Here is a 249,795-nt window from a genome sequence, read left to right on the forward strand (position 1 = left end):
AATATTAGTAATAATGCATTTGTTTAAGAGAAGTTGCACTCGTTTTTATGCATTTTGCATTTTATTTTTATAAATTCATTTCACTTAATTACTTAAAGGGTAATAAACAATAAATTTATGTAGTTATACAATTGGTAAAAACATAAGCATCATAAGGTAGAAATAACAAATTCATTTGTAATTCATATGCATAAATATTACATTTGTTTACAATAAATATGGGCAAAAAAAAAAAATTATAACAAAAAAAAAAAACTAGTAACAGCTAACAACAAAATCCAATTAAACTTTTGCACACTTTTTCACATATTCAGTTTGCTTTGTTTCATTCATAATTTTCATTTAATTTTTTATTATTTTATTATTATTATTTTTGTTTTTTTTTTGTTTTTTTTTTTTTTTGTAATTAACAAATAACTAAAATTCGATTAAGTATAAAATAGACTCGAGTCACGCCGGCGACGCAGACGCAAATGTGATGCTGCTGCGAAAGGAGACGCCATGCAAACGCAGTGTATTGTTGTTTTTGCTCATTTGTTTTTGTATTTGTATTTGTATTGCATACGTAAAAGGCGCAAGAGGCCCGAATTGAGATTCGGCTGCTTTTCACACGATTTCAATTTGTTTGGTGACTCGGCCGCTTGATCGTACGAGTGTACGAATAACAGAGAGATAGAGAGAGCTGTGAGTGTAAGAGAGTGAACACGCGCGCGCATAGTGAGAGCGTAAGTTAGTTAAGCTTATCCTATATGTATGTATGTGTGTGTGTGTGTGGTACCGTTAGATGTCGGCAATTTGCTTTTGCGTTGCTATTTGGCGGCTGCTGCTGCGGCTGCACATTTGACACCTGCTGCACTGCAGCTAATTCGGTTTATTTATATACACATATATATGCATGCATGCATATATATGCATTATTTATATATTCAGCTAAGGACTACGATAAAGATGGCACGTATATAAAGACCACATACACAATCACCAGATGAGAGAGTGTGAGGCGACAATGGCGACGACAATTTACTCATAAACTTTGAGTTTATTTATTGAGTGTGTGTGTGTGTACGTTTACTGTTTTTAGAATTTTGTTGAGAGTGAAAGAGAGAGAGAGAGAAAGGGTCAGAAATAGAGAGAGAGATTCAGTCGTATTTTGTCTGTTGTTTCTTTGTCGATTCTTCATGTTTGTGTAAAGTAGTAAAATATTGTTGTTGTCTGTTTGTTGTTGTTTAGGATTGTAGGAAGTAGTTTAACATTAGCTTCTTCTTGGTGTTTAGCTTTAAAGTCGCCCTCGGCGCCACACAACGAAAGTAGTAAAATTTCTTAGCGTTTTTTTTTCATTAATATTATAAATATAATTATTATTTTATTTTTTTTGAGGATTTTTGTTGTTTTTCTCAATTTGTTGTAGTTTTGTTTTCAGTTGGGAGTTATGTTGATTTATATATATATATATTTTTTTTTATTCAGAGACGAGCTTTATTATAAGTTTAATATAAGATTGATTTGTTGTTGTTTTTGTTTTGCATTCTTGCATATCATTTAATTTACCTAATTTTCTTGTTGCTGCTGCTGCGACGCCAGCACCAGCAGCGGCGCGCCCCCTTTTGATATAATGTTGCACACAATTTGCATGATACACGTACGGTATTATCTATGTTTATACATATACATACATATGCATACATATACATACATATATATATAAGCATATATAATACTGTTCGATGCTGTTTAACTGCTTTTTATGATTGGCTTGTGTTTTGCTCATCTGCTTAATTGCTGTTCATTTTGTATATATGTACATACATACATATGTATATATACCAATAAGTCAAACGCATGCTTCTCGTTTTTCTTTTATGCTTTGCGCTCGTTCTGCTGTTCGTTCATTTTTGTTGTTTTATGCTTTTGAAAGTTCGGCTGCGAACATATATTTGTGTGTGTGTGTGTGTGGCTGCGCTGTCGCTGTTGCTGCTGTCGCTGCCTTAGCTTGAAACTATATTTATTTGATTTGCTTTTCCCCTCCCTCTCCCTCTCCCTCGCCCTCACCCACTCGCACTCGCTCGCACATGCACTCCTCCCACCATACGCATTTTGCGCTCGCTTTTAACATAACTCTCGACATCTAAAACTGACTTTGCAGCTGCTGCTCCACAGCTCTGCCACGCTTGCACTTTGCTGCTTTTTACTCTGCTACTGACTTAGAATTATCCATTGATTGAATTCGCATTTGCATTGGCCGCTGCTGCCGCCGCCGCTGACAGTGATTTCTGGCCCTCCTCCGCCGGCGAGGGGCTTGCGTCGCGGCGCGGCGGCATCCGCTCGTTCACCGCATCGAGTCCCTTGGCCTCCGCGAACGAGGTAATCTTGTGATTGGGCGAGAAGCCCTGCATGGCATTCTTGAGGGACTGCTTGCCGCCGGAGAGGGCGCCGAGGGGCAGGGCGCCCGTCGGCGTCAGCCCCTTCAGCTGTAGCACTGACTCGGACTCCTCGCGCAGCACGGAGAAGACGCGCGCCATTTTGCCAATGGCGCGTATCTTGTTCCGGATGACCTCCTTGCGCAGCGCTGCCTCGTCGTCCGAGAGCGGCTCCTCGCTCTCCTCGGTCATTAGCTCATCATCGGAGCAGATGTTCAACACGTTCACCAGCATCTCGGTGACCTTCTCGCCAACAAAGGGCAGCGACCAGGTGAACACGTCCATGAAGTTGGGAAGCCAGTACGGATGGGGCGAGCAATTGAACTGCCGGATGTTCATCACGTTGTTCTCGTACTTGAGTACCGCCGCCTTGTTGTTGTACACGTCGAGATAGTTGGGCGCCGAGAAGATGGTGATCAGCGAGGGGAAACCGGTGGTCTGGCTCTTGCGGTACATGCGGTAGCCGGCGTCCTGCGCCTCGTGTGCCCGTATGATCGACAGCAGATTGTTGTTCTGCAGGAAGTCGCAGCAGGCGGCGTAGCTGTAGAAATACGAACAGCCACGCACCGAATTGTGCGTGTAGAAGTCCGAGTTCTTCTCGTTGCCAAAGTCCTCGAGCGGATCGGACCACAGCAGGTCGCACATGGGGCCAAAGGCGGGCGGCTCCTTGAATCTATCGAGCCGCCTTATGTCCTCCAGCTCGTGTATTTCGGGCGACAGGCCGCCGTGCACGCAGAGGAACTGCTGGTTCATGAGCGCCGCCAATGGCAGGCAGTCGAACGCATCCATGCACGCGTCGTACACCCGCTCCGAGTATTTGATCTTGCACTCCTGCTTGAAGGTAAAGTACTCGGTCAGATGCCGACACTCGTGATTGCCGCGCAGCAGGAACAGCGTCTGCGGATACGTGATCTTCAGCGACCACAAATAGAGGACGCACTCAATGCTAAAATAGCCCCGGTCCACATAATCGCCAAGGAACAGGTATTTTGTTGTCGCCGGCGAGCCGCCAATTTCGAATAGCTTCATAAGATCGTAGAACTGGCCATGTATATCGCCGCAGACAGTGACCGGCGCCTCAATATCGATCATTGTCTTCTCCTGGCGCAGCAGTGTGGCGCCCTCTTGGATGATGCGAAGCGCGGCGCTCTCCTCGATGCGTCCCTCCAGTATGAAATGCTGCTTAAGTACGTCGTGATGCGGCTTGCCGGTGCGGGCATCAAACACATCGGCGCAGGTTAGCTTCCGGCTTGGTGGAAACGGTACGCTATCGATCACACGCTCCTTTGTGGATAATGTGCTCCGTTTTGTGGGGCTTTGCGGCGCAGCGACTGTTGATGCTGCTCCTGCTGCTGCTCCAGCTGCTGCTGCTGCTGCCGCTGTCGTCCCCGTCGTTCCAGCCGCATTCTTATCATGTGTATTGTTGACGCCGCTGCTGGCAGCCGTATTTGACTTTTGATTTTGCTGTTGCGCTGCCGCCGCTGCTGCTGATGACTGCGACTGCGACTGCGACTGCGACTGTGACTGGCTACTGTTGCTCTGCGCTAATGGCGAAGACATTTTCCTTGACCTCGACGTCGACGACAACGACAACGACAACGACAACGACAACGACAACGACAACGACAACGACTACGACTTGGACTGCCGGATTGAGAACTGCCGACCAGGTCAATGCGACAGACGCACGCGCCGCCTGCTGCTCCGCCCCCGCGCGACGCACAAACGACGACGATGCTCCTCGCTCCTCGCTCCTCGCTGCTCGCTGCTCGAGTCCTGAATGTGCGCTGGCAAATTGCTAAAAGCTATTGGCTATCGGCTATCGGCTAATGGCCAACGGCAAACGGCAAACGGCTAACAGCTAACAGCTTATGGGTAACGGCAATCGTCCTCGTCCTCGCCCTCGTCCTGTCGAATGGCCGCCTGCAATTACAATAATGCGCAAAATTGTCATTAGATATTCCATCCCATGCGTTTTCCATATCCCATACTCCAAATACCATCAACCCATCAAATGCGATTGCAATTGCAATTCCAATTCTTATTCAAATTCCATTTGCAATTGCATTTTAAAGTCTCGCATTAAAATCCAATTAACATGTTTCTCGATAACAAAAAAAAAAAAAAACAATACTCTATTCGAATGCAATTTTCCAGCTCAATTAACATTACCACGCATTAAATATTTCTATTTATTTTAATAATTATCTTTCGTGCATTGTTTGTCGAGCACAATTAAATCATCAGAAAATATTGCGCAACCGCAGACCTCATTCGCCCCATTTAATTGCTCTCGCTCAATTTGCTTCGGTGTTTGTTGTCCGATCTGTATGAAATTTGAAGAAAGGTATCCAAAAAGTAAACCATTTTGGAGCTGTGCATACTATAAAAAGTGTTGACACTCTATTTGGTGTCTTCACGTCCTTTATATAAAATCTACAATCTCACATCTCAATTTCGATATTGATTTTGATCGATTTCGTGAAATTCGGGCAACTTATCGACGAATTGGCACATACTTGAACATTTCGTGCCCTACGAGAAGCTATGCACGTTGATTTAAATATACTCTACAAGGGTATACAAGATTTTGAACCTGCGCCCTGAGACTACAGGGTATTTGCTAGAAGTTCATTCTTGCTCTGATTGCAATCGTTAACAATTGTTCAATTGAACAGTTTTGCCACAAATGCTTTAATAATAAATGCATGCACATGTATACAACACTTTTGAGTTTGTATTTGTGCAGTGGCTACAACGTTGCAGAAATGTAACAATTGTGCAGGTAAATAAATAATACGCTAACAAACAGCAATCACGAGATTCAATCACAGTAACAGTAAAAGTAACAGTAACAATTACAGTAACAGTAACAGTAGGAGGAACAGTAACAGTAAGAGTAACAGTAAGAGTAACAGTAACAGTAACAGTAAGAGTAATAGTAATAATAGGAGTAACAGTAACAGTAACAGAACCAGTAACAGTAACATTAACATAACAGTAACATTAACATTAACATAACAGTAACAGTAACAGTAACAGCATAGACATGCACATACAAGTGATGCTCTTGCTGCTCTTGATGATCTAAAGCCCTGGAGCAGAGTTTTTGATTGGGTATTACAACCGAACTTAACAGAGAACAGATACATATGCATGCATGTGTGTGTGCATGTAAATATGGGCGCATTTATCTTAAAAAAAATATAAATACATGCAAATTAACAAAAAAAGAGAAGAAAAAAAAAAAACAGCTGACAATTGATAATTCAATGCGAGATATTGATATTATTGAAGCCCGAAGGTAACCCTGGTTTGAACGAGATAACTCGTATGTTATTTTAAACATTTGGTCTAAAGTACAGAAACTCTCATTGCATAACGACAAAACACAGCAGTGAGTCATGGATAGGAAAAAATAATTAGCTGGCGTTCTAAATTGGCGAAAAAAGCATCAATTCCTTTTGAGATGCACTCGACTGTTCAAATAAGTTAATTTTGTGTCCTTATGATAAGTTTAGCTCTGAACTTTGCAATCAGCTTGCGAGTCAAAGTTAATGGGTATTGATTTACTCTCGGAGTGGACTTCTAATATCGAATCACGTATAACTGGTTCGTCAACAAACCAGAAAACAATTCGAAATTGAAATCAAATTTAATCAACACGGCGATCTACGCGGCAATTATGTTAAGTTAACAAACTGGAAGTCACTTTCAAATCACAGCGATTATTCACAGAAACCCCTTGGCGCACGCCACTGTCCATTGTTTACAGATACGGTTGAAAAGTGGCCAGGCGTAACCTCCTAACTTTGTTCGCTTTCTTGACAGAAGATAATAATTGGTTTAGGTTAAGGTTCAATAGCTGTTGTTATAAGTACTTGTGCCAGCCCAGGCCGAGCCCAGCTACAGACTGGTTGAGGTCCGCCAAAAAACTGGTTCGAAATTCGTGTCAGTTAATGTCCAAAAACAGTTGACAAACATTATTTATTAATGGCCATTGCAATGCAAAAAACTGACTTGTCATCTTGTTGCTTATAATCGACTGAAGAACAAGAAAAAACACGTAAGAGGTTCTAGTCGGGAGCTCCCGACTAGGGGATACCCTGAACCCTCTTCTTCCAACATGCATGTATATATTCTATTTTAGAAGCAAAATGTCAAGTTTGGTGACTTTAGCTCTTATTATTTACCAAAATTGACCAAAAAACAGGATATCGATATCGATTTTTATCGATTGCTTGGAAACGGAGTAAGTTATCGATTATCGGAAACAAACTCGATCTGCGCGGGAACTAGGAGCAACTACATCTAAAATTCAAGTCTCTGGCTCTTATAGGTTGTGAGATATTGCGCTCATACATACGGACGGACGGACGGACGGACGGACGGACAGGCAGACGGACATGGCTAGATCGACTCGGCTATTGATGCTGATCAAGAATATATATACTTTATGGGGTCGGAGATGCTTCCTTTTGCCTGTTACATACATTTGGATTTTGCACAAATACAATATACCCTTATACCCATTTTTAATGGGTTCAGGGTATAAAAAGCAGAATATTGATTATGGCGCACATATTCAGATAGATTTACAATGGTCATATGTATACGTGACGTGTTTATGCCTACGTGTAATTCCGTACGACTTGATACATGTTTAAAGCGGTTCGGGTCATAATTTTACAATACCTATGAGAAATGCTCCAATTAAATAAGAATGTTGCAGTCAGGCGCAGTCAAGCTAAGGCTGCCCACTGAATAATTTAGGAGGCATTGATTTTTTTTATTTTTCGATTTGTCCAATCATTTTTGTAACGATCTCTGGAGTAGTCTGTGTTCTGCTCCGTCTGTGGAAGTTGGATTCCTATAAATCTTGATAGATCTTGTCGGGCAACCTTCGCTATTTCGGAATTCTCTCCAAACTATTTACACAGCTTGTTGGGACATCCTTATTCTAATCATGTTGCTCAACTATCGGACATGTGTATCTGCATCCTTTCCAGCCAAACAAATGCTTGGCTAAAGAATCGCTTCGTAGTACGGGTCCGGTCTACAGCCTTGAGTGCCACGCCTTAGTGGGAGTCGCTCCATAATCTTAACACTGACTGACGTGGCTATGCACAAATCTCAAATTGAAATTGAAAAACTGCGTCCATATGGACATAATAGAAGACCTTGTCACATTCTGAAGGTGTATAACAAATTAGAGCTATAATTTTCTAGACAAGTTTAATCTCGAACTTAATTCTCGTTTGCGCACTTTGAGGCGCTACTTGTGAAGCATTAGCTTCTGTGCGAAAAGCTCTCCAGGGATTTGCTCTATTTTGGTACACAAAGCAGGCTCACCCACTCAAACACAGGCAACGCGATATGGATGCCCGCATCCAGCCCGGTTTGGTGTGCTAATACACCCCATTACTGCCTCGTGCACTACTTGGGCTTGACGCACTTGGAGCTATTTCTGGACTCCGGATCTCAAGCGAGTCAAACACAGCCACTGTAAGTGAATATAAACTCGACAAGCAACTGACGGAGACTTAAGCAGGCCGAATTGCAATGGGAAAGACGACGACGACGACGACGGCAGGACAGATGCAATACGACGAGCATTGCAAGGTCAACTAATTTCCAACTGGAGATGTAGATTTGATGACGGAAATGAGAACTACATGGCTTCAGATTCGAGGACACTTCACTGTGCCCGAATTATCCAAAGCGGAGAACAGTCTCGGACATGTGCCTCCAGCCGAGGGCCTGGTCGTGCTTGTGTCAAAGGGAGACACTAATTGAAGGGAGGCATGCACAGAGAGATCCGGCCAGATGCGAATCGGAGCGTTGAGGACTGACGAGTGCCTAAAATTGGCAATCCATTCACACAAAGTGAACTCTGCAGGGGGGGTCGCGAGCTTAGCATGTAGGCGTTCGCGTTGTCATAAAAAGATTTTCAAGCAAAAATAAAATAAAATACTCACGGACAGGTGCTCGTGCAGGTGACAGTAAATTGCGCAGAGCCCTCGAAGACAAAGGTTGAATTTGTACATAAAATTGACAAGACGTTAAAATGGCAACGTGCGTATGCAAATTAATATGCCCCACTGCACCGCCCTGGCCAAGTCTCTCTCTCTCTCTCTCTCTCTCTCTCTCTCTCTCTCTCTCTCTCTCTCGCTCTCTCTCTCTCTCTCTCTCTCCTCTCTCTCTCTCTCTCTCTCTCTCTCTCTGTGTGTGTGTGTGTGTGTGTGTGTGTGTGTGTGTGTGTGTGTGTGTGTGTGCGTATCTATTCATATTTGAATTATTAAACAAGTTTCAGTGCCAAAGTGAAAACAACAACATTTTATCAGTGCCTACACGGGGGCTTACTTCCATGCATATATTCCATTTGTTTGTTCATTGTTAACTTTTTATTGCTGTGCGCATATTTTTCCGTTTACACGATCGCACATGCGGCACATACCCTGCACTCGCTTCTGCCACAACTGGAGCATATTGGTTTTGTTCAAAACAAAACAAACAAGTAAGAGGTTCTAGTCGGGAGCTCCCGACTAGGGGATACCCTGAACCCTGAACAGAGACAGAGAAATTTTAGATGTAGGTGCTCCTAGTTCCCGCGCAGATCGAGTTTGTTGCCGATAATCGATAACTTACTCCGTTGCCAAGCAATCGATAAAAATCTCTATCGAAATCCTGTTTTTTAGAGCTAGAGTCACCAAACTAGACATATAGCTTCTAAAATAGAATATATATATGCATTTGATGTTGGAAGAAGAGGGTTCAGGGTATCCCCTATTCGGGAGCTCCCGACTAGTACCTCTTACTTGTTTTTTTTGCAGTTGTTTCTTGTTTTTGATGCGCTAAGTAAATTTTCTCAAAAAAAAAGAGGAGAAAGACGCCGAAAAAGAAAATACACTTGTGGACATATGTCTTACGGATTGTGAGGTGGGAAATTGCTGTTTGAAATTGATAGAGTTATCCTTGAAAAACCGTTAAAGTTTCAACGTAAAAGCAACAAATTTTCAACAGATTCTTTCAATTAAGATATACATATTCGATATAGAAATTGAATGCTAATAATTATTGACTTGTAAATTCCCAGTTGGCTTAGAATATCACGAAAAACTTAAGATCATTCCCAAGGCTGCCAAATGAAAGCGTGGTCCGAGATTCGCCCGATTCCTGCATGCAAGAGCAGGACGTGGCCAGGCGAAGGTCTGTTCAGACAGGGGAACATGTTTACATCGACTCTACCTTTGATATACTTTATGCGTTACACATCCGATGACAAATCAGTTATGCCCTCGACAAGGGCATAAGAACAACTGCGCCTACGTTTGTGGAGGGGCGGGGGAGAGCCTGCTGCTTTGCAGGTTTTGTGTTGCTTCAATAGAATGAAAATGTTCTTGTTGTTAATATTTTGTTTTTGCTTATTTTTGTTTATTTTTGCAACGTTTGTTGTTGTTTTGCTGTCTTATAATTTTCAATATCTAAGTGGGCTAAGGTGTGTGTGTCAGTGTGTGTGTGTGTGTGTGTGTGCCCGTACATTAGCTGGTTTGCTTGGTAATTTAAAAGCAATTATGCATACGATAAAAAAAACAACGTTGTGCATTTTTTTATTGCCAAAACACAACGCACAGAACTTAACAAACAGCGCGGGGGCGGGGGGAAAATAGAAGAGCGGCATAGAGGGGGGGGTTTGGTTATGTTAGTTTTGTCCCCAGCGTGCAATTTTAACAAGGCAGTTAGCACACACACACACGCACACACACACACACACGCACACACACACACACGCACACACACACACACGCACACACACACACACGCACACACATACACACACACGCACACACACACACACACACACGCACACATTTGTATATGTATATATATAACATCCAGCTCTCATGTCGAAGTAATTACATTAGCACTTGCTATTGAATCTCATGTGGTATAATGGTCGCCTGGTCGTATACCCGAACTAAAACTAAAACTACAACTAAAGCTAAAACTAAAACCAGAAACGTGAGTACACACGCTAAAACCGAAATGTTGCCAACGCATGGCATTGTGTGGGATATATAGATTCCTGCTATTCCAGGGTATTTTATTAGAACTGCAATAATGCCCGACTTAAACGCGCGACGATACATAACAAGTAAGAGGTTCTAGTCGGGAGCTCCCGACTAGGGGATACCCTGAACCCTCTTCTTCTTTTAGAAGCTATATGTCAAGTTTGGTGACTCTAGCTCTTATTATTTACCCAATTTGCTAAAAAAAACAGGATTTCGATATCGATTTTTATCGATTGCTTGGAAACGGAGTAAGTTATCGATTATCGGAAACAAACTCGATCTGCGCGGGAACTAGGAACATCTACATCTAAAATTTCAAGTCTCTAGCTCTTATAGGTTCTGAGATCCTTTGACTCATACATACGGACGGACGGACGGACGGACGGACAGACAGACGGACATGGCTAGATCGACTCGGCTATTGATGCTGATCAAGAATATATATACTTTATGGGGTCGGAGATGCTTCCTTCTGCCTGTTACATACATTTGGATTTTGCACAAATACAATATACCCTTATACCCATCTTAATGGGTTCAGGGTATAAAAATATTAAAACATTTTTATACAAAATATTTATCATATAAATTTATTACCAAGTATATGCAAATATTGTGGAACATTCAGTACAATATTTAAAGCTAACTTTAATCTATTTCTATAGTTCTATAGTTCATCTAGCTTAGCTAACTCTTTTATTTTTGGCGCACTTTGAAAGGTTCAAAGTTCACAAGACTTTACTTGAAGCCCTTGAGGAATAAAAGCCAGCATTTGTAACAAAAATATTCAATTGAAACAAGTTAAGTGTAAGTTTGTGCCACATGTGGCAGCACAACTTATTTTTGGGCTTAACAACTTATTCTATGAAGCAACAGCTACTTTTTATACACTAAACAGGGTATATTGGCTATGTGCAAATGTATGTAACAGCGAGAGGGAAGCATCTGCAAGCCCATAAAGTATATTTATTCTTGGTCAGCTTCAAAAGCCAAGCCATGTCCGTCTGCCTGTCCGCCCGTCCGTATGTATGAACGCAAGGATCTTGGAATTTCGAACGTAAGTCCTCTCCCAGTGCCCCAGATCATATATATATATATGTATATATATATATTCATTTTCGAGATACCGAACCGCACCTTGGACAAGCTGCATTTGGTGTTGGTCGACGAAGGTTCAGGGTATCCGCTAGCCGGACACTTCTGACTAGAGAAATCGCCATTGTTTTCTTTAGAATCCAAATTATTAAAAGTAGCAAGAATAAATTAACGCAATCATTATGAAATGAACAACTAACAATAGCTTTCCAGATTAAATCGATTTATTTGTATTATTATTATTATTTTTTTTTTTTTGGTGTTTTTTCCTGTTTCAGTCTTGGGCAAATCCATTCGAATTGGCAAACGTGTCATTCATACTTATATTCAATTGATTAAACGAATATAAATGGGTGCTGGCATGTTCTCATGACTTTAAATACCAGAACACACAAGTGTGTACATCAAACGAACAATAAACAAGTAGCCATTCGAAATGATTAGGTTCCATGCGGACGCACTTGTTTTTCGATCTGGACATGTTGTCTGACATCAAAGCAAAGATATTCGAAATCTCATTGAAGCCCTTGCACAGCGTATTCAAGTTATTCTATAAGGGAAACAAGTAGCCGTCGGCTACGATGAGAACAGGGAACAATATTTCGTTTGTATTTATGAAATGAATCCTTGAACCAACATTTTTGGTGCCAAATAAAAATTCCACTATCAACATATTATACATTTTTTGCGAATGTGAAGTATGTTGCCTGTACCACATTATTCACATTCGTAAAGAATGTTGGTATTCGGCCGGATTAATTCTCAACATTTCAAGTTGGCCAAATCTTGCAGAGTCTATTAAACTAAGTCCCTACCTTTGGAAGGAATACTTTGCGGCGTTTAGTTGAATCAAATCAAAACGATCAAGAAGCTGTACTTTTGACAGTTGCAAGTGGAATCGCAGAACGTGAGTTTTGTAACTGTAACAAATGCTGTAACAGCTATGTAACAGGCTATAACAATATCCTGTTAATTAACATATATCTGACTACGATCTATCGATAAGCTATCGATATGCATGTCTGTGTTATGAGTCACATCAATTAAGTAAACTTTAGATTATTCTAAATCTAACATAAAATCTACTTAATAGGAACAAAGTCCATTTACAGATTAGACAAAAACTAGACGCTTTTTTCATTCAATTACTCAAATTTATTAAACGAACTGTAAAATTAAAAACCTGATCTGCCAATCGTTTGGGTAACCAATATCAAATTTTGGATCTCTCGCTTTTTTTAAGATTTTTGCTGTTTCAAGTTTTGCTGATAAATATTAATGATATTCGTCGTTGTACACAACTTTAATGTGCATTTTTTTTTTTTAGAGTTAAAGGGGTCTTAAAAATATAAATTAAACATTAGCTACGCAGTTTAAGCAACACGTGAGCGCGATTGTAGTTCGATTGTAGTTCGTATGTTTAACACCAAACAGGCCGCCGAATGGCTCCCGTCAGGCCCCACTAGGCGCCACAACCGGTCGGAACTAATGAAATGCAACTTAAGCGATAATAGAATGCCAATCGACGACTTACATGTGCTGCTGTTTCTGTCTCTGTCTTTGTCTCTGTATACTAAACTTAAATAAAATACAAGCAAGAATGCACTAGTCGGGAGTGGTCCGGTCCGACTAAGAGTTGTGCGTCTCACCTTTACCCCACATTATGGAAAATGCATTCTTGCATAACCTCGATGTTTATATTCGGATAGGTTAGAAATTTGTAATGCTTAAATATGACTATCAAATGTGTGTGCATACCCGAGCACAAAGCCTTGGCTTTTACAGGGGAAGAACGGAAGATTTTTCAATTTTCGAAGAACTGGGGGTAAAAATGATTGTTGATATTATGGAAACGAGGCAGGTTTCTAATCAAATATGATTAACTTGTATTGCGTCTGATATGCGAGCATATTTACTCAAAATTTGATTAGCTCTTACAGTTTCTAAAATCAAGGAGTATATGGAGACTGAGAAAACTAGTTCAATTCAGTTTTTCTATTGATTTGATTGCGCGTCTTTAACATTAAGAAAAACAGAAACAAAACGAAACATTTTTGGATCGTTACAACAGTTCGAAACTATGACTATAGTTGTATCTTTTAACAGAAATTTAACAGAAAATTGTCACCAAAAATGATTAACGAACTGGCAACGCTTCAATGAACGGTAAAAGTTTAGACGCAGCCAACTTAACGCAGCAGATATAATTGTATTTAATGCTGCCAGAAATTCAACATTTATCAACAAAAAAAAAAAAGGTAATCTTTAAGTAGAAATTCAATTAATGTGGCATTACAAAAATGTGGCCGAGGAAAGAAGCAGACGACGAGAATAAAGAAATCGTAAATCTTTGAACATAAACGTTGAATGTTTTGCTTTCGTTTTTGCCGCTGTGGTTTTTGGTTTCACACACACCCACACACACACACACACACACACACACACACACAGACGAATGGGTGTGCAATTAGAACAATACCGAAACCGGCGCACATATTGCGAATATTTCACATCTTATTGTTGTTTTACTTCTAAGTCATTAAATTTCGGCTGTAGCCGCGCAGCCAAGCAACAAAACAAAAATATATGTGTATAAAAAATAAAATGAAATCTGGTGTGCGTGTGTGTGCCAAAAGGGAAACAAAACTTGCGAGAATCGTGCAACGAAAATTCAGGCAACGGCGTTGCCACCTTGTTCGAAAGTCGAACTTATTTCAAAACGAATACAAATTAGATGAATATATGTACATATGCATAAAACAATGCAAATATTTACAGTGTATGGGGGCAAACAACAGCAGCGCGTAATTAAAGTGCACAAATTTATTTGTTATTCAACTATTTGCGAAATGTGGCAAACTAATTAAATGTGTGTCGAAGTCGAATGCCAATGGCAAGAACAAAAGACGACCGCGAACAACAGCAACATTTCTAGGCTGTCTGTCTGACTCAGTGTATGTGTCTGGGTGTGTGTTGCTGTGTGTGTGTGTGGGTGAAGTCTGTTAACAAAAACGCCAGCAACCATAACAACAGCAACGCGGCAACCGCAGCTGCAGTCACAATTGTTAGCATTGAGAAAAACAAGAAAACAACACGGCGAACCTTAAATACTCTTGAAGTCAATCTTAGAAGGCTTTATTCCCAAGAGATTGTTCCCATAGCAGCCATATAACAAGTTAGTACGTAAAGCCCATTAATGCCAAGTTCGATGCAGCTATCCTAAAAACCGAAAAAGATTTCCATACAAAAACTCTTTGTTCATCCGACTCTTCCAATAGAACTATTTGATCCTCCTATGCTACCAAACGTAATATATATATACATATTTCTCGAGTTCAGCGAGGTCTCACATATTTCGTGACAAAATGTACAAAGCCCTTAACAAGGGTATCAAAAGACAATGTCAGTGTGCATAATGCCATTGAAAACATTTGAAGTGATACGGAACAATGCGAGACATGACAATATTTTGTATATTCCTGTCTTATTTATGCACGCTTCACATGTATTTATACATATATATAGTTCAGCTGCAACCTAGCTGTGGCAACGCTCTGTTAACGAATGGCACATTAACTGTCAAGTAAAAGAACAGGGTGGCAACTCCACAGTACTGAGCTCATTGCAAATAGTTGCAGCGTAGTTAAGTGCCTTGCAAGCAGTGCTGTTCTTATATGGCGTAAACAAACGAAAACCTAATCAGAGTGCTTTTCATATCTGAATGGAAAAATTCAGATATATATTTATAAAAAAAATGCATAAGTTAGTTCAAAAAACTTTGTTCATCGGCATAGACACAAATTTAATTTGTACAAATTTCCAGCTGTTTAAAATGAGTTAAATTGCCTTTAACATTTAAGAATTTGCTAGTCAAATATATGTACAACATTAATATAAATTAATCATAATTAAATCATAGAAAATTGTAGAATTTGAATAAATTTATTTATATTTTTGATTTGTCACGCTTGAATTAGCGAAAATTGGTCCTAATCCCTTGAATGTTCATTCATATATTGCAATTTTATGCGATACTCAACAGAAAACGTGCCTACAAATGAATGTCTGTGCCCTCTTTAACATTTTTGTGTGTTATGTGTAATATTTCATTTGCATAATTCCCTTTTCATACGCACATATAAATGTAAATGATATCTTAACAATTGTTCGTTGTCTTGTGCGCCCTTTGCAAATGGGCATAATAGTTCTGGGCAGATGTATGTAACAGGCTGAGCGAGGCATATTGAAAATATGTCTGTATATCTTTCTGCTCATGGCCAATATTGAAAAACTTTTCGAGCTAGCGCTTGAAATTTGTATTATAATCTCTCTCGTCTATTCGTTGTTGGGCCATATCTCTTGTTTTTTTTTTTTTTAAGCATAACTCAAGGCTAATAAAATATGGAGAAAGTAAGTGCAGCATGTTGGTTCTTAAATCATATAGAAACAAGTAAGTTTCTAGTCGGGAGCTACCGACTAGGGGATACCCTGAACCCTCTTCTTCCAACATCAAATGCATATATATATTCTATTTTAGAAGCTATATGTCAAGTTTGGTGACTCTAGACTCTAGGATATCGATATCGATTTTTATCGATTGCTTGGAAACGGAGTAAGTTATCGATTATCGGAAACAAACTCGATCTGCGCGGGAACTAGGAGCATCTACATCTAAAATTTCTCTAGCTCTTATAGGTTCTGAGATCCTTGCGTTCATACATACGGACGGACGGACGGACATGGCTAGATCGACTCGGCTATTGTTGCTGATCAAGAATATATATACTTTATGGGGTCGGAGATGCTTCCTTCTGCCTGTTACATACATTTGGATTTTGCACAAATACAATATACCCTTATACCCATTTTTAATGGGTTCAGGGTATAAAAAGCTCATTTAAAGGCTGGCGCCACAATTAATTGCCATATTTAAGCCCTGATTATTTCAAAAACTTTCAACACAACAAGGATTATTTCCCAAACATAGTGAGTAGGGCAGAAGAAGCACAGCCGCTGCATAGAAGAAAGTTCGAATGTTTGTTAAGTCAGGGCTTCCCATAGTCGGGCACACCCCATTGGAATGTGCTTCGTGCTTCTCATTGCCATTGTTAGAATTTCATTGTAGCCGTGTTGTTTTGTTGCTTTGTTTTTGCCTCAAACGGTTTTGGCTTTTGCACACATGCAAACACCGCAAAAACACAACAGCATAGAAAACGAATAGCAAGAGTTTTAAATTGCAAATTATTTAGCCAAACCGGGTGAGTGCTCATTTTTCGGCTCCGACTTGGTCGACTTGGGCGCGTCGTTGTAGAAAGTCAACTCCCGAAAGGGCAACATGTGGCACCGTGTCACCATAGAGGCTAATTATTCTGTGATGTTCTGTGCGAACTTTTCAGCAGGCTGGCAACGCTCTCGGTCTAGGGTTGCCAACTCGTTGGCACAGCAGTTCACGCTTTTTCCACGCGTTAAGTTCCGTTTTTTTCAGCGAGACTTTTTCTTTCTACAGATAATTCGAAAAAAAAAAATGCGGTACACCCATTTTCCATTCGTGTGAAAAACTTTGCTGCATCGCAAGTTCCGTTGCCATGCAACAGGCTCTTAATTTGCAATCAAATAAATTGTCTGTAGCCCAAAAAGTAAAGTTCTAGGGTCACAGAATTGTTGAGGAACTCATTGGCACTCGACACTTTTTCGCTTTCCTGACATTCTATCCAATTAGCGATTTTTGTTGCTTTTGAACTCTTTTTACCACTCGCTTATTAAAAGTGTGGTTTATTTTTTTCTCATTTTTCTTTTTTTATAATCCGGTTGTCAATCAACAAACAGTTGTGGCTAGCAACTTGTTGTTGTGCCACCTTCTACAAAGGAAAACTAATTAAAAGTGTTTTGTATGGCCAGCCTGTTGAATAAGCTTGTGTTTGCCACACTGTGCGGCATGCCGCGCGTTGCGTGTCAAAGCTTATTCGCTGACTTTTTCCTTAAATTATATACACATAAATATATAAATATATATATTTTTATATACCCTATATTATGTTTTTTTTTTGTTTTTGCTTTGCTTAGCTTTTGGCAGCTTTTTATACCCTGAACCCATTAAAAATGGGTATAAGGGTATATTGTATTTGTGCTAAATCCAAATGTATGTAACAGGCAGAAGGAAGCATCTCCGACCCCATAAAGTATATATATTCTTGATCAGCATCAATAGCCGAATCGATCTAGCCATGTCCGTCTGTCTGTCCGTCCGTCCGTATGTATGAGTCAAAGGATCTCAGAACATATAAGAGCTAGAGGAATTTTAGATGTAGATGCTCCTAGTTCCCGCGCAGATCGAGTTTATTTCCGATAATCGATAACTTGCTCCGTTTCCAAGCAATCGATAAAAATCGATATCGATATCCTGTTTTTTGGGCAATTTTGGTAATTAATAAGAGCTAAAGTCACCAAACTTGACATTTTGCTTCTAAAATAGAATATATACATGCATGTTGGAAGAAGAGGGTTCAGGGTATCCCCTAGTCGGGAGCTCCCGACTAGAACCTCTTACTTGTTGTTGCTGTGTTTTTCATCAGCGTCGCTTCTCGCTTCTTGCTTCTTGCCAATTATAATAATTAAGTTTGAAATGCGTTGTGACCAAGCAACAACAACAACAACAACAACAACAGCAACAACAACAACAACAATTGCAAGCAAACAAACACGCAAACGCATTTTACTGTCGATCCAATTTTCCGGATAACCCTTTGACGGCGTCTAACTAACAAGGACCAAGCAGGTCCTTTCAGTGGCCACACACGTATTCAAACATATACTTAAACACATTGACATACATATGGATATACACATAAACATACTCTACATTCACTGAATGATGGGTAATCAACGCACTGAAACGGCTGAAAATGTTCACACTGATATGAAGAATTTATGACGTAAGTGTGCAACAGGATGAGGCAAATGTTACAGCCACACAAGGATGTCGATGTCAAATTAGCTGGAAAATGGTTGTGCACACATTTTCCATTTGTTTCCCCCATTTATACGCCTTTCAAGCACTCAATCAATATAACCAAAAGCCAGGCTATGCTGAAAATAATTTGTTTAACCGATTTGGAGAAATGTTCCCGGGAAATGAAATTTTCCAACGAACACACTTTTCTTCTTCTTACAATAACGCGTAACCGAATTTTGAAAATAATGAGAAATCGATTAACTTGTGATTCACATGTTTACGTATTGCATATGGCTATATCTTTTCTGATCTGTGAGTCAATCGGCCGGAAATTAAATTGTTTCCAAAAAAGTATTGTGTTTTTTATACCCTGAACCCAATCAAAATGGGTATAAGGGTATATTGTATTTGTGCTAAATCCAAATGTATGTAACAGGCAGAAGGAAGCATCTCCGACCCCATAAAGTATATATATTCTTGATCAGCATCAATAGCCGAGTCGATCTAGCCATGTCCGTCTGTCTGTCCGTTCGTCCGTTTGTATGAATCAGAATCTATAAAAGCTACAAACTTGAAATTTGAGATGTAGATGTTCCTAGTTCCCGCGCAGATCGAGTTTGTTTCCGATAATCGATAACTTACTCCGTTTCCAAGCAATCGATAAAAATCGATATCGATATCCTAGAGTCTAGAGTCAACAAACTTGACATATAGCTTCTAAAATAGAATATATATATGCATTTGATGTTGGAAGAAGAGGGTTCAGGGTATCCCCTAGTCGGGAGCTCCCGACTAGAACCTCCTACTTGTTTTTTTCTTAATAATTGATCAAAATAATTAATATAAGACAATTTAAAGTAAATCTCTTGAATTCAAGGCAAAGACTCTTCCGCCTAACCTTTAAAAGGGTTTCCCTGTCACATATTGACATATTGACACACACACACACACAGACATATGCATGTACATATAATCAAAATAGGCAACAACTTAGGTTAGAAATATAAAATCGTTTCATGTAATCCATTTTTTTTTTGGCTACATATGTTTTTGTATATGCACACAATCGATATGAAATGGCACTTCGATAATTAAAATTTAACCATTTGCACATATGTATACTAATTGCAAAAGCTTCACAGGAGTAAAAATGCAAATTTGCAACGTGTGTGGGCCCGCCCCAGCATGAGGTATTCGCAATGATTACGGTTAATGCTGCGTTTGATGGCGATGCTGATGAAATCTCCGTGGCCAATAACAATGAAATTTCTCCACATGCACATGTCAAACACGACCAATACACCAACCCTCACACAGACGCACACACACACACATGCCTCCCCTGGCGCGACCAGGCACATACTTACGCACACACACAAACACGCTCATTCGCTCGAAATTTGTTGGGCGCGCGCTTGCGGTATCTGCCCCGCCCTCCTCCCACGCTTCGCCATGACTGGTCTAAAACCGAAATTAGTTCAACGCTTGTGTAACTTTTACCGTTAGTCGCAGAAGTTAGCTATTCAGCTTAATAGTATTCAACACAATATTTGAAATAAACTTTTAGCACAGTTTAATTGAGAGATACAAGAAAAGAAATATAATTCCGAGCGTATTTTCTTCTTTTTTTTTTTTCATTTATTTTCTATGTGTCCGTGTGAGTGACAGCTTGAATGCTGGCGACTGCGCTGCTGTCTGCTCCAATAAGTCAAATAGTTTTTCACTTGACGCGATTTTTCATCATGTGTATGCGGCATTTATTTATTTTATTTTATTTTCTGATTTTTTGTCGCGCAGTGAAATTATTTTTGGCAATTGTATTTTACTTGCCGCCGCAGGTGCTCTATTGGGCGCTGTGTTTATATCTGTGTGTGTGTGTGTGTGTGTGTGTGTGTGTGTGGCAGGGTGTGTGGCTGGCGATTGCGACCTAATTTCGGTTTCTGTTTCACAGTTTTGTGTATTTGCTGTTGTTGTTGTTGTTGCAGCTTCAGCAATTAGCATACACACATTGTGTACTGTCAGAGCTACAAACATACATACATACATACATATGTACACATACATACATACATACGTGCACACAAACACGAATGTGTCCGTGTGTGTATGTCGGGTTGGTGTGGGCTTCAGACCAAAGCACATGCGAAATTGCTTAAAAATAAAACGATAAATTCATTCACCAACACGAGCGCAAAAAAACAGCTGATCTGTGAGTCAAATGAGACCACAGAGCCGCAAACACGACCGCATGCATACAGCCAGACATAAAAGCATGCATACATATATAGATTAAAATGTATGCAGGTATTTATGAAAAGTAAATCCTGTAAACTGTTTCACCTACCATGAGAACGGCATATTTAAAAGGATTAACTGTAACATACCCGTGCATGCATGCATTCAGACACTGCCACGCACACGCACACACACACACACAAGGTAAAAAGTATTACATGCAAAACTGCTGCCAAGTTGTGCGTAACAGAACTGCAGCAACTCGCACACACACACACAAAGCCTCACAAAACTCTCTAACAGAGTCAGAGCGAGAGATAGAGACAGTAAAAACTGCCCATCCCGAGGCAAATCATGTTGGAGAGAGCAGAATGTAACAAGCATAAAACTCGCCGTTCAGCCAACAGCAAAAACAGCAACAACAACAACCACAACCACACAGACACAAGCACGCATACAAAGCGCCAGCAGCACAACTTTGCACTCAGTACAGTGGTGACCATAAAAAAAGCGCAAGAGCAAACATTTTTGAGTTAAGTCAAAATTTATGCTAAACCATTGTGGTTCTTTTTGCTGCTAAGTGCACTAAAAGGAACACAAAAAGTGAGAAAGAGACAGACAGGCGGAGAGAGATAGAGAGAGGTAGAGTACCACAGAGTCTGGTAACAATAGCCAAAACAAAGCAGAATTGCAAACGAAAACCAAGGACCTTGACCAAAAAGTTTAAAGCATCAGCTCGTACAGCAAAAATACTTGTGCCAAACTTTTCCTGCTGCCAGCCAAAAAAAAAAACTAGTAAAGTAGCGCAAACGGCACTAAAACCCATGCACAAAACAGCAGGAACAAGGACAATCCTTCTTTCCTGCACCACTGTTGCGTTTTTTTTGGCCACCAGTGTATAGAATGCGTAAAGTAACTGTAACGAGATGTTCAATGGGTGGGAGAGAGTGACAATATGTAGGTTGGGGGAATGTAGCAGTCACTGAGCAGCTGTTCAAAGCGCGAGCTGAAAGCGAAAGGGCGCAACAATAGCAAATGTTGGATACATGATGGATGCCTGTTGCGGGGTATACGGAATGGGGTATGAATGGATGGATACAAAGGAATGGGACAAAGGACTTGCTTTTGAATTTTTAATATTTATAACTTGAGCAACGAACCGAGAGATGATTTGTATCCCCACCGGAAGCTAATCTCGAGTTGAACTAAGTCGCACACTCACCGACCCACACACACACACACACATACAAGTACAAATACATAACACACACACAGTCTCAGCAGAGCCAAAGGCGCAGAGCTTTCTGTGCATACACACACACACACACACATTTACAAAGAGAAATCGGGTTTACTGTGTGTGTGCGCTGGCAGCGATGTATGTATGTGTATATTATATATCTATATAAGTAAAGGTATTATATGAAAACAAAAATACATTTATATGTATGTATATAAGTACATATTTAAAGCATGTTGCACCAAAAGTGCAAATAAGTATGCTTTATCGATTCCCTGCTCACACACACACACACACACACACACGCGCGCGCACAAACATACATATTTGTGTATATACATATACATATGCATACGGCCATGGCCGCGTCAGACTTCTTCTCACAGAAAGAAACTCTATAAGGATAAAAACGAAGTAACGGCACGCGGTCCGCGTTCAAGCCCAAGCCTCAACAGAGCTTGCCTCGGCGCACTTAATTTTGTTGTTGTTGCCGTTGCTTTTAGCAAGAAGCAGAAATGTGGGTAGGCGTGTGGTAGGTAGGCAGGCTGGCAGGCTGGCAGGCAGGCAGGGAGGGAGGCAGGGAGGGAGGCAGGGAGGCAGGGGCCTGCGAGTATATTCCTGGTTTGGGCTCCTGCAAAAGTCAACCCTGACCGCTGGTTTGGCAGCCTGTCGAGGCGCATGCACGAACACATACACATACATGCATATACAGACAACATAAATATGTACATGCACACACATACATATACATACACGCATATAGATATGTACGCATACATATACACGTACTTAGTCAGTTAGTCGGTCATTATGACGACGCTGCCATTGCTGTTGCTTTTCATGGTGTTGTATTAGTGCGTGCCGAATACCCTGTTGCTGGCGCAACAACAACAACAACAACAAGAACAACAACAACAACAAGAACAACAGCAACAACAGCAGAAGCAACTCGTGCAAATGAAAGAAATGAAAACACGGCGATGTCTTCTTTCAACCCCGCCGCGATTTTGGGCTTTTGTGACAGCAACACACAGCCGCCGTAGGTGTATGTACAATGTATGTATTGAGAGTGTGTGTGTATGTCGTATGTATGTATGCATATTGCTTGTATTGCAAAGGGCCGGCCACGTTGCAGCAACAGCATCTGCAACAGCAACAATAGAACTTTCCTAAAAGGATGCTGATGTCATGTCATGTCATGTCATATGGAAGTGAAGTGAAGCTATATCTATCTATGTACATAAGTATATATAATTATTGAGTTGTACATATGTACATATGTACATAAAGTTATTGCAACTCATATTTGAACTAAATCATTTATTTCACATTATATAAAAAGCAATAGGGAAAGCTTTTTGTCTCTTTATATCCAAAGACGAAACAAAATCTCGCTATCTGTTCCGGCACGTGCTACTATTTATTTGCTAATATCTGTTAAGCAGCAGCATTTACACTAACACAAGTGCTATCAAAATGTTAGCCAAAAACTGAAGACTGTAATGTGCGTGTTTGTGTAGGTAATCGAAAAGCATGCATACATATATTTACATACATACATACATGCATGCATATGTATGTGTACGTAGCTTTACTTTAAAATACTAGAGTTGCTCTTAGAACCTTCTCGTTGGCTAGCGAAAGAGCTTTCTAATCACGCATAAAGCTGCTCCTAAGCCCACAACATACACACGCACACAAGAAGCGTATGTAAATATACATGCACGAGCATGCAAGCTCTGCAAGTGCAACGCATGCACCACCTTACTGTTTAATGCCTAGCAAAAGTAATTTAACTAAAGGTGTAGCTTTTTTTTTTTTTGTTGTTGTTGTTGTTTTTTATTAAAACAAAAGCCTAGCATCGCTTTAAAACCACTGTGCGGTGACGAAGCGCCAACCAATGAGTGTATGTGGATGAGGGTTTGGTGAGTAGGGAAAGACGCGAAAGCACGAGCGCTCCCCGCATGCTCTCAGCTGCCTTTCGTGTCTGTATATATGCATGTATGTATGTATACATGTGTGTATATGTATGCGCGCCTGTGGTGAGCTTAGGCTTGCCTTGGCTAAGGCGAATTGTTGCGTGCGACGCCGACGCGAACAGAGTCCTGCTGCTGCTGCTGCTGCTGTTGCTGTTGCTGCTTTGGAGCTTTTTTCATTGGATTGCGTTTGTATGGGTGCCCGCAACAGTAAAAGTCAATTGACCCGAAACTGTTGTAAATGTAAATATATACATGCGAATGCAGCAGCACGGGCAGATTTGCTTTTTATTTGAATTTCACTTACAGACACAAATAGGAGACATGCACATAATCATGTGCATGTGTGTGTGCTCATAGAGAATGTATTTTTGTGTTTTTCAGATTTGTATAAATCACAGAGAAAACTCTGTTGGCTTAACTAATGTATTTTTTGTTTTGTTTTGTAAAGCATATGTATGCATGTATGCATATACAGCTTGTATGTATGTATGCATATACGAAATGTATTTCTTAAACGTATTCAGTACTTCTAGATGCTGGCCTTTGTTGTTGTTGTAGTAGTTGTTCCCGCTATTATTAGCGCAATGTGAGTACAAAAACAAAAGCCGCAGCAGAAGCAGCAAAAACAACGCTCGCCGTTTGTTTTATTTTTGTTTTTTGTTTTTTGTTTTTGTTTTTGTTTTGCTCTCTATTGTATTTGATATTCCGCAATTGTTGCGCCGCGTCATGCCTAACTTTTCAATCTATTTATGCTTTATTTTCATTTTCATTTTTCTTTTCAATTATTTTGCACGTTCAGTGCGCTCGCTCTCACCACAATACGCTCTCTCACTCACTGCCCCTCTCTCGCCCGCTCTCTGTTACGCTCCCACGCACGAATGCATGATGCGACTGCGACTGCGACAGCTCCACCATGCACTCTGCATTTGCCTCCAGTGTCAGCAGTTGTCATAAGAGCGCAAATTGCTAATTGTTATAATATGCATGTAATTAACTTATGTGCAATTTTCACCTGTACGCTAGTTAAGTGCTTCTTTTTTTTTGTTTTTTAATATGGATTTTGCGTTCATTTCAATGCATTGAATACAGCAAAGCAGCTTTTTACCAGTTTTACAGTAAGATTATCTCAAAGAACGTCAGCTTAACGGGTTCGCAAGCTTTCTATGCCAGCAGCAGCAGCAGCAGCAGCAGCAGCAGCTGTTGCTGTTTGCGTGCAAAACAAAGCTTTTTGTTTTACTTGGAATCAGAAATGTTAGAAATTTAAGAAAGCGCATATTTGGACGAACGATTTTTAAAACGAAACGAAACCGAAAAGGCGCTTGAATCATTTGCATTTACACAAATGTTAGTCTTATTCTTAAGTACATATGTATTTGAAAAGTGTTTCCTTTTTACCGCTATCTTTGGAACACAATTGAAAATTGTTGCTGTTGTTTAAGGTTAACTGTGTGTGTGTGTGTGTGTGTGTGTCTCTGTTGTTGCGAGGTTATGAGAAAAACTTATTTGCAATGCAAATTCAGATTTGACTAAAGCAAAGGAATAGATAATTTTTGATCTGCCCTTTAATGACCTTCTCTTTGGAAACTTAAGCCGAAATGTTTATATAGGAATATATACAATGCCCCATATATATATATATATATATATATATAGATGCCCTATGTCAAAAGTCAGCTTTCTAAATATCCCCAAGGTGTTGACAATTAAGTGACATTACGCCCGATTATCAGCAAATTTAACTAATTCAGTCTGTACACACACACACACACACACACACACATGTATGGCATACATGTGCATACACATATACGTATACGTATTATACATTTTAAGATCTCGTACTAGCGATATGAAAAGCAATTGCAATTGTCCTTTTTCCTAAACTGATTAAAGGGGGCGCATTCAATGTGCCCCACATTTGAAACAACTTTAATTAAGATCTAAGTTTGTGCATTTAAGGCTTCAATCTTAATCTAAATCTTACGAACTTCGCTAAATAAATATATATTAAATAACTGTAATCCTTAGTTTGGGTCTATTGTCAGGAAGTTGAAATGTTTTCTGTTTGCAAAAATCAACAAAATATCGGGTGTGCCCGACCTTAAGATACTCCTATGCTCAATACCAAACTCATACCCAATTGATTCACAAATAATACAAAAAAATTAAATTAAAATTAAAAATTATAATAATAAATATAATACGGCTTAAAAGTCGTAAATGAATATTTGATCGAGTTATGCGAAGACTGGCTCGGCCCATGCCCCTTTATACAGGGTATACAGGCTCTGATTCATTGCCAACAACAATTCTAATTTTCTGCAACATTTCCAATTTTTTAAGTTAATCAGCTGCAAAGCCAACATCATAATTTATTGAAAGTTTTTGAAAGTTGTTTTCAATTGGACGCCACTGTGCACGAATGTGTGTGCCTCTGTAAATATGTGCATATGCATATGTTTCTATTACGCGCAATAAAAAAAAAAACAAAATCCATTTAGCTAACCGGGTCATCAGCTCGCAATGATGGGGGCCAGCGATTGTGTGTCGCATTTGCGATTAAAGCCAGCGGGAATTCAAACAAAAAAAAAAAAAAAAAAATGCAACACATCAAATGCAGTTGGGTCTGGGCTCAAGGGAGAAAGGCGGGCTCTCCTTGAATTCAACAAAAGGGAAGAAGAAGCAACCTTGTAGAGATGTCCACACACACACACACAGCAGAGAGACACACGACCCTGGACGGAGTTTGGAGTCGAGGCTGCACAGCTCAAGGACGAGCAGAGCCAACGAGTTGAGGCTGGTTGCTTTCGGTTTGTTTTCTGCGTTTTTTGAATGTTGTGAGTCTGATAAAAAATAAAAAAAATAAAGCAACAAATTGAAGAAATAAAACATAACTTCGTATCGTGCACACGGTGCGACGCTGGCAGCGTTAGCGACTGCGCAGCAACAGCGATAACAGCGTCAGCTAACAGAGTTATGCCCCACCAGCCAGCCGCTGGCCGACCCACCTAACCAACCTACCACCCACCCACCCACCCACCTATCCACCCCAACTTCTACAGCATGAAAATTTTCGTTGTTGCTTTACGCTTTGCTTGGTGTCCTGTCCCTCGCACACATACACACACACACACACACACACACACATAGAAAGTCCCAGTCACAAGCACCGTAATTTACGTGCGGCTCTGGCTCTGCTCTCTTTCACTGAAAATCTCTTGCTTGTTTGCACACACACACACACACACACGCACGTACGAGTATATACTCGTGCACATATACATGGGCTTTTCTTCTTTTTGAATTTTACTGTTATTCTGGAATATCTCTTTTCAGCATCTACAGTTACTTTACACTACGGTTTGTTGTTTTTGAGCACAGACACACACACACACACGCACACATATATATATATAAGACGGAAGTTTCTTTAAAATGTCGCATAATTAATTTGTACAAATGTTAAATAATTTCATACGTACATATATAAATATATATGCTACCTTTAAATACATACATACATACATTATGTGTATATACATACAAATGTATGTACGAAATGGGCACACTGTTATTTCTCACTCGATGCACTTTTTGGCGTTATGTGGTTGGGGTGGGGGCGGCATCAGGGGCGCGTGTGTCTTTCTGTTTTTATGTGCTGCCTTTTGGCCAATTGGAAAATCGAAATAAATGAAAGAAATGCAAAAACCAACAGCGCGGTCATTGAGCCGATTTTTATTATTATTAGTATATTCCTCTTTTTTTTCCTTTTTTTTTATAAATATTCCAATATTCGACGGGTATGTACATCATTTACATACATATACTTATGTGTGACCAAAAAAAATAACAAAAAAAAAACATTTCATACACACACGCACAGAGCACGTCTTAGTTCAGTCTGTATGCATATATATGTATGTATGCATATGTGTGTGTATGTATGTGTGTGTGTGTATGTAGTGTGTTTCCAATTGGTGTTTGTTGCTAGTCCGTTGCTTTGAGCTTTGAGGCTGCTGAGAATTTTCTGCCTGCTGAGCCGTCGCAGCAATGTTTGGCGTCGCCCCCTCTATGTAGATACATATGTGCTTGTGTGTTGGCTTTGATATATTAACGCACAGTTTCAACAATTTCAGAAGTAAAAAAAAAACAACAAAAAATTCTGCTTGCAATTTACCTTTTGAATATTATTGCTACACTTTTTGCTCACACAACGACGCAGACGCACGATAAATTGATTCGAAGCAAATTTCTAACGCGCTCCCGCAACACACGTCCGGCTGAAGTTTCAACGCAAAAGTAGTGCTGCAAAAACAGTCGAGGGCACTATCGATGTTGTTGATTGAACCGATTTTAAATCGAGAGTAGCAAATTACCGATAATTAATCGATTTCTACTGCAAGTCAACAATCGAACTAAGAAATGTATTCAGTCTTTTGAGCTGCTCGCAATGAAACTAATTAAGAAATTACAAATTGGTGCAGTCGTACGAATAAATGTTAAAATATAAAATGTTAAGTCTAACAGAGCTCGTAAGGAAATACGTGAAAAACGTTAATGCAATGGGTAGCTCGTAACGAAAATAGGACAACGTAATGCCAATTGTTGTGACGTAAGCGCAAAATGGAGCAACGCGTGTGCAAAATTGAGCTTACCGTATGTTAACGCATGTAAATAGAATGTTAAGTGCTATCGACACAGACACATCGAATGTTAAGTCGAACTCGTTCACAACTGTGCGACACAGTTGCAAAGTGATGATGTTTACGGTGAATGGGGGGTGAGAAAAACGCATAAGTCAGAGCAGAAAGAAGAGTGGGAGAAGGTAACAAAACTACAAATTAAAACTCGTGTCTTAAACACATTTTATTCGCGTATGTTAGCGAATGTGGAAAAATAAAATCGTTGTTTTTAGTCGTACAACGCACAGTTAAGTTAAGTAAAAATATATTAAATCGCACGAACAACCGCCGATACCCCTCCCCAAACGCACACAGCAGCAACCACACAACAACAACACCAACAACGACAACAGAAGCAGCAGCAGCAACAACAACAACAATAGCCAAAAATTGACGATGAACAACGGATTCAGCACCGGCGAGGAGGACTCGCGGGGCGGTCACACAGATCAAACATGCTGCCTGATCGATGATATGGAACGTTGCCGCAACCAGGCTGGCTACGCCAGCTACAGCAAGCGCATCCAGAAAACGGTCGCACAGAAGCGGCTCAAACTGAGCAGCGATCCAAGTGCGCAGCACATTTACATATGCGACTATCACAAAGAGCGCATTCAATCGGTGCGAACGAAACGGCGACGCAAGGACAGCGAGGACGACAGCAACGAGACGGACACGGATCTGCATGAATTTCCTGATCTATATCAGCTGCATGTGTCCACGCTGCGTCGTTATAAGCGTCACTTCAAGGTGCAGACGCGGCAGGGCATGAAGCGTGCGCAATTGGCGGATGTAAGTGCTACAGATCAGAAGCCAGATCATATCTATAAATCTATATCTATATCAGTATCAATATCAATTTCTTTGAGCATATAAATGTTGATATGTATACATAATGCTACTTTTCGCTTTGCAGACCATCATGAAGCATTTCAAGACAATACCCATTAAGGAAAAGGAGATCATAACGTTCTTTGTGTACATGGTCAAAATGGGCTCCAATAAATTGGATCAGAAGAATGGCATTGGCAATGATACCACTTGAACGCAACTCTGACGGCTGCCGCGCTATCGTTATCGTTATCGCTATCGTTATTGATGCCGGCTGCTGAATACTAGCGCTAGCTGTCCTGCTCTCACACACACACATACACACAGTCACACAAACTATGCGTACAGTGAAATCGAATTAGCCGCATTTGCAGCCAAACCACAATTTTCAGTTTTCCCTTCAACTTGATTTGTTCTTCATCAATTTTTGAATATTTTTGAGACTCATGCCGCGGGCTCGGCCCTGTAACATAGCACGGCTGTATGCATTGAGTAGAATGGTTGTCTTTTATAGACAACTTGTGCTAATACGTAAATTAAATGTAATATATTTCAAAATTCGGTTCATGTAAATTCTCAAGATTTCGTTTACGCATAATTCGGCTTCACTGTACTACGTCAGCATAGCGTCAGCGGTGTCCACTTACCAAATGCCCCCACACATACACACACACACAGAGAGAGAGAGAGAGAAACACCACGACCATATGAATTGTAGAAGCGGTCGCAGCAATAACCACAACAAAAACAACAACAACAACAAAAACACAACTGGTGCTCCCAAAATAGTATAAACGAAAATATTGCAAAGGAAAACAACAAATAATTGAATAGAAATTGTAGCGTTCATTGTTAATAGATCTTTATAGAAAAAAAAGAAATACAAATTGAACATAGATAATCATACTATGTAAATGAGACAAATTGAAGACCCAATTTTGGGGCCAAACGATAAGCAACTAACATTTACCTTAGCCTTTCATTATAAAATGCTGTTTTGTCACCTCTTAGCCAAAAGCAATCAAATAAAATTCTAAATCTGCCAACGTGAAATGAATGAATTATGAGAACAACAATCAATAAATTCATCAAATTCTACGTAAATTAAAAATCAAATAAATAACAAACTGTTTAATAATATGTAATTATTAAATTAATAATTAAATTAAAATTTAATTGTACATGTAATTTTAAATCTGAATTTTAAGAACTTATTTAAAACGAAAACAAACAAAAAAAAAAAAACATTTTTAAATTGAAAAAAACAAAAAATGAAGAAATATGCCGTTTTCGGCAGAAGATTGCTCGCAAACCCTTGCAGAATTGTTATATACATACATATATTCTATGGGAAAACAGCCATAGATATATTGAAGTAGATCTCTTCGGCTGTTGTTCCAAAAGAGCTTTAAAACTGCCTGAATTAATGTGGTAAATACTTACTTATAAACGGGATTGATAGAGCCCTCTTATACGTAAAAGTGCCATCTGCAAGGGTATACAAATGTGCGTGGTAATAAAAAAAAAAAACAACAAAAAAATGTTATTTTTATTTAATTACCTAAATTAAAAGCAATGCGCGTTTTATTCGGGCAACAAATAATGTATCAGCAATAATTAAACATGGACACAATTAGAATAGCCCACATTAGGGTATTGTCCATCAAGATATGCTGTCTGCTGACATCTTCGATGACATGTCATCAGCATAGTCTTGTAGACATTTTAGTTTAGATAATTGATCAACAAATACAGTACGCTCTCGCTTAACGCAATCGGTTCAATTGCAAAAACCGACATAAAATTTAATATTTGCCAACTGACCTGCTTTTAAAAAAGAGATGCCTTTTATATACATTATTATTAACGTTAATTGAATAAATCCGTGTTAGAAATAATTGAATTTTGTGCAATTTATTTATGGAAATATGGGCATTTTTGGACATCACTTTTCTACAATTAATATTTTATAAATAATAAAAAAAAAAAACAGGTATCAAAGCATACAAATTTCTAAAGCAAAAAGTATTTGCATTAGCATTAAAGTGAATTGCGTCTATCGAGGAGTTGTGGTAACGAGGGTGTACTGTATGTACAGTATGGCTTGTGCGTTAACCTTAATTCCAGAAGATATAAGGCCATAGATATTGGATCTACTTATAGTTGTATGTACGGAGAAAGAATGTTCGTAATATGCCGCATATCGAATAAAGGAAGAAGACGAAAAACAAATTATCTAGATACATATATGTATCAATATAGTTGGGGGCACCTCCACTCACGCCCAACTTGTTGAGGAATAATGATCGATTGTTCAGGCAAATGGCTAATAAATAATGCAATATTACTAAAATGGAAAATAAGCTAGGATTCGTAGTGAAGATTATGAATAAGTGCACAAAATACACCAGCAACTTGTTTAAAGGCAAGCATATTTTTCGCGGGCTTTCAACAAATATCGCATTAATCGATATTTTCTTTAGTGCGATACGTGGTAACAGCCGATATATATTGTGTGTTGTTGTCAACTGGCTGTATTTTGTAATATCAGCAGTTTTCGGTGTTGGCGATACATCGATAAGAGCACCCATCTCTAGCTTAGTTCATTTTTTGTGGTGGTTAACGTACAAATGTGCTGCGTGCTCCTTTTTAACAAGTTTTCAGAATATTTACATTTGATATCTTAATCCTCTGACGTAGTTAAAGCTATTTGGCAGTTGAATCGTAGCTCAACTGAATTGCCGGATCGCTAAAACATCAAAAACTACGGACTCGCGCACACAGATTAACCAACGCTACATACAAAGACCCACACATACGAAGAAGCGTGCGTGTTGGTGTGTGTGTGTGTGTGTGTGTGTGTGAGCGCGCGTGTGTGTGTCAGTGTCAGTGCGTGCTGCTGTCGTCGTCGTCGTCGTCGTCGTTGCAAAGAGGAAGCAGCAGGCAAAGGCGAACGGCGGACGCGAAAAAGGAGCCCAAGAGCTCAAGAAGCTGCAGGGAACGGCTGGCAGTTACCGGAACATTGAGTTGCAGCAGCACAAGTTCAAATACATACAGCACAATAACAACAACAGCAACAACAACAATAACAACAAGCGAATAGCAGCAGCACACAACAAAGGTGTCGCCCCCGCCTTTCCTCCCCCACAAAAATGCAACAACAAGAATCTGGGGGCGAGGAGAGCTGGCTAGAGGAGCAGTGCCATCGCGAAATCAACGGCCAGAACGATGAGTACGAGCGCGAGTTTGTGCGTCAGCGGGACAACAATTTAAGCACCGTCTGGGGCGCATTCCAGGACTCGGCCACTGCAGTTGCACAGCTCTATCGTGGTAAGTGCTTCACGTTCATGTTCATCCTGCTGAACCTTTTGATACTCTAAATGCATTTTGTTTATGGTACTATGCTTCGTTGTATTTGCATCGCATGCATATGTATGTAGCACATGCACACACCCAGTCTGCGTATGTGTATGTGCATAAAAATAGTTCGGACGGGAGCGTATTAATAGCGGCCGTGCAGCCTGCCTGTGCCAGGCAGCAGAGAATTGTAACAACAACAACAAGTGCATGCTCACAACAGGCCCGGCTTTTAAGCTTATGGGCCTGCCTATGCGTGTGTGTGTGTGTGCATGTGTATGGTGCTGCTCTCGCAGGCATCATTCACACGCCTTAAAATTCTCCACATTACCTATTCTCCACTTATTCGCATGCAATCTACGCATTATCAAAAACTGCAGCAGCAGAAGGGCTTGGAATGCAATAGAGACCAGGCATGTTGATGTCTCTGTCTGCGTTCGGTTTTTGGTGTTGCTCTTTGAACGAAACAACAAGAAGAACGAACGGAAAGCGGAACGCAATAACATTTGCGCTGCACTGCGCAGCAACTGCAGCGTTTGTTATCCTTAAGACATAGACGCTGCGCTCGATTTTTTTTTTGGTTTATTCATTTTAGTTCCAGATGAAAAAGTCATTTGGTCACATAGCATCTAACCACAAATGTGTGTGTGTGTGTGTTTGTTTAAATATAGTGCGTCATTTAGAAAAACAACATTTGACAAACAGCTGTTTTCGACTGTCGCTGCAGAGAGTGGAAGCTGCTGACGTCGCTGCCGCCGCCGCCCTAGGCCGCATAAGCTTAAGCGTCGCATTCTGTTTGCTCTCTTCCTCGTTTTCGGCTGTTGCTACTCGCAAAGACAAGCAACAGCGAGCGAGAGCTATCTTAACGTTTCTAATGCTCCTTATTTCCGTTTCTTATTTTCTGTATTTGCTGCCGTCCCTCTCCCACTTGGTCAGTTGATGCGCCGTGACGTCGTAGAGTCCGCATTGTCATTTGATTCTCCCTCATGTGCTGCGGATCAATAACGGCAAATGGCTTTGCTCCTTTATGTTTCCGTGTCTTTTGCTCAGCAGCAGCAGCAGCAGGTGTTGGCTATTTTAAAGAGCGAAGAGAAAACATGGAGAGAACAATTTCCCCAAGTGATCTGCGAATGGTGGCCATTTCGATTTGCAACCCTATTGATAACAATAAAGGGATAATACCTTCACTTTACCTGTATATTATTTTCTTCTTCTTCTAAAAGTCTACTACTAAAAGGACCGAACTGTAGATTTGATGATTTAAGGAATTGAATTAAGTATTCGGTATCTTAAGCTAATTGATATATTCAATAATTCCCGCATCGATCTTAATGTAGTTTCGCTATCTTGTCTCTTACAGAACGCTCTTCCAACACATTCGCTCCGGAGGCTGGGGCACTGTGGCTGCCCTTTCAGACCGCAGCTGGCACTGTGACAACACTCTACAAAGGTAATTATTGTTGGATTGTTTAAACAAATGCTAAACTAAAGTGGCTTCCTTTTAGAATCTTGTGATGGTCTCAAACGCACCAGCGACGCTGCCATACAATGCGGCTACCAAAGACGCACACGCGAACTGGCCGATTGGGCGCGCAGCAAAAAACGCCGCATGATACGGCGCGAGGATTTGCTGGCCTATTTAGCTGGAAAAGCGCTGCCAACGCAACCAACGAATCCACATGCCAATCGTCGGTGAGTCCGCCTTCTAAGGCAGCCGAACATATCCTCCAGACTAATGCTTTCTCTATCTCGCATGCTCGCCCGCTTGCCCGCTTGCCTCATGCTGCAGGTCGCCCAAGCCGGAACATCACCATGGCGGCGGAGTACATCATCATCAAGTCAGCGGCAGCACAAATAGTGTCACTGGCTCGGCGATAGGCTTTGCCAGCAACGGACTGACCATGATGCCACCCACAACCGCCGGCGGACAACCAACGCATTTGCTAAACGCCGCCAGCGGTCAGGCGGCGACAGTAGGTGCCACAGGCGGCACTGGCGGCATCATCGGCGACGATCTGCACACTTTCAAGGAGGCCTTAGTTTTGCGTCCACGGTACCTATATTACCATAGACCATCTAGCAAACTAGTTACATGCTTTGCTAGTCTCGCATCGGCATCAGATTCTCATATATATATATATATATATATATATTTGTAGACAGATGGGCTTAATAATGTGTGGATAGACAAACTATATTCGATATTCAAATTGAATTATTCATAAAGTATAGAAGCAACTGCTTTTAAGTCATACTTTGTGTCTTTGAACCATGTTTAAGGGTATAGTTCTGTTACGAAATCCATATAAGTAGCCATCTCCGAGCCCAAAGAGTATATATCTATATTCTGTATACATCTGTATTCTATAATGTAACTTAAAGTCCGTCCGTCCGTGCTTGTATGTAACAAGTTTTTAGTTAAAAAAAACAATTGACGACAGAACCATGCAAATGTCCGAATCGGACCTATGTATATTATAGATGCGCAAGGAAGTATCGGTCAGTGTATACTTTTTGAATGAAAAACATTTCATTTTAGGCTATTTCAAGCAAACTCAGCAATCACGAGCTTTGCCGTGCTCGTAACAAATAAGCTACATTTAAACTTTTAAAGTAAACATATTGAAAATGGGTGCAAATGTATACTATATATACTATATACTTGTTGATCTGGATGACGAGCTGCTGCGATCCAGTTCTGTCCGTGTACGCTTTCATGTCGAGAGAAACAAAACCTCCTTACTTGAAAATCGAAAAATATGTTTTTAGCTTATTATCGAAATATCAATAGATTATCAGAAATGGTTCTTTACAACATAACTCGTAGATCAAATGGGGGTTGTGTAGCCTCTCGTATAGTAGATATGCATTAAGCCGTGCACCCCAAATTTCGAATAGACAAAATCTTAAAGGTAGAGCCTTGTGCTTTGGTATGTATCCACCTTTGTATGCCCTATTTCGTAAGGATCAGACTGTAAACAACCGAGTTAAATCAGAATGCATTTTTCATGGCGACAACAAGAAAAGGAAGAAGATTTATATATATATATATATATATATATATATATATATATATGCATATTTCTTAACATTTGTTTAATTGTTATTTACTTTATCTTTGCTTTCTAGCGGACCGGAGCTATTTGCATTTGTTGCCAACGAAATCGCTCGCCATTGCAAGCGTCCCGGCAGTCCCATCGACGACAAAATGGACATTTGCCACTACAGCAGTAAACGTCAGCGCTTTATGTAATCCCAGCATCTAGCGGCAGCCAACGGGATGGACACACATAGACACACATACATACACACTCTTATACACATACACATGCATGCGCCAAATTGAAATGCAACAACACTTTTCCCACTCAATGCAGCAGCTGGAGTAACACGTGCTATTGTTTGGGGGGGGAGGGTAAGAGGGGTGGCATGGAAACAACAACAAAAACAAGATCAACTGCAGCCGCCGCAACAGTGTGTGTGTGTGCGTAGGTGTAGGTGTGTGGGGCAGGGGCGCGACTAGTTCTATTAAACTGTACTATTAAACTGTTAAATTCTGTTTATAATATTTATGCCGTAAAGTTCTTGTTACTGCGCTTTGTCGACTCAAACACAACACAGACACACACACACACACACAGCCACACACACACGCAGCCACACACACAAGCAAACACACAGTTAACACACACCGATCAGCATAAGTTAAGTTTAGTTAGTTATTAAGCATAAAAAAGCTTTTGTTGTAAGTTTTCAAGTCAAGAGGTGGTCTTAAACATAGCGAAAATATTGTGTTAATGCACGCAGTTATATGTAGCCTAGTATAACACAAACACAAACACACATGCATACATTCAAAACTGTTATACGTAGGCATTATTGAAGCATGAAAATGATGAAAGCAAAAAGAAAACAGACCCATTAGACCGTTCCAGGTGGCAATTAAGCCGTGTTACCAATCGATCTATCTATGCACATTTTAAAACGGTTATGTAGCAATTGTTGTAACATACATATACATATATTTATGTATGTATGTATGCATAACACAACTACAAACACTGTTGTAAGCCAAAAGTTGTAATGTATATAAGTGAGTAAGTCGGAAATGATAGAAAAACAACACGTTTCGATAAAGTTACATTATGTTTGGATGACACGTACTAAAACCTTAGCTGTTTATATAAACAATATATGCGTATATATATATATTTATATACTTATTTTATGATTTGTTCACATCATCGAAACGCTTCCTAAAGTCACCACAGAAAAAAAAAAGAAAAAGAAAATGCTAACAAAACTAACAAAATTTCAATTAAAAGATTAAAGATAATAATCCGCGGTACAGTTGCAAACGATATTTGATCTTGGCAGTAAACTTCTCGCATGTCTAGTTAGCCAGGAAATACCATCTATATATATATATATATATTTATTCGTATAGAACCCATCTATGTATATGAATATAGCGTCGATGATCAAGTTGAGCAAGTTTGAGAACGAAAGCACGTACTAAATTATATGTATTAAAACAAAAGTCCTATGAAATATTTGAGTTGTAATAAATTTAACAAATATGCTTAATTAACAATATACAATTCAAAATGAGAAAAGAACGCAATTAAAAGAAGAAAAAAAATTATTATACAAGATTAAGAAGAAAAACACTATAAGTTTAAATAAAAACATTAAAACATACAAAATCAACCGAACTTAGACTCGTTTTTTCTACATTTTGCAATTCATTTATATTATGTATTTTCAAAAACTATCATATTTGTTTTCGAATATAAGGTATACATATATTGTTATTGAATGGAACGAGATTGTGAATGTGAGCGGAGTTGAATATCGCCTGAACGAAGTCAATTGAAAAGCTGAAGAAAAACGAAAAACGATCTTATAAAACATAAACTTTCCTCGTAACTAAAGTTCTACTAAATAGAATCTAGAGCAGAGCTGAAAATATTTGTTTGTTGACTCCGATATTGGAAAGACTTTTTCCGACTTTTTTTACTGCCCTTTTTGAAAATCCAACTCTGCGAGATATTTTGAAAATAGAAAAAATGATATACGATATTCGAAAGAAAACGAAAAACAAACCAAAACTTCTGAAAGTGCATCTGTACTGAACGACTTAATGACATAGAAAGAGACAGAAAGATGAACATCGCCTTCTTCCTCGTTGTACCTGGAATTTATTTCTACACCTTTCAAGAAATGATACAAAAAAAAAAACAGGACGAGATCTTCTTGGCCAGAATGAATTCCTTGTTTATTCGTAAGTTAGTTTGGGCTTCAGAAACTCAAGAATTGTACATTGAAATTCATTGCTATTTTATTTTCATATTCATTTTAAATTTATATATATATATATATATGTATATATTTTGTTTTTTTCTTTTTGTTGTATATTTATATATATATATATAGATGTGTACATATATTATATTATTTGTATAACTGCACGGCTGGCAATTAATTACATATTACATTAAATCGGTGAATTAATTAACTAATACAAAACAAGACGATTGCAATGTAGCGAGACTGTCAAACTGTACAGTCGTGGAGGCGGGGCGCCAATCAGTAGCTCTCGAACTGTAACAAAGCTGCCAGAACAGTTTTTGAATTGTCGCTTGATTTTCGTAAATGATAAGAGGAAAAGCTTTGCATATTTTGGTAAACATTCAAATACAAATAAAGTGCCAGTTGCAGCATTACATGAACAAAATTTGTTAAATCGCAACCAACTATTTATCAACAGCAACAAAATGAGCACAGCAACAGTTTGGAATGCTGCGCAGCAAAACACAGTTATAGTTATTTATTTTTGTTTTCTTCATGTTTCCTTTTGCACTAGAGATATCAACAAAATTGTTAAACAGATTTTTGCGATCGCTTTTCGATTGTTGCAATTTCAAGCACAATTAAATAAATTGTAGTTAACGTTTCTTTTTCTTCCTTTTAATTCTATTTCTCAATTCAGTTTAGGTGTGTGTTTCTGTGTGTGGCGAAGGTATGTGTGTGTGTGTGTCTGTGTAAAACAATGTGAAGAGCAAACGAAAAAAAAAATGGTTAATTGTTAATCGGTTTAACGATAACGATAACGATACTTTTGAACTAATTACAATGTCTTGCCCTTAACGGAATGTTTATGCTACATTTCCAACACTTAACAGAAACTGTTCTCAATTGCCATTCCACGAAAATTCTTTGCTGTGATATGCAAATACGCTTGAGTTAAATTCATTTAGAATTGTACGTCAGAACAGTTCTGTATCCATATATATATATATATATATATATATATATATAGATATATATATATGTAATATGTATATATAGTTCTTATGTCAAGAAACAAAATTAATGCAAAAATTAAATTATACAAAATTTAACGTTAACGGACATGTTTTTCGAAAATGTATGTAACATATATATATGCTGCTACTGTATATATATATATGTGTGTGTTTTTTAGTGTTGGTCGTTATGTTGTCCAATAGCGAGTTTAAGTTGTGTGTATGCGTGTGTGTGTGTGTGTCTGTGTGTTAAAAAGCAGTTAAGAGCCCTTAACACAAAACCGGTGCGTGACGTTGCGCAGGTCGCAGCCTAAAACTGAACCCAATTGGCATTTGCCGTATTCTGTTGTCCTTGATTACCGCTGAAAGAGAGCGAGAGAGAGAGAGAGAGAGAGAGGGGAAGAGTCAGTTGGTAAACAAAACATTGCCTGCGTATTTGTTGCAGCTCACCCGGCGGATGCGTAGTCGGTCCACTCCGTGCCGGCGCCGCCTCCGCTGGTCCGATGGGCTGGCGATGCGCCCGGACTTTGCCGCAACGTCGCCGCAGCCGCAGCCGCACCGGCTGGCGGTGGCGCAATTTTGGCCAAACCACCTGGCGGCGGTGGTAGCACACCGCCGGTACCTTTGCCCTTGCCAGTGCGCGAGCTGCCTTCAGAGCCATCCTTTTTCTGCAAAGCAAAGTCCAAAGTATTGTTAATCTCTATAATATTCAGCAAGGCTACAATATGACAATAATAAAGGGGATTCCCTAGTGTTCATTTGTTGAGGATCGTCAAGTTTAACATATTTATTGTATAAATTGTATGTCAATTAAAATGGAATAGAGATTGACATCAGGGAAATGAATCCAATAAAAATTGCAAACGCGCATTTTATAAGAAAGTCGATATTGTGTTCTACTCTATAAAAATGAGCATCAAAGCGGGTATCTTGGTTTTGCGAGGCCGTATGTTACAGGCAAATCTCTGATAGAATAGGAATAATCATGTGAGGTATGAAAGTACAATTAAAGGCCATATTTAAGCCTTGACATGATCGCACATCAAATCAAGAAAGTTACTTGGAAATCAAGAAGCTTTGGATAAGGCATAATGCGGAGCTGTGAACAGAGTATCTTGTAGTCTATAGTTACCGTGATGCGCATGTTTATTTTGATGGTTTCACCCTCCTTGAAGCCCAAATCGAGCTCCTGTTTGGGTTCAGTTTTCTCTTTTTCGATTTGCTCTTGATTCTTGACCCACTTGAAGTGATCCTGTAACGCCACATTCAAATCGAACGAATCGGAGCGATCGCCAAAACCGAGACCCAAAAACGCCGATCGTCCATTGTCGTCCTGGACACGTATGACAAAGTAGCGTGAACTGTCCGAGACCGATTCAATGGCAACACCGGGATATGTATCTACGGGGCAGTTGGCAAACAGTGCGCCGCTCGTCTTATCCTCCAGCTTTAGTATGCAAGTTGTGCCCTTGGCTACCAGACGCATTCGTCCGGTCCAGGTGGGCTCTTTCAGGTTCCAGTCCGCTGCTCTGCGTGTTGCAAAACCGATTTAAAATTATTATTCTTTTTAGTTCATAAACATTTTCAGTTGCTGGCATGCGCACATACGCATATGTATGTGTGTGTCTGTGTCTGTGTGTGTGTGTGTGTGCGCGCTCTTATTTGCCTGCCTGTATTTATTGTTTTCTGCTGTGCGGGCGCTTCAAGCGAAAACAAAGAAAGTCAACAACAAGACTAGCAACAAAAACAATTACACTTATACAAAAGCTTTGGCTGCACACACACACAAGCAGACACACACACGCAAGTGCATATACATACATTAGACTTGCAAGTGAAATGTACAGCAATTGAGAGAAACTGCAAAGCGAGCGCTTAAATAAAAGTGCAGTAAAAAAAATCAATTGGAATTGAACTTCAAAAGAGGCAGCAATCAACAACAGTCATGTTCAGGTTGTTTTTTTTTTCTTTTTTTTTTTTTTTTTTTTTTTTTTTAGTAACCTTGGCTGTGGCCTTTTGCCACATATTTCGGTCTAATTTCCGTGCCTTGCGCATTTTTAACATAATTATTGCATTTCTCATGGACACACATACAAATGCATACACACTGTGTTGGGATGTGGGGGCGTCTCTGCATGAAATCACAAAACTTTCAATTGCACCACATAACAACAACAACTGGACAAATTTTTGTATTTTGAGCACAATTTTTCAAATTGAAGTTGACATCTCACCTGTATCCTCTGTTGCTGGCGCGTGGCGGTATTTTGTATATGAATACCTCGGGCTTTACAATCAGCACACTTTCATATTCCATATTTATTTGAATTAATACTATTGTTTATAATCTTGCCTATGAGTTCCGTTTATAACTTTAAGCTTACAACTACATATACTGCGGAGCTGCAAGACAATCGATGCCAAATATCGATGATGTGGACAATCGAATGGCCTCCACAATGCTTAGCGCTGATATAAAATGAGTGAATTCTAGGTTGCCACGTAGCAGCTACTTGCAGTCTGGCTACGTTGGCAACAGCTGACAATTCGCCAGGTCGTAGTTTAAATTTTTGGATACTATTTTTGATGTTAAAACAATATGCTGTACTTGCTAAAGTTGCTTTTCGGCTAACAAAGTATTAAAAATATCTCATACATTTACTGATTGTCTTTAAATAAGAAATAGCGCGAAAAGTATCGATAGCTTATATCGATTTATAATCTGTAACTATCGTTGTTTCAAACCTAAGTATCGCCATATCGATGTCGTAGATTGACATTCCAAGCTCGCACGTTGTTTCTGAGCTATCTACGTTCATGCTAAAGCAAAATGCCACCGGGTGTGCAAATCACGAGCGACAGCGACTTAGATCTGGTATTGGAGGAGTTTAAGGCCAAACAGGCTCGTCGCGACAGCACCGGCCCCAAATACAGCTGCAGCATCGGCGGCTGTGACGCAAGCTTTAAGCGTCTGGACCAATTGGATCGCCATGAATACCATCACACCGGCATTGTAAGTCAAAAAAGGGAACCAAAGCGGCTTCCATCAACCAACTGACCATTTGTTCTTGTAGAAAAAGCATGCTTGCAGCTACGAGGGCTGTGATAAGAGTTATTCGATTGTCACCCATTTGAAGCGTCATCTACGCAGCACACACGAGCGTCCTGCGGCACTGCAGAAAACAATCAAATGCAGTCTGCCGGAGTGCAGCAAGATGTTCACATCGACCAGCAATATGACGCGACACGTACGCGAAGCACATGAGTTTCCGCGCGAATATGCGTGCACACATTGCTCGGCCAAGTTCAGGCAAAAGATGAAACTGCGCCGCCACGAGATTACACAGCACACACAGGCGTATCCGTTTCGGTGCGAGAAGTGCACTCGCGGCTTCTATCAACAGTGGCAACAGGAAAGCCACCAGCGCAGCTGCAAGCTCTACGCCTGCCCTCAATGTGAAGAGCAATTCGACAAATGGACGCTCTACACAAAACATTGCCGTGAAACGCTGCACGGACGCGAACGCCACAAGTGCGAGCAATGCGAGCGCAGCTACGAGAAGCCAAGCGATCTGAGTGCCCATATCACTGCTAAACATCCTGCAGAGAACGAATCGACTTTTGCATGCACCGAGCCTGGCTGCAATCGCAGCTATTCCTACGAGCGCAATTTGCGGCAGCACGTCTTGTCCGCCCATTCGGGCAGGCGCTTTGAGTGCCTGGCCGTTGATTGTCAGCGTTGTTTCAGCAGCGCCCAAAATCTCAGCAAGCATTTGCTGCGCGACCATACAGCCAAAGAGCGCCTGCCGACTAAAAAGCAGCAAAGCCCAAATCCAAGCCCAAACCCATCCCCGGCAGTAAAAGTGTCGCGCAAGCGTCGTCGTGATGCGGGCAAGCCAACGCGCTCGCGCCTATCCAAGCTGGCTTGCCTGGTGCTCGACAAGAAGATTGATAAGGAGGTGCGCCTGCGCAAACCACTGGCGCTGACTAGCGTATCCCAGGAACTGCAAAAGCAACAGGAAAACCAGCAGGCACAGATGGACGATGGAGAAATTGAGGAGCTGCTGGCGCAAGCGCTGCATAATGACACCGAAGAGGAAATTGCCGCATAATCGATCATCAAAGTGCTTACACAAGTGTTTTCCAACCTCAATAAAAACATAGGAAATGAGCTATTGTATAAATATTTAAGCGACTATTTTAGTTCTTGCAAAGCAATGTCATACATTCGTAATTAGTTCGAAAATAACAACAACTATTTATTGCTGATAACCTGCAAGCTTTGCTGTTTGGTCATAATTGATGTTTCATTGTTTACTTCTATATATTGAAAATTGTTTGTACGGATTGACTGATTGGAAAATTCCACCCAAACCATGCCTAAACTCATTTGCAGACGTTTGTTCAAATCCATTTTAAAGGTATTTAACACTTTTTGAAGAATCCATGCCACTCCTTGGTGGACATGGAACTCCAAGGATTGGTGAGTGATGTTATAACTCGGCCGCGCAACGCCAGGCAATATGTCCAGAGAAAGAAAATATTCAAAAATGAGTTGAATGAACAAATCGCTCTATGATAGGAAAATCTTATTTACATAGTTATATATTGATACCATATAGAAAATGACACCTTATCGTGCCATCTTAAAAGGTTATCAGTCAAATAGATAGTCATATTCCTAATATCTATTTTAGCAGGCTTCCTAATGCCCTGTTGAAATGCAGCTACATGTCTTCTAGATACAAAATCAGTTAAACTCTTTAGTTGTTCCATACTTTTTTGTATGTCACATGTATCTAGATCTAGCTTTTAACATTTATATAAAAGAACTGAACAAATATTGCTTTAAATATACATTTTTGTCAGATATATCAACTGATATTTGACGTTTACATATTCCAATATTCACAGAGTTTGAGCAGGTTCTTGAAATGGTTCGCTGTAGGATTAGTTGTTTTTAATGAATTTCTATTGAATTCAATCAATTGATGTTTCAGTTTGGGTTTTATTTAAAAATAACGTTTTTGATAACATTAACAAATGCGCTGCACGTGAAAGATGCTGTGTAAGGGTGTATGCGGTGGATTCTACAACGAACTGATGACCTTGCGGCTGCGCATCTGCTCCAGCCATTGCTCCAATTGCTGTTGCGGCGTCTGTGGCTCGGGCAGATAATAATGCTGTGGAGGTTCGCCCTCCTCTAGGCGCAGAAAGTAGTGACAGTGCTTGTACTCAACGCGCCCGAAGCGACCGCGGGCATGCCGACGCATACCCTTAAAGACACGTCCTTTGCCCACAAAGGATTCAGCTGGGACACAAGAAAAACCCGCTAAATTAGTTGAGACCTATTGTGAAAGTTGACTATTTTACCAATCCACAAGTTGCTTTTGTACTCCACGTTGTGCCGCTCAACGGCCATTTGCTGAGCCTCCAGTATCGTCTCCTTGACATCTGTGGCGCCTTTCTTGAGCACAAAATTCAGCTGCTTGAGCGCCTCATCCACGGACATGCCGCGCACAAAGGCCGCTATATACCACATCTTGTCCGGACTGTATTTGATGTTGGTGCGCATGTGGCACACATACTGGAAATGAATTGGTTGCCATTAGAATAAGCGCATATTGAAATCATCGTGTCAGCTCTTTTACCGCCTTGCGTGGCTCCTCATCCGACTCCTGTGGCGGATGCACCGTTTTGTTATACTCCAGCCATTTGCGCGGCCCGTAATTGTGTTTGTTCCATTTGGCGCACAGCCCGCCCGTCGAAGCCGTGTGCACGCCGCAACAGTAAACGTTTTGCGTGATCGCAGGTGGCATTGCTAACAATTTGGCGACGCTGGTGGCGGGGGCGGTTGCCAGCAGCGGCGTCTGCAGCGTTAGCTGCGCCATTTGTCTTATCACCTTGTGCATGGTACTTCAGGTTTTGTTTAATAAAAATGTCAAATGAATTATAGCTATAAAAAAAACCTATAAGCACCATCGGTCGCGTAATCTGCCAGCGAACAGCTGTGTGTGCGTAGCCGAAATCTTATCGATATATCCGATATCGATAGTCTTGCGTGCTTCAAATGTTTGCGATAAGCATCATTAAATCGAGACTATATTTTCGTTAATCGTATATTTATTAAATACCTGAATACCTTATCAAATTCAAACGATCACAATTAGGTATCTTATGCTGATTGCAATATAATCGCATAAACGACTTTTGAGCAAGTACTTATCGATAGCATAAATTCAAGGGCTGCAATAGACGATTTATCGGCATTTATAAGCAGGGCTGCAATAGTATTTATTCAATTTAAAAAAGGGAAAAGCGTTAATATAATAGTGACTTATTGTGACACAAACTCCCACTATTTTGACTTGGGCTTGATCTTAACGGACTTGGGCTTGCCTAGCTGCTGCTTCTGCTCGTATGGAGCTCTGTAGGTGCCATGTAGCTTATCCAGCCAACCTGTAACGCCATAATTGTAATTGAACCTGAAAACAAAAATGCGTTAATTTTGCCTTTTTTTAATTAAGCATGCAGAACTGTCACATACTTGGCGTGATGATAGTCGTGGAAGCGCACAGATCCGCCTGACCAAGGAAAACTGTAGCCTGTATGATCGCTCATCGCGTTGATGACGGCCAACGATGTCAGGACCCAAGCCACAAGAACATGTGCGCCCAGTAGAGACAATGATATGCCCACTGGAACCAAATTGGCCAGCACATGCTCTAAAGGATGCGCGTACAGAGTCATGGCCGCAACGGGTGATGTCCACTCATGATGCTTCTTGTGCACATACTTGTACACCGATTTGTGGTGCAGCAAACGGTGCACATAGTAGAACATGGTCTCTTCCAGCACCACGAAGGCGACAAAGTCGCGCACAGCCCGTCCAAAGCTTGGTAGTACACGTACCTCGATGCTATTATAGTGCTTGAGCACCAATACGTAAAGGCACCAGGTTATAGTCAAATTGACCACAGTTAAGTTAAACAGCACCATCTTGACGGCACGCCAAAGTCGTCCAAGATCCAGCGGCTCGTTCTGGCCCGGCTGTATTTTGTATTTGCGAAGAAATTTCGGACGCTTCGTGATGTCCATGAGCGTGAAAATGGCAGCATAAAGCCAATAAACGATAAATATGATTATTGTGGTGCCGAACACCCACAAGTGCATCGGATCGTTCCCGATGACATCGAGCAAAGCTAGCCAGCGCGCCTGAACCAATTCGCCGGTGTTGCGCCAGCGCAGAGCACAGCTGGAGAGGATTGTGCTGGACTCCATGGCTCAATCTCGACTGGCAGGCGCAAAACGCTGCAAGTATATGCGTTGCGCCCATGATGCGTTACAGCCCAACGGGCATTTCAGCTGGAGCCAGCAGCTGGTGCCAGTTGGTATCAAGACTACCCAAAAGATATGCCCACTATGGGAAAAAGAAATAATTTGAAAATGTGAGTTGAACCCTCGCACAGGTTTGAGTCTAGTAAACTTGTGGAATATTGTCTCAGCCAAAGGCCTTATAGAGTACAAATTTGGGCTGATTTGTTTGTAACTTGTAATTCCTATAGTTTTAACAAAAAAATTAAAAAAGACTTATAGCTCATTCAACTAACAGCATAGACCCCGCTGTGTTTCGCCTTTTAGCTGATTAGCTGCAATGGTTATCATGTTGTCGTAGTCAATTTATAAAAGATTAACTATTGCCGAGCATTATTCAATTTGTAGATTAGGTCTATTTTTGATCAGCAGGAGTACAACAACTTCTTGCGCCCAAAGTTCAAGAAATCTCTTTGCGTTTCTTTCTTATTTAGTATTTGGTTTATTATTTTATTGTTATTATTATTATTTTTAGTTCGTGCCGTGTGAGAAATACATCATACTTTACTGCTTACTACTAATTAGTTTTGGTTTCTGGTTTTTGTTTTTTAAACGTACACATTTACATCTTCTTTCTGCTTGTTGTATAATTTATCTTTTATCATTTAACGTTTTATTTTAATTTTTTTTTTATTTTAGTGTCTATAAAATTGAAACTTTATCTGGCTTCTCGCTTGGTTATTATCACAATGAAGTGTACACACATAGAAATGTCGGTAAAAAAAAACAAAAAAAAATAAAATAAAATAATAGTAATAAAAGAATACATCATTTTATATAAGGTACATGCACACATATATATATATATATATATATATGAGCGGAGAGCGTATAGAGGAGAGGATTACACAAGAACGCCCGAGGGCCAACAGCTTGAAGATGGGCTCTTCCAGCAGGAACCACTCACTTCATGGTGGAGTCGGGAAAGGCATCGCGTGGCGGCACAAAGCTTAGCATCATAATGTGCCGCGCATAGGATTTGGTGGCACGAAATAGCGAGTCGGTGCCATGCAAGCGATCCAGGACGCCCAGGACGCCGAAGCAGTTGTTAAATCTAAAAAGCATAAAACATACATCTATTAAAAAGTTCAACAAACTATGAAGAACAGATTTCTAGATAGAGAGACTAGATACCCTTACAGTCATACTCTACGCTTAGCTACACTTTTACTTAGTCTAGGCTTAGGCCTAGTTGAAACTTGGAATTGTTTTCTCAGAAACTTTTGCGCATACACTTGTTAAATCAAACTCAAGATTTCTGAGATTGGCTTAAAACATATTTGGAATCCCGATTATTACATACGCTATATACGATTTAGGTAGTCGGTTTAGGTTTAAGATATTGTGAAGAATATATAAATATATATATAGAGCTTTATAATATATTAGGGCAATGTTGATAAGGTTTTACTTATATGTGAGAGCATAGTTATATGTTAGTATGGCAATATCGATTCAGCTGTTGTTATGGATCAGGACTATATATGTATATACTTGATGCAACCGGAGAGATCGACCTTTATATATCTCGTGTCCGCAAAATGAGCTTGAACAATAAGTCTTTTATATAATAACTTAATTTTGAACCGATATTCATGAACAGAGATGTGAGATATGGAGGTCCCATGCATGGAGCTAACTAATGTAATTCTCCCTGAATGACATTTCATGGCAAAGTTATAATACGCTCGTTAAAGGGCATTAAATTCGATTTGGTCGAATTGGAACTCACTTCAAATGATGAAAGTCGTGCGCCTCGGGGCTGGGAAAGAACGGCAAATGATAGCCGGAGTGTGCATTCAGCGTCGAGAGTATGGCAAGCGCGAACCATAGCCAGGCGGTGGCCACATGGCTGCCCATCAGGAATACGCCCAGAAACGGTGGCAGCAGGTTACTGAATATATGCTCAATGGGATGGCAATAGATGGCCGTGACCGATATTGGTGCGGTCCACTCATGATGCTGCTTATGTATAAACTTATAGATGTGCTTGTGGTGCAGCAAACGGTGCGAATAGTAGAAGCCCAGCTCCTCCATCAATATGCACACGGTTAGCTCGAAGCAGACCCAGTGGAATGTGGGCAGCTCTCGTATATCGCTCAGGCCCCGCACCGTCATCAATTTGTAACTGAGATACGCCAGCGGTATGCCCACAAATATTTGATTGCAGATCACACGCCAAATGACCTGCAAGAGCGAGAGAGAGAGCGAGAGAGAGTTTCAGATTTAACTTAATTAAGAATGAATCAATGAAGTGATGCGTTGCGCATTCGTCACCTTCAACAGACGTCCGGCCTCGACGGGCTCATTGGTGCCCGGCTGGATTTTGTATTTGCGGAGACAGGCCGGCCGATTGGTCAGATCCATGAACGTGTAAATGCCGCCTACACTCCAGTACACAAACATTGTGAACATGGTGGTGCCAAAGACCCACAGCATCATCGGATCATCGCCTGCGAGCACAGGACATATATTCGACTATATTGTTAGCCTAGTTCCACATAAGGGTTTCTATCGTATCTATTCTATTATTCTATCTCTACGTATTACATGCACTTATCTAAAGCTCCGTCAAGTGTAACACGCAATTCATGGCTTGAGTAACAATAAATATTTATAGGTCTGAGAGTACAAGTTAAATGACCCCTGATCATTTTTATATATAAATATGTGTATGGCATGTACGTGCCAATAGCTATATATAGCCCTTTTGACACAAGTTTATGGAGATATCTCTGACAATAAAATTAACTCATTTTCTATTAACCTAAAGCTTAACTGCAAATCTTGCCTGTACCGTAACTATAAATTAAAGTCTTAGTTGCTGTGACTTAAATTTAACTAAAGTATTTCATCTTAAAATTAATTATACAAATTTTATATAGAACTCAAAGTTTGACTTCAGGCTTCACACAAATTTGTTTTAACATGAACTGTAACTTTACCATTAACCTTTAACTTTTATTTTATTTAACCCTATTTTTATAATTAATTTTCTTTAATCTTAAAAATAAACTTAATTTTGTCCAAAACTTTAAGCTCAAAATTATCTTAATATTATATTAGGAACTAACATTAATCTTAATGTTAACCTTTCAATTTAACTTTTATAGCTCTAGAATTACCTCAAGCTTTGCCCACATTTTTTTTAAATTTAACGTCAACTTTACTTAAACTAAAACTTGATCTCTTAATGTTATTCTAAACATAAATTAAAATTAAAGCTTTTATATTTAAAGTATTTTTTTTACTGATCCAGAGCTCAGTTTTGATAAAGCTTAAGAAGCAAAGTTCACAGTAATATTTTATCTTGAATACATTTAAATTAACGGAAATTAAACGTTTACTTCAATGAATGAAATGAAAATGTTTCAGATCCAGTTACTGCACAAAGGCTATGCAATATATCTAACACTATGCAGCAAAACTGAGAGACTGAGTACAAATAATTTGGAATTACTGTTAATTCAAATAAATTTGTATTTAATATGAAAATCAATTTTATGTCTTAGGCGATGTTATTAAAATAAAAAAAAACCTAAATAAGTAATTGAGCAACAATTTATGTTGCATAGTGTTATCAATTCAGCCTTTGACTGTGACTGCTCTGTGTGCGTGTGTGCGTGTGTGTGTGTGTGCGAATTAGTAAACAAAACGGTTGCTGTTTATTGTTGACTCTGTTTGCTTTTGTTGTTGCTGTTGTAGCTGCTTGTGAATGGGAGGCAAAAGTGCAATTCGTGATATCTGACGTTAAAAGACACGCGAAAAGACACACACACACACACACACTCACACACACATGGACTTAACTCCAAGCCTTGAGTGCATGCGCACTCTCAGATACTTTTGAATTCTTACACATTTTCTAACCATTTTCTTTGGCTCATACTTTTTGTACGCGCTCTTTCTTCACGTTCTCTTGGCCAACTTACCAAACTTGTCAATGAACTTGTCCCATTGCGATTGCCAAAAGTCACCGGAGGCGCCCCAGAAGCTCTGCAAATGCCTGGTCGGCAGGTAAGAAAACTCGTTAAATTTCTCCATGCGATGCACAGTTGCAAAAACAAAAAACAAACAACAAAAAACAAAAAAGAAAATAAAAATAAACGAATTAATCTAAGCTCAGCGAAAGGTTCTGCAGCTGTCACTCAGTCGGCGGCCGCCAAGCAACTGAGCAACCGAATTTGGGGAGAATGGGGAATGGGGAAGCGCAGCTCAGGCCGCACGCACAAAGCGAGACAAAGAGAACGAGAACGAGAACGAGAGCGATAGAAAGAGAAAGACAAGGAAGAAGAGCGCCGTTCTCGCACGCAGCCAAAGCTTTGCATGCACATCACTGATGTCCGTTACCTTTGGCCTTTAAAGCTCACAGAGCTTTCAAGATGCGGTCATAACTGTTGTAAGTCGGCAGAGATCTGTTTGAGAACTTTGTTATAACTGTTGTCAAAATCGTTTGAATTTGTAAAATCGCTAAATTTACTTGTAATTGTTTGCTTTCAAATCATCTAAATTATTTACTAAGCTCATCACTTTAAGGGAATATCATAATATTGCATTGATTTTTGTTTATAATATGGAGTTCTTCGAATTTATCGTAAATAACTCAAGCGAACTTTAGAAAGAAAATCTGAATACTTGTTTTAATTTGGATAAAGTGTCAAGGCACTATATTATTGAAGTTTTATCAAAGTTATCTCTTTTTATCATTAATATAAATGCTTGACTTGGACTTGGATTTGGACACAATATGCTGCTATATAAATAGAAAAAGCTTTTTAATTTTTTTTTCAAATTCACATATATAAAAATATATATAGACAATCGTAAGTCACTCGAAAATTAGACCGTTTTTTCAAAGTATTTCTATTTAGTGGCTTGATTTATTGCCTTACGTTATTTATGCTTGTCATAGGTTATATTTAAAACGATATTTTAAACTATTAAATATGGCCATAGATAAGCAGGATAGATCTTTTATGTAATCTTCATTTAATTTTTGTATGAATTCTTTTATCCTTATTTTTATAAATTTATATTTATGTGATCTTTAGCGCAAACTCTTCAATATAATTTAAGGCTTAGCCCTTTTTAAGATATTTGTTAAGTAGAATATAAAACGTGATACGTTTAAAAAATGTTACCATAACCAATGCAACCAACTAAACATTTTGGAAAACTAACAATTTGCTCGCGATTTATATTTTAGTTTTTCCAATTGATAATTCCTATCTCTAGAGGTTATCATTTGTGAGCGACAACTGTTTACATAAATATACCCTATACCCTTTATGTATATATATATTGAACAGTTGATGCTGCAATTGAGCCAAGCTAAACGTTTTAAAACAATTACATTTATATTATATTAAGCAATTGTAATTTCACGCTTTCTTATCATTTGATCAGTTAACCGTTACGCCTAAAAAGCTCAAAGCTCACAGCGTAGCCAGCAGTGACCAGAGCTTTTGATGTTAATGTTAATGTTAATGTATTTACATAGCTTCACATGCAGAAAGCTGCTACTGATATAAATGTACATCATGTATGTACGCATGTATGTGTGCGTGCATGCATTAGGTTGGCTTACCATGTCAGGACATTGCGAAACAATATAAAAACGGCCAAAGCGCACGTAATGATAAATATAACGCTATGCAATGAGGACAGCCACAGCGGACTGTCCACCTCGTCCGTCCAGTTATGTCCTGCCGCCTGCGCTTGCACGGCGGAGATTGCCTTTGATGGTGTCGTTGTCGTCCCACTAACATCCAGCGACGTGTGGGCGACGGATGTGTTTGACGCCACCTTTGACTCGGCGCTTGCATTGTTACCGCTGTTGCTGCTCGCATTTGGCGGCTTTTGGGCGGGCGCTGCATATGCAGGATTATTGGACATGGCTGTTGTTGCTGTTCCGGATTTGGTTTTACATTCGATCTTAGCAATTGGTTTGGTAAGATTCAGGAAATTGGCCTTCGGTTTGGCTTGGCTGTTCCGCCTTAAATACAGCTGCTCCTGTTTGCTATTGTTGTTGTTTTGTTTGTTGTTTGTTTTGTTATGCTTTTTGTTGTCCTTGACATTTAAAGCACTTCGATTTTTCCGTTGTGATAAGTAGAGTTATGCATTTACATAAATGCTTGGCATTGCAAACATATTACATAGGCAAATGGCCAGCATATGTTGTTAACTATTTGGCTGGCGTTGCAACAATACAGTATTATGCTTGTGCCGCTAAAATCAATGTTTATTTTTTTTGAATTTCTTTTGGTTTGGCCTTTGGCTCAAAGCTCACACTTACACACACACACACACACACACACACACACACACATAAACACACAAACATGCAATAGTGAAATATCAAAGCAACACTGAGCGCAATCGATATACGATAAGCAAATAACAGCTCGCATTTAGCAGTGTGGCAGCGCTAGATGCACAATCAGTGTGACCATGTCCTAAACTTATTTAACCAAAATTGGTGTGCCCCTCGCTGCCACACTGGCGCAAAGCAGTCTTCATTTTGTTTTTGTTGCGCGCGGTTGTGCCTTCGCCTTGTATGTATAGCAGCAGCAGAAACAGCAGCGCCGGTCTGAGCGAGAGAGACTGACGCCCGTGTGCAGTTAGTTGTTGGCATAGAAAATTTTCTTATTTACTTGTTTAAATTTTTTTCTTGTGCTGTGTGTGTGCCTGTGTGAGAATTATTTAAATATACAATAAGCAATACATACAGCGATTGGTTAAAACTAGCTAAAAGCGTAATCAATATACGGATTTACAAATTTACCAAGCAGCATCTTATTTTTTTTTTGTTTTTCGTATATTCTCAAATTTTTATTATATGCTATTTATTTAATACAAACTGTTGTATGTAATTGAGTATGTGTGTGTGTGTGTGTGTGTTGATGTGTGTGAGCGGGCACCGCGCCCAAAATTAATTTAAACATCATAGCCAATTTACAATGAAACAAAATGAGCGCAAATTCAAGTGAACAACAACAATAACGGCAACTCGTAGGACGCCAGGCTGCATCAATCGCAAGAACAACAACAACAACAACAACAACAACTGCAGCTAAAGCAGCAGCGAAAAAATGCTTTAATAAATACGCTTTAGCTTTGTTTATTTGCTCAGTTGGCCGATAAAAAGAAGAAAAAAAAACTTATAAACCCACAACTTACAGTAGAATTCGGAGTCGAAGTCGCAGTCAGATTCAAAAGCTAAGGCAGCAGCTTTGCGCAGTTTGTTCGAAGTTATTATGCTATTTTCACGCTTGCATGTATGTGAATGTGTATGCGAGTGTGTGTGTGTGTGTGTGTGTGTGTTGTAGCACGCATAAATGCATATAAACGTGCGCAGCGCGCTGCTGCCAAAGCCACCGTTTCGACTCGGAGTCGAGTCGAGTAGACTCGAGTTGAGTTGAGTGGGTTGCACTCTCTCTTTCTCTCTTTTGCTCTCTCGCACTCTCTAGCTTACCTGGCGCGTTGGTAAAGTTGTGTGCGTGTTTTTTTTTTTTTTTTTTTTTTAACACTTTTTGTGGTGTCTCATTTTGTCTTTTTGGAAGTTTTGTTTTGCAAGCGACACTTGCTGGCTTGCTGCTCAGTTGTTGTTGTTGTTCTTGGCTCTGGTTATTATTGCTGCTAGCTGTGGTTCAATTTGATAATTGCAGTAAAACCACACTTGGGACGCCCGGCTCACAGGTAAGTGAACATTTTGCAACACTGTTTAATTCAATATTTAATTAGAAAACCATAGACATTCCGCAACACTTTCGCGCTGTCTCCCTCTCTCTATTGCTGCACAAACAACAAGCTTGGGTAGACATTTTCTTGTTGTTGTTGCTGGCTCAAAACAGGTTTTGCTAGAGAAAAAAAAAAGTAGCAGCCGCTGTCAAACACGAAAATAATACAAGCCAACATCAACACACACACATACACACAGCTACAGTTGTAGCTCACATGCACACAATATTAATTCGCGCTCATTGTTTGTCTGCGTATGTGTGTGTCTGTGTGGCTTTGTGAGCGTCCACTAAGGTGGGGCTGCAGCAGCGCAGACTGACGACATCAGCTAGGCAGCGAGATCTGACAGCGCTCTAGAGATCAGCGCTGTCAGCGTCAGCGACAGCGTCAGCGTCGCTGCCGACGCGCAATTGGTATTGCTCGCTGTTGTTTCTTTTGCTGTTTCGCTGTTTATTGTAAAGCACATAACTTTACAATTTTTATCTTGCGTCCACTTCATGTGGTCATCGCAGCAGCAGCAGCAGCAGCGGCGGCCACGAAGCTGACGACGTCATCGTTTCTGCGCACCCGTTACGCCCCAGCGGTGTCAGTAGCTCGCGCTGACGCTGACGCTGACGCCGACGCCGACGCTGACATCGCCACGACCCAAAAATTAGCTAAGCATTTGTTTTATTGAGGGTCACAATCATAACTTGGTCTATAAAAGCTCTTCAATTGTGAATGTACTTACATACATACATACATACGTACATGCATACATACATACATACACACATACATACATACACACATACATACATACATACACACATACATACATACATACATACATACATACATACGTATGCATATAATTAGAGTGATCAGCTTTGGGGTTATGTCAGCTCGATCGATTTACATACGAGCCTATACATAATATATATACACACACACACACACACATATATATATATGTTTGCATATACACATACGTATGCTCATGTATTTCTACACATGAACATGCCAAAATCTTCGGCAAAAGCTGCAAACTCGTTCAAAAAATTCAGTTTGTTTGTCATAAAGTTGGGAGATTTTACAAAAACGTTATGAGACATATCCGAACCCATAAGGTATATAAATGTATGTATGAATATTCTTGACCAGAACGAAAGAAAGAGTTGTTAAATCGTTTATTAAGGCATGTTAAATCTTAAATGAAGATTTTCGTATATCAAATATATATGCTGCCCTTCTTCAAATCGATAACTATCGATGCGAGTTCTAGGCATTCTGAGCCTTTCTCGAAGATTTTTAGAGCTAAAGTACCACATCTGATATGTTAACTTTTGTATAGCACAAATGGATCAAGAATACTTCAGATTTTTTTCTAGAAATTGAAGAGTCAGTAAATTGTAGATGGCTTTATTTTTCGTAATATACACATAATTGAATGCAATGTTTGAGTTTTGAATAATTTGATATAAACAGAAGAAGGGTATCGTCTAGTCGATCTTCAATCTTCATACATTCTCATTTTGATGACATCATCATCTCAGTGGATACATGTCGACCTCTGCGCGGGTAAATTTCGCTTAAAAGATGAAAAGAAATTTACTCGTTTTAGCCGGAAAATGATGTTATAAATAAATTCAAATGAATATATAAATCCGTTACAAGCCTGATATCCATTCAATATATACATATGTATATAGTAGTATTTTCTGCTATTAAATTGGAGTTCCCTATCGATATAGAGGTATGTTAATTGCGTTTGTGTTGTTAAGCTCAGAGCTACCATAATTCCCATTTGAAGGCGCCCCCATTAAGCTTAATTGCGACTTTAATTCCAGAAATTTACTGCGATAGCAGTAGAAATAACGAATCAACACAAATAGAAAGAACTTAAAGTCGATCTTTTGACAGAACATTTCTCCAATTAATGCACATTTAGTGGAAACATAATTTGAATGGTTCATTATTTATTTAACCCACACGCGAAAGAGAGAGAGAGAGAGAGAGACAGCCATTCCAGACTCTTATTAAATTGAGCCGAAGGCGAGCGAGAGAGGAAGAGAGAGAGAGGAGAGTCACGCATGTGGTTGATGGTCATGCTTCGGTTATTTATTGTTGTCATTTGTTATTTGGCATTTGACATTATTTTTTTTTTTTCATTTTTATTAGCTCTGATCTATTTCTATTTCGAATTATTTGACGTGACATCCAAAACAGTAAATATTCCAGAAATTGCAATCGCCATTTTTCTCGTTTTTTACGACTGGTTTCAATTCTCAATTCGAATTTGTGGAGAATAGGAATATTCCCCAGAAGCGAGAATATCCAATCGGATCGTACTACTGTAAAAACCAAAAGAAAAATCAAAATGAGCCCTGAATCTCCACCCGAAGGTATTCCATTTATATAAGCACAAAAGAGCTCAAGAGTGCATCCCAGCTGAATGCAAATTGACATTCTCTCTCGTATATTGCTGGACCTTGTTACTATTTCAAAATTAGCCACACTATATTGCCGGATTTGAACTGGAGATCTCACGCTTGTTAGTTCGACGCTCACAGCTCATCATGATCATGATGTCAGGCTTTAGAAGCTTTAGAAGTCGATGTCTTTCATACAAACCTGGATCACCATATCGTCGCATTATTGAAAATGACGTCTTACTTTCGAGCCAAAAGACTTCGATATAGTTTTGTCGATATCTTTTTTCTCAATTTTTTGGATGCCCTTTTTTTCTTATTCCTTATCACAAATTTTCTGCTTCTTACTTGGCATTGAATGTTTGGTTTTTAATGCTTGAATTGCTTGACTTTATTTCTATATTTTAGAGCAGCTTTTTTTATACCCTGAACCCATTAAAAATGTGTATAAGGGTATATTGTATTTGTGCGAAAGCCAAATGTATGTAACAGGCAGAAGGAAGCATCTCCGACCCCATAAAGTATATATATTCTTGATCAGCATTAATAGCCGAGTCGATCTAGCCATGTCCGTCTGTCCGTCAGTCTGTCCGTTCGTCCGTCCGTCTGTCCGTCCGCCCGTATGTATGAACGTAAAGATCTCAGAACCTATATGAGCTAGAGAAATTTTAGATGTAGATGCTCCTAGTTCCCGCGCAGATCGAGTTTGTTTCCGATAATCGATAACTTACTCCGTTTCCAAGCAATCGATAAAAATCGATATCGATATCCTGTTTTTTGGGCAATTTTGGTAAATAATAAGAGCTAGAGTCACCAAACTTGACATAGAGCTTCTAAAATAGAATATATATATGCATTTGATGTTGGAAGAAGAGGGTTCAGGGTATCCCGTAGTCGGGAGCTCCCGACTAGAACCTCTTACTTGTTTCCTCTATCTTTTACTTTCGGCTGATTTTATGGTTTCTGTTTCTGATGCTGTTGAGTTTATGATATCATCGATGCCGATTCGCTTTCAGCTCCCTTCCTCTCGCTCTTTTAAGATTTATGTGCATATTTATTTTTATTATAATTAAAAGGAAACGCCCAAAACTAAGTCTTTTTTTTTTTTGGTTTTTTACAAAATATTGCTTCTTATTTTAATTGTCATAAGTATATTTAAATTGTTGCGCTCATTTCGATGTGTTTATGTTTGTGAAGCTGTATTTTGTGTAGATACATTTTCATCTGGCGCTGTGTATCTGCGCGATACATTTGTATCTTTCGGCTGTCATGTGAAGCTTATTGCGGCACGCGCGTTCTGTCCCATTCTCTCTCTCTCTCTCTCTCTCTCTCTCTCTCTCTCTGTCTCTCTCTCTCTCTCTCACTCTGTGGTCGTTATTAAATTTGCCAAAACAGCTGGCCACGCATCGAAGATTGCGTCATTTGCTGGCCAACAAGCAGGGCCAGTTGCTCCGACACAACAAAATTTGTGACTTAACAACTGTTAAAAAGGTAGCTAAAACAAGTTGTCGATAGTGTGCGCGACTAGGCGATACCCTGTGCGCAGCGCTTGATTTGTCACTCAATATGTTGGGAATTGAGTAATCTTCTTGTTTTAAGATCAGATTAATCAGCAACCAAAAGGCAACCTATCGTAATGAAACCGACCTGTTCTCACTTGAGGCTGCAATATGTCGTCATCTTGCTTCAGCACAAGCAAAAATCATTATAGCAACAAATTTGATGTCAACAAACAAAATAAAGGCGAAAAATAAGCTGGCATCGAGTTGGAATGAAAACGTTTGCAAGTCGATACGAATTCACTCGGAACCAAAAACGATAACGAATCAAAATGTATTCGAATTTACTTTTCAAATCGAATCGAAATCTAAAAAAAAATGGGCTTACTTTCTATACCCTTGTAGAGGGTACTGTTGCCAATTACTCCACTCTACTCTTATCAATCAACATTTGACAAAAAAAAAAAAGCTGCAGGAGCATAAAAAACTTGCTGCTTATGATGTCATTTTCGTTCAGTTTGTTGCACGCTCGACACGCCTAATGCTTGCTCTTAAAACAAAAATGTAAGCTAACCAACTCCCCTTTCACAAACACACACGTAGCAAATCCTTTTGCCGGCCTACAAAACAAAACAAAAAATCAATAAAAGCGCCAACAGTTTCGCCTTGGAGCAGGAAGTATGCAGGCCAGGCACAGGCACAAACAAGTATACAAACAAATAAACAAACAGAGCTCATAAACAAATGTCAGGCCGGCGAATGACATCACCGACAACAACGACAACAACGACAACAACGACAACAGCAACAACAACAACAACAACAACAACAAAGTTGTCGTCATCAGCGCTCGTTATTTGGTTAACTCAACTTCTTCGTGTGTTTCTTATTTAATTTTCTGCGTTTTTGTTTTATTCTCTTTCTTATTGCTTCACTGGAACTGAGCAAAAAAAAAAGATGAAAATTAATAAAAAAAAATCGTATCTGCAATTTGTTGTAAATAATACGCTTTTCGCTAATGCACAATTCTGGGTACTTGAAGAAGAAAACTATTTGAATAAAATGTCGAATTTTCAATTTTCAATTTTCAAAATGTTGCTCCAAAAGCAATTGAATTGACATTCTAAAATGTTTTGTAATTTTTAAAATACTTTTTTAATATGGCAATTATTGAATTTCAAGTGTTTTTATACCCTGAACCCATTACAAATGGGTATAAGGGTATATTGTATTTGTGCAAAATCGAGTTTGTTTCCGATAATCGATAACTTCCTCCGTTTCCAAGCAATCGATAAAAATCGATATCGATATCCTGTTTTTTGGGCAATTTTACCTCTTACTTGTTTTATATTTGAAAATTGAGCTGTCATTTTACATTTTCTTAAAATGCATTCGAAGTTGTTTTGTTAGTTCCAAATAGCATAAATCTAGAGCCTAGAAATGTTCAGCATTCATCAAGAATATGCTAATCGATGTGCCCGGAATTTGTATCTTTGCATTTTTAATGTCCTAATTAGGGGTTAAATGCCCGAGGCATGCAAAAAATTGTTAGTTTTGCCCACCAGGTGGTTAGATGGACGACGACCTCGTCTGGGGGGGTAACAGCAGCAACTTGTAAGGGGTAACGACTCGGAGATACCCTGTAATTGGTGCCGAGTCGTTGCAAACGATCGAATTTAAATAACATAAGAATTACAGCCACTAAAAACTCGGTACATGTTGTCCGATCTTTATGTATTTTTCGGACCCTTATTGTTGTTGTATTGGAGGAGGATTCTTCAAAAATTGAGGTTTTCCGTTCAAATTTTGGTTAAAGCAAAGGCAGCTCTCCAAAAAGTTAAATACAAGATTGAGTTCGAGATATGCTCAAAACAGCTTAAACTATTTTTGTCTACTTTAAGAAAATTAAGTGACTTATGGATAGTTTGAAGTAAGCTTGACTTGATATCCAGCTACTAGCGCTTAAAGCCGGATACGGATATATCAAATGCATATACTCCTACTGCCAGCTGCATACAGGGTAATCTAACAACGTTGTGCGCTGTGTTTTGCTTTTGGCGAAGCTGCGGTTTTAGAGGCGGTTGCCCCGCTGTTGCCGCTTGATGTTTGTTTTTGTTTTGCGCATGTTTTATTATCATTTGCGGCCACTTATTACCGTTGCCCTGCTGGCGTCGAGTGCATTGCACTTTCGAGTGGTCGGCCCGGCCCGGCTGGGCTAGGAGCTGGGTCGGAACTCAAATCCCACTAACCATTCATGTGGCACAGTTGCACACATCACATGGCTAAAAGAAAATTTGCATTCGCCGCTTGCCAGCCAAGTGCCTGCCATGTTGTTGTTCTAGTTGTTGTTGCTGTTGTTGTTGGCAGCGGTGTTTATTTGTTTTTTTTTGTTTTTTTTGCCCAACGACTGTCACTTGTCATTTGGCCGCTTGGCACTTGTCATTTGGGTTAAGTTTGTCTAAATACAAACAAAAAGCAGTTTGTCTTCACAGATCATCTCAATGTTAGCTAGTCTTATAATTGTAGAATGCAAACTTTCGGCTAGATAGTCTGATTTGTATCAGTATATACATATGTACATGTGCTTGCGGGTATTACCCGGCTTTCCACGCGCTCACCTTTTATTTCTTCAGACTTAAAATTGTGTACACTATATTATAAACCTTCATTCTTCAATTATTGATTCACGTTTAAAAATATATACAACATAGACATTTGAAGACATTTGGCATGCATATAAGTATTAAAGATGTGTGGAACAGACCTTGAGTCCGTTTGGATGATATTGGTAAAGTTGGCATATTATAAATATTTTTAGCAATTTTCTTTTAGCTTCCTTAAGGGTTTAATATATCAGTATCTGTATCTGTATCTGTATCTGTATCTCTCTCTCTCTCTCTCTCTCTCTCTCTCTCTCTCTCTCTCTCTCTCTCTCTCTCTCTCTCTCTCTCTCTCTCTCTCTCTCTCCTTCTCTTTCCTCCTCTCTTTCTTTCTCGCCCTCTCCCTCACACTCTCTCTTTTTCAAGATGGCGTTTCCGTTTTGTCATTTCTTTGTGCCACATCCGTAACTTATTTACTGGCTCAACTGCTTTAGTTGACAAACTTGACTCTATTTAGCCTTAATTTAACTATGATAATTCTTAAATTATCATTTATATCGACTACCAAAAGTAGTTCATAAAGAGGGTAATTGTTAAATTAAAAGGGGAGAATTAATTGTAAAATAATAATCAGTTTAGAATTGAATAACATTCTCTGTTAATGTTTCTCAAAACTGCATCAGTCAGTAGAGAAGAGAAACGATAACTAACGATAAAAAGTCACGTCGTAAGCTTGTCAGCTTTAATGGGTGTGTCCGATACGTAAAAAAACACGTATGTATAGATACAGATACAGTCATACAGATCGGAAAATTAGCATCGACCGAGCTTTGAGTCACTCGCTCACTCACTCACTCACAGATTGAGTCGCCTTTTGGACTCGAAAGCTGCCAACAAATTGTACAAATAAAGAAGCCACAAATTCAGTTTGACTTATTGACAATCAGTTTATCCCTCTGTGTGCAGCTTTGTTCGAGCGGGACAAAGCTCGAGAAAGTTGAATTTGAGGCGGGCGCGCACATATGCTTAAGTGTAGGATTAAATGTGAGAATTTCAGATTAATGCGAAAGAGTTACCAAAAGACAGAGAATGATTTTAAGATTGAAATAAAAGCGTCACGGATTTCAAGGTTAAGAACTGAGAGAGAAGTTATTTATAGAAAGACTGACAACTAACTTTTAAAAGGCACGGCCCTAATACTTTGGGGAAAGTGTCGGATTAAAGACCATGACAGAGGTAGACAGACATAGACAGAGCGAGAGAGAGCAAGAGAGAGAGCGGGAGCAAGATAAATATAGATATAGATTATAAATACGAGGTTGAGATTTGACAGTCACAATACAAATAATAAAAAACAAGTACAACAATTATAATTAATAACATGAAAAAGTAATTACACAACTGAAATGAAATCTACGGAGATTCTGTGATCTATTTTCCAATCATTTCCAAGTATTCCTTCACGAAGCGACCTTTGAAATCTGCAGTCTAGTATATGCATATAATTATAAGAAATGTGCACTTGGCGGGCGAAGGAAATGCGAATAACTATGTTAAGATTGCACTAAACCGTTACATTCGCGACCTTGTTGATAATGTGGCCCTAAAGCTATTTTCTATATATGGATTACTTGACTTTGAGCTGCAGTTCTGGCCCTGAAGATGTTCATATGTCATCAAGACGTGTTTACCCATTGAAATGGGCAAAAAGGGGCATATTGGTTTTCTTCAAATGTGTCTAATCTACCCAATAAAGTGTATGAGCAAGTCAAGACGAGTACCCTCTTTTTCGAAGTTTATCTCCGAGTTTGACCGCAAATGGATTGTGTGTTTTAGTCTAATACACCTTGTGCTTTAGTAAATACACATATTTGGAGGCCATCTTGAAACCCTAAAAGTTTCGTATAGATCGGACTACAAGCACCGAAGTTATTCAAGAATTCAGTTTCCATATTGTGGGGCTAAGGGGAGAAGAAGCACGTGCTTTCTTGTGTAGGTGTGCATACAAGTATGCTCGAATGTGTGTAACTTTAGGGTATCTACTAGTTGGGCAAACAATTTGAACCTGATTTTTGTCACTGCCTCGCTGTTAGTTTTAATCTCAAACTTCCGTTTTGTGGGATTCGCATTGGCCATTACGATACGATGCGTTAGACAGCTGCTGAAGTCGAAGGCAATCGAATCATCATCATCGTCATTGTCATTATCATCGTCATCGTCATTGTCATCGTCATCATTCGGTATGCCTGCATTTCATAAATTGCATTAACGTTGCAGTTGCAGTGCATTGAACTCTTGCCGCGGCCCGGAAACCAAACCAGCAAATTCCCCCAGCAGCAGCGGCTTTCCACCCAAGACCCCACTAGACAACCTGCCTAGCCCAGGTGTCCGGCCATGGGGAGGTGTTTGCCAGCATTTGGCAATTTAGTTCAGACTAATATGCACACGTTTAGTATATCGTGTGCATATATCATGTATATATAAACATATATTGTTGCCATAATTATATAATTGAGTATGTGGATCTGTTGCTGAGTCACAGTCGCAGTCAAGTCTGGCTGCCTATTTGTGTGGAATGCAATGCCATTCGATCTGTTCTGTTAGGCATTTCAATATTTAGTTTTCAATTGTCGAACTAAAAATGGGCTGTTATACCTAATGCTGCATATGCAAGGCACGTCACGAATTTTGTGTGTTCTCTCTCACAAGAACCTCTTGACAGTTAAAATACATCTATGTATATACGTATTAGCTTATATATATGCATAATTGATACTGCCTTTTGTCTCGCAAAAGCTTTTCTCACTAACTAAACCTTTACATACCTCTCTGAACGCAAAGCATGTGCTTTGCATCTGAGAGAGCTTCAATGTAAAGGAATTACTTGCATTTCGCATATATAGAAGCAATTTGGGATTCTAAAAGATGCTAAATTATAGAAAATTCCTGCAAAACTTAATCTAGTTTAGAAGTTAAAATTGACAAGAATTTTAAACTTATTCAGTTGCAAAATTCTTTGTAAGTTTTTTCTTGTAATTTTTTTTTTACATATTTGTTTAAAATTTGTACAAAATCAAACTTTTTCTATCAAATACTGTATTGTAGGCAGTGTTGATACCCTTGAATCCTTTAAAAGGGGCATACTTAGGTTTTGCAAATGTATGTAACAGTTAGAATGAAGCATCTCTGAACCCCAAATAGTTTATGTATTAGCCAAGTCGATTGAGCCACGTCCGTCCGTCCGTCTGTGTGTATATATGAACGCGTCGATATCGGAGAGAATTTTGCTTGTTATACCCTGAACCCATTAAAAATGGGAAAAAAGGGTATTATGTATTTGTGCAAATGTATGTAACAGGCAGAAGGAAGCATCTGCGATCCCATAAAGTATATATATTCTTGATCAGCATCCATAGCCATGTCCGTCTGTCCGTATATATGAACGCAAGGATTTCAGAACCTATAAGAGCTAGAGACTTGAAATTTTAACCGTAGGTCCTCCTAGCTCATGCGATTTCGATAACTTACTCCGTTATCAGATGTTGCTTCTAGAAGTATATATATATCACTTACTTATTTAGCATTTATGAATGTACCCCAATGATGAAGCTGAGTGGAGGGGGTGTGTGGGGTATGTGGAAGACTATTCAGAGCGCATTCATAACAAAGTAGCCTCGAAACAATGATTCATGCCAATTCATTTCATTATTTCATTTCGTTGATGCTCTCTGACCGCAGAAAAAGCAAATTGAAAACCCAAAAAATCACCGACCATAAACGAGACCCGAGAACCACGCGCTGGCGGTGGCGGTGCTGGCTCTGGATCTGGATCTGGATCTGATTCTAATGGTGGTGGTGGTTAAATATGTCCGCATAGCCGTTTGATTAGACGGGCAGACCTATGGCCATGCTGGGCGGGGACGTGGCACATAGGGAATAGCATAAGGATAACGCAAGGGTAGGTGCAGCGCCGATAACAGACCGACCCGTTGCCAGTTTTCAGTTTTCCGGTTCCCAATTCCCAGTACCATGCTCCCTGTCGCGTGTCAAATAACTTTGCAGCTGGGGGTTGGACACAGCGCAGGATGCGGACGGATATAAAGGAATACAGTTGCATATACATATATATATATATGAATGCCTGCCTGTATGTACATATACGGGGTGAACATGGACTGATTCATTACATTTTTCGTGGCATTTTGTTATTGTCCTGTGCCGAGCTGTTGCTGTTGCTGCTGCTGCTGCGTTTGATATTTGTCTTTGGCTGGCAAACACACAAAATGCGTCTCGACCAGGCTGCGAGCCGTGTGCTCTATTTACATTTGGGCCGGAGGTCCAGCAGCTGTTTGGACTTAGGGGCTTACCAGACACCGTACCCTTCCCCCGCCCGACTGGACTACTGTGCTCGGCAGTTCCTGTTTGATAAACAGCTTTTAAATTAATTGCTCGAATGTCAATGATGTTGCCTGATGATGTGTGTGATGTGGCTGAGAATCTGCTGGTCAATAATTCTCTCTCTGTGTGTGTGTGTGTGTGTGTGTGTGTGTGTTGAGGCTATATTGAAGCGCAAATCTCCTCCTACCCCAAAGCGCCCATTAAATGCTCAGTGTGCTGACTTAATTTACAAAATTTATTGGCATTTAATGCGCTCGAATGCGGGCGAGTTGGGAAACTATTTACTTATTTTATTTCTTTTATTTTTAATTAGGCACGTTCTAAAGATTCATTTAACGGTCGCACATTTGCCGCTGCAGTTGCAGCGCTGAGCAATCGAATTAGTCATACGCAGCGTATGCGCAATGCTGACACCGCGCCTCCTGCCCCCCTTTTGCCCACAGCAATGGCAGTGCCACAAGAGGCAGCCTGATGAGGCAGCTGCCAGGTCAACTGAAGCAGCTGCATGGGGAAAACAGCTACTCGCCTAAGCTGCCTAATGAAGCGCAGCTGTGGAAAATCAGCGAGAGACTCGCAGAGCGAGGGTGAGATAGAGATACACCGAGTAGAAGAGGGGAAAGTGCATGTTTCACTAAGCTGCTTCAAGTGACACCATAGACGTTGTGGGTTGGAAAGGGGTTGGATGGGGAAGCGGGTGTGGTGTCAATTACGACATATTGCAGTTGAAGGGCCAAGGCCGAACAGCAGGACCCATAAAATGCAGTGAGAGGCCATTGGAAACGCGCCAAGAACATCAAGTAAAATCCAGTATACTTGAAAATCAGACAACAAATTTAAGAAACCCAAATAATTGCATCTACGCTAAATATACATATGTTGTATTGCTTTGGCCAAATAATTGGATCAAACGTATACAAATACATAGAACTTTTGACTTCGAGAAGAAAATATTTTTGTATTTTAGTTGCGTGCTTTTCACAAGCTGCGTAACTAGAGAGCATATTTCTTTTTCAACTGTGCGAAAGTTAAGTGCTTATCCTGCGTTGCTTGGCGCTAATAATTCGCAAAGGGTTCCATTCAAAGTTGATATCAATATTTGTCAGAATGTCAGAACTGGAAGGCTGTTTAATTGACTAGAGGCAAGAATGTTGACTGAAGTTTATTTATTATAACAAACATATAACATATGAGCTAGAGCCAGCCAAGGCTTATTATATTAACCAATTCACGTAAAATATTTGATGTACAACAATCCATAAGATTTGCAAATTTCATATGAATGTTCAGAAATGCATACTTAGTAAACAAGCAATAACTTTGTATATATATGAACTTTCTATAGGGCATTTCTTAGTCAAGCGAGCTTTATAATGCGGTACATCCTTATCCACACAGTTGCCATATGTTACATGATTGTTGTGAGTATAGGTAACAGCAGGATATATATGTGCATATAGTATTGCCACCCATGACGACAGTGGAGTGGCCTTAATTAAATAATTAGCATAAATTATTAATTAAAATGCGCTCGTCGAAGCGTTCAAAGTTACCCAGACAGACAGACAGACAGACAGACAGTCAGCAGTCAGTCGGGCAGAAATCCCTTTTGGCATATAAGGGTGCCGGATGCACTGCTGTAGGGTAGGGTTGCCAGTAGGGTTGCCACCCTGACCCAGACGATCGCCTGCAACCACCGCCAGTCAGGGATCGGGGAAGAAAGTGTCAGCTGGCGTGTGCGCCCTCAAACTACCCCCATTAGGGTGTCTCATTAATCAAACGAGGTACGATCTGAAGCCTGGCTGCATTTTTTTATAAATTGCACGCAGTTTTCCTAAAAGAAATACAAATTTGAACAATTCACTTGAATCGTTACATTTTTTCTCTTCTCGTTTTATGACAACAAATTTCAACATTTTATCCATTTACTAGAGCTTATCTTGTGTTTTGAGTTGAAAATCCTACGGATACGATACTTTAAATAATTAACACTGCATAAAAGCTCCAAAGTTTTTGTTTATTTTGATCCAGCTGTTTAAATTTATACAAATTTCCAAAACAACTTAAATTTGATTTGCTTTAAAGTTAAAAAGAAAATGTTTTATGACTTAAAACTAGCTCAACACAATTCTCAAGTTTAAGAATTTCGAGCTTCTTTGCATATATCTAAAAAAAAAAAAAAAATGTTACTATATTATTTTTAGTTTTAACCTTTTTTTTTCATTATTTCTTTGGTATTTGCTGTAAGAGTTTTCGTATTAAATCTCCACCACATAGCGACTGCTGCTGGACGGACTTATGGAATAGTAGCTATTCTCTGCAAGAAATGTACACAAATTAGAAAAGTTCTGTGGGCGGTGCTTTGGGGGCGGGGGGCGTTACGCACCTTCATCGCTGTCAAAGCTATAAAAGTTGTCATCGTCGCGCGTCAGGGAGCGTCGGCTGCGTCGCGCCTGCGCACGCTGCTGCTGCTGCAGTAACTGTGACTGCGACTGCGACTGCGGCGTGAAAGCATGCAGCGAGCTGCTGGTGTTCAATGCGGTGGCCATTGTGGGCGTTGAGCTGCGCCGCCGGCTGTTGCTCAGGGGATAGGCCAGCGGTGAGCCGTATTCGCTGCGGCTGCAGTTCGAGTTCTGGCGATCCAAGCTCAGCTGCAGCTGTGCCTCATCGCGGGATGAGTCATGGCCGCTTTTATTGTTATTGTTATTATTGTTGTTGTTGTTGTTGCTGATCGCTTGCGTGGTCACAATATCGGGTATGGCATTACGTTTAACATTTGCCGGCGTTGGTGTTGGCGGCAGCTGCTGCTGCTCCTCCTCCTTTTCCTTTTCCGTGTTCTTGTCCGGCTCCTGGTCGGGCTCATCGTCCGCATCGCTGCATATGGTCAGCTCCTCGCTGTGCAGTCGACGCGGACAAAGACGTGGCCTGCCCTCAAAGCGCGAGATGAGCTTGTTCACTTTGCCCACATCGCCGGGATGCATTTGCTCCCTGTAGGTGAGACGCAGCGAGCTGGTCTTGACCAGCGGCTTGGATGGGCGCGTCATGGAGACGCTTCGCTGCGGCAGCTTGGCCAGGCCCAAGGGCATAGCAGCTGCTGCAGGGGCTAGTGGTGCAGTTGCTGCTGGTGCTGCTGTCATTATTGCTGTGGCTATTGGTGGCTTGCTAATGGGCAGCGGCGGCGGCACTGCATCATAAATGGGCGCCACAGTGCTGGGCGGTGGTCGACGCTGCGGCAAAGGCGGCGGCGGCGGTGACACCGATGGTGGGCGTTCTGCCAGTGCTTGCTCATCATCATCATCATCATCATCCTCATCCTCATAATCATCCTCTTCAGCTGCATCATCGTCCTCCTCTTCATCCTCCAGTGGCTGCTGCTCCATGAGACTCTCACAGCTGTTGCCTATCTGAGGCGTCTGGAGGCGAATCTTGGTCACACGCGAGCTGCTATCATCCGCATCCTCGCCGCTGTCACAGCTGCTGCCGGTGCTAATGCGCAACACGGGCGCATTGCGCAGTGCCTCATCGAAGTCCGCAAAGGCGGCAGCGGCGCCGACATCGCCCTCAAAGATGTCAATACTCTTGGGCTTATACAGTGCAGGTGCTGGCCAAACGCTGGAGGTCACCTGCTGCGCCTTGAAATCAGCTATGATCTGCTCATTGGACACCCATTGATGCGCCGTGCTGCGCTGCTTGCCTGCGGCTATTGGAGCTGCCGGCGATGACGGTGGTGGCGTCGCAGTCACCGCTATTATCAATGTTGACTCGAAGGCATCCGTCTGCTGTTGATGGATGAGCACGCGCGGATAATCGGAGGCAGCGGTTGCCAGTTGCTGCTCAGCAGATGCATCCTCCTCCAGAGACTCGCTGCTCCAGGCTGTTGTCGAGTGCGCCTGCAGTTGCGCCAGCGTTGTCAGTGTCTGGCGCTTAACCAATCCGGGTGATGCCGCAACCCGGTCCTTTTGCTGCTGCTCCTGTTCATGCTCCATCTTGGCGGCATCCGGCTGATTGTCTGCCTTAGCGGCGACCACTTCCTGATCGCTGTCATCGCTTGCGCTGTCGCTGTGATGATAGGTCGCCTCCAGCTCCTCATCGTCAATCTCGACGGGCTCGCGGCCAATGGTGTTGGGCTTGTTGCCCATTTGCTCGGCTGCCTTTTTATCGCCGGCGCGCTGAAAAAACTTGAGCTGCTGCATCTTCTCATTTAACATGGTCATCGTGCGCTCCAAGTGCGCGCCCATAGCCACGCCCAATGCGGCGCCAGCTGATACACCAGCTGTTCCAGCACTTGCTCCGCCTGGCAGCTGTTGCGCCGGCTGTTCCTGGGTCTCGCTGTTGCTCTTGAAGCTCTTGCGCCAGCGTTGCGGCAGCTGCTCGCTGGATGCAAAGCGGCGCAGACGCGCCCGCAGTGTGCCACCCGTGCTTGTACGTGTCTTGGTCTGCTCCTCATCCTCATCGGTTTCATCTGCGGCTGGCCTAGCTGGCTGATGATGCACACGCTTGATGGACTTGCGCAGACGTTTTAAATTCTGACGCACCGCCTGTCGCATGGGCTGTTGCTCCTTATGTCGTGGCTGCTCCGCCTGCTCCTGTTGCTCCTGCACGGGCATCGGCAGCGGTGGCTGTCGCACCTTGGCAAATCTGCTTGCAGCTATGCCAGACTTTTTGCGCGGCGGCGGCTGCTGCTGTGGCATTGCCTCCTCCATGCCGCTCTCATCGCCGCTGTGCTCTGGCACGCTGCGTTTATGCTGATCCTGCTGCTGCTGCTGTTGCTCTTCCTCCTCCTTCAGCGTATTCTGTCTGCTCATGGGTAGCGTGCTGATGTGTATGTCATAATTGTCGGCTATCTCCCGATCTCGACGCGCCTGCTCCAGCTGTTCTAGGCGTCGCTCCGCCTCATACTGCTCGACGTAGCGATCGACCTCGATACCATCCCGTCGTATGGTCGTCTGCTTGGCAAACAGATGCTTCAGCCGTAGCTCGCTAAGACTCTTGTAGCCGCGCTGCAGCCGCTGCGTCAGGCTCGACGTGGTCGTGGTCGTAGTTGGCGTCGTTGTCGTTGTGTCTGGTGGCATTCTAATGGGACTGATTGGGCGCGAGCCGCGTCCTGCTGTGCCATATGGCGCATAGTATTCATCATCCAAGCTGCCTGCGCTGCGGTAGGTGCCGGCATTCGGCTGCAGATGCTGTGATGTTGCCGCCGTCACCTGCCGATCCACCGCTGCCTGCTCGTGCATCAGCGAACTAATTGTGGATATGCGCTGGGGCGTGCGATTGATAAACTGCGCCTGAGGCATTGCAGCCGCCAGAGAATCCGTACCTGTTCCTGCTCCTGTACCTGTACCTGGCGCAGCCTTGCCGCTGCCATTCTCGCGGCTGCTGTGAAAGAAGCGACGTGCAGCGCGCAGTTTGGGCAACGATTTTGGCAACTTCAACTGTGGCAGCGTTGACAGTTTGGCTGTGCAACAAAAATAAAAAAAAAAAAACGGGAATGAAAACATGTCGCAGCCTTTTCTACTGTAGACTCTTCAATATTATTAATATTATTATAAAGTATAGAAAACAGTTCAAAAACTATCTACCTGTGGCCTTCTGTAAAATAACTTTGGATTCGAGCCTAAAATTTCGTTCTAAACTAAAACAATTTGTCTGCCAAGGACTTTACAATAGGTAAATTAGCAGAATATTGGAACTACAAATTTGTGGGCTTACCATGAACTTGAGGCTGAACATGAAAAGCCTTGGTCTATTATATAAATGACTGAACTGGTGAACTAGTTCTTTTAGTTCTTTTCAATAGACTATTTTGATTATGCCATATTTAAAATCCTTAAGTAAAGAACAACGTTTTTTTTTTTTTTGGGATTGCCACAAGCTTATATGTTTATATAAATTATAAAACTTGTGAACTAGTTCTTTTCAAAGCCTAACAAGCCATTTTGTTAACTGAAAGTTTAAAAATCTTATGTCCGGCCCAAATTGTATGTGCACAAATAAGATAGCGTGCGAACTAGTTCTTTTTGATCTAATTAACAAATTCGCCTTCAAACAATTTCCATTTATAAGACTCGGAACATATGTACTAGTTCCTTTTGCTGTGACAGTAAATAGTTGCAATATTTTGAAGCTAGTTACTCTGTTTTGAAGAGACAAATCTGAAATCTGACCGATCTACATGATGGGAACTAGTTCTTTTTAGCACAAGTGCGGTACTAATTTGAATGAAACTTCTATGACTCTTTAACACGTGCAACGCTTACCTTTCAGGCTGTCCACGTCCAGACGTTGGCAAAGATTTCGTATATCCATAACGCCGTGATGGCTGTGACCGTTCCGCTCCGTTGACTGTTGCTGCGGCTCCCGCTGATACTGTTGATACTGCAGATGGTTCATTGGCGGTGCTAGTGTTGTTTGCTACTGCAACAATCACAATCAACGTCCGTTGCAGTGCAGCATTTTTGCCAGTTTGATGTCCAGCACGTTGGGAGCGTGCACAGACAGCCCAGTACTGGAGCAGATCCGTCCGTCTAATGCTAATTCAATTAGCGTTCGTTTCTAACCCTTGTTTTGTGGCATTCCAATGCTAACTTGCCCTCGTCTCGTATTGGCCCCGTCTGTCTCAGTATCAGTCACTGTCACCAGTCACAGTTCGTGTTGCTGCTTTCTCGCTTGGCACATTTTCCATTGAATGGCATTTGGGAATTAGGTCTATGACGACGCACTGAACCCTACCCCCATGCCACAGGCCCCAACTATTTTTAGTGTCTTTGTGCGCACTTTGCAATTGATTCATTGACACTTTTGCGAATGAGTACGAAAGGGCATAATAGTTTTGTGCAAAACCATGCAACAGGCAGAAGCAGACTTTCGAGGATGACGTATCATAAACATATATTCTAGATTAATCTCGGAAACTATAGGATCTAGATATTTGATATTTGTAAAATCATAGTTTCATGTCTCTCATGCGCAAAAATTTATATTTATTGTTCGATATCCACCGATTTCCAAAATATCGATAAATATCACTCCTGAAACTAGGGGTTTTCCTTGGATACGTTACCTCATATAAAAAGTAGTTGGAATGCTTGTAAAGACATTTGTGCACTCGGTATCTCCTAGTCGTGCACTACCGCCCAGAACACTCCTCTTCTGTTTTTTTTTTCTTCTGTGTTGCTGGCCACTTCCGATGACGACGTAGCTGTCAATTGCTCGGTTTCTCGTTGCCCCCAGAAAAGTAATAATTGCAATAATCGATTTTCAAGTCGGGCCTCTGACGGCCGCCGTCGTCGTCGTTGTCGTTTATTGGTTTGTGTCTGCTGCCCGTTTGCTTTGGCCAAGTCCAGTGCGTGATTCCAAAATTTCGACTCTTGTCAATTCAGTATGTGTGTGTGTGTAAGGTCTAATCAAGCGATTACACGAGCCACCCAGATACCAGATACAGCCAGATAAGCGCACATTCAAGGGAATCAGATTTAACTTAAATGTAAGCCAAATGCGCTAAAGACCTAAACCATTTAATAAACGCGAATTGCTAAGCCGAGCTTTTGTTTCATTCAAATGAAATATAGATGTGCCTAAAGTTAGATTGAAACAGAGCTTTATGTCAGACACAGGCCACAGTTAGGTTCTTGTATTGTCGTCTGCCTCGATCCTTATGCTGGGTTTGTTCGGTTTCTGCCTTCATTTCCAATTATAACAATTTGTATTAGAGGAGTTTAAAGTTTATTATTACATATAAAACTGTATGTTGCAGCTGATCTAACATTTTTGAGTTAGGCTGAACTATGTTAATAATTATTGTTAACTAACATAAAACCCTCTTGACTCGATATAGATATTGAATTTCTTTCTTCTTTGATATTTCATAACATTTAAAAACTATTTGACTTATTTCTCCATAAACATATTGGTACTAAAAACAAGAAACACTTTGTGCAGTTTCATTGTCATGTAAAAACGAAAACTAATCAATTAAATGAAAAACTGAAAATTATAATTAAGAACTAGAACAGCATTCCGCTTAAGTAATTCAAACTGATTTGCTTACTTATTTCATAATATGATTTATGTGCATATATTGGGGGCACATATCATATAATGCCCGCGATACTATATACTAAACATTTTCAATACATACACGAATGCCAGCTGGCTGCTGTGAAGGCTTTAAATAAATGTTCTAAAAATCGAAAAAGTGATGAAATTATTTGATATTGCAAATGATATGAATTGTTGGCATATGTTTAATATTAAAGTCACTTTCGTTGTTTAAATCATGTAGCACGCATATAATAATGTTAATAATAATTATATATATGTTCTACTCTTCTTCTATTTGCAGACACACAACAGCAATAATAATAATAATCATCAAAACAGACAGTGCTAAACTTTTACTGCCGGCAGCGAAGCGCATATTACATGAATTTATTAGATACTATGCATATTATATAGTTATTATACAAACGGGTTTTCGCGTTTCGTGTCGTTTGCCATTTAAGTGTGAAAAGTAGCTCAATGTGTTCTTCTTGTTCTTCTTTTCCCTATTGCCAACTGCAGTGCATGCGAAAGGAAAAACGCTCACTTGGATGCAATTTTCATTAGTAAGAAAATTGTGAGAACCTAAGGAAGGAAAGAAAAAAAAGCAAAAACAAAACGAAAAGAAAAACATTCCAGACAGTACAATTGCAACACGACGAAATTGACAATACAATTGCGCAGATAGTTGTAGATCCCAGGGTCCAGAAGAGACTGTGCCATACAAAAGGGGCACAGAGACTGTGTGTGTGTGCGCGTGTGTGTGTGTGTATGTGCGGTGTGTGTGTTTGAATCGACAACAACACCCATAACAACAACAACAATTGCAGCGCAGTCGAACAACAACTAAAATGCGGCGGCAGTCAACGATGCTGGCCGCGATATTACTGGCTGCCATTTTAGGCAGCACAACGGCAATGAGTAAGTCGAAAGTCCAAATCCAAGTCCATATCTATGTCTATTCGGGGCAAAGCATAACTAGATAATCTCTATGGAATCTCTAATAAGAGCAATTGAAAATCTAGAAGACAATGCACCCATTTATCCGTCAGCTGACACCATTTCGATCTCCTTTGAGCTTATTAGAGCTAAAGCAATTAAACAATAACAACCACTGAACTTCATCCTGTTTTTATTTCTCTTTTAATGGCTGTAATATATTCTGTTTTTTTTTATTATTTTTTAATGCACTTTAAAAAGCTGCTAACTTTTGCGATTGTGTCATCTTTTAAAGTAATTAATTAATTTTAAAGAAGTTTTTCAAACTCTTCCAGTTCACTTTTAAGATTCTATCATCTAAAACAATCAAATCAAAAGGCATTGCAAATGATCTTTCAGTCCCTCTTGTATCGCATCTTTGAATAGCTAAACTGTATTCTATTTGTTATTAAATAACTAATTAAACATTCTCTCAAGCTGGCTCAGCTCTACCTTTAAGCTAATCATGTACCCATTATACTAAGCCTAGTGAAAGTTTTTGCATTTCATCTTTGCTTGGCACTATTATTCTTTTTGTCCTATATACTTCAAATTCTTGCTCACTCTCTTGCCAGCTTTTTGCATTTTCCTTTCTGTCATATTCGTAAGCTTTGTTTAACTTATAAATGGGCGCCCACTTCTTTAATTTCTTTATTGTGTAACTTTATCCATATACATGTGCCATATATGAAGTGCTGTCCCCCACTCGAAATCTCTTTTGTTTCTTCTGAGAGGACTATTTTCGGGGTGGGGTAGTGCATTTTGAGAACCTATTTATATAGTCTTTTGGGAGATACAAATTGGGTAAGCATTTTGTTAGAGCCTACCTGAGCCACTCTCGAAGGTGCCAGTTTCCAATAGATTGAACTGAACCACAAAAATAGCCACTGCGACGGCAGTTGATACAAATAAACATAGAAAAACAACTTATTATGTGGACTCAAGCGACTAGATGTAGAGCATGCCAGAGAGATTCACGTCCTAATTTATGTGCCAAATTAGTAGAGTCTGCCCCAGTCCCAGTCCCAATCCCAACCCCAACCCCAATCTTCGCGGCGCAAACTGACTCTCTTCTTCCGTCATTCTATTAAGACAATTCCCCGCCGCGGATCATCAAACAGCCACCCACAGATGAGCTGCTTTTCAAGGTGGCGCAACAGAACAAAGAGAGCGACAAGCCATTCATTATCGAGTGCGAGGCCGATGGACAACCGGAACCGGAGTAAGTACACATTATCATATTCTGGTCTAGATCTACATAGACTGAACACAATCCGATTCTATTTTCGTATAGTTTAAAGTATTTGGCAATTTACATATATCAATTTAAAAGCAGACGCATGCCAAGCAAGTTTTTTTTTTTGTCTCTTTCTGTTTCATCCTATTTTAAATTTGAATCAAAAATCATTTAGTTTTTGTTGTTCTCTTTTTCCAAATATATTTTTCTATAGTGTGTGTTTGTTTTTAATATTTCGGCTGTCTCGACGTCGCGTAGATTTTAAATTTCTTCGAAATTTATGTAAAAATTAGAATCTGTTTATAAAAAATGATGCGAATTGTATTCAGAATAAATGTTTGTCTGCTTTTATTTATTTAAACAAGAAAACAACAGCAACAGCAAAAACATATATAAATCATTTTGATCTCAAGAACGTACTCGACAAATGTAATTTCAGGCATTTGTCATACGTCCTTGAAACATATTTGTTCAAGTTTTAAATCTGAAAATCCTGATTAGTAGTAGGAGTCATAATTCTTTCTTTATACATGTATTGTTATATTATTTGTGTATAGTTAAATAAAAAATGCTTAAACATAACGCGATTTTTAGCTGTTTTCGAAATACATACGAATATCGATTTATCGGAAAGAGAGTTTCTTTCCGATCTTTATTCGCAAGATACTTGAGGTCTATCAGCTATCGGCTTTTCGATAAATCGATGTTTTCTACATTCCAACTCTTATCGATAGCTATTTATACATATAACCAGTAACAATTGTAGCACAATTAGGCTTACAGTTTTTGACACCAGGTGGCGTACTTTAAAAATGGTATAATAAGTAGTATTCTGCATTTCTAAACTCTCAATGAAACAAGGATATTTGCAACAGATAATATTATAGCTAACGATATAGTTTGACTTCCAAGCAGTTTATATTTTTGACATATATATAATTGGCTTTGTTTTTGGTCTAGGATTAAATCTGTCATACTTTTGACTTTGGGCTTACAACAGTTATACGACATTTTATTTCAGTTTATTCTGTTTTTTTTTTATACCCTGAACCCATTAAAAATGGGTATAAGGGTATATTGTATTTGTGCAAAAACCAAATGTATGTAACAGGCAGAAGGAAGCATCTCCGACCCCATAAAGTATATATATTCTAGATCAGCATCAATTGCGGAGTCGATCTAGCCATGTCCGTCTGTGTGCCGGTCCGTCCGTATGTATGAACGCAAGGATCTCAGAACCTATAAGAAATTTTAGATGTAGGTGCTCCTAGTGCCTGCGCAGATCGAGTTTGTTTCCGATAATCAATAACTTACTCCATTTCCAAGCAATCGATAGAAATCGATATCGATATTCTGTTTTTTGGGCAATTTTGGTAAATAATAAGAGGTAGAGTTACCAAACTTAACATTTAGCTTCTAAAATAGTATATATATGCATTTGATGTTGGAAGAAGAGGGTTCAGGGTATCCCCTAGTCGGGAGCTCCCGACTAGAACCTCTTACTTGTTTTTTCGTAGCAGTGTGCAAATAATGCGAAATTTTTGTTACCCAAAATAATGTGCCATACGCTACCAAATTGCTGTAGTTGCATATCGGAAACTGTTGCTCATCTCGGCTGATGATTAAGTCGGATGATGATGATGGGACATTATGTGAATTTGAATGACTCACGTCTGTCTGCACATGTTAAAAATTCAAGTTTAGCTTTATTTGATTTCTTTCTGTTTATGGCCGATTAGAACCTGTTTGCAATAGAAACACGTTTCGTCTTCTTTTTTTATATATATATATACATATATATACATTTTATTTATAGTGTTTATTTTGTTGTTGCTTTTAATATGCGCTGCTTGTGTACTTGTTGTCCATTCCATTGCATTCAGTCATTTCGAAATGCGGAATTTCGTTTTTGACGCGCTTGGACGATGACCTCATTTGTGATCCGAAAAACACGTTGGCCCGAAAAGAAGAAGTGCGTGACGTGCTGTATAAAAATATGAAAAGTAGCTGACTCAAAATAGTTTTTCCTAAACAGCAGCAGCAGAAGCAGCAGCGGCAACAGATGTCAGATAAAAGAGAACGAAAGCTGTCTCTCTTTCTTTATTTCTCTTTCTGCTGCTCTCCCCCTCGATCTGCTGGGCCCAGTTCGTAACCTCTGCGAGAGAGTTGGCAATGTGTAAAAAAACACAATTTCCACACGCATTTTTTTTTTGTTTTCTTTTATTTATTTTTACAACGGCTCGTCAAATGGGTTAATAGTGGAAAATGTGTGTGTGTGCTCGCTTTTTGGGCCATGACGACGATGTTCTTAATGATCATGTGGATGAACATTATGATGTTGGCAAGTGTACTGTACGGGCAACAGGTACGAATGATAACCCGTTTGACCGGATTGTCAGGCACGCTTAGAATATACGATTACGTGTATAAGCGTTAAACACGACTATATACAAAGCCATGGGCATTACGTAATGCCCCCAGGTTGTGCTGGTCTACACTTGGCTCATTTGCCCGACTTGCTCAAATTGTTTCCCATGAAGATCAACACGAGTGCCTGGCGATTGCAGCGCCATCTGGCGGCGTTTATTATGCTGTCACACTTCCTCTAAACATGTCGCCTGTCAGCACATTTATGGAAATGACTTTTTGCATTTCTTCTCCTTAAAATGTGATTGTTTGTTTTGAGTGCCAATTGTCTGCACTTTGATTTCCGTCCATTCAGTGGGAAATAAATAGACTGATTTCGCATTAAAGCAAATCATGAATGAATTAGGCGAGGCGAATTGTGGCAAGCCAATAAGTGAAAGTAAAGCTAATTGATGAAGATTAAACCATTGCAATTAAATGATAAAATTGGATAAAGTAATTACTAAAATGCTTTTATTGTTGCATTGTTATGTTTAAGAAATATCTCTTACATCAAAGTAGTCTTAATAAATCTCTACCAAAGATTGCCCAATCGATCTCAAAAACTTTAGGAGCAAGATCTCTGTGACTTTGCTAATTGTCTCAACTATGTTATCCCCAAATCTGAAGAGCCTTAAGTTGTCATATTTAAAAACATATTCGTTCAAGTGCAATAGCAAATTGTCATGAGGGTGCACAATAGTATATATGCCCATATCATAGAGATCAACATCAACATCATCTTTAATTGGAAACTATAGACAGTAAATGACAAGGCAGTGGCATTTGTCTTACATCGAATTAGGGAACTTTGAATCGCAAAAACTTAACGTTGTAGACTTCAAAGTGCCCTCAATAGATCGAATAGTAGGTTAATGGATCAATTAGATATTAAAGGTCACTTGAGGTTTTTCATAAATATATCATGTATCATATATCACAATTTTTAACAAATAAATCATCATGAAAGGGAGCTAGAACGTTTGTAATTGGAACGGGGCGTATGCGCAATGAAGTCGCGCATAATTTGTGGTTCACAATGGACTTGCTGGTCTCACATATCTCTATATATGAACTATACGCCTCTGTGATTCAGCGTGACACACTTTTTTATTGTTGTCATTGGCTGCTGCTGATGCTGCTGCTGCTGCTGCTGTTGTTGTTGTTGTTTTTGTTGTTTTCTGATGTGCAACACACACACACACACACACACACACACACACACACACAACAAATTGTTGTTGCTACTGCTACTGCATAGCAGCGCAATGCGTGCACAGCTATTTTAAGAACGCCCAAGTGTTGATTTTCTTCGATCTTTTTCATACCCTCGTAAAGAGAACTTTGTCATAAAGTGTGGAAGCAGACACGCCAATGTGTATATATTCTTGGTCAATAGCACAGTCGATCGGCATAAAGCTTGGCATACATAGGTCAGACTTTTTTGGATTCAGCATATATGTCTAAGTCTCACGAATCGGACCGCTATATCATATCGGTCCAGATAGCTCCACCAATCTTAGCAATTGCGAGCTTCGCAGATGAGCAAAATCTGATCGAAATAATTGCCAAGCCACATGTCTGCCAGGGTATTAAATCTTCGACGTGCCAAATATAACTATTCTTTCTTACTTTACTTTTTTTTTTTATTTAGCACTTCAGTGCTAATAAATATTTAATAATAATGAGACTGTTGTTCGATATGTTTCACATTGATGAGAGCCGCGGAGGTGGGCGTGGCTCGTATAGTTTCAATTGAATATTACACAGTTTATACAGGTCATGTATGCCCATGACAATTCACATTCAATTGAGAAGTATCGCGCCTCTGACTAATAAACGTGGCCTTTGAGGAATTTACAACTTAATTTGATATGCTTCATGTAGGCCAGAACAAATGGAAACTGAGTAAAGCTCAACGGAAAAGCAATGCAATGGTTATTGGTATTCAAATATTATTTCGGTTTTATAATTGAACAAAAATAAACGAAAAATTCCAAAAATGTAGGCGTATAATCCGAAAAGCCTCAAAGTTAGAAAGATTGCTGTAAAAATACGTACAATATCCAAAAGTTGAAGTTTTTTTTGTTGTTAAGGAATGTTGATGCTCAGAAGTAAACATAGAAATATATGAGAAGAGCAACTTTATCTAAAAACATATACTAAAATAAAATGTTCGCCTAAAATATAATAATTGCTTCGACTTTAAAAGTCCTCAAATCGAATTTTTCCCCTACTCTTTATTTATTGTATTGTATGTATTTTGTATTGTGCTATCATAAGTTGTAAGATATTATAATTATTAAATTCAATTAGTTGATATTACTTTTTCTTTTTTAATAAAAATCTGTTTCGATAAATTCACTTGACCGAAAAAATTAACTGAATTTTGAATGCATTCATAATGAACTTCAATTAATTGAATTGAGAACAAAATGCATACATTGAATGTTAAATAAAATTGCATAATATTTGAATGCCTGAAAGGCCTCTATTCACGACTCTATAGTTTCTAAAATGTGTGCCTTGTGCATTCAAATAAGTCCATAGAATATATTGTGCTAACGAAAATTTATAGATAGTCACAGATATTGTATATATGGCCAAACACGTCAGCATTGTTCAGAGTCAAGTGCACAAGAAAAAACAAGTATTAAATAAAAAACAAAAAAAAGGCAACCAGACTTTACAGGTCCATTCAACTGGACAGCGGACATGTGCCGCTGTATTGTATCTTGTATCTCACTTATTTCGTACATATATGTTTCTACTGCTGTGTCTGTATTCAAAGTTCTTCAAAGTTGTCTGGCTCTGAAGTTTGCAGAACTAGTTTCGAGTTTCGACTTTTGAGTGGGCGCGCGCGCAAAAAAAGGGAACACAAAAGAGCAATAACATTTGTTTAAACATATGTACAACAAGTTTTGTTTAAATCTTCGACATGTGTATGTACATACAATATGTTGCTCTCAACCTCTGCGCTTCGACCCTTCCGCCTGGGGAGGCCATTGATTTTCCGGCCGAACGTTGCAAACTTCGTAATGCTCCGTTTGGCCCACGGGCACTGTCAGAATTACGCATACGCCTAAGTGACAGCAACAGCAAATGTGACCAAACAAAACTTCTAACAACTATGGAAATACCCCTTATGTGCTCCTTCTTCGTTTTGTAACATATCCCACACTGTCTTTGCCGCAGTACAGTCGATTTTTCTTCACTTGGCTAGATGTTGTCTCCAAAGATCCTTAAAAATGCATTAAGCAATTCTTTCCTTGCGATTTTGATCTTCCAAGAACTCGACTTGCCCACTTTAAACTAAGAGCAAATGTACAGGGTATATCCACTGGATTCACTGTGCTTTGCGTTTTGGGTTTGTGGTGTTGTTGCCGATGTGGGTTGCCTTTAGGAGGCAGCTTCATTGATTTTTCACGCTCTGCTGCTGCCGCTGATGTCCTTGGCTGTTATTTTTGCTCCTTTGGCGCCGTTGTTATTGTAGCCGCTTCATGTTTATTAATGAGCCTGGTCTCGACAAACTGGCGCCAAAAAATAAATAAAACGGTATTTGAAATTTGTATTGCACACAAAAGTGCAGCAGAAGAAACGTTGCCCACTTTAAGCAACAACGTCCCCCGCACCCAAAAGCAAAATAAATAAATGAAAAGGAAAAACTGTATCAAGCAGCCCCTGCTTGGCTTTGGAACCCATAGTACACCACCCATGAAATTTGGACTAACCATTGTCGTCGTCGTCGTCGTCATCGTGATTAAAATCAACTTCATCAGCGCATTTTGCCATTTTTGGAACGCCTCAAGCGCAACAGCAGCAAAAATGAGACAACTTGGGGGCAAATGTAGCGAATGACGTGAGAGTTGATCGACTTTAAGATGCCCTACAAGCTGGCGTTTCGACAGGGCAATAGAAATAATTAACCTCTTGAGGATAGATAGAAGATAATCGAAATAGGCATTTTCTTGTACTATATTCGAACTTTCCTAAAAGGGCCACTTAAAATTGTTTGCTTACATGCAATCGTAATAAGATTTTACTTTTACTGCAATTCCGAAACCTATAGCATACGAGCCCTTGTACTGCAGGGTATTAACGGCAATGCAGACGACTGAGCCACCCTCAGTCCGGCGGGGAGCTACTTCCACTACTTCCGGACATGATTCATGCGTATCAATCAAACTGTGGCACAAACGCCGTTGCCATTTGTCATTTTGTTGGCTTCGACTTTAGTAATTGGGGCGGTAAAGCTACCATATAGCACAAACATACATAACAACATGCACACATACATATGCATAATATGTATACATAAAGTATATTGAATTTCCATGCAACATTTGCCCGATTGTCTGCAAATTGAAGAAAATCGATGAACTGCGACGCAAATTGACACAGGCGGCAGCTCAAGACAGGGAGTTGTCTCTATCTAGATATAGGAAGTTACAAAAAGTTTGGCGAAGGGCTGCGAATATTGATAGGAGTGGGAGGGGGTGGAAGCATTAAAGATTAAAGATCTCGGTCGGAGTGAGGGCAACTGATTAATGAGAATGTGGCGGAAACAAGCCCAAAGCTACCAATCTTAGCTATTTGTGAATTGGGCTGCTAGCTTATTAACCTTAACATCCCTCAAAATAGTTTTTATTACCATCTTATCGGAAGATTAACACTAGACTTTTTCAACAGGTAGCGCGTTTTGCATTGTTGTCTTCCTAAGGATACAATTACGATTTGCTGTGTTTACTTCTGTTATAAATAATCCACTTAACTGCTTTCCTTTCCACTTTCTTTTAAAGTATCGCCTCGCCATCTTGCTGCCGATAAAAAAAGGGATACTCTTTAAAGTTTTGGCATGCATAAAGATGAATCTATAGATTTATTAAGTTCATGTAACTTAAGCTGCTCAGCTGAAGCGAATCTTTTAGATAAAACTACTCACACATAAACTTTTCGCTCGGACTAAAAACAGTTGCTTGTTCCTTAGAAGTCAAAAAGAAGTCGTGAGCGCAGTAAAGATCTGATTCCGATTGTACATCGTGATAACTGAAATTTTGGTAATCAGAAGGCAGTTGTTATTCCAGCTTAGCTGGTTCAACTACTTAATGTTTGTGTAACAGTTCCCACGTTGTGCAATGCGGCACTTTGCCCTCTTCCACTTCGCTGGCTCTTCCTCAATTTATTTCTCTCTTTCTCCAACTGTCTGTACTTTGCCGACTTACGGCTGTCTTTTTGCCCGTCTGCTTGTTCTTGTGTCTTAACTCATTATAATTATGTGCAGGTTCTGTCGGCTACCAATGTTGCCTAGAAAGTTATGGGCCAACTTCATCGTGCATGCCCATTGCATCTTTTTTCGGCTCTTTAATGACCGCTGTGCATTGTGAGAATTCTAATGTCGCTGCCCTTAAATCATAGCCATAGCCCAGTGGAGGGCAATAAAAACGCTTGTCGTCTTGCGTTCATATCCAAAATTGTGTTAGCTGGTTTCCGGTGCAGGTGCTTTCAGCGACAATTGTCGCTGTACTGTCCGTACATTGATCTATGTAAAATGAGCGAAAATTTGTTGATGAGAGAGTAAGGAGTGGAATAAAAAGCCAATCAATAAACAATTATATAATTCATTAGCTCAAAAATTGTAATCTAAACGATAATAACCAGCATTAAGAATTGAATATATAGAATTAATCTATGATACGCAGGCTGAGTTGGCTTGATGGATTAGCCTAGGGCCGCAGTGGACGGATCCACCTTCCGTTCTTTCCCGTTGTAAAGCCCGAAAGATTAAGGAAATGATCACTTTTTGATCCATACGCATGCACAAACTAAATCTGAAATGCCTCTAGATCGAACAGGCAGAAAATTAAATTTGAAATATGCTAATTGAACAAGAAATGCATCTTCGATAAGATTATTTAACAAATTTATCGATACAGACAACTTTGAATTTTAGTCAAAATCTTGTGTTTGATAACTTTGTAATTGCTTTAATGCGACTATGTGCATGCCCCTAACAATAATTTGGAGTACAAATTAATTGGTAAATAAAATGTATCCACTTGCTGCAAATATTCAGCATCTATCAAGAGCTCAGCTGGGGAATGTGCCAAGTGGTTCGAGATTTGTGAAACCAGCAACATTTTCTTTTTTTTTCCCTTTATTTTGTAATGTTTACACAACGTACAGACAATATTTGCCTGTCGTTACGAAGCAGCGCATCCATTTCATGCCACAGCTCAGCTCGGCCCCTCGCCTGGCGGCTGCCTATCCACCTGTCTAAGCGTCTGGCCTCTTGCCACAAGTGCAACAAGAAGAACACTCACTCCGTCAGCCTTTCATTCATTTGATTCATTCATGGCGCACGGCGTCAAGTGCTCGATGTGTGCGTCTGTGTGGGTGTAGAGGAATGCCCGAGCATAAACAACCCTTTCGAGAATTCCGGTCGGGGAAAAATGCAATCCGCCAAACGCAATCCCAGTTGCAGCTTTGTGAGCCTATATCAGGTCCTTGCAGTGCCCGGTCTTTCATATCACAAGTTAAGTACATCAACTGCCGTGCCGGCTATTCATTCATTCATTCAGTCAGTCAGTCAGTCAGTCAGTCAGTCAGTCAGTTAGGCAGTCCGTCAGTCTGACTGTAGAACTATGCGCACCTCGATGAGTCATCAGCCCAGAATCCCGCTGCAGCCGCAGCTCCTTCCAAAACGTGCGCCACGTGTCGGTTGGGGGATTTTGTTTTTGTCGTTTTGTTTGTTTTGCTTAAAAGCGTTTCTTGATAACGCTTGATACCCTGCAAAGGGGCTCAACATGGCTTACATACATAAGTATGTATATAAGTATATAGCAAAAAATAACTTTATAGTCTATGACTTGGAGAACTGCCGCCATGCTCGGCCCATTTGCTCTCGGCTGGTTTCCGCTGTTATTTAATAAGTCTCACTTAATTGACTTGGCTCTGACTCAGTTAACTAATGAGTAATGCTACACACACACACACACACACACACACACGCACACACACACACACACACACACACACACACACACACACACACACACACACACACACACACACGTCTTCATGTGTGGGCGTTTGCTCATCATCTCAACTGATTGAATGAAAGCTGCTAATGCTGTAATGGCAATTGCAGTTGAAATCATATTTCCTGCACTGACTGACATTTGACACCGTTGACAATGTGTGAGTCAAGCGATAATTGAGGCACACTTCTTGCAACCCTTCTTCATTTTACATGACTGGAACCACTATTTATCTACACTGTACAGACTGTAAAAGGTGCGTAACTTCAGGCTGAAGCAAGAGCTATGGGCAGGCAAGAGCTTATCAATTTCTTTTCTCGATATCTAAGCATAGTTCAAGAATTATGAGAGCTTCTCTTTGATTGGAATTCGGCGCTGTGTACAGGGTATCTCCTAGTGGGACACGCTCTGACTGAAAGTTTGTATTACTGAATATGGTATGCCATCAAATTTGTAGGGTATGGTACGCCCACAATGGGCGTTACCGAATGTGCTTTAGTATTGAATGACTTTGAATTCGAGTAGACTGCAATAAATGTATTAAATAAACAAAGCTTCGATATATGATTTATAAAAATAGTTTTGATCGATCAATCGATTTATTTAATACAAATACTAACAAAAACTATCTTCTGAGCTTTTTATCAACGTGCTTGTAAATATTTTGTGCCCAAAGAAAAGGTTAACTCTATAATTAACTAAAGCGATTTGCTTTCCTGTTGCTAAGACCTCAGCTAATTGTGTACGTTTCTCTCTCCCTTCCCTGCGATGAGTGTATTGGACTTCTCGGAAGTATATACATATATATATATATATATTTATAACCTGTTTGCATGTTAGCGACCCATTAATATCAACAAGAATGTCAACTAAAACTTTTGTCCCATTTTTATGACCAACGCCCTCTTGTTGTTGTTGTTGTTGTTGTTGATACCTTGGAGACGGTTTCATGTTGAGGTCCTTGTCGGCGTTTTTGGTGTCATTGCACGTTTGACATGCACAAAGTGTCAACGCGCGACCCCGGGCACGCCCAGCTCTCTGTGAAAGTCACAACTCCCTTATAAACGCCGCACCTCCCTCACAACTTTATTTTTATTCTTCTTTCATTTTTTATTTTTTTTTTTGACAATTCTATTGTGCTCCACTTTGAAGGATATACACACACAACTTTGGCATAAAAGCTTTTCGCTGTACACAATGCGCAATGCCAACCCTTGAGCCACAAATTCCCACAAAATACACAGCCCAGCGAAGTATTCTATGTCTACTCCCTGGTTCTCTATTTCCCTCTCTCTCTTTCGCTTTCCCCCTCTCTCTCTCTCTCTCTATATATATAATATATATACTTAACTAGCTAACGTTTGTTTGCTTCACGGCGCCATCCATATGCTGCCTGATCCAAGCTCAAGTTACCCAGACCCATGTCCGAGTCAGCCGAATGGAGCGGGTGGGCCATTTAAAGTTTGGCGTTTCCTGTCGACAACATTACAAATTAGTTGTAACTTGCCTTAACGGACTGGCTGGAATGGCTACTGGATCGTTTTTTATACAAATTAATGCTTTACCCAAAGTCAGCCTTGTATACTTTCTTATTGGCTTAGGTGCAAATACCAAGACATTTTACTGATACACCTAACTTTTAGCTCCACAAGTACTTTAGTGATTATCGATGAATCGATTAATATAACTTTGTCATCTCTAGGAACTCGTTTGGAAAAGACAAAACATAATTCAGGTTTTATAATACAGTATCATCAAAATACATATATTAAATTATTTATTATATATAATATAAAACAGATAAATTGTATATTACGGCAATTTAATGCTTATCTCATTTGAGGGCTTACTCAATACAAATACCTGACTGTCACATAAGTTTACATAGTTAGAACTATAAGGCTTAAAAGTATAATACAAAATGTTGGCCGATAGAAATTAGTAGGGAATACGAAGCATATGCAAAACCTGCCTCTTAAATAACGCACATTTAAAAACCGATTATACGAAACGTGATGTAGTTAAATGTACGAACCATTTTGTTTTCCTTTATAGGGCCATGGCTGTAGCGCTCCGTAAATGTTGCCTTTTCTTTGTTTTTTTTTATGTGTATATAATCTTCTTGTTTTCCGTTTTTTTTTTTTATTTTTTTTTGTGGTTTTGGTTTCTTTCCTTTTCTGTTGTTTAGTTCAAAGCGGCAGTCAGTCAACTGGCATTTTGTATGTGCATATAACTGGGTTAGGGCGCCGCATTCGCATGCCACATGCCACATGCTACATGCTACATGCAGATGAAAGCAGCCGCAAGGGGCGTGCCACTTCATAGCCTCCGACACAGCCGTACAGTAATGCGCAAGAAAGTATGCTATGGCATTTTGTTAAATACATTTTTTTTTTGTTTTTGGTTCATTTTTTTTTTATTTTTTTTTTTTTTTGCTGTTGGGCTTTGCAACCCCTCTATGCAAATTACAACGACCCATCACGGGCTGTGGATGACTCATACAGTTGCCTGCGACGCCCGCGTTTCCCGCCCCGCCCTTGAGCAGCTACGTCCGCTGGCTCGTCGCAATTTCTATAGAGATTTTAATCGCATTTACTTAGCCCAGGCAGCCCACCGAGTTGGCTGGATAGAGAGATAGCTGGCAAGGAGCAACCATCGAGAAACTATCATAAAGTCGCTGGGGTTAAGTGGCAGCCAAGCAGGCAGCACAACAAAAAGCACACACACACACACACACACACACACACACACACACACACACACACACACACACACACACATGCCCAGGCGGTTCAAGGAAGTTGCATACATTACGCAAGGGATTCCAGACCAAGTCACCAGCTGTTTGTGTCTGGTCCCGCTGCACATTTGGCTGGCCTTAGTGTTGGGCTGCGCTGCTCAACTTTGTCGGTCAGCAGCAAAGGCAGCTGGCACCACCTGCCCGCTTGACTGCCTTCATGCTGATGGTGTTGCCTGATGGTGACACGCCAGCGTCAGCGTCGCCGACTTGGTTGACTGAACTGAACTAAACGGAAAGTGTGTAGCTGTGTGCAGGGTATACAGGACGGGGGACGTGGGCCGTGGGCCGTGGGGTTGTTGGGCGCACTGAGTCAGCGCGTCGGGCAGTTGTATTTATTGACTGGGGTTAACTGAGGGTTAGCCTATGCTTAACCCATGGGCTTGTCCGCCCGACTTAATTCGTCATCGTCATCGCCATCGCCCTGGCAACAGCAACAGCAGCAATTGAGTCAAGAGCTGGCAACGCGAATGCAAATGCAACACGGCAACACTCGATTATGTTGCATGTCCTCTCATGCCGTGACATAAGCATTGCTATGGATTTATGTGGGAACTAACAGACTGACATCCCCTGTGAACAAGATAAGTGGCATACCATTTGTACGAACACGTTTAGCGTATAAACGTGCAGTTTCTTGCTATTATTTTCTAGCCACAAGGCAATTTCTTTGCTTTCAATAAAAAAAAAAAACGTACAAATCCAAAAATAAAAGAAACCTTTTGTCCTGTAGATTAAGCTGTAAAATATCCTATTGGACAAATAACATAACATTCAACTGGAGCAGAGGAAGAACTTAGTTTTTACCGCGCCAACATTGTCTCATTGATCTTAAACACTATCTTCAAGCATTAAATCTCTCCAGGCGAGAGTTAAAATTCGTTGAAAGTAGCCCAAAACAAACTTTAGAACTTGCAACTTTGTGGATGAATTTGAAATCAGTTACAAACCTCAACAAATTTACAAGTTCAACAAACCTAGAGCCATAGTTTTCAACTGCCTCAAGCCCTGCTCAATCCCTCCCCCCCTTTTACAGTTGCTGCGCTGCAACTTACAACACTTAAAAACAATTCAAATGATTGACCTATTCCATGACCTGCAGCTGCTGTCAGCAGCGGGGGCGGGGCGCGGTCGGTAGGTGAGTAGCGATTCGATGTCTCGGCTGCCGCTTAAGTCAAATAAATATAAAAAAAAAACTAAGAAAAAAATAAAAAAAAATTCAGCGCTTAACAAGCTCAAGCACCGAGCAGTTCGCATAATTGACTTGGGTTTTTGAGTGCTATACATACATAGAGAAAAAGAGAGACGCAGTGAAAGAGAGAGAGAGAGAGGGAGAAAGAAAAAGAGTATGACTTGAAAAATGTCCGAAAAATGATTTAAAAAATGGGCATACGATGAGTTGTTGCTCTCGTTAACTTCCTTTGCGCTTAATTGCAATTACGTCAAGCTGAGAGGCGTATAAGATGCTCCCTCTGGACGCCCCCCCCCCCTCTCTCTCTCTCTCTCTCTCTCTCCCTCTCTCTCTCTCTCTGGTGCCTAGGCTTGAATGAACCACTTTCGCAATTGGAAATAAAAACAAGTTGTCATAATTATAATGTGTACATATATGATATGTCTCATCGCTCAAGGAACGCAATGAAAGAAGCAAAAAGCAATATATAGAGAAATATGTATGTATGTGGGTTTATTAAGTCAAATTAAATGTGGAAATCAACTTGTTAGAGCGCCGCCACTTAATGAGTCGCAATTCCCCAACCAGGAAACACAAATGAAAACTCATGCTATGTCTTGCTGTTTAAGCTAATTAGGAATTTCTTTAATCTGCCTACAGCTATAATAACATAATTAAATTCAACTAAAAGTCTTATGCATGGCAAAGCTCCTCTACTATATCATATGGCTTTAATAGGAACATTCGTATATAATCGTATTATATAAAAGCAATATGGACTCGTCCTTATTACTTCTTTGAATATACATATATATTTATATTCTATAATGGATGGGCATTACGAAGACCTTATTAATGCGGTACGGTACACATTGCATTTTGACTAGATAAAGTGGGTAATTGTCATGTCATGAAAATGTCGCTGCTTAAATAAGTACTTGGGCATGCTCTAGTTATACCTTGAACCCATTGATAATGAGTAAAAAGGTTAAAATAGTTCTGTGCAAATGTATGTTAGAGCCATTAGAAGACACTTTCCACGTCATAAAGAATATATATTCTTGTCGAGGCGATCTACCCATGTCTGTCCGGCGGTCCATCCGTATCGAGGAACGCTTCGATCTACGGGATTAAAAGAGCTAGTAAAATTTTAAGCATAGATCCTCCTAGTGTCCACGCAACGATAACGCAATTGATAAGAATCGATTTCGAAATCTATATTTGTCATTCTTTTCTCGGAGCCTATAAGAGCTGCAGACGTCATAAACTCAGATCGCGAATATTTAACCTTATCGATACTTTCCCTGAAGATATACTCTTGATCTTTCGCTTATCACGTTTATCCCATTTGGGCTGGGTTCAGCTTATCTGCTAGTCGGGCACGTCCGACACGATCTGCCTTGTCTTTAAATATATAAAATATACCCAAACGTAATCTAGTTTTTTGACTCATAGAATTTGCATTTGCTGTATCTATTTACAGATATAGATGGATCAAGAACGGCAAGAAGTTTGACTGGCAGGCGTACGACAATCGTATGCTGCGCCAGCCAGGACGTGGCACACTGGTGATCACATCACCCAAAGATGAGGATCTGGGACAGTATCAGTGCTTTGCCTCCAATGAGTTTGGCGTTGCCACATCGAATTCGGTGTTTGTGCGAAAGGCGGAGCTGAATGCTTTCAAGGACGAGGCAGCCCGCAGCGTTGAGGCCGTCGAGGGTGAACCATTCTCGCTGCAGTGCGAGGCGCCCGATGGCTGGCCAAAGCCCACTGTCAACTGGCTGATACAGCAGACCATCGATGCGGGCATTAAGTCGATCAACAATTCACGCATGACCCTCGACCCGGAGGGCACACTCTGGTTCTCCAATGTGACACGCGATGATGCCAGCGGCGATTTCTGGTATGCCTGCTCGGCAACGTCGGTGTTCCGCAACGAGTACAAGATCGGCAATAAGATACTGTTGGACGTCAAGCAGATGGGCGTGAGTGCATCCCAGAATCGTTATCCGCCCAAGCGTCAGTATGTGACCCGCAAGAACGAGGTGGCGCTGCGCGGCAAACGTGTCGAACTGTTTTGCATCTATGGCGGCACACCGTTGCCGCAAACCGTCTGGTACAAGGATGGAAAACGGGTGGAATGGAACGATCGCATTACCCAAGGCAATTATGGTAAATCTCTGGTTATAAGGCAGGCCAATTTCGACGATGAGGGCACCTACAACTGTGACGTGTCCAATGGTGTGGACCAGGCGCAATCCTATTCGATCAATTTGAAAATTCATGCCATACCCTACTTCACCGAGGAGCCAGAGATACAAAATGCCGCCGAGGATGAGGAGGTCATATTCAATTGTAAGGCCGCCGGACATCCGGAGCCGACCATTCAATGGATACACAATGGCAAGCCGATTGCGCAAAGCGAACCAAATCCTCGACGCACCGTTACCAACAACTACATTAAGATCGTGAATCTGGTGAAGAAGGACACGGGCAATTATGGCTGCAACGCCACGAATTCCCTTGGCTATGTCTACAAGGATGTGTACCTCAATGTGCTCGCACTGCCCCCAGAGATCCAGGAGCCACCACGTGCCGAGGCCACCGTCAACGGACGCAACATCACAATGCGTTGTCGCGTCTTTGGTGCACCCAAGCCCCAGGTGAAATGGCGCCACAATAATAACTGGCTGACCGGTGGTCGTTACAATGTGCTGCCATCGGGCGATCTGGAGATACAGGAGGTGACCTTCGCTGACAATGGCAATTACACCTGCTTGGCGGTCAACAAGTTTGGCAATGCGACGGCCGATGGTTCATTGGTGGTAAAGGAGCGCACCAGGATTACACAGGAGCCGCAAAACTATGAGGTCGCCGCCGGCCAATCGGCCACATTCCGTTGCAACGAAGCGCACGACGACACCTTGGACCTGGAGATCGAATGGCTGAAGGATGGTCAACCGATTGATTTTGATGCAGAGGCACGATTTGTGAAGACCAACGACAATTCACTGACAATTGCCAAGACCATGGAGCTGGATTCGGGCGAATACACGTGCGTTGCGCGCACTCAACTGGACGAGGCCACGGCCAAGGCGAATCTTATAGTGCAGGATGTGCCGAATGCGCCCCGTTTGATAGGCATCATATGCCAAGCCGATAAGGCAAAGATCTCCTGGGAGCCGCAAGGTGATAATCGCTCGCCCATTCTACACTACACGATCCAGTTCAACACATCGTTCACGCCCGCCTCCTGGGATACGGCATACGAGAAGGTGCCCAGCACTGACTTCTCATTTGTACTGCAAATGTCGCCATGGGCCAACTATACGTACCGTGTGATTGCCTTCAATAAGATCGGCCCATCGCCGCCGTCGGGACATAGCGAGGCGTGCACCACACAGCCGGATGTGCCATACAAGAATCCGGACAACGTTGTCGGCCAGGGCACAGAGCCAACTAATTTGGTCATCACATGGACACCGATGCCGGAGATCGAACATAATGCTCCGAACTTCCAATATCGTGTCAGCTGGAAGCGTGACATACCCGCTGCGACCTGGGAGAACAAGGACATCTATGATTGGCGCCAGAACAATCTCCTGATTCCCGATCAGCCGACATTCGTCAAATATCACATCAAAGTGGTGGCTATCAATGAGCGCGGCGAATCGAATGTTGACGCCGAGGAGGTGATCGGCTACTCTGGCGAGGACCGTCCCCTCGAGGCACCCACTAACTTTAGCATGCAGCAAGTAACCAGTGCAACCCATGCCTATGTCGGCTGGAATCCAGTTAGCCCGGAATCGGTGCGCGGTCATTTCAAGGGCTACAAGATCCAAACCTGGACGGACAAGGAGGGCGAAGAGGGACTGCGTGAAATACACACAATCCAGAACGGGGCGCTCGTCACACAATTCAAGCCCGACTCCAAGAACTATGCCCGCGTCCTGGCTTACAATGGACGCTTCAATGGACCGCCCAGCGCTGTGATTGACTTTGACACGCCCGAGGGTGTGCCGTCATCAGTGCAATCTCTGGAGGCTTATCCGCTAGGCTCATCAGCTTTCTGGCTAACCTGGAAGAAGCCGCTCAATCCCAATGGCAAGCTGACTGGCTACAAAATCTACTATGAGGTGGTCAAGGGCAGCTATGTGGGCGAACGACGCGAATATGAACCCCATATCACCGATCCTCGCATCACACGCATGAAAATGGCCGGTCTGAAACCGAAGACCAAGTATCGCATCTCCATCACAGCCACAACCAAAATGGGCGAAGGCACCGAGTAAGACATTCCTCTCGTTCTTCTTCTGACTTTTCTTTGTACCGTTTATCTAATGTGCTTCTCCTGATTCCAGGCATTACATCGAGAAGACCACGCTGGGTGAAGATGTTGAGCCGCCATCCACACCATCCCTAACTTGGGAGGCGATCCAGTCGCCGAATGGTCAGCCTACCTACCGTATAAATTGGGTGCCCAGCACTGATGGCCGTTCGGGCTCACACTTCTTCACCAAGTACAGGTAAGTACAGGATGTGAATTAGGTAACTAGTTCAATATAATGTTGTGCGAGCAAATTCGAACTGGTTCCGTTATCAAAACAAGTCTTGAATTAAAACAAGGGTGTAGTTAGATTAAATTATTTCAATACCTAGATCAACTAGTTTCTAACTTGAGTGTGTTCAATGAAATTCGTATGTTCCCTATTTAAACTATAAATAATATTCACTCATATGTGCGGAATTTTTTTGAACTAGTTCAACATATATTCCCTTGTCGCTAATGTTGAAAATGTTGCACTTGATTTAATAAATAAAAGAACAATTGTGTTTTTAGACCCTCATCAAATAGAAATTTAATGAAACATATTTTCCAATGTATATAGTAATTGTTCAGCTAAATAGGCGAATGATGCGCGGAACTAGTTCCGTTGCCTGCATATGCTTTAAAGCGCAGTACATTCAAGCTAAAACCAAATACTAAATAATTAATTTTCAACAGAATCAAGGGCGAAACGGAATGGACTAGCAAAGAACCCGAGAAATCAGTCGACTATCAGGAGGTGGGCAGCCTCGATCCGGATACAGTTTACGAGTTCCGCGTTGTGTCCGTCGATGGACATTATCACACGGAGAGCGCCACACACGAGATTGACACGAACAGCGCCGAGGGACCCATAATGGTGCGCAACGAGACTCTGGCGAATGCCGGCTGGTTCATTGGCATGATGTTGGCTCTGGCCATCATCATTATCCTGTTTATCATCATTTGCATTATACGTCGCAATCGTGGTGGCAAATATGATGTGCACGATCGCGAGCTGGCCAATGGCAGGCGCGATTATCCGGATGAGGGCGGTTTTCACGAGTACTCGCAACCGTAAGCATAACTCCAGATATCGTTGTCGATAAATTGCTGCCCGTATGTGTGTGAATGTATCGATAACGCGTTTGCTTTTGCTTTTACAGTTTGGATAACAAGAGCGCTGGTCGCCAATCCGTTAGTTCAGCGAATAAGCCCGGCGTGGAGAGCGATACCGACTCGATGGCCGAATACGGCGATGGCGATACAGGTAAGAGCGACAATTAACTCCAGTTCATCCTAAGTGTTCCAAGTGTCCCAGTCCATGTCATTGTTTGTTTGTTTTTATCTTTCTTTTTCTTCTAAATTTATTTTATTACAAATTTTCATTTGTTTTTGTCAACCTTTTTTGTTTTTGATGATGATGATCATGGTGATGATGATGATGATGATGATGTTGGCACTGATGCTGGTGCTGTTTACAGCTGTGACCACAGCCGCCGGTCATGCTGCCACCGCTGCGCGCAAGGTGGGCATCAAGCAGCCATCGACCTTGCCCCAGCCTCACTTGCAGTCATCGCCGCCGCCCTACGACAAAGCCATGAGCCAACAAATTCACTCAGCCTAGTCTCACAATCATCTTTCGATTATTTATGTTTTTGCACAAACACACACACACACACACAGACGCACACACAGCATATAACTCTAACTGTGGGCGGCGACGGTGGCGGCGTTGGCTTCATCTTTCTTCAACCATTTCGTTCAGGTAGCCAATTTGCCCGGCATTTTATTTATGCATTTCTGCATTTTTTGGCTGTTGGCTGTTTTTTGCAGCCAAATAAAAATATATAAATATATTTTTGGCTGGCTTCTTGCGTCGCGCTTCGCTTAATCGTTTTGTCACCCTTCTTGCACGCGTCCTCCTCTCGCTCTATGTCTCTCTCTCTCGCTCTCTCTCTCTCTCTATGCTCTCTAAGTTGTTACGACTAACTGGCATCGGTGCTGCAGACTGTGAATATATATATGTATATATATATATTATATACATATGCCTAACCAGCATGTGAGCTAGGATCATCCATTCAAAGCTCGTCGAGCCAAGCGGCAAATAAAAATAATAGATAATTACTTGCCAATAGTTTTGATTTGAGAACTTGGCATGAAGAATGTTGTAGTCGATTTGATAACTCATTTTCAAGATTCCCTTGTTATACCCTGACCCCATTAAAGGGTATGGGTATAAGGGTATATTGTATTTGTGCAAAAACCAAATGTATGTAAAAGGCAGAAGGAAGCATCTCCGACCCCATAAAGTATATATATTCTTGATCAGCATCTAAAGCCGAGTCGATCTAGCCATGTCCGTCTGTCTGTCCGTCCGTCCGTCCGTCCGTATGTATGAACGCAAGGATCTCAGAAACTATAAGAGCTAGAGACTGAAATTTTAGATGTAGGTGCTCCTAGTGCCCGCGCAAATCGAATTTGTTTCCGATAATCAATAAGTTACTCCGTTTCCAAGCAATCGATAAAAATCGATATCGATATCCTGTTTTTTGGGCAATTTTGGTAAATAATAAGAGCTAGAGTCACCAAACTTGACATATAGCTTCGCAAATAGAATATATATATGCATTTGATGTTGGAAGAAGAGAGTTCAGGGTATCCCCTAGTTGGGAGCCCCCGACTAGAACCTCTTACTTGTTTTATTATAGAAATTTGTCTGATTAATTCGGAGTCTGGAAATAACGGAATAATGGAAACGGAAAAGTTATATATTGAAAATATAGTCACACAATCAAATATAAGAATAGCTTACAAATATATTAATATTCCAATATTTAACAAATTTTCGTTATGCAGGACCTTAGCTACTGATTGCAAATATTACTGATTCCAATTTGATTTGATTGATCAAAGCTATCTATACAAAAAGTTAATAGTAATAAAAATCTTTATTTGGTATGGATATACCTTTATATTGCTATTCAAATTTATAGACTGCATCAATTCAACGTATAAAAACCAATTGAACCGTCTTAGTTCCTTCTTATATATATTTGCCAAACAGCAATGAGCTATTCTTATGGACATTTTTGTAAGAATTTACAAATAATTCAAATAGTTCAAAGCATTTGGGAAATGTCTTGAATTAGTGCAGCCAACTTAACTGGGCTATGAACGAAGTCTGGCAACGCCACGTTTCTTTTTATCAAATAGGTAGAACATTTGCTGGCTTGATTTTGTTGATTTGCTTTTTATTCGCATCGCTCGATAATTAGTTCTTAAAATTAGACTCATTCAGAGACATGGACCCAATATCGATTTGGCTTGTGACACTTTGCGGAGCAAGTGGATGATCCTATGTTAATACATATCTGTATATGTATGTGCTTACCTTTGTATACATACATGTATGTGTATTTATCCAATGGGCCCTGTTCATCAATAATTGCTTAATGTTTTGCGTTTTGTTATTTACTTGTGTTTCGTTCCTTTAATTTGTGTTTTATTCGTTTTGCACAACATTTAATTTACTTATTTTTCTATTTTTTTTCTTTTCTTCAATTTGTTTTTTTTTTTTTTTGTGTTTACTCCGTAAAACAACACATGACACCTACAACAACAAATAAAAACAACACCTCAATAAAAAACAAAATAAATAAATAAATAAAAATAATAATAAATAATATAAAATAAAACGCTGTACTATAAAAATGACGAAATGCAGGCATGAACGAAGATGGTTCCTTTATTGGTCAATATGGACGCAAAGGACTTTGATTTAATTTGTAAGCAGCGCGGCTTCCACAGCAGCAACAAATAAACCGAACCGAGCCCCTCCACAACAACAACAACAACAACAACAAACATCCACAACAACAATTACATCAACAGCGCCCAAAATTCTAAATGAAAATCAAAGTTTTTTTTTAAGTTAATTTTTAGTGCGACGATTTCATTTTCAATATGAAAGCGAATATTTTTTATAAAGTAACTAAAACTAGAACTAAACTAAAAAAAAAAAAAACAAAAAAGAAAAATTATACTGCCAAGCAAAAACGAGAAAAAGAACAAAGAACAACAACGATGCAGCAAAAAGGCTATTAAAACAAAACAAAAAGAAAAAGCAACAAAAAAAATATTCTGGCGCCTTGGCTTAATCAAGGATCACCCCGCGGGGAGAGTGGCAGGGGCAGAGAGAACGCAGACAAATCAGAAACAAGAATGCTTAACTCCAAGCCCAGCCCTCGCCCCACCTCCGCCGCTTCTCCCTTCCACCTTCGAATAAAGCAGCTGCTCTCTTTCTGTTTCTCTTATACACACACACACACACACGCACAGACACGCTTGCTCTCTAACTGTACCGCTCTCTCCTACACTGAAAATCTGTCCTCACCTTGTTTAATATGTAATGCATATACATATACATATATATATGTATATATAAATAAGTCTTAATTTAAAATTTTGTTTAAAAAACGTAATGTACATTTTCTGTTTTTAGCTCCCTTCTTGAAAAAATTTGCGTACGTGTGTATTTTATTTAATTTCTTTTCCAATCCTCTTTAGTTTTGTTTCATAATTTTAATTTTGTGTACTATGTATTTTAATGAAATATGTTTTATTTTATTATTTCTTATATATACATCATTTTTTTATCAATTCGCTTGGACAGTTACATTTAATGAAATGTTGTAAACTGTACTTTGTAAACGGTTTGTTTTCTGCATAAAAAGAAAAACTAAAAAACAAATTGAGAAAAATACATATTATGTTTTTTTTTTTTGTGTGTAGTAGATCTATTTAATATTAAACAAACAAAACAACTATATAAAAATATTGCATTTTTATATTACTTTATTAGAAAGAAAAACCAACAAACGAAATAAAGAAAAAGTAAACAATAAAATCTAAAGTGTAAATTTAAGTAACATCATTTTTGTTTTCCAGCAAACACATTTCAATATTGACACAGGCAAAAAGGAAGTTAGAAAATAGTTTCGAAATTCGAATACGATTCAGAAACTTTTGTTTTATTTGATGTATACTCTTAATTCCTATAAGATCACGTTTCAAGTGATAACTAAAAACACGTTGAGTCCAATTTTGAACAGTGTATAATTTCGGTTTACGCTCTGACTTAAAAAAGTGAACATTTTGCTTACAAATTTCCAAGATCTTTAGACACATGAGCCTAGCTAGATACAAGCTTTAATGTTATATAATAAAAACACACTATGGTCACGATTTGAAACTAGGTAAACAGTATACACTTCTTAATCTATAAGGGAGAGAGGGAGACTTAACCGGGCTATTCCGGCTCTTAAGTTGATCAACATTTTTCAAGTAGTTATCAACATCAATACTTTCATCTATATATATATATATAGTTAGAGTTCGATTTTTATATTATCTTTCAAAAGATATCAAAACCTTTTTTAATTTATTATTTGAAGCATGAAATACTTAGCCTGTATAATTTTTAGAAATATACCAGCAAAACATCTTGAAATGTTTCCTAAAATATGTTGCATAGTTTTTGTAAGTGCATTTTTTGTTACACCCTGGCAGTGGTATGTGTAGCGCATAGAAGAATACATATCCGAACCCATTTGATTTTGTTTACTCTAACCTATATACCCGAGCAATAGCTCATCAGCATCGGACTTCAATATCTTTGGCTCTATGAAAACCTAAGCCAAATTATTTATTTTGTAGCCGTGTCTCTTTTATCTTTAAGACTTTTTCCGATTATATATTATTATTGAGTTACAATGATTATTTGGCATTAAGAACCTTGTTTTTAGCTGTGAAACCCTGCGAAATCCAACTTTAGTTTGTACGTGTATAACACAAGGTAATGTTAATTAAGCATGCAGCTTGTGTATTGTAGTCTAGATACCCTGTAGTCGTAGCTTGGCGCTTTAAACATGCATATTCAAGACAAGCCCAAACATCAAACGATCCAAACACGACTAATCAAACTGAATCATGAACATGCCACAAATGTCCAATAACAAGAACTACAAATAATACTTTATACATATATTACCAAAACTGAATCGCGTCTAACGCAACTAACCAACTCGAAACTCGCACACAAACTGGTGTTGGTGATGGCTAACACACTCACGCATATAACATAGATATTAATATGTGCACCCATGTGGCTGGCCTAAAGTCTTAACCGTTTCTTCCATTCCCCATTCACAGGTCAGTTCACTGAGGACGGCTCCTTCATTGGGCAGTATGTGCCTGGCAAGCTGCAGCCGCCGGTCAGCCCACAGCCGCTGAACAACTCCGCCGCAGCGCATCAGCAGCCGCAGCCCGTTGGAGTCAATGCTGGAGGAGCCAATGCAGCTGGCGCTGCCAGCAGCAGCGCTGGCGGCGGCGGCGCTGCCACGACGAGCACAGCTGCCGTTGCCACCTACGTCTAAGAGGCGTGGCAGCTGGCCCCAAAAATTGATTTCAGCTCGTGCATTCAAAAACTACGCCCAAGTTTATTAACTAATTTCGTGTGTGTGCGTGCGTGTGTGTGTGTGTGTGTGCGTGCGTGTGTAAATGAACAAAAAGTAAACTGCTTTAAGTGTCTGCAAAAAAAAGAAAGAAAAAAAAAACGATTTACGAAATTTAAATTAAAAAAAAAAAAAGAAAAGAAAACGCATTTAATTTGCTTATTTTGCTTAAAAATGTAAATTATATCTTTTTCGATGTATAAAAAACAAATCTGGAAATTGGGCGCATTGAGCAGAACATTTTGATAAAAATTATATTTTTGCATCTAAAAAAAAGCAGAAGTAAATTTGTAAGATACATTTGTGTTTATTGTTCCGCAAATATATGTATTTATGTATTGCAAGCAGCGTGAACTCGTGATCAATCATGATTGATCAAAATTGTCGTTGGAATGCGCCTATTACACTTATGTTACAAGCAAATCAAAACAAACTCAATTGAGAAAAAAACGAAAACCCAACAAAAAAATGAGAAAATAATATTGTAATGAAATCGTTGCAAGTTAAAATTTGTGTCTTTCTGTGTGTGCATCTTCTTTTTTTTTTGGTGTATGTAATTTTTTTTTGGTCTTGCACATTGAAAAACTAAAAGTAATAATATAATAGTACAGCTTTTATAGTGTATTCGTAGTCGTATGCATAGCCCTTGAAAAAGTCAGATTTTTCGAAATAGTGGGCCCAGCATTGCATTTGCAGCTAATTAAGTGTGGCCAGATGTCTTCAATTTCGCTTCAAAACAAAAAATATCTTATGAATTTTGAACAGGGCAAATATTTTGCAAAATGAGCGCTTCACGGGAATCGTACACACACATACACCACGGCTCACTTGAATAGTTACACAGTGTTAAAATTGCAAGAATCAGTGAATAATATGTCAAACACAGGCTCTGATAATATTTAGTTTCTTAAAACAGAACTGAAATTACGGACTCACAACGAGGCGACGACTTTAAAATAATATGAAGACCAATCGTAATTGCATATGAATCGGTTCTAAATATGTAAAAACAATAAACCTAGACAGTTAGTAAAAGTTGATTATTATTATAATTAATTTTGTACGAAAACAATGTGAGGCTAAACTCTTGTAAACTCAAGTCATAATTCATGAATATGTAATCGAAATCTTGCTGCCACTTTAAAGATTAGGACTTTGAAACTGTTTCTCTTTTCGAAACCGTAATCTTTAGCTTACTTTTACTCTGACTATAAATAAGTAATAAATCAAATGATCCATACAAATTGTAATGTGTCTGAATATCACTTGGAATACAATTTTCATTACATTTGGAAAACTGACACAAAGAAATTGCGATCTGGTCCTTAATGTTCTAATATATATAATAGTTCATGAAACCAAAACTAAGAAATAAACTTAAAAGCCGCAATTTTGATATGTAAGTCTTAAAAGTGAGCAATATCAATATTGCTTGCTCCATATTGCTTGCTGCATTTAAATGATATATAGAAAAAGCAAAACTGAATGCAAATTACGCACTGTGTAGTTATGCCAAGTGTTTTTGTGTTTTTTCTCTTGGTCAATCAATCAAAACTATTTATGCAATTTTTTGTACATTTACAACAAGATATGTGTTCACAGTTGAGAGGGAGGCATAGAGAGAGAGAGAGAGAGAGAGAGAGAGAGAGAGAGAGAGAGTGAGAGAGATGAAATTAAGAAATTGAAATTTCGAGCACTGTTCATTTTGAGAATTGAAATCTTTAGGTAAAATGCGCCTGTACAAAGCAAAAAATTGAGAATTAAAAAAAAAGGGAGTATAAAGCGGAGAAGAAAGACATAAACTTTTTAAGCATAATATAAACTTTGTTCAAGAGCAGCTTAAAACGAAAAACTAAAACTAAATACCACACGAAAATAATAAAATGAATAATTGAATTGATGCTTTTTGTATGTATGTATGTACTAATTATTAAACAATGCCTAAGTTAATTCATTTTGTAAAACGTCCATAGCATAATTAAATTGTGTAATATTTTTACCGACAGATAACCCTATATATATATATATATATGTAACTAATTACAAGCCGACAATGATTTTGCGAATTTCATTAATTTGTCCACTAATTATGATTATTTAAGTAAAACAATTAGTTAATTCAAGTCTTGAAAGTCGACGCGCTGCGTTTCAAGTTCAAACTAATTCAGAATTAAAGCGCCAAAACTTACTGCCAGGCATACAGTTTTTACAGTGTACTCTATGGAGACTCACTCCGACTAACAGGATAAATATACCTTTTTTTTGTAAGAAACTGTGCGAAAGTATCTAACATATAGATTAATCGTGTATAATCCCGATCTTGCATTCGTTAAATATATTTATTCGTGGGAAATAGTTAACAGTTTTCATTTGTGTTTATTAACTAGAGTAAAAATGCGATTATATCTATGTACTTATTTCAATAAATAAACAAAAAAAAAAACAAAAAACAAATAAAAAACAATTTCTTAAACATTTATAAAACGACTTTTCAAACCGTCGCCTAGAACTTGTAAGAAAACATAATAAAACATATATAAAATATATAATATAATATAAAATCCATATATATACATATATATATAAATGCATATATTGAACACAATATATATATTTTTTAAGTGTACAAATTAAAATGTGCATTATATACATACAAACTAGAAGCTATAACAAAACTATTAAAGACCCCCAACAATTGAGTTGCTCTGCTTGCCGAACTTGTTCTACGTATATGTAGTTCTCTATAGAGTTTGAGATAGTTAACCGTGAAAAAACAAAAAACAAAAAGTGCATATAAAGAACACTGCTTAATTTGCTATCAATGTATATGGTAAAGTCGTATATTTAAATTATGTGGCTAAAAGCTTCGGATTATTTCATTATAAACATACAGGGTTGCTTAGACAAATTTTTGCATTAGATTATTGAAAATTAATAACGAAAATAAACAAACAAAAAATAAAAAAAAAATGAAAAAAAAAAAAGGAATGTGAAAGGGAAAAAAATTATATCCATTTTATACTTATTAAGCACTGCACAGCATTTTGTTGTTGTTCTTTCAATTAGCTATTTAACCATATGAGTGTTATGTATTATATGAAATCAGCCTGAACAACCAGCCCAAGAGCAAACAACAACAGACCAAACAACCCACAACATTCAATTCATAACACCTGCAACACCACGCATATCCCAACGATTGAGATGAGGATTAGGATGAGGAATGTGAACGAGTTTTAGGAAGGAACAAGAGTCGAAAAGCTGGAAAAACATAAATTGAATGAATAAACAAAGAAAAGTACATAATTAGAGAAAGTTAAGGATAGGCATAAGGATGAGCTCCTTACGTTGGCACATAACAAAAAACAAACTACATAATACTTACATATGCCACATACAAAGCATATTTATACATATACATATATCTATATATATATATTTATATATATTTACATGTATAGCGGACAACGATCTAAAGTTCTTGAGAAAGCGTTATATATATATAATATATATATATATATATATATATATATATATATAGACATACATGCACCAAATATATATATACATATATAGGAAGATGTATAAGATTCTGCATAGATATTGTGATTTCAAAAACAAAAATAGTCAATATTAAATTGAAAACAGTTTCAAGTGCATAAGGCCCAACAAAAGGGTCGCGAAATTTCCAACTTTTTGTAAAGTGCTCATCAAATTGAAAGACAAACATAAATATCGGTGCTACCGATTCTAGAACTTGCTTTTTCTAAAATTAAAAAACTGCACTGCCTGTCGGGCTCTACACACATGTATGCATTCGCTTGCTTGCAAAAAATGGTTAAATATGCCGATATCTAAAATATTGTGCAAAATACAATGTACTAGGCATGAAGTCAAGGTATTTTACTGCAAATGGAATCATTTGTTTACTGTGATTCCTTAGAATTACAAATAAAATTGTGCATGCATGATATTGCCCGACAACTGATGTGTTTGTATATTTTTTCCATTACTTATTGATAAATGTTTTACAATTTGTAATTATAAATACGTACTTACTTATGCAAAATATTTATGCCCAATATCCAAACAAATCTATTTCAACATTTACTAACCAAATGGCCTAAACACTGAAAACCAAATAAAATATGCGAAACATACCAAGAAAATACTTTTTTAAAACTGAGTTTTTAGCGAATCAATATAAACTTAAGTAACAAATTCATATACATACTTGTACAACACTTGCAGCGAAAACTTAAAATTGATTAAAATTAACTAAAAGAAAAGCAAAGTATGGTTGATGTTTGTGCATAAAGAAAAAACAAGACAAACCAATGAAAACTTAAAGATGTATAACCATAAAGAAATGCAAATAAACTAAAGCAAAATGTATGAGAAAAAGCAAATACAAGTTGAATTTACATATACATTTCTTTTCAGCAAAACCAGCAACAAGATCCTTCACATCCGATAGCAACATTTTAAATATTTCAAATCGACGTTATTATAGCAGAGTCCGTTACAGGTAAGTGGCTATGTTAACGCATAAAAGAGTAACATAGCGCAAAATTGAGCTAACATAATGCTAAGGGTATCCCGATCAACTGAGGAGCAATTTGAAAATGAAATGTCAAGGAAAATGAAATGTAACGTAATTAACTTAAATAAAGCATAGTGGTTTGAAAAGCTAGCTGTTAAAGTTAAATACTGTTAAAGGTTTACAACAACTATCGATATGTAAAAAGTCAAACATCGACGCAATGTGTTATCAAGTCGACTATGCTCTGATTATCGATAGTTTTGCCGTCCTTAATTTCACGCAATTGTGTTTAACTACATGTTTTGGCTGTGGTAAAATCAAAGTACACAACTATAAAACTATTAATCACAGGCATAGGTGCAAAAATGGCTCTGGCCATTAAAAAACCGCAGACTTTCATTGAGACGATAGTTGGTGTGCCGCCTCTGAAAAAGCTCCGCTTGCAGGCATTGGCGGCGCCAACGAGCAAACCGAAAGCAAAACCTGAAAGGAAACTTCAAGTATTAGGACTTCTTGATCCTTATCTACCGGCCAGTACTGGCAGCAGTAGCATCATTGTGCCTGGCATAGGCACTGTGCCAGCTGCGAGCACCGGCGCCAGCATCACTTGCCAGACAAAGGAGCTGCTGGAAGTGCTGGTTAAGATTACGGACGAAATTATCTACGAGAATGTGCAGATAGCCGAGTTAAAGGAGACCGCCACAAAGATCTTTCAGCTGTACCAGCTGCAGGAACGCGACAGCGACACCTCGGTGCGTGTAAAACTGCTGGAGCTGCTGTCGGGTCTGGGTTGCGAGTGCGGAACGGAGGAGGGCATCACCCTAATCATCGACTACTTCATCTACCTGCTGCGCAAGGAGACCTCACAGAAGGTGCTCGCCCAGGGCATGATGTGCCTGTTTCGCATTGGCCAGCAGCGCCGCCAGATGGTGCCCCTAGCATATAACACGCAAGTGGCGCACCTAGCCAAAGAGTTGCTACGAAGCGGATCCACGCACACACAGAAGAATGCAATGCTGGTGATAGGACGATTTGCCACCTGCCACGAGAGCGAGCGCCAGTATGTCTGGAAGCTGGCCTTCTACATCGATTCACAAGACTCGGGCGTGCGTGCCCAGGCGCTGCATGCGCTACTGACACTTGGCGAGCGAGGCTCCCATCTGCCGCCGGTGTTGTACAAGCGTGCCGTCGAAGCCATGAAGGACGACTACGAGTGCGTGCGCAAAGAGGCGCTGCGTCTGGTGCACATGCTCGGCAACCGGCATCCGGACTACATTATCAACGTGGAGCGCCACCACGAGGACATACGCATGATCGATGCAGCCTTCAGCAAGGTATGCGAGGCGCTCTGCGATCTCTCGCTGCAGATACGTGTGTTGGCCGCCGAGCTGTTGGGCAGCATGACGCATGTCAGCAGCGAGTTCCTGCACCAGACGCTGGACAAGAAGCTGATGAGTAATCTGCGGCGCAAGCGCAATGCCCACGAGCGCGGCGCCCATCTGGTCACCAGCGGCGAATGGTCGTCGGGCAAACGGTGGGCGGACGATGCGCCGCAAGAGCATCTGGATGCGCGCACCATTTCCCTAATAGCTAGCGGGGCCTGTGGAGCACTTGTACACGGCCTAGAGGATGAGTTCTTGGAGGTGCGCACAGCTGCGGTTGGCTCAATGTGCAAGCTGGCCATGTCGCATCCGGAATTCGCGGTGACCAGCTTGGACTTCCTGGTGGACATGTTTAACGATGAGATCGAGGATGTGCGCCTGAAGGCCATCTACAGCCTGACGGCCATTGCCCGACATATAGTGCTGCGCGAAGATCAACTGGAGATCATGCTCGGTTCCCTAGAGGATTACTCAGTTGATGTGCGCGAGGGCCTGCATCTGATGCTCGGCGCCTGCCGCGTCTCCACGCAGACCTGCCTGCTGATGGTCGTGCAAAAGCTGCTCGATGTGTTGGCCAAATATCCACAGGATCGACACTCGACGTACGCCTGCATGCGCAAGATTGGCCAGAAGCATCCGCATTTGGTGATGGCCGTCACTGGCCATCTGCTCTACGTGCATCCGTTCTTCGAGACGCCCGAACGTGATGTCGAGGATCCCGCCTATCTATGCGTTCTAATTCTGGTATTCAACGCCGCCGAGCACCTGGTTCCCATCATCAGTCTGTTGCCCACGGCCACGCACCGGCACTATGCGTATCTGCGCGATTCCATGCCCAAACTGGTGCCGCAGCTGCCCATCGAAGGCGCCTCCTCTGCCTCGACAACAAAGCGCGTCGAAGATGCCCTCCAGGCCGCCGGCAGCTCAGCGGAATATCTGCAAATGATTCTCAACCACATTGGCGAGATATTCACGATGACAGACGAGCGCGTTGAATTGCTCAAGACGGCCCAATCGAATCTCCAGGTGAGCTTCAAAGCCTTAACTACGTTCAAATAAAATGACAATTGCTTTGCTGATCTTTTACACAAAACAATTATCTAACGCTTTCTAAGCCCACCTGTGAATGAAAGCAATTTTTCCCCTTAGCTTAGACTAGAAGCAGGCAAATCGATATATTTGATATCTCAGTTTCCTCAAATTTGGCAGATAGACGCCTCGTGAGCAATGTCAAAAATAAATATTTCCCAAAGTCGCAGCTTAAAAGTCAATAATCTGGGGTTACAGTCTTACAGACATAAAATCAGAAGACTAGAATTATACTTAATCGAATATTGCATTCAGAACAGAGTACTGCCAGTCGGATAATCTGCCTGTTAAAAATAACATAGACCATAGTATTACAGTTAGTTAATAAAACTTGGATGATTTTAGAATTTTCAAAATAAATTCCAAGCTGACAAACGTTGCCCATTGTCTAATCTAAAGATCTATAGGTCATAGATCCTACCCCGCCTTGTAATTCATATATCTATGCAACCTATTAACCTAACACTGAGTATGCAAATTAGTTTACAATGAAGATGCAAATTTAACCGCTTGGTAAACCTTTGCAGTATGAAAACGTGCGCAAATCTCAAGCGAATGTTATTTTAGTATATTAATTTTATATATTTTGATTAATTGAAATGTTTTTCTTTTTTTTTTTTTTGCATTCAGCGCTTAGGCGCCATCGATTCAGATATGTATGGCCCATCGAACTTCCTGGAGACCTTCCTCTCGGCGCAGATACAAATCGAGCAGATGCAGCGCTGCGCCAGAACCCAGCGCAGTCGTGTGCCGCTTAAGGAGTCGCTGGCAGAGCTGATACGCAACTGCCTGAAGTTGCAGCACACGTTCTCCGGGCTCAACTACGGCGACATTCTGCAGGTGAAGCAGCTGCGATTGCGCGCCAGCGCCCTGCACTTGGTGCTAGTGGTGCGCGACAGATCGCAAAGCGCACTAGGTCCTTGCCAGATGCTGTTGCAGACCGCCGGCGACATTAGCGCGTTTATGCGCAGCCGCAGCACCAGCAGCTCCTTTGGCGAGCAAAAGAGCATGGAGGTGGACCCAAAACTAAAGCTGAAGCCTCAGTTGGGAGAGCCTGAGCCGGACAGCTTTACTCGCTCGCTACTGTCCAAGCTGGACGCGATTGTCGACCCGAAGCCGGGACGCGTATTTCGAGAGATTCTGCCACTGGTGCAGCATGCGCCGCCATTGGCACTGCCGCCGGCCAACGAGAAAATTCGGCGCTGCATGGCCAACATATTAGAGCCGTGTCCGGTGCAGTCGCAGGATAACGTTATCAAAGTGACCGCCGGCCTGATTGCCGCCGTGCCGTTCGTGGCCGAAATTGACAATCTATTGGAGACCCAGAAGGCGGACATGCGCATAAAAATCAAGTACCCAGACCAGCACATGCACACCGTGGTGCCCAAGATGACCGACTTTAAGCCCATCATGACGGAGCAGGGTGAGCACGAGACGAATGTACGGTTGCGCACAACGATCCTGCTCTCGCACAGCGTCTGGACGGAGGCGTCATTGGTGGAGATACAACTGTGCCTGGCCGTGCGACCTGGCAGCGAGCTGGAGCTATGCAAGCCCGCCAAGGTACTCTTTGCACCCAAACCAGTGCGGCGGGGTATTTAGCCAACTGGCGAAAACGGGAAGCGGCCAAAAAAACTGACAACGTGTACATTACCAAAAACACATACACAAGCACACACGAGTATATCATATGTTAATGCATAAGTATGTTTAATTACAAAACAAATCGCCTTAATAATTTTATGAGTGTGGTCGATGCATCGCTATTGAAGGAAAATTATGAAATACGCTTTCATTACAATGTACAAATACGCGCTCGTTAGAAAGCCATCATAAATAATAAAGATGTTTCAAAAATATATATATTTTATATATGTGTATGTATATTTTTTGTTTATAAAGTAGGCAAATCAGATTTAAACTTCATACGTTTTATGAAATCTATTTATACCTGTATTACAAAATAATCGAAAGTACTTTCAATCAAAAACCTATATTTTTTGGTAATAATTAGAGAGTCTGGTCACATTTTTCGAATCGATATATTGTTAACAACACCGAGCACACAATTTTAGCAAAAGAAAAAACCAGTATCCAAAGAAAATTTATGTATTTTGACAAGAATACCTCTTATTTAGCTATTATATATTTTGATTAAATGTAGTAAAGTGAATATCGATACTATCGATACACAAATTGTCAACAAATACCAAATCTGTCTCGTAATCGTAGTGCGTAGTACGCGAGCAAAAGCTAACGCGAATAATTGAAAGCGGAAAAGCAAAGCAAAGCTAAGCTGAAACGTGCATTGCATATTACGAAATTGCAGCTGCCAGTTGAACAGCCTGCCTGCCTGCGTTTTAAGAGAAAAATTTGTAAATCCAAGGAAAAGACCATATGTACACATATTATGTGCATATATATAGAAATAGTGTATGTATATGTATGAGTGCGAGTATGTGTGTGTGTGTGTGTGAGTGTGCAACTGAGTGTTTTTAATTCTCTTGCTTGTATAATTCATCAGCTGCCTGACGCGGTCATCCAGTATCGGCGATTGTCTATTTCGCGTAGGAAGTGCACAAAAACATTTGTTGAAAATGTACAAACGCATACATATCATACTATAAAAATGTATGCATGCGCATGTGAAAATGAAAAGAGAGAAAGAAAAGTGTGTGAGGAACGGGACACAACGCAACAAAACAATGTTTAGCTCACAATAATAATTATTATGCATATACAGAGCTGTAAATACTTGCTTACATATGCAAATACATGTTAAAGTTCTTGTGTGTGAATGTACCTGTGTGTTACTATGGCCAAGTGAATGTGTGTATGTTTGAGCATGCAGAATCTGGCTGGCTGCAGTTTGTTGTTGCCTGCCAAGTACATACATACATGCATACATCTTTTTATGTATGTATTTACACACATGTTCATTTATTCGGATATGTATATGTACATATATTGCGTTTCAATCTAAATGTTTTTTTTTTTTTTTCTGTTCTGTTCTGTTCTGTTAATCGAAAATCTGAATGTCGTTTTGTGGGCTGCTGCTGCTGCTCTTGCTGTTAGCTGTTGGCATGCGCGTTCTCGCTCTCTCTTACACGGTCTTGTCACTCTGCTGTCATCGTGCAATGCGTCGTGCGTTTTGTTTTTGTTTTGCTGCCAAAACTAACCACTGACAGCAGCAGCAGCAGCAGCAGCAGCAGTAGCAGTAGCAGCAGCAGCAGCAGCAGCAGTTGTTGGACAAAAACAAGGACAAAAATGAGATTTGCTAAAATGGCCAAGCAACAGTTGCAAACATAACTCTGATGTAGCTGTTAATAAAGAGAGCAGCAGCAGCATTTGTATAAATTGTCAATTGAGTAATATTAAAAGTAAAACCGCATAAAAGCAAACAAAAAAAAATTATTGCCTTACATAGACAACAAATATACATACCTAAGCTCATCTCAAATCAATTGTATGTATGTTAATAAGTTAGTGCGCGCACTCGATATTTGGATGTACATAAATCAAACGACAACAATTAAAGTAAAACCATACAATTAAATTGCGTTCATTATTTTCGTTCAGTAGCTAAATTGAAGACAACCCGAATGCAAGCAGCATCAGCAGCAGCATCAGCAGCAGCAGCAGCAACAAAAACAGCATAGGCAAGAACCAAGAAAAAAACTGAACAACAAAAATCTTACCAACAACTACAATAACAAATAACGGCTACAGCAAACCAAGGACAAGCTATCCACCCACGCACACACCCACACACCCACATACACGTACATCAGCAGCAGCAGCAGCGGCAGCAAACGTGTGGATAGAGGGAGCGGCGGATATTGGGAGAGCGACGAGAGTGCGGCGAGAGCGACCAAAGATAAAAACGTACCCCAACTGCTCGCATTTAGTCGTTGAAGCGTTCGTCGGTCGCTCGTCACTCGGAAAATAGCCGAGAGAAAAAGGGAAACGCAAAAAGAAGTTGCAAGAGGAAGCGAGAGGCGCGTCGCGGCGAGGAGTGGAGCGGAGAGGAGAGGAGAGGAGAGGAGAAGCGATACCTATCGAAAAGTGACAACTAAATATGGATCGCTACGATATGGAGGATGTGGTTGTGCCCGAGCAGGACGGCAGTTCGCCATTAAAGGAATGGCGCCTCAAACACCAGGCTGGCACATTGAAGCGCAACGATTTCATCGACTACTTCAAAAAGGAATCGCCCAAATATTTTGATTTTCAAAATGAATTGGGAACAGGTGAGTCGCTTTAACCTACATAACTGGCTAAAGTAGATGTGCGTGTGTGTGTGTGTGTGCATATATGAGTATATTTACCTTTATATATATATATATATATATATATATATATATATTCACATTCAAGCCGTGCTCTTAAATATGTTGTTGTTGCCATTGTTGTCATTGAATATCGCACGTTTGTTCGCTGGTTTTTTCCCTATTTTGTTATATTTTGTATTATTTTTCCATCATGTTGTTATTGTCTATTCGATTTCCGCAAATTTTCGCGCACTCGTTTTTCCTTTCATTAGTAGACGAGTTGATTGCACGATTTGACTTGTCTACTTTACCTGTCTCACCTTCTAAGCAGCGCCTGCAAAAACAACAACAACAACAACGATGGCTATTACAAAATCAACAACACAGCCCCAGCCCAAGCCCCAGCCCCAGCCTAGCAACAATAACAAACTCGTTTTGCGCCACATTCCGTTAGAAGTTTTCATGGTATTCATATTGTTTTATTTAACTTATTATTTTTATACATTTTTCTTCTTATGTGTGCAACTGACTCTCAGGGTCTGTAGGGGTTTATTAGTTTTCCCAAACTGCGTCAGAAGTTTTCTTTCAGTGTGCTTGCAATATGTCAATTTGGACAATATCTTGTGCAATCTGTACATGATACGAGAACTAACCAATAGGTGGGCTCTACAAGCTCTTCAAAAAATCGATATTTATCGATTTCGGGAAGTTAACAATCTCTGAAATCGGCGTGATCATAAAGTCGGAATGCGACTCGCCTGTTTGTTGCTGATGATGAAAGCAAATATCATTTGCGCTGTAAGATAACTCCTTCCGGCCAATACATGAAGCCTTTATGAGAGTTCGTTTATCCCAAAGATTTGTTTGATATACTTTTTGCCACATCACGTATGACCTGACCAGCCGCAGTATTTAATGCGTTTTCTGTTTTACAACGCATTTTCTTTCGGGAGAGACTGTTGACGTTTTAAAGTCGAATACATTTGACGCAGTGTGGAAATGCGCTTTCGAATGCAAAACAAAGGGAAATTAAATAAATAGGAACTCGGCTTGTCAAAAACTCTGTATCCTGTTTAATTTGAGTTCCACGCGCGTCGTATTGATACCCAGCTGGTTTTATACACATGCATGCAAGATTGGCTTAAGTACCTGCTCTTAACTGTTATGCAACTAATTGCGATACCTGTCATTTAAGATAAGGATGCTCTGTATATTTGCACAACGCTTAAATATGTTTTAAGCTTGTCGGGTCTTTGACCTGCGAATTTGACAGTGATATCAGTACTGTAATACCCTGTAAATATATATAAACATGGGGTAGCATGTGCTATTATGTATGCTATTATGTATATAGCACATGCATGATATAAAGATAGGATTGTGTAAATGTTTATGAGGAATGGCACACAATCGTAAACCTGGCTGCAGGGTATCTTGCAGTAGAGCTCTCTTGATTTCTTTGTTGTCATGTTGACACTTAAGCGCCTAATTACTCTCACAGCGCTCCGCCCTGTCGCTCCACGACTTACTGATAAAGTCAGATGTCGGGGTTTCAGGTAGTGCTATCAAGTTGATAAACCTTCGCCCACCTTCGTCATCGTCAACGTCGATGTTTTCCATGTACCCAAATGAATCGCCGAAGCGATGCACAGTTACGTGGCCAGTTCCGCGCAGTTCTCGGAAGCTTCTTTGTCCGGTTGACACATTTAGGCGATCGTGTCCGTCGGGTATATAAATCAAGTAGTCTTGTGTATCAGGTCGATTGCCCGATTTCTGTTCCAGAAGATCTTTTTTTCCTTTTGGCAGCACCTTAATAATTTCCGACATTTTCTTCTTGTGGGAATGTCAAAAGATGCAATTAAAAAATGATGCCACCTACTGCAAATTTATGTGCTTGTCGTCATACAGTGCTGGCCATTAAATGTGAGTCAGCGTACGAATCTGAAAGGTACACAGTTTGAAAAATATCAAATTTACGACTTGGGAATTATAAATAGTACACATGCCAAATGATTGTATTGAATTAAATGAACCGAGGTTAAGTTTCTTAAGAAGCAGACTCATATTATTTTCCTAAACTCTTTTGTGGCATTATCTGTCTTTGTTTTCTGTATTTAAGTCAACCTTGTTAAGTAAACTGTGTAAGTTAATCGGAATAACAACTGCTTTCTTCAATTATTGTCTTCGATATAGAGCTTGTAAAGTAGAAGAAACATAAAAGTAAAATATAATAATGTAAAATATATAGGATATATTTCTAATATGACAAAAATTATAATTATAATCTATTTCTAGTTCGATCCCAAAACAAACACTTTTAAAAATTTAGAACTGTTCATTAGTTGAAGAGTGGAAATAATTGTAAATTGGCTTCTCATCGCTGTGACAAAAGTAGGATTTATTTTATTTAGGGATTTATCCCAAAATATAGCCATAGCTATAAAATCATTTAAAATATTGTCATTTTTTGTAATAATTTTCCTTAGACATCTATTTCGAGGAATTAAATTGAAACTAATTAATACAAAAGCTCTGTTAGGAAAAAGATATGCCCATAACAAAGAATCGGAAAAATACCAATATTATTTTAATCAGCTGGTACACTTATTTTGGCCGTTGCTGTAAGTGCACATATGTACGTGTACGTGTAGTCGAACTCTCGTGGTCTTGTTGCTCCTATGGAACGTGCTCCGGACTGGGGACAGTCTTATGGCCGGGCACTAGCATTACGGCCAAGGCAATCGCACGGAACATTGAAACAAAAGAGTGTTCCAGACGTTCCTTTGTTTCAGTCGGTTGTGCCTCAGCTACTTGCGCAATTGATAAATACATACATTATTATTACCATATATATGTATATAAGTATGATCGTGCCTATATAGAAACTATATGTAGTGCAGACATTGTAGGTAAGAACACAGCTGCTGATAGCCTCTGGCGACGTCAGATGCGATTGTAAAGAAACCACGCTTCCCTCCCCTCCTCTCTACCCCTGCTTGCTGCCCGCTGCCCGCTGCTGTTATCGCGCTATAGAAGATAGCTCGAAAAGCTGTGCGGAAATATGTGGCACCTTCCCCCGATTCGATTGCTTGTGTTTCTCTTTTACACTAACTCAAATGATCTCTCTCGCACTCTCTAGACCATTTTTGGCTGGGTTTTTCGTTACGAGACGACCTTGAACTGTATTTATGTGTTCGATATCTACGTATATGTACTCGAATCGATTTCATTTTTGATTACCTCAAAACTTGTTTGCTGAAGGTTTTTTTTTTCTTTTTTTGTTTATTTGTTTATTTTTGTGTCTCCTCTCATAACAGTCAATGAAATCTCTAGTTCGGCTTTGGGCCAGAGTCTTGGATTACTCTGCTGCGGTTGGGTTTACGGATTCATGGAAAAACAACTTACATGATCAAAGCTCTCTCTCTCTCTGTCTCTCTCTTTCGTTCTCTTATACGCTCTCCCGGCTTTATAATTTACGTGTCATTTTGAGTTTGGCTTTTGATTTTCATTGCCTTTGTTTGGCTTTTGCACAAATGTCAACTTATTGTTTATTGCGCTGGCCACATTGACTAACCAGTTTTTTAAGCACACATTTTATGCATTCGAATTAACGTTGTCTTGGCCCGCCTCAGGCTGCCCCTACCCCTAAACACGGCCCAGCCGAAAATATGACCAGGTACATTACTCATACGCCACCTTCGATGCAAATGTGGATGCTTCTGCTGATGATGTGTGTTGTATAATTATTCATTATTAATTATTCAGGTTTGAATCATTATGCATTTGAACTCAAACGGCATGCATAGGTCAGCGAAATTTTTATTTCTTATAGTTTTCATCATAGTTTACAAACAAAAGTTCTTGAAGAATAGGCAAGAATAGTAAGGCAATTTTTAATTAGAACTTTTTACTCATGAGCTCTTAATAAAGCAGTAGTTTTTATTTTTAAGCTAGAACAAAAGAATATTACTTGCCGACTGATTGACTCATATGTTTCTGAACTCTCCAGTTGGTCGGTTTTAGAAACAACAAGTTTTCAATAAAACCCGCAGACATATATATGTATGTGTACATAATTATAGTGCGACTCAACTCAAAATGTTATAGGAATCGGGTTATTTCTAGTTTGTGAATTGTGTTTGAACTTCTGGCTAAGCACATTGAATATTCATATATGCATTTAAAAATCTACTCTTGGCAAAATCTCAATTGCCAAGAAATCATCAGTTTTTGATTTTTCACCCATTTTTTGGGAGCGAGCGAGACCTTTTCAAATCCTTCAAGTCGTGTTTTGTTTGTCAGTGGATGGATATTCTCAGTCTGCTCAGTTGAGCATAATTTCAATTTTAAAAATTTTATTATATATTATTTAATTATAATTTATAAGTTGCTAAAAATTATAGTTATATTTGTGCTTTTGTGTTGTTTTTTTTTTTTCATTATTATTTTGTTTTTGTTTTCATTTTTTCCTCTTTTTATAGATTCAAATGCACCAACTTGTGAGTATTTGTACTTTGGACTTAGCGCCATCCGCTCCACCAGCACCAAAAAAAAAAAACAAAAAACAAAAAAAAACTAAACTGACACTACACACATGAACATGTAGGGAATTTGTCAGACAAATAATGAACCCAGCCCCTTTACCCAAGTCCTGACTCCAGCGGTCAGAACAACACAAATCCTATGATATAAAGTGAACCTTAAAATTAACCAAGCAGCATATCCTTTCCCCAACTCATGAACTCATCCCTTTGCGGGCTAAGCAGATGAAGCAATGTATGAGTCGGATGATGAGAACTCCATGTATTCTGATTATATGCCCCTCGAAGAGCAAGTCCAATTGAGCGCGAAGACTACCAAGCTGCTGCAAGAGATCAAGCGCTTGCAGGAGTCAAAGCACGCCGTGACTTGCGGGTCCTGTAAGTTGACAGCTCCACTGAAACTGGGTGCAGTTCATCAGTTGCCAAATGCGAGTTGCAAGTTGAATGCTGAACATTGCAAATTGAGCCGAGATCGCTGTAGTTGTAGTCGCTTCTTAGTTCCTTACTATTCGGTCCTTGATCAATTGTTAGTAAGACTGTGCCTTCACCCCCTTAATTACAGTGAAATGCATGTTCAAGGAGTCGCTGGCCAAAGAGGAGATCATTGATGTGCTTGTCGAGTTCATGTTGGGCGATAGTCCGGTGACAGCACTCGAGAAGCTACGACTAGAGGGAAACACGGCCACCGTGTGCGGCAAGGTGTTCAAGAATGGCGAGCCCACTTACAGCTGCCGCGAATGTGGCGTCGATCCGACCTGTGTGCTGTGCGTCAATTGCTTTAAGCGTTCGGCGCATCGCTTTCACAGGTATAAAATGTCCAGCTCCGGCGGTGGTGGCTGTTGTGATTGCGGTGACGATGAGGCCTGGAAGCGTGATCAATACTGCGAGCTGCATCTGGTGAGTAAATGCAAACGATCGGCCCGAAGATCCTATATTAAACGACATTTATTTTTTTCCAGGCAAATCGCAAGAATCCCCTTGAGAGCAAAATCATAACCAGTGCCGTGCTGGAGCGCGCAGAAATTTGCTTCAGCGCCATATTGGCATTCTGTGTGAACTATCTGGAGATTGAGCCGAATGCTAGTCTGCAGTGTCTGGATGGAGAGCTCGATGGCGCCAACTTCTGCACAGTGCTGTACAATGATGAGTCGCACACTTTTGATCAGGTCATAAATACGCTGACAAAGATCGCAAAGTGCCGTCACAGGGATGCCATGGAGATTGTGGCTGCGATCGATCGTGAGGGTCGAGCCGTTGTTAAGTGTGATACTTTCAAGGAGTGCAACGAACTCAAGACGGCCATTGAAAACCAAAATATACCGCCTAGCGGTCTGTTGAACAATGCCCGTCACAGCCAATCGCTGCGCACGTCAGTGCTCAATATCAATTCGGTGGCGTGCCAGCAGTTTGCGCTGCAACTGCTCAGCTGGTTCCAAGAGTTCCTTGTGCGTCATTATCTATTCCGGAAGACGTTCGCCACGCTGGTGCAGCTTAAGAACGAATCCTTTTGCATTCGCCACATACTCGAATACGATGTGAAGCTATGGAAGACGGCTCGCACCTGCTGGCATCGTCTGCTTATCTCCGGCATGCTCATGGAGTACGAGAACAAAATGGTGCTGGCTAAGGAATTCTCGCGACGCTATGCGACCATTGTGGAGGACTTTATTAGCGATGATCACGATCACTCCTTTTCGATTGTATCGCTCAGTGTGCAGTTGTTCACTGTGCCGAGTATTGCTCATCATCTAATCGCCCATGAGGGAATCTTTGACAAGCTGCTACATACGTTCTATCACGTCGCCATCGAGAAGTTCATACACAATCGCACGCTCCACTTTAGCAAGAACATTGCCAGCATGGCGTTCTTTAAGCGGGCCAATTACATACTCTACGATTTACGTTATTTGCTCAGTCTGAAGCCTGAAGTGCTTAGCAGTGAGCTTCGCAGCGGTTTCCTTGAGGGTTAGTTTCAATTTTCTTAACTTTTTGGTATCTGAACACTTATTTTTCTCCCTATCTCTCTCTATATATCTATCTATCTGTCTCTTTCTCATAATATCGCTATCTAACTCTAGTTCATGAACTTGCATGCCTCCTTGTCTGATCTGTCAGTCTGTTTACATGTGAAGGCCAACAATTTATGACAATCGATTGTGATTTAGTTAAATCAATTGGTCGCTACTTAAATATCTAGATGAAGCTCTTACTCGCGAATAGTTGCGAAAAGCATGAACTAAATTGCATATTTTAAAATTATTCGTTTCTAGGCTTACGCGTATTTGCTGCTCTTTAAATACTCATATTGCTCGTATTGTGAAAGAGTACTCTTTTAAAGTATTGTATGTATTCATCATCTAAAATGTTTACCGCGAGCTAAAGAATCATAATTAATTGACGAATATGTTTTCGCTTTTTGTTTTCTGTGAATATTAGTCATTGTCAGCTAGTTAGTTTTTCGATACTATCGGATATTTGCATATAATATTCTCGTTAAATTGGTCAAGCGAGTTTATAACTAGCTGTTGCTTGTATTAAAGAAATAAATTAACATATTTTATCTATCATTTCCTTAGGCTGCAAGGCTCTTATGCGTGTCTTGAATGTAATGCAGGGCATGGAATCGATAACTCGCCAAATGGGCCAGCATATGGACTACGAGCCGGAGTGGGAGTGCGCCTTCAATTTGCACATTAAACTGGCCTCGACCATATCGCAGGTGATCGAGTGGGCGGCCAGCGATGTGAAGCTGCTGCGCAAGCTCTACAAGATGACGGTGCGTGCGCTAGTGAATAACAGCTTCATTGTGGGCAACGAGAAGGTGGAAGCAAAGACCGTTGCCGACCATGTGGCCAATTGTCTAATATATGACGTATCCACAAGACCGGTTTCGATACATTTACCGCTGTCGCGCTTCTATGCGGGCATCTATCTGCATCTGGGAGCGCACGACATGACCTATGACATCCTTTTGGCCGAGACGGAGGCGCTGAACATAAAGCTAACGCCACGCGAAATTATAGAGCCAGTGCTGTGCACTCAGGCGATGATTGCCCAGGTCGCCGCAGGCATGTGGAGACGTAATGGTTATTCGCTCCTTCATCAGCTATATTTCTATAGAAATGTACGCTGCCGCGTCGAGATGTTGGACAGGGATATAGTTTGCCTGCAGATTGGCGCCTCGCTAATGGAGAGCAACGAGTTTCTCATTCACTTCCTAAACAAATTCAACATGATCGCCTGGGCGCAGCCCGAATACGAGTTTGGTCTGGCCCAATCACCGGTGGATGACGAGTTTATGCGCCAGCTGTCTATGACCGATGAGTTCCTCGAGCTTCTGATTGTCATCATTGGTGAGCGTTGGATGCCGGGCGTTTCGCTCGTTAGTGAGGAAGATCGCTTACGCAAGGAGATCATACAACTGCTCTGCACCAAATCTTACTCACACTCGGAGCTGTCGCGCGCCTTGCCCGACGGCAACAGCGGCAGCAATGACAGCATTATCGAGGATGTCATTAACACGGTGGCCGTCTTCAAGAAGCCCGTCGGCACCGACAGCAAGGGTGTCTATGAGCTAAAAGAGCACCTCTACGATGAATTCAACGTATACTTCTACCATTATACCAAGGAGGACAAATCCAAGGCCGAGGAGCTGCAACGTGAGCGTCGCAAGGCCAAAAAACAGCTCGTTTGCTGCCCGCCGCCAATGCTGCCACAGTTAACGCCGGCCTTCACGTAAGTGCAGACCATCTGAAAACTCAGTTGGATTATATCTAATATTTACATTTTATTTTTTCTGCAGCTCCATGGCCAACATTTTGCAGTGCAACGTGTTCCTCGAGATCACCACGATGGTCATGGATCGTGCGTTGGACGCGCGCAGTCGTTCCTTTACCGAAAGTCATTTGCAGAAGGCAAGAGCTGGAAATGAAATTGCAGCTGAAGCAGACTCTAAAATGTTTTCTATTCCTGCCATTACAGGTGCTGCATCTGCTGGGCTTTGCCATACAGGAGGAGATTAGCGAGCATTACCCGTTCCTCAGCTTCTATGAGCGATCGCAAAAGTATTACGTGCTAGAAAAACTGGAGGAGTTGGCCCGTTGCCCACGTGTAAGTATACGACTTCAGCAGATTTCATAAGGCAGGGTTCACAAATGTTCACTTTTAGTTGGAGGCTCATCGCGATTTTGTATTGTGGACCATTAAACGGTACAAGGATCTGCAGGCAAAACAGGCGCCCAGCGTTAGCTCCTCGTCGGCAGCTGCTGGCTCGGGCAGCGGCCAACAGCAGTCGCAGCAAGGCGACGATCAGCCGCTGTCTTCCGAGCAGCAGGCACGCCTTGAGAAAGAGGCCCGATCACGGTTGGCCGCTGAGCGCCGCGCCAAGATTATGGCTCAAATCGAGAATGCGCAGAAGTCCTTCATGAAGTCAAATGCGGAAATGTTTGCCAACACAAACGATGAGGGCACTGCAGGTGCAGCGCAGAAACCAAACGATTCTGTGATGGAATGGGAGGAAATACCAGAGTCACTGGAGGAACAGGGAGCTGCCGCTCTAGTGCCGGATACTTGTAAGACAGTAGCCTGCCTGGGCCCACAGCGCAGCCATTATGAGGCGGGCGACAACAGCTTCAAGTGCATCCTTTGCTTTGAGGACTGCAGCATCACCAGCAGCGGCCCGCCGCTGGTCAGCTCCGCTTTTGTGCAGACATCGCGCGTCATTTTCACCACGGCCATCCCTGAGGGCCCGAAATCGGCGCTGCACGTAAGCTGCTGCGGACATGTAATGCATCACAACTGTTGGAAGGAGTACTACAGCAGCGAGGAGTCCAAGGAGCAGCGCCGGCCGCAACGCAATCGGGTGTTGCCAAACCAGACGCAGAACGTAGAGTTCCATTGCCCCTACTGCCGCACCTTGAGCAACACAGTGCTTCCAGTCAGTGAGGCGTTGCCAAAGTTCTCGCCACCTCCACCGCCGTCGCTGACGCAAACAGCCGAGAACTATATGCCGCTTGACAGCTTTGTGGAAATGCTACTTATGATCAGCAAGCTGACTTTGGAAGGATCGTCAATCGCGCTAATGAACTTGCCCAGAAAATTCAGCATTATTGGCAACGTGTCCCAGTTTGAGCGTAGCGCACAGATCATACAAAAGCCTACCTTGCATATTAATTGGACAGAAGTGATGGGCTCGTTCCATACGGCTCTACGCAACGCCATGCAGAGCCAGCTGCAGGGACAGCAGTCAGAGGATTCGCCAAATGCGGACGATAGCGATCTGGACACCGTGTCACTGCTCTGGGACACCTGCTACTACACGCTGCAGTCACTAGAGGTCTATCTATATGCCATACAGAAGCCCCTGAAGGCCGAATTGCCCATGCGGCATCAAAGCTGCGTTAGCAATTTGGTGCGTGCCTGCGCCCTCTACTCAGTTAGTCTGAAAGAGCCGCAGATCACCAAGCAAAGCGTGCATGGTGCCAAGCTGTGCGAGACCATATTCAATCAGAAGGGCCCCAGCGTCCTGGAATGGGACTGCTTCCGAATGCTGGTACAGCTCAACTTTAATGTGCCCAATCTTGTCGCCGCCGATGGTAAGTACTTACAGGCTTATCACTTGGCCAATGAGGGGCATTCAATTTATATGCTAAAGCAGACATCATCCGTCACCCTGAAGTACATGTTCTCGGTCATCAGCACCAACAGCTCGAGTTGATTTAAATCATTCACACCCTTAGATATGCATATTTAACCTACATTTGGCATGCACATGTCAAGTACCCAATGTGTTCGCTAAGTCAGTTCCAACTAGCTCGACCTAGGATATATTGCAGTTATTTCTTGTTCTTGCAACTTAATTTAGTTAAAGCTGTGCAATCGATTGATTGATTTCTTTATTATCAATGTAACTACAATTTTCTTGTGAGCAATTAGTGGGTTTTGTCCATCTGATCTTTGATCGCCATCCGAGCAACACAGAGCGTGTATTTTCCAAACAGCTCCTTAATATGTCTCCAAAGTAATCCCTGAATAGATAAATGAAAATGAGTTTGAAGCCTGATCGGATAGAGACAGAATATTTGCATACATATCTTGTGGGTGGGTTTGCCAAAAAGTGCCACACTTTGCCCATGACAACCATATTTTACCCAATGAATGGCTTTTGCACAAAAAAGTTTCCAGCAACAGAATCCCTGAATCTTGTACAAAAAATTCAGCTTTCAAAGTCTTACCAATTAGTTAGTTTGTTAATTTTAAATCAACAAAATAAATTAAGTCATCTATGTGAGCAATCTATCTAAGCTTAATTGCATTTAAACTTATTCGGATAAATTGATAACGATTTTATTGGATTTGCGATTTTTCTTAAGGGCGCCGTTCAGGATGACATACTACCTTATATAGCTACCACACACATACCCACACACACACACTCTTACTCTTACTCACACACACACACATTTATAGTGCACGGCACTATATGCAATCAATTTCTATTTACAGAGAACAAGACAATGTTGCCCAGCGGCAGCATGTTTGACTTTTACATACTGCAGACGTGTTTCCTGGCCAATATAACGAAGGCGATTATTTGCTTTGACTACGAGGCAGAAGTGGCCTCTCGCTCGGATGAGGATAAGGAGAAGCAGTTGACAGCGATGTTGCAGTACGTGGAGCAGCTGCCGACGAAGATCAGGCACAACATGGCCAGTTTCTATGTTAAGCACAATTTGGCGTTCGGCGTTCGCCAGTTCGAGCGGAATGGCCAGCCGAGAGAAGAGTATGAGGAAATGGATATGGAGATGGGAGTGAGCGCGCTATTGGACGAGCCAGTTAAGTGTCTGGCTCAGTTGCTGGAGTATGTGCGCCGCCAGATGAGCTCATTCCTGCGTAGTTCCTGTCTCTTCTATCGCTGCATTACCGATATCGATTTTCCTGATTCGTTTCCCACTGACCAGCCTGATCGTTTCGGCTTGATGTGCCAGTACCTGGGCTTGGATCCTCAGCTGGGCGTGTATTTTGACATGGAATCGGTGTACGCTCCCATAATGCAGAGCTTCGCCTCGCATCCCCACATTAGGCGCGAGCTCAACGAGCGCTGCGCCATCAAACAGGCGACGCCCGGCTCATCGCAGGCGCAATCGAATACGATATCGATAGTGCCATGTCAACGGCCGTTGCCGCGTCTGGTGACGCTTTACGAAGATTACAGCGATCTTATCAACAGCGTCTCCGACATATTCTGTCCCAACAACGAGCGCGAGGAGATGAAAACGCCGACCATGTGCTTAATATGCGGCACCATACTGTGCGGTCAGTCGTACTGCTGCCAGCCGGAGCTGGGCAAGACGGCGGTGGGCGCCTGTACGCATCACGCGCACGATTGCGGCGCCGAGGTGGGCATATTTTTGCGCATACGCGACTGCCAGGTGGTATACCTGGGCCGTGGCAAGGGATGTTTTGTGCAGCCGCCCTATTTGGATGAGTACGGCGAAACGGATCAGGGGCTGAGACGCGGCAATCCGCTCAGGCTCTGCAAGGCTGCCTACGATCGCATCTTTCTACAGTGGCTGGGACACAATCTGCACGAGGAGATCGCCCGTCTTAATGAGCATGCGAATGTGGCGGTTACGCAGTGGCATCACATGTAGTCCGCATGCTCCCTAATTCAATACAATACGAACAGCTATAACAATATCGATAGCAGTTGCTTTAGCGTTAACGTTAGCGTTAACTATAACGATAACGTTAAGGATAACGACAAGGATAGCATTGTCATTGGCGATAAATATAGCATTATCGAAGATGACAAAGGCAGCGACAGTTAATGTGATTATTACAAATTAGGAGAGCATATTTATACGTCTAAGCATTTTACTACTACTTATCCTGTGTGCGCCCCACCCACAATCACAATAATAACCTACACACCCATAACCACAACCACACAGACACTCCACCAAACTCAGCTTGGATACATCCGCAAAAGCTAGCACCCCATCAATCCAGCACCCTATCCCTGGAACCACTTAAATATTAAGTTGCGTGTTTGGTTGTTGTTTTTCTTATACATATATGAATATATATATATACATATATGTATATACATATATATGTATATAAATATGTATATAAATATATATTTATATATATATATATATATATATATATATATATATATATATATATATGTGTATGTTTCTATATATTTTTTTTTGTTTTTTTGTAATATTAGAAAAACTTGTTGATAATTTGATTAGCAGGCCGGCCGAAAGATTGTTTCTCCCCTAGTTATTATATTAAAAACTGTGTAGTTACAAAGCCTGCCAACAGACAGACGGGCAGCAACTATATATAAAAAAATATGAATAAAAAGAAATAAAATCAGATCCACCGTCCCCGAGAAAACAATACGAATAATTTAAAACCAGCTTCCTCAAAAAATAGACGCATGTTGTTGCTTCTTCGTTTGCTCGTTGTTCATTGCGTTCCTTTGTAGTTTTTTTTTTTTTTTTTTTTTTAAGCGCCAACGGATTCTTGATTCTTGTATATAGAAATGTCATTTGTAATCTCAAACAAAAAAAAAAAAAAAAAAAAATGTAAACTCTAAACTGTAATCTATAATCTATATAATCAACAGGCCCCGCTTAGGGCACACTCTATTCAATGTTAATTTCTTGAGCGCACGAGATGGAAGTGCTTTCAGTTAATTGGATGGTTTCTAAAATCAGTTAGCTCCAGATAGATATAAAAATATATATATGTATATAAATATGTATAAATACTTATATATATGCATATGCATATGAGGATCTTGTGCGGGCTAGTTGCAATAGTTATTGATCGTCCGCTTAGTTTTCGCAATTTGCAGGCTGCCTTCCTCCTCCCCAACCACCAACCCCCAACCCCCAAAAACACTATGTCCTTCCTTACATACATTTTGTATTCCAAACACACACACACACACGCAGTCCGGCACGTACATATACACACACATTTATATATATATATATATATTTATACATGTATATATCAGTGAGATCGCCAGACTCAGCGTTAGGCGTCGGTTAAGTAGCGATGGTGGCGGCGGCGGCAACAAAGACATAAACAACGGCAACTGTGACTGCAACAACAACAACAACAACAACTAATGAACAACATTAGCAGCAGCAGCAGAAGCAGCGGCAGGCACACTAAAATAGTCGAGTCATGTTTACTTTATCAATATACTTACACCTATATATATATTTGTCTATATATAATATATACGAAAACCTCGTCACGCAAACACACACACACACACACATTTCTTTTTATGTATTGTACAACAACAAAGAACGTGAATTATTGTAAAACACAAAAAAAAAAAAACAGGAATTCAAAATTTGATTGTGAGTAAAAACATCTACAACAACCAACAACAAATAAATGCAGTTTGCAAAATTTTAGTGATATCGAGATCTTTGCCTTGTCCACGACAACCAAGATGGAATCCTGAAACATATTTAACATTATTGAAGTTGATGGCGGCATATGTTGGATCAATCATCGGAATCTGTTGTATCTATTGAAAATCGAAGATTTCTTGAACCCATCCCAAATATGTATTTTCAAGTAGATGGACTGCTATGAACCTCTTATCTTGGCGATTCGGGAAAAGGAGAATGAGAGAGTAAGCCAAAGCAGTTTCCTGTAGTGTGAGCGAGATAAAAAGACGGCGATGACGTTCTACCACACAAGTCATATGTATTTCTTACGTGTCTCGGGCGTGTCTCGAACCCGAACAAAAACGAAGGCGACTTTGGACCAGCCGTGTATAAAATTCGTGGTCCCATTCGTTTACTCTAGTTGTCCAGTCTATATGTTGTATGGTTAGTGGTAGCAGGCATTATCTAGCTTTGCTGTAAGCAAATTTAATATTTACTTAAAACTTGTTTGCTGCTGTCTCGAGGTCAATGTTGGTCATACCAATCAGTAATGAAAAGATTATGCCGCAAGGGTTAAGTTACAAAAGGACTTCTGTTTACTGGCTTTGCCGTTTTTCATTGCTTATAATTCTCAGTGAGTTATGAGTTATGGCTTCAAGCCGGAGAATAAAGGCTTGGCAAAGGTAGCTAATGATAGAAGATAGGGGTTATTTAAACAGACATCTTGCTTTTCGAGCCTGCCAGCTTTACATTACATTTTGTTGAAATACTTTCGCTTATACAACCTCTGACTCCTATTTTCCACCAAGAAGTGGTGGATATTCTGAAAAGTGTTGAATGCGAGTTAATGGAAAGGATTGAGTCTTGCAGTTAACATTAATAGGAATTCTTTATTTTGGAAATCAGCTAAAAAGTAAACTTTTTCAATAAGTAATGCGTACAAATTCTCGATAGGCACACACGTATTCATATGTATAGGTAATTGTATATATTTAGTATGTTTTTAAGTATATAAATTATAAAACTACAGACTATGTGGTAATTGATAACTGCTATGCAACCCCCCTGCCATCTGTCGCCCCCTTCCTCCTATTACAATCTTGGCATTTAAATAACTAGTAAATACAAAATGTATTTCGCATTTCTCTAGATCCCTAGTTCTTGTTTTCTTTTTCTTTCTTTTGTGTTTTAGGTTATGTACAACTTTGGACTAGATGCTGTTTAGGAATATTTACAATGCTGCATAGACCAAGTAAAAAAAAAAAAATAAAGTACATATATGTACACGGATATACAATACTCTAAGATCTTAAATCGAAGTAAATACAACGCCATTTGGTTAGCCAATAGCCAGAGGCCACCGATAGATGGCGTCAGCGTAGTGTAGTTGAAGTACAAATTCCATTTCTAGTCAATTTCAATGCCACAAGCGAAAAATCTCTTTGTTTCTCTCTCCTCTTATTCTTCTTTTGTGGTCGCATCAGCTCTCCCTTTCCCCTCCCCGTCCACCACGGTGCACCCCTCCACCAATCCGTTCAGATGTGCAGCGTTGCACCTGGCATGGCAACAGAAATGGCACCGGCTGCCGCCTGAGAGAGGCGCTCATCCTTGGCGGATGTCTGCGGCTGCATGTCCTTGTGCTGCTCCACATCGATCACCACACAGTCGTAGGGCGGCGGGGGCAGATCACACTTCACCACACTGTCATAGCTCGGCGGCAAGGAGTCCACAATGCGTAGCACATCATTCTGGGAGTTGATCTGCAAGACGGCAATGATCTTGCCATGGTGAGTATACAAGTGTCGCATCATGTCACCTAATAGCTATAAACACTTACGTGATGCAGTGCGCCATTGCCGGCACGATTGCCCGCCTCGTCGATGGGCCCGGCCCAAATGCAGACGCCCATGCGATGTGTCACATAGCCGCATATGATCACACTAATGACCAGCATGCCGATCCCGAGGGCAAAGACCAGCCAGCGAGACTCGGGGCTGTCGTGCATGTCATGCAGATTCTTCTCCAGCTGCAGGGCGCACAGTATCAGAACCGGCACCGCCACCATGGCCACAAGCAGATCCACAATCGGACGCTGGTTACCTGGCCCCACATTGACAGGGCTACGTCCTCCGCCCACCGTCTGCCCGCCATGCTGCGAATGAGAGCCGAAGTTCTGGTTGCTGCTGTTCGGCGTCAGCGTGGAGCGGGCCACCACGGTGTTGTGGTTCTGTAGCACCATGCTGTTAATCAAAGAGAGAGAGAGGGAGAGAGAGAGAGAGAGAGAACATGAATGAGTATCATTTGAAAAGCATGCAATTTTAATAGATCTGCTAACTTTAAGTTAGGATTAATTATGATATGGTATATAAGTTTGTCAGGATACTATGGTATCGTATAGATACAAGCAACTATAAAAAACAACAGGGCTTTAGTCGGGAGTAACCGATTAGTTAATACCCCCTATAAGCATTCCAGTTTCCTTCTATTCGTACATATACCACAAGCTGCACATGCATGCGAAATGCCATCGGCGTTTGAGGTCCGATCTTAGCAGGTCTTAAGTTTCGCATACAAAAGTGTAAAGTTGCAGTGTGAGTTTTCTCAAATTTGGGGAAAACTGGGAAGTATATAGGTATGTTTGGTGTATCTAGCTCAAGCTCTGTCTTAAAATCGATATTATAAAAAAATGGGAGTCTGCAGCTGTTCTAGAGTATGAGGTTGGGGTGTTCACAGACTGACATAGATAGATCGACTTAGATCGCCGTCTTGATCGGATATGCTTGTTCCAGCTCGTTGCGTACATTAGCAAAACAAACATTATACCCGTTTTACTCATGTCAATGGGCGAGGGTATTTATAAATGAAAAATGTGTTAACATTTGTCTTAAATCAAAGCAATGTTGAAAGCAGGTTGCAGTTGGCTCGAATCAGGAGCCGTACCACCAACTTTCTTTTTCTTAGCTTGTAGGCCCTGCTTCATATAGATGTACATGGCAGCTATTTGTACCTGGACTGCTGCATCTTGTATCTTTTGTGCATACCTGGGATCAAAGGCGTTGCTCAGCAATAAGTCGTAGACGGCGCGCATTTTGGTCCGTTTTCGATTTCGATTTCGATTTGCCTTTTGGCTACTTGAACGCTTGCGTTTTATTGATATCAATTGGGTATTTTATGATTGTTTTATTAGCATGTTGGTCAATGAATTCAATATGTAAAGTATCCGAGAGCATTTGCTAGCAGAGACAATTAATTGTCTAAGTTGGGTTTCTTTTTTTGTAGCGCTGCTTATCAGCTTCAAACTGTTCACATACAATTATTGGTTACCTATCGAAAAATTGACCAAAATTGAAAAGTGTGCTGAGTTGCAGCTGGGTGAAGGTCCAGCCAAAGAGTCGCCAATTCTAAAACGATTCTTATATGAAACGCGCAGTTCCAAGAGAGTTGAGTTAATGAGAATTGGAACACCAATTCCCAGTTGGATCTGATTTCTATATAGGATGCATTCATTGAGTAGATGCCGAGTTACGTAGTAGTTGGGATGACGAATGTTGGGAAACTGAAGCGACCTCGCTTCAAATAGAAATTCATTGGAAGGCCACAATCAATTATAGTGAAATTCATTTAAAGTCGTCTATTACTGCTGCTGTCATCGGTTTTATTTTGCACTTTTCTTTCTCAGTATATTCAATAATTGAAAACTCTGCTTTTACGTCTTGCGCTGTGCTCATTTGCATACGTGCATATTGTTTGTTCTACTTGCAACTCACTCATATCGATACATGCTTTTCCCCAGGCCTGACAGAAGGGCTTTTAGTCGGGCAACAAGGTAATTGTGTTTAACTAAGAATCTGCTTTATAAAAGTATAAAATATGCCATATTAGTTGTCGATTACATTTTAAGCTCGAGATATCTTGACCAATGCATCAGACCTGGCTGCAATGGAAGCGTTGGCTTTAAAGTACTTCTAAGGCACATTGAAGGGTGCAAGGGCATTTTGTCTGTTCCATTGAAAGCGGTCTATTTCATGGGGAAACGTATTTTATAATATTTGTTGCTATGGTCTTCATATTAACTTTGTACAGCTGCTACTCTTGATGGCAGGACGCATTTATTTGATTAGAAGCTCAACGAAATAATTTTCATTTCAATTAATAAACATTATACATATATATATTTATATATATATATATATATATATATGTGCAAATTCATACAGAGACTTGATCGCATTCAACGACGGAGGCCGGCCAATGCGGCGTATACTCAATGTGCAGATGTGCAGCTGCAACGGCCGAAACAGCTGCACAATTGCCATTTATCAATATGCATTGATGCTGGGCGTTCGTAACGCTCAAGAGAGAACAGCTTGCCGCTGGCGAGGAGGGAGTTCTAGGGGGGGTAGAGGGGGCCAATTTGCGTGTGTGCATCACGAGAATTTCGAGTGTACTTGAGAGGCAGCTGATAAGCCGCAACGACAATGGCGCCAAAGGCTGGGCAAGGGAAGAGGGGAGCGTGGAGCGGGACGCGGTTGTTTTTGTTTTGTTGTTGCTTGTTTTTATTGGCACATTGAGCGATAATTTCAATTAATTCTATTGTTTTTATTATTTTATATATGTATATATATATATGTATTTATAAATAGACACATAAACAAATTGGCCGGCGAGTTGCCGGCTGCCAAGTACCAAGGGGCAGCTCGACACCTGCCAATTAACACTTTGGGGGCCAGCATTTAGTTCTCAACAGCAACAACAACAACAACGACAACAACGACAACAACGACAACAACGACAACAACGACAACGACAACAACAACAACGATCGACGACTCTAAATTGAAACCGAAACTGAAGCGAATTTTGCGAGCTGAAACCGTCACGAAGCGAACCTCACCGGGCAAATGTTGAAGTATAACTGGAAAAGTGCACAGGAAAGCGGAAAAACGAAGCAAGAGCAGCAAATGGCAAATTGTAAATCACAAACTGCAAGCTGCTGAGAATTTGTCAACGGCGAACGGCGAATGGCGAGCGGCAACGCTGCGTATGCGCAATATGAGACGACTTCAGCAGCAGCAGCAACAACAACAACAACAACAATAGCACATTGTCTGTAGCTCTTGTGAGTGTTATCCCCATAGTGCCAAATGATAATTGCCAAGTTCGTAATGCATGGCTCTCATTTTGGCTCGTTCCCTTGGGCTAACCGGTTCGCACTGCCCACAAGACTCACAGTTCGATCTGCAGACACTGCAGTTGAATTCAGCAAGCTGCTCACGCTTGAATACCCTGTACCCCTTACACAAGAGTAGGGTGTTATAGACCGACCGAGCCAATCCGTCGCAAAAGCTAGATTCATCCATATTGGAATGTAGGTCTTCAAATTAGGGAACTCCTACTTGAACTAAACTTGGTATGTTTGCTCTCGTCTGGCGCACATAGGTCCTGAATATTTCACTTTTTAGTTATGTACCTCCATAGCCTTGGGCTTTGGTTTGTACACACTCTAAACATTTCACAAGGATCGGACTCTAAGCACCGAAGTAATTTGAGGATGTATTTTTTGCAGTGTGACTCTGAGGGAAGCAGGATAACAGCCGCTGCCAAAAGTGTGCGGCTGTAAGTGGATATAAATATAAAGAAAGTTCACATTTTGGGTAAAAGCAGCTCGGTACAGCTAAAGGGTAACCCCTAGTCGGGCACTCCCAATAAGAGAGCTCTCACTCAATGTTGTTATAATTATTGTGTGCTCCTCAAAGATCGCCGGAAGATCTGTTCCGATCCATAACTGACCCGTGACCCGCTCAGAGAAGACTTTGCAATAATGTATTTTCATAATTAAAAAGCAATTAGTGAATGATACGGCGAATAAACTGGAAAGGTTTTATTTTGTTTTCAAATAATTCAGCGATTTACATACCTTTGCAGGGGAGCTTTGTATACCCTGTAGATGTAAATAGGTCGCAAATAGGGTATATTGGATTCGTGCAAATCAATTTAACAGACAGAAGAAGATAATAGTGTGATGTTATTATATTTGCGTAGCACAATATTCTAATTTTTATAAGATATTTAAAAGTGTGGCATAATTATGTGAAAATAAGTAGGATCACATATACTATATATCACATATACTATATATTAAGATAAACCAGAATACTTGCAATATCAACATGCTTGATAAAAAAAAAAAACCAGATTGAATCCGGCAATCGACTCATCTTTGAGCTGTCTCTGACCAGATGAGCTCAATGAGATCAATGACATCAATTACCAACTAGTTACTTGTACTAGTAGGTTTTAGGCCCAGCAAAGTGGCAGCGGGCAACTTGGTGGGGAGAGCATCTGAAGTCAGCTGTTGTATTGGTATTGGATTCTCAGAGCGGGCTGCGCTTCGTATTCTTTTTCATGCAGCTGTTGTTGTTGGAGGTCAACACAAAAACCGCTGACACTGATGATGATGATCATGGCGATGATGATGATGACGTTTGATTCATTAAGTTGTGTATAGAGCATCGACCATGTGGCCGCCGGCCAGCAAGAGACAACATACAACAAATTGCACGTCTCAGCGGGGAGCGCGTGATTTTCAAAGTATATTTTCGCTTCGTAATTAATTCGCTTTTGCCAGCGATAAGAATCCGCAGAAGTTGAGGCAGCAGCAGCAGCAGCTCATTAATAACAGTTATTGCAATGTACAAAGCTAATATTTGCTTGGGAAAGTGGGTGCAGATACGGGCATGTAGCCACAGATACAATATTTAAGATACAGATACAATATCTTGCGCTCAGATGACAAATGCAAATATTTATGCGCTGTCAATAACAGTTACATTAGGCGGGCCAGCACGGGCGGGGCCACACTCTTTTTGACTGATAAGCCAATGCCACTGACTGTGACTGCGACTGTGACTGCAACTGCGACTGCGACTGTGACTGCGACTGCGACTCCTGCACCCTAACGAGCCGGTTAACGGTCTGCCCTGAGAAGATTGTTGACTCGCATCATCAGCAAAAACAACAATAACAGCCCGTTCAGCTTCAGATATTGATTTATGTGATTGCTCCGCTTGTTTAGCGGCCGGACAATCCTCAGATTCTCTGTTTGCTTGGCGGTTGCACTTGGCGTATACTTAACATTTTGGGTGCGAAACTGCGTGTTGGATATCCAGCCCGGCGCCTGCGAAAGTCATCGCGCATGGGCGAATACGAGAACAAACTCGGATATTTGAGCAGATGCGCTGACTCATCGTGAAATTGTGGTCGCTATTTATTTGGCCAACAAGAGTCTAACGAAATAATGAGCCATAAATATGACTCTCGTCTGTGTTTACATAGGCATATCTGTCCTACGAATGTATCTGTAGCTTGCACTCATGAATCAGTTAGAACGCATGTATGTGTATCTAAGCAGGTTCAAGTGCAAGTGCTGTAGGTCAACCGGGATAAACACTGTGTCGGACTGCAACTGCATGCCAGACATAACAATGCACTTGCAAGGCAATGCGACAGATGCAAGAAATTCTGGTTCATCTAGTTCTTCCCAGAGATTTTCGTGTTCTTTTTATAGCCAGAAGAAATGCTGCTGTCGGAGCTTCCAGTAGTCATCCGGCCGAAGTCTCCACTACGCTGTCTAGTTTCAGAAGATCCCAAAACCTTATGATTTCCTTGAACAGAATTCCCTCCATGGCTTGAATCTTCCTTAGTCTCTTGGATTTTTTATACAAAGCGAATGGGACCTAGGACTACCAATAGCTTGCGCGCCTAGCTGGTTCGAGCCCGGAAGCCAGAGCCAGCTTTAAAGTATAAAAAACTTGGTTCCCAATTTCCTGTTTATATATTTTAAGTAGCCAAGCTTTGAACCTTAACCTGTTATCATGAATGTGAAAAACCAAGTTCACGAACCGTGAACCGAACCAGCAACATTTGATTCTTAGGTTTACAGCCACAAGTTGAAATTAAAAGTTTATTAGTTTCATTTCCAAGTATTTCGTTCAAGGACGGGACATGGAGAGTTGTTGAATGATATCTTTCATACTTCTATATTGTAACTCTTGACTAGATTTGAGCTGGCTGTCAGAGTTGCAAAGGTGGTTCATTTCCTGATAAAACCAATAATCAAATATATACTTTATATTTGACACAAATGAGGAAGTGTAATTAATAACTGTTCAATTTTCCGTTCCGAGATCAGTTTAGCTTGCATAACGTACTTGGCGCGCGTATCTACCCGAACATTTCAGCTCCCCGGCGGAACGCATACGTGCCTAGACACCGGCTTCCACTCACTTGGCATGCTCGATTGCTCTGAATGTTCATTCATGAATTTCGACCGAGCAAGTGAATTCTGGCCTTGCAGTCATTGACCAGCAGTAGCAGCAGCAGCATCAACGAATCTTACTCATGCCTTACATATAATATATATGCATAGATATATATATATATATATGTATATCATATATATAGTATACAGGCTTATTTGTTGTAGTCGTCTGTGCTTGTTGTTGTTGTTTGTGTTTAATAAACAACTGAAAACAAGGGCGCGTGAAAAACTTCCTGGGCCTATCTCGTGGCACTCATCAAAGTGTCATCGGTGCGAAAAACAACCTTAACATATTGCCTATAATAAAAGTAGCTTGTGACATCTAAAGACACGCCCACAACGGAGTACGCTGTGAAGCCAAAACCTGGTCGGATTGAGTGAGAGTCTAATGGCGTCTAATGGAATATGACGATAGCCGGACACCAGGATGCCAGGATCAATCCGCGAAGTGCATGTTGTGTGGGTCTTGTAATTCCCAAGTTGTATTTGTCTGTGTCGTTGCCCGGGCTGTTTTTCACTATTTCCCTTTTCCGCCCATTTTCCGCTCGTGGAAATATTTGATTATTGAACCGCCTTAGCTTGAACCTCTTTTGTAAGCCCGCCCAGCTAATTGGGTCGATATAAGCCAAGCGGGCAAGACTCATATGGTATGTTTTAATATTGGCATTAAAACCCATGTTTACCATCTGCATGTATTTCAACCTTTAAACATGTCTAGACTTTTTGCAGATTTTGCGTTTGTTTATATTACGCTGTTGCTCTTGTTGCTCGGAACTGGCATTCAATGCGGACTTCTTGTGTGGCTTGCAATTTCGCTTAATCGAAGGTTTCCAAGCTCAAAGCTTCCCCGAGCTGCATAATCAGCATTTAAAAGAACGTGTGCTATACATGCTTGCGATTTAATTTTAAACCAAAAATGTCGAGAGTGCACGACACGCAGATAGCCTAAGTCAGAGCAAAACCTAAAAAGTTCTTCTTTCTTAAAGAATATACTCATCATTTCTACAGCGCACCTCGGAGAGAACATTTCATCATACCCGCTAAGCACATGCTTATAACTATAGGGTATACACATACAAAACAAAAAATTGTCTGTTGGCCGTGAGCTGGCGTTGTAAAGATTGTCGCTTCCATTGCGTATTTTAATTCTGTTTTCGCTTTCAAGCCAAAAGCAAATAAACAATGCGGCTATTCGAGAAGAATTAGAGGCAGCAGTAGAAATGTGTACCCGTACAAGTACCCGGCCGTAAAATGGGAACACGTACACAGATGCGTCATCATTCCAGAGACTGACGTCCGAAGGAATCAGACCTGATCTCCACAAATGTAACTAGGCCCAGAATCTTCCGCCTTATCAGGTCTTGGATCCACGAAATTTTAATGCTCACATATAAAAACGGTATATAGACTGACTGATTGACTGACTGACTGATTGACTGACTGACTGATTGACTGACTGACTGGCTGACTGACTGACTGATTGACTGACTGACTGGTTGGTGATCAACGCACAGCCCAGACCGTAAGAGCTAGGAAGCTGAAATTTGTACTGTAGTTACCTTATTTGATGAAGGGGCACGTTAAGACGGGGTTTCGGAGAATTCCACCCGCAAGTGTGGGAAAAGCGGGAAAAACGTTTGTATGAAACTTTTTTGTTTACCATGCGATGGGCCTTAAACTCAATATCAAAGATCCTTGCTCAAATTCATTTGAGGGGTGTTTCACACTTTTCCAAAAATGTATTCCTTCTTGGTGGAAAAGGGGGTCAAAGATTTGGTGGATTATGTTTCACCCTCAAATTTCTTTCCAAGGATCTATATAAAAAATCATTTGAGACGTGTTACACATTTTTCGCAAAATTAAAGCTTCCTCGGTGGAAAGTGCGATTCTACGATTTGTTTTGGTGAAGTTTTAAGTTTCGCCCGATTTGCATGAAACCTATTTTCAAAGCTTCACATAAGAATTTAATGCGGAATCCGATCGGCTTCAAAAACATTTTCATAGATTTTAGTAAGAATATACTTTATAAGTAGATGCCACGAACAAGGCCGGGCTGTACGCGCTAGTATATATATAGTATATGTGTGTTAACATATATAATATGATGGAATGCGGGATATATGCACTGGGCATCGGCTGTTGCCGGGCATCGGCTGTTGCCGGGCAACGGGTACGTTTTCAATGCTTATCAGCTGCATTTTCAGAAGATTTCGAAATGAGTTCAAACAAGAAAAAACGGTGTAGACCAAATACCCTTATACACACATGAAAATCTACACACACACACACACACACACACACACACAATATATATTATATGATGCCTGCGACAAGATTTTAATATCCTCCACAAGGCTATGTTAAGTATAACACAAATGGGGTTATCAATCAATTATATCAAAGTTATTCGTAGGTTATAATTTTAAACTCAAACCCAAACTCAAAACTATTGCCAACTTAGTTGCGCAGTCGCGTGTTTTTCTGCTTTTTATTTTCCACCCGTTTTCGGCTCGTGAAATGAATTCGTAATTGAAGCCTTCTTCCTTGAAGCCTACATTTCGCATACCTATATGTATATATTTGAAGCGGTTGGGATAAAACAGAAAAACCTCAGGACAGTTTTATATACATACATATATGTACATGTACATATAGAGCATGGGAATGTTTTACAGCCTGACTCTTGATTTTGTGCTAATTGATTTTTTCTCCTGTTTTTTTTTTTTTTATCTAGTTGTGTCTATTCAGCGTTTGACTGCGGCAACATAAATTGTCGACAAACTGATAAAAAAGAAATATTGTTGCTGATATCTATATGACAATTGCGACTAATTGCGAGGCTAGAAAAGCTAGCGAAGCGAACATTCCACAGCAACAGAACAGAGCAGAGCACAGCTTGAAATATGGCCCAGTTTGTAGCTGTAAACCATGTTTATAGCGTGTCAGATCTGACCCATTCCAGACCGTACCCATACATACATACATACATATGTATGTACATATGTGTATGGAGGGTTTGGGGCGGGGCACAGCATTAATGCATTAATTGATCGCAGTGCCGCTTAATTGTGAGTCTCGGAATGGCACATGAAATTCGTTGGCGTTGTCGCATTTTGATTGACTAAATTACGCATCGTTTCAAGGGCAGCCCGGGGGTGAAGACGGCATCGGCCGGGGCTAGGGGAACTAGCCAATTTGCTGTAAAAATTCTAGACGCTGCTATGGATGCTGTGTGGTTCGGTATTTGTTACTCACGGTTCCTGTTTGGTCACGTAGTCATTTGACAATAATTGGAACTTGTCGTTTTTTCTTTTCTTTTCTTGTTCCTCTACATGTGTACATACATATTTACTGTTGAATTTGTTTCATTCTGGGTTGAACACATTTTTTGATTATTATTTTCTTGATGTTGTTCTTGTTGTCGCTTGGCTGGACTACGTAAGAATATACGAAAGCCAAAAAGTTCTATATATAGAAAGCAAAGGCAAAAATGTTAATGTCGTTGCCAGCGATTTTTGTTTTGTTTGATTTCATTTTGTTTTCTTTATGTTTTTTTTGTTTTACTTTTGCTGTGTTTGGTTTTACGTATTTTTGCTATCAATAAATTGTTGTTATTTTAAAATTGATTTGCTTTTATTATGTGCCAGCGCACATTCATTTGAATGCTCCTCCCTAATCGATAACAGCTGTAATCGATATATGATTTCTGCTTGAAAATAACTGTCCTTCCCCTGCAAGTAACGTGCACAGCTGATCCTACCTCTCCCCCTCCCACAACAGTAGATAAATAGGTTTAACAGCTGTTTGGTCTGTTATGTTGTTGCTGTTACTGTTGCTGTTGCTGCTGCTGCTGCTGCTGCTTATCGCAGCTGAGCCTGAAGAGTCGCAGTGCCAATCACTGTTAAATTGCTGTACTGCCGCTTACCCCTGACCCCCTCCCTCCTCACTAATCGATGCTTGCGGAACTTTATTTATAGCGCACAAACGCAATAGCGCAAACGGCAACGAAGAGCAAGAAACTGAAACATGTTTATGTTTGCTGAATATATATTTTTTTGTTGCGTTTTTTGTTATGTATCTTCTTCTTGTTCTTCAATTGCTACTCACATGAAATTGTTGTGGTCTCCGTCCGTCCGTCTGGCGCGCTCCCTCTCTGTCTATTTCTAGTTCTAGTTCTCCTTTTGCTCCTTTTCACGCTTTCTTTTCGTTCTTTTTAGTTTGGCTTTCTTTCGTGCGCTGCTTCTTTTTCGTTTTCGATTTTGTTTTCACATTTGCAGTTAGGAGAACACAATTAAAAAAAAAAAAACACAACACTTAAGAAAAATAATAACAAGAACCAATCGAAAACTTGGAACAGTTTTTTCAACGCAAAATTTTGCACGCGCGCTTTTTGCTGTTTTTGTTTTTGTTTTTTTATTGGCGAAATGTTTTGATTCTTTTGTGGTTTTTATTTAAATTGTTGTTGCTGTTGTTGTAGCTGTAGCTGAGATCGAGATCGTTGGCATATGTTCAGCGCCTGCGAATGCGCTTTGTGGCAAGTTGAATGCACTTTTTGGTAATCCCACGGATGCGTATGCGGATGTGATGTGCAGCGGCGTTTACCGTTAAGGTCTATCTGTGCTGGCTCTGCGTGTACTCGTATCGCTCCTGGTTGAGCCAGAGATTGTGATCCTCGCAGCCGCTCTCAAAAGCCACACGCCAGTGCACCATTACAGCTCTGCCTGCAATTGATTGCCCCTCGAGCTTCTTCTTCGTCTTCTTTTTCGTCTGGCTCTGGCTGCCGATAATGATAATGTTGTTTGTTTGGCGTTCTGTGCTCTTCCTCTGTCTTCTTCTTCCTCTTCTTCTTGTTGGCTATACAACTTTCCTTCAAGGTTGCTCTTGCTGCCTCTTGGGCCAGCTCAACTGCAACTTTTACCAGTTTGTGTGTCTGCCTGTTAAGGATCTACAGTGGGCTTTGAACTTTAGACCATGCCAACAACAACGGGAACGACAACGGGAACGGGAATGGGAACGGGAACGGGAACGGCACGACGTATACGTGACGGACCGGTCTTTGGGATGCGCTACGTAGAATGATACCGATACGAAGGCGAACTCTGTAGTTCGATCGAGTGCTTCTCGCCGGGGCGGGGCAGCTTTCAAATATTGCTGAACTGAACCGTTGGCGAGCAGCGTTGAGCAGCAACTGTTCGGACGAGTCGAACATTGTCGTTGAGGCTGCCGCTGCCGCTGCCGGCATCGTCGTTGGCGCTGACGTCGACGATCATCAAAGATGCCGCACAGTGGGCATGTTTAGTTATTTAATGCTGCAAAATAATCACAGCCGAAATATGTATATAATTGATCATGATTGGAAGACTTAACCGTGACGAGCATACGGCTATGCTCAATAATTACTTTTCGATCTAAATATAAATAAAATTGTTAAGATGTTAAGCAATAGTTTCCAGCTTTAGTCGTGTCTATGTCCTGATTGCATATGCTTTCATATTTTTATTTTTTTAATTTGAAAAAATGAATCTATTTAGTAAGTTGCATCCCAACAAAATGATCCAAGTTTAAACTGAATTAACAAATGCTCCATCACATTATTTACTATAGATTTTGATTTATCGTAACGCCATTCTGGCCCCACAGTACGTCGTCTGCGTAATCAGCTGATGAGCGCCTGAGCGATGTGCTCCCAGCCCCTCTCTTACGTTCTCACTCTCTTTCAGTATGTTGGCCTCTCCATATTCTTGCTGTTGTTGCTGCTGCTGCTGCTGGCAGGACAAGAGCACACATACATATGTGCATATTTCTCGCCGAGACACTGATAAGCGCCTTATCTGATTGCAAAGTGACACAATGAGGTGATGATTTTGATAAGGATGATGATACGCGAACACATTTACGATCGGATTACACTCTTCAACCTGAAACCGGGTACTGCGAAAATATATCTGTGTAAAATTGCGCACGTTTCGCCGAATTTCAGAAGCGTCATTTCAGCGTCATTAAATAAACAGAACTGGGAAATGCCGAAAGCAACAGACATTTCTCGCTGTGTAGACGATCTCAATTTGAATGCATTTTTCCCATATATGTACATCGAATGTCCCATAAAGAAACTCCGAACATCAGCTTGTCCAACCGCTTTTCGCTCAGTGTTGATGCAAACGGGACAATGTGGAATGGCGTTCGCGTAAGCCCGGTATAATCCCTGTTTTGGACACGATAATACTCTGTCAGATTGTAAAGATACCGCGCGCCATGCGCACTTCGGCAGCACTTTTAATAGTTCAACAGAACTGTGCTAAGCTCCAAGTAAATAAATACGTGCAAATCATAACTGTGTGTACGCAAAAGTTTTGATTCGAGCTAATCAGTAAAAGCCCAGCCCAATGATGCATGCAGGTCCGGAGAAAAGCTTAAGATTGTGGAAAACGATTCGGGTTTCCTTTTTAGGAAAAAGCTTACCCTTAGAACTGCACTTTCAACCCTTCACACCTTTGGCTTTAAACACGCCTCACGAAATCAGTTTCACTATTAACCTATTAAGACCCAATGCAAATATTGTTACTATATGCTATATATATGTATATGTACAGATAGACAGATGTACTATATATATATATATATATATATTCTAATCACAATTCAGATTGCGTCATGCAGCTTTTAGTCATGTGATTTGAGAGCAAAGCATCGAAAAGTTCTAAAAAGAAAAAAAAAAGTATATATGTACACATGTAAAGGTACACTCGGGTTATCGAACCTTGTATACCCTAGCAGATATATTTTATACTTAATAACAATTATTGGATTTTTATCTGCATATCATAAAAACACTTATCGGCTCGTTATCGTGCTTTCAAATTCCTGAATTGTTGTTGGCAATTTGTTCATTGGCACGGAGATATGTAAATATATGTAAATGCTTTTGTGGACATTTTTATGAACTATTAAGATGTTAAGATACTATTTTAAGGATATGCAATTGACTTGCCTCACATACATACATACATATGCTATGTCACACTCAGAGTTGCATTTCATTTGAACCGGTTAGTAATTTTGGTTAGAGTTCCGATAAATCCCACTGCTTGAACGTAAGTTCACCGGACACAGAGCACAATGGCCTAGACCACGCTATATTTGCTTTGGTTGAACCACTTTTAAAGAAAACGAAGGTTCAAAAGTTTGGCAGCCCTGCTGTGGCCACATACTATACAAAAGCTAAGATACATAGTTCAGGCTGATATGGATTTCTATGCGCACACCTGGCTACAAGTTGGTACTTCGTTCCCGGATTTGAAGTGTGCGTAATATTACCGTTGCTTTCTACATGCAGTGCAATGACTCGCTAAAGATCAACGATTTCTAGGGAATTTCATAGGCCCGACCACCCCCAACAATGGGCAGCCCTTGGGTTTGAGCTCGTATGCAAACTGAATTTTTGTGGTGTTTTTTTTTTTATAGCAAAAACGTGATCGAAGCCACTCTGGCAGCTAGTTGTGAGAGCTCGATCTGGGCTCTGGTACTCAGTGTCCAAAGTGCTATTGACCAAAAGCGTCTGCTTCTATTGACAAGCAGCCACAATTGTGGCTCATCTCGCAGCGGTTGCCCATTCGCAGTTGGTGTCACGTCTGCCTGAACGCCTTATCAGAGCCAGCGGCAGTCGCGGCTCAGTGGGGCCGTCTTCATCTGGTTAAGTAGCTGGCAACTGGCTTACGAGCCCTGCATCAATTAGATAACTGGGCAAGCTGGAGCCGTGCGCAGATAACTTGGCCAAAATTTATAGGCATTGATAAGACTTTGAACTTTATGGGCCAGCTCTGCGACGGGAAGTGCTTAGAAGCAGCATTGTCATCACTGCCGCCTCGTTATCAATCGGTATTAGGCTTATCTATTGCTAGGTAAACAACACAACCAGACAACAACAGATATGAGTCCAACGATGCTCCGAGCACGAAATCAACTCAGATGCTGGCTGCCAATGCGGGGCCGTGAGCAAAAACTGGAGAGTCTCGAGCACTTTGGGCTAATGAGAAAGGATCTCGCCATGTTTAGCAGAACCAACCAATTTTTAACTTACTCCTTAGGCTAAAAACTCACATGGAGCAAAGAACTTTTATTTCAGATTTTTTGCTGTTTCCAGCAGTTTTATAGAGAATAATCGATTATCCCTATGAGAGGCTGGTTGATGCCAATATGACTATTAACTTAATTAAACTATTGAATATTTCCGTTTACCGAATATTTATTCTTCAAAAACCGAATTTATCTCCAAGTATATTGCAAGGTCGCTGATGTTAGCTTCCAGCTAAGTTTTAACAGGCAGTCTTCAGTGTTTATCGATAGTCGTTGCTCTCTTCTGCCAAGAGAGAGAGAGAGAGAGAGAGAGAGAGAGAGAGAGAGAGAGGAGAGAGAGAGAGAGAGGAGAGAGAGAGAGAGAGAGAGAGAGAGAGAGAGAGAGAGAGAGAGAGAGTGAGAGAGAGAGAGAGAGAGAAAGAGAGAGAGCGAGAGAGGAGGCATCGCTGAAAGAGAGTTAACATCCGCATATGTAAACCACAAATTTGTTTGTAGTTGGCGTCACAATTCAATTTGTTTAAATTGTGCCTTTATTTATTTAGTGTTTTGTTAAACAATTTACAATAAACGCGGCTGCTTCCCGTTATTTTGCTAGCCTAAAAAGTCGCGATATACGAGTACACCCCAAATCGAAGGGCAATAGATTCTAGAAACTAGAAGCTGCTATCCTGCGATCCTGCGATCCAGCGATTGCTCTGCTCAAATACATAGATAAGTGCAATACATTTAGCTATGCTTAGCACGACTGATTTCTATACCCTTCTAGAGGGTACATTAATTTCTTTTTTAATTGTCTGTTATGGCTGCTGTTAGTTATTTGTGCATTCGCTTTGGCATTTGCGCTCACCCGACATTTATGACTACTTTGGGCTTACATAGGGGCAAGTAAATGTAAGTAAATCAATGAATATACAATTAACAGCGAATTAATACAAAACTTCAAATTGCTTTAGTAGTTTTTTTTTTTGTTGTTTTTAGTTATTTTTTGTATAGTTTTTTCTAACGTTCTCGCGCATGTGGTTCAAGTAGTTACGCGTATTTACCTTTATAATTCCTAGCTTTTCGGCTTATTTGTATTTGAGTGAACGGTGGGCAATAAAGGAAACAATAAAAGAGAGTGTCAATAGTGTAGCAACATTTTTCATTTGAGAATGCAAATCAGCACAAATAACAACATAAATAACATAGATCATGTAATTAAAAGCCAAATCCAACAACATTAAACTTTTATATTGTTTGTATCTAGTTTTACTTGACTTTTATTGGCGGCTATGCTCTTTAAGTTTTTACTTCTAATGTACGCTTTTTCATTTTTTTTTTGTTTTCTTTTTTGTTTTGTGTAACTTTTTGAAATTGATTTAAATTTGACTACCGACACACAGATGCACATTGAGATTGTACTTGAATACAATATGATATAATTAATAATTATTTGGTTGCTGCTTTTGTATTTGTTTAAAATTAGACACCGTTTACAATTACAAACATACAATAAATACAATACAATTACATACACAACGAATTTTGGGTTTTCTCTCTACCGATTTATAATTTATAATTGCCGCCTACAAGTATGCAACATTTTGTGTATTTTCTCGCCTCTGCTCTTTTCTAGTCTGGTGCACAGAGGCGATTGTGTGCTTGTGTGTGTGTGTGTGTGTGTGTGTGTGTGCGTGCGCGACGTATGTGTTCTGTGTATACTTGATTCGCTACAAGTAGCTCTAAATCTGATTTCTACTCCGACTTGCTCGGCGCGCTATGTTATTACATATGTAATATATATACTATTCTAAGTATTACATATGCATGTATGCTGTTATGTATGCATGTGCTTGTGTGTATCTGATTAGAGGTTGACGCTTTTCTCTAGCTCAGGCGTGGGCGTGGCGCAGTTTACATCGATCGAAGCTGTCGAAATAAGCGATTGAGATGGCGTTACATTGATTGTTTGCCCTACCATCAAGCATGTAGCTCAGATACGCTGAGCCTCTGGTAACTATGCCGATTGTTACCTGCCCTCTCTTTCTTTCCTTCTCTCTTTCTTTTTACACGTCATTTTGTCTCGCTTACCAATTCCCCTTTGTCCCCTATTTGTCTATCTAGCGTATGTAAAGCTCTCTTTAGTAAGTGTCCTTATCTTTTTTAATATTGCATCTATCTCTCTCTCTCTCTCTCTCTTTCTCTCTCCCTCTTGGGTCTAGCCTCTCGCTCTAACTGCCGCTCTCTACACTCAAAATTGTATCTTAAAAGCAACTGATCTCACAAGCACACACACATACATACACATGCACACAACACACGATGCACGCAGAGGCGCTCGAAAATATGAAAATGCCATTTTTGGCTTCTTTTGGATTACATAACATTTTAGAATTTCTTTAAGCTTTTAGTTTTTGTTGCGTTTGGCGATAAGGGAACATAAAGGAACGCATTGCGAGAAGAGCTGTATGTCTGTCAATGGGACTTAAGAGAGAGCGAGTACTTAGTCAATAACTAGCGAGTATAAAAAAAAAAACGCGTAGCGTGTTTGTTCTATGACTTGAATTGATTGATTCGATTGTACAGTTAGATTGACTTCTCAAATGCTGAACGCTGATAGCTTTGTAACATGCTAATACAAGTATAAGTTTAAGTATAAGTATAGGTATAAGTATAAGTTTAAATATAAGTATAAGTACTCGGTATGTACTCGGTTCTCAGTGGTAGTTGGTTTTGTTTATATTATGTTTTGTTTTGTTTCGTTTTGTTTTTGTTTTAGTTTTAGTTTTATTGTTTTATGCTAATTACCTTAGTGATTATTTTTATGTATGTATGTTTGTTTGTTTCGATTTGGTGTTATTGGTTACATTTTGACAATTGCGTAGTATGGCTGTTTATTTGTTTACTTGTTTATTTGATCGATTCATCTAGGATGCAGCATCCTGCGATGCACCCTTTCGCGACGGTTATTTAATTTGTAATCTAACTTTCGCTGCTGCTTTCTATTTCGAAAAGCACGTGGCAGTTTATTCAGTGGTGTTTTCGTTTCGATAAGATTTAAGACAAAGGACGAGAGTTTCGAATTGGATTCGATGAAGGTAAGCATCAAAGGAAGGGGCTAGGAATGGTCCTGGGTCCTGCGTTCTGGGTTCTGTGTTCTGGGCATTAGGAGTACGTATCGTTGCACGGGCGACACTTCAATTTAACGGTTAACAAAACGACGTTAAGAACACACGCGACCTAGTGGCAATAGGCAGGCTATTATTTAATAATAAGTAACAACGTTTAATATACATCAAAGTATGCGTCCAAACACGAGCACTACAGTATAACACACACATAACTTCCATCCGACTGTCGTCCGTCCTGGCACCAACCGCCATCCAAGAATTAACACACAAAAAGTCGGCTCAGCCCGCGCCAAAGCCGAACGCCGCGACAGGCAATTCACGCATATCTCAACGTTTTACGCCAAAGAGATTGGGTATTGACTTGATCTTTTTGCGGGAGCAGTTGACGTAATCCTTGTACATGTCGGAGCGCAGATAGCGCGAGTACGAATCGCTCTTCATCAGATGATACACATGCGAGGCGGCCACATCGAAGCACCAGCGATTCGGACCATTGGGCGAATTGACGGCTTCGCGGGCCAACTCCACGGATTTGGAGTCCACGTTGACCGGACAGGGCGCATCGGGTGCGAGGAACTCTTGCCAAATCTTGTGTATGGCCTCCTTGATTTCGGACTGTGGCAACGCCTTCATCTCTTGCACCGATTCCCAGAACCTGATCAAGATTACAATTACAAAAGAAACAACATCATTAACTCCGATGCGTGAGTGTTGTGAATTGTGTAGCTCACTTGAGATTCTCGCCACTGTACTCCTTTTCCAGAAACTTGGTAAACTGATCGCGTCCAATACCATCGTTAAGCAGCTCGCGCAGGCTAAATGCCCATCTCTTGACCCGACGCACAGGAACATCTTTGCTGCTTGGAGAGACAGAGAGACAGGGCTCAATGTTAATTCGACTGGCCATATCTTGGGGGCCCTGATGCTGACGCTTACCTATTCTTTTCGGTATCCCACATCTCGGTGCTGTCCGTTTGCCAGGGATTGGGTAGCTCCGGCGAGGTTAAAAAGTAATCGAACTCATTGTACTGATCGTAGTAGGCAACCAAACTGCAGTAAGGAACAAAGCTAAAGAAGTGCCAACCGGCGTTGGTCGAGCTACTGGCTATACTCACGCTTCGGCCGCCTTGGACACTTTGATTGTGCGCCGTTCGAGCTTCTGTTTGCGCAGCGTAATGATGCGCGTTAGCTGCTCGACGGGATTTTTAGCCACAGAAGCGCCAGCGGATCCGGTTCCATGACTAGAGCCGCCGCGTCGATACGCCTTCTTGATATCTATCTCGGTGGTATTGACACAGCCCGGCATTGGCCGATGCACATCCCAAAAGGCGCGCTCTTGCGAATCCAGTACCTTGCGCTCCAGTTTGTCGCGCTTCTTAGCCACCTTGCTCTGTGACTCGGCCTGGCAGTTGCAAATAGAATATGGGAATGAGCTCAACATTGGATTAGCCATTTGACCTACCTGCATAAATATGAATTCCCATTTGCGTGAGAACATCTTCTGCAGCTTGGCCAGGTTCTCGGCCTCGTAGTCCGCCAACTCCAAACGCGTCTTGTTTTGCATGGTACGTTTGCACAGATACACCGCATAGTCGGTGTTCTCCGGCTCCCAGCAGTTCGATGGCCAGAAATATGGCGTCTGGAATCTAAAGCCACAACCAAAGATCGACATTGGATGTCATTTGTCTAGCGCCTCAAAGTATGCAGTGCTTACTCACCTGTAGAAAGTGCCATCGTTTTTCACGGTCAGCGCATGATCATCAATGGGAAAAATGTAGCCATGTGAGCTAAGCAAATGGGCAAAGTGCAGCGCCTCCGTCACGTCCTCCACATCGAAGTTCTTCAGTATCCAGGCAACCAGATCGGCTCCGGTAAATACCGATGGCACCTTGCTCATAAACGCCTTAACCGTGCGCACAGCCACACCGCCCGTCTCCGCCTGCATTTTCTCAATGATGGCCTCCATCTGGAATTGTACACAAATATTTGCCCCATTAGATACTTATGTTCTACAAGACCAAGGAAAGAAATGCGGAAATGTCGCCGAACATAACATGGTTTCATCATGTTAAATTTAAATTTAACATAACTGTTGCGTGCATAAATTTAACATAACAGCCATAATACTGTTAATAGCATTTCCAAATGTAATGTGTATGTAGTAACATAATGTTATTCTGTTAACATTAGATCATTGTGAACTATTTGATTTTGTATTGGGCATTACAGTTTTCTTAGAAAATGAAACCTGGTGACGAATGTATATTTCTGATTAGAAGGCTGAGCTTAATTGATAAATCGTGTCAAAGATTTTATGGAAACGGTACTAAAACTTGACATAGAATATGTTATCCGAGCAATTGACTGTTCTCTTTTATTTAAGTTATAGATAAAGCTTTAGTTTATGAACTATTCAACTTCAACTGGACAATACTAGGTCCATACCATACTATACATTTTTTGATAAACCGAAAAGTTGTAAGCTTCTATATGATTTCAAAGGATCGCGTTATATCCCATAGGAGCCATCTGATATCTGAATAGTCCGATTTGATACGGTTTTGTAGATAAAGGAATATTGATGCTCTTAAGAACTCATTTTGGAGAAGATAGGCATATATATCGTAGTCCGATGTCGATAAGAAGCATTATTCAACTAAGTATGTTCATGATTTGATTTTTTGATTTGATTTTGATTTGATTTTGCCTATAATAATTGAATTTTCGATCGATTTTTCCTATAGCAGCTATATAGTATGGTGATCCAACAAGGCTGATGCAAGGTTTCATGGCGAACACATTAAAACAGAGCCTAGCTTGGATATCAGCAAACAGATGGAGACTGATTATGATAATGTGTATATACATATGTACATCATGGGGTCGGGCACGTCTCCTTTGAATTGTTCAATCAAATTTAGAACAATTCTTAGAATAATACGATTTCTATTTTAAGAATCCATGCAAATGTTTATGTAGTTTTCCAAATATCTGGCGTATTCCCAGAACTGGAACGCTAATATTTCGTAAGGGCTGATGTTTACCAACTAGATCTATAATAGTATGCCTTTTAGTAGAGTACGCACCTTTTTATAGACCAGTATATTGGGCGCATCTTCGTTCTTGTTGCCCCGCTGATGCTGATGCGGCTGCTGCGGCACGGACGGCGCTGGCGGTGGCTGCGGCTGTGCCGACTGTGACTGCGATGGGGCTGGCGACTGCGACTGCGACGGCGACGGCGACTGCGACGGCGAAGATGACGGCGAGGAATGATGATGATGGTGATGATGATTGCTGCCCACGCTGAGCAGGCCACTTGACTTGGGCGCAGATGTGCCGCTGCAACTCGGCGCCGTTGCATCCCGGATGCTCACCGTCTTGCTGGACAGCGGCGGCGTTGCAGCTGCCACAGTGGTTATGCAGTTGTGGCTGCTGCTGCAGCTGCTGCCGCTGCCGCTGCTAACCGTGGCCGCGACGCTGACTGTTATCGTGGTGCTGGTCGCCTCGCTGCTGCTGTACGCATTGCCACTGTCCGGCTGTTCAGGTTCTGCCTCAGTGGTAGCTAGAGGTGCACATGGAGATTCGGATGCGGATGCGGATAAGGCTGCGGCTGCGGCTGCGGATGTAGTTGCCATTACTGTTGCCGTTGCCGTTGGAGCTGCCGTTGATGTTGCAGTTGGTGTTGCAGGAGCATTGTTGTTGCCATTTGGCGCTGACGCTGGCGTTACCGTAGATATTGACGCTGGACTGTTATCCGTTACCCCTGTTGCCGCTTCGGATGCTGCTTCTGGCGAAGGTGTTGGCGTCGCTGTCGCTGCTGGCGTCTTGGGCGCGCTGCTCATGGCCAGCGCATTGGTTGCTTGCGTGCTACTCTGTGTTTTGTCCGCCTCCGAGTTCATTGTTACCATTGTACACCTGCCGCTGCTGGTTTCGGCGCTTCTTCAAGCTATTTATAGGCAGTCTCAGGTGCTATTTTGGCCCTGCTGCCCGTTATGCCGTTATGCTTATGTGTATCCTTTTGCGTGCGTTATCGACCCTACTCTGTGCCTCTTCGCGTCCGTGTAAGCGTTGTCTGCGTGTGTGTGTGTGTGCGTGTGTGTGCGTGTTTATATGTGTGTATGCTGTATACCGACAGCGCCAGGCAAAATGGTGCAGCTCCACTCGAAATAGATTTCAATTGCGTTTCGTCATTTATCCAGCTCCATATTTTTGCATCGCTCGCCGCACTTGTCTTCTGCTCGGCGGGGGCGCCACTTCAGCCACTTTTGCCTTTTTGCAACGTTTGCGCTTTTCGCTGCCGCTTGCTATCACAATTTTCGCTTGCATAAAAAAAGCGCAGCTGAAGCGCTCAACGCGCGCACATACATACAAACGCACGCACGCACTCACACACACACACGCACGCACACACACACACGCACCCGCACGCAGGCCACGTACACGTATACGCACTAACACAGACGCTCTTTGACACTCCTGAGCAAAGCAAGTGCGCAATTTTTACGTTCAATAACTTTTCAAATGAATTATTTAGTATTGCATACACCGAAAATTGTTATAAATTTCAGTTTTGCTCCTTTTGCTCGAGTCTCTGGCTGCTGCTGCTGCTGGTGCTGCTATTGCTACTGAAACTGACTCTGCTGTTGCTGCTGTTGCTTCTTCTTCTGCCTTGACTTTAGCTGCTTCCTCTTTTTGGCGTTAGCCTGTAATCATTTTACTGCTGCCAGGAGGGGGCGCACGGTGGGCAGGGTAGGCCAAAGTCAATTCAAGTGCCTCTGCGTACGTCGTGTGCGTCGTTCACGTTCTCGTCGCGGCTTCGTGCCTTATTATGAGGCGCTTCCTGTAGTCGATTGGCTGTTGCAATCGATTTTTGTTTGCCCAACCTCCTACCACCTACCTCACAAATACACACACACACACACACACGCGCGCATACAACACATGCACATACAACACAGGCACGCACCAACATACACCCACATAAGCACGCCCACACACAATGACGCGAGTGGGCTCTCCTTCTCTCTAACTCTCTTTTTGTCGCTCACGCTCTCTCTCTGTTCTTATTGCTCAGCAACAGCTGTTGTCAGTGCGCAAGGGCTGGTTGCTAAAAGCAATGCGTTGGCATGGTCACACCGGCAAATATGAATTTGTAATTGCTTTATTTAGATGAATACGATTTTCGGCTACGCTTATTTGTAAACAATTTTGTTATAGCTAACAAAAAAAAAAATGTACATACAAAATGTATAATATATGTATTTATATATATGCTGCCTATTATTGTTTTCTATATACGTTTTATTGATGGGGTTTCACTTGAAGCTCTGCCAGTTGCTCATGTGCTTCAAATGAATTTATAGTGAACTTATTATTATGGCTTTTATACAAATTTGCGTTTGAATTTTGCTGACAATTATATAACTTGAAAATCAACGTAGTTAATTATGGTTATTTGATAAGCTTATAAACAGGATAGTTTAAAACAGTATTCATGATTTTGTATGCATATTGCTGCACAATTTAGATGCTAAGTAAAACAACGGATCCCTTACGGTTCTGCTGCCCTTCTTTAAGACTAAGTTTTGCGTAGGCGTCCAAATAACGCGTTACTCGTTTATTTGGCGTACACAAATCGTACATGTCGTATCCTTAACGTATTTACACAAGCTTATCAATATGAATACGTTCGTATTCCGAAATGTATATGTATGTATGTATGTTTGTAGTTATGCTTTATATATTTATATATAAATATGCATGTATGTATGTAGCATACATAGCTTGTGCAGGCAATTTGGCCACATCAAAATAATGGTGCGTAATTCTTGTTCTTGTATTCGATTGGGCTGCAAAAGACAAACAAACGACAGATGTGACCAGAGCTGTATTCATAATAATTATAGTTGAGTAGAGGGTGGCTCGTTGCCAGGGCTGCAGACGCACCGAATGATTTGAATGAAATTACGGTAATTGCGAGAATTCCACTTGCCAAAGGGGATTCGTAGCATTGAAACATCCCATCTCTGTACACTTTCAGCGTCGTCTATAGTTTGTGGATTGACATTGACTATTTCATCTAAGCAGCTCCGTGGTCTGAGGATTTGCTTGGATTCGATTGCGGGATTGGCTCGGCTAACGGCTGTTCTTTAAGATCACATTTTGACACTGACATCGACGATTGTCGTTGGCTCCTATATCTCCTGTTTCGTTTCGTGCTCCTCTCCTTGCTCCTTTAGGCCTGCTCCTGCAGCTGAGCGCGCGACTGTCGCACCGGCCTGTCCGACCAGAGCGATGCCTGGCCGCCGTTCTGCGCCTGGTAGGACAGAGGCGGGGGCCCCAGTTGTGCCTGGGGCACCAGCTCCGCCTGCGGATTGAACTGATTGTTGCTGTTGTAGTTCACCAAAATGTCGCTGGCCAGGCTGTGGCCAATGTTGACGCCACGATCGGGATAATATTGCTGCTGTGGCTGCGGTTGCACTTGAATTTGTTGCTGCTGCTGCTGTTTGTTGCTCTGTCGCCAGTGCTTGTGCTGCTGAACGGGCAACAGGCGGTACAGGGGCTCCGATGCGGGCCCGCTCGGGTAGCTGGGCACAAAGTACGGCGGATACGAATGCTTGGCGCTGCCGTGGCGCAAACGCTTGAACTGCGGCGCTGGCGGCGGTGGCGGCGGTGGCGCTGCGGGACGCTGCCAGAACTGCAGCGGCGCGGGTGCCGGCGGACGCAGCTGGTATTTGGCCGGACGGGGCTGCAGCTGATTGTCCAGATAGGTGGGCGGCGTGCTGTAAACGCCCTGCTGTCCATCGTACGGCCCGGGCCCGGGCGCTGGCGAAGGCGACTGCAGCTGCAGCTGCAGCTGCTGCTTGCCCACCCGCAGTTGGCGCTGACGCTGCAACAGCAGAGAATCCGGCAGATATGAGTCCTGGTCCTGTGCCGGCTGTATGGTTGGCTCCAGTTGTAGCTGCAGCTGCTGATGCTTGCCCACTCGCAACTGGCGCTGGCGCTGCAGCTGTAGCTGCTGCTGGGGCTGCTGCTGCTGGGGCTGGGGCTGGGACTGGGGCTGGGGCTGATAGACTATTGCCTTGAAGGCATTCTGATCGTGCTCGTCGGCGCTGTAGTTGACCATGGGCAGAAAGGGTTGCCTGTCGAAGTCGGGCGGCTGGAAGCGGCCAGTTGCCGGCGGCGCGATCAGATTGCTTCTGATCAGTTGGCCCAGAGCCGCATCGTACTCCGAGTGTAGCTGGACACGTGGTTTGGGCGTAATGCTCACCACGGCGACATCGTTGACGGGACTCGGAGGGGATTTGTAATGCGGCCGCTTGGGCGGCTTGGTGCCCAGGAAGTCATTGATCACATTGGACTTGAGGGAGGATGGCTGCCGTTTGGCCTCAAAGTATTCATAGTAAATCGGATTTGATTTCGAGAGCGGTGCCTGCTCACGATCCCGATCCCGACCTCTCTCCCTCTCCCTCTCCCTCTCCCTTTCCCTGCTCCTCTCCCTCTCCCTATCTCCAGCGCTCAAGCTGCGTTCCGTGCTGCTCAAACTCGGCACAAAGACCAGCTGTGCGGCTGGCTGTGGCCGCGGCGTCGTCGCCTGATAGTTGACGGGATAAATGGGTATGGGCACAGCCACGGGCACTGGCACGCGCTCCACATACTTGTTGGGCTGACGCGGCGCGGGCGGCAGGTAGCCAATGGAATTGTACTTGACCGACAGCCGCGACGGTGGAGCTCGTGTGCTGCTTGTGCTTGTGGTGGTTGTGGTTGTGCTGCTGCTGGTGCTGGTGCTGGTGGTGGTGCTGCTGGTCGGAGTGGTGAAGGGACGTCGCGTTGTCGTCGACGTTGTCGTCTCCAGCAGACTAAAGTGATCCGGCGGCGGTGGCAGCACTATGCCCGGAACCAACGGACCCGGCGGCACCGGATTGGAATAGTTGCTCCTATACACAAAGTTGTACGCGGGCGGATAGTACAGCGAGGGATCGTCTTCGTCAAAGTCGCTGATGTTGCCGTGCAGGGCACCCGGACCGGAGGCATTGCCGTTACCGTGCAGGCCATTGATTATCCAGGGACCAAGCAGCGGAGTCCTTAGCACAGCATTGGGCGCCGGACTGGCAGGCGTATGGGCCGGCGTCTCGTTGTTGGAGAGCAGCCAGGGCGCATAGGGCGTCGGGTAGACGTAGCTGGGCTCCGGGTCAGCTGCCTTAGCCGACGCAATCGCTCCCGTCCGGGCAGCAGGATGCGACCCCGGGCCGTGGGCAGCTCCGTGGACTTGGCCGTGGGACGCGTGCTGACCCACAGCGGATAGCGTTGCATTGCCAGCTGTCGTATGGAAGCCCTCGATTTGATTATCTCGGATAAGCTGCAGTGGCCCATGCGGCTCGAGCTGCACGGGAAATGGAGGCGGCACCACGGGATTCGCTGGCAGCTTGATCTGTCGTGGCGGCGCATCGTAATCGTCAATGGCTGGCCAGGCATCAGCGCCGTCGCCATCGCCCTCGGCCTCATTCAGACCGCCGCCTTTGATGACCAGCAAATGATCCTCGGCCAGCCAAATGTCCTGCTCGCTGAGCCCACCGAAGTTGCGCTCATTGTCCAGTGGCACCTCCGAGTTGCGGGCATAGCTCAGCACGCCCGGACGCTTGGGCACGCGGCGAAAGAGCTCCTTCTCGATCAGACCGTACTTGCCATCGCGCACCTGATCCGCGAGCGTCTTCTTGGCATCCTCCTTGCTCTGCTTGCTCTGGCCTTTGGCGCTGGCTGCCTCCGCCTCCTCCTTGCCCGAGCCGGCACTCAACCGCAGTATGCCATTGTCCCAGTTGTCAAAGTCATCCGGTTCATTAAGCAGCGCCTCGTCATCGTCCTGGTCCCGCTCTGGCGCTGGCGATGGCGATGGCGACGGTCTGGCCAGGCGATAAGTGCTGCTCGCCTTGCGACGTGTTGTTCTCGTGCTTGGGCTTTTTGTTGTTGTTGTTGTTGCTGTTGTTGTGGTTGTTGTTGCTATTCCAATGCTCCTGCTGCTGTTGGCGCTCACCGCAGACACCTCATAGGTAGAGTGGCCCTGCGCGTTGTGAATGTGGCCAGCCACCAGGCGCTGGATCATGCGCGGCCTGCGAACGATAACAAGACACACAATTAGACGCCAGAGAAGAGGGGGAAGCTGCAACTGCAACTGCAACTGCGGCATGATGCATTAATCAATGGCGGCGCCCAAAATGGGCAGACGCCAAAAACTGCCGCCAAGAAAAAAACAGAAAAAAACAAAAAACACGGGAAAAAAACCAACTTCAAACTGGAAATAAACGCGTGACAGACACGAGCTGAAAATTAATTAAAACTATTCTGTTTACAACATTTACTTTCATTTTTCAGTTCCATAAATATTTTCTTTTTAACAAATTTTGAATCAATTTGCTTCAATCGAAATCAGACTAGACATAAAGATTCGCATTTTCATATATATATATGTATGTATATATATATGCATATATATTCAACTAGCCTTGCCAACGATCCGATCGGCTTCAGGCTCATTTTCAAAGATCTTTGTGTGTTTTCATTCTTCACACTTTTCGGAAAATCCACGCATCTGGGTGGAAAATGGTGTCAACAATTGTAAAAGCAAAGTTCTGGCTTCTAACTGATTTTCAAACTTTGTGAAAAAATCATGCTCGGAAAATGGTTGTACAAAGTTGTATAGGTAAATGTTTAAGTCTCGTTCAATCGACTTTGGGCTTATTTTCAAAGATCTAAAAACATGTCGAATCCAGCTCACAGCAATTTTAGAAAATTCACTTTCAATGTCGGAAATGCCTACTATTCAAAATGTCGCACGTTTTGTAGAAACCACCGCCTTCGGTGGAAAACGAAGGATTTCATTTGTATTAGTTAAAGTTAGTTTTGCTCAGCTATTCCTTAAATTCTCGATATTATAAACGAATGAATATCGGAGAAGAGCTACGTAAGTTAGTTTCCCAATTTGTGAGCTCCACTTAGAAGTTATGTCAGTTTAAAGGCGACTCGTAATTGTGTCGGGGATGCATCTGCAACAAGAAATAAATCAGGCTATACAAAGTAGAAAGACTCACGTTTTGAGGGCGCCGCTGCGCGACGAAGCATTGAAGACGGCGAGTGGATTGGAGGACGCCGATGACAACGCTTGATGTGACTGGAGCCTTTGGTTGCGGGCGTTTCCATCGCTCCCAGCGCTCCCAGCGCTGGCCTCGCGCTCGCCCAGCGTTGGCGTTGGCGTGTCGCGTGGCTGGCGGGCGGCTCTGATGCTGCCACGGTTGCTGCCGCTGGTGCGTACATAGCTGCCGGCAGATGCTGGCGCCGCAGTTGTCGTTGTTGTTGTTGCCGTTGTTGTTGTTGTTGCTGTGGTGAAACGACGTCGCTGCTGTCGCGGCGTCGCCGGCAGCGGCGTGGTGCTGCTGCCGCGGTAACCGTTGCCATCGTCAATGGACAGCGTTGTGGGCAGACGCCGCTGGCGTGGCGCGCGCAATGTGGGCGCCTGCGTGCTGGTCGTCGATGGGGCTGGCGCGCCGCCGGCTGCTCCTCTGCCACGCTGCACAGGCGAACGTGTGGCCGCTCCCTCTGCTGCCGCTGTAATCGCTGCCGCCGCCAGCAGCGTTATTACTATCAAGTGCAAGGTTAACGATGTCATCTGTGAGTACAAAGAAAGAGTCATAAATAATCGACACGCTAACGGTAATCGCAAGCACGCTACCCTGTAATTTTCGAGGCAAAGTGTTTCTTAAATCTATCGCCTGGCAGAGACTTTGCCGATACTTCAGTTTCAGTTCCTAACTCTTTTATACCCTGAACTCTTTTTATACCCCACAGGCAATAGGCGATAAATACGTTGTAAGAGAATTACGTTTAAAATAAGCGTGACTTAAGGTCACATCATTGGTCATAACATCCAAAGTCTAACTAGATCGAGCCCTCTTTTAATTAAGTTTAATGTTCCGTTTATCGTTTGAATGCATCGCCTTAAGTTTGGATTTGAAGCATGGTTCATCATAATTCTATGGGCTAACTTTATTCATTTAAAATTGATTGCAATTTATGTATTTTAATGCTCATTACGCTGAAACTGAAAATGTTCCAATACTTTATTTAAGTTTCAATTTAGCCACAAGCTATTTTGGCTTAAATCATTTTTGATATGCACTCGGCCGTGCTTGATTCGCCCTGGTATATGCTAAGTGCATCGAGTGCTGCATTTAACCAACGCGATATACCCACTTGTCCCCATATTGTACAGGGTACAACTAGGATTAGGTTGGCGGCAGTTGCATGCGCGTTCAGCTAACATTCTGCAGAGTCTGCTCGCTCCTCTCCTCTCCATTCCATTCCATTTCATTTCATTTCGTTCCATTTCATTCCATTTCATTCCAGTTCATTTCATTTCGTTCCATTTCATTCCATTTCATTTCATTTCATTTCATTTCATTCCATTTCATTTCATTCCAGTTCATTTCATTTCATTCCAGTTCATTTCATATCATTCCATTTCATTTCATTCCATTCCGTTTCATTACACGTAACCCAACACCAACCCGCGCATCTTTGATGTCGCTGCGCTTAAGTGCATCCTGCAAGATATTTGCTGGATTTGTTGTTGTTGTTGTTGTTGTTGTAGCAAGCTTTGCGCACGCGCCAAATTTCAGCTGGCAATTGGTGTGTTGTTATTGTCTGCTTTGGCTGTTTCTGCGCTCATGTTAATTAGCTTCGCTCAATTGATAAATGGCCAAAAGCGCGCCTGCTGCTGTTGCGGTTGTTTTCGATTGTTGCAGCTCTTTTTTTTTAAACTCCGCTCCGCCTCTCAGCCTCTCCGCCTCTCCTCCTCGCCGCTGTCGATGATTTGTGGGGGCGCATATTTCAGTTGCGTCTCAGTTTTGGGCTGCGATGCGGCGATGAAGCTCCATTGAGCACACTGACTGCAATTGATATTGTATTCAATTGAAGACCTGTTTTGGTATTTATTTACGCTTTTCTTGTACCTTGTTGTGGGATCTATTGTTTGCAGCTTTAACTAGCGCAAGCATAAATGCGCAAGAATATCTGTTTAGTTATATCCCAATTCCAGTTGCAAATCTGGTAAAATTTGATCAAATTCAAGAGAGAAACTAGATGAAAAATTGGCATCAGCTGAGAGCTTCTACATTTACTAAAAACAATTATTCTAGATAATTTAAAAAAAAAATTGACAAAAGATATTGTTAAGCTGATTTTTAGTATAATAGCAAATGTAAAAAACATAAGTATATCTAGGAAACAATATTAACTAACTTTTAATTCTAGACTTAAAAAGTTGTTTATTTAAAAGTCGAAAATACCAATCATCTAATTCTAGAAAATACCAAAAAAAAAAAAAAAAAAATGGAGTCTCAATCATTTTGTAAGCTCGATAAACGAATATTCCAGGTTTCTAGAATGCGTCTCGCTTTAAAAACTAGTTCAGTCCATTGAGGACTTGCCAAATAACATGCCAGGCAATTTCACTGCAACTGCAATTGAGGTTGATTTACTGGCTCAAGTTAGCCAAGTTAACGATTCAATGCGAATTCCGAACATTTCAAATGCCTTTTGTGCGGCAACAGTGCAGAACAATCAAATTATAATACTTATAAAAACAAAAACAAAAAAAATAAAAAAAATGTGAAAAAATGTTAAAAATGAATTGGGTCCAATTTAATCTATGACACCATCGCCCCGAACTGCTTTCAAATAAACTAATTAAATTGAAGTAAAGCAACAAAATAACACAACAACAAGTACAACAACAACAACAACAACAACAACAGCAGCAGCAGCAGCAGCAGCAAAAATAAGGCGCAGGCAGTCAGCGGCTGCAAAAACAAGCGACTACAAAGAATTATTTATTGCCAATAGACGACGCCGCAGTCGTCGTCGCCGTCGCCGTCGACGTCAGCGTCGGCGTCGGCGTTGCCTTTCATTCAAAATGCAAAGCGCTCTGCAAAATCAAGTTAGCTGGGCAGCGCCAGCAAGGCTTGGCCTGGAACGGCTTGGAACATGGAACGCGAAACGTGGAACGTGCGGCTCTATGACGAATCTGACGCGACTGCGCAGCCACTACAAACACCGTTAGGCAGCGGCAAGCGCGCGCACGCGAACGGTTTTATGTTTTATGGTGTACCCTGTGCCAATACAATGACTGTGAAAGGGTGTATTCAGTCAGCAGGAGACATACTAGTATAAAAGTCAAAGTTACGTAATAAGCATTAAATTATATTTAAATCATTAAACCTTAACAAATTTCAAACGAACTGAATTAAAAAAAAAAAAAAACCAAAAAAAAATCGGTATACAAAAATCAAAAATTGTAGCACACTAATATTTGTGTATATTAATAAGCGCTTATGCTTTTCTACAGGGTGTACGCAAGTCGAGCACCTACGAAACAAACAGTTTTTTTTACTCTATTACTGTCTTGTATTTCGCGTTAGGTATTTTTTTTTTTGCTCGGTTTTTGGTTTTTGTTTTACTTTTGATTGCCAAACAACAATTTGGGTGCTGTTGTTGTTGTCGCTGGTTCTACGTATTAACAAAAAAAAAAAAAAAAAAACGCTGGACAGGCGCAGGCGCTGGCGCTGAGGCTCGCGTTGGCGCATTCCGTTGCCTCGAATCCAGTTACGAATCACGTTCCATTTGATTGTTTCAGTTTTTGGGGTTTTGCCTTTTATAGTATAATTTTTGTTATTGTTGTTATTTTTTTCTGTTTGGCTGCACTTTGCATCGTTCGCGTTGCTGCTGCTGTTGTTGTTGTTGTTGTTGTTGCTTTATTATTATTTTTGGGCTCGGCAACTGCGCCCACAGTGCGACGCCGGCGCCTGCACTTGGAAACACTCCAAATCCAAAACCAAAACCAAAACCAAAACCCAAAACAACTTCAAACTCCAAGTCTTCAACCTGTCGCTTGAAGTTGGCCAATTAGACACGATCGCAGCGCGTATGAGTCAACCATCAACAACAACAACAACAACAGCAACAACGACTACAAAATTGACAACAAAAGTAAAATGTTATTTATGATTTTTGATTTCAATTTGTTGTCCTTGATTTGGGTTTGGCATTCTACGTTTTCGCCTCTGTCTCTATGTGAAGGCGTTAATGATTTGGGCGTCTGGTGGAGGCCAAGCCAGGAGAATGATGGAGTGTGGCCGGTTGGGAGAAGGGTGCTGCGTGGGCAGAAAACGGTGTTGAAAACCACACAAGAAATGTTGCCCAACTTACAAACGTATTTCGTTGCTTAACATACTATTGAATATGCCTGCAATTTTACAGCACTAGACCAAGAATCGTTATTAATATTTGTTTGTTTTGCAACACTTCCACTTCGGCAAATGGGGTATTGATAGAAAGAACATGGAGCAGGTCGCTGTGATAATCATATTAATTACCTTTAAAATGTATTAATATTTCCAAAAAGAAAAAGGATTGCAACACGTTTCTAAATAAAAGCCTTTAATTGAAGTTTCCAAATACCACACCGAGAACCATCTTTAATATTTGCTGCCTTCGCAACACTTCTCCACAATTTTGTAAGCGCACGTTTATGCGCACTGAAACACCAATAAGTACTGACATCTGTTGTGGCATTCACATAGCTTTTAGTTTTCAAAATCTGAACAAAGACAAACCCATTTATAATTTGGAAAGCCAATGTACGCTCTGCTCTAATTAATGTAACCCGTACATTAGCACAACAATTGATATCAAATTTCGGCGCTTTCAACATTACTTGCAGGAAGTCAGCCACAATTTGGGGAACCCACCCCGAAAGTTGTATTAATAGACCAAAATTTCAAATAATAAAAACAATATTTTCATTCAAATTCACGCTATTTATTGTATTTACCAATTGGAGCAAGCTAAAGATTAACAACAAAAATCCACAATTTTAGCTAATTACAAAAGCTGCATTAAGATTAAATAAACATAAGCTGAATAGAGAGATTGGCTTGCAAATAAACCAATAAACAGTAACAATAAGAAAATTGCTCAAAAGGCAAGAAAATTTCTCGCTTTTATTTTGGGAATACAATTTTTAGAAGTTTCAGCACACTATTGCTAACATTTGAATGTTTTGCAACACTTTTGTGCTTTGTATTGTAATCATAATTGCTTTAAACAATTTATTTGATTTATTCGAATTTGGAATATATAATTTATGTACAGTTTGCCTAATGCCAATATAAGTTGATCTACGGTGGACCCACCAGCAATTTTCAACTTTGGACAATGCCTAAGCAGTGTTGCCACATCGCCGCAATTTGATAGCATTCGCGTTTACACTTGATTGAGCTTAGCGTAACTTATGGGCCATAAACTTAAAAAAAGAACTCTAAAACAAAAACGAAATTCAAATGCAAAATACAATAAATTGAGAAAGAACATTAAGTTAAAGTAATGCTGACGTTTCAATACCCTTCCATATGGTGGAATAGAGGATTGCGCTTTGAATCAAAATGTACCCGCCCTACGAGACAGTGTTAAGCAATGTTTTTTGAATGATAACTATAATAAAAGATAATCCAAAACAATACCGAAATTCAAAGGCAACAATTATGAAACAGAAAATATTGAGAAAATTAACAATAATAAATTTAAGAAAAAAGATTTGAACGAATATTTATCCGTACTATGTAACAGTGTTGGGCAGTGCTTTTCGAATGATAAGAATGTTCAATAACACCTCGTAATTGGTGAGTTTGGTAATGCAAGTATCGGATATATGTCTGCTTCGATGTGCTACTCATTGTGAGAAACAATCATAATACTCTCTGCTAGGGTATAGCATAAAGAAAAAGTAAGTCACTTGGCTATCGATATGCCCACATCGGCAGCATTGCGCCAAGAGGCGTCGCTGCGGGGGCGACAACCCCCCTTTCCCTGCTGTCGTTCCCCATAGTTCCCGGCGGTGATCAGGCAACCCCTGAGAGCCCCTCACTCCACCACTCCCCCACACCGCCGCCACCGCCCACACCACAGCGGTGTCCAACTGTTGAGGTTGGGACATGCGGCGCAGGTTTTGTCGGTCGGCGGTCGGTTTGCATATTTGCCGCCAAAGAGCCAAACGAATTTTCTGTTAAATATTTGTTGCTCTCGTTGTTGTTGTTGTTGTTATTGTTTTTTTTTTTATTGCTGCTGCTGCTGTTGTTGTGGTTGTTGTTGTTGTTGCCGCCGCCGCAACTCGCAATGGTCTGGAATTTTAAATAAATGCGATTTAGTTGTGCAACATTTTTACTTTACTTTTTCTCTACGTGCCCGCAACGGCAACGGCGACGGCAACGGCGACGAGGACTGGGAGGGGGGAGTGGGTGGTGCGGGTGGCAGCGGCAGTGGTGGTGTCTGCGCGGACGTCAATTGGCCCGCAAATTTATGGAAAATAATTAAAGCAACAAACCAACAACAATGCAATGAAAGAAAGACCAATTAAATGTTGCAAAGTTTTGAACTAATCGCAGAACTTTTTGCCTTACAGGGTATCGAAAAAAAAATCTTGAAGAAAATATATATGCATATATACATTTCGTATTCGCAACCAGAGCTTGGAATTGTTTTTATTTAAACAAACAAAAGTCAACAATTTCATTCCTTCAGACAATTAAAGCTATTGTTTAACAGTTGATCTGAAGTTTATGAGAAGCCGTATAATATGAAACTATAATGTGTAGATGTTCTTCTTCGGCATCAGCAGCCGAGTCGAGTCGAGCCTGTTTCCTATACCATATCTTGGAACTTACAAGAGCTGGATACAGCAAATTTGGACTACCAAACCAAGCAACAATGCTTACAACAGCAGCTCGTCACTGGCTTTAGGGTATCATTTAGTCGGGCACTCTCGACTAGAGCACTCTTACTTGCTTATTCTGTGTTCGATTGGTCTGGCGTGAAAGCGAGAGTGTTGCTGTTGTTGCTGTTGCTGCTGCTGTTGCTGATGTTGCTGTTGTTGCTGTTGTTGCTATTGCTATTGCTGCTGTCCCAGTTACGCGCCAAGCATAACTTTAGCCAACTACAACAAACACGAAGAGCGCGGCCGACAACAAAATATTTACAAAATATTCATTGATTTCAAGCCTGTTTTTTATAGGCTTTTCGTTGTTGTTGTTGCTGCTGCTGCTGCTGTTTGCTGTGTTGTGTTATGGCTTTTCATTTTAGATCATTTCTTTGCTGTATGTTGCAATAGAGCCCATAGATTAATCAATGCGCGCGGAGAAGAAGAAGAGCTCGCAGAGATCGACAATTGATGCAGATGCAGCGCATCTCGAAGTTCTCGCAGTTGTTCCGACACGATTTATATATTTGTGCATATGTACATATGTAGATATCATGTCATGTGTCATGTGGTGTAACTGGCTCATTGTTTCGGGGTGCTAGCCGATTGCGCAGCATGCAGCGTCAAATGATATGGTGTGGCCGGGCCATGCGTCGTATGCGTAATCTGGTTGGATATTCAATATTACGTATGCGCCGCATGTTCCGTGGCACAGCCCACAATTATGTGCGCCGAATCTGTGTCATTCATTCGCTGCAGAAACGACAGCCGAGGGAGGCCAGCAAATGAGCAGGCAGCTCACAGTTTCCGCTAAACAAAACTGAATCCCCAAATCGATTGCCGACAACAACAGCAACAACAACAAACACGAATCGAGCAATAAAAAATCACTTGATTTGCATTTTAAGCCAGCAGCCCAGCCACAGCCACAGCAACAAAAACTGCAAACAGGCAGCCGCCCAACTGTTGAGTTGGGGTAAAACCTGGGCGTGGGAACATGCAGATCCCAGTTACGGATCCAGATCATGGCCCAGCAAGAGCAGGGCGTGCCCCACTCTCTTGCCACCGTCCCGGCGCAGCGCGAGCAACAACTTTATTATGCAAAGTGAAGCGATTTTGATGCCCGTTCGGGGGCGTTCGCCATCCATCATGATTTGCCCCTAATGACAAAGTATTTAACTGCTTTAAGTCGGCCCCTTTGGCTTGAACTAGTTCACCAAAAGGGCGACAGCAGCTGCTGCAGTAGTCGGTAAGTAAGTGAGCACACCTCAAACTCTACAACGACCTGGGGCATGGCTTGGGGTGTTCGTTCGGGTTGCCGGCTTGCTGGTTTGCCGGGACTGTGGATAGGGGGTTGGAAGAATCGTGTTGATTGAGTTCAATTCGCTTTAATTAACATGACATGCGTCCAAAATACCTGGCAACTAACCTGACAGATACAGCGAAGAAAACAGTGTTGGCAACGCAGCAAACACAAGCAGCATAAATTAATTTTCTTGTGATTCACAACTGGTTTTGGCTTTAATATTAAATTTAAGCACTACAATTTTACATCTAGTTTTCCCACTTTAAATCTATGTTCGGATGTAATATTCATATATATTAATTAATTAATTAATTGCGTCAAAGATGTTATCAATAAAAGCAATAACAATGAATGTCATTAATAATTTCCAGCACCAATTGCAATCAATCAACTAACCAGTAGAGATACGATTCCAGGATTTAAATGCATTTATTTAAAACAACTTTCACTTGAACGCGGCACAAACAAATGTTTAAATGCATAGTATAATAATGCTCAAGACTCTTCTTGATTCTAACAATTTATAAACATTATATTCTTTGTATTCCTGATATTGTTCTCTGCTAAAATTATGGCCAAATCTGGCTGAAAAAGGCTAAGAGCTTAGCACTGACACCGCCACGACTCTTTTTGTATTGTTGGTTGAGCCAAAGATAAACCCAGACTGCATTCTGAACAAAAAAAAACTCTGCTCTATCAAAGTAAAGTAAATGAACTATCTACTTACGGCCCCACCAGACACTCATGAATATGTCTAAAAGCAGCGCTATTCTGGCTTTTTTCGGCTAACAGGCGCAGCACTGCCGCCGCCCGCTGTCTAACTGGCTCTGGCTGCCGCTTTGGGTCTGGCCAATGGGTTGCATGTTGGTCAGCCGGCTTGATTGACACCTTTTAACTACCGTGGCGCAATTGGAGCCGACGACTTTTGCGACTCTTGTGTTAAATTATTCACTTTGGCAGCGGCAAAGCCAAAACACAAAAACTAAACCAAACCCCGTGACATATTTTGCACGTCAGAAACAAAAAACAAATCTTTCGCAATCCCACAGCGGCCCCTTTAGCTCAACAATTGCCCCCAACAGTCATCGGCAGCATGACGTTTCCAGGACTCCAAGTCCAAATCCAAATCTAATTCCGATTCCCATTCAGATTTAGATTTGCCGCCCGCTCGCTGTGGGTGGCTGCTATAATAGCTAAAATTGAATTTAGCGCTGATTGCATCTATAATTATAATGGGTCCCCACTTCCCATTCCCCTCCCCCTCTATGGCATGCCCAGCTAGGTGCAGAGCTTACGTAAGAGCAGCCACGAGATGCAATGGATGCTGCCATAGCTAGAGATGCTGGAGATGCTGCCACGCCCAGCTACCAGTTACCAGCAAGCAGTGCCAGTACCAGAGCCAGTCGTGGCCAGACTGTCCGCCAGGGTCCCGCTGTGCGGCGTGGCCAGCGATTGGAGCAGCTCGATTGAAATATTTGCACGTCGCATATTTAGTTAGCATAATTTGCTCTCTAATTGTCACTGACAGTTTAAGAATGTGACTGGTTCGAAGCAGTTGTTGCTGTTGTTGTTGTTCGTCATTGTCAACACTTTTTTATATTTTTACTTCTTTTTTTTCTTTTTAGATTGGCACATTGCATATTATTTATTGGCACAACAAGTTGCAGCACGCAAGCACCAGCAAGCAGCAGCAGCTCCAATTACACCCACCGCTCAGAGGCGCCGCCTGGCGGCCGAACCCTGCAACTCAGGCACTAATTAACGGTTACGCTTAAATACCGTGTGTTGTCACATGTTAATCGAGTATATACTGTACATTCAAAGTCTATATAGAGCGACAGACCATATCAATTATAATGTGTTTTCTAGGTAAGCGTTTACTTTCAGCTTACTCGGGATCGGTCAACTCTTTAAATGTAACATAAGACTGACATCTACAGTGACTGCCAATTAGCGGGCTTATGAGGTGTCTGCTTTGCAAGATCGGTCTTCGTTTTAAGCCTTACGATACCAGAACGTTCAAGCAATAGAGCTATCACATGAGCTAAGCATTTTAAAAGTCACTCGAAATATATTTTTCCGTTAGGTCACATTCGATTGGATCATTCGTCACGCCCATTTGTGACGGAACTCTTCTCAGTAACTAAAAGTTACGTGCCTTTGTTTAAATATATATTTAAAATTCTTTGGCATTTTTAAAAGAACTCACCAACCAGTTCGTCATAAATGTATTTCAATATTTGAATATATTGAAACGAGATTAAGAAAAGGAAAAGTATTGTAAAAATACATATATAAAAATAAATCAAATATTCTTTTAGCCCAAACCTTCCCAAAGAAAGGTTTAGGTTCATTTTCGGCTGTTCTGTATTCAACTATGGTAAATAAAATATGAGTGTCTCGAGCTCAAACCGATCCAAATCAAAGACAGTTCTAAGGCCTTGATTCCTTGAGTCTTACCCTAATCTCAATCCTAGTTTTTTCCCAGATTGTTGTTTTTTAAACAATTTTCAATTGTTCGTATAAAGAAGTGAAATTCATAAAATGAGCCAACTGGGTTGTCCCTCATTTTCCCTCTGCTAAGCATTATACATCATAAGATTGAGGTTATGGCAAGTGCATTTCCGTTCCACTGGGCCAAATGGGTTTTACTTTTGTGCAACTCACCTTTGGATCTTAAGATATCACAGAATGGTTGTTTTGCATTAAGAAACGGCGACACTTGTTGTTGATGTTGTTGTTGTTGTTGTAGTTCCAGTTGTTGTGAACAACACTAGCAAATTGTTTGCTACTTTTTCGTCAGTTTCAAGCTCTCTTGTTGGGCTTCAATGTGCTTTTGTTCGTTCTACTTGCTTCTGGCAATAGCTTTGCGTATTTTTCGGACCGGTATTATTAAAAATGTCGGTGTTTTAACAACTTTTAGTGCTGGCTTCCCCTGCTAAATTAGATGAACTGAAGCCCGTTTTTTACTCGATTTTTAATGGAGTTGTTATTCTCGGCCAAAAATCGCATTGGGTTAATTGAGTAGGTTGTTCTTGTTGTTGCGTTTGTTCTACATATTGCAAAGACAGCGACAACAACATGACGCTTCTCTGCGTCGATTGGGGCTCTGTAATATAAAACGAAACTATTTTAGTCTTTTTTTTATAATAACATTTTTTGTTTTAGGCAAATGTTTTGAATATACTTTTTAATCATCCTCCTCTCATTTTTTGAGATTCGCAAACAAAGCTTCTTTCAAATTTGAAAATTAGCTTCAAGTTATTTGGTAGAGCTAAAATACTAAAATAAAATATCTTCTTTTCGACTTAAATGAATTTTCACAAAGATTTTTAAAATTGAGTTTGAAGCCGATCAAATTCATGCAACCATTTCCACCAATTTTCCACAATTGTAAGTGGAAGCTTTTATTCCGTCTGTTTTTGTGCAGAAAAGAGACATAGGCATAGATAATTAAATGTTCAAGGTACGTATGATAAACAAACTCTGTAGAATCGAACATACCTATGGTTTTAACATAATCTTACCCACATCGGACAACTATGTCGCTAAGCATCTGTGGAAACAATCTGCAATGCGGCTAAGAATATGAATATGTCGTAAATGTGCACATGTCTGGAAGGGCAATAAATCTTAGGCACCCCAAAGTGAACTGTATCTATGGATCCAGATGACATTTTAAATTTACCTAGGTTATTATTGGCGAAACTGGATACATTTCGGCCAAGCTGTGTAAGTCGAACCCAGACATTTGATAGGAAATAAAATAGATATTTCCCAAGGCGCATATATCGTAATCGTCAGCCGGAAAAGCCGCAATGCAATTACGAGTAGAACAGAGAAACCTAATGAACCGACGCGAAGGTTTTTATGGCCATTTACTCGCCCTGTTCCAAGTCCGGGCAACAACTCGGTGCCATTGAAATGGAACGTAGAGAGAAGTAAAAACAACAATTACATTAGTTGAAAATGTTGAAATTACTTAAAATGCGTAATTAGCATTTTAACGAGCATTTAATTAAGAGATTTATAAACGGTAGCAAGACTTGGTCTTAGCCAAGCTACCTACCAATCAAGGCTGATTTGGGTCTAGGTCTGGCAATGGCAATGCGATACTCTTTGCCGCTGCCCAGTTCTACATCGTTGTCATCGTCATTGTCATCGTCATCGTCATCGTATTTGCCATTGTCATTGTTATCGTTATCGTTATCGTAATGCAGTTGCAAGCGAAAGGCGGAAATTGTTCGATTCAATGAGCGCACGCTTCAGAAATTAAGCAAACATTGCGAAATCAGTAATCGGCGGAAAAAGAGGGAAACGCGAAATCTCTTCGACTGGCGCCTGAACAAACAAACTTTCAACACACTTCGCTTGGACATCTCAGGCAGCTGGGAGAATGTCACAATGCATTTCCACATATCGATGTTCAGCACTTTGATAATTTCTCGATTCAAGCGAAGCTCACGCAGTTGGTCAACACTTGACGCCCAGTTAATTGCACACACACACGCACACACACGCACACACACGCACACACACTTTTCTAGCTATTTGTTCAACTGTGCTTGCTCAGTACATCAAAATTACATTAGTTAGCGTCAATCGCTAAGTGAACTATATGTGTATGTCGGTAAGTATGTATATGCCTCCAACTATGTACAAATATATGCGCCATGAGTCGGCGCTCTAGTCGTACTACCCGACTACGCTTATAGCCCAACCGACCCGTATTTCTATGTCTGCTGGCATCGAGTTTCGGTGTCGATGTGTTAATTAGTTTACCTTTCTTTGCTTTACTCTTGGCCAACAGTTTTCTTAATGATCGCAGCTCGGTCTGTGTACACCTCATGGGAATGCTTCAGCATGTAAGTTCCCCCCTTACGAGCTAACCCACACCCGATTGAGGACTATCTCTGATTTATGTTTGGGTTTTGTTTCAACAATGCTTAAATGCTTAAGAATTAAAACAGGAAAGTGCGTTCTTTAGACATCCAATTATCAGCAAAAATAAAAGTACAAATTTGTTTTAGTCGGGAGTATCCGATGAGGAGATACCCTGAACTCCGCGCCGAGTTAGCTTTACTAACATTCTTGCACTAGCCATACATATCTTCTATAGTTAATCATTCTAGCTTTCTTCTGTACATACATATAAAAAACAAGTAAGAGGCTCTAGTCGACAGCTCCCGACTAGGGGATACCCTGAATCCTCTTCTTCCAACATCAAATGCATATATATATTCTATTTTAGAAGCTATATGTCAACTTTGGTGACTCTAGCTCTTATTATTTACCAAAATTGCCCAAAAAACATGATATCGATATAGATTTTTATTGATTGCTTGGAAACGGAGTAAGTTATCGATTATCGGAAATTATCTAAAATTAACAATAATAATAATAATAAAATTAATAATTAAAAACCCATTTTTGATGGGTTCAGGGTATAATCATCGAAAAAGGTTCGATTTTCGCACCGACCTCGATTTTGAAAAAAAACGTGATGATTTGGAAGGTCATATCTCCGCGCGGAGTTATGTCGTTTTGGAACGTCATATCTCCGCGCGAAGTTATGTCGTTTTGGAACGTCAAATCTCCAAGCAGAGTTATGTCGTTTTGGAACGTCATATCTCCGCGCGGAGCTATTACCCGAGAACTATTACCCGGGGTAGGTTGAAAATCTCGGGTAAATATAATCTGATTTTAAAATATTATACCTTTTTGAATTCGTACGAATCCCTACTATCATACGGCATTCAAACAAATTAAAAATTGATGGGTTGAAATGAGTTGTTGGCCAAAAAACGTTTCACTTGCAAAGTCCACCTTTTTTGGAGGTGCGCGCGGAGTTATGTCGTTTTGGAACGTCATATCTCCGCGCGGAGTTATGTCGTATTGGAACGTCATATCTCCAAGCGGAGTTATGTCGTTCTGGAACGTCATATCTCCTAGCGGAGTTATGTCGTTTTGGAACGTCATATCTCCGCGCGGAGTTTTGTCGTTTTGGAACGTCATATCTCCGCGCGGAGTTTTGTCGTTTTGGAACGTCATATTTCCGCACGGAGCTATTACCCGAGAACTATTACCCGGGGTAGGTTCGAATATCAAAACTTTTTTGAATATTTTTTTGAAAATCTCGGGTATATATAATCTGATTTTAAAATATTATACCTTTTTGAATTCGTACGGATCCCTACTATCATATGGCATTCAAAGAAATTAAAATTGATGGGTTGGAAAAAGTTGTTGACCAAAAAACTTTTTGTTGGTATAATTAACCTTTTTTTTTTTATTTTTTTAGACTATCTCGGCCAAGTAATCTCAGAGCCCATACAAGAAACCTCGCTGAGAGGTGTGTAGTCAGAAGGCTCAAGAGGAGATCCTTTAGAGACCTCCTCCAACCACGACACAGGAGAAGCCCAAGAGCCCACCGACTACCTACGTGACGGTGCAGCCCTACTCAAAGAAGACGGCTTTGACGTTTGTCCATGATAAATTCTGAGGAGCCAACCAGGATTGGCGAGATACCACCTAAGTTAACGGTTTTGTAATAAAAATGTATGCTATTTTTTGATTCAATACAATAAACATATATAAATTAAAAAAACAAACTTTTTTGACGATTTTTTTTTTGAACTCTCGGGTAAATATATCCTGTTTTTGAAATGTTAAACCTTTTTGAATTCGTACGAATCCCTATTCCTATCCCTCATACGGCATTCAAACAAATTAAAAATTGATGGGTTGTAATGAGTTGTTGACCAAAAAACGTTTCGTTTGTAAAATCAACCTTTTTTGATAATTTTTTTAGACTAGCTCGGCAAAAATTCTCAGATTTTGGAATTTTTTTACTATTTTTCACTCGTAAGGATCAGTCTATCGATTGGCATCAGAAAAATAAAAATCTAAATTTTGAGCCAAATCGACCAAAAAGCAATGGGTTACATCACGTTTTTTTCCAAAATCGGGGTAGGTTCGAATATCTCAACTTGTTTAACGATTTTTTTGAAAATCTCGGGTAAATATAACCTGATTTTAAAATATTATACCTTTTTGAATTCGTTCGGATCCCTACTATCATATGGCATTCATTAAAAAAAGTTGTTGGCCAAAAAACGTTTCGCTTGCAAAGTCCACCTTTTTTGGAGTATCTCAAGTGAGATTCATTAAATTATGCTAAACGAAGTACTGCCCCAATCGAGCTCTCTCCACTGGATTTATTCAAGCCATATAAATAGGTAGCTTTATCTAAATCAATATACTTACTATGCATTCCCAAGCCATTTGCATGAACATAATATTAAACAAGTAAGAGGTTCTAGTCGGGAGCTTCCTTCCCTACTTCCAGCATCAAATGCATAGAAGCTATATGTCAAGTTTGGTAAGTCTAGCTTGTATTATTTACCAAAATTGCCCAAAAAACAGCATATCGGTATCGATTTTAATCGATTGCTTGGAAACGGAGTAAGTTATCGATTATCGGAAACAAACTCGATCTGCGCGGGTACTAGGAGCATCTACATCTTCAAGTCTCTAGCTCTTATAGGTTCTGAGATATTGCGTTCATACATACGGACAGACGGACGGACGGACGTACGGACAGACAGACGGATATGGCTAGATCGACTCGGCTATTGATGCTGATCAAGAATATATATATACTTTATGGGGTCGGAGATGCTTCCTTCTGCCTGTTACATACATTTGGATTTTGCACAAATACAATATACCCTTATACCCATTTTGATTGGGTTCAGGGTATAAAAACATACAAAAAGATGGCATTCAAATATGTGTAAATACCAAAGCCGAAGACGTATATTCATATTTAAATAACAGTCGGTAAAAATCTTGATTATGGATTTGATGACTTTAGGACTGTAACCCCAGTGGTTTTCAAACTGTGAACATATTTGTGGGTGCGGTAATGTGTGTTGCTTGATGTTTAAAGAAGTTCATCAACAATGCAATTTGACAATTTTACTGAGTCGAGACCCAAAGCTGTGCCAGATATTATGTAGACGCCCCTGACGGGCGTGGCGCAAGCGCGCGCTCGAACATACATATTTACACGTAAATTCGTACGTTCGAGGCAAAGAGTTGGCCACAATCAATTGTGTTACAACTATCTGAGCAGCGATCCGATTTGCAGCCAAAACCACAAATTGCACAGCGGCCACAACTCTGTCAACATAAACAAACAGTCCAAATTGCCGGCACACAAAGCTTCTGCAGTTGCCCTTGAAATCTTGTGGCAAATAAACGAAAACCTTGACGCTGGCCAAGTGTGGAACCGAGCGGGAAGAGGGCTCAAATTGAGCGGGTTGAGCAGTCGACAAATTTGCTGTCGATTCATGTCCGATACGTTAAACGAAACCAAATCTAAATTCGAATGCCTTCGGTCGGCCAAGTGCTACACATCAGCAGCAGCAGCAACAGCAGCAGCAGCAGCAACAACAACAACAAGAAATCTATTATGCATGAAACGCCGGCTCGATCAAAGCGGTAAAGACATCAGCAAAATGATTGCAGAGGTAGCCAAAAGTTGTCGGTGATTAAACAATACTCGTAAAATGGGGGGAAAAAAAAAAACAATTATTGCTCGCCAATGATGGGTGGAAAAGAGGTGGCGAAGACGGTGGAGGGATGGGGGGGATGGTGGGGGTAGGGGGGTTGGCGTCATGCTGGCGGACGGTACGTGAGGTCGACAAATGTTTTCGCGAGATGTGCTCCGCGGCGTCCAATGAATGAATTGAATGAAGTGAATGAATTGAATGAACGAATGCAGTCAAAAAGCAAACGAATCGAATCGAATGCCGCAGCTCGAATCCCAGCCTCAAGCGTGAGATTGTGCGAACGGAACTCGTAAATCAATGTGCGATTGTTGTGGCTGCTGCTACTTCTGCTGCTGACGATTGTCGTCAGCATCTGCCACTGGCAATACCCCTCCTACCCGCGCCCAACCGCTGCCACTGACTGATCATCATCAGGCGTTAAAACGTTCGATAAGCGTCAAAACGTTTGGCTCTTTGATTAATCGACTTGTGAGCTGCAAGCGGGTAGCGCAGAGCTTGAGTCCACAGTCTGAGAGTCGCCAGTCGCAAGTGGCACTGGAGCTTAAGGAGCTGTGTGTATGTGTGTGTGCGCCTTGCCACTTGGGGCATTAATTGGGCGCAAGCTGTAAATTTCGACTGCCGTTTAATTGACGAACGGTTCGGTTCGTCCGATCGTGCCACACGCATCTGGCCAAAACGGTTGCGACATGCAACGCCAGCAACAACGGCGGCCAAAACAGCGGCAACAAAAACTTAGGGAAATTGCAAAACCATTTGGCCAGCTCTCTGCGCAGTCCGATATCCGGTTGACTTCGAGTTGTTGTTTAACAACTTATTAAATCATTTTTCTGCATATTTCGTTGCACTTTTTCGTGTAACAGCCAAAGCCAAAGCCCACAAGAGATAGTTAGAAAAAAAGCCTCATAATAATAAATAAATAAAATATGGTATTGAGTTGGCCAGTCAGTAAATTTAAACGCAACGGAAATGGTAACTCGAGTGCTATGCTGCATATGCCACACAATTGACTATCTAGAAACAGTCTCTAGTCAAACGTAGCCCAACAGAGTTATCTCTATACTGTAATTATGGGAGACTCAGAACATTAATTCCCTATCCTGAGATCCAAGCTCTGCTGAAGGAAGGCAGACGAAGACATCTGCGATACCTTGATCAGGACAACGAGCTGGGTATATCAAGACATGTCCTTCTGACCGTCTGCTTTTCTCATAAATCACAGATGAATTTTTATTTCAATATCTCAATATCTCCCCCATATCCACAATGCCGATAAAGATCGGTTTTGAAACAAAGTATTCTAAGCATAGCTCGGCGATTTTACGAGATAGAGACAGTTAGAGACGCTTAGGTGAGTACTTCCACATAAATGTTACACAGGCTAGGTATATTTTATAAAAAAAAGAAATTTTTCCAGGTCAAAGATCAAGTACAGGGTATATCGTAGTCGGACACTCCAGTGATACATTTGAGCCTTATCTTCCATGTTTGCCTACTGTATTCTGGTGCCTACAAACATAAGTTTATTTTAATTACCCATAAAAACTTAATTGTAGTATTTGAGATACATGAAAGCTATCTCAAAAAACAATTTTATAAACATGTAATTTGATTAATCAGGTACAGTGATGGCTGGGTAAGTGGGATGCAGCGAAACATCTGAGTTAAATTTTAAAAAATTTCGAACTTTCAAAGTTTGAAATTTCTGAGTCATCTCTATTTGCGAAGTTAAAGTACGTGATTCTTAACTTAAAAGCTTTGCTGTTTCTTTCGCAATCTCTTTGATCTTAACCCTTAACGCACCCTGGCCCAAAGCCTGACCACACCTGTTGCTGAGCGACGGTAAGCCGAACTATTAAACTCTTTGAGAAATGGGATTACACACACTCCATATATACTTATATTACCGAGATCTGAAATCAAATTCAATAATTAGTAGAATTGTATATGTTCCGTTCACAGCACTCGTAGTCAGTAGTTGACCTCAGTCGGTAAGTGTTTGCATGTTGGCAGCCTTTCTCATGGGTTTTCACCTGCGGCTCTGCTTTGCGATTTCCCATGCACTTTTACACTTGAAATTGTGGCACATAAGAAAACGGGCCACGCCCACATACGCCCATTGTTTTTAAAGTATGTCGAGAAAGTTTTCGTTTTCTGTTTTCATTCAGTTGCAGGTGGAATTACGGCTGCCATTTGGCACAGCCCTCCGGTTGCATGAAAGTGTCAAAGTGCTCTCACAAATGTGCAACGCCTTGCAGTGCTGAAGTGTGCGACATTTCACAACACTGAAAAAAAGACCTTATCTCAAACGAATTGTTTTTATATCTATTTTGAGATTTCCACTGATCTAAGCCAACTAACTGGCTGATTTAAATCAAATCAAGCGGCTGTACTAAATCTTAATAATTATTTGAGCCGAATAAGATTAGTTCAAACTTTCGAATATAAAATATTAAGTCATGTCCAACCGACTAAGCAATGATCTTTTTCTAGTCCATTAAAAACTTACATCAGTTGAAAGGAATGTGTTTTTGAGTCTGTAATGCAGCAGTTATTATTTCTATACTGATTTCAAAGAATCGTAAAGTCGATCCATAGAAGCAGTCCGTAGTCAAGCTGACTTTACTTGGCTTGCTGTAAACATGTGCAAGATATAGACTTTGAAACAGAAATATAATTACTTAGTTTTTGCCCAATCGAAAATAAGTTGAAATTTAAAATTCAAAACTGTTTGGATTATTTATCTAATCTAAAATAAGGTGCCATAAGTTGTAAGCTTCCTGTCTTTAACGATTCTCGTTCGTTTCTATTATCCTTGACGCACAGCAAATGCAGTGTTCGATAACGCTATGATTATTTTGGCCTAACGGTCTATTGGCTCGTTCAAAGTTGATGCTGTAATTAGGTCAAGTTACTGAACACATCTTAACTAATTGGCGACCCAAAAGCCAACATCTTAAGTTATTTGCAATTACCTGTCGATTGAGATGCATGCACTTCAGATATGTCTGATATCTAGCTTACAATACTGCATGAATTGATGCAAGTATATCCTTGATAATTTCATCTGTCAAACTTTTATCGTTTCTATCGACACAACGAAAATTAATTAGCCCCTGTGTATAGAGTCGTGGCAATTTGTCAAAATCTTCAACTTAATCTTGAACAAATATTTGCACAATGAACCACGTTCGATTGGAGACAAGGGACGGATTCCTTATACGCATCGATTTTGGGGTCCTGCAGCGGTCAAAGGTCATTCAGCATATGTGCCAGTACAGCACAGCGGAAAACGCATACAAAGAGCTGATACTCCCGGTGCATGGCATCAATCACGATGTACTACTCAAAATTTTGCTCTGGATGGAATATCACAAGGGCGACGAGGAACCCGCCTGGGTCCAGAGCAAAGACGAGCCCGCCGACATCGAACGCCACATTGACGACTGGGACAAGGAGTTTCTGCGCGAGAAGCTGGCGACCGTTCGGGCCATAATGAAGGGCGCCGACTACCTGGACATACCCTGGCTGGTGAAGCTCTGTGCCCGTAAGCTTCGCATTCGCGGATCCGCAGAGCTATATCTACGCATTCTAGGAACCATAGCACCACTGGATTAGTTGATGTTAAATAGTCTGTATATCTGTATAAGTTTGTATACAACCCCCCCCCCCCCCCCCCCCCCAAAGATCATTAACTAAATTTTAACCAAATATATGTACAGTTGTGGTTCACGATGATCTTAACGCATGCCCAAATGTACATACTTAGACCGAAAGCTCTTTATTCTGAATTCGAAAATTTCAATTTGTCAAGGTGCTTTCAAAGTTGCATAAATTGTTTTATAATTATATGATCATGTAACTGAAATCCTAGCCGTTTTACAGTTTAAGAATGCGATTGCATAAGATAGACAAAACAATATGTGTAAAAATGAAACATACTCTCAAAGTCAGCCATACCCAACTCTCGTTTAAGCCCTGCTCTGCAGTTTTCTTGGTATGTGGTATGTGCGCACATTTAATGCATTTTTCGCGTGCTGCGCATTAATTTCCATACATTTTCATGTTGCACTGTAGGTTTTTGTGTATACCCTTACAGCGGGTATCATGGCCACAACACGAAAGGAAAACCCATTCAGATTAATAAGTTAACATTCTGTTGAAATTTGATTAGAATCGAACTACATTAAGATAACTCAATTGAACGAATAGAATCGAACAACTATATCAAATGATGATTATGACCATCTTTATGATCATTACAAATATGTAATAATTATTCGAATATTTAATCAAACCAGGCTTCGAGCTCTTCAACACGATATTGATTGTTATTTACATATCGTTTATTTAAGCCCAATATATACAAGTGGAACGAGTATTTACTCTTCGGCTTGCCGTTTTCTTTTTTGTTTTCATTTGATTTTCTTGTTTGCGCTGTTGTTGAACGCCTTTGTCACCGATTTCTGCGAGTGAGTGCAATGTTGTTATTGTCTGCTCACACGCATGCGCAACACCATAAACAACAACAACTGCAGCAACAACAACGCCCAGCAATTTTCACTACATAGTAAAGAAAATGTTTCGGAATTTGTTGACTTCTTCATTTGCATTTGATCGTAATACGAGTGCAATTTGATTGCATTGGCCATTGAGCAAATGCCCAAATGGCCAAACGGCCAAATGGCAGCCAGGCCCAGTGCAGGCCCTCCGCACTCGGTATTGCCGCCATTTCGAGTACTATAATTAAATCGCTTTAATTGCACAGCCATTGCACTCGAATGGGGCAATTGTGAGAACCATCGTCAGCCGCAGAAAAATGGAATCGAAATCGGAACACGGAACACGGAGTACGGAATTTGGAATTCGTAATGCGGCGATTGCACAATAAATTGCTAGCAATTTGTCGACTCTCATTGTGAATTACAAGCGCGACGCTGACTTGAATTCCAATTCCGATCTGCATTCAATTTCGAGCGCTTAACGAGCTGCCAGACAAATTGAAGCCATTTGTTGGCTATGACATGTGCAGAGGGGCCCTTCCTTAGCCCGCCAAGAACAGCTGGCAACACAATAAGAGCAGAACAACATTGCTTATATATAGCTTTCATTTTCTGTCTTTTGATTAACATAAAAAGGTTTAAGGAGTATATAGTATATACTTGATCAGGACGACGAGCTGAGTCCTTTCTCTATGTCCGCCTGTCCGTCCTATATATTCTCACTTTCTATAAGCAAAACAATTGCATAAATATCATCAATACCTCAACCCATTTCTAAAATATTGATTCAAATCAATTTTAAGGCTTTTTCTCGTATAGAAATACAGATTTAAGAAATTCTCCTGAAATTTAAATAAATTTTTCAGAGCCTCCGATCGCATACATAAACATATTTGGTTGTTTCATTTATGCCCTAAATGTTTCACAAAGATCGGACTATAGGTACCGACGCTTTTCAGAGATAAATTTCTGTGATTGTAGAGAATAAAACTAGAATGTTTGTAAGTGTAGGTGTTCAGAGTATCTCCCAGTCGGGCATTCCCAAACACTCTTATTTGTTTATACTTATATGTGAAGGTATTTCAAGTAAGTGCAATTTTTCTCGGCAAACAATAAAAGATGAACTCTAAATTCTGGTTCATTCCGATTTTAGTTGTTTTCTTTCTTATATATTTTCAAGGGGCTATCCAATTGGAATTGAACATCGGCAAAAACTGCGCCTTTTTATTTTGGCAGCTGTAATTGAAAAGCGAACAACCGCAACACGAACCGCAAAGAGCGAAAAGCGGCAGCAGCAAATGAAAATGAATTTGTTGCAGATAAAGATAAGGCCGATGATTATGATGATGACGATGCTGATGATGATGATGATGATGAGGATGATGAGGATAGGAATGGTGAGCGTGATCACAATGATGATTAAATGCTGATGATGTGAATGATGATGATGCGCGTGCCGAGGCGCCATTTGGCGTTTGGCTAACCAAAACGATCTCTGTGCAAATGTGTTAACGCTTCCGGCCAGGCCAACAAAGTTAGGCTGCGGCTTGAGCTGCAGCTGGAGTAGGAGCTGGAGCTGAACAGGCTGCCTGGCCACCTGCCACAGACGTGCTACTGTTATAACAACAGCAATAACAATAATAGCAACAACAACAACAACAACAAAACTAACTGCAGTTTGCCTTTTGATAAGTTTTAGACATTCACTTTACCTTCTCGTTCAATGCCAGAGAAAAACGCGTCATAATTTCCGCGCTGCTTTTCACAAAGCCAAAGCCAAATTCAAAAATAAAAATAAAAATAGAAAAACACAGTCTCAAGATTCAAGTTTGGATTCAACTTGGATTTGAATGGCAGCGGGTGAAAGATGAGATTGCATTTTACATGTTGGATATGAACGTATGTAATTATGGCACCATGGTCATATAATTAAGACCGCAAGTATTTGTAAATCTAATGCGAACAAATCCTGCTACAAGCTTTTGACATTTTCTAAAGATTTGCTGGGCTAACCACTCGAGGCAATCCCCCCCTGTACTAACATATGTACCATACATATATGTGTACTTTCGATTTAGCGCGAGGCAATTAAAACAACTGCCCGGAAGCCGTGCCCAAATGTCCGCTGCTCTCTGATCTCTGAACAGTTGCTGGGTTAATGGGCAGTGGAGTCGGGGGCCCAGTTTGGCCAGAACAGCCAGAACAGCCGACCCGCTAATTATGGCTAATAAATATTAGCTGCCAAAAGTGCAATAAACCAGCGGCGAAACGGCGATAAAGACAACTAAAACAGAAACCGTAACACGGTCTTACCCGAACTCAGACTGCGACTGTCACTGGGAACGAGATCGCGGACGCAGTGCAGTGCCTCCGTCTGGGATTGGTCATATATCATGTCAGTTAATTGCAGTTGAATGTGGTATTAGGCCCACATTGAAGTTTAAGCACACAATCTACTGCCATGCAAAAGAAGCACACGCATCAGTGTGCACATTGACAAAAAAACCTATAGAACCCGACCAACTTTTCAAATAAACAAACTTTTCTGGTTATTCAATTTGACTTTACAAATAATATTAACTATATAGTCTAGGTGAAATTCGAATTCAGTTCTAGTTCGAAAACAGAAAAATGCATTTTATTAAAAAATTTCAATGTTAATGTAATTTTCTTTATGAATAAACCGTTCATATGAATCAATCTTTTTTTCCAGAACCTTTCGATTAAGCAGGGCTGTTTCGTCTGCGTTAGGTTAGCTGCGATTAAGCACATTGATTTCGAAATTCTAATGGGAATCGTAATCCAGAGAGATAGGCAGAGGGAGAGAGAGAGAGAGACATTGGGGCAGCTTTCAGGTTTTCTTAGCTGCTTTTCTGACTTTAAAATGTCAGGCTAACAATAAACAAAGTCCCAGCCTCTCAGTAGGCTTTGAATTCATAAAATCAGATTTGAAATCCGGTCAAATTTTCACTTCATTATCGAAGCTTGTGCTGTAAACGCAAAGATTTTCTCTGTTTCGTTTTCAATTCGCTTGTTACTTGTTTCCGGGAATCCAGAAAGTATTCCTTGCATTACCCACCATCTATTTACTTCGGACATAATGTCGACCAACGAACTAGTCTTGACCGCCGATGTGCGGCAGAGAATTCTTGAGTATGCAAAGCGAATGGAAAGAGCCGGTAAGTCCCTTCAGCTCGAAGTAGTACAGGGTGTCATGAATATCCTCAAACTTCAGGTAGCGACCGTTTTGACAAAGAGCCAAGTGCTGACAATGGTCAAGTCCTTTTGCAACAAGAGTTGCATACTGAGCTGGACGACAGTCAAATAGCACATCCGACCGCCCAAATGCCAAATCAGACCGCTCATCTGTTGCCTGGACAAGCCAGGGCCTGCACCGACAATAGAGAAATACAAAACCACATGGATATTATGCTGGAGGAGGAGCATCCCACACGCCGCGGCAATCTGCCGCCGCACGCGGTGAAGATCCTCAAGAGCTGGCTATACGAGCATCGTTATAACGCGTATCCCAGTGAAGTGGAGAAGCGGATTCTTGCCCACAAGGGAAACATCTTAGTGCAGCAAGTAAACAACTGGTTCATCAATGCGCGCCGCCGCATTCTGCCCGGCATGATACGTCGGGATGGCAACAACCCATCACATTTTACCATCTCGCGGCGTTCCAAGAAGTCCATTCCCAACTATATGCAGTCCATGAATGTAAATATAAATAATGCCATGGATCTTGGTACAGGCTCTCCAGACTCTGATCTGGTATGTCCTCAGCCATCGCCGCTTTGGAGACTCTCGCTCACATTCCTTCTTCTTTTTACTACGCAGGATATTGACAATAGTCCTTAGGTCAATGAATAATCGCCAGACAGCTAAGGGAGAACATTGTGAACCTTGCAAGAACTAAAGAAAATGAAAGATATTTGGTACATAAAGAGACTTAAAAAGTTCACACAACAGTCGGTATTCTCCATAGTTAAATTTTAAAATAATATTTACTAATAACAAAAGCTCACGTTTGTCATTAAGGAATATAAGCTTGAAGCGTATTCAAATTGTTTATGAACTGTTCAGCAAAAAGCTTATCTACTCTGTAAAAATAAATCAATGTGAATGTCTTGGGAGCAATAAGGAGAAATAGAAAACACGTAAACAAAGGAAACATAATCGAACTATGGAAATATGCGAGTATCAATTACTATTAATTATTTTTTATAATTACTATTAATTACTTGAATATTTATAAAATAAACGTATTTGTATAAAGCATCTTTTAAGCCCAATGATCTTTTTGACTGGTTCGGTTCACGACACGAACCAGTGCCTCGCCGTGAACCTTGTTTTGCACACTTACTAATATAGCTTTTGGTATCCTATACATCAAATTTTAAAGAGAACAGTTCAATTTGTACCCATTTACCGGTTCAGGATTAGTTTCGATTCATCTAACTTATTCGACTATTCCAGGCTCAAATTACTCTGCAGCCCTGGTGTAACCATCTGTGATGCAATAGTTCTAGAGCACTTTTGGGAAAATGGCGAACCGAATGCTAGGCAAATAAGCCTTGTACCACTGTGCACTGCAAGTAGCCTGCAACTTGCAACCGGTGATTAAACAACGTTTAAACAAACGTTTTTCTGACCAGCCGATACGGCCCGCTCTGTACCACACCTCCCGCGAGATTATTGTTTGCTTTGTTTTTAGTTGAGCTTGGGTTTCGGTTTCCTCATTTGCAAGTCGGGCGACAATGCATGCCATTAAACGAGTCGAGGACTACATCAAAATCGAACATAGTTATCAGCACGCTATAAGGCAACGGTCAGCCCCAATTAGAACACTTAACACCTGGCCGGCGGGAGGGGTGCGGGGCGGGCGATCGTTCGCATTGCACAGCATTTCGTAATAATTTAATAACAATTTTTTTCTAACCGGCCAGCCGCATAGCATATCGGGGCTGTCGAAGTCGATCAATATGTTGCTTTAGTTGCTGTAGGACTAGAAATTGAATTTAATTAAAGTTGATTATTACGACAAAATGATTAATTAAGCCAATTTGAGACGCCCACTTGGCCCAAGCCGAGCCAGAGCAGCAGCTAAAAGGCCTAGATAAATATATATATATATAAATACATGCAGATACATATGTATCTGCACATGTTAGCGCACATACATAACTGCACACATGCGTTTGCATGGGCATATGGCACAGTGAGCACCAACAAGCAGCGTCCAAGTGTCGTTGTTAATGATTATTGAAGCTGGCGACATGTCTGCCTGCTAAATTGTTGCTAATGTCGTGCCATAATTCAATGCAAGCGCCTCATAAACAAACAGCTTTGTTAACGCGGCTCAGGAGTGGGGAGCTCTGCAGGGACTGAGCCGCAAATGGGCTGGCAGGTGTGGAGGGAGCAGAGGGGCTGAGGGGTAGCCGCGTAGCCGGGTAGGCGGACTGTGTACAACTCCGCTATCAGTTGCAAGTGTTGAAGTCATAAATCTGCATAATGATCATGACTATGCGAGTGCGTCTGTGTCTATGCCTGTATGTGTGCGTGCGTGTGTGTGTGTGTGTTGGCCCAAAGTGCGTGTGGGACGTGCTAACAGTTAACAACAAAGACCAAATTGGCCAAGAGTCAAATGCTATGTTTTGGTTTTTCGCATGCTCGCCAGGTGTAAAAGAGAACGAATCTGAGCCAACTCTTGACATGGCCATTCATTTTTTATACCCTGTACTCATTAAAAAGGGTTATAATATAAGGAATTATCTCCCACTATATAAAGTATAAACAATACAAATGTTCTCTAATCCCTCGAGCTGAGATGATTTATTTACGCCCGTCTGACTGTCTCTCCCTCTCTTAAAAGTTCTCTCCGTTACATTGTTATCGATACATATCGATTTTCAGAATCTTAACGAATCTCCGAGGCAGCAGTCACATATTATACATATTTCACTTTTGGGCATCTACCCCCGTTTCACCAAAGATTGCTATAAGCAAGCGCTATGGCTCAGTTTCAGTTCTAAGTTGAGCAGAATACAAATGGAAACCCATAATTGGGCTGTTCTGCGGATCTCAAAATGTTAAAATAGCTTCTCAAAATCTGGCAAACAGTCACAATGTCAGCCAAGTGACATTAACAGCCTATTTCATTGCCAATTTAGGTCCAAAGCGTTCACTTATCGCTCTTAATTGTAATTATAATTTGTCTGAGCTACAATTAAAGCTTATGCTGTGTGCCTCGCCTGTCACACCTGCCCCACCTGCCCCACCTGCCCCGCCACAATGTTGATTAGCAATAATTGCGCTACGAAACACTTTGGAGTGCCATAAAAGACCTGAACACAGATGCTTGGCATGTCTATCAGTCCCCCACTGGGGACGAGTCTTTGGATAGCTTGAGAATGCCACAGACGTCTATATTTGAGCAGCCACTTGGCGCCCAGACGAAATTGGCCAAGAAGCGTGACAAATTTCATAAACATGAGACGGCCAATGAATCTGAGGCCGGGGGCAACAGGATGCGATCAATGGCAGCATCGATGCGGCTGCGAGCGCTTTTATGGATCGTTAGAATGCCAGAAAATGCGAAATACTTGGAAATACAATTGATTGCACAGGAAGCGCATAAATTAAGCCGAAAAATACAGATACAGATACAATTGCTGCCACAGTTACAGATACAGATACAGATACAGATACAGATACAGATACAGATACCGATACCCAGAACTCATGTATGCAATGGCAGTTTGCAATTTTGCAATTGAGAGCACAAGCTGTTATTTTTGACTCGATTATTTTGCCAGAAACGTGCATTTGGAATCAATCAGACATTGCCCGAGCTTATGACAAGTTTATTGTAGCAACAGATACAGATACAGATACGAATACAGATACAGCTACAGCTGGAGATACAAGTGCAGTGGCAGATTAAATAGTTGCTGATCTATTCCGATCTTATCCAGCTGACAGATGTGACACTGACAATGTGTTCAAACGAACCGATCGATGGGACCACCGCGTGTGGCTGCCACAACGGCAACAAGCGATTGACATGGACACAGACACAAACACGGACTTGGAATTGGACACGGGCACGACACACGGCTTACAAGCTGGCAGGGACTTGGCCAACTGCCAATAGGCCGAAGCAAGGCGGGCTCAAAAGCGACAAAATTTGAATTGGAATTAGTTACACGAGGGTCAACTGATAAGTTGCCAATATAGCAGTGTGCCCGGCTCGGCTTCAGTTCCTTTTTGTCTGTACATAAATTTCTTAAAAGTTGTATCCATTAAGTTGAAGGTTGTATATATTTTACTCTAGTAGCAAGAGACAATATCGGATAGATAGACTTGTGTCCATAAGACAATCACACAAATTCCTAGTATCGGAAAGTTGATTGGATATGTTTGATAAATATTGATATATCATCATTTGGATTACACAGATTATAATCAGTTTGTAAAATATTGGATACCCTGTAGTTAACCCTGAGCAGTATTGACAGCCCGCTCGCTCTCTCTCTCCTTTTGTCTGTCGGTCAGAGAGACTACAGGGTACTTATTACCTATAAGCAACCTGTTACTACTTGATTTTGTTTGTCATCGTCAAAACAGCTCGAGTGTAAATTCAAATAATTTGTACGATAAATTAAAATTAATTATAGCCAAAAAAATGTACGATATATTTAAACGCATTATATGTAAGCCAGATAAATTTTAACATTGGCTGCGTAGTATCACAAAATATGCGATTATTTTATTATTATTACAATTATAAATATTAATTTTGCTTGCTTTTTAACTGACAATCGCCTCTCTTAGCAATGTGGCAATGCACATTTTGAGTTCTTCGGCACCTGCCATATTGAAAAGATACTTTTCATAAATACTCACAATGTTCATAGGCTTTTGCAATTTCAGTTAACAATTTCCTCATTTGCTGCGATCGAAAATAAATTAAATAATGTTAACATAATTGTAATCTCAAATTGTTTGGCCCAAAGCGAAATGTGCGACACGCCCCGCAACAAGCGGCGATCCAAATGCGCAGATAAATTCCCAATAATACGAGCAAAAATTTAAGCACATGATGCAGAGCGAGAAAAAGAGATACACACACACACACACACATACGTGATGTTGCATCATTGACAAAGTTGTGTGGCATAATTTGGCCGCTGATTGTTTTTTGCAATTTGAGGATCAAATTAAACAATTGCATAATGCAAACAAATTGCGCCTAGAAAACCGAATACTTAAAGCGCAATATTTTAAAGCATCCAATAAACAAATGAATTCAGGTTGAGCCTCTAAAACTGTTAACCTGAGGCAGGACTTTCAAACTGTGTGCTTAGCAAATTTACGGACAGGACGACAGACGGAATAAGAGAGGGAGATAAAACAACAAGAACGAAGTCTGCACTAGAACTAGTTGAGAATTACAGCGCTCAGAATGTGAAAAATGTGCTGAAGAAAACACTTTATATAAACTTTGTGCTCAACTCAAATGTTGCTAAATAGATTTAATACGCAACACTAGTCTATAACTATGCAATGGAAGATATAGACAGTTGCCAGATATAGAAAATTGGAGGAATAGAAAGGTATGAGCAATTGCTATTATTTCAATTAAAACTCAAAAGAACCCACAGCTTAGATGCGCCCTGATAATTCACAGATCTGGGCACGGTATTGTAGTGCACATTACGAAGATTCCGATCGGTTCCGTTCATGTACTTCAATAAATTTCAATAATTTTTAGCTGTCGACGACTACCCGCTGAGTATTATGCTGATTGGCTGACAACGGGGTGCGCTGACACTTACTTGATCGGAATCGGAATTGGAGTCGGAATCAGAGTGGATGTTGGGGCTGCCGTTGGAGTCGGAGCAACCTTGGATGTGTGTGAAACCCGTTATGGCCGGATAGCCATTATCTTGTTGCATATTTTCCAAGACATGCCTACGAACATAATTGGGTTTTAATTGATACAGAAAAACAAAAAATACAACAAAAAAATCAAACAGAAAACTGAATTCGAATAACTGAAAACCCGAAAAACCAACATGCAAATTCTAGTAAAGGGAAGTGATTAATTTCCATTCGAGTTCGAGTGTCTAGTTTGCTTTTTCATATGAATGTGTGTGTCTGTGTTTGTGTGTGTGTGTGGTTGTGTGTGCGTGTGTGTGGATATATATCATATTGAATTACCAGCGGCCTTAACAACACAATTATGACTTGTTTCGACTGGCGACCAAAAAGCCAAGCGGCCAATTGAATTGGCCTAATGAGTGCAACGAATTTGACAGCCTAACCGCAAAAATGTGCCCAAGTATTCGTTTCGTATAGGCCATATCTATAGAGTTGGAAGCAAGCTCGCATGGCAATCCATAATGCAGCTAATCGAAGCGATTGTCAATTCGAATTCGACTGCGAGCTCCAAATTGTGTGAAAGGGCCCTCGCGCCAGCGACAACGACATTGTCAACATTCATGAATACCACTGAATATTTACATCCATATATATTCACACTGATATACCTATATATGGATACATTGTATCTGCGTATCAGCGCTTTTGTGCGGCTACCAATCACAAAGTCACGCCCACGATATTTACATACAAGTAAGTATAGAAAACAAAGCCAAGCAAAGCTATTCCATGCATTCATCTAGAAATACAGGTATACTTATATTCGTATCTATAAAAGCATTTTTTACAAAGTGGTTCGTTTTTTGGCAAGAAATATACTTTAAGAATGTCTTAAGAAACACTCTAGAAATCGAACAAGAGTGTTGGAATTAGTTATTGTATCTTTAAAGGACACTCTAATAAAAAATATATATTTTTTCATTACAAAACAAACATTTAAACAGCACAAAGCCCATTCTCAAGCAAAGCATGTCTAATCAAAATTGTATTCATTTATAAAAATCAATTTTTTAAGAGTCGAAAACCTTCTCACCTTGAAAACGAACAAATTATTTGCATTCAAAGTGACATCATATAAATTTACAGATAATTTCATTTATAACATTTCGATGAAATTGCATTCTTGGGTAAACACAATTTTATATACTTCTCGAAATTTATTAAACTTAATACTTCTTGAAAAAAAAAATATATATATATATATATTTTAACTTAATTCTTGAGTATAAATATTTGAATATATTTCTCAATTGCTGGCCATCGCCAACGCTAACAAAACTGATATACCCCACGCTACCCTATAGCTTGGGCACACAATGCTGCAATTCATCAGCAGGCAATTAGCATACAGCCATAAAGCGAAATCCAACGACCGACTTAATGGAGTCATTTTGGGGCTATGGAGCGCCTAAAGCTTTTAGGCCATAGCCAATCTAGATGCAACCCCCGCCAGTCAGCACCCAGCCACACCCCAACCCCAAAATATCTTGGCGCTGACTGTGCCAAAGACGCTGACATGTCTGTGTGTGTGAGTGTGACTTTGTGTGTGTGCTTATACGAGTGTATTTACATTTTGTCTTGGTTGGGCGCAATAATGCTAAAGTTCGTTTCTTAAGTCTTTCGTTTTATCGGCGTCAAATTGCACAAATGCGCAAAACAGCAACTTTTACTTTTATTTAACGGCTCGTGCAACGATAAAAACTAAACTTTACACATACGAAACACCCAAATATTAACAACAAAAACAACAGCAGCAGCTGGTAAATATCTTTGGCCTGGAGATAATAATTTGCTATCTCAAATATTTTGCTATGTCAGCAACAATTTTTGTGTTTCTGGTATTAACTGAGACTTGCTTTGGCTAAGACATAAAGTTCAACATCAACAACAAATTCGGGTGGGTGTTGTTGCAGCTGGATTTGCAGTTGCAGTTGCACTAGTTGATTAACGTTAATTGGATGTGCTGCGACTTGCCACAGGCAGTACACGCAGAGTTTGGGGCGTGGCCTTACGGCTTAGAATGTGCGGCATAGAGAAAGCTCTGCCGATTTTTGAAACAGCCAAAAGAGCTCCGAAAATATGAAAAGGAAAATAAGCTAAAATAGAGACGAAAATCGGTGCCAAGGTTGCCGCGAGACACAGTCAAAGCCATAATTAGATCAACAGTCATAATTTTTATAGTTGTAATTATTGTGGCTTGTTACAGTAGGGCGCCAGCAACAATGGCAACTGCAACAACAACAACAACAACAGCAACAACAAACACCAAAAAAGACCGCCTTAAAATTTGAAGCAATAACGAAATTAAAAAAAAAAAACACTTTAATTTGAGCGCATTTCATTTTGTCAAGTCGCTTGGCCTGTTGGCTTTTTATTGTTAGCAGCCAGTTGTTGTTGCTGTTTGTTGTTGTTGCTTTTGTTTTATAAACAAATAGAAACAACCACAGGCAACAATGGGGCATGTTTGTAGGGCGGTCGCGGCTTTGCCTCAATTCTAGCCGCAAATTCGTAGCCAATTTAAATGTCATTGCGCCATTTTGATTTCGATTTTATTTGCTTTCCCGCATTTAATTCGAAATTGAATCGAAAACACAACAAAACAAAATACAAACTGAACCAGCTCGAACAGAAACTAAATCAAACCAAAAACCTATACAAGCTATACGAAACAAAACGAAACGAAACCTTATCAATCGCAATCAATTCATCTATAAACAAGAGCGTTGCGGGCAATCAAATTGGAATGGAACTGCAGCCGATAGACGATCAGCGGCTGGAGGGTAGCGGGCAGGGGCAGCAGGTACAAGAGGTCAGGCTCGGGTTCACGAAAGGCGTCAACTGGCCACTCACAAAGCGATTGCAGATACAACTGTCAGATAAGACAAACAACGTTTGAAAGTGAAAGCCCCGCCGTTATGTTCTCCGGCCAGGATCAGCTGGAGGTGCTGAAAGCCAAACCTAAAGCATGAATCGAGACCTTCGAACCGATCGAATGCAGCAAAAAGCGACCCCATTTTAACCATTCGCTCCATTTGGCTTTGTTTTTGTTTGTATTTGTTGAAAACCAAAATTTACTTTGTATCTCTAATTTTGAAGATTCGTGGTTAAAAGCTCAGAAATCCTTGATATTCATATTCGTATTTCATATTCCTAAAATTTAACTTTTTTATACCATGAACCCATTAAAAATGGGTAAAAAGGGTATATTGTATTTGTGCGAAAGCCAAATGTATGTAACAGGCAGAAGGAAGCATCTCCGACCCCATAAAGTATATATATTCTTGATCAGCATCAATAGCCGAGTCGATCTAGCCATGTCCGTCTGTCCGTCCGTCCGTATGTATGAACGCAAGGATCTCAGAACCTATAAAAGCTAGAGACTTGAAATTTTAGATGTAGGTGCTCCTAGTTTCCGCGCAGATCGAGTTTGTTTCCGATAATCGATAACTTCCTCCGTTTCCAAGCAATCGACAAAAGTCGATATCGATATCCTGTTTTTTGAGCAATTTTGGTAATTAATAAGAGCTAGAGTCACCAAACTAGACATAAAGCTTCTAAAATAGAATATATATATGCATTTGATGTTGGAAGAAGAGGGTTCAGGGTATTCCCTAGTCGGGAGCTCCCGACTAGAACCTCTTACTTGTTAATATTCCTGTAAGTATATCCCTAAGTATATCAAGAGAAACCTATTTTCCATTTATTTGATATTCGGAATGACATAACATTTAATGCGCATCCATTGTGGTCAAAAGATTTTCGATTAAAGGATTGAATAAATCCAGTTTTCACTTGAGTTTATTTCCTTGAACATCCAGCAAAATCACTTGGTCGCACCTTAGAGCCACATGCTGGTGGCCTTACTTTGAAGCGCGCCACTCTTGAAGCACTCACGCACTCAAAGCCAACTACTTAACTTGGTCAATGGCCATCGGGGCAGCAGCTGGCAGCCAAGTTGGCAGCTTGGCAAGTTGCTTGTCCAAGAAGCACCGACAGCAAATAGAGCGTGTCCAGGCCAGACGCTTGGCCAACTGTGTCTGCAATTTGAAAGTGCCGCAAATGAATCAATGATTCAATGAATCAATGAGTCAATCAGTCAATCAGACAATCATAGCGGTTCAGAAACATGCCCCGAATTGTGGCAACACTGCGATCGCCTTGCGCTGTGTGTTCTTGAGAATTGTCGCATTGGGAATTCTCTCATCGCATTCCTTGGCACCACATGCGGCATCGGCTGCTGCTGTTGGTGGCCTGTGGTGCGGCAGCGGCTGCGGCGGCGACTGCAACTGCGACTCCGAGTCGCATTTGTATTCGTATGTGGCGCGAGGTCTTGACATTGTACCTTGAGCAGTGTCATGATTTGCTCTCGTCGGCGCTGTTGCCGCCTGTTGCTCATGTCATCGTCAAATGTAAATGAAAAGCTGCCAAATCAAATCAGAGCTAATTGTTTGCCGATTGTCCGAGTGTGTGTGTGTGTGTATAACAAGGCATGGCCAACATTAACGACAGCATCCACACCCTGTGGGCGTTGCACATAGACAGAAAACATTGCTGCTCCACATTTGCCAACGGCCGTGCACTGTTGACTCATCGAGGCCGGGAGAAGGTTTTCGGGGCAAGTACTAGCAACAAACTAATAACAACAACTCGCCACTCGAACTCGCCACTCGCCACTCGCCACTCGCCACTCGCCACTTGCCACTCGCCAGAGCGACTCGCAACGGCAACTACAAGCAAACACTCTAAGCCAAATTGCAGTTGCACAACCCAAACTATTGATAAACAGTATGTGACGCGCTTGACTGGCTGTTGCCACAGCAAAATTCTTGGCAAGGCTCAATCATGGCTGCAACTACCAAAGTGGCTTATTTCCAAGTATTTATTTCGAATTGAATTCATGAGCCCACAGCTGGGCCCATATATGATGTCAACGACATCTACTCAGTATTTAACACTGGAAATGTTTATCAAATCCGAATGCAAAGCTCATCAATTGCATTCGGCACCTTTGATCGGACGCCCACAGCACTCGCTGGCATCTAGCTGGATCGGTCGACACCATATAGGGTTTCAGCTCTTCGAGTTCTATGGCTCTATGTAGTTAGGATTTGCTCAGCAAAGCTCACATGCAATATTTTGTTCATGCGATTATTTTAAAAATAGAAATTACTTGTCATTGTAATATGAAATAAAAAGCTAAACAACTTTTTTTAATTGTTTTGCGATTGATATTCTAAGCAGCAATTGGTGATGTCAACAACTAGGTAAATACTAATATGTAGCTATCGGCAAGACTATGCTACTAGCATATACCCTGTATCCAGTGTCTTAGTCGTTAGCGAATTCTCAGAATATAAAAACACGATTAAAAAGGGTGTGATTAATGTGCTAATGCATAATCCTTGACATGTGAGAGTGGCCGACTATAAGATACCCTATGATATGCTAAAGAGCCCTCACACTATTCATTTTCAGGGTCATACAATAATACAATAGGCATAGTAGCCAAAAAGCCAAATCCTGGGGGACAATGATTGTCAAACTGCGACTCGCGAATGCGGCTTTTTGTGACTTATAGAATTGGGCGTAGCATTGCGATTTTTAGCTCGAATAGTTGAGACGACGTACATTGCGCAGAATCAGTATTCCCTCTTCCAATTTATGAACAGAGTACAATAATTCTCACATATTAGCATTTTGTTATAAATACGGCTATTAAGATTTGTTAAGTTTAATGTTTATTCCATGTTCAACAAAAGAGGCTATAAAAACAAAAGATATATATGCATATACATATATAAACTAATTAGTTATATAATTGAAGCTACAATAAACTGTGAAACGAATTGCCTTCATTTAAGTATTTCTTGCTATTTGAAAATGAAAGTTACTGCAGATTGGCTAAAAAATATTTGTTAGGATTACGCAAAATGTTCGATTCATACAAAATTTTTTTTTCTTTTTCTAAACATATTACTCATACGCCAGTTGGTCGGTTGGTCGGTTGGTCGGTTGGTCGATTGCCACAATTCGTTTTCTTAATCAATTAGCAGCTTTTTGTGAGTAAAAGCCTCTCTCTCTATCTCGCGCTCCCTCTCTCTCCCCCCTCTCTTTAAGGGCAAACGAGTTAGACTTCTGTGAGCATTTACTTGGTGCATTCAAGAACTTCTCAATTTCTAGTCACTTTCAAGATCATCAAATCATGGTTTTAGTTGCCTAATCAGCTGTCAGACTTTTTTCTGTTGCATGCCGCAATCTGTGCCACTGCCTGCTGTTTTTTTTTTGTTTTGTTTTGTTTTATGGCACTGTGTCATCGGTCTGGCAGCAGCACTCGCATATGAGCACATATATATGCAGATAGGGCGTCTGGCAGTCCGAAGTTATTCGAGTCCAAGTCCCTGACGGGCCACAGCGAAGCATTTCATGGCACGTCTCATGCCTCATGGCTTATATCTCATGCCTCATGCCTCATGCCTCATGCCTCATGCCTCATGCCTCATGCCTACAGTCTGCAGTCTACAGTCTACAGTCTACAGTCTACAGTCTACAGTCTTGAGTCTTGAGTCTAGTGTCTAGTGTTTGTGTCTTGTCATTTGCCATTTTTCACACTGGAAGCTGGCAGAAGGCGAACGCAAAGTACAAAGATAAACATTTTGCATGGCCATTGCTAAAACTCATATAATTACAAGAAGCTGTCGCCGGGCAGCCCCTGACAACAACTGCCAACAACAACAACAACAAAAGCAACAGCAACAGCAAACAAATGCAAAAATACAGTTGGCAAATTTGCCAAACAATGCAGATCGCTGGGCACGAAGTCGCCAAATGTCGCATTGATGGAACTTTTTCTTTTGTCGGCTGCGCGGCTGCATTTGCAGTTGCCCCATGCCCACCCCCGCTTACCCTCCGCCCGATCGTCTGGGGCTGCGGCCTGGCCAGTGTGGCAATTATGGGTCTCGACTCGTGCCACGCGTCCGCATTTACTGTACCACAAAATAATGTGCACTTTGCAGCTCAAATTGTTGCCGCCGCTCGGCTGCAGCAGATTATCGACTCTGATGTTCGATGCAGCCGAATACATACATGTTTGTATGTTTGTATGCTTGTGTGTACAGTAGAACGTCTTTAATGTGGGCTGCATCAAACGAAGAATTTCATTTCGGAATATCTGCACAATCCTGTCAATGCTTTACAGTAAGCACTCTTTAAACGAATACTTTTTTGGGGAATTGCGATATGGACAGTTTTGGTTCAATTAAACTCGTACTAGAAACGGAACAGTATTAAATCAAATTCTAATAACTATTAAGCTAAAAACAAAATAGCCTTAAATGAAGAACGCCAATGCTGAAAAGATTCTAATTGGAATTGAAGCTAATTAAGTTCAATTAAATAATCACTCTCTCTCCCTCTCTTGCTCCGCGTCGAATAAAATTCCTGTCGATTTGGGCTATTTCTCGCTCTTTTCACTCCTCATTTTCTCTCTCTTGATATATTTTTTACTCTATATCTAAATAAAACTTTTTAAGCCGCATATTTTAACTGTTTTCGGAGACTATATTTTAATGGACTTGTTTTGTCTTATGACATGTGTAAGACATATTTTAAACTTTTTACAACTCTTTTAAAAATGTGTCTAAGAAACACAAGAAGTTGACAGCTTAAACAGCTTACATAAAATATAAACCCTAATGCCCGATGTCTGGAATAACCAACTCAATATACTGTATATAAGTATATAAGCAGTATTTAGCATATAGTTAGTATACATATATGCATACATACACACTTATATAGCTGAGACATTATTGTGGCTATCAGAGCTGATTTTAAGTAAGATCTAGTATACATTCATTTTGTCGAAAGTCCTCGTCCTCTAGTTTAACTGTACCACAATGGACATCGACTGTAAAACAGATTTGTATGTGTGCATATGCTTACACATGTATCTAGATACATGCATGCATATGCATACATGCATACATGCATACATACATATTTATATAGCCTGTACTTTGTGTGGCAAAGAGCAAGAGAGACTGCCCCATCGTTTATTGCAGCGACTGCTTAAATGGAGCAACTGCGGGGCTGGAGCTGGAGCGACACAGTTACAGTTACATTTACTGTTACAGTTACAGTTACAGTTGCAGTTGCAGTTGCCGCTATAGTAACGGTTTAGCGTTAAGCGCTGCGACTGGCGATTTTTGGTTTGTTTATTTTCTGTTTTGTTTTTGTTTTTTTTTTTATTTTGGCAGCAGGTTCACAACGAACGCGGCATACGCTGCTCTTGAGGTTTGGGCAAATGGCCTGGACAACTGGCAATTGGCAATTGGCAACTGGCAACTGGCAACCGTGCAGCATGCCACATGGAGCGCTGCCATATCCGAGTTGTCCATGTGCCGCACGCAGCTGAGAGCAGAGCACTGGAAACGAGAGCAAAAGCAGTCAATGTTGTTGTTTTTGTTATTGTTGTTTTGGCTTTCGGTCAACCATTTGTTGTTGTTTTTGGTTTTTGTTTTCTTAGCAGTTTAGCGCCCGTTTTCGTGTCCCCGGTGCCAGTGTCCACGTACCAACATTGGCCTAATGTTGCACATTGTGTGCTGATCTTGTTTATTATGCAAGAAAGCTGCCAAAGTAAGCCAGCGACAACAGCAGCAGCAACAACAACAACAACAAGCACTGAACGCAACATACATGCAACCAAAGCACGAAAGAAAAGTAATTTACAATAAACTCGAAACTTTCATACTCTTTGCAGAGCTAATATATAAGAATCTCGAGAAGAAAAGACGATCCATTAAGTTACAGAATAAAATATACATTTAGACAGATAAGCGCTTAATGCTGTGCACCGTTAGCTAAAAGAACATAACATCAGGAAACATATGCTCATTCGGATTCTCACAAAACGACACACAAACATAATATATGTAGTTAGAGTAAAACGCCCTGTCAGAGCATTTCGTAACACCCATCAGGAAAACTAATTCACTTTCGTATTATATCATGCTCAGAAACTAAAACTAGATACACATGTAGATATTGGCAGAAAAGATTTATATGTTTGCTTTAATTAATTTCAGTACTTTCAGTACTTTCACGTGAATGGCGCATTGCACATACAAATGCCCAATTTAGGGTCGCGTTTAATAATATGCATATGAGAAAATACCTTTTGCAGTTGTTGTGCTCGCTGTTAATGGCTGCCCACTGTTTCACTTCACTTGATGCACACAACAAAAATAAATAAACAATCAACATACATATGTATATTATAATTTGGAATAAGAAACACGCACCGAACTCACATACATATAAAACCAAAATGAAAGGCAGCGCGTGCCAAGTTCGATCGTTGAATCGTTTTCAAAAGAACCCGCCAAACGCGAGTGCATAACCATTCAAAGCTGAACTGGACTACACAGCTACGGCTACTGTCTACTGTCTACTGTCTACTGTCTACTGTCTACTGCTACTGCTACTGGAGTGCCAGCAGACAACTGCGCGAGCAGCGCGCTGCGGGCTCTGCACAGCGCGCGTCGCTGCGGCAGCAAAATGGAAACGAAACGCGGCAGCATGGAAACGAAACGAAAGTGGGCGTCAGGCAGCGTGCGTCGCGTGTAGGCCTAAGGCATTTGGGAACAAACTGAAACTGGAACGGCAACTGGAACTGGAACTGGAACTAGTCTGAATGGTTCTGCGCTGGGGCGACATGCGGAACTGGGTCGGGTCAAAGGGTAGCATTTTGTTTTTAGCCAAACCTAGCAACTGTTCCGCTCGGGACTTGTTCAATTTGATCAGTATTTCGTTTTTTGTTTAACTCGTGTGTAAAAACTAGGAGTAAGGGAAATAACACAACATTAGCAAACAGGTAACTAAGTACTATCTAAATTAGTATTATCTAAACGAATGTGTTTTAGTCCATATCACCAACCATTCAACATGTTGCTATATCTACATGACTTGCCGTAGGCATTATTCGTATTCTTTTTGCATTTAACAATCAGAGATCGAAGATATTGTAAAATACTGTTTTGGATGTATTCACGTATTGAAAAACTTTGCAGAGGTGAACATTGCAGACTCAACTAGAGTCTTGTTTTATATTAAACATGTTCATGTACACCTGTCCCAATTTTTACCCTTCAAATAAAATAAGGCTGAATTATATGCACTTCGACTGAATGTATTTCACGAAAACCTTCATTCAATGCCACATTCGTGCTGATATTCATATCTAGCACGTATAAAGAATCATAATAAACGTTCCGCCGATTCTCAAGCATTCAATGCTCTTCCTGTCCAAATCGCCCCATTAGGAACACAGCGAAATACCTACTCGTAAATTTGCTATGCCACCTGCCACCAGCCATTTGTGTGGGGCAAGGTCAGCGACGAGTTGACAGCCCAAGTGGCCACCGGTGAGCATCGATGGTCGCGTGGATCGCCTTGATTGTTGCGGTTCAGTGCAACTGGCTCGGAAGTGATTCTCTTTGCTTAGCGTTATACTCTTCCATAAGGTATTACACTATACTTGCGAACGAGCCTTCGATTTGTGCAGGCATCTCGATTATATTATATCGGATAACTACATAACGCAATCAATCTTATATTAACTTGACTATATTATATCGAATAACTGCATAATGCTGTTTTCTATTAGCAAATGTGCAATGCCTAATTCTCCATATCTGATCAAAATCGAAGCCCTACATCATATAGTTGAGATGGAAACTATAAATCATCTTTAAAAACAGTTTGACCATATATTATATATTATATATTTATCTATAGCTGAGATAGATATTGCTGTCATGGGAATGTGAGCACGAGCTGACTAAACTCATACTTGAAGAGATCTTCGATAGGCTACCTATGAATTAACCTAAAGCTGTTTAATGAATCGGTCTGCAAGGGTATTCAATCTTCGGCTTGCGAAGATAGCCGTTCTTGTTTGTTCGTTTTGTTCGCATCGTCTGGCCCAAGTTGAGGTCGGAGCTTCCTCTGGGGGGGCACTGCGCAGCGTTGCAGAAAACTAACCGCTTGGGAGCACTGAGACGCCTTTGTACAAGACTGGCCTCAAGTCCGGCATAAATTAGATCGGCCGGCGATAGCACAGAAACTATGACTGGCAATCTGGCAGATCAATAAGTTTGAAATTTGCGCTGATATGTCTGATACTTAGTCTTCAAGCTATAATTAGTGAAAAATTAATCAGCTTACCTCAATCTGTGGCTGGAATTCGGCTTGGCTGCCCGTCTGGGATACCAGATCTAAAACAGGTTGTGTTCAATTATTATTTGGCCAGCGCCAAAACAACACATCACAAAAAAAACACACACACACACACAGTCACACACGCACACGACAAATATTCTTTTTTGGATTGAGCAAAAAGTGCACACAGCCTCAGCAAATTATTCGATTTGCATTATTCAAAACGTATATCATAAATCATGTGTGCGTTACAAAAACAAAACAAAAATGTTTCAAAATTCACCGCAAAAAAAAAGAGGAAGAAAAACAATATTTGAAACCGAAAAAATGAAAAAAAAAAAAAAAAAAACGTTGTCATCGACAAGAAATTAACAACATTTAACACTGGGCCATTAATTATACAAATAACTGTTGCTAGCGTTTAACAAATATCAAATTGCCAATGATGAGGGTACACGGCCATTAGGAGAGCTCGCAAATTAGCAATCGTGAATTGAATACACTCGTTTATTTGGGCTACCGGCGCAACGGATTCACTTGCTGTCAACTCTGCGACAGGCTCTTAAAATCACATTTGACACCTGCTCACTTTGACAGCGGGTCACTCAAGGGCTCCGCCAAACAGTCTGCAAGTTTATTCGGCGTTTCGAATTCGACTTGGCGCGCCAACCTCTGTGGATCTGTAGATTGATCAAATGATCAATTCGTCTGTTTAGTCTAGTCTCTCAGCTCTGCAGTGCGAGTTCACGTCAGCTCTGGCCGAATGCACAACACCGACTAACGCGCACGTTCCCCGTGTGATAAAGCCAAAGCTTTGCCGCAGCTGGCCGCGGAACAAGCGCATTGCGACTTAAGCTGCGATCACACTAGCACCAGCTACTTGGCATGTCAGTTGGGAAATAGCGTTTACCAAAACCGCTGCAAAATCAAAATATTCACATAGGACCCATGCAGAGGGTATTCGAATTTTGTGTCAAAATGTGTCATAGATGACATCTCCGACCCCAAAAAGCTAAAGCTGAGCTATTCCAGGCATAACTTCAAACATTGCCGAAAGTTTGGCTTAATCAATCGCCAAGAAAATTTGGTTCAAATTTGGTTATTTGAAACACTTTCTTGGATAGAAGTTGACCTAAACTCAGAATTTATCGCTACGTATGTCTATAAATGACATGATTTTCATTAATAACTCGCGACCAGGCGAAATGCTTAAGACTGCGACCATATGTCAGTCATGCTCTTTTACATTTGTTTTAACATTAACCAAAATCTTACTTTAATCGGTGCTAAAAAGTTAAATGGCATGTAGGAAAAAACAAACGATAAAACAACGCGTAAAGTAGGACAATAATCATTCAACTGTTGCCATATACGAATAGCTACATTAATCAAGCAAATTTATAGAACTTTCTTTCATCTTTTTCAGTCCCAATTAGATGAGCTGTCCAAATGATTCAATCAGGAGCCCGACTCGAAAGCTAATGTGTGGATATATTAATGTTTTAGCCTAATAACAATAGTAATGATTTAAGTAATAATAGCAATAATAGCAATAATAGTAATAATATATAGTAATAATAGCAACAATCGTAATAATAGTAATAATAATAATTATAACTTTATATTCGACAATTACTGGAATAATGATACTAATAATAAAAGTATTTCTTATAGGAATAAATGGATAATATTAATATGAAATTGTTTCTATTGAAGTTTTTTCATTGAACTGAGCTCGTCTGAACGCAGCTTTACCCTGACGACGCGCAACAAGTGGAAATGAAACGAATGTGAAATGTCTTTGCTGCATGCAAGAAGGAGAACACGGGCCGGGTGGGGCGGAGCAGGGGGCGGGCACATGTCTCAAATATGCTAATGATAAACAATCAACATTAAAACATTTAGTGAAATGTATTTGTTTTTGCCATGGGTAAGGTGGGCGCAAGGATATACAAATTTGCAACAACTTGTCCAACTAGCCCACAATTTATGCAAATCTGTTCATTATGAAACTTGGCAATCGTTAGGGGAAGAGTTATTGCAGGGGCAAAGACAGATAAATCTGTCCATATGCAAATGTGTTTCATTTGGAACCTGCGAAAGGTAAACGATCTTAGTGTAGAACAGAAGTGCATAGTTTCATTTTTAGCACACTAGACTCTTCTCATGGAATATAATCAAAATAGCTGGCTAATCAAGCGTTTGCAATTGTTTTTCCATAAACTAATTATTAACTTTGTTAAATAGTTGATCAATTTTGTTCGTCTTATTCAGTCTTTTTGGTTCAGCTTCAATGTGTTTCTTTGATCTCCTCCTGATCTCTACCATGCTTGTAGATGTATAATGATGTAGATTAAGTTAACATTGAGGTGCATTTATAATGGTTGGATATTTACAATAAAGGGTGTTTAGATGATGCCCCTCTTAGGTAGTTCGCAGGGTGCCTCTCTGTGATGGGGTCAGCCAGTATCCTAGCGATCGCGTTCGCTTGAAGAAGAGAAGTAAACCTGATCTCCGATCTTTGTGGGGCGGAGATCGCGTTGACTATTCTTAGTCGATGTAGCTGGTAAGTCGATGCCTGCCTAGTTTGTTTATTTGTTGAGCATCTTCCATTATATTTTATTTTTCCACTATAACTATAACAATTTTCCAGAATTATTATGACCCTGTTTTCTATGGGAAAAATCGACTCCACTAGTTTGTGATATTTGCTACATTTTCCAAGCGTACGAGAGTATATTAAATAATCATTAAATGTTGCAGTCAATTAACCAACTAAAGCTTTGGTTTCTGGCCATCATTTTTAAGTGGATTAATGCATTGTTCATATTTGCCATTGAATTAAATTCCTGCCCTGTCAACCATTTGTTACGTTCTAAGTTTAATTACAATTCCAAATGTGAACAAGTAAGAGGTTCTAGTCGGGAACTCCCGACTAGGGGATACCCTGAACCCTCTTCTTCGAACATCAAATGCATATATATATATTCTATTTTAGAAGCTATATGTCAAGTTTGGTGACTCTAGCTCTTATTATTTACCAAAATTGCTCAAAAAACAGGATATCGATATCGATTTTTATCGATTGTCTGGAAACGGAGTAAGTTATCGATTATCGGAAACAAACTCGATCTGCGCGGGACCTAGGAGCACCTACATCTAAAATTTCAAGTCTCTATCTCTTATAGGTTCTGAGATCCTTGCGTTCATACATACGGACGGACGGACAGACGGACAGACAGACGGACGGACAGACAGACGGACATGGCTAGATCGACTCGGCTATTTATGCTGATCAAGAATATGGGGTCGGAGATGTTTCCTTCTGCCTGTTACATACATTTGGCTTTCGCACAAATACAATATACCCTTATACCCGTTTTCAATGGGTTCAGGGTATAACAAGTTGTTGGCATGAGCACGTGAATACGGATCATTCACTTCACTTATGGGAAGTCGCAGTCGTTTTAATGAACTCCGAGTATCTTAATATCCCAAGGAGACAAAATTGTTTAAATTAGAACTTATTTGTAACATAAAACTAACTTCGATGAAGCAAACAAATTGAATATTCATTATAAACATTTGTCTTCCGAACTTTTTGAAATATTTGCTTTGCAGTGCATCAATTAAAATGTGTTCCTAATTAATTGTAAATTTACCAGACTTATTTAATAGAGCAAAAACATAGCTAGGAAACATATACATACATATATAAATTGACAGGCAAGGTTCACTGTACTAACTTTTAATCAACATCAACAGCTGAGTTAATTTAGACATTTCCGAAAGTCAGCTTCTGGCAATCTCATATAAAATAAAGAGACGCACACTTCGATCAGATTCTTTTGACCCCACACACACACACACACACATGTAGATCTAGATAAATTGATTATTTGGAGTACGGTAAGACTCCATTATGAGCTTCGATTCAGGGAATCACACTGCGATAAGTTGTCTATCGAGTGGCCATAGAAAAAAGAGCACAGACGGAAGTCGTGGCAATAAAACATAAAACTACAATAATAATCGAAACAATTAAACAAAGGCAACTGTAAAATATACGTATCTATCCATAATAACAACAACAACAACAATAATAAAGTGGATGACTATTGACGGCAATGATTGCGAGCCGATCTAAATCTGACGTTTGGCACAGCCAAGGAATGGCATGAATGAAAAGGGGTGTGGGCAGGGCAGGGGGGGGGGGGGGGGGGGGGGGTCGGCTGGGAGGGGCATGTTGGGTGCGGCGCCAACGTGAAACCTAACGGCAACACTTTGGATACACACAGATCTATATATGTATATGCACTTATGTATATATCTATATTGTAAGACCTATGTCTGTACATATGTTAGCATTTTTTTTTTCCGGCCACATTCTCCAAGGACAAACAACATTTTAGTGAGCGCCGCCGCCGGCTAACGGCAAAAGGCAGTCCGAAGCTGAGATTGATCTACAAAGCTCAGCCTCTGGTCTCTGGTCTCTGGTCTCTGGTCTGGTTGAGTTTTTCGCATTCGCGTTGCCAACTTTCCTTTTTGTCTGTATACATGTGTGCTTGTCTGCCTGTATGTTTGTGCGTGTGTGTGTGTGTGTGTGTGTGTGGGCACAAAGTGTGCGGGCGCACATTAAAACAAAAACAAAAACAACAACAAGTGAAACACAGAAACAGAAAACTTCAAACTCAGCACAGGCGATGCCAATGAGGGCAACACATTAAAAAGGTGTGGCAGCTCGGCTACGTTCTGGTGCAGCAGAAAAAAAGACAACAACAACAAAAACAACAACAACAACAACTGCTCCATACGCCAACATGGCAGTTAAACTCAAAGTTAAAGTTAAAGTTAAAGTTAAAGTTAAAGTTACAAATTCAAAAGCCTGCAGCAACAGGCCAAGAAAATGGCATAAATAAAATTTTGTGTTGGCTTTTCAGCAACTTGAAACAAAACTTCAAGCCACACACGCACATACACACACACTCACACAACTGTTAACAGATGCCAGAACAAAGCACCGAAGTGCCAAATACCCTAACCGTAACACATTTACATATAAGCATAAGCATTATATAAATTATATATATATTATATATCAAGTAAATAAAATAACTATGATATATCAAAATTAACTTTTTAAGACTGATATTTGACAGTTAACATTTCCTTTGAATAATCTTAAATGAGCGAAGAATTGAAATAGCATTTCAAAATATTAAAGTACGCCTATGTTATTTATGATGCAATACAATAAACCTTATAAAAAATATAGAGGAAAATGTGCCATATAAAATAACTATTTTGTTATTGTGGCAAAATGCTAACTGCTTGATAGAATTTTATAATATCAAGGTAGCTTTGAATGAAAGTTGACAAGAAACTTTAAAAACCCGTTAACATGGTTAACGGACAACAGCAAATTGGGGGAACTAATTTCTAATGTATTTAACTTTTTATCAGGGAATCAAACCGAAACTGGAACCGAAACTGAAACCGAATTCGGGAACCGCTTAGTAAAGATTTGAATTCAGAACCAGAACCGGAACTGGAACCGAATACATTTCTTTAAGCTTTTGCATTTACTCTATTTCTACATCTATTCCGAAAGATAAAAATACTTAGTATGCCATTGTTACCAGTATCTCGATATACATTTATGTCCATTTTCAGCAAATGTATTAAAATGAATATATTTAAAATTCAAATGAAAAAAATGATATTTCATTTAAGTAAATACTCATTTGTGAACTAAACAAGAAAACAGCAGGGATTAAACTTTTATTGTAATGCATTTTATAAGTTAGCGCGGACCTGGGCACATTTGAATATATTTATATATGTACATGAATAACAATGAAAGGCATAAATAAATAACATTTTTCTAACAGTTATATTTATTTAATGTGAATTGAATTCCTTCCCGACCTTCTTTCAATTTTTCAGTTACAAACCTCGCGATAAAACGATTGCGCCCAGCCCAAGCACACAAATTGTTAATAATTTGTTGTTGTTGTTGTTGTGTTGTTGTTGTTGTTATTGCTTATAAATTTAATAGCGATTGCATCGTTTCATTTTTCTTGATTTTTTTGTTTTCTTTTTCAGCAATTTACTCGTGAGCTCACATATCATTTGGGTGTTTGGTGTTTGGCTAACATTAAATTTTTGGCGCTTGCCAAATCGCTAAACAATTTATTCAAAGTGTTGGCGACAATTCACTTTTCGTTTTCAATTTTGGATTCAAATTCGCATTTGGACTGGGATTTGGGGCGCAACATTTGCGCAACGGCAGCGCCAAAATTTATGGCCCGCCGCTTACCACAAATGCAAGGTCAAACCATTTAGAACAACGGCGGGTGCAGAGGCGGGCCCCAATACCGCCTCGGTCCTGACCAGCAGCAACAGGTCCGACTCCAGGCAGGAACCCGGCCTGGGGCGCAGCCACAGTTTGTCGCTGAGTCAGCAGCAAGCAGCAATTGACTTTGATTTGTGGTGCCCCCATGTTGCACGAATAAATCAGCGGCAAATATAATTCCCAAGGCCGTGGCAGCCATACAGGCGACAACTACTGCTGCTGCTGCTGCTGCAGCTATGGGAGTCGGTGGGTGGTGGGTGGTGGGTGGGCAAAGCGGGCGCTGATGCTGCCGGCAAAGGTCAAGTCAAGAGAAATTGCACTGAGCGGCGCAAGACAAAAGTGAGAAAGTTAAAAATTATGTCAAAATTTGAATTAGCAGCTGGGAAAAGCAATTCGCAGCCGGCAAACAATGCAATAGCATAAATTAATTTTCCTATCAGCTGCTGCTGCTGCTGCTGCGACGGGAAACGCTTTTCACTTTCGCAAATGAGACACACGATGTCAGCGGCTTGACTCAGTTTCGACATTAAGATGCCGCCGAGATGAACATGTCACTAGCTGCACTGCGAGAATTATCTATGCATGTTGCAGCAGCTGGAGCGCCACTGTAATATACATATACATATATTTTCCCTTTTGTGGTATCATTTCGTAGTCGGGTCGTGTTGCCCCTTTCTGCGGTTTATCTGCGGCTGCGTGAAGCACTCCCAGCACACTAGTGAAAATGCTTTCACACCCCCAGTCAGACTGGGAAAATGCATGGGCAATGAGGAAAAGCGCAGCACTTCAAGGAAAGTACTTCAACAGTTCATTCAAACTGATTAATTCATTATTAATATTCATTCAACTATCGACTATCTAAGCTTCGGCTTAAGTTTTAGCATTGGCAGAGGCCGTCTTATTTTCCCTAATATATTCTCTTTTATATACAAATGGGAGCCTGTCCTAAAAATTCATCTGCATATATAAAGAAGTGGAGAACACGAAAAGGAAACAAACTGAGAGTGAGAGAGAGAGAGAGAGAGAGAGAGAGAGAGAGAGAGAGAGAGAGAGAGTGAGTGAGAGAGAGAGAGAGAGAGAGAAAAGATAATAGATATAAAGGGATAGAATCAATATAAAATTGATGCTCAAAGCATGGAAACCTGTACGAATTACTTGAGTTCATGAGAATCGCATAGTAGAGCCAATATAAAAATACTTTTAGTCTAATCGGAATGTGTTTGGTAGTGGAACATACATACATATACACACATATACAACGGATGAAAGATCTTCCGCCTATGAAGCCTTATTCCTATATTCTCCACCCTAGCGTTATACCATCGAGAAGTCCGATGAAAACAATTGAAGACAACAGTTCTCCTCGCATTTTTCGGCCTTCAATTATCTGGAATCGTTGAAACATTAAAGCTTCAGGAGTCCAGAATTATGCAAAGTGTGGAACACGTTTATAATGAATTTTCATAAAGGTCCTTGGAGATAACTTGATAATAGCCTGAACCCGAAACTCCATGCCCAATATCTTTGGCTAGTTCGTGATTTTGCCACAGCTGAATGTGGAACGTCATAAAACCCCGCTATAATGTGCACCTTCTCAAAGTATGTAGTAAGACTTTCAACTTTCTATCAATTTCGACTTGGACTTTGAGATGAATAAGGGAAAATGTTTCCCAGCCTTTTTTAAATTGCCAAAAATTTAGCGACTGTAGAGCGGCAGCCATAACATATATCGAAATAATTACACGAAACAGGGTTTTTAGGTATCGAGTACTCGAATTCATAACAGTGAGCTTGCCGTGCATCTATCGAGTATGAGAAACACTGTAAACGGTATCGAGTATACAGTGCACCACAGCCTCACTGTAAATTAACAGCTAAAGTACTAAAACGGGCTGTTAATGTTAACGGAAAATAAATACAATGAAAGTGATAACATGGAAGTCAACACATTATGTCAAACAAAAAATAACCGAAAAGTGTAGAGATTAGCCTGCGGCTTTCGATGGAATTGTCAATTTTTCTTAACAGACGAAACATATGTATGCGATATATTTAAGCGATATCCCAAGTAGAAAAATACTTGCAGAGCTGTTGAGCGTTACAGAATGTTATGTCAAAGACTCGAACGCGATCAAAGGTCATGTTTACTATTTGAATTGATGGAAATAAATGAAAAATGCAGCAAGTCCGCATGTCTGAATATAGATATATGTAAAATAAAGTAAAAACAAAACATACATACGTAATACTCGAGCAGTATTTTGGTGACTCGACAGTTTAGTTGGCCATGCATTTAATGCCAGATTAGCTTTCAAGATTTGGTGCCTGCTGACTTTTTGGTCATTACATCTGCAACTTCCGTTCAGTTCGGATTCCCAAAAATAGTTGAAAATAGGAATTATTTAAAAAATGAACAATCTGAGTCCCGTTTTCTACAACGCCGAGTCTGTGCGCCGCGTACTCAATTGGCCGATGGTCAACGAGGCCGTCGAGGCGGCGCTTAAGGCGGTTGTGGATCATACGAGTGAGCCGAACGCCAATGCCGGAGTCGAGCACATGGAGCAGGATCAGGGCAATGAGCCGCAGTCCAATAACAGCATCAAGTCGTATGTGAGTCAGCCGGCGCGCAGCGTCACCATAGCCGGCAACGATCCCAGCAAGCTAATGCTGACCATGCCCGCCTTTGTGGGCAACTATCGACTGACGGCGGGCGGCGCTGGCGGCGATGCCACCAATGTGGGCCGCTCGACGCTGGCCTGCAAGGTTGTCACATCTTTCAGGGCCAACCGGCAACTGCAGCCGCCGTTGCCGAGCATCTGCGCCAACATAATGCTTTTCAATGTCAAGACGGGCGAACTGGAGGCCATTATGGCAGGCACGGACATCACCACATGGCGCACTGTATCCGCCTCGCTGGTGGCCACAAAATACTTGTACTTCCGTCGCTTTGGGCCGCGAGCGGAGCATCAGCTTGAGATCAACGTGGCAATCGTGGGCTGCGGCGCCCAGGGGCAGCTGCATGCCGCCGCCATGTGCGCCAACTTCAAGGTGAAGCAGCTGAATCTATACAATCGCACCGAATCCCAAGCCGTCCAGTTGGCCAGCCAGCTGCGCCAGCGGCTGTCCAGCGACAGCAGCAACAGCTATGCCACAGACATGCCCGACATCAAGGTCTGCAGCTCGGCTCGCGAGGCCGTTGCCCAGGCGGACGTCATCTGCATGGCCACATATGCGCGTGAGGCGCTCATCCATGCCAACGATCTGCGCGAAAAGCGCTCCGTTCACATCAACGGTAAGCGGAGCTCAATTTGATGTCCCTTCCGTCTGATATGTAATATATATATGCATCCATTTCGTCTTTTGTTAGGAATGAATCCCGATAGAGCTTGAAAAAGGAACCACATATTAGCAGACTCCACTCATTTGTAAAGAAATGTTGTTGAAACAGCATAGGTCCAGTTACGGAAACTCTTTTCGGTCTGCCGAAGAAACAATATATAGCTTAACGAGACGTTTCAATACTTAGCCATATTACTTATGTTCTCTTATCGCCCGATCGTTTTTATGGCAGATAAGATTTCGCTCATATGTTATGAGAAGCATGTAAATTCTCGTTGAAATATCTTCCTCGAAGGCCAAAAAACTTGTTCATACTCATTTAAGCACCGTTTTTTTCCTATAGAGCTTATATTATGTGATGTTCATATGATAAGAACATAATGGAGCTTATACTATATGCCATGTTTAATAAGGGTATCGTAAAACGCGAACAGGATTTTCAATCGAAACCTTATGGCAGCTATATAAACGAGATGGGGGGGGTATCCAATGCTGCCGAGTCCGGAATATGTAGCTAGATATTCTTTGCAGATTAACAGACAACACAGACAAACGGGCATGACTTTTCCTACTCGACTGATCAAAAGCGTTATAAAAACCCTTCCAAATGCTTGATCTACTTTCAGCTGTGGGCGCTGGCGAGGTGCACTTTGGCGAGGTATCCGCGGATATCTATGCCGAATCGCTGGTCTACGTCGACTGTATGTCCAATGCTGAGCACGAGCTGGTTGGGCTGCCCGCGCCGATAGCTGGCGAGTTGGGCGGAGTTATAATCCATGGCAACTATCCGGATGAACAGGCAGTTACCATATTTCAGTCGATGGGTGAGCTCTCCAGACTAAATATTATCAATAACACTATTTATGCCATCCCATCTTGTTTGTCTGCGGCGCATAGGAATGGCCTCCGAGGATGCTTGTGTGGCCGAAGCCGTGCAGTCGGCGCTCCTGTCATGCGCCAAGTAATGCTCCACTCCGATTCGAGCTGCTGAGAGATCATTCCACTTGGATGGGACTATGACGGGATATCATCCGGGCACAAACTGACAGCAAAATGCATAAGGAAAACGTAGCGCTGAAAGCAAACATAAACGAATTAAAGCTGGATAAATCTATCAATATAAAACTACAATTTTTTTTTTTTGTAAATTTTTTTTTGTTTTGTAATCATTTTAGTATTTTTTTTTTATTTTCAATGTTTTGTTGGTTGTTTTGTTTTGTTTTTGTTTGTTTTTTGTTGTTGTTGTTTTTTTTTTTTTTTTTGCTTTTGTCATTTGTTTTGTTTTGAAATTTGTTCATTAATTTTATGTTTTACTTATTAATTTAGTATCTGGTTTTCTCATCATCTGCTCAACCGCTCATCATCTGCCCCCTTGCCTTCAGCTGGCCCTTTGGCCCTTTCGCACACCTTTCGCACTCATCCAATTTTCATTTATATATGTAGATGATGTTAGCCTTTAGAAACGCGGCCTAGAACCTAGTGGGAAGTGTTTTTTGTTTGTCTTTTATCTTGGGTTTGGTTAATTGGCTTTGGGTCCCAGTCTAAGCCCTTTTCAATGCCGCATGCGTTGTTTTTCCCACTTTGGTTTAAATAATTTTTTAGCATAACTATTAAATAATTTTGTTATATAATTATTTATATACATATATATATATATATATGTATAATCAGTTTTTGTTTTTGTTTTTTGTTTTGCTTTTTCTCGCTTCTCAATTTAAATTTTTTAATTAATAAAATACTCAACAAATAATTTAATTGGGCTTTTTCATCTTGCGACTTCTGCTGCAAATGAGACACCAGCTTGTTGTTAATGTTGTTGTTGTTGTTCTTGTTGTTGTTGTGGTTGTTGTTTCCATGTTGTTGTTGCATTTTGATTTCTTTTCTTTTCTTTATTATTTAGTACTATTTAAACACTTAATAGTTATTACACATTAGAATGCCTTGTCTTTTTTTTACTGTCTTGAAATATTTGAGTACGCAAATCAATTCAAATTAATTTAAAAAATGAATAAAAATCATAAATCTTCTTGTTTTTTTTTTTTTTTTTTTTTTTGAAAACATTTTGCTTGTTTATTTTGTTGTTGGTTTTTTGTGTTCAGTTCGCTTTCGCTGTGTGGCGAACCGAAACTGTTTTTAAAAAAATAATAATAAAAATAATAGTTTTCTTTAAAATGTATATATATACACATATATGTGTTCAGATATGCGGTATATATCTATAATTTAAACTGTGCATTTTACATATAGATTCGCTCTTGCTGTTGTTTTGTATTACAGTTACAAAAAAAAAAAAATCATAATTATAATTATATAATAATAATAATAATAATCATAGTTGCATTAAAAATAGATTTAAATTACATATATTTATTGACGCTGACAATTAAAAAAAAAAAAAAACACACTTAAGACTGATGGCTAAATTAAAGGAAAGTACGCACGCACATGCACAAGTTTTGTGCGCGTCTCTTGAAATGGTTCTCGATTTTTGCTTGTTTTTCTTTTCGTTTTCTTTTTTTTTTTTTTTTGTTTCTTCTTTGTTTTTTACTGTATTTTTTGCTTTGCTTTTGCTTTTGCTCTTGCTTTTGTGTCTGTTGCATCGAATTTATTAAATTTTAATTAGGCATAAATTAATTAGTATTATTTTATTTTTATTATTACATATATATGTATATTTAATATTTACAGTTTCTTTGCTACTTGTTTGTTTTATGGGGTTGCTTGTTCTTCAGTTGCAACTTGTTGTTGCCTCTTGCTTCCTGTTTCATCATGTATCTCTGTCTCTGTCTCCGTCTCTGTCTCTGTCTCTGTCTCGTGTATATCTGTCTCTGTTGCCTACGTCTGTCTCATTCTCATTCGGTTTCGCTTTGCAATATTTCATATTAACTTTGTTAGCGCACTAAACTCTAATTTTTCACTTCATTTTATATTTTGTATTGACTAAAGAAAAAAATGTTTTTGCTTGATTTCTTCATGTTTTCATATTGTGTGTGTGTTTTTTTTTTACGCTCTCAAACTTTTATTCTTTACAGCTCTGTCTGTCTCTTTCCATCTAACACACACTTCCGCCTGTTCCCCAAAATCTCTGCCAGAGCTAAGTTTGTTTTTCCTCTTTCCATATTTTTCCTTTTATTTAGTTTTCTTTTTTTTTTTTGTTTCTTTTGACTGCGGCTTGAAAAAGCTGTGGAATTTGGGGGCCATGAAAGTGCCCGACGAAGAGTCCCCAACCCGCCCTAACCCCTATGTATATCAACTTGTGCTGGTATCTCTCAGCCGATTCTCAACATTTTAGTTTCGTTTACTTTGCTTTGGGCAAATTTTTATATATGGGTTTTACATACATATAGATCTCTATATATTATTGAAACATTTAGCGTGGTAGTTTTTTTTTTTTTTTTGTTTTTTATCATATTTTTAAATTGTTTTGTTTTTTTTTTTTATATATTTCTATTAATATGCCTTTGATATTAATATTTAATACATTGTTACGCAATAGTTCATTACAATTATGGTTTAAAATTAAAAAAAAAATATATATTATGCAATATAAGTAATACATACATACATACATATATACATATATATATATATATACATATACCAACATATATGAATATATATATACATATATGCATATATATTATATATTTAATAAAAACTATTACATTAGTTATTATTTAATAAGAAGTTTTTTTTGTTTACTCAGATGTGTGTGTTCTTACGTTTTTATATTATATTATATATATTATATATAGTCATGTATATATATATATAAATTTACTTTTAAGAGTTGGTACAACTTGTTGAAAATTTTGCATATTTTGTTGTTGTTGTTGTTGTTGTTGTTGTTGTTGTTGTTGCTGTATTTGTGTGGCATATAAAAATGTTTGCTTTTTATTGTTTATGATTTTTACCTTTGATAAACATTTCAACTATTTCATTCGTACAGTGTACTCATTTTTTTCTGCTTTGCTAGTGTATTCAATTGCTTGGGTTGTTGTTGTTGTTGTTCCGCGCATGTGTGTGTGTGTGTGGGGGGGGGGGGGGGGGGGGGGTCAGGTTTATCGCTGCCAAAATAAAAAACAAACAATTGGCTTTTTGGATGTGAACGATGCAACAGAATTTTGATACAAAATAAATATGATTTAAATGCAAAAACGATATTAAATTCGATTTTCATTTAAAAAATTTCATATTGTTGAAATTTCAATCGTGTGTGTGTGTGTGCGAGTATGTGTGTTTGTGGGACGTATGGAAATACAATTTACAGTTTGAATCAAAAAAAATTACTGGCATATTTATCTTTATATTTATGTATTTATATATTGTGTATATATAATGATTTACGTATAAATGTATTGTTGTTTTTTTATGTGTGTATTGTATATTAAGGCAGAATCAAACAAACAAACTTATCAAGATGAACATAAGATATATATGTGTATATATATATCTATATATATATGAACAATCTGCAATGTGTGTAAATGTGTGTAGGTGAACAACATACAAACTAAACCCATTTTTTTCATTGTGTGGGTGTTGGTGTTGGTGTTGGTGTGTGTGTGTGTGTGTGTGTGTGTGTGTGTGTGTGTGTGTAAAGAGTATGTTAAGTTCATGTTACTGTTTCTGTCACATGTCACTGTTATCTCCGCTGTTAATTTTACTGCTGTTGTCTGCTGCCATTTTGGCCTTGCTTATATTTGCTTTTTTTTTCTCAATCTACGCTAATTTTGCTATATTTTGTTGATGTTTGTTGTTGTTGTTGTTTTGCTGTTGCCTGTTACTATTATATATATTATTTTTTATCATGTTTTGTTTTGTAATACAAAGAAAAACTCTTTTCTTGCCGTGGGTATCAACGCCACCGTTGGCGTGTTTTTTGTGGTTAATTAGTTACTAAATTTACATTTACCGTTTTTTTTTTTAATATTATAATTATTATTATTATTAACTTTCTGCTGCTTATTTCCGTTGTGTTTAATATAGTTAACAAAAAAAAAAAAAAAAAAAAAAAAAAAAATACACGATTTTAGCAGCCTTTTTAAACAACTATGTAGCTCTTCATCTCTTCTCTTTCTCCACCAGCTCTTCCTCTTCTATTCCGTTTTCTGATCTGCTTCCCATTTACTCTTGCTTTTCTTATATTTTTTAGCAATCCAGCGTTCGTCTTTAGCTTCGAACCAATTCTCGCTGTCTTTGCTTCTTCGCTGCTTTGCCATCTTTCAATATTCTTATGTTCAGCTGTATTCATTGTTTTGTTTCTTTTTCTTCTTTTTTCTTTTTTTTTTTTTGCTTTTCGCTTGTTTATCACATTTAATATAATATATATGCATATATATACTATAAATATATATATATATATATATATATATATATATATATATATATAAATATACATATATATATTCATACATGTATATAGTTTTGTTTAATTTAGTTTTTTTTTTTTTTGCTTTTATTTTATGCATTTGCGACGCGCTTTGCTTGGGAGGCGCCTATGGAAATTCTTCGGGTTGTTCTTGCTGGTTGTTTTTGTGGTTGTTGCTGTTGCTGTTGCTGTTGCATCTGTTTCTCCTTTGGTGCTGTTGTATACTTTTGCAGCTGCAGCTGCAGCTTCAGCAGCAGTAGCAGCAGCAGTAAGCGTTCGTTAACTGTTGGCAGTGTTGCTTAACGTCAGTGCACAGCTAGAGCAGCTCCTGCTGCAGCAGCAATAGCTGCTGTTGCTGTTGCAGTTGCGCCTGTTGCTGCAGCTGCTGCTGCTGCCAGCGCTTGTACATGCCCAGATAGGTGCGTGTGGTTGTTGTTGTGGTGCCGGTGCCGGTGCCGGTGCCGCTAATTGTTGTTGTTGCTGCTGCTGCTGCTGCTGCTGCTGCTGCTGCTGCTGCTGCTGTGGGCATGGCATGTGGGCATACAGGCAGCTGCAGCTGCTGTTGCGAGTGCAATGTTGTTGCTGTTAATGTTGTGGTTGTTGTTGATGACGCTGCTGCTGCTGCTGCTGCTACTGGCGGCTGCAACTTGTAGTGCGTGGCATCCATTACAGTCTCGTAGCAATAGGCGGCCGCATCAAGCAATGTTGTGGCATAATAGCTGCTGCTGTGCAGTCTACGACTGCTGTAGATGTTGTTAATGTTGTTGTTTATGCTGCTGCTGCTGCTATTGTTGTTGTTGCTGTTGTTAATGTTATTAGTATTATTGTTGTTGTTGCTGTTGTTGTTGTTGCTGTTGTTGTTGTTGTTGGTACGTTGCTGTTGGCTAGCAGCTGCTGCTGCGGCGGCGAATTATGAATTGGAATTGCGTTTAGTTGGCAGCTAGGACGAGCTGGACTGATTCATATTGCCAAACATGTGGGCTGAGAACGATGTCTGTCCCGCCGAATTGGCCTGTGACGTGGACGACTGTTGTTGCTGTTGCTGCTGCTGTTGCTGCTGCTGCTGCTGCGCCTGCTGTTGATTCAGCGAGCCGCGCCCGTGCTTCGGTATGGGCGGCTGTATATACTCATGCCGTGCGAGTGCAAACACATCCATGCGATCCTCCTTGCGATAGGCCAAACAGCCGCGTATGAAACTCTACGAGAAACAATCAAAATCCAGAGCCAGCATTAAAATATGATCTAAGGAATACAACAAATTGTGTTTCGGACTAACCTTTGCCTCATTGGAGACAGTTGGCTTGTTGGAGAACTGCACTTCGGTGGCCTTCAGTATGGTATTCTCCTCGAGAATTGTGGCCTGCGATTGATTATGGCCAAACGGCTTCTTGCCATATAAACACTGATAAAATATCACGCCCACGCTCCACACATCCACTTTTGATGAGATTTTCGGTGGATTCTTGCCAACCACAAAGCATTCCGGCGGCAGATACCTGCAAAACACCAATCGAATTATTGAGTTAGTTCTATATAAAAAGTCAACTTGATTTTTATTTACCAATAGGTGCCCGCGCCCTGAGATGTCAGATCCATGCCATGATCCGGATTGTAGTTCTCATCGTCCATCACTTTGGACAAACCGAAGTCGGTTATTTTGATCTCGCCACAGACATTGCCCTCGGTTAACAATATATTGCCCGGCTTCAGATCGTAATGGATGACAGGCGGTTTAATCTCATTTAGATACTTGAGTGCAGATACAACCTGAATATAAAATAATGAATATGAATATGAAAACGTTTACGTTTACGAGTGCCGCGCACAAAGGGTATTATAGCAACATATAGAAGTGCTTAGTTATATGCCCGATTCTTTGAATTGCCGCACAAAAACACATGGCTTCAACTTAGAATTCAACTTGGACATTTCAGTTAATGGATAACAATCGTTCCATATATAGTTTCGTGCACACTCACCTGCATTATTATCGAGCGCGCCTCACGCTCGGGTATAGTCTTATGCTGCTTCAGATAAAAGTCGAGATCGTGTCCATCACAATACTCCAGCACGGTGCAGAATGAATTCGCATCGATCTCAAAGACATCATAGAGCTTCACCACGCGCGGATGATCCAGCGCCTTGTGTATGTTGTACTCCCGCAAGGCGTGTCTAGATTTCAAGTATACAAAACAAAGACGGAAGCATGAGCAAAATTCAATCGAAGCGAATCCACTTCCCCCCTTTTCACTTTTCTATTTCCCCTAACTAAAGTCCTAGTCTATGGCAAGGCAAATATTGCTGGCAAATATGTATCAACATTTTTTATGTGTGGAGATAACATTAATTTTGACAAGCTATGGCGCGCTTTTGTTAACATGTAAAATGTTACACTTAACATGTGACTGTAAATGGCACGCTCTTCTCTAGGATTTGAACATGCACTGTTAAGTGACGGACGAATTTTTGAATGTTGTTGAAGGAATCTAATTGATTTCTAGTTGGTAATTTCTAATTGCTCTGTTCGCGCTGCTGCCTCTACTCACTTGATATAATTAGCTTTCTTATCCTCCTTCCAATCCTTGTTTAATTGGTGCACCTTACATGCGACATAGCGTTGCTCCTTGAGGTCAAATGCCTTGTGCACCTCGGAGAAGCCGCCCTTGCCCAGCAGCATCAGAAGCAGATAGCGATCATTCAGCACAGGATGATTGTTAAAGCGGGACTGCAATGGGAAATGAAAAATGTGATTAGACAAACAGATACTTGTTGAGGACTAGCCAGGCTGGACTGGTTCAGGTACCTGATCTTCGTTGAGTATGCGCTTGAGCTCGCGTATGTGGAGATTACGTTCACGCTCGAGCTTCTCCATCTCCAGCTGCAGATCGGCGTCCTCCTTTTTGAGTGCGTTCTGTCGCAGCTTGAGTATCTCATCGTATTCGTAGTACTCCTGCGCCGTATACGCGCCTGACACCGGATCCGGTTTAAGAAATGTGCCCGAATCGGAGCAGCTGCCGCTATCGTTGCCACCGATGCCGCCGCCGCCGCCAACGCCGGTTCCACTGCCAGCACCACCACCGCCGCCGCCGCGATCCGACAGTCTATCACCGACGCCGCCGCTGTTGCCGACATTGGCGCCCGATCCGGCGCCGCCGCCACCGCCGGCAACGCCGCCGCCAGCACCACCGCCGCCATTATGGAGCAGTTGCGCCTGCTGGGCTTGTGTTGAATTGGAGCGGGAGAGACCACGGCCGCACGAGACGACCACAACAGCACCGCTGCCAGCGCCTACGCCGCCGGCGCCAGATGCGTTAACGGCGGCGTTGCCGACAGCAATGCCGCTGTCCAGGCTGCCGGCGCCGGCATTGCCGCCAAGGCGATCAGTCAGCTGGGAGGAGTCATTGGAATTGGAATTCTGTTGCTGTTGCTGGTGCTGGTTGTTTTGCTGGTTGCTGTTGTTGCGCTTGCGTCCGGATTCGGCTGGGCGCTTCTTCATCAGCTGCTTCTTCTGGCGATCGATCTCCTCACGCTCAGCCGTTATCTCCTCCTGGCGTCGGCTGAGCTCCTGAAACGCATAGCCGTCCGTCCAGTTCTCCTGGAATGTGGCGCCGACGCGCTGTGTCACAAACTGGCCCAATCTCAATCGATTCTGCATACACTTCTGTCGCGCCTCCTTCTTCTCAATGCTGCTCTTCTCCTTGAGCAGCTTCTTAACCACATCAATGCACTTGGCAATGTGCGACTTGTGCTGATCGATCACCTTCTGGTGGCTCATTATCTGGCACTTTTGCTCATCGGACAGTCTTGTCATCTCGTCCAGCTTCGCCTTACCCGACTCGTGTTCCGCCTCCCGCTCCTGTAGCTCCATCTGTGACACTTCCGTTTGTGTGCTCTTCGTGTATGTCATGATTGCCGTCGGCATTGGCAGTGGCGGCGGCGGTGGCGGCAAACCGCCCACACCCACGCCGACGCCCACATTGACGCCAACACCGACGCCGACATTGACGCCCAGCGTGCTTAGCTGCTGATGCGTGGGCACAACGGCCACGCTGGCCGCCGATGTGGTCACGGGCAGCTGTTGCTGTTGCTGCGCCTGCTGCTGTGCCGTTTGTGGACCGACCACGCCCAGTCCGAGACTGGCGGCGTTAAGGACGCCATGCGCCACGCCGACATGTGACATGGCCACGCCCATTTGCGTCTGCTGAGGAACCATTGCGTTGGAAGTCTGTTGCTGCTGCTGCTGTTGGCGTTGCTGCTGCTGCTGTTTTGCCGCCGCTGCTGCCGCCGCCGCCGCCGCCGCAGAGCTAACAAAATGAAACTCGGCGCCCGCCTGCTGCACCTGTTGCTGGCTGGGCGACTGCGTCTGTGGACTAGTTGAATGATAGCCGTGTATGGAATACGCGCTCGTCGTCTGCACCTGGCTGTTGACCTGCTGCTGTTGCTGTTGCTGCTGCTGTTGTTGTTGCTGCTGCTGTTGTTGTTGCTGCTGATGCTGTTGCTGCTGCTGTTGTGTTGCCGACGATGGCGACTTGCTGCCCGTGTGCTGCCGCAGCGTTGAATTGCCGCCCGACTGCTGCTGCTGCTGCTTGTTGAAGTAATCGTTGATCTTCTTGTTGTCACTGGCGCCTGGCAGTAATAGACGCGCACTTTTTCCGCCAGCGCTGGCACCGGAACCGCTGACGCTGCCACCGCCGCCGCCGCCACCGCTGGATAGTGTGCAGCGATCAGCGCCCAGGCTTAACGCTAGGCCGGCTGGCGTTTTTGAAATGCCGTCGCGGAATGCCAGCGATTTGCCGACTTTAAGGCCGCCAACGACGCTGCTGCTGCTGCCGCCGCCGCCGCCGTTGCCGGTTTCGTCTGAACTATTCGGCATTTTGCGTTTTCGCTTGCGCTCCGCGGGCGTGCGCGGCTGTTTCCCGCTGGCATTGGTGGCGGGTACAAGTCCGGGTCCAGGTCCGCTTCCCGGGCCAGTGCTATTGTGCTGCTGCTGCTGCTGTTGTTGCTGCTGCTGCTGCTGTTGTTGGACACTGAGCATGTCAAGCATGGAGGCGCCGTTGTTTGAGTGCAGTCCAGCGTTTAGCTGCTGCTGTTGTAGGCTGCCGAGTCCTAGCATATCGTTGACATCCTTTTCGCTGTGCGATGAACCAGTGCTCATATTCGAGTCCGGATTGCTACTGTGTCCGCCAGCAGCGCCGTGTGGCTGCTGTTGCTGCTGATGCAGCGCTGCGTGCGGATGCTGCTGGTGCAAATGTTGCAGCTGTTGATGTTGTGGCGGCAGTGCGCTATGATGCAGCGACTGTTGTTGCTGCTGCTGCTGTTGTTGTTGTTGTTGCTGCTGCTGCTGTTGCGCAGCTGCCGCCGCCGCCGCTGCTGCTGCTGCTGCTGCCGCTTGCTGTTGCAAATGCAACGTGTGCGTTTGCAAGTGTTGCTGCTGCGTGAGTTGCTGTGGCAGCAATTGCTGTTGCTGCTGCGCTTGCGTACTGTGATGATTTGCAAAATGTTGCTGTGGCGGCTGCTGCTGTTGTTGCTGCTGTTGCTGCTGTGCTGCTTGACTGCTCGGATGATGATGACTTAGGGTCGATGTGGTCTGTGGGGCCATCTGCAATTGAGCGCCGGCGGACATCTGCAGGGAAAAGGTAAAACAAAACAAACAAAATAAGTTAATTCTTCTATTGTTTTATGCACATTACATGTATTAAACTAAGTAATTGATCGATTCCTCTTATCGATATGCAAGGCACTGCCGTTTGCAACACTGAACCACTTTTTGTTTTGATTCGCTGGTTCGTTGGCGATAGCGCAGCGCTGCCAGACATATGCCTCTCAACAAAGTGGCAACGATGAAGCTGAACCGCAAATTGAAAAAATAAAAAAAAAATGGCAGAATAGCGAAAGAGAAACGTGCAAAATACATGGCAACAATATGACGAGTACGCGTTATATGTGTATGAGTGAGTGAGACGTCATAGCAAGCGCGTGCTACTCTGCTGAGCGCCGCTCCGCGAGACGTGCGTGTGAGTGAGCGCAATGCAGCAGCAGCAGTGCCTGAGTGTTGTGTGTGTGTGTATGTGTGTGTATGTGTGTGTGTGTGTATGTGTGTGTGTATGTGTGTGTGTATGTGTGTGTGTATGTGTGTGTGTATGTGTGTGTGTATGTGTGTGTGTCTGTGAGTGTGTGCCTCTGCATGTTGGAATATTTTATCAAAAAGCAAAGACAATGAGAGAGAAAAAAAAAACGAAACAAGAACAAAGTTGAAAATTAAAATACAAATTATTTGTCTACCCAACACAATTTTTTTTTCTCTTTCGTACATATGTATTTACTTTTTGCGAACACTTCTTTTCAAGTTTCTTTCCCCACAACACAATTTAATTTTATTTTTCCTTTTTATTTTTCTTTTTTTAATTTGCATTTGCATTTGCTTTGTGTATGTGTGTGTGTCTTATTTATGACAAAATGCCGTTCACCTTTTTTAAGCGCCGCATATTTTTCTGCACACACATACGCTTTGCTTCTGTGTGTGTATGTATGCGTGTGTATGATGTGTATGTGTGTGCGTGTATGTGTGTGTATGAATTTTCACATTGTATTATAATTTATCACATTCATTGCTGTGTTTATTTATGCACTTTTATGAATTTTACATCACGCTTTACGATTATAATCGACTCTTTTGCACGCCGCGTACTTAGTTTATGGCTGGTATTTGTATTTTTCTTTCAGTTTCGGGGCAGGCAGCAAATTGTTATACGCGTATTTGTAATGGTGCGCGCGGCCCGTAACGAGCAAGAAAGAAGGTGAAAAAAGAAGAACAAGAGCAACAAAACGCGTACGCAGACAACGACAACGACGACAGCAGCAGCGACAGCGACAGCGACGAACGTCTCAGACTCGGCGCTTTTGCTATTTGCAGAGAGTGCGAGCGCGAGAGCGGGGGTGAGAGACACAAAACCAAAGAGAGCGCTACAGAGAGAGTGAGAAAGAGCGAGCACACAACGAGCCGGAGCTGAAGTCGAGACAACAACACAACTGCACCACTACACAGCACTACATATTTGCAAAAACGATGGAAAGAAATGTACAATAAAAATTAATCCGATTGACAGGCAGCCACCGCTTCGTCTGTCGTTCGCTCGCTCGGCCTTCGTTGGCCCGATGGGTTTTCTGTTGCTTTTGATAAATTTCTGCGACTTCCGCGCGCGCCCATCCAAAAACAACACCGAAACTAAACTACACAACTACAACAACTATTTGTAGTTGCTGCTGCTGCTGCTGCTGCGACGACTTTGCTGCGCGACTGCGAGCGTTCTTCTTCTTGCTACACTTCCAACATTGCCCAGCGCAAGCAGCAGCAGAGCAACCCAACCGGCGTCTTTGTCATTTCGCGAGGCGCGCGTTGACGTCGACGTCGACGTTGACAGCGACGCTGGCGACGACGCCATTGCCCAAATTATGTTCGTATTTATACATATGTACATAGTACATACGCACATGCATGTCATGTATAACGTATATATATATATATATATATATATATATATATATATATATGTGTGTGTGACTGTGAATGGAAACGCAATATAAATGATTGAAAAATAAAAATAATCATCAAGCTGATTCGAATTAAAAGCGCATGAAAAATAAATTCAAAGTTGATCTACATATTTGCAGCATATTTTGATAGCCAGTTTCGGAGGGAATAGTACGAAACTTTAAATTAGAATTGGACAAAAGATTTCTAAACATGAGGTTAGTGAGATTTTTATATGTAATTCAGTTGAGTTTATTTTTTTTTTTTATTTTTGTTGATTTGCTCTATTTAACGTTTAACGGCAACGTATTCCTGGCGATGTTGGCAACGGCTCTGCAAGCGCCGCAGTCAGCAGCGAGCAGCGTAAAAAGGAAGGAAGCAAATTTCGCGCTGTCGTCGCGCCGCGTTGCGACGCATCGCTGTTTGCGGTTAGCTGAACACGACAACAACAGCTGGGCGCTGAACGAAGGTGCTGCCTGCTGCTGCTTTGATGAGAGTGAGAGCGGAAGATGTGACGCCGTGAAAGAGTGTTGCCAAACATGGCTAAGAAAAAATGAGCAAATGCAAAACCCGAACGAACACACAAGAAAGTTGTAACGGCCCAAATTGGCAACACCAACAACGGACAAGACCCAAAGAGAAAACAAATGATAACAAACCGTGCGAGCCGCGGCGAGCCCAAAACGCAAACGAAATGGGCAGCGACGACTTAATTTTTGGGCTTGCTCCACTCACGTGCGCGCGAATGAGATAAATCTATGATGATGTTGATGTTGTTGATGGGGACCACAAAAGCAAAAGCGTGCGAAAAGGCCCGCGAGACGCAGACGTAGACGGCGAGAACGAACCGAGACAAAACCAAATTCGAGCGTGAGCGTCCCTCTCTCTATATGAATACTTGTCTCTGGTCTCTGTATAGCGTCGGTGTGGGTGCGGGGCAGCGTGCGAGGGTGTGGCAGTGACATGCATAACGTTAGCATGCACTTCTTATTGGCACCATCTGTGCATGTGGGTATGTGTGTGTGTGTATGTGTGGCGTCAGCAACTGCAACTGCTGCTGCGGCAGCGACTGCAGCAGATGTACGTATGTATGTACATACACATGTATGTTTGTATGTATGTTTGTGCGAGAGAGTGAGCGAGTACTATAACGATTTCGAGTGCATTCCAATGCAGCTTGAAAAACCGTTGCATATTTGGTGCTTTTTCAAATGCTTTCGGGCAGCAGCCTTTTTTTAACGCTATCATTCTGCCTCACTCGCACGAACGACACTGCAGCCGCAGCCTCAGCGCATGCAACGAACAAGTTTTTATTTTGCTTTTGGCAACGTGTTGTGATAATGCTTCATTGCAAATACACACACACAAAATTACAAAAAAAAAAATATATATATATATATATATATATATATATATATATGTATAGATGTGTGCATGCATTAGTGAGTGTTTAAAAACTGGTTGTCGCCATCACGGCAAGACGTTGACATTAGGGCTGCCATCCAACACAACAGTCCAAAACAATCGTAGCTGTCTGGCAACGCCGTCGCGCAACGCCAGGCAACAACAGTCGCCGTCGTCGCCGCAGTTTAACAGTTCACATCGATGAGTCAAGGTCGAGAGACGTCACGCAAATTTTCGTTTTCATTGCTTACCCACAGCACAAAAAAAGAAAGAAAAAACTATGTATGTCCGTTTATTTTTAGCGTGCGAGTGGCGTCGTCGTGTATCAACGACGACGAGCCGAACAGGCACGAATCGTAGCGACGAATGAATGGGAAGCGAACGTTAAAAGCACGCAAGGCAGAGCCACTCGAATAATTAATTTTTGTATTTTTTTTTTTTCATTATATATTTTTGTTGCTGCTTTTATCGTTGTCATTGGTTTAATAAAAACCTAGTACTTTTTTTTCGTTTCATTAGTTTCATTATCGGCAGATTATATGTAATTATTATGCATCTTCAATATTTACATTATCAACCCAATAAGGTTGCATGTTGAACTGCTAAAGTTATTGCACTTAAAAATAAACTGGCTAATTCTCGTTTAAAAATATATTATGGGGAAGACAATGTAATTGATTGTGTGTTTATTTCTCTTTAAAATATAAAATTTTGTTAATTTCCATACAGGGCAATCAATGGGTTAACATGGATTGCGTCCCCAATTGCTTAACAGACCCATGTTAAGAAAACGTATACTGGGCGCACAGCAAAGTGCCGCAGCAGCAGAAAGCATCAGCACGTGCACGAAGCACCGCCAATGTAAACAAAGAGAAATACACACACAAAACGAAAAGAAGAAAAAAAAATAACAACACTCACGCTCTTGGTTAACTTGCGACCAGCGGCGCCGCTGCCGGCGCTACGCTTGCTGCTGTTGTTGTTGCTGGTGCTGCGGCTGCGTTTGCGTGCGGCGCTGTTCGCAGAGGCTGCTGCTGTTGTTGCTGCAGTAGCTAACATGGCAACGTAACAGTGAGCATATGTCGCTGCTGACGCTGACGTCGCCGTTGTTAAACAGCTGATACGCTTACCGGCAAAATTTTATAAATCAGCTGCCCATAGGCGCAGCGTTGTTGCTAGAACTCTCTCGTGCTCTCCCGCTGAGCGCGTGAGTAAGTGGTGTGTTTGTGTGTGCTGCAAGAGCGAGTGTTCGGCCGGTGTTCTCTCGACTTATTTGCACTCACTCTTTTGCGTTTTCTCTCTGTTGCTGTTTGCCGATATGACTCTCGTCTTGTTTTTTGTTTTGTATTTTGTATTTTGTGTTTTGTGTTTTCCTTTTTTCTTTTAGCTTGCTTGTTTTGCACACTTTGCTTGATTTGCACGTTTTGCATTTATGTTACACATACGCTTCGCTTTGGCATTCGTATCGTTTAGATTGCCTCTTGCCTGTTTTTATTGTTGCTTTTGCCTGCTGTAGTTGTATTTTGTAGGAAGTTGGCAAAAATAAAAAAAATTCAAGCGCGCGCGTTGCCGACAACGACACGTCACGTTACTCGCTCTTTAAGTTCGACACTGTTGTGCTAGAGAGCAGCGGCAAGGTAAAATTGGCAAGTCTACAACAAAAACGACAGCGGGCTGGTTGGCAGGGAGCAAACCCGACTGCGACGCCGACTGAACGTTTGTATGTAAGCATGTATATGTATATGTATGTATGCATGTATATGTCTGTCTGTTAACCGAGTGAACTTAAATTGTTTAGTTCTTTCTGTCTGCTGATGTCGCCGTCCCCGTCACTATACTGTATCTGTTTCTCAGCATTTCTCGTTTGTTCTTCTGTGGAGCGATCGCAAGGCCGCAGATGCCACTGACGTTGCCGTTGTCGTTGCCATTGCGTGTGCGTTAGAAAGCTCTTTGCACTTTTTGCCAGCAAAAACAATTTCGAAAGCATGCTGCGGCTGGTCTTTAGATTTGCCGTTAGCAGCGAAATGCAGCAGTCGACGTCGACAGAGCAGCCGTGAACCAAAGTGGATTTTAATTTCTACTGTTAGCAGGCGCACAGCACAAGCACATACGAACATACGTACATACATATGTAGGTATGTTGTGTTGTTGGGTGAAAGCATTTTAATAGAACATTGCCGTTAACAGTAGCTGAGAGAGCGCTAGAAGAGGAGACCGCTGCTGCTGAAATGCTTTGGTCGTTGCCCAGCCCCAAAATGCGAACTCGCATTCAATAGTCGTATGCTCTTTAATTATGCACATACTTATGTACATGCAAGCACAAACATGTATGTACATGTGGATACTAATGTGTGCTGCTATGTATTATTGTATTAGTATTTTCCCATAATGGGCATTAATATTATCAGCTAATGGTACGAGGATGCGTTCGTCGTGTGTGTATGGCTATTGACGCACCTGGTGTTTTGTATCTAGACGCAGAGCTAGAGGGAGTGGGAGTAAGTGCCCCGTTATGTTTGCGCTGCTGTTCTCTAGATTAGTTCAACTAGCTGCATGCATGCATGCATACAAGCATATTATGTGTATGTGTGTGTGTGTGTAAAATGATTGATAGAACGCGAGTATGCATCGAAATTTCGAATTTAAAGCACAACATACACATACACACACATTCACACATAATCATACGTTTGCGTATTTATGTATGTATGTACATATGTATGTAGTATATAAACAAAGCAAAAGCACAAAATGAATGCACGTATGTATATATGTATGTACATTGGGTTTGGCATACATATTGGATGAACAAAAAAAAATAAATAAATACAACAACAAATGTTCTGAGTGTGTCGCAGTGACTGACTTTGAGATACCCTGCCACGTCATACAGTCATAATTGCATAAATATATATATATATGTATCTATGTATATAGCCCGATTACGAACGATTCACAATCTGCAATCTACCATATAGCCCATACTTTGTATTTTACTATTTTACTTTACTATTTAATAAAAAAACAATAAACAAATTCTAATTATATCAAAAAATAATCATAACTATATATATATATATATATATATATATATATATATATATTTATTATTGATCAAGTATATTTATACTGCATAACCCATTTATCATAGCTTGCGGCCATATTTCCCAAGAACAGGGTATACAAATAACATTTAGTGGGCATTCTCACTAGTCTGGCAACGCCATCAACGCGCAGCATTCAAGTTTTTAATTTCTCTCTCTAGTTGCTTATTTTATGCATTATTTTTGTTGTTTCTTTTCATTTTTTTTGGCTTTTCGCTTTTTGTGGATGATTTCGTGTTGCACTTATTGCTGAATTGCTTCGCATGTATGCTATGCATGCATATACAAACATACATATGCATGTGTATATGTAACTGGGTGTATGTTAATATGTCTTCCATTTTATTATATGTATGTATTTTGCCTCATCTGATTTCAAACTGCGCAACTTTCACCCGAACCGACAACAAACAAATTTATAAACACAACAAAAAACGCTGCAAAATGTTTAACTACAAATTATGCGCACACACACACTCACACACACACACAAATGTACACCAGTATATTCAGATAATTTAATTTATGTATGTATGTATAATTTTGTTAGCATTGACATTCGTCCCAATGACTCTCAGCTGACGTAATCGCAGCATAAAAAAAAAAAATAAAAACAAAAGAAAAAAACAACAAATGTTCACGAGTAAATAAAATACAAATATTTTTGTTGATTTTGGGCGCGACAAAATGAAGATTGCGACGGCTCAAGTTGACTCGATCAAAAATACGAGTACTTGAGTACTCCATATGCATACATATGTATGAGACCGAAGAAGATACCCTACACGCATGTAAGAACAGAGACAGCATGGGTACATCGATACAACAAGTGGATATGTTACCTTTATATAGACTTTACTACAATTTCGATTCTACATAAAGTAAGAACGAAAAACAGGAGTGCTTTAGAAGGTAGTCTCCGTCCAGAAGATATCCTCAACCTTGCACTGACCTGCATTTACAGTAAATTTCCAAAAAACAACATATCGATATTGATTTACATACATATATGTACACATGTATGTACATATATGGGAGATGCTTCCGTTACATACATTTGCACAAAATCAGTATAGGGTAGTTTAAATTACAGTTAATTCTGTGAAACATTCCAAATGAATCATAAACATTCTCGGACTTGCACTTGCTTATACACACACACACACACACACACATAAGCACCATGCATACATGTACATATGTGTATGCATATATGCATATGTACATGTGTAAGCATATTGAATAAAATGTTTGCAAGTTTTACAATAACAATTGAAATAGCGACATACACATACACACACATATATATTTATACATGTGTACATGTATTATATGAATGTTTGTCCATAAATCTGACATGTCTGGCAATTACAACTACAAGTGGTAGAGTTGCCAATTCAATTGAATATCTGTTTTGTGTTCAAGTCGCCGCTGGTGGGTGCTAATCGTGCGATACTATGTAGGTGCCTCACAACTGAGAGAGCAAAGCACAAGTGCTAATCTACATATACATGCACATATACATACACACATACCACATGTACTTATGCATGCATTTGTACACATACGAATTGTAACAGTCGAAAAAATGTTATCAAAATTAGAAATTCCATGCATTTGATTCAAGTCACGTACACACACAAACACACAGCACACGCATACGTATAGATGAGATGTTGGCTGCCTATTGTATTGAAAATTATTTGTTTAACGTATGTAAGTCAACTAATTAAATTTAATAATTATGCATACAACGCATAGAAATATGCGACTTTGGCGATGCCTGCATACGAAATGGTAACGAGCAGCGAAAAAACAATAACAACATGAAAATGGCAACAGGGAGAAAAAGAAATTTACATATATTTAAAGACACATATATATATACATATACATATATATATAAATGTATATCAATTGTATACATATGTGCATGAGTGCGTATATGCATGCAAAGAAAACATTGCAAAAAAAAACTGAACAATTATAAAATAAAACGGGCTACAACAACTGCAATGAGCCGCGTTACGCATACGCAGATTGGCAGCAGCAGCGAGAGGTGGATGACTACGACGACGACGCTGACGCTGACGTCTAATTATGCTGCTGCTGCAACAACAATATCGACGACGAGACCACACGACCCACTCACCGAGGCGACCGAGCGACGAACGCAGCGACAACGTCGGCGACGACCCACGACAACACAAAATGTAAGCGCAGCGAGTGGAAACGAACGAGTTGCGGCGGCGGCAGCGGCGGCGGCGGCAGCTATGTATGCCTGCCTGCCGGCCTGTCGTCGCTCACTCTCTCACTCTCGAAAGCTCTCGCCTACTGCAACAACAGTGGCAGCGGCAGCGGCAGCGGCAGAAGCAGCAGCAGCGAATTGGTGGGTTTGAAAACAGTTTACTATTGAGCAGACAAACACACACAAACATGCAATAGCAGAGGCAATAATAACAAAAAAAAAAAAAAAAACACACACACAACAGAGTGAAAAATAGCAAATAAAAAGTGTAAACTAAAGTAAGGTAAAGTAAACTGACGTTGACGGAATCGTCGCTTTAGCCGCGTGAGTTTTTCGTTTCAGTTATTATTGAAGCACAAACAAATTGAGACTAAAAATGCGGCGTGAGATTTGATTGTGAGTAAGCGCAAGCGTCGCGTTCGCGCCGTTGACGTCGACAGCGACGTCAGCGTCTCAGTCACATTTAAAATAAAGGCAAACAAATATACAAAAGTAAAAGCCAAAGAACGCAAGGGGAATGAAATTAAATGTATGTATGTATGTATGAAATGTATGTATATATGTGTACATATGCATGTTTGTATGTTTGTGTGTGTGTGTGTGTGTGTGTGTGTGTGTGGTGGGAAATGAAAAAGCGCAGAAAAGTACAAAGTAACGCAAAAAAACTGAAGCTTAGCGACTGGGCAGCGACGTTGTCGCGACGTTGGCGCCGCCGTCACCAAGTGCAAAGTGTGATGGGCGTGGCAGCTGGTGTGGGCGGCTGGGTTGCACGGTACGGCATGTAAGTGCATATATGTATGTATGTACATTTGCATGTATGTATGTATTTATGTACAATATATGTACATATGTATGCTGTTCTTGTTGTTGGGCTGTCAACAAATTAAGCATAAAGCAAGAAGAGGAACAGCAACAACTATGTACACATGTATGTATGTATATACATACAAACATAAATATGAGGTAATCGTGGGCAGCGCCGCTTGTTTATCAAAACAACAAACAGAGGAAATATTTTTAACATTTCAGCTAAAATCAAAAATTGCCAAAAGGCAGAAGTCAGAATCCAAAGACAGCAACAACAACAACAACAACGACGGCGGTAAACATTACCGCATCTGGCATACATATACATACATACATGTGTATACATACATACATACCTGCACACTTAATACTACACATAATAAATGTACATACATATGTATGTATATACATACATATGTCTGTGTGTTTTTGTTCGAGAATTTCTGCCTTCGGATGTATAAAGCAAATGGAATTTTTATTAACAGTCACAAAAACGGCAGCGCAAAATGCAGCCAACATTTATTTATAGATTGCAAGACAAAGATAGCGATACGCAGGCAGTTAGAAAGAGAAAGCGTCAACGCAAGTCTGGCTAGTGGAGTGATGGCGGAGAGGAGCTGGTGTGGTGTGCCGGAGCAGGAGTTTGGGTGGCTGGGTGCTGCCCATAAGTAACGGATCACTGTGCCGCCGACGAGTTTATGAACTAGAGACTAGACAAACCCCAAAAGGCAAAAATACAATTGTCGGGAAGAGAGCGCGCGCGGGGGCCGTGTTACACACAAAGTGTGTGCGAGCGAGAAAGACAGTGAGAGAGAGAAAGAGAGAGAGAGAGAGAGGGAGAGAATGGGCGAGAGCAATTGAGAGTTGTGCACAATTGTATAAAAAAAGAACAGAAAAGTGCCACGAATTGTGTACATACTTTGTAAGTTGAAATCTACATACAAACATGCAAACATGCATATATGTATATATGTATATAAGCAAATATGCATGTACGTGCGCATGTATGTACGTATGCATGTACAGATAAGAACCAAATACATCCAAAGTTCAGTTTTAGAATACTACGTGGTGTTTGATTTTGTCAATGGTTTTTGCGGCTTTTGTTGGGTTCTTATATTGGATATATATTAGATACATACATACATACATACATATGTATGTACAAATCAACGACGTATGTAACTTTCAGGAATGCAGAGATAGAGTCTCTGATACACGATAAGTTAGAGGCAAGTAAGAGTAAGTTCTCCGATTTGTCAGTATCCTCTATATTGCTGTAACTGCAGCGATCCATTCAGAGTCTACAATGCACACAGATATTGTACTAGCTTTAACCTTAATAACAGTTATCAATGGGAATAGCATGGATTATGTATTTAATTATTGCACTAATAGGTATACATGTATATGTATTGTTTACAGGTAGAATAGTAAAGCTCAAGCCATGACTCATCGCATTATCAGTTCAATTGCGCAATCCAGAGATTTTGCAATGCAAACTACATATATGCATGTTTTCTCATCGTGACTTCATGATGACGAGACATTTTCACAATTGCCAGAAACAAAATAAGTATAGCTTTTCATCTACTCAAGCGCCTTTCCAATGCCATATTTTATTTAGTATATATGTATGTCTTGTATATATATATATATATATTAACAATATAACATTGTAGTATCCATTTCCGTGTTTTGCGAAGAAACCCTTTAAATATCTCTCTCCAAGGACTTGCATTGTCTGAAAACGTGTGGAAATTTCTGATAATATTCCTGCATGTATATCGTAATAAGTTTCATCAGTTGTGCATTAGCCCTGACTGCTAGTGATTGACCTTTGATTATTTCGCTTCAGTCAACACTCGCATCGGTTATACAATACTATATATATATATATATATACACTATATACTATATACTGCAAACATGTAACTTTCATTACTTTCAGTCCATTAGAGGGTAAGCGCATTTGTAGTATTGATTTTGCTTTTCATTTTCAGTTGGCGCTTGCAAATCTAATACATATACATACATACATACATACATACATACATACATACATACATGTATTGAGGGAATATTCTGTGGTTAGTTCAATTTGTTGTTCAATTGTTGTTAAAAAATTGAAAGCAGCCGAAATTACTCCATTTAAGATAAGTACTTTTTGTATATTCTGAGATTGCATTGTATACCCCATGTTCAGTTTTTGATAGGGTATACAAATATGCCTTTGCTTGTAGAATGATCTAGTCAAGTTCCTACCCGCACAATTTCTATTGTATTTTTATTGATATTAAATTCTACGCAAAATTGTTTAGATAAGATTAAATTAGCCCACAAAACGCACAAACACAACAATAAAAAAAAAAAAAAAAAAAGAAAAAAAGAAGAGAACAAACGAGAAAATTCCCATAATTAAATGAAAAACATCGTCGAAGCTTCCTCCTTCAATTTGCCCATTTACGCACAGGCAAAACCTAGAGCAGCAACAGGATCAGCGTCTGTTTTCGTGCACCGCAGATTAAATACCCTACCTGAAAGATACATATCCAAGCGATTGTTTCTATGGGCACGATACGAAGTCGATGCAATTTTCAAGAAAGAAACGCTTCGTAATTTCGGAATTTGATAAAGATTTCTTGATATATGTAAAATGCTTTACACTAACTTAATTCTGGACAGATTTGTTCTATGGAGCTATAAAACATAGTAGAACGTTGATTGACAAAGCTCTTCATGCTGATTCAGATTAGTTATATATCTAGATATATGTATACTTTACGATGTCCCCTTCAAGGAGTGGCACATTTTGCAGCGTAACGAGAGAGGGTATACAAAAATTATATAACATTCAACAAATGTATTTTAGCCTAAACATGTGAAATCTTAAAACAACATAAACTTTTGTATTAATATTTAAGAGTATTTCGTTGGATTAAGAAATCAGGATCGACAGAAGAGAAATATAAATAAATAAAAATAATAGAAAATAGAATTTGTTAATGCAGAAATATTCAATTTAGTCGCTTTCGAACAGTTTGCTCGATAATTGCGAAAGGAAGAGATTTCTATAGTCGGCTTTTGTTTGTATTCCATTCTCGATAGTTGTGTATGTACGTACGTATGTGTGTGTGTGTGTGTACTTTATGCGAGTTCAGATCTATGATATGTGTGATTAATTCTGTAACTCTTTCTTTCTATTATTCACATATTTTGCACGCTTTTTGTCACCTCTCAAGCGGAAATACATATGTACATATTGCCCGCAAGGCAACCGAAAACTCGAAAGCATGGAGAACACAATTAACAAAATGAAATCAAATACACACACAAACAAACATGCATACATATGAACATACATACATACATACATAGGTATGCATGTATTAAGAATAGTAAGACAAATAAAAGACCCATAAAAGAACAAGTAAGAGGTTCAAGTCGGGAGCTCCCGACTAGGGGATACCCTGAACCCTCTTCTTCCAACATCAAATGCATATAGATATTCTATTTTAGAAGTTATATGATTCTAGCTCTTATTATTTACCAAAATTGCCCAAAAAACAGGATATCGATATCGATTTTTATCGATTGCTTGGAAACGGAGGAAGTTATCGATTATCGGAAACAAACTCGATCTGCGCGGGAACTAGGAGCATCTACATCTAAAATATCAGTATCTAGCTCTTATAGGTTCTGAGATCCTTGCGTTCATACGGACAGACGGACAGACAGATGGACATGGCTAGATCGACTCGGCTATTGATGCTGATCAAGAATACATATATGTATATACTTTCTGCCTGTTACATACATTTAGATTTTGCACAAATACAATATACCCTTATACCCATTTTGATTGGGTTCAGGGTATAAAAAACAATAGCAACAAAGACAAATAGCTTTGTATTTGTTTAGGCAATTAACAAACCATTTTTATGCTCAATAAATTAATAAACTGTTAAAAAAAAGACGCCTTTTCAAGCTGCGAATGAAAAGAAAAGCAACAAAATTCAACACAAAAAAATGTCGCCACGCGCGTTCTTTGCAATATATATATGTATGTACATATGTGTGTATGCATGTGTGTATGTCAATGTATGCATGTTAATGTATGCATGTGTGTATGTCAATGTATGCATGTGTGTATGTCAATGTATGCATGTGTGTATGTCAATGTATGCATGTGTGTGTGTATGTATTGAAATTAAATCAAATAAATACAAAAGTTCCGTTTTATATTTATTTTTAAGTACATATACATATGTACATATTTATGTATGTATGTATGCATGTATGTGCAGCAAACTGTTTTAATAAGTAGTTCATTTGCGCTGCGTCTTTGGCGAAATTTTAAATTGAAAACTCATAAAAGCAGGGCAAAGGAGAGTAGCCGATTGAGAGATACCCTGTAGGCAGCTTACGGCTGCTCAGCTTCGCATATTCTCATATTCCATATATGCATATATACATACATGCATATATATATATATATATACATGCATACGAATTTCAATCTTGATCATATTTTCAGAAAGTTTTCATATACTATATTATAATTTATATAATACCAATCGGGAACTCAGCTTTAAATAACTGCAAATCGATAATTATCGTCGATAATTATCGATTTTGAGTAACATGTATGTATGTATATATTCCAGATAAATATGCAAATTAAACTCAATATTTGAAGCATATGTATATCTACATAGTTCACATATCTATCGCTCACAGTTGCGTTGCGTTCACAGATCGACTTGGGCATACCCTTCTTAGCTATTTATTAATGGGCATTGGCTATAAAAGCGTGAGCGAAAAAATTGTCGCCATGCTCGTAAATATTTATCAGCCCCTGCTGCTGCTGTTGCTTGGTCGAATCGGGGTCCTATATAAACTTGCCATATACATATATATATATATGTGTGTATATATGTGCACGCACACACACGCAAGCCAGAGCGAGAGGGCGAGAGGGAGAGAGCGAGATGCACGTGCAGAACACAAGCAATGCGCACTTTAATAAAAATCACTCATACGTAATTTCATTGGAATTTTTGTTGTTGTTGCTCTCGTATCTGTGCCCCCCCCCCCCCCCCCCCCCCCCCCCCCTCCCCACTCCTCTCCTTCTGCTTTCTTCTTATTCTTATTCATCATCGCGTTTGTTTCGATTTCGTTTCTTTTCAATTACGTTTTTTCGGTTTTCGTTTTCTGACGCTTTACGTCGTCGTCTGCTTTACACTTTGCTTCGTTTCATTTGAGTTCTCGCTCTTATTGTTTCTCCACTTTTCGTGTTTTTCATTCGTATTCTTCTCTTTTGAATATTGCTTTATGCGTCTGTTTGTTGTTGTTGTTGTTGTTGTAGTTGCACAAGGCGAACTTTAAGCGTTTTTAAGTCAACAATCGATATATCAATTGTGCTAATTTCATCATCATTATCATTAACATCATTATCATCATCGTCATTATCATCATCTTTATCATTTTTATCTTGAGCTTCAACAAGCGAAATAAAGATACATACAAAGTTTCCCCAACTCGAAGAGAGTAGTATATAATCGAGAGTAGTAAAAAGAACATGATCTTATATATAAACAATATACATACCTATACATGTGTACATATAAATGTTTATATTGGAATTTAATAGCTCAGCTATAACAAATAGATAAGCAAATAGAACTGATTCAACACCTTATTATATATATTTTATGCGTGTTACTGTTCTATGGGAAATTGAAGAGCATAATATAAATATGTACATAATGTAAATACATATGTACAATTCAAATATCATATCATATCATTTTGAGATAGTTGGCAAATAAAAAAGCTGACGAATTCAACATGCATGTTAACCTACATTTAAGATAACATGCATGTTGTCTTTGATATCATGTCTTTAGTTGAATACCCTGCACAATAATGGCTATTTGGAGTATCAGAATAGAGTCGCAATATTATAACAGAAATATTTAAGACTATAACTTTAAGAAATAAATCAACATATTTGTAATTTAATCGGTTCGTATTCCTCGTTAGCATTAGCTCAAAACGGGAAATAAAATTCAATCAGATTCTTAAACTATTCAGTCACTTAGTTTGTCAGTTTGGTTGCACGTTGGGTTTGATGGTCGGTTTGATGGTTAGGTTTGATGTTGGGTTTGATGGTTGGGTTGGGTTGGGTTGGGTTGGATAGTGGGCATCAAATATTCACACACATTTGAACAATTTTAGATACCGCCTTCCAACTCTCATCTGGTCACTGTGGCTGATTGAAGCATGTACATGTGTGTGTGACTGTATGCGCGCGTGTGTGTGTGTGATTGTGATGCTGCTGTTAGCAGCGCGTCGAGGAGAACGCAGTTACTTGCCAGATTAGTAGGGGTTGATAAAGAGGCTCCAGCTGCTGCTGCTGCTGCTGCTGCGGATGCTGCCTTTGCCCCAGCTGCTCCTCTCAGCAGTGCGTGCCCGGTGTGGGAACGGGGCTATGGGTTGGGGTTGGGTTGGGGGTGGGGGATGGGGTGTGGGGGTGTGTTCAACTAGCTGGGTCTCAGGCTCGACACGAAACGGTTGGCTCACTCGCTCGCACGCGCATTTTAGCAGGCAGCTAACAACAACTGCAAAACTAGCAGCAAGTGCAAAACTAACTAAACAACAACAACAACAACAACAAAGGCAATACAATATTTCAGCTGGAAATATGGAAAGGCCGTCAGTGCGTGAGGCTGTGTGCTTGCGTGTGTGTGTGTGTGTGTATATGTGACTGACCCGTAGCCCAATTGCAATATGGCAATTGCAGAGGCAGAGGCAGCAGCAGCAGCAGAGGCAGCAGCAGCACCTGCCACACAGCGCACAACTTGGCCAAAAGCTGTGGACGCCAGCGCCTGCTGTGTATCAATTTCAAAATGGCGGAGACGCAGCAGCCTGGAAAGCCAATGGATGTTGTGTGTGTGTGTGTGTCGGTGTGTGTGTGTGTGTGTGTGTGTGTCGGTGTGCGTAGCGCGCGCTATTTGGCGGCACTCACAAACTTATTGGTTAACAACGGGCAGCAGCAGCGCATGAAGACAAAATGGCGGCGGCATAAAAAAAAAAAAACACAAAACTTGACATTTTCCAGTCACGTATGTGTATGGGTTTTTCTCTCTCTGTGTGTGTGTGGGGGGTGGTGCGGGTGTTACAGCTTTTCGGTGCTGCCGAAAATGCAAAGCAAAAGCAACAACAACAAGCGCCAAGTGAAGCCTTCAATTCGACTGCAGACTTTCCCTTTGCTGCCCAGATAATCGATTTTATTTGCCGCAAGCAAGCCAAATGCTGAAAAACTGTGCACAACACTCGTGAGTTTTCTTTATGCATTTCACAGTGGCAATGGTAACGCATTCTGCACTCGAAAGGGAGTGGCATGCTGTTCGCTACGGTTGCTGGGCGAGTAGGGGGCGAGAGGGAGCGGGGGCGGGAGCGGGGGCGGTGCCTGCCAGCATACACTTTGACTTGCACATCAGCAAAATACATTCATAAAATAAATAAGTAGAAAATTTGCACAAGCATAAAACAAACAGCAATCACATAAGGAGAGGGAGGTAGGAAAAACAAGGAGAGAGTGAGGGCGAGAGAGAGAGAGAGAGAGAGAGAGAGAGAGAGAGAGACAGAGAGAGTGTGTGAGCAGCATAGAGGGGCTTTTGAGGTGATGCAAGTGAGCAGGAAGCACAAGTGAAAATCATATTTAATACCCACAATTTCCCAGAAAAGGGGTATATCAAGCTGCTGATGTGCCTGTCTATAAGCTGAACAAACGATCGTAACATATTTCTTGATATGTGTGCATATATAACCCCATCTAATGCCTCTTCAAATAGCTGCAGACACAGCCTGCTTACATTTTGGTTGTTCTCATATGCATCAATATAAATGAATTTAAATTCCACAGGGAATTTACACAATTATATTTTTAACTCGCTTCTCACTTTAATTGTTTCTTGTTTAAATAAAGCAATGTAAAGAATTCTAAGTGCTCGATACATACTTAATTTAACTTAATTGTTTTAGTTTCATCTTTTATTTCCAAGATAAATATTAAATCAATTGCAATTAATATAATAATGATAATATATATAAATAATTAGCTAAGTCGGCTCGATGTCAACAAATATATATTAAATGTTTTGAATTTAAAACAAAATTGTTTTTTAGTTTTAATTTTAATTAATTAAAGCCCGGGCCTCAAGTTTAATTTATATAAATATTTAAAAATGGAAACCAGCATTAAAAAGTAATAAAATATTTTCATTTTCTTTTTAAATATTAATATATTATATATTATATATTATTATATTGTTAAATTTAAATTGCGTGTTTTAATATTCTCAGTTTTTTTTTTCTTTTATCAAATTGATTTATTTCAAATGTTGATTTTGGCGACCTTTGAAATACGTAGACTTCGAGCCGACTGTTAAAATATATTTATTATTTATTAAGATTAAATAAATAAAATTTCCCCTTTAATGCGAGAAGTTAAATTCAACCCATGTTTTATATGGGTTTAAGCTCGATCTTAATTTGATATATATTCAAAAACAAACAAGGAAGAGGTTCTAGTCGTGAGCTCCCGACTAGGGTATACCCTGAACCCTCTTCTTCCAACATCAAATGCATATATATATTCTATTTTAGAAGCTTTATGTCAAGTTTGGTGACTCTAGCTCTTATTATTTACCAAAATTGCCCAAGAAAGAGGATAGCGATATCGATTTTTATTGACTGCTTGGAAACGGAGTAAATTATCGATTATCGGAAACAAACTCGATCTGCGCGGGAACTAGGAGCATCTACAACGGACGGACTGACGGACGGATGGACAGACAGACAGACAGACGGACATGGCTAGATCGACTCGGCTATTGATGCTGATCAAGAATATATATACTTTATGGCGTCGGAGTTGCTTCCTTCTGCCTGTTACATACATTTGGATTTCGCACAAATACAATATACCCTTATACCCATTTTTAATGGGTTCAGGGTATAAAAAACATTTACCATCTGCCAGCCCACTTCAATTACATAAGAGCTTTGTTTTAACTAAAATTAAATAAAGTAATTCTCCCTGAAATGTTGCCTAAAATTATATTAATAAACACTTAGCATTGACTCAAGAAGCAATTAGCATGTGCTGTCAAGTGTTTGGCTGAAATCTATAATAGTGGATGTATACAACTGGAATTTGTATATAGTTTGAACATTTTTCTAAAAACCTTACAAAACTGAAGCTTCTCCAAAATACGATTGTGTGGGTTTGCCTAACACATGGATCTCTGGAACGTTCATTGTTAACTGGAACATTTCTCATTGATTTTCTTGTGTTTTTTGCCGTCATTAAAGTTGAGCTTCGAGATGCAAGTGTCCTGGCGGGCAAGGAAATAGGTTGTTGCATGTGTGTGTGTGTGTGTGTGTGTGTGTGTGTGCAAGTGTGCAAGTGTGTGTGTGAACTGACAGCTGACACCTGCCTGGTTTCCACTAGCCTTTTTGAAAGAGTTGCAATAGGCCTGCAAAAGTCATTGACTTGTAGAAATCGGCGAGAGACGTGCAAGCGCCGCCTGGCGGCGAGAACGTGCAACACACACAAAACAAATGTAATCGATATTTGGAATTGGAAGAGAACAAATATGCGAAACAAATTTTGAAGTTTGTTATAATATATGTAATTAGCAAAAAGCGTTACTAAGTTGCTTAAGTAAAAAGTTACTTCTTAATATTATGGTTGTTCTTCTTCTTCTAATAACTTAAAACGTATTCATAAGCTGCCTAATCTTACAAACCCAATTAAGAAGACTTTGAAAACTTTAATTGTGGGGCGGGTGCTCTTATAGCATATACACATACATATATGTATATGTATATGTATATGTATATGTATATGTATATGTATATGTATATGTATATGTATATGTATATGTATATGTATATGTATATGTATATGTATATGTATATGTATATGTATATGTATATGTATATGTATATGTATATGTATATGTATATGTATATGTATATGTATATGTATATGTATATGTATATGTATATGTATATGTATATGTATATGTATATGTATTATGTATATGTATATGTATCTGTATATGTATATGTATATGTATATGTATATGTATATGATATGTATATGTATATGTATATGTATATGTATATGTATATGTATATGTATATGTATATGTATATGTATATGTATATGTATATGTATATGTACTATGTATATGTTATATAGTATATGTATATGTATATGTCTATGTATATGTATATGTATATGTATATGTATATGTATATGTATATGTATATGTATATGTATATGTATATGTATATGTATATGTATATGTATGTATATGTATATGTATAGTATATGCTATAATGTATATGTATATGTATTGTATACTGTCTATGTATATGTATATGTATATGTATATGTATATGTATATGTATATGTATATGTATATGTATATGTATATTGTATATGTATATGTATATGTATATGTATATGTATATGTATATGTATATGTATATGTATATGTATATGTATATGTATATGTATATGTATATGTATATGTATATGTATATGTATATGTATATGTATATGCTATAAATACTGTTTAAAACGTTAAATGGTAAATAAATGACCTCAAATTAAGATGAACATCAACAAATTTCTGGTAAAACGATTATTATGATAAAACTGAGATTGACATACAAATGTAAATATGTATATTTTCAATTAATATCAAACAAAGTGTACGAGAGACGATAGAATATGTAAGTTTGGAATTAATTAAGAGCAAAATATAATAATATACAATGTAAAATGTATCATATTACACTCTGAAACGGAATCGAGATAAAACTGAAACGAATTTGTGCATTTTCTCTCATTTGTCAGAATATAAATTGAGCTGAGAAACATTTCCATTTGAAGTTTAGAAAAACACACATACCCTGACAGGAACACACACACACAAACACATACACACACATAGTGCCCAAGTTGCCTGGCGCTGAAAAAAGTGCTACAAAAATGTTGTTGCCCAGCGAATGCCTCAAGAGCTTAGCCATAAAACCTAACAGCACGCCGGGTCGAGGGGCAGGCGGTGGGCGGCGGTGGGCGGTTGGGTGGCTCCCTCCTTGATTTCAACACACAGAGAGACCAAAACCGAGACCATTTAATATTCACCACACCACAAGTGGCAGCCGAGTGAGCCAGTGCTTGGAACAGCATGCCGGAGAGGGGGAGGGTGACGCGAGGTAGGTTTTCGGTCGCTGGGCGACAGGGCAAGGAGGGCAAGCAGGGCGTGTCGAGGGGCGGCGCTAAATTATTTAAAGTTGTGCAAAAGCCGAACGCAGCCAAGAGTAAAACAAAGCATGTAATAAGTGCTTAAAAGGTAACGGTGCAAAAAACAACCGAAAACGAAGAAGGCAAAAAAAACAACAACAACAAGAACAAAAAGAAACCAAAATAAACAAGCAAATGAAAATGAGAAGAGGAAACCAAAACCAAAAAAGAAAAATGAAATGCTGCCTGCACGCAGAACGAAGAACGAGGGGCGAAGGGCGACGGGCGAAGGGCGAATACACACGCAGGCGTCGCCGACGGAAGCACGACAGAGCTGCAGAAGGCCAGCGCGCTGCTCTGGGCTGGCTGGGGTGAGGTGTGTTCGGGGGGTGGGCAAGGGGTTTGCGGGCTGTCTCAGTGACGGAATGGACGAAACGGAAGGACGTCGAAGCTGCTGCTGCTGCTGCTGCTGTTGTTGTTGTTGTTGTTGTTGTTGTTGTTGTTGTAGGCGTCGATTGTCGGTCGTTGGGTCGTCTTTGGGTGTTGTTGCTGTTGTCTCGATGTACCCCATTTCCGTAGCTCCGCGTGTCCGTCAGCCCCTTGGAGTTGTTGTTGTTGCTGCTGCTGCTGCTAGGCCCAAAACATTACAGCTGAACGCGTCCCGTGCGCCGCGAAAAATGAGCAAACAAATATATGTTTAAAGCAACAAGAAATTGAAAAAGGCAAAAAAGAAACAAAAAAAAAAAAAAAAAGAAATGCAAAAAGTGTGGAAAGAGTTACGACTGCGGGAAAAGCACAAAAGCTGGGGGTGGACGATGTTGGAAGTTGGCCCAAAACTCCATTTGGCTCGAGTATCTATAAAAATGTGTGTACACACACACACACACACACACACGCGTGAATGTGTGTGCTGCGGCCGGGAATTATGAAATTATTTCATGGCATGTCACGCGATTTGAGAAGTTTGAGGCGTAACCCCAGAACAGCCCCAGATACCCACAACAACAACAACAATCCATGCCCCGACGCCCCCCATTGGAAATATGAGCAGCATACAGGGGGTTTAGGGCGGAGTGGGGGGGGGGGGGGGTGGGTGCAGTTTAAGTAAAAGAGAGCGTAAAATACAGCTTAGTGCTAATTTATGGGACTAGCGGAAGGCTTCGTGTGCATTGCAAGGACTGCCGCCTGCCCCAACCTGCCGCTACCTCCGCCCCTCCGACGACTACGTGACTTAAAGCCGTCGAAACATGCTCATAGAAATATATGTATATATATATATATACATTATATAATGTGCATGTTCTTTTCCCTTCGCCGTTGCGTTTAACAAGTCCTTACCATGCGCTCGCTCTCTGCTCGCGATATTCTATTAATTTTTTTCAATTCTTTGCGCAAATTCCTTAAACTTTGCACTTTTCCAACAGTTTTTCTTGAAATGAAAATTGTTGAATTTTGTTGGTAACAGTTCTTACAAGTTTTATATTAAAAATGTATGATATTTAAATTAGTTAAGCACATCAAAATGTGCTGTATATAAATAATAAATATAATACATTTATTGCTCTTGCTTATAGTGTTGGTAATCGATGCAATAAAATGTTATGCAATACGAAAAACCTAACCGAAAAATGCAGTACTATTTGCATAATTTCTTTAATTATGTTTCATATTTTTCGTTTCTTCGAGCAAGCAACGTATTATTATATATTTCATCAGATTTGAAGTTATCTTATTCAGTTTCAAGAGAAACCCTACATTATTTTAAGGTATGTATACTTTATGTTTAACTTTTGCACTTTTTCTGTTATAACCGAAAATATATGTTTAAAGAGGTACTTACATTTACTCAAACATTTCAAAACGCATTCGTTTAAATTGATGATGGCATTATGAACATTTTTTTAAAAATAGTATTTTTGTAATATTATTTGGTTAATTTTTCTGTTTATTACATCTGATTTTCTTTATTCTTCTTTTTCTGCGCAACGCTTAGTTTTTTTTTTTTTTTTACTGCACTTGAGCATAAGAGAAAATATTAAATAATCGCCGAGACATTTAACTTTGCCAAGGACCCTGGCGACCTGGCCACGCCCAGCCGAGAAACACACTAAAAAAAAAAAACAACTTTTACACAGACATATAAACGCGCGCGTTATAGTATGAAAGAGGGATAGAGTGTCGAGGGGGGGGGGGGTTGTGTGGGCTGAAGTGGTAGACAACAGCAGAACATTTTTTTTCTTTTATTTTATTTTTTTTTCTGCTGCGCCCAATGCGCCTTGCGCGAGCATGTTAAGTATACGCCAGGGCGCACGCAATGCTGAAGCCAGCCAAAAGAAGAAAAGGGAATTAACGTTGGGCATGATATTTCCAATTAAAGCAAAAAACAGCAACAATATAACAACAACAACAGAAAACTGGATGGTGGACAGAACACGAAATTATATATATGTATATATATATATATATATAAAGAAATACAAGTAAAAATACCGAAAGCGCATTTGATATACAAAATGGCCTTTAGCTAGGTTTACATGACTGCGTTGCGGGGTTGCGGGGTGGGGGGATTGTCTGTATTCACAAATACACTCAAGCTGTGTGTGTTTGTGTGTTTGTCCAAATGTAAACAGTGGCCACAAAAGTAACGTTAACCAACACGAAACACGCGCGATTTTCAACTCCCCAACTCAAAAGTTCCAAATAGACTGAAATGTCCTTCGCACGCAGAGGCCAGGCTAAAAGCAACAACAACCAAGGCGAAAAGTGGCAACTGGCAACAACGCTACAAAATACTCGATACTAGTACACACACACGCGCACACAAACACACACATATACACATATACACACACCTATAGTGAAAGACAAGAGACGTCGACTGCGACAGCATCAATCCAAGTTGCGCTGTTAAAAAAGCAATGCACAGACACACAGACACACACACAAACACACACACACACACACACACACACACACACACACACACACACAAATACCCACACACACACAGATATATATATATATATAAGTATATACACACACGTACATGCAGCTAGTGACTAGGCAAGGACTAAAAGGACATGGCCGCGTTACCAAAGCTCTGTCATAAAGCAAACAACTGATTGAGTTTGTTTAGGCCATTGCCATTGAAGGGGGGGGGGGTGATGTCGGCGGGTGGAGGGGGGGGGGCAGCTAACTGGTAAAGTGGGAGCGGAGCTATCGTTGGCAAGCGGGTGGGTTTTTCGCTGTCTGTGTGTGTGGGTGTGTGTGAGTGTATGTGCACGCGCCTTATTAGCTTCTGTTGGCAATATTCATAAATTTTGTTTGCGGCTGCTGACTGTTTAAACTGGATAACATGCCAAAAGCAAACACCAAAGCGTTTAGTCGACTTGTCAATACCCTAACAAGAAGTGAGAAAGAGACAGAGAGAGAGAGAGAGATAGAGAGAGAGATAGAGAGAGAGAGAGAGAGAGAGAGAGAGAGAGAGGGAGAGAGAGGGAGACGGGGAGAGAAAGAGGAACCAGCGAAAAGTGAACAGCAACTTCTTACCTAAGATCAAAACCTAGATACATGAACTATACTGTTAAATATTATATTCTATTGTTATCGATAGTTTTATCGATATGTATATCGATAGTGCAAAAGTCAAAGCCCAGTTTCAGATAAGCCACTAAATTGTGCTTAATCATATACTAACATAGTGTAGCAAATCAATTGAATTAACAGATTGAATGATATTAAGATATCGGATATAAGAATGATAATGGGCAGAGAATATTGCGAGTGTTTCAGCAGTCGCATGAGAAAAACCACTTTTCAGACACATTCAATTTGACAGCTCGCAGCTAACCAAAGTCAGAAGTATTCGTAGAGTATACAAAATCGAAACTTTTTGGTGGAATTCTGGGCATTAATAATGAAAGAAACGCTTAAGTTACGCTTAAGTTTGAGGAATGTTTCCCGTTTAGTTTCATTTTCAGTTCCAAATACTTCCCGTGGCATCCCGTAGCAACTGCTGTTGCATGCCACATTTGGGTCGATAAGCGAGTTCAAAGCGAGTTTCGTGGCAGTCGCTGCATTTTGTCGCGAGAGCTGGCGACAAGGATTTAGAAAGCGAGTAAAACAGAGATGACAGGATTGAGAAGGACGCTCACAGCAACAGCTAGAGGTAGCCGGACCATGAGAGAGCAGCAGCAGCTGCATTCCATTCCCCCGGGGTAAATGGAGCGGTGTGTGGGGCCGCCAGGTGAATATCCCAATGCTAACAAGCAGCACTGGCGCACGCGTCTCTGGGATGTTGCAGTGGGCGGTTCAGCGATGGCTGGCAAAAGCGGCAACACGAGCAAACACACACAAACACACACATACAAAGGCTCCTTAATTATTCCCTGCTTGCGCGCGTTTGTGTGCGTGTGTGCGTGTGAGTGTGTGTATCTATTTGCTGGATTAGGCAACGGTCTAGATGCTGCCAGGGTCGAATTATATAATAGTTGATACTTGAGCAGAGAACTCAAAGGCACACACACGCACACACAAAAACATATACATACACACATATAGAAAATTTGCTTGCCCAAATTAGTTGCTGAATCATTCAATTTTCTTTCTTCATCTTTGGTCTATTGGTGCAAACGAGCAAAAGTGATTTGAAGTTCAGATTTAAAGTTTTACTAAATCGCAAAAAATGGATCTTAAGTTTTTAAATGGCTTGCAAATTAGATCATTTCGGCTTTGCAGAGTATTTTTTCCTTAACTTTAAACCTCTCCTTATAATAAAACCATTTGAATTGCCCAATAATTATTAATTATAGATTATAATAAAACCACAAATACTTATTTTTTCTCTGTACCTTTTTGTTAACTTTAAAATGTCGCTTAAATTTTGTAGCCTCTGCAAAAAAAGTGCTTTCAAGCGAGCAGCTGTTTGAGTTTGTTGAATTTGTTGTTTTTAGTTGGCAGCAGCTGAATTTGGTAACATTTATTATTGATTTCATTTCACAAAGTCGATTTAGTTTTGCCAAGGACAACGCTGCGTATGCGTGACAAATGATGTGCGTAACTGTGTTTGTGTGTGTGTATGTGTGAGCATATTACGTATACGCAGCGAATGGCAATAGAGCAAAAAAAAGAGAATTGAGAAAATTGAATGCTGCTTGGCTGGCTGTTATTGGTGCTAGTTGCCAACAATCAACGTTCAAGTTATGAATGTTAAGTGCTAAATCAATGATGATAAAAGACACACACAGATGAACACACACACACACACACACACATAGGCATATTCAAATATGCAAACGGATGCTTAAATATTTAAGTAGTTTGCTAAGGATTGTGGGCGGCTGGGCTGGGGAGTGGCGTTTGGCGGTGTTAAGGGCGGGCTGTAAACGCCAATAGAAGAAATGTCAGTTCAGGCCACGAAAGAAATGCCCAAAAGACACACACATATGTGAGCATGTAAGTTGGCATGTGTGGCAGCCCACACAAATGAACACGCGCACGCACACAACAGGCTCACACATACATACACACACACATACACACACACACACACACGCATACACACACATAGAGAGCAAGCAGACAGAAAAACGATTTGCCTTTTATGCATGACACGTAGGTCGGCTGTTAAAACCTTCTGCATGTTGCTTTCGGTTCCCTATTCTCAACTACAAACCCACACACACACAGCCCCATCACTACCTCCCCGTCCATCCACCACCCGCCACCTGTCTCTTTCCATCACTCTTAACGCCATGCTGAGACATACACCCACACAGCCACCCACCCACTCACACACACAAACATTCACACATATATACGCTTATATACATATGCCATACAATTTCGACATATAAATACATACATACATGCATACATACATACATGCATACATACATACATACATACATAACGTACACATATATACATATGTATGCAAGTTTATAAAGTTGTTCTTTTGGCACCAGCCCGACTCACAAATGAGGCAAATTTTCTGTGTCCTTGTTGTTGCCCTTAAGTGTTGGGTAACACAATAACAGCAAGGCTGACATATTGATTTGTGTACACTCAGTGCTGAGCAACAACAAAGTACCATAAAATGCCAACGAAGCCAGAAGCAGCTATTGACAGATTTGAGCATACATCACATTTAATTGAATGAAAGAAATCGAAACAGAGTAGAAATTTCACTTCTGCATATCACACTATATATGTATATATATGTATATATATATATATGTATTTATACGTAAAGCTAATTATTCTTCAACATTCGTTTTTTATACCCTGAACCCATTAAAAATGGGTATAAGGGGTGTATTGTATTTGTGCGAAAGCCAAATGTATGTAACAGGCAGAAGGAAGCAACTCCGACCCCACAAAGTATATATATTCTTGATCAGTATAAATAGCTGAGTCGATCTAGCCATGTCCGTCTGTCTGGCCGTCCGTCCGTCCGTCCGTATGTATGAACGCAAGGATCTCAGAACCTATAAGAGCTAGATACTGATATTTTAGATGATCCCGCGCAGATCGAGTTTGTTTCCGATAATCGATACCTTACTCCGTTTCCAAGCAATCGATAAAAATCGATATTGATATCCTGTTTTTGAGCAATTTTGGTAAATAACAAGAGCTAGAGTCACCAAACTTGACATATAGCTTCTAAAACAGAATATATATATGCAGGGTTCAGGGATCTAGAGGGAAAACCATGAAGAAAAAGCCAAACTTCGTGGAAATCGGATAAGATTTGGCCGAGATATAGGGGTGGTACATTTTGACCCAAGTCTATATACGAATCTTGGGGTAAGATTTGGACATGAATTTCGACCAAAAAATCGGTGTCGAGATTTGAATGCCAGATTAATCTAGAGGGAAAACCATGAAGAAAAAGCCAAACTTCGTGAAAATCGGATGAGATTTGGCCGAGATATAGGGGTGGTACATTTTGACCCAAGTCTATATACGAATCTTGGGGTAAGATTTGGACATGAATTTCGACCAAAAAATCGGTGTCGAGATTTGAATGGCAGATTACTCTAGACGGAAAACCATGAAGAAAAAGCCAAGCTTCGTGGAAATCGGATGAGATTCGACCGAGTTATGAGGGTGGTAAATTTTGACCCATGTCTATATACAAATCTTGGGGTAAGATTTGGACATGAGTTTCGACTAAAAAATTGGTGTCGATATTTGACTGCCGGATTAATCTAGGGGGAAAACCATGAAGAAAAAGCCAAACTTCGTGGAAATCGGATGAGATTTGGCCGAGATATGGGGGTGGTAATTTTTGACCCATGTCTATATACGAATCTTGGGGTAAGATTTGGACATGAATTTCGACCAAAAAATCGGTGTCGAGATTTGAATGCCAGATTAATCTAGAGGGAAAACCATGAAGAAAAGGCCAAACTTCGTGGAAATCGGATGAGATTTGGCCGAGATATGGGGGTGGTAATTTTTGACCCATGTCTATATACGAATCGGTGTTCAGATTTGAATGCCAGATTAATCTAGAGGGAAAACCATGAGGAAAAAGCCAAACTTCGTGAAAATCGGATGAGATTTGGCCGAGATATGGGTGTGGTAATTTTTGACCCATGTCTATATACGAATCTTGGGGTAAGATTTGGACATGAATTTCGACCAAAAAATCGGTGTCGAGATTTGAATGCCAGATTAATCTAGAGGGAAAACCATGAAGAAAAAGCAAAACTTCGTGGAAATCGGATGAGATTTGGCCGAGATATGGGGGTGGTAATTTTTGACCCATGTCTATATACGAATCTTGGGGTAAGATTTGGACATGAATTTCAACTAAAAAATCGGTGTTCAGATTTGAATGCCAGATTAATCTAGAGGGAAAACCATGAAGAAAAAGCCAAACTTCGTGAAAATCGGATGAGATTTGGCCGAGATATGGGGGTGGTACATTTTGACCCAAGTCTATATACGAATCTTGGGGTAAGATTTGGACATGAATTTCGACCAAAAAATCGGTGTCGAGATTTGAATGCCAGATTAATCTAGAGGGAAAACCATGAAGAAAAAGCCAAACTTCGTGGAAATCGGATGAGATTTGGCCGAGATATGGGGGTGGTAATTTTTGACCCATGTCTATATACGAGTCTTGGGGTAAGACTTGGACATGAATTTCAACTAAAAAATCGGTGTTCAGATTTGAATGCCAGATTAATCTAGAGGGAAAACCATGAGGAAAAAGCCAAACTTCGTGGAAATCGGATGAGATTTGGCCGAGATATGGGGGTGGTAATTTTTGACCCATGTCTATATACGAATCTTGGGGTAAGATTTGGACATGAATTTCGACCAAAAAATCGGTGTCGAGATTTGAATGCCAGATTAATCTAGAGGGAAAACCATGAAGAAAAAGTAAAACTTCGTGGAAATCGGATGAGATTTGGCCGAGATATGGGGGTGGTAATTTTTGACCCATGTCTATATACGAATCTTGGGGTAAGATTTGGACATGAATTTCAACTAAAAAATCGGTGTTCAGATTTGAATGCCAGATTAATCTAGAGGGAAAACCATGAAGAAAAAGCCAAACTTCGTGAAAATCGGATGAGATTTGGCCGAGATATGGGGGTGGTACATTTTGACCCAAGTCTATATACGAATCTTGGGGTAAGATTTGGACATGAATTTCGACCAAAAAATCGGTGTCGAGATTTGAATGCCAGATTAATCTAGAGGGAAAACCATGAAGAAAAAGCCAAACTTCGTGGAAATCGGATGAGATTTGGCCGAGATATGGGGGTGGTAATTTTTGACCCATGTCTATATACGAGTCTTGGGGTAAGACTTGGACATGAATTTCAACTAAAAAATCGGTGTTCAGATTTGAATGCCAGATTAATCTAGAGGGAAAACCATGAAGAAAAAGCCAAACTTCGTGAAAATCGGATGGGATTTGGCCGAGATATGGGGGTGGTACATTTTGACCCATGTCTATATACGAATCTTGGGGTAAGATTTGGACATGAATTTCGACCAAAAAATCGGTGTCGAGATTTGAATGCCAGATTAATCTAGAGGGAAAACCATGAAGAAAAAGCCAAACTTCGTGGAAATTGGATGAGATTTGGCCGAGATATGGGGGTGGTACATTTTGACCCAAGTCTATATACGAATCTTGGGGTAAGATTTGGACATGAATTTCGACCAAAAAATCGGTGTTCAGATTTGAATGCCAGATTAATCTAGAGGGAAAACCATGAAGAAAAAGCCAAACTTCGTGGAAATCGGATGAGATTTGGCCGAGATATGGGGGTGGTAATTTTTGACCCATGTCTATATACGAGTCTTGGGGTAAGACTTGGACATGAATTTCAACTAAAAAATCGGTGTTCAGATTTGAATGCCAGATTAATCTAGAGGGAAAACCATGAAGAAAAAGCCAAACTTCGTGAAAATCGGATGGGATTTGGCCGAGATATGGGGGTGGTACATTTTGACCCATGTCTATATACGAATCTTGGGGTAAGATTTGGACATGAATTTCGACCAAAAAATCGGTGTCGAGATTTGAATGCCAGATTAATCTAGAGGGAAAACCATGAAGAAAAAGCCAAACTTCGTGAAAATCGGATGAGATTTGGCCGAGATATGGGGGTGGTAACTTTTGACCCATGTCTATATACGAATCTTGGGGTAAGATTTGGACATGAATTTCGACCAAAAAATCGGTGTCGAGATTTGAATGCCAGATTAATCTAGAGGGAAAACCATGAAGAAAAAGCCAAACTTCGTGGAAATTGGATGAGATTTGGCCGAGATATGGGGGTGGTACATTTTGACCCAAGTCTATATACGAATCTTGGGGTAAGATTTGGACATGAATTTCGACCAAAAAATCGGTGTTCAGATTTGAATGCCAGATTAATCTAGAGGGAAAACCATGAAGAAAAAGCCAAACTTCGTGAAAATCGGATGAGATTTGGCCGAGATATGGGGGTGGTACATTTTGACCCAAGTCTATATACGAATCTTGGGGTAAGATTTGGACATGAATTTCGACCAAAAAATCGGTGTCGAGATTTGAATGCCAGATTAATCTAGAGGGAAAACCATGAAGAAAAAGCCAAACTTCGTGAAAATCGGATGAGATTTGGCCGAGATATGGGGGTGGTACATTTTGACTCATGTCTATATACGAATCTTGGGGTAAGATTTGGACATGAATTTCGACTAAAAATCGGTGTTCAGATTTGAATGCCAGATTAATCTAGAGGGAAAACCATGAAGAAAAAGCCAAACTTCGTGAAAATCGGATGAGATTTGGCCGAGATATGGGGGTGGTACATTTTGACCCAAGTCTATATACGAATCTTGGGGTAAGATTTGGACATGAATTTCGACCAAAAAATCGGTGTTCAGATTTAAATGCCAGATTAATCTAGAGGGAAAACCATGAAGAAAAAGCCAAACTTCGTGAAAATCGGATGAGATTTGGCTGAGATATGGGGGTGGTACATTTTGACCCAAGTCTATGTACGAATCTTGGGGTAAGATTTGGACATGAATTTCGACCAAAAAATCGGTGTCGAGATTTGAATGCCAGATTAATCTAGAGGGAAAACCATGAAGAAAAACCCAAACTTCGTGAAAATCGGATGAGATTTGGCCGAGATATGCGGGTGGTACATTTTGACCCATGTCTATATACGAATCTTGGGGTAAGATTTGGACATGAATTTCGATCAAAAAATCGGTGTCGAGATTTGAATGGCAGATTACTCTAGACGGAAAACCATGAAGAAAAAGCCAAGCTTCGTGGAAATCGGATGAGATTTGACCGAGTTATGAGGGTGGTAAATTTTGACCCATGTCTATATACGAATCTTGGGGTAAGATTTGGACATGAATTTCGACCAAAAAATCGATGTCGAGATTTGAATGCCAGATTAATCTAGAGGGAAAACCATGAAGAAAAAGCCAAACTTCGTGAAAATCGGATGAGATTTGGCCGAGATATGGGGGTGGTACATTTTGACCCATGTCTATATACGAATCTTGGGGTAAGATTTGGACATGAATTTCAACTAAAAAATCGGTGTTCAGATTTGAATGCCAGATTAATCTAGAGGGAAAACCATGAAGAAAAAGCCAAACTTCGTGAAAATCGGATGAGATTTGGCCGAGATATGGGGGTGGTACATTTTGACCCATGTCTATATACGAATCTTGGGGTAAGATTTGGACATGAATTTCGACCAAAAAATCGGTGTCGAGATTTGAATGCCAGATTAATCTAGAGGGAAAACCATAAAGAAAAAGCCAAACTTCGTGGAAATCGGATGAGATTTGGCCGAGATATGGGGGTGGTACATTTTGACCCATGTCTATATACGAATCTTGGGGTAAGATTTGGACATGAATTTCGACCAAAAAATCGGTGTCGAGATTTGAATGCCAGATTAATCTAGAGGGAAAACCATGAAGAAAAAGCCAAACTTCGTGGAAATCGGATGAGATTTGGCCGAGATATGCGGGTGGTAATTTTTGACCCATGTCTATATACGAATCTTGGGGTAAGATTTGGACATGAATTTCGACTAAAAAATCGGTGTTCAGATTTGAATGCCAGATTAATCTAGAGGGAAAACCATGAAGAAAAAGCCAAACTTCGTGAAAATCGGATGGGATTTGGCCGAGATATGGGGGTGGTACATTTTGACCCATGTCTATATACGAATCTTGGGGTAAGATTTGGACATGAATTTCAACTAAAAAATCGGTGTTCAGATTTGAATGCCAGATTAATCTAGAGGGAAAACCATGAAGAAAAAGCCAAACTTCGTGAAAATCGGATGAGATTTGGCCGAGATATGTGGGTGGTACATTTTGACCCATGTCTATATACGAATCTTGGGGTAAGATTTGGACATGAATTTCGACCAAAAAATCGGTGTCGAGATTTGAATGCCAGATTAATCTAGAGGGAAAACCATAAAGAAAAAGCCAAACTTCGTGGAAATCGGATGAGATTTGGCCGAGATATGGGGGTGGTACATTTTGACCCATGTCTATATACGAATCTTGGGGTAAGATTTGGACATGAATTTCGACCAAAAAATCGGTGTCGAGATTTGAATGCCAGATTAATCTAGAGGGAAAACCATGAAGAAAAAGCCAAACTTCGTGGAAATCGGATGAGATTTGGCCGAGATATGCGGGTGGTAATTTTTGACCCATGTCTATATACGAATCTTGGGGTAAGATTTGGACATGAATTTCGACTAAAAAATCGGTGTTCAGATTTGAATGCCAGATTAATCTAGAGGGAAAACCATGAAGAAAAAGCCAAACTTCGTGAAAATCGGATGGGATTTGGCCGAGATATGGGGGTGGTACATTTTGACCCATGTCTATATACGAATCTTGGGGTAAGATTTGGACATGAATTTCAACTAAAAAATCGGTGTTCAGATTTGAATGCCAGATTAATCTAGAGGGAAAACCATGAAGAAAAAGCCAAACTTCGTGAAATCGGATGAGATT

At 40.8% G+C, this 249,795-nt stretch overlaps 19 protein-coding genes and 1 long non-coding RNA gene across 33 annotated transcripts; 9 read left to right on the forward strand and 11 right to left on the reverse strand.

Moving 5' to 3' along the window:
• Positions 1-2,049: 2,049 nt before the first annotated feature.
• On the reverse strand, positions 2,050-28,268 carry LOC115765334 (serine/threonine-protein phosphatase 2B catalytic subunit 3). The gene is made up of 2 exons (XM_030708838.1): positions 28,168-28,268; positions 2,050-4,340 (listed from the first exon to the last, which is right to left on the reverse strand). The coding sequence occupies exon 2, from the start codon at positions 3,975-3,977 to the stop codon at positions 2,208-2,210; it is 1,770 nt and encodes a 589-aa protein (XP_030564698.1). The 5' UTR covers positions 3,978-4,340; positions 28,168-28,268; the 3' UTR covers positions 2,050-2,207.
• A 432-nt stretch (positions 28,269-28,700) lies between these two features.
• Positions 28,701-30,637, forward strand: LOC115765382 (histone deacetylase complex subunit SAP30 homolog). Its single transcript, XM_030708905.1, has 2 exons — positions 28,701-29,464; positions 29,589-30,637. The coding sequence occupies exons 1-2, from the start codon at positions 29,069-29,071 to the stop codon at positions 29,715-29,717; spliced, it is 525 nt and encodes a 174-aa protein (XP_030564765.1). The 5' UTR covers positions 28,701-29,068; the 3' UTR covers positions 29,718-30,637.
• Positions 30,638-32,142: 1,505 nt separating this feature from the next.
• Positions 32,143-37,540, forward strand: LOC115765371 (UPF0472 protein C16orf72 homolog). Its single transcript, XM_030708894.1, has 5 exons — positions 32,143-32,833; positions 34,221-34,310; positions 34,366-34,552; positions 34,650-34,913; positions 35,990-37,540. Exons 1-5 carry the CDS (start codon positions 32,656-32,658, stop codon positions 36,111-36,113), a joined length of 843 nt encoding a protein of 280 aa, XP_030564754.1. The 5' UTR covers positions 32,143-32,655; the 3' UTR covers positions 36,114-37,540.
• Positions 35,278-36,054, reverse strand: LOC115765372. Its single transcript, XR_004018111.1, has 3 exons — positions 35,972-36,054; positions 35,674-35,832; positions 35,278-35,602 (listed from the first exon to the last, which is right to left on the reverse strand). It is a non-coding gene; the product is annotated as an uncharacterized LOC115765372 (long non-coding RNA).
• Positions 37,541-39,198: 1,658 nt separating the features above from the next.
• LOC115765349 (NECAP-like protein CG9132) lies at positions 39,199-41,595 on the reverse strand. The gene is made up of 4 exons (XM_030708862.1): positions 41,403-41,595; positions 40,301-40,697; positions 39,619-39,836; positions 39,199-39,530 (listed from the first exon to the last, which is right to left on the reverse strand). Exons 1-4 carry the CDS (start codon positions 41,483-41,485, stop codon positions 39,479-39,481), a joined length of 750 nt encoding a protein of 249 aa, XP_030564722.1. The 5' UTR covers positions 41,486-41,595; the 3' UTR covers positions 39,199-39,478.
• A 336-nt stretch (positions 41,596-41,931) lies between these two features.
• LOC115765357 (transcription factor IIIA) lies at positions 41,932-43,462 on the forward strand. Its single transcript, XM_030708872.1, has 2 exons — positions 41,932-42,181; positions 42,243-43,462. The coding sequence occupies exons 1-2, from the start codon at positions 41,999-42,001 to the stop codon at positions 43,278-43,280; spliced, it is 1,221 nt and encodes a 406-aa protein (XP_030564732.1). The 5' UTR covers positions 41,932-41,998; the 3' UTR covers positions 43,281-43,462.
• Positions 43,463-44,156: 694 nt separating this feature from the next.
• LOC115765358 (39S ribosomal protein L22, mitochondrial) lies at positions 44,157-45,166 on the reverse strand. The gene is made up of 3 exons (XM_030708873.1): positions 44,820-45,166; positions 44,542-44,755; positions 44,157-44,479 (listed from the first exon to the last, which is right to left on the reverse strand). The coding sequence occupies exons 1-3, from the start codon at positions 45,078-45,080 to the stop codon at positions 44,259-44,261; spliced, it is 696 nt and encodes a 231-aa protein (XP_030564733.1). The 5' UTR covers positions 45,081-45,166; the 3' UTR covers positions 44,157-44,258.
• Positions 45,167-45,469: 303 nt separating this feature from the next.
• LOC115765342 (fatty acid hydroxylase domain-containing protein 2) lies at positions 45,470-46,524 on the reverse strand. Its single transcript, XM_030708852.1, has 2 exons — positions 45,716-46,524; positions 45,470-45,653 (listed from the first exon to the last, which is right to left on the reverse strand). The coding sequence occupies exons 1-2, from the start codon at positions 46,447-46,449 to the stop codon at positions 45,527-45,529; spliced, it is 861 nt and encodes a 286-aa protein (XP_030564712.1). The 5' UTR covers positions 46,450-46,524; the 3' UTR covers positions 45,470-45,526.
• A 436-nt stretch (positions 46,525-46,960) lies between these two features.
• LOC115765327 (fatty acid hydroxylase domain-containing protein 2) lies at positions 46,961-52,741 on the reverse strand. Of its 2 annotated transcripts, XM_030708828.1 has the most exons (5): positions 52,130-52,741; positions 50,475-50,548; positions 48,820-48,995; positions 48,275-48,729; positions 46,961-47,596 (listed from the first exon to the last, which is right to left on the reverse strand). In XM_030708828.1, the coding sequence occupies exons 1-5, from the start codon at positions 52,435-52,437 to the stop codon at positions 47,446-47,448; spliced, it is 1,164 nt and encodes a 387-aa protein (XP_030564688.1). In that variant the 5' UTR covers positions 52,438-52,741; the 3' UTR covers positions 46,961-47,445. The 2 variants fall into 2 exon arrangements, with proteins under 2 accessions (XP_030564688.1, XP_030564689.1); XM_030708829.1 differs by lacking the exon at positions 52,130-52,741 and having other exon boundaries at positions 50,475-50,708.
• Positions 52,742-53,085: 344 nt separating this feature from the next.
• LOC115765221 (neuroglian) lies at positions 53,086-99,724 on the forward strand. Of its 3 annotated transcripts, XR_004018102.1 has the most exons (9): positions 53,086-53,161; positions 73,747-74,145; positions 75,295-75,424; positions 90,334-93,141; positions 93,215-93,379; positions 93,859-94,236; positions 94,326-94,429; positions 94,644-94,927; positions 96,890-96,966. XR_004018102.1 is itself a non-coding variant. In XM_030708661.1 (8 exons), exons 2-8 carry the CDS (start codon positions 74,076-74,078, stop codon positions 99,597-99,599), a joined length of 3,879 nt encoding a protein of 1,292 aa, XP_030564521.1. In that variant the 5' UTR covers positions 53,086-53,161; positions 73,747-74,075; the 3' UTR covers positions 99,600-99,724. The 3 variants fall into 3 exon arrangements, 2 of the variants coding, with proteins under 2 accessions (XP_030564521.1, XP_030564523.1); XM_030708661.1 differs by lacking the exons at positions 94,644-94,927; positions 96,890-96,966 and adding an exon at positions 99,376-99,724; XM_030708663.1 differs by lacking the exon at positions 94,644-94,927 and having other exon boundaries at positions 96,890-97,135.
• On the reverse strand, positions 67,253-71,623 carry LOC115765222 (actin cytoskeleton-regulatory complex protein PAN1). The gene is made up of 3 exons (XM_030708664.1): positions 71,445-71,623; positions 67,574-70,642; positions 67,253-67,504 (listed from the first exon to the last, which is right to left on the reverse strand). The coding sequence occupies exons 1-3, from the start codon at positions 71,575-71,577 to the stop codon at positions 67,446-67,448; spliced, it is 3,261 nt and encodes a 1,086-aa protein (XP_030564524.1). The 5' UTR covers positions 71,578-71,623; the 3' UTR covers positions 67,253-67,445.
• Positions 99,725-104,513: 4,789 nt separating the features above from the next.
• On the forward strand, positions 104,514-108,552 carry LOC115765387 (integrator complex subunit 4). Its single transcript, XM_030708912.1, has 2 exons — positions 104,514-106,628; positions 107,322-108,552. Exons 1-2 carry the CDS (start codon positions 104,586-104,588, stop codon positions 108,291-108,293), a joined length of 3,015 nt encoding a protein of 1,004 aa, XP_030564772.1. The 5' UTR covers positions 104,514-104,585; the 3' UTR covers positions 108,294-108,552.
• Positions 108,553-109,786: 1,234 nt separating this feature from the next.
• Positions 109,787-123,565, forward strand: LOC115765231 (E3 ubiquitin-protein ligase UBR1). 6 transcript variants are annotated; one of them, XM_030708677.1, is made up of 11 exons: positions 109,787-110,157; positions 110,271-110,941; positions 115,444-115,461; positions 115,729-115,881; positions 116,066-116,400; positions 116,463-117,468; positions 118,080-119,238; positions 119,306-119,417; positions 119,485-119,613; positions 119,672-121,097; positions 122,008-123,565. In XM_030708677.1, the coding sequence occupies exons 2-11, from the start codon at positions 110,770-110,772 to the stop codon at positions 123,153-123,155; spliced, it is 5,658 nt and encodes a 1,885-aa protein (XP_030564537.1). In that variant the 5' UTR covers positions 109,787-110,157; positions 110,271-110,769; the 3' UTR covers positions 123,156-123,565. The 6 variants fall into 6 exon arrangements, with proteins under 6 accessions (XP_030564537.1, XP_030564538.1, XP_030564539.1 ...); XM_030708678.1 differs by having other exon boundaries at positions 110,274-110,941; XM_030708679.1 differs by having other exon boundaries at positions 109,787-110,071.
• A 2,246-nt stretch (positions 123,566-125,811) lies between these two features.
• On the reverse strand, positions 125,812-137,478 carry LOC115765383. Of its 2 annotated transcripts, none has more exons than XM_030708907.1 (3): positions 137,359-137,478; positions 126,769-127,171; positions 125,812-126,691 (listed from the first exon to the last, which is right to left on the reverse strand). In XM_030708907.1, exons 2-3 carry the CDS (start codon positions 127,168-127,170, stop codon positions 126,467-126,469), a joined length of 627 nt encoding a protein of 208 aa, XP_030564767.1. In that variant the 5' UTR covers position 127,171; positions 137,359-137,478; the 3' UTR covers positions 125,812-126,466. The 2 variants fall into 2 exon arrangements, with proteins under 2 accessions (XP_030564767.1, XP_030564766.1); XM_030708906.1 differs by lacking the exon at positions 137,359-137,478 and adding an exon at positions 127,973-128,772.
• Positions 137,479-141,838: 4,360 nt separating this feature from the next.
• On the reverse strand, positions 141,839-149,673 carry LOC115765240 (regulator of G-protein signaling 7). Of its 2 annotated transcripts, none has more exons than XM_030708698.1 (7): positions 147,524-149,673; positions 146,156-146,403; positions 145,900-146,083; positions 145,553-145,839; positions 145,374-145,487; positions 145,169-145,297; positions 141,839-145,092 (listed from the first exon to the last, which is right to left on the reverse strand). In XM_030708698.1, exons 1-7 carry the CDS (start codon positions 148,343-148,345, stop codon positions 144,765-144,767), a joined length of 2,112 nt encoding a protein of 703 aa, XP_030564558.1. In that variant the 5' UTR covers positions 148,346-149,673; the 3' UTR covers positions 141,839-144,764. The 2 variants fall into 2 exon arrangements, with proteins under 2 accessions (XP_030564558.1, XP_030564559.1); XM_030708699.1 differs by having other exon boundaries at positions 145,169-145,294; positions 147,524-149,671.
• A 970-nt stretch (positions 149,674-150,643) lies between these two features.
• Positions 150,644-193,787, reverse strand: LOC115765243 (histone-lysine N-methyltransferase 2D). Its single transcript, XM_030708703.1, has 5 exons — positions 193,738-193,787; positions 165,212-165,653; positions 154,523-155,097; positions 151,962-153,544; positions 150,644-151,892 (listed from the first exon to the last, which is right to left on the reverse strand). The coding sequence occupies exons 3-5, from the start codon at positions 155,095-155,097 to the stop codon at positions 150,673-150,675; spliced, it is 3,378 nt and encodes a 1,125-aa protein (XP_030564563.1). The 5' UTR covers positions 165,212-165,653; positions 193,738-193,787; the 3' UTR covers positions 150,644-150,672.
• Positions 174,216-174,771, forward strand: LOC115765242 (E3 ubiquitin ligase complex SCF subunit scon-3). Its single transcript, XM_030708702.1, has one exon. It carries the CDS (start codon positions 174,298-174,300, stop codon positions 174,733-174,735), a length of 438 nt encoding a protein of 145 aa, XP_030564562.1. The 5' UTR covers positions 174,216-174,297; the 3' UTR covers positions 174,736-174,771.
• On the forward strand, positions 178,612-179,824 carry LOC115765241 (homeobox protein TGIF1-like). Of its 3 annotated transcripts, XR_004018103.1 has the most exons (4): positions 178,612-178,798; positions 178,855-179,393; positions 179,460-179,590; positions 179,661-179,824. XR_004018103.1 is itself a non-coding variant. In XM_030708700.1 (3 exons), the coding sequence occupies exons 1-3, from the start codon at positions 178,720-178,722 to the stop codon at positions 179,478-179,480; spliced, it is 639 nt and encodes a 212-aa protein (XP_030564560.1). In that variant the 5' UTR covers positions 178,612-178,719; the 3' UTR covers positions 179,481-179,824. The 3 variants fall into 3 exon arrangements, 2 of the variants coding, with proteins under 2 accessions (XP_030564560.1, XP_030564561.1); XM_030708700.1 differs by having other exon boundaries at positions 179,460-179,824; XM_030708701.1 differs by having other exon boundaries at positions 178,855-179,339; positions 179,460-179,824.
• Positions 193,788-204,141: 10,354 nt separating the features above from the next.
• Positions 204,142-206,601, forward strand: LOC115765369 (ketimine reductase mu-crystallin). 2 transcript variants are annotated; one of them, XM_030708892.1, is made up of 3 exons: positions 204,269-205,429; positions 206,103-206,300; positions 206,374-206,601. In XM_030708892.1, the coding sequence occupies exons 1-3, from the start codon at positions 204,547-204,549 to the stop codon at positions 206,439-206,441; spliced, it is 1,149 nt and encodes a 382-aa protein (XP_030564752.1). In that variant the 5' UTR covers positions 204,269-204,546; the 3' UTR covers positions 206,442-206,601. The 2 variants fall into 2 exon arrangements, with proteins under 2 accessions (XP_030564753.1, XP_030564752.1); XM_030708893.1 differs by lacking the exons at positions 206,103-206,300; positions 206,374-206,601 and adding an exon at positions 205,505-206,066 and having other exon boundaries at positions 204,142-205,429.
• A 5,091-nt stretch (positions 206,602-211,692) lies between these two features.
• On the reverse strand, positions 211,693-220,811 carry LOC115765386 (AF4/FMR2 family member 4). Its single transcript, XM_030708911.1, has 8 exons — positions 220,704-220,811; positions 216,329-216,470; positions 213,651-216,199; positions 213,394-213,572; positions 212,827-213,019; positions 212,409-212,614; positions 212,124-212,343; positions 211,693-212,045 (listed from the first exon to the last, which is right to left on the reverse strand). Exons 2-8 carry the CDS (start codon positions 216,468-216,470, stop codon positions 211,788-211,790), a joined length of 3,747 nt encoding a protein of 1,248 aa, XP_030564771.1. The 5' UTR covers positions 220,704-220,811; the 3' UTR covers positions 211,693-211,787.
• Positions 220,812-249,795: the final 28,984 nt, after the last annotated feature.

Source organism: Drosophila novamexicana, unplaced genomic scaffold (genome assembly GCF_003285875.2).
Source record: "Drosophila novamexicana strain 15010-1031.04,08,12 unplaced genomic scaffold, DnovRS2.1 tig00000960-arrow-arrow-pilon, whole genome shotgun sequence".
NCBI lineage: Eukaryota > Metazoa > Arthropoda > Insecta > Diptera > Drosophilidae > Drosophila > Drosophila novamexicana.

Coding starts and splice junctions, on each gene's coding strand:
- LOC115765334 (XM_030708838.1), bottom strand. CDS start 3,977: ATGTCTTCGCCATTAGCGCAGAGCAACAGTAGCCAGTCACAGTCGCAG.
- LOC115765382 (XM_030708905.1), top strand. CDS start 29,069: ATGAACAACGGATTCAGCACCGGCGAGGAGGACTCGCGGGGCGGTCAC. Junction 29,465..29,588: donor AGCGTGCGCAATTGGCGGAT/GTAAGTGCTACA, acceptor TTCGCTTTGCAG/ACCATCATGAAGCATTTCAA.
- LOC115765371 (XM_030708894.1), top strand. CDS start 32,656: ATGCAACAACAAGAATCTGGGGGCGAGGAGAGCTGGCTAGAGGAGCAG. Junction 32,834..34,220: donor AGTTGCACAGCTCTATCGTG/GTAAGTGCTTCA, acceptor TGTCTCTTACAG/AACGCTCTTCCAACACATTC. Junction 34,553..34,649: donor AATCCACATGCCAATCGTCG/GTGAGTCCGCCT, acceptor CTCATGCTGCAG/GTCGCCCAAGCCGGAACATC.
- LOC115765349 (XM_030708862.1), bottom strand. CDS start 41,485: ATGGAATATGAAAGTGTGCTGATTGTAAAGCCCGAGGTATTCATATAC. Junction 40,698..41,402: donor GCCAGCAACAGAGGATACAG/GTGAGATGTCAA, acceptor TGCAACACGCAG/AGCAGCGGACTGGAACCTGA. Junction 39,531..39,618: donor ACCGACTACGCATCCGCCGG/GTGAGCTGCAAC, acceptor GCTCTCTTTCAG/CGGTAATCAAGGACAACAGA.
- LOC115765357 (XM_030708872.1), top strand. CDS start 41,999: ATGCCACCGGGTGTGCAAATCACGAGCGACAGCGACTTAGATCTGGTA. Junction 42,182..42,242: donor AATACCATCACACCGGCATT/GTAAGTCAAAAA, acceptor TTGTTCTTGTAG/AAAAAGCATGCTTGCAGCTA.
- LOC115765358 (XM_030708873.1), bottom strand. CDS start 45,080: ATGCACAAGGTGATAAGACAAATGGCGCAGCTAACGCTGCAGACGCCG. Junction 44,756..44,819: donor ATGAGGAGCCACGCAAGGCG/GTAAAAGAGCTG, acceptor ATTCATTTCCAG/TATGTGTGCCACATGCGCAC. Junction 44,480..44,541: donor CAAAAGCAACTTGTGGATTG/GTAAAATAGTCA, acceptor CTTGTGTCCCAG/CTGAATCCTTTGTGGGCAAA.
- LOC115765342 (XM_030708852.1), bottom strand. CDS start 46,449: ATGGAGTCCAGCACAATCCTCTCCAGCTGTGCTCTGCGCTGGCGCAAC. Junction 45,654..45,715: donor CACGACTATCATCACGCCAA/GTATGTGACAGT, acceptor TTTTGTTTTCAG/GTTCAATTACAATTATGGCG.
- LOC115765327 (XM_030708828.1), bottom strand. CDS start 52,437: ATGTCCAATAATCCTGCATATGCAGCGCCCGCCCAAAAGCCGCCAAAT. Junction 50,549..52,129: donor TTTCGCAATGTCCTGACATG/GTAAGCCAACCT, acceptor CCTGCCGACCAG/GCATTTGCAGAGCTTCTGGG. Junction 47,597..48,274: donor CACGACTTTCATCATTTGAA/GTGAGTTCCAAT, acceptor TATGCTTTTTAG/ATTTAACAACTGCTTCGGCG.
- LOC115765222 (XM_030708664.1), bottom strand. CDS start 71,577: ATGAACCATCTGCAGTATCAACAGTATCAGCGGGAGCCGCAGCAACAG. Junction 70,643..71,444: donor GGACGTGGACAGCCTGAAAG/GTAAGCGTTGCA, acceptor TTTGTTGCACAG/CCAAACTGTCAACGCTGCCA. Junction 67,505..67,573: donor TAGCTTTGACAGCGATGAAG/GTGCGTAACGCC, acceptor CATTTCTTGCAG/AGAATAGCTACTATTCCATA.
- LOC115765221 (XM_030708661.1), top strand. CDS start 74,076: ATGCGGCGGCAGTCAACGATGCTGGCCGCGATATTACTGGCTGCCATT. Junction 93,142..93,214: donor AAAATGGGCGAAGGCACCGA/GTAAGACATTCC, acceptor TCCTGATTCCAG/GCATTACATCGAGAAGACCA. Junction 93,380..93,858: donor CACTTCTTCACCAAGTACAG/GTAAGTACAGGA, acceptor AATTTTCAACAG/AATCAAGGGCGAAACGGAAT.
- LOC115765387 (XM_030708912.1), top strand. CDS start 104,586: ATGGCTCTGGCCATTAAAAAACCGCAGACTTTCATTGAGACGATAGTT. Junction 106,629..107,321: donor CGGCCCAATCGAATCTCCAG/GTGAGCTTCAAA, acceptor TTTTGCATTCAG/CGCTTAGGCGCCATCGATTC.
- LOC115765231 (XM_030708676.1), top strand. CDS start 110,770: ATGGATCGCTACGATATGGAGGATGTGGTTGTGCCCGAGCAGGACGGC. Junction 115,882..116,065: donor CGCCGTGACTTGCGGGTCCT/GTAAGTTGACAG, acceptor CCTTAATTACAG/TGAAATGCATGTTCAAGGAG. Junction 116,401..116,462: donor AATACTGCGAGCTGCATCTG/GTGAGTAAATGC, acceptor ATTTTTTTCCAG/GCAAATCGCAAGAATCCCCT.
- LOC115765383 (XM_030708906.1), bottom strand. CDS start 128,019: ATGCGCGCCGTCTACGACTTATTGCTGAGCAACGCCTTTGATCCCAG. Junction 127,172..127,972: donor AGCAACGCCTTTGATCCCAG/GTATGCACAAAA, acceptor TTTGATTAACAG/CATGGTGCTACAGAACCACA. Junction 126,692..126,768: donor GCAATGGCGCACTGCATCAC/GTAAGTGTTTAT, acceptor GCCGTCTTGCAG/ATCAACTCCCAGAATGATGT.
- LOC115765240 (XM_030708698.1), bottom strand. CDS start 148,345: ATGGTAACAATGAACTCGGAGGCGGACAAAACACAGAGTAGCACGCAA. Junction 146,404..147,523: donor ATATACTGGTCTATAAAAAG/GTGCGTACTCTA, acceptor GTACAATTCCAG/ATGGAGGCCATCATTGAGAA. Junction 145,298..145,373: donor TGGGATACCGAAAAGAATAG/GTAAGCGTCAGC, acceptor TGTCTCTCCAAG/CAGCAAAGATGTTCCTGTGC.
- LOC115765243 (XM_030708703.1), bottom strand. CDS start 155,097: ATGACATCGTTAACCTTGCACTTGATAGTAATAACGCTGCTGGCGGCG. Junction 153,545..154,522: donor CGCAGCGGCGCCCTCAAAAC/GTGAGTCTTTCT, acceptor TATCGTTCGCAG/GCCGCGCATGATCCAGCGCC. Junction 151,893..151,961: donor TTTGAGCAGCACGGAACGCA/GCTTGAGCGCTG, acceptor AGAGGGAGAGAG/GTCGGGATCGGGATCGTGAG.
- LOC115765242 (XM_030708702.1), top strand. CDS start 174,298: ATGAACCACGTTCGATTGGAGACAAGGGACGGATTCCTTATACGCATC.
- LOC115765241 (XM_030708700.1), top strand. CDS start 178,720: ATGTCGACCAACGAACTAGTCTTGACCGCCGATGTGCGGCAGAGAATT. Junction 178,799..178,854: donor AAAGCGAATGGAAAGAGCCG/GTAAGTCCCTTC, acceptor CTCAAACTTCAG/GTAGCGACCGTTTTGACAAA. Junction 179,394..179,459: donor GCTCTCCAGACTCTGATCTG/GTATGTCCTCAG, acceptor TTTACTACGCAG/GATATTGACAATAGTCCTTA.
- LOC115765369 (XM_030708892.1), top strand. CDS start 204,547: ATGAACAATCTGAGTCCCGTTTTCTACAACGCCGAGTCTGTGCGCCGC. Junction 205,430..206,102: donor GCGCTCCGTTCACATCAACG/GTAAGCGGAGCT, acceptor ATCTACTTTCAG/CTGTGGGCGCTGGCGAGGTG. Junction 206,301..206,373: donor TACCATATTTCAGTCGATGG/GTGAGCTCTCCA, acceptor TGCGGCGCATAG/GAATGGCCTCCGAGGATGCT.
- LOC115765386 (XM_030708911.1), bottom strand. CDS start 216,470: ATGTCCGCCGGCGCTCAATTGCAGATGGCCCCACAGACCACATCGACC. Junction 216,200..216,328: donor ACATTTTGCAAATCATCACA/GTACGCAAGCGC, acceptor CGGCGGCGGCAG/CTGCGCAACAGCAGCAGCAG. Junction 213,573..213,650: donor GCATACTCAACGAAGATCAG/GTACCTGAACCA, acceptor TTCCCATTGCAG/TCCCGCTTTAACAATCATCC.